This window comes from Phyllostomus hastatus, unplaced genomic scaffold, assembly GCF_019186645.2.
Source record: "Phyllostomus hastatus isolate PE091 unplaced genomic scaffold, TTU_PhHast_1.1 phas_scaffold_93, whole genome shotgun sequence".
Taxonomy (NCBI): Eukaryota; Metazoa; Chordata; class Mammalia; order Chiroptera; family Phyllostomidae; genus Phyllostomus; species Phyllostomus hastatus.
Window position 1 is genome coordinate 39,264,242 of NW_025334042.1, and position 243,793 is coordinate 39,508,034.

The following is a 243,793-nucleotide window of genomic DNA, read 5'->3' on the forward strand; positions in this document are numbered from 1 at the left end:
TTTTTTTATTTAGTGTAGTTTTCCTTGTTGTTGATTTTTTCTTTTTTCTTATAGGCTAGATTACAGAAAACAAAATGAGACACAAAAAAGGGGGGCTTTTTATAATTTAATACAGACCAGAAAAGTATTCCTTATCCTATTTCTCCTGAGGAAGTACAGTTGGAGTGAAGGGTAAACACAGCTGCAGGGAAATCACTCTCAGAAACCAGTTTAAGCTAACCAATTTCAACCGCTCGCGATGGATGAGTGGTCCAAAGGAATTTCTTCATGGTGCACGTGAATGCTGCAGAATGTTGCATTTTGACCTGCTTAAAACAACAAGCAAGACTCCTAAATTAGATGCTAGCTAAATTAAGTACAATGAAGAGCCCACAGCCCAGGTGCCTGAGGCACATGTTCCCTGAAATATTTTCTACCCTAAAAGTAAAATAAATTCCTTGAGTCCCTAAAAATCTAGGTAGTGCTTGATATATTTTAAAATGTTCATGTTTACTTTCTAGTTAGAAAATGACCTCTGCACATTGCATAGGTTCAATATAATGAAACATATATTTTAAGAACCCAGATGCATACGAAAACTGGTGGAACCTGAAAGGAGCCCATAGTTTACGTCAGAGTTGTGTACCAGCACCAGTGTCTTGGCTTTAATAATGCACAGTGCTTAAGTAAGACGTCATTCCTGGAGGAGGCGCAGTGGTGGGCACATGGGAGCTTTCCAAATAATTGTTACAACTTCTTGTGAGTCCAATTATTTCAAAACAAAAGATTTTTAAAGATCACTTCCATTTTTATTATTTTGGTGTTAAAAACATATGGCACTGTTATTTTTACATGGGCAAAACAATGCATCAGTAAAGACTCTGTGTGTGGTCAGCGATTTTCTTACCAGAAGAAGTCGAGAGAAAGGTTCAAAGCCATCACCTGGTTCCTCTTACACCTGCCCCCTTCCAGTTCTTACTTCTTCTCGGTTGTTGTCAGTTTCAGGCAGGCTCTTCCCTTCAGAAGCTATGATCTGAGGGGAGGACGGGGTAAGAGGACAGAGAGCTCCTAGCTGATTTCCCAAGTTAGGGTGAACATTGCTAAGTAGAAAAACAAAACAAAATAAATGTGACTTTAGTAAATGAGCGGATAATGGAAATTTGAAAAAAAGTAAGTGTCCTATTGAAATGTAAAAGGTATAAAGTATATATCTTTACCAATAATCAAAGTTAAGCAAATTTCATCAGACAAACTGGTGAATATAGAATCTTAAGACAGATGTGCTTGGGGAGACAGGAAAGGGTACAACCATCTGGGAAAAAATTTGCTCATAATTTTTCACCCAGTAATTTCACTTTCAGGGATTCTAAGGGTGAATAAAAATGCAGATGATGGCTCTGTATAATGATAATTTTGTAATATTATTTATCATAGTAAAAAGTCTAATGTCTGAAAATAAACAGACAGTTAAATAAATCATGGCATTTCTGAATGGTTGTTTATAACTTTTCTGACTTCTTGTAATATTTAAAGAAATAACTTTAAAAAGGCAAGAGATACGTACAAGTCTATTTTAAGAATAATCCTCCCTGGCTGGCGTAGCTCAGTGGACTGAGCGCGGGCTGGGAACCAAAGTGTCCCAGGTTCGATTCCCAGCCAGGGTACATTCCTGGGTTGCAGGCCATAACCCCCAGCAACCGCACATTGATCTCTCTCTCTCTCTTTCTCTCTCTCTCTCCCCCCCACTCCCTCCCTAAAAATAAATAAATAAAATATTAAAAAAAAAGAATAATCCTCAAATTTTAAACAGTTTGCTTACTAGCTGTGTGATTTGAGGCAGAGTATCAATACCCTGTGCCTCAGTTTTCTTTTCTGTAAAATGAAGATAATTGGAGTGCCTTATAGCCTTGAAATGATGATTAAGTGAGTTAGTACAAGTAAAATAAATCATGTAATTGCATGTATCACATGCTATTGACACATTACATGCCTGGCACATAGTAAAAAGTACTTTGTGTACCGGGCATGTAATACATGTAATTAATGCACACAGTACATGCAATTAATATATAATGTGAATGATGAAATTAATATATAACATACATATATAATAAAAATAAAGGCACATAATAAGTGAACGCTCTTTTATTATACAAAACAAACTCCTAGATGCTTTATAAAAATCTAAGAAAACTTAAGACAATTGAACCTCAGAGTTTTCCAGCTTAAAATCTCAGGGAGAACACTCTCCACCTTACAAGTTTATGTGCTTTAAAGGACGACCTAGTTAACCATGTTTTACATTCAGACGAGTAGGGAAGGGAAAGTGCAGCTGAGCTTCAGGACCACAGTCAAAGTAGTCAGGAAGAGCGATCTCTGAGGATCTAGACCCAGAATGAGAGGTGAGGAACAAGAAGCTGTTTATTTTATCATGAACATTTTTATTCTACTTGATTGTTTCCTGTTGTATTTGGTAAAATGTTATAAAAAGTAATATTTTAAATGTGTGGGGCCAGGACACAGAAAAACTACTTATCTTGTGCAGGGCCTGTAAAGGAAGAAAAGAAATGTTTGTAACTGTTGAACAAAATAGCCTGGCACCAGAAAGAGTCAGAGATTATGGTTCCTGGAAAGGGCAAGGTTGAGGGTTATTGGCGGACTTCACATAGTGCACAGATCTTTGCAGCACCCTGAGGGCATGGCACGTCTCACCTCAGTTCCCAGAAGCAACCCCACGCGACCTCAAGGACACCCTCTTGGAAGGTGTAGGCAAATTCTGATGTCTGATTGGCTTTGCTGGAGCTGGCCTGCCTGCAAATTAACCCTCAGGCAAAAGTTGTGAACTCTAATCTGGTGTATAATAATTCACTCTGTGAATATTTTCTTCTCACTATCACCTTAAGAGAACTGAACCCTTATCAAGACAAAGCTCACTCGAGGTGCCTTGCAAAGACTGATCTCCCTCAGTAGAAGATATCTTTCCACCAGCAAGGAGGTATTTTTCCACCAGTGAGACATGTTTAGTTAAAGAAGTATATCCACTGATATTGCCCAGGCACCCAGGGAAAACTGCCTCCCAGGAAGAGAGAAATAAAATCCATGTACACTCTTTGGGTTGAGCCCAGAAATTAGTTACCAAGAACACTACTTCTAAATGTCTGTCATTCAGCACACAAGTAATCCAATACTACTGCTTAGCACAAACTAGTCTACATCCAACTAGACTCCACCATGGATCAATTCAAAACTACTCTTATAACTCAGAATATCATTACTTCCCTTCAATAAGGACCAGCTCATAGGTACACAGAAAAGGTACTTAATTTCACAACTATCCAGGAATAGCGAGACATTTAAAATCTAATTGTTTTGCTTCTCAAGACATTAAACTTCAATTCCCCACCAATGTCAGTTTCTCTCCTTGGCTTCATTTTTTCCCCTTATGGTTAGTGATGCCCTCCAACATCAGTTCTTCACGTACAAGCAAATATTGCTCTTACAGTTTTAACTTGAGTAACAACTCATCCACTCCTATAGGAACCTCACATATATGAAGATTGGGGAATAAAGAAAAATGGCAAAAAAAAAAATGTTGTAAAGGAGTCTGTGAACCAACGGATGTATTGCCTCTCAAATCCAAACTCAGAAACCTTATTTGCTCATATTGTGCCCAAGTTTAGTAAGTATCATACTAGGAGATACATCAGGAACTTGTTAGGTAATATTGTTAACCTAAAAATACAAAAGACTAAACTGAGAACATTTACTTGAGGTCCAAGGTTATTTTGCCCTGTTTTAACATTCCGAAGGTTTGAGGAGCTAGTAAGACATGCAAGGCAGTTCTTCTGTGGGGGCGGCTTCAAGGCCATTTTTAAAGCGGCTCCATATATTATTTCTTACACTATGTAATTTGGAGATATAAAAATAAACTAAAATATACTACAAAAATTTGCAGTTCTAATAAGATTAGTGAATCTGGTTTTATGAACACAGAGGGGAAAAAAAACACCGAAACATAAGATTAAAAGAAGAGTCCCACAGCAGGCACAGAGAGAGAAGCAAAATCAAAATTATTTCGAGTTCTATCGTTGACTTGCAGAGTAACTTGAGGCTAATTACTCAAGTGGATATTAATTTAGATTAGTTTATGTCAAAGCTTTTATTCTATTCTGAAATTCTATGACTATGGTTTGAAAACAGTAGATAATCTGATAACAGGAAATAATTTAAAGTCATAAAATTAAAAAAAAACAGCAAAGAACAGCAGTCTGGGGATTATTCACTGCAGAAGCAAACTACTCTACCCTGTAGTAGGCTTTATCACATAAATATTTTTTACAATGTCCTACAGGCAGGAAAAGGTCAGACAGAACAATTGTATATTATTACACTTATATTCTTTATGCTATTATTTTAATTAATTTATTTGTTACCTAGGATCCTCAACTAAAATATACAGAGTGTGGCAAAAGTAGGTTTACAGTTTTTCTCACATAAAATATGTGAAAAAATACAATAATTATGCCCTGGCTGTTGTGGGTCAGTGGATTCAGCATCAGCCTTTGAACCAAAGGGTCACCAGTTCCATTCCCAGTCAGGGCACATGGCTGGGTTGTGGGCCAGGTCCCCAGTGGGGGACATGCAAGAGGCAACCACATACTGATGTTTCACTCCCTCCCATCCCCTCTCTCTAAAAATCAATAAATAAAATATTTTAAAAACCAAACAAAAAAGAAAATAATACAATAATTAATAAATAATAAGAATAAACTGTTTTGTGGACCCTGTCTTCTCCCCAATGCAGGCATCTTATCCATAGCTGTCACATTATGTCTCAATAAATATTTTTTGAAAAACATAATTTTCTCTTTTGATGATTTTTGACATTTGCGTTCAGTTTATCACCAAATTTCTGGGAATTATTTAGCTTTATTGCTACAGGAACTGGTTTAGCATGCATTCCTCTGATGTGTTTTCTAACAAACCAAGGAATATCCTAATTCTCAGCAGACGATGACTAGGTATCCTACAAATTTAACTCAGTTCTGACCCAATCCACCTGGAGATAGTGCCAGATCCCACAGGTTAAGGACCCAACCCTACAAGACAGCCTTCACTTCAGACACGCCAGTCACAAGTCCAGGTTGCTACCTGAGCTTCTGACCAACTGGTTATACGAGGTCTGCCCAGAAAGTACAGCCATGTAAACATGAAAAATAGAGACATTTATCGAAGAAGATACAAGATACATTGTGCATAGGACAGTGATGCCTCAGTCACCTTCAGAGTAGGCACCTTGGGACCTCACATGGTTCTCCCAGTCACCATCAGCTGCCCCAACCTATTTTCTTGAATTTTATCTATGGCCTGAAATCTCTTCCCTTTCAAAGGTAATTTTAGTTTCAGGAAAAGCCAAGAAGTTGCAGAATGCCATATCTGGGCTGTAGGGGCCTGAATCACTTGGGTGATTTGATGTTTTGCCAAAAACTCTGCATGGGACATGATGCATGAGCAGGTGTGTTGTCATAATGAAGCTGCCAATCAGCAGTTGCCCGTAGTTGCAGCTTTCTGAATCATTCAGATAGTTTCTGCAGAAGAACGTTCAAGCTTCAAAGAACATTTGATGCAGATTCACTGCTCTGCTGGCTCCGTCATTTTGAATGAGACAGCCACACAGTACACATGCTCACTCAACAGCGTCTACCACCCCCACTGACTAGTACAGTGAAGTCATTATTCATGCATGCCCATTCCAGTCCACTCTCCTTGGCTGCTGGATTACATCACTGTCACACAAACTTCTCGTTATATTAACAATGGCTGGACTTTTCCCAGACAGACCGCATAAATTAGGGGTACCCACAAATTGGATTAGTTTGCTAGGCTGGCTCACAGAACTCGAAGTCAATAAATAGGGCTAAAAGTTCTAGAGCAGGAAGATTTTTTTTTACCTATTAGACAAAGAAACAATGTGTGAAGACTTTAAAAAGGCAGAAGAGTTTATTTAGGCTAGAGGTAGTAAATAGTGAAGAACTAGGAAGATAAAGATTAATTTAACAAAGTTTATTTACACAGATATTTCAGTCCTTTCCCTGGTGATAATGTCCTCCTTCCTCATGTAACTGGGAGGGTACCTTTCACATGGGAGATTTATCTCCTGCCCTCAGGGAAGAAGGGTGAGGTACAGAGAACTCTGAGTGAACTTCCTGCTCCTGCTGTTTTCTCAAACCCCTTCGGCTTAAGATACTCAATGTACCAGATACACAATACACCGAAGTGCCACAATTTGGTGTAGCACATTGTGAAACCCATCAGGTCTGGATCATTGTATACATAAAACTGTCTTTCACACTCAAAAAATAACTTGCCCTGGCATGGTATACAATTCTCACAATCTTTGAGGTAGGAAGTGTGTGCTCTCTTGGCGTTCAGAGTTGCAGGTGGAGACCTCACTTTGATCCACAAATTGGGAACTGATTGGGGGCGGGGGAGGGAAATGAGGGTGGAAGAAAGAGAGATTTCTTCTTACTTATTCCCATCCCCAACTTTCTCCTCCACCCAAAGTTACACAGCAATAAGGATGGCATGAAGAGGAAAAATTGGAGAGCTACTTAGAAATCTACAAAAGATGCAGATTAACTGTTTTTGGAAAGTAGGTAAGAAAGAGGGCTAAGGTGGCTTCTAGATTTCTTGATAGAATGACTCGCTAGTCTTGCTTCAAAGTGGTTTCAAGGTGAGTGTAATAATGCTTTTCTCTTCCACCAAACTCCTCCTCTCCCTGATCACCATGTATTGATTTGTAGTTGGACTACATCTTCAGGGCATTTGAAGTCCGAACTAACTCCATTCTATAATCCTGGAAAGTCTGAGGTGTGTCGGCACCTTTAGACACAAACCTTTCTTAGTGACTCTTCTCTTCTAACTTTTATTATACTTGAACCAAATCTCTATTACCACTTATCAAATTGTGTTGCAATTGGAAGAGTCTGCCTACTTGTCTTTCCCCTTTGAACTGGGAGCATCCCAAGGGGAATAATGTTATATTCATCTCTGCACCTTCAATCCTTGGCACTGAGATGAAATTTAAAGCAGCACTTACAGGATTGATGGTCATTTAGAAAAAGACCTTTCACATGAAGAGAGTTTGTGAGATTGCTATATCTGAAAGTATTTTAATTAAAATACACACACATGAGGCTGAGTCTTCGGGATACCTCCACCTGCTCATTCCTTCATCATTCATTTACGAGCACTGTACTGAGGGACCAGGCACTGAGCTGGGTGACGAAGGCACACAGATGAATGGCAACTTGCAGCTTTGAAATTATCAGGGACTAACAGAGAAACTGCGCCTTACCAGTGGCCCCTTGAGACCATACAGGTTTGCAGCGAATTCGAAGGACAGGCTGTAGGCCTCACTGGTTTTGTCAGGCACCTGGTAGGTAAATCATGCATATTTGGGGAATTAGACCTGTCACTGTTACAGCAAATGAACTCTATAGCCGAGATGATGAAAATGGAAAATTCAGTTTTATTTTTTAAAATATTCAGAAGCACCAGTGCTATTTCAGGGGAACATGTCATCCGCAGCTTAGCTAAAAGTAGTGGTCCTCTGAAGTTGACCTGAAAAGCAAAATTGAAATGTATTTCTATTTGGACTAAACCTGTCTGAACAAAAGCATGAAAGTCTAGAAGAGGCGAAGATAAGTTTTAGAAATAATGCGGCCTCTGTAAACTGTCACGCTGGCAGAGAGCAGAGGCCGCCTTAGCCACCAGAAGGTGACCTGCTCATTCGGGGAGGAGGACAAGTGCATACTTGAGCCCTTGTCCTTGAAGGGGATTGAGCGAGCGGAGGGGAGGGGTGGGCGGTGCTCGGGTTTCCAATCACAATAGAGAAAGCTAAGAGGCTGCTGAGCGCCGGTGGGCCCCGCCTCCTCCCCTTTCCCTGCGGATCCTGCACCGGAGCGGACGCTCGCAGCTGACATTGTCTCCTTGGCGGGACTCTTTCTAAGATCTGGAGAGCCTCCTCTCTCCCGGTAGGTTTCAGCTCAATATCCTGAATCCCGACTCTCAGGCAAACCGGGTGGGACTTGTAGGGGAGTCCTGGTGTGGCAAGACTCGGGGAAGGACCGGGAAAGACTTGTGTCCTCTGGGGCCTTTAGCCCTGAGCATCCGGACTCTGGTCCTCACTCAACCCCTGGGTTTGAGGCGGCAGGTCGTGCCCTCCGCCAGGGAGCGAGGCGGAGCGAGGCCCTGCAACTGAGACCCAGGCTTTGTTCTCCGCGCTGCAGGGCTTGCTTAGGTCCTGTGCTCCATGGAGGAGAGACTTGTCTTTGCAGCTGAAACCGGGCTGTCGTCCTTGATCGGCTCCTGGCGGCCCCATCGCCCTTAGTGCCGGCTGGCGGGAGCCTGGATCCGTGCCTGAGGAGCGAGGGGAGGGAGAGGGAGCCAGGCGACTGCTAAGGATGGCTGATCTTGAACCTGGGAATTGGAATTCACAACCACCGGGAGGGAGAAATACCACTGCTTGTGCCAGGATGAGGGTCAGGCTGATCTGCAGGTTTGACCCTGCTCTCCCGTATTGACTGGCCGGGGCTATAGGCGGGTACATTTCGGTCCTTTTTTTCTTGGTGTTTGGGGTGGTTTGTTTACTTTGCCAGCCTCCGGTGTTGAGAGTAAAGGAGGCCCAGACTTTTCCGCTAGAGACTTGATCAGAGGAGATCTGTGGTTGCCGCCTTCCCTTGTGACCTGTCTTTCTCTGCCTCCGGCGGCGCGGCAGGGAAGAGGTGGCTTGAAGGCGGCCCGCCGGGGAAGCTGCAATTAGGGCCTGGAGAGAGGGAGAGGGGAGGGGTTTCTCTGTACTGGAGAAATCAGATGGCAAAAGAGGGCTTTAAAAAGTTAGAATTGAGAGATATTTCGTAAGGGGGATCTTTGTTCCTGAATTTAAGGCGCCGGTTTATTTCTAATAATTTATATGCAAAGGGGTTAAGGGGGGTGGGAATGTAAAGGACCGCGGATCAGGGGTTGTTTTTACCCTGTTTATCATTCTTACAGCGACCACTCTTCTCTGGGCACAGCCCTGCATACAACACAAAACTCTTTTAATTTCTTACAACTCCTGTTAAGGAAAAGCTAAAGAAAAACACGTTTCTCTAGCAAGATATGAAAGAATCTGTACTAGCTCAAGACTCATACAGTTTCTGAAATTACCCACATTACTTTAAAAGATCTATCAATAACTAATCGGTATTTATGTAGCAACCATTTCTGAATTTGTGTTTTCCACTGCTTGCTGGGTCCTCTATACCTAAAGGACCTTAAAGCAACTAATGAAAATAAACTTAATGGAGAAAAACTGTGCATTTGAGTCTGTTCAACCAGAAGAGATGCGGCATTCTTCGGATTCTGCTCAAAATGCAGGACGTGTATGAATTGCACTGTAAGGTCATCTATTTGTGGAGACAGACAGTTGCATGCTGTTCCATTTCTTTAGCATCCACAAGAAACTGTAAATCTACTGCGTAACAGCTAAATAATCTCTCAATTTAGTCCCTAAGGATTAGGGAAAATGTTTTTGTTTTTTTTTAGGGGGAGGAATAGCTTTAGAACAAAACAATAGTTACACAAGTTTAAGTACTTTATTCCAACTGAGAGACTTACTAACTCTTAACATATACAATTGCTAAACTAGGTTTTGTTACTTAGTTAATGCAGATGAGAAACAAACACCAGGATTAGGAAACAGGGATACGATTTTTAGCAGGTACAGTGGCCTCCAAGGCAATGACCTAACATTAGAAGGAAAAGGCAAACATCAATAATGGATATTATAGTGGGTTACAATGGTAAGTGATACTTCATTCTGAAGAAAGTACTTATTTATAATATGTACCCTCTATGGTTAGGAAGACAGAAGGGCACGATAAATTTTGCCATTTGTTTTAGTTATTCAGAAAGCACACCTGATCATCAGATAGGTTTGGTATTATTGTGTAGAATGTTTTCCAACAATTTTCAGTTTAATTTTTTTTAATGTGTAATTGTTTTGGCTTTTTTAATGGCTGGAAAGGAACTAATTCAAATGTTGATTTTCTTCTACTGTGACCCCCTGAAAGGAAGATGTGTAAATATCTAACCACCTTTCAGTAAGTTTCTAAGGTACACTAAAAGGGATTCAGGGTAATTTGGGGGGCACCTTTTGTATAAATATTACTTATCACCATTATATTGTCACTGTATTTATTTAAGCACACATTGTATATTGAGTACACTGTGACACATTTAAAGAAAGGAGTTAAGTAGAAGAACCAGTCAGTCTCTCTCTTCCAAGAGTGACAATGTACTAGAAATTATATTCATAATTGGCCATTAATTTTTTTAGACCAGGCTTACATATGGGTTAATAGTGAGCCCTAACTTAGTTAACATAGTTAATGTATAAATTCTTTAGAAGGAGAATGGAAACATCAGTTAATTTAAATATAAATGTTTGTTTTAGCCAGGGAATGAATAGCCACAAGACAAAATTGTTACAACTTGTTAAACACTAATGTGGAATCAGAGGCTGAAGAACCCACTTCTAGCAGTTCCATGGAGGTTTTCTCTTGATTAACTTCTCCATTAAATGAGTCACATGGTTCTTTAAAGTATATTCCATGTTCTGGAAGATCACTAGGCTCATTTTAAACCGTATTTTAACTCAGCATTGCAGTTGTAACACTCTCAGGATCATTCCCATGCAGAGTGCATGTATATTTGATTCTTTTTTTGCAGTGCACAATGGCAACGCTTAAGGAAAAACTGATTGCACCTGTTGCAGAAGAAGAGGCAGCGGTCCCCAACAACAAGATCACCGTCGTGGGTGTTGGACAAGTTGGAATGGCATGTGCCATCAGCATTCTGGGAAAGGTACATTTCAAGAGCGCCGTACATGACAGGCCGTTTCAGCATGTGTTCTTTAAGCATTTCAGGATTTTATTGTATTTTTAAAAGATTTTTTTTCCTGAATACTTTGAAGTAAGTTGTAGGCATACTGAACCTTTAAATAAATAAGCATGTGTCTCCTAAGAGAATGACAGTCTCCCTGTCTGACACAATAGAGTTAAGACTCCTGGGAACTTAACCTTGATGTAATACTATTATCTGATGTACAGTGCCAGGTTTAAAGTTCTTCTGCTGTCAGTATCATGCTTTTTGTAGCTGTTTTCACCCCAATCCAAGATCATATATTTTATATACTTGTCATGTCTCTTCATTCTCTTTAATCTAAAACTGTTGCTCGTCCTTCCTTTGTCTCTCCTGTCAGTGACATTGTTGAAGAGTCCATGCCCATTTTGTAGAATGCTGCTCCGTTCACACTGGTCTGATATTTCCTTCCAGGGGCATCCAACCTGCGGCCTGTGGGCCGCACGCAGGCCAGGATGTCTATGATTGCGGCCGGACACAAAATCGTAAATGTACTTAAAAGCTTTTTTTTTTTTTGCTCATCAGTTTTCATTAGTGTTTGTGTATTTAATGTGTGGCCCAAGACAACCCTTCTTCATGTGGCCCAGAGATGCCAAAAGGTTGGAGCCCCCTGTTAGGTTCTGGTTAAATTTGGGGGTGGGGTCATGACTGGGTGATGTAATATCCTTCCTGGTACATCACATCAGGAGTCACATGATGGTCCTTGTCTCATTACTGGTGGTCACTGCAAGATTTCTCCACTGTGAAGATCCCTTCGCCCTCTACAGCTAATAAGTAATGTGCACAGTGGCTTTTTGAGGTCATGAGAATATCCTATTATTTTCCTCCAACTGTCACCCAATAGTTTTATTTTGAAATAATTTTAATACAGAAAATGTGCAAGAATAGTAAGAAATGTAAATCTTTCATATCCACTTTACCCAGATGTACCAGTTCTTACATTTTATTTTCTTCTCCCCCTCTCTCTGTCTCCCTCTCTCTTTCTACATATATATGTGTGTTGTGTATGTGTGTGTATACTTACAATGAATTTTTTGAACCATTTGAGAATTAAAAGCAGACACCATACCCTTTCCTCCTAAGTCCATGGGAGCACATCCATTTAAAATAGAACATACTCACGCATTCTCATATAACCCCTGCAGTCACCAGCATCAGGGGATTTTACATTGATGTTGGACTGCTAGTACCTTCCACTCCTTCAGACCATGTTTTTGCTTCTATACCTGCATGGACTTTTGGCTTGCCTCATGTTCCCTTGTGGTTTAAACCATAGTTAGCTTTGTTTAGTCTCTAAGGACTTTTAAGGAAAGCTTTCTTTCTTATTTACCTCATTGAATTCATTCTTGTTCTTTCTCAAGGCTGTCGTAGGAACTACCTACTCCCCTCAAAAAAAACTGCTGCCTTGTCTTCGGAACACACTGCCTCTTTGTATTTATGTGAAGGCTGCCTGAATAACTCCTTGCTGGGCATATTTCTGCTTACAAAGTTTAAATTCTAAAGGAACAAATTCTGAATGTCCGCTGAGAAAAAGTGTTCAAAGCAACCCACTAAACTGTATAGTGTGCAACAATGCAAGTTTGTTCTTTTGCATTTTTTCTTATCTCATCTTAATTGATTAAATGCCTGTGATTTAGGATAGCTGTTTTCCAAATTACAGGGAATTCAAATAACTGCACTTCGGCGCTTACTGTTCACACCAGTAAAAATGAAAAGCAGTCTAGCTTCTATTTCTTTTATGTAACATTTATTCAGCATGCAGATATTCACTGTTTTAACTGAAATGCTGGATTTTAAACGATAACCTGAGGAAATGGGAGCTGTTCCCCTCCTGTTTGCAGATGGGGTGGCTGAGGTGTGAGGTGTGGGAGCCCGCAGTCCGCAGCCGGTGGTGGCAAAGCTGCAGTCCAAACCCCGGACTCTGAACTCTTAACCACAGGGACTCTGAAATTTCTTTTTGTTCCCTGCTAGTATTGGAGCAGATAAACACATAAAGGAATTAGTGACATGCCAGCTAAAGATTTAGATTTTTCGGAAACCTGTATCTGGGCTATACTGAGTCTATGTGTACCTCAATGATCGTTTTAATTGTAAATTTACAATCCTCCTTAGTAAATAATTTAACTGAGACTGTATCTGCAGTTACATAATACTTTGGCCCAATTCGAGTGCTTAAGGGGAACAGGCCCTGCTGCTAACACTAGGAATCTTCCAGTTTAGATGCTTGCTGCGAGTGAATGACTGCCATATTCAAACACCAGGTTCTTCATAAAAAATGTCTAGATCTTATTTAGTGAGTAAGGATGAAAGTGCTTCACAAATGTTATTAATATAGGGCAAGGATAGACCCCACTGGTTTAATAGAGAAAGGAAATGAACAGTACTTATTCTGTTCGGTCTCTGTATTTTGCCTCATTTCTCCACAAAAGTTCCAGGAGGAACTTTTATTGTCATCTATATATTACAGTTGGGAAAAAAACTTCAGAACGATTAAGTGACTCAGTGAGGATCACATAGATAGTGAGTGCCGGATCTGGCCCTTTGAGCTCATTAGGGGTGTGCTTTACAGAGGACGCACGTTGCTTTAGCCAGAAAATGAGCCATGTGAGGGCGTTGGGGATGGAGAGCTTGAGGAGGCCCAGGGCTCAGCTTAGGCTTGAGGCGGCCACTGACGCTCCCCAGTACGGTGCCCCACCATCACAAAGATCCAGTTGTTTTCTGCCTGAGCTCTTTCCCCCTCCCCCATCCTCATTGCCAAAGTAATAACCATAGGGAGCTTTTATCAAAATAGGAGCTCTCCCACTTACAAACTTTCTAGTAGTGTCCCAGCCCACATAAGCTACACTTAGACAAAAACCTTTCAAGGCCATAAGAATCTTTCCTGACTGCCTCTCAGCAAAGCAGTGGCACGCACATCCCCAAGGGGCGCCATTCAGAGTGCGCTGAGCACCCGCCAGTGCAGTGTGGCGCTGCCTCAGACCTCACCTCTCACCCTCTGCCCACTTCCTTCAAAACACCAGCCTCATTTGGGTTTAACCCTTTTACTTGATTTTCCCTTTTCCTGGAATGTCTCCCTAGACCATCACAGAGGTGACTCCTCCCTGTCATTCAGATCGTGTCTTTGCAGACAGGCCCTCCCTGACTCGCAGCACAAAGTAAACCTCCTTCCCAGTACTTTAACATCACTATCAGAACCATCTTAAATTGTTTGTTTAACTCCTGTTCTTTTCCTGTTACATTTCATGAGAGCAGGGAGCTTGCAAAATTTTTGTATTACTCTACTCCTGATTAGTAGAATAATGCCTGACACATTCTGTAATAAATATATATTAATTAACAGAATATTTCTGCTATTACTAATAAACTGCATTTACATTTGGCTGAATTTTGATCATAGTTTTTCCTTTTTCGTGGCTTCCTCTGCCAAATAGGACTCCTGCCCCACTACCAGCCGCAAATTCTGCATTTAGCTACCAGGGTCCCATGTAGCTTCATTGCAGATTCATCCTGCAGTGAGCCTCCGTGCCCAGCTGTTCTTTGTTTGTTCTTAATTCAGCCAGCTGTAGCTATGTTCTTGAGCAAACACAGCATAAGAAGGCTCTTAGAAGGAGCAGTGTAATTATAGGCATAGGGCAAAGCAGTTTTTACAGTGCAGACTTGGCTTACAAGTGGAATTTAATTAAAATTTGGAAGAGACAGGTTAATCGAACAGACTGAAAGCCCAGATATAGACCCAAACAATATTTAATGGTAGAGGTGGCATTCCAGAAGAGAAGAAAGAACACCTTATTTTTAAAATGGTGCTTATCCAGTTAACTAACCATTTGAGAAAAAGTACACCTTTTCCTCTCATAAAATTTCATGCACCATAAACACTTAAATGTAGAAATGCAACTATCAAACATTAAGGCATTGCTGCCTGTAATTTATTAACTATGAGAACCAAGAGGCAGACGATGGATCTGTCTGATCCACACAGTACTTCAGATAAAAAGACATTTTTGTAGTATGTCAAATAAGGTTTCAACAGTAATGTTCTTGGCTTCTAACTGACCTTGTTCCTTAATAAGTTACTGCTTTTGCAATTAATCTGGGCCTTGCAGTTTTAAATATTTTAAAGTATATTTACAACTGAAGTGATATACACTGATGATAAATTCATAGGCTATACACTAAGTTACTGTGGAAGGAGATCCATTTAAGCTAAACCACAGCGTCACTACTTAGTCACACGTCTCCCACTTGCCTGCCTCACTGGTGCAGATGCAGCTAAATACTCACTGGTGCAGATGCTCACTGGTGCAGATGCAGCTAAATTCAGTGCTGCAATTAGTTTTTTTAAGTGTTGGCTCTCTTCCTTCCTTGCCAGCTGAGAATGCTCTTCTCAGCCGGTTCTGTACACCCACGAAAACAAAAGACAGGATCTGAGATCCTGTGATAGCCTTTTCCACTTAAGGCCCGAATAGTTTTGGCCCGTAGACTTCAACAGCACTCATGTGCTATTACTAAAATAAGAGTAATGTTCTCTGTGCTCAGTACCTTGTCAGAATGCTGTGGCTATTATTAAGTTACATTGTACAGTAGATTGCCAAAGAATGTTATTTAATTATAACGTTGATGAGATGCCGTGGGAACTTAATTCTTGTTTATAACAGTTAACCTATGGTAAAATGGGTTTCATTATATATCATTTTGCTACAATTCCAAGAACCTATCAATGATGTTAAGTGAGGACTTACTGTATTAATTTACAACTTAAAAAAACACAAATGAGGGTTTTGTGTGACCTTGTGAGAGGGTGCAAAAGAACAAAACCATTTTAAAAGTGTTAAAATATGTGTTTTAAGTAAAAACACACACACACACACACAAAAACAGGTGAGAATTAATGCCAGTATTTGATATACATGGAAAGAGAAAATATTTACTCTGTAATCCCCAGCTCATAAAATGGTCATCTCAGAAATTTGCCAGTAAGTTAGTTGCTTAGAACAAAGAACACACTCAGTCACAAGGAGGCCTGAGTCTCAAAAACCCTCACAAGCAAACCCTGCCAGCTCACATCATGAGGGTAGACAGCTACTGGGATTCTGGAAACAGGATGGTACTCATTCCTTGGCTGCTGCAGGAAGGACCTGTTTTGCTGTCAAGCAAAAGTAGGTCAGCTTTCTCATGGGCACTTTCACCTCTCTCTGCTTGCCTCAACAGCTCCCTGACTCTGCCAATACTACCCTGGGCTACTTTACCTTACCATTCAAAGTTTTACCTGAATGCCAATTATCAGTGGGCTCCAGTATTGATATATCATATTAAACTAATTATTTTGCTAACAGCCCTAAGAACAGCAGAGGCAAAAACTAATGATGTTTCAATGAAAAGGATAACTACTTTTTAAAGACTTCACAAATAATGGATTTCTATAGGATAATCAAATGTCAAAACTGAAAGGTTGTTTAGATGCATCTAGACTGACACCTTCCCTGCTCACTTTTACCAGAAGGAAAGATCAAGGACTTGCTGAAGAACATACAATTACTGAAAGGGAGAATCCAGAGTTGTTTTTTTCTCCCACTATTCACTTAGAGATATAGAGAAATATAAACATATAAAATATGTTACACATGCTTTATAGCATATGTGAAATTATGCTAGATCAAGACTAAACAGTATAACTTATTTATTTAGGTTTTTATTTTGCATGGGTGGTAGAGGATGCCATTTGGAATAGAAAATAAAAAACTTTGAAACTGGGCAAGTTCAGACTGATTATGTTTGGAGAATCTACTAGTCCTGGATCCCTCTGTTCATAAAACTCTCTTTCCTTTCCCCACCACAATATTCAAGTTGGTCAAAGCAGCCTGAGGGCTCCATACTTCCACCAGGGCTTCCAATCCCCTTTAAGGTGAACTTAAACTCATGATGGTTTAAGCCAGATCTACCCTCAGAAACTCTTCAAACTGGGGATGACCTCAGGGATGGACACACTGCCCAAAGTTGTTTCTGGGTGTGGGTAGGTCTGTTATGCACCCTTAATCCACTGTTGAACCACACTGATTTCATCAGGAATCCTTACGTCCATATATTCTTAAGGCTGTTTGCATTGTGTAAATCAAATTCTATTTGATTACTGGAAGGTAAAATTCTGAAAATTAAGTGTCTTAAATAAATATCAATAGTTCATTATAAAAGATTTTGTTGTTGTTGCTGTTTAAGTAAAAGAACTCACCTAATTCTATGATAAAAGTCTTGAGGTTTGTAGACACTGGGCTCTTGGCCGTTGAAAGACTCTCTGGGCTATACTGTGAACTGGGGTATCCTAGAGTAGCTGAGGGGACTAACACCTGTTTTTGTGATTCTAGTCTCTGGCTGATGAGCTTGCTCTTGTGGATGTACTGGAAGATAAACTCAAAGGAGAAATGATGGACCTGCAGCATGGGAGCTTGTTTCTTCGGACACCGAAAATTGTGGCAGATAAAGGTAGTATCATTTAATGCCCAATGTGATCTCTCTAATAATAAATTGAACCCTAGCTGGTGTGGCTCAGTGGAGTGAACACAGGCCTGTGAACCAAAGGGTTGCTGGTTTAATTCCTAGTCAGGGCGCATGCCTGGATTACAGGCCAGGACCCCTCTGGGGTGCATGCGAGAGGCAACTACACATTGATATCTCTCTCTCTCTCTTTCTCCCTCCCTTTCCCTCTCTCTAGGAGTAAATAGATAAAATCTTTAAGATAGATAGATATATAGATAGATATCCTCACTTCCTGATACAAAATTAGTCTTTCCATAGTGTTGAGTCTGGTGTTGGCAGTTCTCTTCTGGTTCCGATTCATTCTGGTAGACAAACACAGAGTTACCTCTGTAAACAAACTCCCACCTGACTTCGTACATTCGATGTGTAACATTTTAGCATATTGTTATTATGTTTGTTTATGTGTATCTGAGAATGTGAAGGTTTTAGACAGGGGGAAAAGTTGCACAAAGTAAGTTATTTGAATGCCTTGAAGAAACTACATAAAGTCGTATTTTAGTCATCTGTTCTACACAGCATGGCTATGCCTGCAGATATAGAAATGTGGGTTCCAGAGTAATTTGCTACACCACTACCACTACTAATATCTGTTATTGGTTGAATTGTTAAGGATTCTGTGTACTGTGCAATTTTTTGCATGTCTGACTTTATGTCATCTTCACAACAACCCTATGAGAGTTATATCCTATTACCTCCACTTTGTGGGAGAAGAAACTGATGAAACAGTAGTGACCCTCAAAGGTTACATAGCAGCACAGTTTAATTATGTCATCCATAGTCATTAAGTCCAATGATCACATCAAGTCATAATGTCTGTTTATTTTGGGAAAGGACATATTTTCTTGAGGAAAAGATAAAACATTTCCTAGAAAAACTCACTTCTAAAAATGAATAAACTTGAGGATTAGAAATTAATTGCTAGCCAGGAATAAACACTTGAGTTCCTTCCTTCCTGATCATAGATTGAATCAATACTACAGACCTAAAGTACCTTTAAATTGCTTAGTTTTATTGAAGGGCTGCCTGTTGAACTCACTTTATGCTTTGTGTTGTTATTGACAATCCAATTTTCTCTAAAGTCAATAGCAAGTTGAGTTTGTTAGCCAGAAACGTATTTTTTTTTAAGATTTCATTATTTATTTTTAGAGAGGGAGGGAGGGAGAAAGAGAGGGAGAGAAACATCGATGTGTGGTTGCCTCTTGCACACCCCCAATTTAGGGACCTGGCCTGCAACCCAGGCATGTGCCCTGACTGGGAATTGCACCAGTGACCCTTTGGTTCACAGGCTGACACTCAATCCACTGAGCCACACCAGCCAGGGCAGCCAGAAACATAATTTAGGACCTTCTTTATTTCCTTGGTCCATTCTCTGAGCCAATTTTATGTTTGGAATGTTTTCATACAGGAGAAACAAGCCACAGGAACATTGTACTTAAAAACCTTTTAATACAAAAACCATAATTCTCATATAAATTCTAGAAGCTTATGAATGTTTAGCTAGTTTTAAAGTGTATCATACCTGATATGTTTTGATGAAGTGTTATATTTGAAATACTTTTTCCCCTGTCCTTCCAGATTACTCTGTGACCGCCAATTCGAAGATCGTGGTGGTAACTGCAGGAGTTCGCCAGCAAGAGGGAGAGAGTCGTCTCAACCTGGTGCAGAGGAATGTCAATGTCTTCAAATTCATTATTCCTCAGATTGTCAAATACAGCCCTGACTGCATCATAATTGTGGTTTCCAACCCAGGTATTTTAATCAGTTATAAAGGGATCAGTTTTGTTAAGATCAATGCTTTTGGGTTTTGTTTGGTTTGGTTTTGTTTTTTGAATTTGAGAAAATCTGTTCTGGTGTGCACTAGCAGAAGCAATTTGCATGTCTTCTGTTATTGGCCCCAAAATAGCAGCATTTGCAAGACAAATGGCACTGTCTGAGGCCAAATGTTTAAAAATGCAAAGAGTATTATATGAAGCAATGTCACTGTTCTATCTGGGATTGTTTCAGAGTCTAAATGCTTTTAAAATTTCTGTAAAGATTATTCTGGGATACTTAATGAAACATTTGAGTGTGGCTTCAGTTTGTAAGAAATATTTTAGCATATTTGATCTTCAGTTTTCTTTATCTCTAAAACTCTTTATAATTGAATCAGATTGAATTTGAAACAAAAGGAATAAGAAAACCATTATTCAGTCTTGGTTTAAAGATAGAAATAGACTATATTAATAGACAACCACATGCTAACACCAAATGTTAAAACTTAATACTTCTGGTTAGAAAGAATTACATTTTTTTACCTACATAGTCAAAATCTACTGTCTCTCTCACACTTCATTTGTCTATAATATGCCACCAAGCTTACTGTATTCTGGTGAACATAATAGACTACTGAAAAAATGGTAAAACAGGTTATTTCTGACAGTCCATATTAAAAAAGATTGTGAATAAGAGCCAGGGTATCCTTATACTTTATGAAATATTGAGAGCTGAGAGCCAGCAAAGACGAAATTATTTTAGTATTATTCCTAGTCTCTTGGGTTACGACTTACTAAACAGTTCAGCCATGCATCTAAAAGTTCTCACGGTGGCAGATAGATGTAGAACAGGAATGGCAAACACCTGGCACAGGAGACATTGTTATGTCCTGTGTCTAAGGCAAACATTAATAACTGATTGTACAACTTTCCGGGGATAGCTTCAAAGTCTCAACTCCCCCAAGTCACTCTTGCTGAATCCAAGTTGCCAAGGAAGAGTTTGTAATATCTGTCCACAATGATCTTAAAATAGCTTAGCCAGCATCTATTTATGAGTGTGGAGTTGGGGCTGCAAATCAACCCCTTGCCCTTCTTGCATGCACATATTCCTACGTACACAGCTCAGCCTGTAAGGACTGTGACTGGCAAGTTTTGCCTCTGCAGGCTCCAGGCGGTACCACACCAGAATAAAGTCTCTGTCACAGAGGTCTTTTTATTAAATAGTAGGAAATGTAAATATCTTGCCTTTAACAATTATTTACTGAATAGCATCTCTGCCCCCTGGAAAATTTGTAGTAGCATCTCTTAATAATTCAGTAACCAATGGCTTTTGGTGTATGATGGCCGTGGTTAACAGTCATGGAATGTAAGAATTAGAAGAAACTAGCCCTGGCTGATGTAGCTCAGTGGATTGAGCGCAGGCTGCAAACCAAAGCATCGCAGGTTCGATTCCCAGTCTGGGCACATGCTTGGGTTGCAGGCTATGGCCCCCAGCAACCACACATTGATGTTTCTCTCTCTCTCTTTCTCCCTCCTTTTCTTCTCTAAAAATAAATAAATAAAATCTTAAAAAAAAGAATTAGAAGAAACTGAGGTGATAGTCTAATTCAACCCTTTTGCTTTCTTTCCACACACAGTGAAACTAATTAATCTACTAGGTTCTTATATGTTCTTGTTTCAAGTAATAATGTAAATTAAAAAACACCAAGTTTCATTTTTCTTGTCTCTCTAATCCCTATCATGTCAAACATGAAGGTCAAGGTATTTGCACCTTTCTAGGCACAACTCGTTATGGGAGTCAGGAAACGGAAGAGGAGGAAGCTGGGGCTCCCACCAATTTATTACCTAGCAGTTGAAATCAGTATTGATTTACTTACATATTTTTTTCTAAATTTTTAGTGGATATTCTCACCTATGTTACCTGGAAGCTAAGTGGATTACCCAAGCACCGTGTGATTGGCAGTGGATGCAATCTGGATTCTGCTAGATTTCGCTACCTTATGGCTGAAAAACTTGGCATTCATCCCAGCAGCTGCCATGGGTGGATTTTGGGAGAACACGGCGACTCAAGTGGTAAAAATAATAAAAATAAAACAAAAAATAGATAATTATTTACTGTGTACTACTTATGATATTGTTCTTGCCATTCTGAATTTTTTGTTTTTAAATTTCATTTTATACATTTTTGCATACTTAACATTACAAATAGGTAATTTGTAGGAGGTAACTTTGATATAAACTAAACAAATACCTGTGCTATGATGATGTCAAATATCGCATACTAATCCCCTCATATTTTCTATATTTATTATTTGTATACTACTGTAAGAGAAAGCTTCCTCTTCTCCATTTATTTATTTATTCTTTTATTAATATCAGTGTAGACTCAGGTTTTTATTTTATTTCACAAAAGTTCTGTCACCCTTGTAGTGCACAAACTGTCTCACATTTTTCAAGTAACAGACTTCTCAGGCTGGCTCTTGTGTCTTTTTCATGTCTCACCATTTCTTGAGCCCTTCCTTGCTTTCTGGAACAATACAATGCACCAGGTTCATCTCCTACTTCCCCCTTACCAGCATTAGAATTATCTATGTTGTCTCCAATGAGCCCAGTTTCCTTCTAAGGAGAATGGTGTTTAGAAACCCTGACCTGGGATAGGTGTGTTCATGCTCCTGGTATGTCTTTGCTTCTAGATTCTTCCATTGGACAGAGCTGTGATAGCCATTGTGTTTATGGGAGAGGGATGCATTGGGCAGCAAAAGCTTTTAAATAACTAGTGTCTACTGTTCAATAATGTAAAATAAATCTTGCTTCAAATGAAATCTTACTTCTAATAAACTATCAATGATAACTAACAATCATTTAAGTAGTATGAAACCATATGGTATATTTATCAAATATTTTCTTGAGGAATTTAACCAGAATTGTTAGACATAAATTAATAATTGTAACAGTATCAATATTAAAATTACAGTTCATCTGTTTCTCTTTTTTTTAGATTTTATTTATTTATTTTTACAGAGAGGGGAAGGGCAGGAGAAAGAGAGGAAGAGAAGCAGCAATGTGTGGTTGCCTGTCACACGCCCCATCCTGGGGACCTGGCCAGCAACCCAGGCCTGTGCCCTGACTGTGATCCTTTGGTTTACAGTCCGGTGCTCAATCCACTGAGCCACACCAGCCAGAGCCACTTGTTTCTTTTATAATGATTTGTTTTGAAACAGTTAAACATCATTTATTCTAAATGTTGTAAAGTTGATATTTCTCTTTTCATTGAAATGAATATTTCTGTTCCAAACAATTTTGTGTAAAACCATTTATGAGCAATTGCGGTTGTATTTAATAACTCTAAGCCTATTTATTAAACATAGAATTTTGTGCATTGAATAGGCTCATATAAAACTGTAACAGATCAAATCTTTAATATTAATAACAATGATAATGACCTGTGTTATACTAAATTTATTTCTACACAATATGCAGTTATTTTCTTTGCATTTGTGCTTTTTTATATAATGAGATTGATGTTTTTCTGACATTTTATTCAAGACTTCCTCATATCCAAGGATTTATCTGAATTTATTTCCTATATAAAGTACTTAGTATAACATCTGGTGTATAGTAAAAGCTTAATAAATGCTAGTCTTTACAAATATACAATTACTAAAACCACAGATCTAGAAGTGATAATGTATGTTCTCTAGTTCAAGACTTGCCTTTCAGTGAGGAAAAAAATGGGGGCAAAGCCATCATTGAGGCTTGTTGAAGGTCCTTCAGTTAATTAGTGGCGTAACTAAAACTAGAATCATGTCCCAGACCAATGTTCCATTCATGCATTACTGTCTCATTTTTTCTAAAACATATTTTTTCCTGTTTCCATATTGATCAATATTATGTACATGAAATGAAAGAGAATTAAGCCATGCTCACTGTGGCATGATTATATAGACCTCATAATTGCCAAAAACATGAAAATGTTCTAGTTTTCTTCAACCACTGGCCTGAATTTGCAAAAGTTGTGGACTAAAAGAGGTTTTGTTTGGCCATGGGCAGTTTTGCCCTTCATAGCCATGCTGGACCTCACCCCGTATCCTTACTCATATTTCCCGAGTCTTTGTTGCTTTCCTCCAAAGGTCCATGAGGAACACACACTTATTTCTTAAGGGCCGGTTTAAATGCCTATACTTTGTACCCCTTTCTGACACTCCTTTTCCCCTACATTAAGTAGACCCTTATTCGTGTTTTATTATTCTCCCCCCGTACTCCTGTGGGAGCTAAACCTTGCTTTAGTTTCCTTTCCTTGTCTGTTTCTTGCAGTAGCTTCTGAGCTTGTCCGTGTCACAGAGCGTGTCTTTACTCACCTTTGTATGCCTGGGTCTTCAATACCTGCTGTTGGCCGGGCAGAAGGTGTTAGAATAGGCAAGGAGTTGTTCTGGTGTGTCAAACCTCCAAAAGATGCAGCCTTGGGGCTCGCCTTGTCTGCTGTGCCTCTGGAGCTATTCTTAGAAGGAAATATTTGATCCAGTTAAGACCAGAAAAAAAATCATTGTGGTTATATGAAGTTTCTTTCAAGAAACAGATTGAACTTGAGGCATGAGAAGAGATCATTTGACTACCCAAGATTTTTTTTTACCTCGCCCCAGAAAAAAATAGGGCTTATATTAAAAATATTAACAAGAGGAAAGTTAAAAATTTCTCAAACCAAAACTTTAGGATAGTTCTGAACCAGAATCTCTTGTGATTTTATCAACCTAGAGAAAAACAAAAAGTTCATGTTTTCTGTGGGTATGACACAATCATTCTGTTTTGCACCAAAATGGCTGAAAGTTAAAAGATCAGATGCGTGGCTCTTTGAAGGCAAATGTCAGCCTTTTGGGGCCAATAGGCTGGCATCTATTGTCACTGGAGCAGGTCAAATGGGTAGCCTGCATCAGAGGTGAAATCTGAAGTAAGGGAAGAAAGGGTTTCTGAAAATAGTGGCAGAAATATATAAAATGTCTATTTTTCTTTTTTCTTTTTTTTTTATTTGTAGTGGCTGTGTGGAGTGGAGTGAATGTGGCAGGCGTTTCTCTTCAGGAACTGAACCCAGAAATGGGAACGGACAATGATAGTGAAAATTGGAAGGAAGTGCACAAGATGGTGGTTGAAAGGTAATTGGAAAGGGGCTTGATTTAAGACAATTAATTAATTGCCTCTTCACTTAGATAAAATTATATGCAACTTGGGTGGCTGCCTGCTCATTTAAACTCACTATAGTAAATATGCAGCTGCTGAAACAGACAAGACCACCTTCCATGGTTCAAATGTGCTATACCAGTCTCTGCAGGGGAAGCAAATATTTTTCTAGAGAAATTCTGTTGTAGTGATAACAGGAGCAAAACACGGCATTAACAAGTGAGACAGGCTTTCAAAAGGTGTCCTATAGAAGGACACTACTAGTCTCATAATTACCTAAAATAAATACTGGCTGATTATCAAACGTGTTTAAAATTAAGCTGTGCTATATTTATCCTTCCACACTCAGATAAAAAAGTCCCCCTTTCCTTCTATTTTCTTTTTCTGGAAACTGACTCTTGAGACTTGCCATTCTGTCTTTCTATGACCTTTGTGCTTATCATAAAACAAGGTGTCATTTGGCTCTGGATTCAATTCATGGCACTAACATTAACTATATAGTCTCAGGGAAGCCATTTAGCCTTTAAGTTTCATCTTGCTTTTGTCTTCTGGAAAGTCATATGGTAATAGAATTATTGTACAAGTTGAGTAAAAGCAGACACGCCTATGCACATACTTATTGATGAGCTTTTAATATTAGCTGTTATTTACAGAAAATTATTGTAACAAAACTAACTGATATTTCAAAAGTGGGATCATTTTATTCAGTACAATTTTAATGATTTTTTTTTCAGGAATTTGACCTGTATAATGAGAAAAATAATCTTTAAAACTCAAACAGGTCCTCAGAATTTTATCAACATAAACTCTTTATTTTATTAATGAGAAAACTAGGGCTCACCCAGGTGATAATAACTTGCCCGTGGTCTTCTAGTCACTGATAGAGTTCTTTAAATCCCAATTCCTGAATGCTCAGTTATTCCTGCTTCCTTTCAAGTACCTGTGCCTTTCTGTGTGCATTTTGTGGTTTTCAATTTGTGTTCAGAAAATTTCCAGGCAAAGTATTGTCATCATTTTGCTCTTAAGTTAGTTGCTTATAGTATTTTAGGTGACAGTGTTAAGTGAGATCTCAAAACAAAGGTATATTTTGTCCTTTTAATATGAAGGTGCTTTTATAGTTTCCTGATTTCATTAATATCTTTGGAAATATTCATGTTTATAAGTAAGCAGATGGGTTAGAAAATGTACATTTTTACCACTTTGGCTTCATATTCACTTATGCAACAGTTACCTAAATTTATCAAAACATTTACATAGCACTGATCATGTAGTGTTTAAATTTTACACATTTTACATATATATGAACTCATTTAATGAAGTTATGAAACAGACACTATTATCATCCTCATTTTATAGAAGAGATCACTGAGACAACGAAGGTTAAATAATTTATTGCTTTAAACATTTTATTTATTTATTTTTAGAGAGGGGAAGGAAGGAGGAGAGAGAGAGAGGGAAACTTCAATGTGTAGTTGCCTCTCAAGTGCCCCCTACTGGGGACTTGGCCCACAACCCAGGCATGTGCCCAGACTGGGAATCTAACCAGTAACCTTTTGGTTTGCAGGCCAGTGCTCAATCCACTGAACCACAACAGCCAGGGCATGAAAGGTTAAATAATTTAAACAAGATTACATAGTTCATAAAAAACACAGCAGGAGTCAAACCCAAAAAGTCTGGTTTTAATAACTTGAGTCTGATTTCAGTGATTTCTTTTATGAACCTTTTTTCTTCTTAGTGCCTATGAAATTATCAAACTAAAAGGATACACCAACTGGGCTATCGGACTAAGTGTGGCTGATCTCATTGAATCCATATTCAAAAATTTGTCCAGGATTCATCCAGTGTCAACCATGGTGAAGGTAAGACAAACCATTACAAAGTGTAAAATGGTTTCTAGTTTTGTATTCTATAAATAGATTCATTTAAAGAAGGACAAGTTAAAGTCTCAGTACATAGCTAATTCCGTATCTCAAAGTTTTAGGGAGATTTCTTCTTTTACTGTAGAAGTCCAAGACAATAAGAGCAGAAATTTTAGAGGCTAAAATATCCAATAAATTTTTATAATTTCTCTTGTATGATGTGGCAAATTAAATGTTAACTTTGAATCTTATTTGGTATATCCTTACAATGAATAATCATTTAAATAAATATATAATTAATAGTTTTATTTCAAGTTGGTATATTAAAATATAGATTGCATTTGATATTGCATTTGATACCTAGGCAAACTTGGTTTAATTCAAAAGCTATGAAATAATTAAGTAAAAAATGTTTTTTTAATAAAACTAAAATTGTATTAAGATATTTTATAAGAAAATTCATTTTCCAAAAGTCAGTGTCCAGGGTGGAATATTAAGATGTGTGCAGTAGATTAAAAGAAGCATATAAAAAAGATAAATAGAAAGCATTTGGGAATAAAATGTGTCAGATTTTTAAAAAAGCAAATATGGCAAAATTAGTGTCTTAGAGTGCATTTATAAGAATTTTATTCTCTCTACTTTGGTGTATATACAAGAAATTTGGAAATTAAAAGTTTAAATTAACTTGTTAAGCAACAAGTTAACTTGTTTAAATTAACTTGTTAAGCACAGTTAAGCAACTTGTTTAATATAATTAAATTAAGTAATTATGTAGTGAAACTGACTCTATAAAATAAATTACTTTATACAAACTGGTAAAGTGTTTTGGAAATTGTACTGCTTTTTAGCAACTCTTAGGTGCTGTAAGAATCTTGTCTTTGAGTGGGCCCCAACCACTATTCTGGATTTCATAGGCTGGCTACCACCTGAAATTCTCTTCTTAACTGAAGAATTTTAAGAAACTTAAGATTTCATAAAAAGTAACCCATTAAGAAGCATATTTGAATGCAACTTAATTTGAAGACTTATGTATCAATTTCTGTTAAGGTATCTAATAGAGAGTTGTCAGTAAGTTCAGTAAAGTACTTACTACTTTCTTACAAAATTTCTAGTTTTACCATAGTGTATATTATTAGTCTATTCTTTGTGTAAAACCTAATTCAAAACACAAACAATATGGAAATATGGGCCTGGAAGTGATGAAAACTAAAGATTGAGTTTGTGCTTACAAATTTCCTACCGTTCTTTCTGTTCAAACATGGGAACTATGATTAACCTTATCTCTGATTTTATTTTTTAATCTAAATGCTTTCCTTGTCTGGCAGGGGATGTATGGCATTGAGAACGAAGTCTTCCTGAGCCTTCCGTGTATCCTGAATGCTCGGGGATTAACCAGCGTCATCAATCAGAAACTGAAGGATGATGAGGTTGCTCAACTCAAGAAGAGCGCAGATACCCTGTGGAACATCCAGAAGGACCTCAAAGACCTATGACTGCAGGCTTCTAGACTGTAGAAACTTAAACACTGCAATGTGATCAACCGCAAGCCTTTAGTTCCCGTCCATGTACTCGGATCCCAGTTTGCTTACATCCTCCTGAGTATGTGAATTTGGGCTCACAGCACCAAAGCCCAGGCGTAGTTTAATGCTTGCAATATGAATCCTTGAACAAATAAAATTAACTATCAGTGTGCTTCTGTTTCTGAAATCCTTCCTTTAATGGTTTCTGAAAGATTTCAGTCAGTTTTGCAAATAATTTTCCCTTACATCATAAATTTCCATCAATTCTGTCATCTGCACTTCTTCTATATTCCTCCCACTAAGCAGCACAAAAATTTTGTCACAACACATGCTAGGATTTTGTTGTTGTCTTGACAATATGATTATCATTTTTTAAGGGACTTGATTTTTTTTTCACAGCAAAATTGGAAGTACAGAGACTTCCCATATACCACCAGACCCCACACCTGCATAGTTTCTACCGTTATGAACATGACCCACCAGAGAGGTGTACTTGTTAAAGCTGATGAACCTGCATTGACACACCACTGTCACGCAAAGTCCATAGTTCACTCCTGGTGTCATACATGCTGTGAGTTTAGACAAACATGTAAGGACATGTATACATCATTGTAACAGTGTTTTCATTGCCCTCAAAATCCTGTGGTTACCATCTGAAAGTCAACAACTGAAGAAGGATCTGTAGCCAATGGATGGAATTTACAAGGAAGTCTATGTATTTTTCCAAAAGGAAGACCTTCTGAAACAGCTTTCGAAAATTGGAATTCACTTGGTTAGAGTTAGTTGTACTTGCTAATAAAAAAATGGAGGGTGTATTATCCAGATCCAGGTCACTGAGAGACAGCATAATATGAGGTTTAAGGGAGAATTTGGGGTGTACTTCTTTTAACAAATCTTACAAAAGAAGAACAAACTTTTGTTAACAAAACTACTTAAATTAGGGGTCAGTTTAAGTAGTTTTAAAAACATGAAATTTGTTATTTAAACCTGGAATTCAGTGCTAGTTCAATCATTGATCAGCTGATCTGGGGCAAGTTATCTACTTACCCACTCTTAAGCCTCCATGTTCTCACTGATGAAATAGTGGGAACTATGGTACTTCTTCAACAGGCACACAGTCACAGAGCCACTAAGTAGCAGAGCTGGGATTTCACTCAGGCATGTAGATTCGTAATCTGTGCTCTTAAACACTGTACTTGCTACATTGCAGTAAGTATTAGTTATTGTTACATTTTTGTATCAGGGTTCATAAGATAATATTAAAATCATTCTTGCATTTAATGCATGTTCCTGTAGATTATGAAGAAAGACTGAGCCAGGTGCCTACTAAGTACCTTTCTCCAATCATTTCCAAAATGACTCAATCTTGGTATGAGGATCATTCTTAGATGTAAGGAGAAAGGTTATTTTTATTTATGTCTCTAATTCACTGTTGCAGTTTCTATGGGAATGCTGATTTACAATTAGCTAGTGATTTCCAAGCTAGAATTTCACAGACCAGTTTAAATTTTTTTTAAACTATCAGGGATGGCAAGAGTATTTGCAGGGAGGGAGCTAGGGCAGCCTCCCTATAAATTTGCCAACTTATTTTGCCAAATAAAGACAGCAGAAAAAAACACATTCTCATCATCGTACAGAAGTAGAGACATTTTAATGCCATAATCTCAAATTTATCAGATCCTCTGTACAATGAGCAGAGAGGCAAAACCCTCGGGGTGGTGGAGCCAAGAGCTACAAGAACTCTGGATCCTTGGTTGTCATGGAGCAGCTATACCAGTTAAGGACTGCCTGCATCCAAATTGCTTTAACACTAGGAGGAAATGAACCCCTATCACTTTACCTGTTGCAGCTAGCCAAACCTAATTGTTTGTGACACACTGTCAGGCTTTACTGGGAACAGTAATCATAAGCAAAGTATCTGTTAGCAAATAACTTTTTATCTGATTGAGTAGATACATGTGAAGGATAAATTTCAAGACAAGGTGCTATGAACTTGAGCCCTCACACAATTCAGTGCGCATGCTTTAGTTATTTTCTTATTCTCTGGGGTAACAAAAATGGAACTGCTCACATTTCCTGGGAATAGAGTAGATGCCCAGTGACACCTGACTAGTCAATACATGCATTTAGATATTCCATGGGTCAATATCCAAAATGCAAAAATCACACCATGTTTGGGACTGACATAGATTACTTAGTCATAAAGAAAATTTTATCTCATAAATTTAGCATAGAAAGTGACCTTGGCCCAAGCAAGCTGTTCTATAGAAGAGTAATTGATTTGATTCACTTAGATGCAACCAAGCAAGTTGGTGGATCTATTTTTTTTTTTAGTATTTTTTCAAAATGATAAAAACGAAAACAAACCAAAGGTGGAGAATTTATTGGTGCACCTAACTGCAAAGTCTAGAAGTGGAATTGACATTAAGCAAGAGTACACTCAGGAACATGTCACCAGCATTAGCAAGCTTTTCTCCAACTCTCTGACGTTCTCTCCTCTGTGTATTCATTTGATTCTCAGGACCTGTGCAGTGGTATATTGTCTGCGGCAACTTCAGTCTCGTGTCCTCTAATGTTCAGGTCTACTAGAAAACTACCCAGTGCTTTCCTGGAAACTCCAGAACTATCTCATTGCATCTTATTGGTTCACACTGAGTCAAATGCACATCCCCAAACCTGTTTCCATGGCCTGGGAGGTGCAATGTGCTCTCACTAATGACTTGGTTTTTCTGGAACCAAAGCCCATAAACTTAAAGTGGTAGAGAGGATGGGTAGCAGGAGATTTTTGGTTTGATTGTTTTAACTCAACTGCAGGTATTTTGAGAGAAAACCACTGCATGTTTTACTCTACCTGGCTGAACTTGATTCTGTTATTACTGCAGCTCCAACATGGAAACACTAGTCATTGTTTTAGGAGACTGGGAGACTAAAGGAGCAGGAATCCCTCAGGCAGATTTGCAACAAATCGGTCTGTATGAACAAAATCAAGTTGAGAATTCACAAGAGAAGCCATAATATATTAAAGTAGCCAGTAAACAAATGTCTGGGATAAATATCTTTTCTTGTTGCTATGGGAGAAAGACAGGGGACCTAGTCCATGATTGCAGGGAAATGAAACATATAGAAGTGTAGTAACATGACTTTATATGCTTAGTGTAGTCATAGAGAATTACATGTCTGTCCAAATGTTACTCTTGCAGAGTCACGGCTCTTCTCCATATCTGATCAGAATGTCGGATTCTTTACCTAAAATGTAGTAAATAAGGATATAAATGAGGTGACATGTAGGAAATAACTTTATAAATTGTGAAGCCCTATACACATACATTGTTATCATAATGATGAAAAATCCCGAGTCTCATGACAGTTCTGAAAAGTAAATCTTTATGGACTGAGAGACACTTTATAGAGATAATTTGGAAAATAAGATTTAGATAAATGAAGAGAATTATGAAAAACTCAAGAGCATGACCAGAAAAAAATGTCATGTGCTTCACACCGTAAACCAGGGTAATCTCTGAATGAATCAAAGATTTAAATGCAAAAAGAAAAAAATGTATGTAAGTGATAAAAGAACATATAGTACATTTCTTTATTACCTTGAACTTGGGCTGACTTTCTGAGTCTCCAGACCTTGAGTCATTGAAAAGAAAAAGAGAGCTGTTCAGTTCAATCACACAAAAAGAACTGCCCACCTGAAAAAAACAACCCGAGCAAAGTGAAAAGACAACAACTAACTTGGGGGTGAGGGGGACAGCAATTCATATCACAGGTTAAGGGCGACTCTATGTGGAATTTCTTAGAAAATGATTTTTTAAATGTTATAGGAAAATAATGAAGAAATATGAATAGACAATTCACAAAAAAGAAAGCAAATTATTGTGAAATATGTGGAAAAATTCTCAACTTCATTCATAAGAAGTACAAGTTATAAGTATATCGATATACTGTTTTTCACCTAATAAGAAAAGTCCAAATATTTGATAACACATTCTATTAGCATCACTGTGAAGAAATGAAATTCACATGTTGCTAGAAGGAGCATGAATTTATATAACCCTATGGAGGGCAATTGAGTAGTATCTACCCAAATCATATAAGCATATGCCTTTGATTCATAAGTTTCATTTTAGGGAATTAATCCTTCCTACTAGCATAAGAATGACATCATGTGCATTTTAGTTCAGCCAAGCATCACTGTTTATAATAATAGCAAAAGATAGTAAACTATGGAAATGCCTATCATAAAAGACTGTTAAAATACAGTTATTTATTCATTATATAAAATCTGGAGAAAAATAGTTTTTACATCCTTATAAGACAGGTTTAATTTAGTTTATTTTGAGACAACCAAGATTATATTACTAGGGATCAGAGAAGAACAGATATATATATAGGTAGTAAGACTATTCTGAGATGAATCTAATTTGGGGTGAAAACAGCTTTCTAAGAAATGGAGAAAACCTGAGATGTAGAAAGGTTAAGTAATACAGAGAATTTTTCTCTCAAGGGGGAAAAATCAATCAGAAGGCAACGACAACTCACTTTCCAGGTTATCTCTTGTTTGTTCTACTTACATAGTATTTGGTTACCCACATTACAACACACTCATGGTTGCCAGGCAAGTCCTCTTAGCAATGAGGAGCTAGATGGTCTCGGGGAAATCTCGACTCCCACCTGACACCAGACAGCTGGTGCTTCCAGTTCATGCAGAACACGTAGATGGATATTTCTAGGCAACTGTATAATTCTAAGAACAATGCACAGGATATTTTTAACAGTAGACAAAAATAATACACACACACGTATTAGTCAAGGGCTTCGCAAGGAGACATTATGGGCTTCCTTAAATTTAAACACTTATTATATTTAGTTCCTCTTCCTAATGACAGTGTAGGAGAAATGGGAGGGTGAAGAGTGCTAGGACAATGCTTGATACAAGCAGCCTTTTAATGAATGTTAGCTCAGTTGCATATTAGCAGAACATATTTTTAGGTTAAAAGTCCCATTTTATACATCACGGTGAATATTATTTTATGTAATACACATATAGATACATAGAAAGGCATTTTTACGTATGCTAATTTTGAATACATGGTAAGCTCAATAGTATATTTACATGTCATTTAAAAGTGAGATGGTTTTTAAACACTTTCCTCCACTGCCTCAACCCAAATAATAAGTAGTAGGGTTATTTGAATTTTAATAATCAAATGTATTTGGACACCCAAAAGCCCTTTTGAATACTAAAATTAAGATCTCCTGAAAAATTGATTTTGCCTTTTATTCTGTGAACATGGAGAATTGGAATAAAAAGAACGATAGTCTGCTTCATGGGGACTAATAAAAAGGTGCAAATTTTGAGGCTGATGCATACTTTAAATGAGCTTTACTTCCTTATGGTGTCCAGTTTTAACCATATTCTTAGATATCCTTTTTCTCTATATTTGTTGTTCTTTCTTCATACCCATTTCAGAATTGTGCTACCTTCTCACTATCACATGCGTCATTGTAAGCTGTTTGAAATATTGTCTTTATGGCTTTTGAAAAAGCTTTGGCAACTCTCACTTACATAAACAATAGCATGCAGATCTTACAGGCTAATGACCTAGTTGTCATGGGTTGCTTTATTTTATGATTCAGGCCAAAACATTAGAAACAGAAAAAATTATTACTAGAACATTCAGAATGTTTGTAAAGGACATTTTCTAAAAGATTTTTTTGTTGTTATTTTCCCAGTGTAAGAGGCTGACATAAAATGAAACAAGAAGGCAAAATTAATTTATCAGAATTTCTGAACATCTTAATGTCCTTGCTATTATCTTTACATTGAAAGCAATTTTAACTTTTTTTACTTTAAAGGCTTTAATAAACAATACAATCTTTTCATGAATTATGGGATTTTTCAGGAAAACCTAAGTCAGAGGCATAAATCAATTGTGTTCACATTCCTTTGGTGGAAATGTGGTTGCATGTCTACACCTGGTCTTCAGAAATCTGGGAAATGTGTTCTCAGCCAGCTGGCCAACTTCTCAGGGTGAATGGGAATGCCAAGTTAGTACACAATCTAAAATGTAAACATTCTCCAAGTTTGCTTTTATTCACGAATGAAACTTGATTTTGCAAGCAAAGCTGGTTTCTAAGTATATTTTCTAAAAATACGAAAGAAAAATTTTTACTATAATAATGTTAAAATGCCCTGTGGATAGTAGAAAAAGTAGGATTATCTTCATTATTTATTTGTTATTGATTTACTCATTCATTTGTGGTTTTAACTAGACAGCTATACACAAATTTGGTGGAACACCGACATCATTTTTAAAAAATGCCTGCAATCACACATCTATTAAAAGCAACCTCAAGAATCAAATCCAAGCTCTTAATCACTAAGATAATGATACGCTGAAGCATATAATTGCTTCCCAAGCATACTTATCTTCTTTGCATTGTTAGGAAGACCTCTTACAGCAAATGACAGAACTTTTTTGCCATCTGTAGACGAGCACGTAGACTTAGAAAATAACCTCTTGGCATTTTCTAATATCCCTCACTTCTTCTCAACCTTCCAACCTAATTCAAAACTTGAAGAGTTTTGTAATTACTAACTAGGAAAGTGACTCCACAGTATTCTTTGGGAGCTATTTAAATGTTACAAGAACAACTTGATTTTCAGTCAAAGTTCATGTGAATTGCAAACTACATGAAGTAATACTTCTCTTCCAAGTGTATTGATTGAGAAACAAGCCACTAGTGATCTTGTGAAAGACATGATTAAAAAAATTAAATGTGACTATAATCTAACATTAAATTTTAAGATCTGATTTCCCCACATAATTGTACTTATAATAGGGCAAAGTGATGTCTGTAACTGTTATTATGACTCTTACTTTTGATATGACACCATCAAATCCAAGACTAATGTTTAATAAGAACACGCTCTTATCACTTGTGCACACAAAAGTGGAATTTTATTAGGTTGTTAAAGAAATATATATTCTCCACAACCAACAAAATAAGAGACGATATTTGCAAACACAACTCCAACAAGAGGTTAATATACAAAATATATAAATGACTCATACAACTCAACACCAAACAAGAAATCCAATTGAAAAATGGGCAGAGGACTTCAATGGACACTACTAACAAGAACACATATAAATCGCCAACAGATATATGAAAAGATGCTCAACCTCACTAGCTCTTAGGAAAATGCAAATCAAAACTACCATGGGATACCACCTCATGCCTGTTTGAATGGCTATTATCAATAAGACAAGTAATAACAAGTGCTGGAGAGGTTGTGGAGGAAAAGGAACCCTCATTCACTGCTGGTGGGAATGTGAACTGGTACAGCCACTATGGAAAACAGTATGGACGTTCCCCCTGCCCAAATTAAGAATAGACCTAGAATATGACTCACAAATCATTCTTCTGGATATCTACCCCCAAAATTGAAAACATTTATTTGCAAAGTTATGCACACCTCAAGTTCATTGCAGCATTATTCATGGTGGCCAAGATGTGGAAACAACCAGTGTCTTTTGACAGATGACTGGATAAAGAATATGTGGTACATATGTATAATGGAATACTACTCAGCCATAAGAAAAGATGAAATACTGACATTGACCAACAACACAGATTGATCTGGAGAATACCATGCTAAGAGAAATAAGTCAGGCAGAAAAAGTTAAGAACTATATGATTTCACTCATATGTGATTTAACACATGATCAAACAAGAAAAACAAACAAACAAAACTTATAGACACAGACAACAGAGGGAAGAGGGGTCGGGGTTAGTGAAGGATAAAAGGGATCAAATATATGGTTACAGAAGAATGTTTGACTTTGGATGGTGGGCACACAATGCAAAATACAGATGGTGTATCACAGACTTGTACTCTTGAAACCTAGATAATTTTATTAACCAGTGTCACGCCAATAAATTTAATGAAAAGAAAACACATATTCTCAAGGGGACATTTGATAAACATTGATGTTAAAGGAGTTCATTGAGATTCCATGTATTTCTGGTTTCATCAAGATATGGTAAGACCAATTCCCTGTTTTGCCTCAATACACTGAGTGTTGACATAGAAGGTAGAGAAGACAGTTACCAACAAGGCATTCCACCTGACAGAAACCAATTTAGTACAATAGCTGTAATACCATCAGAGTTTTTTCATTATATAAATGTTACTGCATCGATTATTTTCACAACCTCATCTTGGAAGAAAATTAGTTTAACATTATGACATTATGACTTGTTATATATTGTCATATTATTATCACATATATGACTTATCTTTGCCATATTTGTCTCATATATGTATATGTTATATGTACAATTAGTTTCTGCATAATATATATCTGTTTAGTATATATATCACTGTGTAAAAAGATTTGACAATACTCTACATCTAAACTTGGTGGAGAATGTCAGAAAAGTAAGCCTTTGCAAGGTCACTTCTGACGCCCCCATAAGTGTCCCTGCACGTAAATAGACATCAGAAAAAAGGGAGATAGCTGGCAGCCCACTAATGAACTGAGGTGAGACCAGGGAAGGATGTAGATCAGCATTCTGAGCTGGCCTGCCATCGGTCATCTTCATTCTCCTGGATTGCTGGCCTTGGACTCGGAGCCAAGCAGGGCTTGGCAGGCATGGTACCAGGGACATGCAACTACCTCACAACATGTAAATATTATCACCTCTGTGTCATTGGCCAGGAAATAACTAAGTTGTAATTGAGAGTAGCCTGACACCAAAGTCCTTGTTTTTAACAGTTTCACTGTGCTACTTTCCAGCAACCTTCTGGTAAACGTACACTGTGTCTTCAGGGCTTGGCTTCTGCTCTTGGCAGTGTTTGTTCTCATTTTCAGACACTTTTGCTCCAGATGAACCTTTGCTCTAGTTTTGCAACTGATGTTTTTAAAAACTGGCCATACTGATTTTGTTGCAAATTTAGTGGGAAAATGGAGGAGTGGTGTACATTGATGAAAGAAAGCATCACCAAATTTTATTGAACTCATCAGCGTGACTTACTCTCTTTCCAAGGACATAGCCTCTCTTTGTTTTCCTTCTTCTCAAAATCTCATTCTTTCACCTCTTTATCCACAGAGGCTAAAACACCCTTCCAAATCTCTTTATCTTGTGTGCTCAGTGAGAAGAGCTTAAAATAAATCCAGATAAAAGGGAGCAGCAAAAGAAAAGCTCTATTCCAAAAACAAGTTCTGGGTTTCTGAGACAGGCTCCATTTCTACTGCCACAAATATAATCTCAACAGTCAAGGTCAAAAATCTCTCTCATTATCTTCAATGTGACGGATGGGCATTGTCAATTTAGATTACAAGGTTAATTTAAAGATAATTACCTCCACTTTCTTTAGCCTCTTCCTAATTAGCCACTCCAAATATGCACCATAAAAAAAATTAAAAGCTTAAGCTTCCTGTGTTTTTAGAGAATTGATGTTGGTGTAAATGAGGGAAATAGCCCCAAGGACAGAGTTACCCAGCTCAAGTGAGTGTTGCCATGAAAGTGTGCAAATAGAATGTAGATTTGACAAGACAAAATAGAAGTCCAAAGATATATGTGAAATCTCTGTTTTTGAGCAATAACTGTACATTTGTTCTATAAGTACCAACTAAAATTCACTGCACCATCTTGTGGCCTCTGCAGTAGGAGCTGAACTTTCATCTGGAGTTCTATTTCAGGCCAGTCTACCCTACCAACTGCTCACAACCTCTTCCTGAAATCTCACTAATCCCATGGCTTCGGTTACCAGCCGTGTCTGAGATCTATCACCTGGGCTGGCAGAATGTCTAATTTTCTACTGGGTACCTGATTGGCCTCTCCAACTCACTATGTCTAAAATTAGTCATTTTCTAGTCTCTCAAAATCCGGGTCAAAATGTATGTCAACCCCCAGGCACATTCAGCCAGTGCATCAGTCAGATACCAGCTGAATGAAAAGACCAATGTAGGAAATGTAGCCTTCTAATTTCTCCTCACACTGGGGCATCCTATCTCCTAACTGAGCAGATTCTCTTTGTCTAGCAAATATAAATGAATTTTTATAAGTTATGTATTCGTAGGATGCATATTCAAATACTACACAAACATCATCTTAGTCTTATCCCTCCATAAGCCACTCTTCCTTGTTCAATGAAAGTGATCTTTGGAAAATGCAAATTTTAAGAATAATTCACTGTTTGAAATATGGTACACCATAGAATCAGAGCTCATTCACAAACTTTGAAAAAAAACCCACTCTGGTGTGGTTTTTCCAGTTTTCACTTTGGCCGTTTCCAAAAGGGTTTAACTTTGTGATAAGCCATTGGGCTTATGATTTGTGCACTTCATTATCTGCATCCTCCATTTCAATTTAAATATATATAAAAATAAAAGAATTCAAATTCTATTGTGGTTTTCTCTTGTTCTTCCAATAAATCCAAAATTATTTCATTCTTCTCTTTTTTTTTCCCAGTGTTATTGAGATATAATTGACATTGGGTAAGTCTAAGGTGTACAACATGACTATCTGATACACTTATTTATTGCAAAATTATTACCACAGTAGGGCTAATTAGTGCTTCCATTACTTCACATATTTATTATTTCCTTTTTGTGCTGATAACATTTAAGATCTACTTTCTTAGCAACTTTCAAGAACGTATATGCTAATACAGAATCATTGGCTATATTCACCATGCTGTACATTAGATCCCCAGAACTCATTCATCCTGTAACTGGAAATGTGTACCCTGTGCCCAACATGCCCCCATTTCTTCCAACCTCCAGCCTCTGAAAACCACCCTTTAACTCTCTGTTTCTATGAGTTTGGCTTTTTTAGATTCCACAAGTAAGTGATATTTGTCTTTCTCTGTCTGCCTTATTTCACTTAGCATAATGCCCTCCAGGAGGTTCATCCATGTGTTGCAAATGGGAAAGTTTTCTCATTTCATATGGCTGGATAATATTCTGTTATGTATTTATAAGGTCTGTTCAGAAGGTATCCAGCCATGTACTATGAGAAATAGAGATATTTATTGAAGAAGATGCAACATGCAAGAAACATTGTACATAGGACAATGATATCTTCTCAGTCCCATTCAAAGTAGGTACCTTGGGACCTCATAATGTTCTTCCAATCGCCATGAGCTACCCCGCCATATATTCCTGAATCTCACTGACAGTCTGAAATCTCTTCCCTTTCAAAGGTGATTTTAGTTTTGGGAAAAGCCAGAAGTCACAGGGTGCCAAATCTTGGCTGTAGAAAGGGGGTGTGGTCATCTGGGTGATTTGATGTTTTGCCAAAAACCTCTGCATCAGGTGTGATGCATAAGCAAGCATGACGTCATGATGAAGCTGCCAGTTACCAGTTACCCATAGCTGTGGTCTCCTGAATCATCTGAATAATTTCCATGGAGAAATGTTGAAGCTTTATGCAAAATTTGAGGCAGATTTATTGTTCTACTCTCTCAGTCATTTTGAATGCTACAGCCACACAGTACACATGCTCACTCAGCAGTGTCTATTGCCCCCACCAACTAGTATAGTGAAGTCATCATTGTTCACAACATGTACATTCCAGTCCACTCTCCTTGGCTGCCAGGTTACATAGACATTGTGCAAACGATTCTCATTATGTTAACAATGGCTGGACTTTTCCAGACAGGCCTTTTATATATGTGTGTGTGTGTATATACACATACATCTATGATATTTTCTTTATCCATATGTAGGTTGTTTTCATGTCTTGGCTACAGTAAATAGTACTGCAATGAACATAGAGATAACTTCTTGATTATGTGTTTTCATTTACTTCAGATAAATACAGAAAAGTAAAATTCTTGAATTATATGGTAGTTCTATTTTTAATTTTTTGAGGAACTTCCATGTTGTTTTCCATAGTTGCTGCACCAATTTACTTTCCCACCAACAGTGTACAAGTTTCTTTTTTCTCCACATCCTCACCAACACTGGTTGTTTTGAGCCATTTTGATAATAGCCACTCAGAGCTGTGAACTGATACCTCATTTTGGTTTTGGTTTACATTTCCCCAGTGATTAGTGATGCACTGCACCTTTTCATGTATCTGTTTGCCATCTGTATGTCTTCTTTAGAAACGTGTCCATTCAGATTTTCCGTCCATTCTTTAACTGGATTGTTTGGGTATTTTGTTGTTGTTGTTGTTATTTTGTTTTTGTCTTTTGCTATTGAGTTGCATAAGTTCTTCACATATTATGAATGTTAACCCCTTATCAGATATATGATTTTTATTTTTTCTTTTATTTAGTAGGTTGCTTTTTCATTTGTTAATTGTTTCCTTTGCTGTGCAGAAGTTTTTTAGTTTGATGTAGTCCCACCTGTTTATTTTGTTGTTGTTGTTGTTTTGCCTTTGCTTTTGTGTAAATCAAAAAGTTATTACCAAGACTAATATGAAAGACTTTTTCCCCTTTTTTCCTATGATTTTTATGGTTGCAGGTCTTATGTTTAAGTCTTTCATTCATTTTGAGTTCACTTTTGTGTATGGTGTAGGACAGTGTTCTACTTTCATTCTTTGCATTTGTCTGCCCTGTTTTCCCAACTCCAATTATTGAAGAGACTTCTTTTCTCTGTTGTGTATTCTTGACTTCTTTGTCATAAATTAATTGATATATAGGAGTGGGCTTATTTCTGGGCTCTCTATTCTGTTCCATTGATCTATATGCCTGTTTTTATGCCAATATCATTCTTTTCTTACTACAACAGCTTTGTAATACAGTTTAAAATCAGGAAGTTGAATGCCTACAGCATTGCACTTCTTTTTAAAAAATTATTTTATTGATTATGCTATTACAGTTGTCCCATTTTTTTCTCTCCTTTATTCCCCTCTGCCCTGTACCCCACCTCCCACCATCATTCGCCCCACCTTGTTCATGTCCATGGGTCATACATATAAGGTCTTTGGCTCCTCCATTTCACATACTATTCTTAACCTCCCCTTGTCTATTTTGTACCTACTATTTATTCTTCTTATGCCCTGTACCTTTCCCCCCATTCTCCCTCTTCCTGCTGATAACCCTCTATGTGATCTCTATTTCTGTGAATCTGGTCCTGTTCTAGTTGTTTGCTTAGTTCATTTTTGTTTTTATTTTCGTTCTTTTGGGTTCAATTGTTACTTGTGAGTTTGTTGTCATTTTTCTGTTCATATTTTTTATTTTCATTTTTTTCTTAGTTAAGTTCCTTTAACATTTCATATAATAAGGGCTTGGTGATGATGAACTGCTTTAACTTGACCTTATCTGGGAAGCACTTTATCTGCCTTTCCATTCTAAATGATAGTTTTGCTGGATAGAGTAATCTTGGATGTAGGTCCTTGCCCTTCATAACTTTGAATACTTTTTTCGAACCTCTTCTTACCTGTAAGGTTTCTTTTGAGAAATTAGTAGATAGTCTCATGGGAACTCCTTTGTAGGTAACTGTCTCCTTTTCTCTTGCTGCTTTTAAGATTCACTCCTTATCTTTAATCTTGGCTAATATAATCATGATGTTGCTTGGTGTGTGCTTCCTTGGGCCCAACTTCTTTGGGACTCTCTGAGCTTCCTGGACTTGCTGGAGGTCTATTTCCTTTGTCAGATTAGGGAAGTTCTTGATTATGTTTTCAAATAAGTTTTCCATTTCTTGCTCTTCCTCTTCTCCTTCTGGCACCCCTATGATTCAGATGTCAAGACATTTAAAGTTGTTCTGAAGATTCCTAAGCCTCTCCTCATTTTTTTGAATTCTCGTTTCTTCATTTTGTTCCAATTGAATGTTTATTTTTTCCTTCTGCTCCAAACTGTTGATTTGAGTCCTGGTTTCTTTCCCTTCATTGTTGGTTCCCTGTACATTTCCCTTTATTTCACTTTTCATGGCCTTCACTTTTTCCTCTACTTTGCAACCATTCTCAACCATTTCTGTGAGCATTCTGATTACCAGTGTTTTGAACCATGCATCTGATAGGCTGGCTAGCTCTTCATCACTTAGTTGTATTTTTTCTGGAACTTTGAACTGTCTTTCATTTGGGCCATATTTTTTTTTTTTTGTCTCAGCATGCCTGTTAGGTAGTAAGCCTTAGGTATTCGCCAGGGTGTGGTAACCCATGTGGCTGGGTTGTGGTGCTATACGTTGTAGAGAGGTTTGAGAGGAAACAACACTGCTTGCTCAGCTCTCAGCTGCCTTTCAGTTACTTCCTCTGCTACTCACAAGCAAATTGGGCCCTTCTGGTGCTTATTCCCAGGTGGGTGGGTTTGTGTATGTTCTAAGACCCTGTGGGTTTCTCCAGTGAACTCTCCTGTGAGGCTGGGAGTTTCTCCTGCAGCCTCAATTCTCACAGGTTTTTTCACTCTGAGGTTTTGAGGCTTTATTTCCTCACACTGGGGCCCTGGGTTGCAAGGTCTGTCTTGCTCCCCAGCAGCACCTCTCACTTTATCTACACGCAAATGTGGGACTGCCCTCTCTGTCAGCCACTGCCTCGCCTGGTCCACCAAACACTGCCGTACTGTGAGTCCTCTCCACCCCAGCTACCCATCTCCTCCCCTCCTACAGGTCTGGATGAGTGTTTCTTCTTTAACTCCTTGTTTGTTGGACTTGCATACAGTTTGGTTTTCTGATAGTTGTGGTTATGTTTTGTTTTTAAATTTGTTGTTGCCCTTTGTTTTGGTTGTGCGAGGAGGCAAGGGGTGTCTACCTACACCTCCATCTTGGCCAGAAGTAGCATTGCCCTTTTTTCTCAAGATTGCTTTGGCTATTGGAGTCTTTTGTGGTTGTGATTTCATACAAATTTTAGGATTATTTGTTCTATTTCTGTGAAAATGCCACCGGAAGTTTGATAAAGATTGCATTGAATCTTTAGATTGTTTTTGGTAGTATGGACATTTTAAAAATATCAGTTCTTCAAATCCTGGAGCACAGAATATCTTTCCGTTTATTTGTTTTCTTTAATTTATTTCATCAATGTCTTATAGTTTTCAGTGTACAGGTCTTTTACACCCTCAATTAATTAAGTTTGTTTTTAGGTATTTTATTCTTAGGATGCAATTATAAATGGAATTTTTTCTTAATTTCCATTGTTGATGGTCTTTTTTAGCATATAGAAGTGCCACAAATTTTGGCTTATTGATTTTGTATTCTAAAACTTTACTGAATTTGTTAGTTATAATAGTTTTTGGTGGAGTCTTTAGGGTTTTCTACATACAACAAAATTCATCTTCAAATAGTGACATTTTCACTTCTTCATTTCTCATTTAGATGCCTTTTATTTCTTTTTATTGAGAGGTGATTCATAATATTCTATATTGCATTAATCTATTATTACATGTTCTCACAGCACCTGTATATGATTCACCACCCTCAAAGTCCTTTCATTGCTTGTTAAATACTGGTTTTTCTTGCTAGTATGTAAACTTCATGAAACCAAAGTTTATGATCACAGTACCTACTATAAATATTTAATTCTCCATTTTAATCCTATAATCCTAAATATAGTTTCAACAGCAGTACATGCATAACAAGGTATAGACAGTGGATAGGTAAGAGCATAGAAATGAAATACATAGGGATACCACCTTGGAAAACAAAGGTACTCTTTTTCATTTTAAGAAGAAATGACTAAATGATAAATAACTAACTTTCATTGTTGTTCTTATAAAATTGAGAAGGAATGGGAAATTACCTATGTAATGGATTAAGTTTTGCATTCTAGATTTTGTGACTGGTATGCTGGCTTCATAAACTCTTTACCAGCTTCTCTGTGATCTGCCTGCTTTCCCCTACACCTTCCTCCCCACCAGACTTTCTCTCATCCTTTATGCTCTGGGCTCCAGGCACATTGGTCTTCTTTCTGTCCCTGTAAGTGTTAAAGACATTGCTATGTCTCCTCCCAGATCTTCAAGTTTTGCCTCTTTCTTAGTTTTTGTGTCTTAATTCAAATATCACTTCCTCCAGTTTTCTTTGTCATTTCCAGCTAAAGCACCAATTTCTATCAAATGGCACTTTCTACCATTTTGCAGTTTTTCTTCTTTGGAAACTTAGCATTACCTGAAATAATATAATTCATTTATTTGTTTGCATGATTAATGTCTATATGTTCACATGAAAACAGGAATTTGCCTACTGTTCACTGGCAATATCTTCATCTTCTAGAATAATAGCACATAGTAGGTGCTCATAAATACATTAACTGAATCTGTTTGGACAAGCAGGAGGAGGTAATACAGTCTTGGAAATACTAAAGATTTCCAAGATGGTTGCAAGATGTCAAAACAAAAATGTGGTTTTTCTAAATGTGTCTAGTGACCTCTGCTGGAATACTTACCAAGGAAACCAAATACAAATCATTTTTTCCACATTGTCCTCTCACCCTTTTTTATTGAATGATAGTGTGAGTGTGAGTGTGAAATTAGAGATCAGGAACTTTTGAGATTCCCTTTCCCATGTTGGAGAAATCCCACTTCTGTTTGTCTGGATGACTGACTGTTCTCTCTCTGCTCTTAGCTCACCAATTTATGTTTTCAGTATAAATCCTAGAGGAGTATTCAGGGGTATTTAAAGTATTGGGAAGCAGAGAACTTTCTGATTCTCATCCAGATCTAATTGCATAAATGAATGTCTTTTTTTTTCCACGTATACCTGAAAGTGGGGGATTCATCCACATATCATCGATAGATGAAGATATATCCCATGGACATATTTCATGTGGTTCCATTTACTTCACATTTGTTCACTCAAGAGCAAGTTTGAAAAAGGCATTCACCACTAAATAGCAACTAGTTGGCAAAGTGTCCTCATGTTGGGACAATAGGATCAGATGTCTACTTTGAGGAGTCGGGAGGGGGTGATGTGTAACTGAGGGGGCTGGTACTAAGGCAGAGCCCCAAGTGAGAGGCAGGAATCAAGATTTTCAAAATGATGAGAGTGGGAATGAATGAAGTAATCATGAGGCCATCTGATTGAACTCTCTGTTTTACTTATTCTGTGTATGGTATGAATATATATGTAAATATTCATTGCATAAAATTTGTAAAATACCGGTTAAGAAAAAGAGAACACATAAGTATTAATCATTATCAGTGCCACCTAAAGAAACCATTGTAAGAATTTTGTTTCTATTTCAGTCTTATATGTACATCACTAGTAGGAGTGTATGTATACTTTTTGTACAAAACTGAATCAATTATTTTGCTTTACATGTTACTGATTTTTATTTAACATGTCATGAAATATTTTCATTGATCTAAGGTCATTTCTCTCAAAATGTAATTAATTATTTATTAAGCAGATAATACATGCATGTGGCACGATAGTCAAAAATTTAAAGAAAAATAAGCCTTCCTTTTACTCCTTTCCTCTGCAACAGTAACTACTAGGGAATGCTTTCGATAGACCACTATATTTTTTCTATAAATAAAAGGGAGAGTTACTAAAGTAGTTAATATTGTGTTAGGCATTATATTAAGTACTTTATATAAATGGTCCTATTCCCATCTTCATAAGAAAACCAAAACTTAGTTAAGAAATTGGCTTGAGGTTACATAGCTGATAAGTGGCAGATTGACATGGCCCCCAAAATGATTATTTTAAAACCAAGCACAAGGTATTTGGCACTACAAATGAATAAAGTTTCACAGTATAATTTGGATGTTGTGAATTGGTTATCCTGGGGCTTATTTTCCCTGGAGCAACCAATCTCAGGGTTACTGAGACTACATACCACAAACATGCCTCTCTCCTCATCCTGCCATCCCAGTCTCACTGCTTGTCGGTATGCCCTTCTGTTTGGTTTTATTGGAATTTTTATTTGCAAGACTCACAGAGGTTATGTCAACACAAGCAAATCATGAAGGAGAAAGTCATTGAGATAATTTGGGCTCATATCTTTACTATTTTAGTGCTTGATTTTTTTTTATTAACCATATAACTTTTTTCTTACCAATTGAATGAATAATAAACTATATACCTAAATTTATTTTCATAGGGAAAGATAAGAATCAACTATGTCAGGAATCATGAAAGCCATTTAATTTGCTTGATTCACATTGGTTTATTAATATTAGACAATGAAATATGGTTTTATCTATTTTAAAATAGGGCTTAAGTCAATAAGACCAACTGTAGAAAAAATGGTTAAAGACCTAACAAAAGGTTGCAAATAATACTACTACTAATAAATATTAAAAATAAAATAGTAATAGTATAAACAAGTAACACATTATTTTAAGATAATTCTGCTTATGATTCTAATGTGAAGGATGTTTTTTGTGAATTTCAGTTCTACTGTTATACAGAATGACAATATAAAAATATTGATTGTAAGCTAAATCTATAAAGTACTGTAGTTCAAAATTAAGTATGCTTGTGAATGCTATTATTCCATTTAGGAACAATTTAGAATGTGTCTGTGTGTGTGTAAATAAATTAGCATATACATACTTATTTACATGCAAATATATGAAAAGGCAAATATATGGCATTTACTAGCAGGTGATCCTGGTTATATATTCCAGAACCTAGTATATTTTGCATTTTTTCCCATATTTGAAGATTTTTATATACATTAAATTATTATTTATCCATTCAAAAATATTTGTGGTAAATGTACAAATAGGACTAAAATTAATTACAACTCTTTAAAATGATGATCTGTTACTCACTGATCAGTCAAAACTACATTCTTTTTATGTTATACCCAAACACACATTTACATTTATATTTTTTCATAGGGAATTTAAAAAAGAAATTAAGAAAAAAGAATCTAAAATCTATACTTAACCTTCAAAATTAAATTTGCAGATGTAGAATTTAAAAAATGAGGAATAATTTTCTAATGCCCTAGAAATGAGAATCAAAAGAGAGAATTATATTTAGGAACTGTAAAACGATTGAAAGCACAGAAATATGCCCCAGTCAATTCTACATGAACCTGAAATGGTTCAAAAACTTTATAAGGGGAATCGCTGATCTCAGATCACTGAAAGTGATGAAAGAGCATTGGTGACTCTGTGAGTCTAGGAATTTGGTCAAAGGGACAAGGGCTAAAGGTCTGGGCATGATCAGCCTAGGAGGATGTCGCTATCGGAGAGGGTGCTTGCCTAAACTCCAGACTGAGGACTTGACTTGTGATAGCTAACTCTGCGTTGTTTGGGTAGATTTAAATTCTGACTGGAGATATTGTCCTCAGTAGATCCACCTGAAAGACTGCACAGAGAACGCGACAATTCCTCCTTCAAATGGGAGCTCTCTGAAAAGCACATGAGATTTTGTTCTGCTGGTTTAGTCCTATGAGAAGCTACCCAAGCCTGAGTGAGATCTACCAGCCTTGAACCTCTGCGATTCTAAAGCGCACCAGTCCTACAGTTAATTGGAAGAGTGATTCAAACAGTTTCAGAGGATCGGAAGAACAATGCTCAGAGGCCGATCCCTGTCGGTGACATCCCTCAGTGGGCTTCCCCAGTGGGAAGTTGAAGAACTTCCCGTGGAGGATTTACTGCTCTTTGAAGTTGCTTGGGAAGTGACCAATAAAGGTTTGTACTGGCCCTGAGGGTGGATATTTGACAGATTGCTGAACAATGTAGATTAGGAGAACGAATTAATGAAATGAATTGCCAGTGAGTTAACAGGTATTCAAACTCCTTATATAAGTTTACATTTAGCCGTGTCTATTTCAACAGTCAATAAAAACTTAGACCTGTGTTTATGTGCTGAAGGGAGAGAAAGGTAAAAGTATTCATCTTTGCCAGTGAAAGTGCATTTAAATTAAAATTTGAAATCTGTGTTATGGCAAAATAGAAATAAAAAGTTATTTACTTTTTTGGTTTTATGATTTTTTTCCAGCAGAAAACAAAATTTTGTACTTTATTTTAGGAAGAACCGTACCTGGTCAGGATGAAGTAGAAACTTTAACTGCATATATTGATAGCAATTATGTGAAATATTTCATAATGTTTCTAATAATTCAAGATCAGTTTGGGATTAAAGATTTAATTTAGCAGCTCAGAAAGCATAAGATCGAGCTCCTATTAAGAATAAAATTAATTTTTCAATAATATATACATAGAAATTATAGAATAAGAGAGGAAATCAAATTAAGAAAATTAAAACAATTTCCTAATAAGGTATAATCTCATTTATGCTGGATTAGAGAAGGCAAAATGAAGTATTAAACCTAAATGATTTTAATAAGAAAGGTATGTGTAAAACTATGAAAAAGGAATTTCTTATGGATTGATATTCTCTAGTTTAAAAGTGTGAAGACTATTGAGGGAATATTAGTAAGAAAAAGTCAGTTTTGAAGGTTGAATTCTTCAGGGTCATGGAAAACCAAGCAAAGTGATTGAAGGGTGAAAGGAACTGGTAACTTGTGGAATTCAAAGGCTCTGGAATGAAAACATGCGTCTGATACATGACTCCCTTTTGGCTAAATTGGAGCCAGCACAACCTCAGAATTATATTTGACATCTGTTCAGACATTCACTTTATGCCAATTGTTCAAAGTTCTCATGTAATGCTTTCATAAAATTCATAAAGTCAAAATTAAAAATCAATTCCGCCTATGTAGAAATGCACTGAGTGAGTGTAAGAAAACAAAGTGAGGAGGACGCAAAGAGGACAGAACCGTTATTAAGGAGAAGTGAAGCATTTTATAAATATCTGTTTTTAAATGCTCTTTTTTCCAGTCTCAGTGTTTTTAAATATGCTCCATGTTCCTGGGAACAGTGCCATCTCTGTTACACATAAATCTCAGATTGTGCCTTTAAATAAATGTTTGCTCTGCAGAGTAGGCAGGCACCCAAAAATAGTTTGTTGGTGGTAAAAACTGAAGGGATTTGTTAGCACCAGGGAACAGTTCCGAGATGTCTGCGTGAGTTCCAGCACCCGAGCAGAGAGCCCTTTCTTCTTCCCATTGTTCTCTCCATGTGGCACACCTTAAGGAACAGTCTCCCGGGGCTGGGCACACTCTGGGGCAAACTGTTGTCTGTGGATCTTGTATGCTGATGACACACATGCCGATGTCAGGGCCTGGTACAGTGCCTGGAACATAGAAATTGCTCAGAGGGATTTTTCCTTTTATTTTTTTTTAAGATTTTATTTATTTATTTTTAGACAGGGAAGGGAGGGAGGGAGAGAGAGTGAGAGAGAGAGAGACAGAGAGACAGAGAGAGAGGCAGAGAGAGAAACATCAATGTGTGGTTGCTGGGGGCTGTGGCCTGCAACCCAGGCATGTGCCCTGACTGGGAATCAAACTTGCCATGCTTTGGTTCGCAGTCCGAGCTCAATCCATCGAGCTATGCCAGCTAGGGGGATTTTTCCTTTTAAATGAAGGAATGAGTACATTTATTTTCAACCTCTATAGTGCCTTTGATACTTCTTTTCTCTCATTTCCCACACAAGAGAAAGGGGATTTTGTTGTCTTAAGAGGTGACCCACCCTGTGATTTTTCCAAGTTGATATCATCCCCAACTGATCTTTATTTTAATATCTATCACAGTTTGATTTTTAGAGGTGACTACATGAATGGACAATTACTGTGTTTACCTCTCACAATGTGTTGACACCATAGATTCTTCTTAAATTTTACTTTGAAGTTGTATCTCCCTCTGGTTCATAGCCACGATATGAGGCAGGTTAGAGATCATGAACCCAACTCCTCTGTTTTATCCATGAAATAGACATCTACAGGTACTAATGAGCAAGTACATTATAGGGTTGGGACTGGCAGTTAGGTCCCCACTGAGTCCACTTCTCTTTTTAATTACTATACAAGAGTAAAAATTCAACACCTATTGCCTAAGGAGATTTTCTATAGATGAAAGAACATAGGGCTTATAGTCAAAGATCATAGATTCCTGAGACTTTTTTAAAACTTACTGAAGATCAGTTTCTTCATAAAAGAATGAATGTAATATGCTTCAGCCATCTTATAGTGGTTTGTGGTGGCAAACAGGAAATGTGTTTATATCCAAGAAAACAAAAGATTTCTTTGAGAGGGAAAAAAATTTTAGCGCCAAAATTTTGCCAACAAACAATGAAAATGTATTAAATATGACAAATGAAAGAGTCATAGTTAAATTATTGGATGCTAATTTTCAGGCCTCAAGATAACTTTTTTCCTTGTTCATAGTACCCTTGAGTTTATTGCTTTTATTCATTCTTCCATTTATTATTCAATAGAGACCCATCAAGTGTCTATTAGATGTCAGGCACTGGGAGATGAGGAGCATAGAGTTTAACAATGCAGAATTGATCCCCAGTCTTCCAAAATCTACAGACTTGTGGGAAGACAGGCATTGAACATGCACTTACAGTCAAATGCGGTGAGTGTAAGAAAAAGCAGCAGGTGCTCAAAGACTGCATAGTGTGTGCACGTGTTTGCAGAGAGCCAGGGCTACAACCAGATTGGGGCTTGAAGCAAACCTCAATCCTTACTACAATCCTTTCCCCTGCCTAGACTTGCCCAAATCATTGTAGATGATGGATCAATTATCATATTGAAGATATTTAGGATCATTAAACAGAGTTTAATGGACCTTGTCACAAACAATGAATGTTAATATAAAATTTATTCATAAAAGGAGTATGTGGGATCATTCATTATCAGATTGACTTTGACTTTGAGTGATTCCATAAGTCAGTTTTTAAACACAAAAGCAGAAAGTGGACAAAAAGGTATGGAACAGGGTTGCGACAATCATGAGTGACACAGTAGTTTGGGGTTGAGATGTGGATGTGCAGGGGGCTATCAGTGGCATCTCAAACTACACTATACAAAACCCTCCATCTATGGAAAAACCATGCTTGGTGTACATACAGCTTTAAGAGGAGCCCTTTTCTCCCCACTTCCTTTTTATGTAGATTGCCATGTCTGAACCCCTCCTGTATGGCACATGGGGTCAACACTATGGTGTAATCAAGGTGGGGTGTGCACGTGTTCTGGCTCTAAGCACTCACCTCCTGCTGCCTGAGACTGCGGCTGCTTTGATTTCAACCACAGACCCAGGAAAGCACTGGGGGCCCAAACATTTGTTGACCATCGTCACTAGACACATTTTACTTTCTTTTTTTTACCAGCCCTGCTGCTTCAAAGAATGATGTTCTAATTGTATAATGATTACCCTGCTTCTGGAACTGCATCTTGAGACAGAAGAGTCAGAGGCTTACCCATGCATGGTGAAGTCATATGACTTACAAATTCTGTAACTTTTCAACATTTAAAAATAGTGAAGATATTCCTAATTTATATGCATATGTAAAATGCTTCCCCTTGGCTGCTGTCCACATTCCATACTGCTTTGGAATCCTGGTTTTAGCGACATCAGCAGTGTTTCTGACTTGGGGTTGGAGCTACCTCAATGATGTATTTGCCATGGGGGCTCATTGTCTATTTCTTATGAAAGGCTTGATACTTTGCCCTTATACTAAAGATAGCTCCCATGTTGTTTCAGAAAAAAATATATAGATCAATAAAATCCAAAGTACATGTTTGAAAGTGAAGAGTTAGTCCAAATGCAGTGACCTACACTTTGGTAAAACAACAACTTGTTAAAAATATGTGTTGGTGAACCTCTGGTTTAAAGCTCATACTAGAACATAGGAATGACCTTATATCTATGCTGTCACACTCACCTCCCATTAGCATGCCAAGAGAGGAGTTTCTGGTAAACAGAGTAAGAATCAATGGAAACTAGTTGGCATGTAGATATATGGGAAGGACAGAGAGAGGCTAAATTGGAGCTTGGGCATATGAAATGCAGTAAGAGCTCCCCTCCACAGAAGAGACATCTGGAGGGAGAGACTTATTTACAATCAGCCCTCAACCAATATGGGATGGACTTTTATTTTTAAATTTTACATTTTTATTCCTGATAGACTGAAAGGACATAGCCATAGTATTTATAAATACTGTATGGCTACTTGGGGACTACCTATATCAAGCCTGAAGTCCTCAAATAGGACAAGGAAGTAGCAGGTTAATTAACTATGTTTATCTTTACATATCAATTCCCAAAACTAACCATATTTTTTCAAGTAAAAAAATCCCTTCTCCCTTATGCTCTTTAGCAAATAAAAATGTGTTCTCATTTACTCAAGTGTATTTGAATTTGAAACATGTAATGCAACAAACAAGGATGTTCTAAAATCTCTGGACAAGATCTCCATAGTTGCAAATAAGAGATTTCAAGAATAGAAATATGAATAAGGCATTTGATACATGTGTGCCATCAGAACCTGATGACATATCCTCCCTGATAAGATGAAGATGAAGGAAACAAGTCAGCAGAAGGGGCAAATTATTTGAATAAAACATATATACTCATATATATATACACACACACACATACACACACATACATACACACACAAGCTATATATATATAGCTTATATATATTTAAATTTCTACTAAAATATGACACACCTTAAAGAAAAGTTCTCTTTAGTTGCTTTTGCAAACTATTTCTTTAAATTTGTTTTTCCTCAAGAAATAGTTTTTTTTTGCTTTATAAAATTTTCTGAAACTGGGGCAAATATTTAGGTGCACTTAATGTTGGCATCAGTTCCAGTAGGCTCAAGTTCACTGCTGAATGGACAGGTGAATCCTGTCTGTCCTGCCCCAGTCTAGGCACCTGCAGGAGGTGCAGCTCCTCCTGCTGCATTCGCGCTGCTGTCCTCACCACCTGCTGTCTGAGCTATGATAGAGCCCTCGTTATCAGACTGCTCAGTCAAAAAGTCTTTTCTTAAAGATGAAGTTTTTAAGGATAATAAGTTTATGTGGCTCGTATAAAAATTGTTTGCATATAATATTTACATTTTGGGAGTTACATTAGCTCTTCTGTGTTATAAATTAATGAATCCTGTTAGCATGATATAGTAGTAGTAGCATTTTTTTACTATTCCTCAAAAGGCAATTTACCAAAAAAGTATATTTTGAATGGCTCAGGCTTAAAGAAAAATTCTCAGGTGGCCATTCTACCTTTTGACCATAGATTGTGACTATCAATCAGATTTATTATTTAAAGTCTAAGCTACTGGAATAAGAAATTTAAGAGAGTAACTATCAAACCCTGTACCCTGATAAATTAAAATACCTTATAGAAAACTATAGTAAAAAATAGGAAGTTTTTTTCTCAATTAAAAAAATTTGCTCTTGGAAATGGAGTTGAAGATTGGTGCTGGGATCTGTATTAGCTTTGGGATTTCCCACATAATTTCTTGAGTTGTACCCTTGTTTATAGCTCCGAGCACAAAATATTGCTCAAGAAATTGATTCAGGCTGTTTTCATTTTCTCATGTGAGATGATCGTTTAGAGCCAGCACAAGAAATAGCCTAAGTTTACTGAAAGTCTTCTTCTTGACCCTCTCTCTTCCTCCTGCCTGATTATGTACCTCAATATTAAATGCCCATTACTTTTCATTTGCACACTATTGCTCCTATTCATGGCTTGGTTCTAACCCTTCTTTCTGCCTGAAAAAAATTCTTCCACATGATATCCACCTGCCTTATTTCTTCATCCTTTTTAGCACTTACTCAAAGATTAACTTTTTAATGAGGCTTAGTTTTTAATACTGTTGCTCCTACCTGCTCTTTTGCCTGAGCTAACTACTATTTTACTTCCATTGGACAGATGAGCTAATTGAGCCTTAGGTTAAGTGAGTTAGATTGTTTAATTTCATTTGGTTATAATTTTCTACATTATATCCTCCAGCATAATTTTCTACATGTGGACATGCTAGATCCAAAGGTATATAGATTTTCCAATAGTATATATATATATATATATATTTGGCTTTGTGTTTTAATAGTGGTGGCCACAATACCAGAGGGGAAAATGTGATATGCCATATGGAAATTTGTATTTGCATCATTGTGTTTGACATGAGAGCTGGGCCATGTGTTCCCCTTCAAAATCCATTAGCCCTTTCTTCCTGGCAGAAGTACCTTAACATGGTACCTTAGCAGGGAAGTGGCTCTTTAGCTTGGGAGACTTGCTCATGATTTCAGCAGTGGCTGTTACTTGGATACACTTTAGCCCCTTCTTGGACCGCTGCAAGAGAAGGGGTGAATGGTGACTACGTGGCTGAAGGCACATGGAGTGACAATGGCTGTTTGCCCCAACTTTGACACTTAAATGTGGATAGAGCATTAAACCAAGTATGCTTCATTCCAATGGTCCCTTCAGACTCCTTTGAAATGTTGGTACTGCTCTGCTGCTGTGAACCTGCTACTCTCTGACTGCACCCAGAAGGGGCTTTAAAATATGCATGAATTGAACACTCAACTGTTTGTTAGTGTCCTTTAAAACAGTTCCCTTAGAAAGTTAAATAAACCCTCATGCTTGATAGATCCGAAATACTTACTTAAAAATGGGAACTCACTTCCACACCTTTATCACTTAAAATGAATTATTAACCTGAATGATAACAAAACATTTCTTTTTAACAGTTGGTGGCATCTATACTGTGATTCAGACAAAGGCCAGAGTAACAGCAGATGAATGGGGAGACAATTATTTCCTGATTGGTCCCTATTTTGAGCAAAATATGAAGACTCAGGTGGAACAGTGTGAACCTGCTAATGAGGCTGTTAGAAGAGCAGTGGACACAATGAACAAACATGGCTGCCAGGTAAAGGCACCTGACTGACACTTCATTTGACAAGTCTTAGCAAACTGGGATGGAAAATCAGGCCATTTACATTAACTCACAAGAGAAAACCATTCATCTACTAAGCAAAAAGGAGCAGGTTTGTGAGAAAGATGATGAACTTGATTTAAAATAAGTACATTTTTGAGGCATCTTGCAAAGATCCTAGGAAAATATCTAATAGTATAATAGGTTTGGAGCTCAGTAGAAGGCATAAGGTAAATATATTTCTGGGGAAGTCATTTGTATCTAAATTGTGGTTGATATAACTGGTGTTGATAGCATTATTCAGTGGAAGTTTATGGACTAAGAGCAAAAGTTTTGAGCCAAACCTTGGGATGTCAAGGTTAGAGCATGTACACTAATAGAAATCAGAGATGGCAGAAGTAGAAGCACAGATAGTGATGTAGAAGAAAGGATGTACAAATCCTAATCCTCAAAACCTAGGAAAATGTTACCTTATATAGCATAAGGGCTTTGTGATGTGATTTTGTTAAGGGTCTTGAGATGAGGAAATTTCCTTGGATTATCTGGGTGGGCCAATGTAATCACAAGCATCCTTATAAGAGGAGGCAGTAGAATCAGAATTGAAGGGGAGATGTGACAATGGACACAGAAGTTGGCACAATGAGCTTTGAAGGTGGAAGAAGAGACCGTGAACCAAGGAATGCAAGTGATCTCTAGAAGCTGAAAAAGACCAGAAAATAGATTCTATTTTAGAGACTACAGATGGAATGAAAGTCTGCTAACATGTTAATTTTAACCCATAAAACCGATTTCACACTACAACCCCCAAACTTGTAACATAATTAATTTATGTTGTTTTAAACCACTAGGTTTCTTTTTAAAAAAGATATTTTATTTATTTGTTTTTTAAAGAGAAGAAGAGAAACATCAATGTGTGGTTGTCTTTCGTGCACCCCCTACTGGGGACCTGGCCTGTGACCAGGCGTGTGCCCTGACTGGGAACCCAACCAACAACCCTTTGGTTCACAGGCCCATGCCAAATCCACTGAGCTACACCAGCCAGGGCTTAAGCTACTAGGTTTCTGATGATTTTTGCCATCACAACAGAAATAGTGATGTTAAAACAAGGGAGAAGTGAGTTTCACTTGTGAAAGAGGAACTAAATCAGCCAAAGATTGAACCAGGGTCATTTTGGTTTAGCAACATTAAGGTCATTTGTGGTAACCTTGTTAAATATAGTTTCAAAGGAAGGAGCGGTTAAATCAGATTGCAGTGGGTTAAGGAATGAATGAATGGTGAATAAAGTATATATATTGTGGTTATGAGTTTTTCTTTTTTTTAAGATTTTATTTATTTATTTTTAGAGAGGGGAAGGGAGGGAGAAAGAGAGAAACATCAATGTGTGGTTGCCTCTCACGTGGCCCCCACTGGGGCCATGGCCTGCAACCCAGGCATGTGCCCTGACCTGGAATCGAACCTGCGATGCTTTGGTTTGCAGCCCACGCTCAAACCACTGAGCTACGCCAGCCAGGGCAAGTTTTCTATGAAAAGGAATGATACATTAAATATTTTCAGAGTGACATGGTTTTGAGAATTAGTGTTTTGTTAAATGTGAGACCTGAGAATATTTATATGCCAAAAAGCAGTATCTAGTACACAGGGAGAAGGTGAAAGTTCAAAAGAAATGGACAATTGAAGAAAGTGAGGTCACTGAGAGTGGGAGTGGGAGGATCATTCCTCCCTGCTTTCACTTACACAGGGAGTACAGGATGAATGCAAATAGAGGTGAGTTAATGCAGAATTCAGTATGTTCTCATTTGGTGTTTTTTGATGATCTTACTGAAGCAGGAGTTAAAGGTCATCTTAGGAAAGTTAGAAGGCAAGTGTTAAAATAAAAGAACTTGAAGGAAGAAGTTCTAAAAAAGCATTTAACCAATAGATAAAGGATTCCTGGACCCTTTTGATGTATTATCCTGACTTTTTGGTGTCACAAATATACACTGCTGTGACTTTCCACAGCAGCAATCAGCAGCCTGAGTGAAAGTGCAGAAAGTTTCACAGGTGAAGAGTCAGCATTGTTTAATTTCAGTATTTGGGCAATGGGGCAAATTAATGAAAGTCTTGGAGGTAATTGTGCAATTGACTGAATTAATGGTTGAACTGATGGACAGTCAGTTTGAAGAATGTAATAGGATTAGACTTTGAGCTGCTATGCTAGATTACACAAGATAATGTATTTTAGGAAATATATTTAAGATTTCTGGCAGCCACCATATTGGGAAACACTTTGAGTCACATTTTTTTAATAGTAGGAATAAGAGAAATCATACATATTTATCAACAGAAAAAAAAACCTTTTTCTGGCAGGAAATACTTGAAGTCCTGTTGCATAAAGGAAAATAAGTGACAGTAGAAATTATATGCAGTTACAAGTTGTTAAAGATACAGAACAGTTCATCTTATGACTATCATAAAACATATACTGTGATATTAAATCATAAAACTATGAGCTCAAGATCATAGGATCAATGACATGATCTAGATGCTTTTTTTAAATGACCACATTTAATAAAAAGTAAAAACTTGGAGATTTTAGGTGAGTGGATGCAAGCCCATTCCATATTCAGGCTCCAGTGTCAGATATTGGAGGTATCAGATATTTGTGTATCACTATGGTTTTCTGTGTAACATATGTAGTTTGCTATTGAGTTCTAAATACAGCTTACATCTTCTGAGCACAAATACCTTTCCTCCCTTCCATTACCCAGCATGACCACGTGACTCTGTGTTCTTTGTACGGCAGGTACATTTTGGAAGATGGCTGATTGAAGGGAGTCCTTACGTGGTGCTCTTTGACATAGGGTCTTCGGCTTGGAATTTGGACAGGTGGAAGGGTGACCTCTGGGAAGCATGCAGTGTCGGCATCCCTTATCACGACCGAGAAGCCAATGATATGCTGATATTTGGATCTTTAACTGCCTGGTTCTTAAAAGAGGTACAGTTTGCTGTACAGTCAGACAACAGAGGAGTAGCACAATTGAATTCTGGGCCCAGCATTGCCAGGCAATGATCCCATGATCTTTAGATTAAGTGAATTTTGAGATGATGCCATTACTGATTGTCCTAGTGCATTTCTGAAACAATGTTCAGCGTTCCTCAAACTAAATACCAACCTTTAGAAAGGGTAATATTAATGCTTATTAATATTTATATTATGTCAGGTTTAAAACCAATGATGTGTATAAAAATCCACTTATATTGCCTGCTACATAAATGGTAAACAATATATATGCCAGAAAAAATAGTATACATCATGCACTGTGTATATGAATTCTAGAACCAAGGGAATAGAAAATAGCTTGCAATATTTGGCTTCTTTACATATGAGTACTTGTGTAACTACAGTGACTTTTAGATGTTTTCATCACTAGCTTGGGGCTGGAGCAATCCCAGTAGGTGCCAAGGAATCCGTAGCAGTGAAATATCCCATAGGTGAAATATTTTTAAAAGAATATTAAAAACTGGTCTTTTTTAAACAAGCCAAGCCTACACTCTCCTAAGTCCTCAAAGCATGGCAGTAAGAGCCTTAGCCTTCTTTGTAGCACCTCAAGATGATGATGCCTAACCTAAAATTAGATGGTAAAGATAGAGCACCCCTAGCAAAGTGGGGGTGTGGTCTAAGGACAAGTCCCAGAACAACTGTATGCTGGGAGTGTGCTCCCTTCAGCCAGTCTTTCTTACTGATAAAGTCCTATTCCAGTAGCTATGATGGGGTGCCTTGAAGCAAAGGAGAGGATGCAGAAGCCAGCCTATTGCTTTGTGTGGATGACAGAATAGGAGAAGGGTGAGAGTACCAGTGGATCTGGTCTAATGGCAAGCATGAACTCTTGTCCTAGCATCTGTTAGTGTCAACAACTCTTTCTCTGCAAACTGCCTCCCTGAGGCTCATGCCAGCCTTCCATGGTGCATGTGTGCATGTGTGTGAATGCCTGAGGACACCCCTTCGGTGGAAGGGAATAGAGCAGAGAGAAGCAGGAAAATAAGAACTCCAACTTCCCCTAAAGGAAAGCAGTTCCAGAAACCTATTGTCTTTGGTCTAAAGGGAAAACAAAGACACTGAAAAAACTTCACGGGTCTTCTGGAGCCAGCCCTGTTTCTGCAGCACTGTTGACCTGCGCAACTGCTCATAGCTGTGAAGAACTTTCCAAAGAGCAGACACTTTAAAACACAGAGGATTTGGCCTAAGTCAGTAGTTTTCAAAGGGCATTTCTCAGACCATCAGTAGCAGGCTCACTTGTAAACTTGTAAGAAATGCAAATTCTTGCCTCCCTGCCCAGAACCATTGAATTAAATTACCTGGGAATGGGCCCCAGATGTCAATGCTTAACAAGCCCTCCAGGTGACCTGATGTACACTAAGTGTGAGGACTGCTCACACTTGTGAATATGCCACTGAATCCTATAAAACACACTGGCTAAATCTAAATGTTTCATATTTAGATCCTTTTAAATTGTGCTAAAATTTACAGGCATAGTAACTTTCCTTCTGCTGTGGGCCATGGGCAAGATCGAGCTTCACTAACTTTTCTAAACGCTTCTTTTCCGATGTAGGTGACAGACCATGCAGAAGGTAAACATGTCATTGCCCAATTCCACGAATGGCAGGCTGGAACTGGACTGATTCTTTCTCGAGCCCGGAAACTTCCTATTGCTACAATTTTTACTACTCATGCCACACTGCTTGGGCGGTATCTCTGTGCAGCAAACATTGATTTTTATAACCATCTTGATAAGGTAAATGGTCCTACCACCTTCTCCCTCACCACCGTTTTCCCTGATCATTGAAGCTGAAGGATGAGAAGTATTGATCTTGACATTTCATCTGCCAGCCACATGGCAGAAATGCCCTTTCAACTAATCAGTATTCATGACAAAGGCGCACCTGGGTGACAGGTTGCTCAGAGAGCTTAACTTTGTTCAGAGTGCAGTGGAGTAGAGCAGTGAGAGACTATGTGTGTCTACTTTGGGACAATAGATCCAAGATCCAAAGTGCCATGGTGGGGGGTGGGGGGTGGTGAGAAAGCTCTGTGACACAAGGTGGGGCTCCTGTCTACCCCGGAGCACGGGAGTTACTGTGAGGATCCTGAATCCACACACAGTTCTGAGTGGCAAGTAGAGAACTGTGATCCTAGACATACAGCTTGTGCCATGAGCCTTGCCTCCTTTATCCCAGTGTATGAATGGTCAGGTTTCTCCTGTGACCCTGCCACGTGTAAGTGGAGTTTTTGTTGGGGTCAAATAAGACAGAAGTTGTTCAAAAGAAGGATGTGTGTCCTTGACAACCAAACAATTATGTCTGCTTATTGAGAAGACTGCCCGATTTGATGACCCAAAGTCATTCAGCTTTGACTTCTTCCTTCTATTTTTCACCAATTAAATCAGATTAAAGTATGGCTTTTATATCACATGTCAATAATATCAACAAAGCATGCGCATACCATAAAGTCAGGCATTTTGCAGATTTGGTATCTACCTTGCCAATCAAATCAATTTACCATTTTAGGTTTCTGTTTTACTATTGGGAACATTAGGAAATTGGAAAGTTGATTTCTAAAGACTTCCCAGTTTAAAAAAGGGCTAGGACTCTATGAAACAGGATGTGTGGTTTGCGTGTGTGTAACACACACATTATATTCAGATAACAGCTGTAAAAGTTATCCCACTGCCTCAAAGGCACTTTGACACTGAATGCAGGAACAATTTTTCTGACTCACTAACATTTGCAAGGCAATGAAGGGTCCTGATAAGAGCTGACCTATGAAAAGGTCAGCTATCGTAAAGGAACATTGTAAACATAAGATGTACATTTAAAATACAGTCACCAAGGGATTCAGAAAGTCAGGAGACCAGGGAAATTTCCCAGTGCCATATGATATCGCAGTAGACTAATAAGGGCAAACCAGTGATCTGTGATAAGCTCAAAAATCACGTTTCCTGGAGAAGAGCAGACTTTGATTTTTGTGAAACAAAAAATATTAGAGGCAATATCAAATATTTTACTGCAGAGTACTTAGAGCATTATATAATAATTAATAAAAGCAATGAATAATATGTATCAGCTATTATTTACTTTTCATGAATAAATGCATGGTAGTATTCAGTTATTATATATTACAACTTCATCCTCTTGAAAAAGGTCAGCTTTTATATCAGACAGTCATCAAATAGGATTATATATCTCCCCAGCTTAAAGCCCCTCACTGGTTGAAATACATAAGCATAGTCAGACCCCAGCCCATTGTTCTAAGAAAATATCCTGCCCAGCAGAGTGACTAGTAAATAACAAGTAGTCAAGAACTAGATTTTGAGTTAAATTCATAATCATTTCTTACAGAAAAAATACCTATAATTATTTTCCATAGTGGACCCTCTCCCCAGGCTCACACTGGGTTTAGAATGTGAGTAATACATAAAAACATCAAATTAAACACATGAAAAGTTTTTAAAAGTTCAACCTAAGAAATGAGTCATCATTTAGTCTTTGATACAACACCCAAGATGCGTCTCCATAAGTTCTGGCTCAGGCAAATAAACATGGAGTGGGGGTGGGGAAATGAGAATAAAAATAAAAGTATTTAACTTCTATAAAAGCAGAAAGGTAGAACTATTTTACTCGAATAATAATTGCTAAGTAAAAACATTTTTGTTGTTAACCAATTCACAAAGACCTTGAAATTGGTTTCAGTTTTTAGTTAAGTTTATTAACTAAAATGGGATTTCAACCATTTTTTAGCCACCATCTGAATTTCTGAAATTCTCCAAGATGTTTCCAAATTTTTTCTTATTAGATAACTAATAGTTTTTTTTTAAAGTTTTGTTAGGTTTGGGGCCTCTCTTTTCTTAACAGCAACAGAATTTCCCTGACGGAAATGTGAGGACGGTGCTCTTGGGATTAGAAGTCTGTGCAGGCAGCCATAGACAGCTGTTTGGCAGATTTTAATTCTTTCCTCTGACCAGGTTTTGAATGCATCAGCTTCAACTACAGAGTTACCCTCTGCTGTTGCTGGACTGTTTTTTAGTGGCTAATACACACTTGACTTCATTCTTTGTTCTTTTATACATTACCCAGAATTCAACAACAAAGCTGTGCAGTACAGAAGGGCAGCTCAGCTGTTGGAAGAACCAGGCCCACATGTTTTAGATGCTGCAATTGTCAGACAGAGATTTTAATGTACTATTGTGAATGTGGGGAAAAGTAGACAACATGTGTAAACAGGCAGTGTTGCTGTGAAGCCACAGGTGTCACTAGGCATAACACAGGCCTAAAAGGTAAGGGACCCCATGAAACCAGGAACGACAGAAATATGCACAAGTGACTGTCTTCACCAAGACCTGCGTCTTTGTATACTTGGTTTACTCACTTAGAAAACTTTTCTTCCCACCTCTACATGTCTAAATATTAAATGCTATCCCACATATGAAATCATATTACTCTCAATAGTAGCAATAAATGATAACAATAGCTAAAGAGCACTTTCTATGTGCCAGGCACTTTTGTACATATTTGACAAGCATTACCTCATTTTCTCTTTGCAAAAAGCTCAATGAGATAAGAAAGATTTCACACTTATATCCAGAGTTATTTTTCTTAACATAGGCTGTGTCTTCACCATATCACTATGCAAGTCCATTCAGTCTTTCCATTGTATACAGGACAAAGGCTAAATTCCTAGCCTTATTGTCAGGGAATTCTGGGGTCTGGCCCTATTATATCCTACCAGCATATTGACTTACTATGTCTCTTACATTCTACACCCAAAGCCATCCTCACATCAGACATTTTGGCATTTTCTGCACATGCCATAAGATTTTATATATAACATCTGGTTGACCAAAAAGTCCATCTTTTTTCCACAAAGTAAAAGATGCATTTTTTCATTTTCACTAATAATTTTATTGATTTGGATATTTTGAGTACTTTGGCTATCTCCCACATCTACATTGATTGTTCTCAATTAATGTCTCAATTTGATTGCTAACAACTTCAACCAACCATGGAACATTATCCAACAAGAAATCTCCAGCAGAAACTTTGCAAACCACTTTTGACATGCTTGATTAGTCACAGCACCTTCTCTATACATTGCACAAATCATTTCTGTGTTTTAGTTGCATTTTTACCTTTCTCAAAATAATAAAGCATAATATGCTGAAAATGTTGCTTACTTTCTTTCATCTTCAATATTAAAATGACTACACAAAAATTCACAAATTTTGATAATTTTTTAAATGCATGCTGATGACAGCCATTAGAACACAACCTCACAAAATTGTTTTGAATGAAGTTAAAGACAACTAACAGCTACTAGAGACATCTTACAGAAAAAAAACAAATGAACTTTTTGGCCAACCCAATACTTATTCTTTAGGGTAACTAATTTTCAGCCTAAAATAAACTTTCTTCAAATCAAACTTTCATGTCCAAGTCCAAATACCATTTTAGTTATCTAATTAGCCCAGAGATATAAAGATGAACAACTCATGGTTCTCTTGTAATAGTATGAGATCATTTTCCCTCTCCTGTTCTGATTTTATACCTTATTGGCACTTCTTCATTTCTGCCTAATTTTTACCCATTTTCTCACTAATTTATAAGCTCTTTGAAGGTAAGAGAAACATATGAATTACTCAAATAATGGTTGAATGAGAGAATTGGTTGAATAAATGCAACCAGCCAAATAAAGCTTTGAAGAAAAACTTGTACTGATCTAGGGATACCTCATAGAGACCTCATTCAAACATTATCAGAGAGATAGTTCCAAACATTACAGTCAGCCAAGAAAGAATATTCTAAGAATTTCCTTGTCTAATCTTTAGAAACATCTAATAAATATTTTTTTAGTATTTTTCCCCTGTGCGATGTAGCAGTTTTGGGGACTGACTTGTTGATCCAGTGAGAGTCTAAATGGTAAAAAAGCAGACGAGAGCACAAGTTTGGAGTCAGGCTGATTTGGATCAGTTTTGGGCTCCGCTACGATGCGTGATAGGAATGTGACCTGGAGAAAGTTCTTAACCTTTAAAAGTTTCCATTCCTCCTCCATAAAATGAAGACAAAGTATGTGTTGGTGGTTTATAAGGGTTAAATATGATATCCTGCTTAGAAGAGTGACTGATACATAGTGTTGAAAAGCCTCTCACTTGAAAAGCCTATTGCTGACACAATGCCAGAAACTATCCAGCTCTCTCCCTTAGACGCCGCTGCTTCCATTTGCAGCCATCTGAGACGTTACATGCAGCAACTAAGCCACATGGCAAAAGCCCACACCTGTTGCCAACTATTTAGTTGTGGGGGTTTAGCTTATGGTATGTTTTTGTTTAAGACACCCAGAATAATGAATGATTGCACAATCTAACACACTATCTAATTAAAGTGACTATACTCTTGAAATTATATATTGGTAGGATTTCTATACCCTTGGAAAAGCATTTTGTTTTCTCTGTCAGGTTTCCATTCAGTGAATTAAAGATAATAATAAGTATCTTTATTTTTGCTATCAAGCTTAATTCGGCTTTATTTCATTGTTTATGGGTACAAATATGATAAGGACCTTAGGGAAAGAAATTAGCTCAATATTTACAAAACGTGGGATAAGCAAGTGTGTGACTAAAATGCCACAAAAAATCAAGACTTCTATGTGATTATAACAGAGTGGAAATACATTTACTCAGAGGGTTAAATAGCCGTTGTAAAGCAAAAATGAAGTAAACAGCACCTTTTAATGCACAAGTAGCTATGCACTTAGTAATGGGTTTAGTAACCGTTATAATTTCTTTTTGTGTCCATTAAATTTTACATAGCCTTGTGGGAGGGAACACAATAGGAGAAATATGTGATTTCGTTTTGCTTGTGTGGACAAATCCATGTAAGCAAATGTGTCTGTGCTTGTTTTCGTGTTTTGTTTTGTTCTGGACAGTTTAACATAGACAAAGAGGCCGGGGAGAGGCAGATCTATCACCGGTACTGCATGGAGCGGGCCGCGGTCCACTGCGCCCACGTGTTCGCCACGGTCTCGGAAATAACAGCGATAGAGGCGGAACACATGCTGAAGAGAAAGCCTGGTAACTGTTAGCCCTGAGATTGTCACTGATCTTCAGTTAAATGACAGGAGAGTGTGAGAATGTTGTTTAAAACAAAGAAAAAAAGCATGAAACAGTTGAGGGGGAAAAGGTTTTGCCTCTGAAAATGCAGATAAGAACACCTACTCCACTGGTTGTTACAAGGATTAAATGAGTTACGTCGCGGAGTGGCGCCTGGTGCACAGTAAGCAATAAAACTATAATAATCATTATTACTGCTTTTAATTATACTGTGTCATTTTATACCAAGGTTATTTCAGTCAGGTACTCCTGATTTCCTACCTCAACAATTTATTGTGAAAATGTATGAATTTTGAAGTCTATGATAGTCATGAACTAGGAATGGGAATAAAAATCTAACTTTATAAATTTAAATATACTGTTTTTCTACAATGGTACCTTCTCTCAGAAGAGCATTTTCATAAAGTTCTCACTTTTGCTTTCCCAGATGTAATTACTCCAAATGGCTTGAACGTTAAGAAATTTTCAGCAGTACATGAGTTTCAAAATCTACATGCAATGTACAAGGCTAGGATACAAGATTTTGTTCGAGGTCATTTTTATGGGTATGTTGATTATGGGGGGATGTAAGGGGTGGATGGAGGTGGAAGAGGGTATCAGGGTGATAAATGGACATGAAAAAAATACAATTACTAAAAAAGAATATTCTTTTCTTTAAAGATTTTATTTATTTATTTTTAGAGAGGGAAGGGAGAGAGAAAGAGAGAGAGAGAGAAAGAGAGAAACATCAATGTGCGGTTGCTGGGGGTTATGGCCTGCAACCCAGGCATGTACCCTGGCTGGGAATTGAACCTGCAACACTTTCATTTGCAGCCCGCTCTCAATCCACTGAGCTACACCAGCCAGGGCTAATAAAAAAGAAGATATTTTTTAAAAAAAGAATATTAGCATGTTATTTTAGTGATCTCTATTAAAGAAAAAATGGTATTGTTATAGTACATGTTTATCTTTCCCAGTCCCCTTCACACTGTAACAGAATTCATGCGTAGGTTTTGTTGCTTATGCTTTATTTTATTTTAAACTGTTTTATTTTGTTTTAGTCACCTGGACTTTGATCTTGAAAAGACTTTGTTCCTTTTCATTGCTGGGAGGTATGAGTTTTCAAACAAAGGAGCTGACATCTTCCTAGAGTCCTTATCCAGGCTAAATTTTCTGCTGAGGGTAAGAAAGCTCTAAGATGCTACATAAAGCTTTTGTAGGCTTTCTTTTGTGGGCAGTAAAGGACTTTCAGCCTCCTTAACTAGTTTTCATGAGAATGTATGATTTAAAATGACAACTGTATGAAAATGGCTTTGATCTTTTAATTCACAAATTGGGTTTGCAACATTGTTCACTTGTGTATTTGTCTATGTCCTTAGTTATGTTTTTAGGAGAACCACAAGCTTATCCCATTGTATGTGCTTTATTTTAAGGCAACATTATAATATTCCCAAATGAGTTTGTAACTACTTGAAAAATAAATATAATCAAGAAAATAGAGAACAAAATTTCACCTTTTCAATAACTGATAAGGACTAGCCATGGAATCTGTGACTTGGACATATGGCAACAACAGGCTTCCTGACGCTACACTTTGGTGTTGACTTAGCTGTGACATCACAGGCAGCTCTGGCCATCACCATCCTCCCCTAAGGGAAGCAGACCCTCGGAGGAACATGCACCATGAGTTGACCACTGAGCAGCTGTCCTCTGTAGAAGGGGCAGACACACACAAACTCTGTTCCTCACCCACCTCAACAGCCACACCACCTCCGCTAGACTGAGAGTCAAACTATGAAACCAGATAGACCCACCACATAGAAACAGGAAGAAAGGGAAAGGCGTTCTCCACTCCCAGCAATGTAGAATAATTTTTTTGCTCAGAAAGGCAGGACTTAAAATAGGTCCCCAACTAATTAAGGAAAAAGATTTTTTTAAACCTGTTCCAATAGAAACAACTATAAAAATGGTACCATGTCAAGCTATTGATTAAAGTTATTGGCTTATATTACAATCCTATTGCATACAATGTAGAATAAATAACAGTCAAATGCTCACAGGGAACCAGTGTAAAATTTCAATCTTATTACAGTACTCAGATAGTCTAAACTTTCCTGAGCTCTGTAATACTCCCCAACTAAATTTTTATTTCCTGGACATAGATTTATCCTTGCCTTAGAGCAGACATTTTGGCAAGTGTGCCAAAAGATTTATAGAAACCACATTTATAAGGAAGACGTACATTGATAAAAACCCAAGTCTGCAAAATAAAACTGAAGACCAGAAAGACTATTCCATAATAAGCTGGAATCATCTTATTTTAACATTGTTTCCTTTACAAGATATAAGTTCATTTTTCCTAGAATCTTATATAATTGAACTCATAAGGTGTTTACTCTTTCTCCCCTGGGTACCCTTATGTAGAATATTCATTCTGAGATTCATCAGTGGTGCTTATATGTGTTCATTCTTTTTATATTGTTGAGAAGTATGATATTTTATAGCTATAACACTTTGTTCATTTATTCACCTGTTTGTGGATATTTGGGTTGTTTCCAGTTTTGAGTTGTTGAAAAATTAAACTGTTATTTAGATTTTAATGCAAAAAAAAGTTTTTCTAGGAAATATGCAGGCTTTCCTGGGGGACCTTGCCCCACAGCCAGTCAGCTTGGTATGGATTCTGGAGCCCTTAAAAAAAAAAACTATGTTATTTAAATCTTATTTCATCACATTCCTTAGTATGTACCTATTCAACAAACTTTACAGATGGACTCACAACTCCATCAAATATGTATTATGTTTAGGGACATTATTAATCAATTTATCCATACACTTATTAAATATTCACTTTGTTCTTAGATGTGAAGAAACAGCCAATTAATATTATTCAACACATCAAAGATAGGTATGTCCCTGGAGAAATGAAAAGATGTAACTCTCTTTCCATATGGTACGTTTGTTGTTTAAGAGCACATTGGCTACTCCTGGAGTGAGTTTCCCATTCTACGGCTTCCATAGACTTTTCAATCCATTGTCAGGCCCTAGAAGGCAGAGGCCACAGATCAGGTGGTAGAATGCCCCACACTCAGGAGATAGGCATTTCCAGAAGACATGAGCATTCATTCATCTGTTCATGGTTTAAGTGAGTTTGCACTTTCATTCTCATGGCTGTTTGGTATGTATGTCATTTCCTTCCAAGAGATGCTAGGTCAGTGGCATTTGTGGGAAGAAGAAAAATCCCCAAAGATTTTAGAGTCAAAAAACCCCAGTGAGAATCTCACCCCTTATGACAGTAATCTGTTGTAAGGGCTGAGACTCCTGTGTTGAACTTCCATGGCTCTCTTTTGACCTTGGTAAATCAAAGACAGTGGTATCTATTGTGATGGGTTAGTTCGAGGATTGGGTTAAATTATGCATTTAAAGCATACTGCACAGTATTGGCCACAGCAAAATGGCTGAGCATCTGCTTGCTTCTTCACCTTAGGGCTAAAAAAATAAAATGCAATATCAAGAGAATCAAGATATATGACAGAACACATACTGGAATAAAGAACAAACTGATAACCAGAGGGGAAGGGAATAACGGGGGGAAAGGGGAAGGGTCGTCAAGGAACAAGTATAAGGACACATGGACAAAGCCAAAGGGGGGTAGGATCGAGGGTGGGAGGTAGGGATGGCTGGGGTGGGGGGAGTGGTGAGGGGAAAATGGAGACAACTGCACTTGAACAACAATTAAAAAAAGTTTAAAAAGATAAATAAAAATAAAGAGAGAGGTTGTTTCTATTTAGAAGTCTATTACTCTAAACATTGAAGGTCTCCATAAGAACATCTGAGTGTAAGTTATTTATGCAAAACAATACTTTCAACATAATGTGTAATTAACTGACCCTAAATAAATAACCTATGCAAATCAGAAAAATAAAAAATAAAATAAAAATAAAGACGTGACAGAAAAATGTAAATAATCCTTTGTACAAATCAATGTGTATAAGCTAAGAAAAAAGGAATAAACCAAAACTAAATCATCATTAAGTTTCCAATCTGAAATTTTAAAGATGAATTTTGACCCTTTATTAGCTCATATAACTGTGAATCAAAAGATTGTGCTATCAATGTTAATTGCTTATATTTTAGACAACTGATGCCATAAAATATTTTGTTTGAATTTTCAAATTGTTAATCAATAAACATCTATTGAGAGCCCAATTTAAATTAAATTTTCTGAAAAAAAAACACAGGAACATGGGTACAATTTCTCTGTGAATCATAAAAAAGTATTCTTTTTCCTGAAGATATTTTTAAATACTTTTTTCCAAAGTTTAAGGTCCATCTGTCACACGTTTTATTTTATCTGTGGTCATTGACTCTGTTGTGTTTTCTGATCCCTCATAGATGCATAAAAGTGACGTCACTGTGGTGGTGTTTTTCATCATGCCTGCCAAGACAAATAATTTCAATGTGGAAACCCTGAAAGGCCAGGCAGTGCGAAAACAGCTATGGTAATCTCGCCTCTTGTTCTCCAGCAGTAAATGTAAAGGGTTATTTTTATGTGCATGATTTCTGATGTATATCCCTGAGCTATTTTTTCCTTAAGATTATTATAGCATAAATGCTCTTTGGTTCTCTTCTCATTGGGCTACTATGTTAGGTCATGCAATGCCTATACAAATGTGTTCCTATAAAGACTTTGGGAAGAACTACCATACAAGGATAAAGCCTCCATAGAAATCTTTAAGGATGGCTTGAATTTTTTAGAAAAAAATACTGTGGAAATACAAAAACACATAACAAAGTAAAGAGATTAGTGTGATGGCTTCTTACATGCTCATAGCCCATATTCAACAATTATCAACACATTCCCAATCCTGTTACATCTGTGCCTACATCCACACCCCCTCCTAGCCCTCCACCTGAGAGCCATCTTCCTGAATATTATCAAGAAAAAATATGTTAAGCTCTGTGCTCTGGTCATGGTGTTCTGCTGCCTTAGCTGTGGAGGTCTTAATGCAAGCTAAATTGGCAAATAAGAAAATAATAAAAGAAGCTGTACAAAAGAGACCTGTAGTTTCAAAAATACACCAACAAAACAACAACATTTTCATGACAGATAAAGATTTTAAATTGCAACACTGTTTAAATTATAAATCTTTTTTTTCCCCATACAGGGACATTGCCCATTCTGTGAAGGAAAGGTTTGGAAAGAAACTCTATGATGCCTTATTAAGGTAAGTGCTTCAAACATTTAACAGGCCAGATATTTGGGGTGTCACTATTCAAACTTAACAATTTCAATGCTACAATGTATTTTTGTCCCAAATACAAAGAAACTAATAACCTTTGAGGATATGTTGCCTCATGTCAGTAGGTTTTCTTTTATCCTTCATCTAATATGCATATATGCAGATAGGTTCTAATTCAGTGAGAATCTTGTTCAAAGTTAATATGCCAACCTGAAGCTGAGGAAAAGTTCATGAGCTTTTAAATCAAAATATATAGTGACTTGATACATTAAATATATTGACATATCAAATTAGTATGTATTTATTAATATATTAATTAAAATGAAATATAGTAAATAAATAACAAATGAAATATATACCTTTATAGATACAATAAAATCTAAATAATAAAATAAATTAAAATGTATTATAATATAATAATATTAAAATATATGAATTTTTCTATATGAAAAGAAAGCTATTTTGTTTCCTAAGCATTATATCTTTTTATCAATGGAAGTATCAACTTATAGCTGGACAAGTTATGGCCATTTTAGAACATAATACTCAGAATAGCCAAAACATAATGAGAGTGTCCCCCTGGTGGTCAACATGAATGCTTTAAAAGTTAATTTTGATTTTTTTATGTTATCAAATGTGTTTTTTAAGTCAAACTTATTCACACTACAGGGATTTGCCTGTGAGACTCATCAGGAAACTACATTTAGTTTTATTTTTAAGTGCTTAGAATGGTGTCTGACACATAGAAAGCACTGAATTACTGTCAGTTGTTTTTATTTTTGTTATTAACATTGTTTTCCCTACAGAGGAGAAATTCCTGATATGAACAATATTTTGGATCGAGATGATCTAACAATTATGAAAAGAGCCATCTTTTCCACTCAGGTAGTAAAAAAGTACCTACCACTTCCCGTAATTGTTAAACCAATTTAGATCAATATTTTAATTTATCAGAATGGGCTAATCTGAGAAATTTTGCAGCTCAGGAATTAGAAAGTCATTCTTATGTATTGATCTAAATGACAACTTTGTATTCAGTGTTTTCAGGGTTCTTTTTAAAAACCTCATGGACCTTGTCTTTGTATATAATTTAAAAAATTCATTTACTTTGCAGGGTGGATACCAGGGTCCCAAAGGTGGTTTTCCTGGGGCAAGGCTCACCCATTGCACTCTGGGTGCGCTGACCCCTGTGATTTCCCCAAATGTGGAAAACTCAACTGCATGATTTGTGGTCGTGGGGGACTGAGTTTGCCTTCTCGGCTGGCACACACACACACAAATTCATTTGGAAACATAATATCTGATTGCTGTGTACATTGCAATGACAATAAAAACTTAAATAAAAAAACAAAATTTTGAGTTACAATAAACAAAAGGTGAATGTATCTCAGGCAAGTGTAATTACTGCAAGGTATTGTATCATTATTGCAAAGTGTTGTTTTGGTAAGTGTTGTGTTAGGCATATACCATCATTTTGTCATTAGTGAAGATTCAGGCACCAGAAGACAGCCCCACTGGAAAGATCTGAAAGAGTAGCTCATCTCAGGTCAAGATTTCAGGACACTTTTATTCCAAATGAGTCCCAGAAGCAGGCAAGAGATCTTGGCCTTGCATGTGGGTTTGCCACATTGGAGGGAATTATCCTCCTCGAAAACGTGCAAACCTTAGTCATTATCATTAGTGTCACCTCAAAAGACTGAAGGCAAAATGGTTGGATGACCTGTCGCCGATGACCTATTGTTGAAATTAGTCACACATTAATTCTTTCCACAACTGACATTTTCCTCTGTCACTTCAGCGACAGTCTTTGCCCCCAGTGACCACTCACAACATGATGGATGACTCCACGGACCCCATCCTCAGCACCATCAGGCGGATTGGGCTCTTCAACAACCGCGCAGACAGAGTCAAGGTAGAGCTGGCTGTTTATGCAGGTCCCTTCACAATGATACAGAATAAATTTACTCATAATTTATTAAAGCCTCACTTGTTTTAACATCTATCAGAAATATTTTAAATATTTCTAAAGAAAATTAATTTTGTCTCCTATCATGGGTAATTTGAGCATAATGACTATTTTTTTATCATTCTTAAGAACTGAAGAATATCTGTGGCTTTGAGTCATAATTCTAACATTTGTTTTCACTGTGCAATGTGTCAGTAAACATAAGATTATCTAATTTTTAATAATTTAAAATTTTTATAAGAATAATTTCATTAACACATCCCTGAGATTACACAAATCATCTTTTGTTTCTTTCTAATTAAGTTCAACTTAAAGGTAAAATATGAGAAACTTCCAGTTTTAGAGAATGTGGCTAGTGATGTTTTTATGTAATTTTCTATAGTCTGATTCAAGTTGACCCTTGAGTTTCTACAATGACTAGGCCTTGTGTTAGTTGTATCCATAAGACCTGGTTCCTGCCACTTTTGATGTTTACTGAGGGCCCATTATACCAGGCATTTGCTAGGTGTGGCTGGCAACGGTGAACATGTCAACACATAATTGCTTAATCCTACTCAATTTTATTCACCATTATTCAAGATCAGTGTGTCACAAGCTTTCACCAATCTTTTCAAAGGTCCCCTTTTCCCCTCTTTCTTTTATCATTAGCAGATGACCTAACTGAGAATTCAAGGAGTACAACCTCCTTCAGTGTCCCTCCAGACTGGCCTCAAATCTAGATTTCTGGCCTACTCTTGCTTCTTTTCCTTGAGGACCTCAGGGTTTTTATAGGATCCCATTCCCTCCCACATTTTTTGGAAACTCACCATTTACTCTCTCTTACTGTGCAGGCAATAAAAGACAACTCCTTTCCTTGCTGTCTACATATATTCTTTGAATTTCTCCACATTAGAAAACAAACAACTTTTCCTTTACCCTGCCTCCCTTTGATGGTCTTGAATGTTTCTATCTTTTCCACTCTACAAAATTTCTTGAAAAAATAGCCTATTCTTCAATTCAGTTTTTTATCTTGCTCAGTCCTAAATATAGGCATGGGTGAATGTAGTGGAAGGAGACAAAATAAAAACTTAACTGCAGCAGTACAGGTGAGAGATGATGAAGGCCCCTTACAGAAGCGCATCAGATGCACTGGAGAGATAAAACAGGGGAAGAGGCAGTTGCATGTAAGAAAAAAATCACACTTAGTGACCAATGGACATTAGGAGTGAGAAAGAGAAAGAAGGCAAGAATAATGCCCTCTTGGCTTCAGTATCTAACCAATACTTCCTAAAAACTAAGGAAAGGCTTGAACAGAAGTTGGTTTGAGGGTCATGTCATGAATTGAGTTCAGTTTTTAAAAGATTTTGTATATTTTTTAGAGATGATGAAGGGAGGGAGAAAAAGATATAAAAACTGAATAGAAAAATTGATCAGGTGCATTTTGCACCCCCCAACCAGGGACCTGACCTGAAACTCGGGCCCTGAGCCAGAATCAAACTGGCGCTCTTTCTTGGCTTGCAGGCCAGCATTCAACCCACTGAGCCACACCCGCCCGGGCGTGTTCAGCTTTGATAGAATGAGTTTGAGTTATGTGTGAGATATTGGAGTTGGGATGTTGAATAGTCACTTAGAAAACATAATCATGAAGGGAGCTATCAGAGCACAAACAGTAGTGGAGACTAGGGAATGACCACCCGCCACGCTGGAAGACCAGGTTGAGTGAGTGCAGAGACATGATGACTCAGAGAAACCTAAGCTCTAAGAGGGGGATTAAAAGATAAGTCAGGGAAAGAAAGAAAGAGCAGAGAATTAGAAGAGAAAAATGTAGAAATCAAGCAGAAGAAATTCTCTTGATAGTTAACAGGAGCTCATAATACAGCATTAAATGATACAAGCAATTTATAAAATGTGCACACGCATATATGTGTGTGTATTGCCCTGTGCCATAGAATTGTAGGTGGTTTGTATTTCTTCATTCATATTTCTGCATTTCAAAAGTTTTCAACACCTAACACACTTCCTATAACAAATAGTCAGGCTACAAAATTTTCCCTGGAAATGCAGGAATGCCAAGGATGTACCTCCTTTACGTTTTTCAGTGGGCCTGGGTCCACAAAGACTCATCACAGAGTGTATTAACAGTAACTTGGCCTCCTTCTCATTTTACTTATTTATATGTTTTTGTCTCTTGGAAGGGAAATAGTGTGGACAAGAAAGCTTCTTATTCTCCTGTAGACTTCTGTCTTTCTCAGAACTTTTTATGTCATACCACATCTGTGGATCTTCCAATGATGATTGTCTGTGCCTGGCACTTGTTATGTACAATAAATACGGATGGAAGTGGGATGTGGGACGCCAGGAAAAGGAGAGGTGAGGCTGGATTCCTTTGCTCTTGGGAAGACTGTGACTGGAGGTCCCTTGAAGTTTTGAACACAGTATGCTTTGCTGATCCAGGTTTTCCAAAAAAGATGACAGTAAGGCAATTTTCCAGAAATGGACAAGAACCTCATTTCCTGAACATATTAAACACCTCGTGTCCCTGTGTCATTGCTAATGTTTTTCTCTCTTTCTGACATACCCTTATCTTGGTCATTCTAACAACTCCTCTGGGATCCAAACTAAAAGGCATCTCTTCCTTGCCCTTTTCCTTACTATAACTCATCTACTCCAGACTAAACAATTATTTCCTTATCTGCTTTCCCTAGACACTTCATATTTACTGCCATTGTAGGAATGGTCACATTGAATTATATATATAATTTTAAATGTGTCCCTTTCTCCAGAGACATTGTGAGTTCTTTGAGGCAGTGATCATGTCTCCTATTTTTTTTCTGTTTTCATCCTCTGGGAAGCAGACACCAGGACAGGAGTAGATATGAAAATGCTTATTGGTGGAAATGCCATGGAGGATAAAGAGGGGGAGTCCTGAGCAGTCAGGGAGGTGCGGTCAGCCTGTGGAGAGGGCAGGAAGGAAGGGTGCGGTAAGGAGAGCCACAGACTACAGCCTGGTTCTAAAACAGGCTCAGCTTTTTTTCTCTTATTAGAAAGGAAAGTCGAAGGTAATTTTTAAAAATCCTAGAATTCATAATGATAAACAAATACATGAAAAATATGCACAGATAGCAGCACTGTTTGGTGACTCAAAAAGGGGGGGGAAAGCAGTGGACCAAGACCACTCAACATGGCTTGTCAGTGGAAAAATACACACACACAGGCACACATGTGTGCACAAAAATAAACAAAAAAACAAGAAAAAATAGTTTCAACAGCTAACACAAATTCAGTATTATTTTACAATGCTTTTTTTCTTAATGTGAAAGATGCCTTTTTGTGTGTTGTGGTTTGCTGTTGACTTAATTTTAATATATGAGTGTTACTACATACAACACCTGTATGTAGTAACATACAGGCGTTACTGTATTTTGCTGTATTTAACAGCCTTTTCTTTATGTTTTATGTGTATCTTTCACCAACCAAAAGTTTCAGGTTGGCAAGCAGATGGCTGCCTTATTCTATGAGAAGTTGGATGCAACACCTTTAACAGGGATTCACATGAATTCCCATGAATCTCTACTAAATCCCTATGATGGTGATAGAGATTCCGCAAACAAAGCTTACCCATTAAAAGTATCACCCATTGGGTAGACACGAGTTGGCACTAGTATCCATCTCTGCCTGTCCTATAGGCCAAGATCAGTTGCTGTAGTGGTTCTGGAATGGATGCAGTTGGGGCTGTCAGTCAAGATCCCAAAGTCCAGGATGTCTTAGAGGAAATCTGAGCAGCAAATTCAGGACTGCCACATCTCTAAGGAAGGCAACATACCCGTCCTTGAAGACTGTACTTATGCTGTCTGGCTTTAAATCTCTGCCACTTATTTAATTATAAATTTAGTTAGTCTGCCTGCCATGCCTCAATCTTCTCATCTGTAAAATGATAATAAAAGAGGCCCACATTCACAGAACTGTTGTGGGATTTAAAAAGTAATAGATGCTGCATTTGGTACAGTATGGCACGTGGCCAATGCATGATAAAGGTTAGCTTTTAGTTGTCCTTAGCCCAGTAACAGCACAGGGTGGATACTTAATAACTTTTAGAAGAGTGGTATGAACAGGGTTGGGTGAGAGTAGACGAACAAAGATGTGTTTTCCTGAGAAATTTGATAAAATGTTTTATAAAAAGAGATGACATAGTAGCTAGATCTAGATTAATGAGCAGTCCATCATGCAAATAACCAGAAGGAAGGCTCACCCGGCAGGAGAAGCAGGTGAACAGGCACACATATGCAGGAGCACCTGGCTGCTGTAGAGTGGAGAAGGAAGTTTGTCTCATGCAAATTATTTATGTAGTTAAACTCATAAACATTTTGAAATATTCATTTATTATTATAAAACAAACACATGTAAAAGAAGTAAAAGAATAATCCCTTCCTAACAATATATACCCAGAGCTATGAGTCCTATTTGATTGCCTGTATATTTACAGAACTCTATAGAGCAGTTCTTAGCTTTCAGAGTGAATTGATGAATTTTTTATATAAATGGGACTATTTGATTCAGGCAACATTGCAGATTATTTTGACTTTGAATTTATCTTCTGTCAGCAGTGTGTTAAAATGAGAAAAGCCTAGCCTGCAGATTGCGGTTCTCCACCCTGTGCTGACACTCTGTGGAAGTAACTCACTTCCTGGGATCTTACTTACTTCCCTCCTCAGATAAACATAGTCAAACACGTGTTTGTTCATTTGTTGTCCCTGCTGATCCAGGGCTTGCTAAGGGCCAGGTGCTGTGCTAAGGGCTTTTGTATGCAGGATCTCATCTAATCCTCCCCGTAGCCTTGGGCTGACCTCTAATACCCTGTCTTCCACCCTGGGCTTCTTCAGTTGGCTGTTTTAGGGCCCAGAGCAGCTGTCTTTTTATTTTGGTTGTTTGATTCATTCTGTTTGTCTGGGAATAAAACAAATGAGCCGTGGTGTTTTCATGTTCCAAAATGGGCTTTGGAGAGTACAAATTTTCCTAAGAGTGGAAATGCCCAATAGGCACAGTGCCTTCCAAATCCCCCTTTCTTGATATTTGCCAGAGAGTATAATGGGCTGTTGATGTGATGGTCACCCAGACAGCCACACCTGTGCCTTTTGTCTCTTTTCCTAGAGTGGTACTGTGCACAGAATAGAAATTCAGATCGTGCTTTCTAGAGGAAAATATCTTGTTCATTTTTACTTTGCCAATGTGTCATTCCTGTGATCGAGAAAATCATTTTTATGGCACTGGTTGAGGACATTTATTATTTTATTTCTTCTTAAGTTTAACATATCTCCTATTTATGAATCTGCTGTTATGAAACTAATGCCTATAAAGTCTTAGTTTCCTTAGTTCTAAAATTAGGACAATGACAATGTTTATTTTATTCATCTCACAATGTTGTTAAGATTAAATGGGGCAATATATGTGAAAATTATTTATAATATATAAAGTATTATAAACTAATTACTATTGTTGTTATGTGTGCAAATTAAGTAGTCTCTTTGGAAGAATATATACTTATTTTGTGAATAAAAAATAAAAGGTACAGTGTGCTTGTTAAAACAAAGTTTCTTTTTCTTCTTCTTCCTCTTCCTCTTCCTCTTCCTCTTTCTCTTTCTCTTTTCCTTTCCCCTCCCAAACAATCCAGTCCTAAAGCCAGTAGATGGGGAAACACAAGTAAGTGTCTGCACTGGAAGGAGGAATGAGCTACAACAGTGCAGAGAAAGATGCCTGAGCCCAGACAGTGGGGAAGGTGCACACAGAGGGAGCAGCCCAGCTGTGGAGTCAGCGTGTAGTGAGGCAGTGCCTGTGAACTGCTGGAGTAGCAGTGGAGGGAGATGAGTTCATTGGAGGGCAATTGTCTTAGTCCACTTGGGCTGCTAGCAGAATATGAAGGAATGGGTGGCTTATAAACAAGAGACATTCATTTCTCACAATTCTATAAGCTGGGAAGTCCAAAATCAAGTTGCCAGCATGGTTGAAATCTGGTGAGGACCCTCCTCCTGGGTCATAGGTGGCAACTTCTTGCTGTGTCCTCATATGGGGTAAGGGACTAGGGATCTCTCTCTCTATTATAAGGCACTGATGTATATAATGTGTAATATATATATTACATAGTAATATATATTAAATAATGAAATAAAATTTTAAAGATAAAATAAAATAATATATTCATTATATCTTATATCAAGCATATTATTATACTGTATATTATATTACTTATTATATTATTTATATATTATAACTATATGGTTATATTATACAATATATGTTATATTATATTATATTACCATATATAATAACCCTGGCACTATAAAATCACATTTTATTTATTTTAATAACTACTTAGACATGAGGGGAGGCTGACAGCTAACCTAATAATAGTTCAGTGAGAACTTTAATGAGTGGAAGAAGCAGAGAACTCATTCACACAGGTGACCAGTGAAGAAGCTATTCTAGTGACAACTTCCCAGGCACAGCCATGCAGTCTGGTCTCTGCCTTAGCAGAACATTACAGGCAGTGCAGCCCCAGAACAGGCTGACATAAGTGGACAAAAGCCAACTGTTACATTTTTTTAGCTAGTTTTATACATTGACATTGTTTAAAATTAAATTGCAAATGTAAAAATTCATTATAGTAAAAAGAACAGTAATTGTCAAAACACATCACATCCTAATCATTTATTTACTACATTTTACCATTACCTTTGCCTTTAGGGTCATTTATGATTATTGAACCCACATGGTGAAAATACTCTCTAATAAATGCTACTGCCCTTCCTATCTCCAGATTGGTGATATCTCACTGATAGCTTGAAATTGGCATGCTGGAGTATTTATGGAGTACAAATAGGTGAACACTACACATCATGTATGATTATATATTGATTGTATAGATTTAAAGAAGTGGTAGAGAAATGTTAATAATGCAGATTAAATTTAAATGGGTGTTGTGTCGGTAGTGATTACATTGTAACACAAAAATATGAGAAAATATTTTTCTATTATCAAAAATATCCAACTCCGCAAAGAAGTCACTCATGTCATTGATAAACCTGTGAAAGTCTGACATACATGTCTGTATTTTACTCTTCCTTTTGCTTCTTAACAAAGGAACCAACCAACATTTATGTTAGAACTATATTTAGTCATCAATTGGAACCATAAGTCAGTAATAAGTACAAGATTGTCTCAAAAATCAACAAAAGCATTATGTTATAATTGGCATGGAATTTATAATAATGAGTATTCTATAGTTTAATAGACTTTATTTTTTAGTTTTAGGTCCACAGCAAAATTGAGCACGAAGTACAGAGAGTTCTCATACATCACCTTCCCCCAAACATACATGACCTCCCCCACTCTCGGCAGCCCCCACCACAGTGATCCGTTTGTCATGAGGAACCTATGTTGACTTGCCATTATCACCAAAGATCCATGGTTTACATTAGTGTTCACTGCTGGCGTTGTACCTTCTATGTGTCTTGATAACTATATAATGACATGTAATCACCTATAGTATCATACAGAATAGTTCACCGTCCTAAAAATCTTCTGTGTCCTATTTATTTCTCCCACCTCCAACCCCTAGTAACCACCAATCTTCCTCCTGTCTCCATAGTTTTGCCTTTTCTGCACTCTCATATAGTTGGAAACAAGGTTTATGACCTTTTCAAATTAGTTTCTTTTACTTAGTAATATGCATTTAAGTTTCCTCCTTTTCATGGCTCAATAGCTCATATTCCATCATCTGGATGTATCATAGCTTATTTATCCATTCACCTACTAAGGATACCTTAGTTGCTTCTAAGTTTTAACAATTATACATAAATTTGATAATAAACATTTGTGCGCAGGTTTTGTGTATATATTTTTTAAACTGGGAATTGTCTGTTATAATTATATCCTTTATACCAGTAAAATTTACAATCAACTTAGGTACAAATATATATTTATACTTTTGATTTTTGGTTCTTGAACCTTTACCAGCACACACTGCATAAGGGCCATGGTAAACACTGGCTTTTTCTCTGAGTGAACGGAGAGGCCAATGTAGGATTTTGAGCAGGGGAGTGGCTCGAACTTTTAAAGGCTCACTCTGGTCGTTGTGTTGAGACCTCAGTGAAATAGAAACAGCTAGAAAAAACAAAAAAATGCCATTATTGCCAATAAAGTCTGGGTCGAAGGATGTAGCTTAGCATGAGAGCAAAGACGGCACACAAACTCCCTATCCCCACCCATCTAGGCGTCGGCACCTGAGGGAAAGATAGTCCGCAGAGTAGATGCCTACATAGAATGCTGAGAGGAGAAAAGGCCCCCAGGTTTTTTCTTTTTTATCTCTTCTGTCCACCCACACCTGAATCTAGAACACAAGGATTCTGTAGCATTAAAATAACCAAATTGTAGGAGATTTTTTTGCTTTAATTTCCCCTTTCCTCTTTTTCTAATTAGAATTTTCCTTTTTTAGGTGATTTTGCACCCAGAGTTCCTATCTTCCACCAGCCCCTTGTTACCCATGGATTACGAAGAGTTCGTCCGAGGTTGTCATCTTGGAGTATTTCCGTCATACTATGAGCCGTGGGGTTATACTCCAGGTATGTGACATGTATAGATGGTAGGATGTTTTGAACTATATTTTATACATATGTATGTGGTATTCAAATTTGATATATAATTTACTATTGGGTGGAGAAGCACAAAACTAAAACTTAAGTGACAGAAGGAATGTGGGAAGTCATTTATGTCAGGTAAGGAGGATGACACATAACTTATGGCAGCCTTTCCACCAAAATGTCATTTTACAGGACAAAATTAAATGTGATCTGAAATGATAGAGGAATTATATATAGTTTCTTAAGGTGTTACAAAACATAAAGAGATGAGCCCTGACCAGTGTGGCTCAGTTGGTTGGGCGGCACCCCACAGAGTGAAATGTTGCCGGTTAGATTCCCAGTCAGGGCACATGCCCAGATTGTGGGTTCAGTCCCCCAGTCAAGGGCATACAAGAGGCAACTAATCGATGTTTCTCTCCCTCTATTTCTCCCTCCCTTCCTCTCTCTGTAAGAAAATAACTACTAAATAAAATGTTTTTTTAAAAAATGAGACCAAAAAAGTTGGGGAAATACTCCACAGTGAATGAGTCATTCTGTTTTAGATTAAGCCAAGGAAGTTGGCTACTCCTAACCTAACCTGTAATTACAGAAATAATGAAACCTCTGGTGCTGTAAGTTAGCATATTAGATAACTCTAATTTTTTAAGAATAATCCTTTTTATGTAACACTAACTCTAATTCACTCCAGAACAATACATTAAAGTTTGTTTTTAGAAAGCCCAATGAATATTTATTTCATTAAATTCACCAAATGAAGATATACTGAATTTACATGGATACCTGGCATTTTACTACATGTGTGTTAATGAATATTTTTAAAATAAGAATTTGTTAAGTTTCATAGAATTGTAGCCAAAATTGTTCATATCTATCTATCTGTGAATTTTTCTAGAGAGGAGTTTTGTAGTTTTTATCAGATTCTCAAATGAATCAATAATCCCATTCTACTCTCCTCTCCTCCTCACACCACTCCCATCCTAAATTAGGAAATCACAGCTCTCTAGAGAAAAACCAAAAGGGAATAGTTAATTACAGAACACGAGAAAAGGTCACAGTCTAAACTGTGTTACTTCATAGGCATGGGGAAATCTCTCTCTCTTTTTTTAAACCTAACCCCACTAGCCAAGAATTATTCCACAATCAAGTACAATTTCCTTGTTAAAAATACAGATATCCTTGCAAGTGGTAATGTTTTGTGAGACGTATTTGATATTTCCTGAAAAACAGGTTTTGACTAAAAGCTGAGGGAGGACTGAGACCATGGGGTTCACCGGAGCACGTGAGAAAGTGGAAGGGGTTTGTGCAGGGGAGATTTCTATGGTGGGAGGAGCTAGTCATGGCCAAAACATTTACCTATCCCATTAACTTGCCAAATACTTAGAAACATAAGCTGAGATTGGAGTGAAAAGCAAAACCAATAGTGATAGAGTTAGTATAGAGCAGCAGTTGCCAACAAGAGCTCTGCAGCTGGGCCCCTGGCTGCAAATCCCAGCTTTCCCAGGCCCTTGACTTTGTGAAGCTGGCCAAGCCATTTGACCTATCTGTCTTAAATTTCTTCATCTGTGAGGTGGAAGTAATAGAGGCCTCAGACCACACGGTTGCTGAAAAGATTAAATGAGCTAATACATGTGAAGAACTGAATACTGAGCCTGGCTCAAAGTAAACGGTGTTATCACTAGGATAGATGGGGGGCTTTTTTCTTTTCTGAATGCATAAGAGGACACTGGAGCTGATTTGAAGCCAAACCTTTGTCTGTTTCCCCTGCAGCCGAGTGCACTGTGATGGGTATCCCCAGTGTGACAACCAACCTCTCCGGCTTTGGCTGTTTTATGCAGGAGCACGTGGCTGATCCTACTGCATATGGTGAGGTTTCTCATCACGAACCCATCCCAGGGAGAAGTGACATTTAACCAAACAGAGCCCAAGGTCTTCACAGAGCCTAACTCTAAAGCTATCCTGTTTGAAGATATCTCTTGTGTAATAAAAAGTAGATTTAATTATGTGGTCTATAGAAAGAATAAAAATACTATTAATATTAAATACATTGCCCAAAAGACAAACTAGAAAATGAGTGAAATGAACAAACAAAACTGAAACAGAAAAAAAACTTCAAAAGAAGTGTTAAAATTGGATAAACCTGCCCTTTACCTTTTTTTCCTCTGAACTGGTTTGTTCCTCTACTACCTAGCAGTGAGAGTACAATAACTATTATATTACATAGTTATGTAATATCACAGTGATATTACAATAACTGTGGTCTTAGAAGTGATATTACAATAACTATATTGGTCAGCATAATTATTTAAAAGCTCCATGCCAACTTAGCAAAGTTCACTTAAGTTGTGTGAAATGGCAGGAGAATGTGTATATCACCATTTCTAGGTCCATTTCTTGGTTGCCTAGCAGCGAGCGAAGCTCGAGTGGGCTGGATTCTCTGCCCACACACTGCCAACCCCCTGGTCCTCATTGTCACTGTTCTCTTTCCTCAAGCTAGAGCTGTGGTTCTCAGTCATGGATGCACATTGGGAACACTGGGGAGTCTAAACAGTCCTGACATCCAGGTCACCCCAGAAGTGAGCAGCCCAGGAAGAATCATTGATCCAGAGTATCCCTATACCACCAGATTTTTTTTAAAGCAAGACCCATTTTGTTGGCTGTATGCTGGTGAGAGTTTATATAGTGTTAGGATATCATAGAAGATGCACAGCCTTGGATGGGAAAAGATAGAGTAGGAGCAAGAGGGAGTTGGGGAGTAGACAGCGCACATGATCTACCAAAGAAGCTAAGAAATAGGAGAGGAAATGCTCTAAGGTGAGCTCTACTTTTTACCTGTGCTTTGGCTTTTGTGCCCTTCAGGTATTTACATTGTTGACAGGCGGTTCCGCTCCCCAGATGATTCTTGCAATCAGCTGACTCAGTTTCTCTATGGATTTTGCAAACAGTCACGCCGCCAAAGAATTATCCAGAGGAACCGAACTGAGAGGCTCTCAGATCTTCTGGACTGGAGATACTTAGGCAGAGTAAGTAAATTTGTGATCAACACAGAGGACCACTTAAAGAATCCCACTGGATCCCAGATACATTGATGCTAGTCATAATTTGTCAGGTCAAGTCGTAATTGTTAAAATCTCTGTGATTTTTTTATGTACTTTTAAAAAACATATTATGAATTTGCAGAGTCTTAAACCCAGTCTTTCACATTCAGGCTGAGCCCATAACAGCAAGCCCATCAGGATCTAGCACTGATCTTATTCTTTGTCATTCTATGGTCATCGCTTAACTTGATGCATTACAAGTATGCAGAAATATTTCAGGAAGATGAGGAAAACATTCAGAGGAAAATCCCTACTTTGTTTTGCTCTAAGAGATCATGTGATCTTATCCCTTAGCTACAGTGGATAACAGGAATAATACTGCTTTTCAAATGACAAGTGCAAAGGAAAATGCCTTCTTCCATGCAGTAGGTTTATAAGTACCCAATGTTCATATATCATAGCACTGGCTGCTTTACCTGATAAAAGATGTACTGACTTTGCCTTCACATAATGTATCTGCTTAGACACTGCTCAACTTCCCCAGACAAATGATAGATGCTGCCATTTGCTGCATATCTACACACCCTAATCCTAATGCTCGTTGCAACCCTGGATGAATACCTTTACTGTCTTCTTATTATAGTGAAAGGAGAATGATGAGGGTCTTAGGCAGAGATTTCTTTCATCTCATGGCACACATAAAGTAATTACTAAAATTCTGCAGCACATCAAAAAAATGTATCTTTTTGCCAATCTATCAAAAAAATAAGTATGGCTATTGTGGTATTGGCTGTTGGTATTTTTCTCATTTTACAATTTAAGGGAAAAGAGGTTGGTGCCTGGGACTAAACAGTCAGCTATTGCATGTTCTAAAAATTTTTACGGCAAACTGGTGGAAAATTGCTGCTGTTTGTCTGATTATCCAGTCCTCATCTCTTTTCCCACACCATACAGCTTCTCTGTGGGATGAAACCCCACAGGTGTTTTCAGTGCCCTCAGCACTAATTCAGAATTCACTCAGGACAATGCAGCTTTTCTGTCCAATGTTTTGTAGCATTTCTTTACCTGTTTATTGAAAAATAATAATTATGAACTATCATTTTTTCCTGATTCTCAAAAATAGGATGAATAGAATCTCACTTTTAAAAAAATAAATTTTATAACTAAGAGAAGAATATTTTATGTAATAACTGGGTTGTTGAAGTATACAAATCTTTAACTTGTGAATTCATCTTCTATCATAGTATTATCAGCATGCCAGGCACCTGACATTAAGCAGAGCCTTTCCAGATAAATTCCATATGGAACCCACATCACCACCAACGGTAAATATTTTATGTATTGTGTATTTGTTTTGAAAGCTAAATTTATTACTTATGATAACTATTAACAATGCCTTTTAATTTGAAAGTAGCCAAGTACACTGTTACACGTTTTCACAGTGTCACATCAAAGCAAAGACCAGAGGAACTGGCAAATCAGACCAACTCACAGCCCTTGACGCAGAGTTGGCCTCGTGTGTAAGACAGGCAGACAGTCAGCCAACTCATGTCACCGGAGCAGCACCTCCACACTAAAACTCTCTCGGACTTGGTGCTTGAAACCGCTCCATTAGACATCCATTCTTTTAAAAGCTGTTCAAAAACAAAGTAGCCTGCTTTAACGGGAAGTTGATTTTCTACCCAAGGAAGTGTTTAAATATAGGGTGACAACATGGTGAGAGTTAGACTGAATCCAAGGACCACAGGAGGAGTTGGACACGATGGGCATTCATGTTCCACTCAGCCGTGCCCATCAGGGAGTCCTCTGAAATCCAACTACACTATATTAATGGGATAACATAGACTGCTTGCCATCAGATTCACTTAGAAGGACATAAGACAGGAAACACAGCTAGAAGCAAGGAAGCATCAGACATCTCTTTGAGGTGGGATTGTCCTTACAGCAGTCTACATAGTGGTCGAGGAGCTACTCTTCTTTGTCCCCCTAACCATCGGGTGGTAGCTTAGGTGCAAGAACCCATAACATTGAGTATGAGATCCATCTTAGCTTCTAGGACTCGCAGGAACCAGTATCTTGTGTTAATTCCCACAGACATCTTCCGTGGTCTCTCAGGAATATGCCCAATTACAAGACTCATCAAACTCAGGGATTTTCCCAAAGTACAGATCCTCCAAGTTCAGATGTTAATTTCCCAGTCAGGGGTCACTTTTACCATAAACAATTTTGCCTGATAATACAATTTATATTCCACCTTTATCAAGTGTCCAGGAGAATAGACCTAGAAAGTGAACACAAGGTAAAATTTGCCCATAGAGAAAATGAAAGGGTTTTGTAAATCCCTCAGATTTCACTGCCGTGTTCATGATTTTAACAGAGTTCATTGCTTAGCATTTTTAGAGGTGGATGCTCCAGGTGAAGATAATTAATCTTCGTTAGCCTGCATATTCAGCCACTGAGTATGGAGTGTCTCCTCTGAGCCAAGTCCTAAGTGCAGGACTCGACATTTTTTTTTTCTGTGTTACTTTCAGGTAGAGTGTGTGAACCTTGAAATGACTCTACAAGTATGACATAATATAATGGGTAAAAGTAGTTTAAGTACATTGACAAGCACTGTGACAATTTCATACACATTTCTCCCCAAGAAATGGGGAGCTCATTCAAGCACGAGCATCCCTGGAGGGCAGGAATTGTGTTTCTCATCTGCCCCTTCAGTGCCATTATTGTGCCTGACCTGTGTTTGGTGCTTAGTATTGTTTATAAAATGAGTTATCTCAGTGAATCTTAGGCAGAAGGCAATTGGATTAAATGCTAGTGACCTTTGCTCATTAACTGAAATAAAAATAGCTGGTGGGATTTCAGGGCTAGCTCAGTGGCCCAGTCAGTTTCTAGGATGCTTTGTGATGGTGGGTGTCCATGGCATGTCCAGGCTGGCCACGTCCTGCAGTTTCACTGAGCAAATCGAAAGGATGACGGAAACCGACACTGTTAGCAGAGTAACACCACAGTTGACATGGAAGGTTCTAGAGTGATCATCACCCTGGAACAAATCTCTGCTCTACCACATACATGTTTTATGACCTTGGGCAAGTCATTTGGCCTCTCTAACCCTTGATTTTCTTCTGTAAATGAGAAAAAGCAAATTTATTGCAATGTGGTTACAAAGATTAAGTAAGAAAACATATAGGTAGGACCTGGCACATGTCAATGTTAATAAAATAAAGTTATTTATTTAATGAATCTCTCTTGAGCTTGTTGGTACCAGAATCAAAACAAACCAAAATTAGTAGCCCCTGAAGAAACCACAGGAAATATCCAGCTATGTTTTTTTTTGTAATAAAATGTGCATGCAAAATGTTTACATACTGGAAAATTAAGAAGTTGTTATAATGTTTATGTCTCATTTTGTCTTTGGCAGACAGAGGGATTTAAATATCCCAGGCCTTCCTCAGTACCACCTTCTCCTTCGGGGTCTCAGGTATCCAGTCCTCAGAGCAGTGATGTGGAAGATGAAGGCGAAGATGACAGATATGATGAGGAAGAGGAGGCCGAAAGGGATCGGTTAAATATTAAGTCACCATTTTCTCTGGGTCATGTACCTTATGGGAAGAAAAAGCTACATGGTGAATATAAGAACTGAACTCCTCACTTGTTCAGTTCAGCTCAGAAAATTTCATTTTCTTCTTCTAAGAATCACAATGGGATTTATTCTCTGCTTCAAAGTAGAAATTAAGTCAGTAACAATGTTATAACTGAAAATCCAAGTTATTTTCAATTCCTTTTCCTTTAGTAAATTTAGGCATGAGGAATAGTGTATTAAATGAGGAAGACTGGAAGTGTTTTTAAAATGGTTAATTTAAGCAATAACAATTTTTGTTTACTAGTGTTTTTCAAATTATCATCACCATAATCCTTTGTTTAGTATTTATACAGCTTCTATACCTACCAAACAAGTCTCCCATTTCCCCCCCGAAAAGATCCTGTTCTTAGCCATGAAGTTTCCATGCCTACCTATTTTAAAAAACTCAGTCTTTAATGATTATTTTCACTTTTCACATGAGTCAGAAACAATTCATATCTAGCTTTGCTGATAACCAAAATACATGATAAAACAGCTATCCTAAATCCAGATCTTGATGCATATTCCCGCATATTTACAAGATCACTTCTCTAATTTGTGCTGTGACTTCTCATCATAACATATTTTTATTGTTTAAAAGGAAAACCTATTTGAAAACTTGGTCAGTTAGCCACAGATGATAAATTTTTAAATCCAAATTAATAAATATATCAATATTTAAAGATTTAACTTTCATTGATGTCTTGTTTAAAGTTCTTTGACATTTAAGTAAGATAACACATACAGCACCTGGTACATAAAGCACCTGCTACGTAATAGAGCCTTATAAAGGACAAAATTTTAAAAATGTATTTAAAAAAGCATCAAAAAGAAAATTTAGAATCAACTTTATAATAAGGACAGTCTCTCTAACACATTCATCATATGCTTGGAGACACTGTTGAATGACTGTATTTAAGCATGTTTTGAATGTAATTAAATCTTAACTGGCAAAAACAAAGCAAAACAAATTCACACTCAGTCTTGGATTGTCTTTTTCACAACTGAGAATTATTACTGAGTATTATTTAGATCACAGCAAACACCTTCATTGGCATGTCAGCTGGTCTAGGTCAACAGAGGCTCTAGAAATGTTCTGGTCTTCTCAGCACGGTGCTGTTGATGGCAACAAGGGAAGAGCGACAATGGTGGTGTGTCAGATGGTTCGAGACCAGCTCAGAACTGTAACCAGGTTTCCTGCTGCCCTGCTGTTAGGGGAAATGCAGGAGAATGGTGGGCACAAACATCAGGCCAAAATGGGAGATGGCTGCAAGCTCACCTCATGCAGAGGTTCAGGAAGAAGGGAAATCAATGACCGAAAGCCCAAGCCTTGAACCATGCCCCATGGATGCCAATGAACCCAGTGTCTGCAGGGCCATTTGGAAAGGTCTGTGCCAAAGATCAGAAACGGTATGAGATGGATTTGTGCTACAGTACAAACACTCTTTTGCTGAAGTACCAGAGAGATCTAATGATAAAAAGGAGTTTCGCTATTAGAACAACCAGAAAAAAATGTATCCCTGGGAAAGTGGCACGCTGTATGTTTTCAAATGATACTCTTAATTGGTAATTGGTTGGGTCACTTATTGAAAACATGAGCTATATAATAGAATAACTTCTTAATATAAAACTTTAAAAGTCATCAAGTACTTTTTAAAAAAAGTAGAATAATCCTCTGATTAGAAATGAGTATAAATGCTAGTACACGTGGAAATTGACAGACCTGCAAACACCTGGTTTTGAGTGGCATGTGTAGGAGTCAGAGCTTCTACCCTGCAGTAGGTCCTCTATTCAGACAGCTGCAGCCACGTGATTCCACCCTCTTTTCCCCGTCACTTATTGCCCTTAGCCCAATATTGACAAAGCCCAGTGAGTAGCAGCAATCAGGATTGTTAGATGATTCTGTGTCTAATACACAGTAGATGCATAAGTAAATGGTCTTATTGGGAGAAACAGTGTGACACTAAGTTTTCCAGGGCACAAAGAGGACTAAGAAAAGGAAGTGTTCAAGTGTACCCTGGGGAGAGTCAAAGAGACTTCATAGGATGAGCCTAACTTTTTCTTCACAGAGTGGTTTTAAGGATCAAGCCAAATTAGAAATGACCTCTTCCTGAAGGAACTTATACTCCAGAAAAAGGAGACCAACAGGTTACATTCCCAGGTCCCCTTTCTCCTGGAGCCAAAGTAAAATAATGTAACTCAAGGTTGAAAGGACACAGACTTTTATTTCTCAGAACCAGGTAAAGAAATGTGGCTTTTGATGTACAGACCTCTCTGCCTTCTTATCTGTCTCACGATTACACTGGTGGTGTGGGAGGAGAGGAGGTGTTCCCTCTGGGGAACCCAGGGAAACAAAGCGTAATTGAGAGCCCAGCCTGGGGAATATGTATATACAGTGGCAAAGAGGGGAAGAGCAATGAGAACTGTGTAAAAGTGGCTGCGAGTCCAATCCGGAGGTGGGAATGTTCTAGTACATGGATATGCCTGGGAGGCAGATAATTTCCCAGTTTGAAAATCCAAGCCATACCATGTGAAAAATTTTGGTCACTGATCATTTGTTCATTTCAGCATTGAAAGAGGTAGAACTAAAGAGAATTGCGAAGAGACTCTAAGAGAGAGGTAGGAAGTCACGGCAAACTGGGCACAGGAGCCGCTGTGCGATGGCTGTGTTAATCAGCACATCAGTGCAGCTGAAAAGCACTCAAGGAATTCAAGTACTTATAATACATGAAGCTGATATTATTTTAATGGCTACTGGCCATTTAGACAGCTTTTTAAAACACTGTTTTAGAGGAAAACACTTGAGATTGTTCTAGTTCACTGTTGGAAGAATTACTTTACAAGATAGATTTTAACAGTGTTCTGGGAATAAACATGATGTTTAAATGAATAGTATGTACAAGTCTATGTCAGATGAGTAAATAAATATCAATAAACTGGGTATATGCACTGTCTAGAAAATGCACTTTAAAATCAAATCATAATAAATGACAGATGCCTATTATAATGCCACATAGATTTTTTAATGCTAGCATATTTTGGGGCAGAGATCAATGTCACATTAACTTGAATATAACTTCATTATTCAACTATGAAATAAGATACAGACAAACCATATAAGCAGGGTTTTGATTACTTAACACAGTAAAATTTTAATTCTGAGTTGCAGAGACATTTCACATCAGGATATTGTTTAGCTACTGAATAATGGCTATATACTGATGACAGTAAGAATTAATAATACTTTCTGCTTATGACATTTATCAGTAACAACTTTCAATTAAGACAATGAACATGATGTTTATATTGTAATTACAAATAAATATATTACATGCTTGTTGTACAATAGGTATATGTGTGTGTATATATTTTTCAGATAGTAATGAACCCAAGATGACTTTAAAAAGAAGCAAATTAGTCATATTTCCATGCACTTATATTACCAGAGTGCCTTTATGTAATGTTTTGATGTCACATAAAGCCTAGAGTTCTAGTCAATTAGAGCAAGCAGTCTTTGAGTCTGTTTAGCCATGGAAAATGAGTTACCTCTACAGAACCGGTTTGTTCTTTCCATACAATGTACAGAAGATCAGAGTGTGTCTCGTTTGCTTCTTTGCCAGTAACTTTTAGTTCCCTGTTTCTAACTGAATTCATGGAGATCCCAGAGAGCACAAGGGGGAGATCCAAGCTGTGGAACCCACAACCTGCTCCAGCCTCACCAAAGAGCCCTCTCTCAGCTGTTGCACTGGAATCTTCCAGTCCCAGGGATGCTTCCCTGCCTGCCCCCCATGCCCCCTCCCTTCATAACAGCTTACTTCTCCTGAATGGACTGCTAGGTGAATCACACTACTTTTTTTCATCCTGCGACAACGCTTCCCCCCTCACCATCCTTGGAGGTGGGAAAAAGAGGAGATTCCCTGCTGAGTGACAAGTGGGTGACAGAATGAGAAACCCAACAACTAACCAAACCATTAGATGGAGATGGCTATTTGTTGTAACAAAAAGAACACTACAGAGAGTCTTCAGTCTTATAATTGTAAATGTGAACAAAAATTCACAAGTAAGACAGAAGATGATCTAAACAGGACCTGAATATTTTAAAAAAAGTGATGATATCCTCAGCTAAGAGCTCTACCTAACTTTTGTTTGTAGAAGAATAAAACTACCAAGTTGTGCATATTTCTAAGACTGCAAATGAAGTAAAAAGGGTCCATGGGTTTTATCCACAAGGTTCATGTCTTCAACAAGAGTAGAACTGTAACTGGATGCAATTTGGTGTATTTTCACCAGTTTAGCAGACTGTCATCCAGGAATCTGGTTTGATCAAAGTTCTCTTCTCCAGCTGTAAGAAAAAAAATTACATAAAATCAACCCACTTTCCATGTTTTTAAAAAAGATGAAGAAGACCTCAGGAAATATTTAGTCTCTTAAGGTATGTTAACTCATGCACTCTGGTACTGACTCCCCCCCCCCAAAAAAAATAATGGGTTATGATTGATTTAGTTGTATATGTTTTTCCTCAGCTTGAGACATATCGGGGAACTCACATTACACATCTGACTCTCCATACTGAAGGAAACTGGAGTGTGGTATGTTGGACAGAAACCCGGAAAGGCCACAGGTCTCTCTCTGAGTGTCCCTCAGGTCTAAAAGACCCACCATCAGAACCACTGGCTTGCATCTAGGTTCTTTCTCTACACTTCAAATGCATCTCACTTGGGGAAGATGACACAGGATCACATTTGCACATATTCTTTTATTAGATGAGCTAGAGGACTGGGAGGAACTGAGGCAGAAAGAAGGGATGCTTGTTAGATGGACAGGATTGTAAAACTTTAGAGCATGAGGTATCCCTTCTGGGATAGCTAAGGAGTCAGATGGTAACTCCCAGGAGCCCTGGTGCTCTAAAATTGGGTAGAAGAGCTAAAGCTACAATGGGGGAGGGGGGAGGGGAGAGGGAGTAGCCAGAGGCAGAATGCTTCTTCTAATTTTCTCTAAAATCATTTCCAGATGAAACCACATTCTCTCAGTTTAGTTACAGTATAATTTGAATGCCTGAGTTGCATTTTAACTTGAATTGCCAGTATATTTTGAAATAATGGAGATAATAGACTGTTCTTTAAAAAGAAAAAAGAAAACCTCAACAAGAAAGGCGTCCCTGTATATAGCCTACTGTAATAAAAACCCACTATTTAGAAAAGAGCCATCCAAGTAATACCTTGGGACTTTAGAATAAAAATATTGAAGATGACTAGTGATTAATATATCACATGGGAACCCAAAACTTTTCCATCAATTTAGACAAAATTTTGTTTCCTGCACCCTGGCTGGCGAAGCTCAGTGGATTGAGTGCATGCTGCGAACCAAAGTGTCGCAGGTTTGATTCCCAGTCAGGGCACAGGCCTGGGTTGCAGGCCATGACCCCCAGCAACCGCACATTGATGTTTTTCTCTCTCTCTCTCTCTCTTTCTCCCTCCCTTCCCACTCTAAAAATAAATAAAATCTTAAAAAATTTTTTTTGTTTCCTCATTTCATTATCAGAGACAAGCCACTCTGGAAGCATTTATATGCATATTTTAAATATATATATGCATTTTCCAAGAAAGACTTGAAATGGGGACCTATAATCATACCTTCTTCCCTTACATTTCTAATGCAGATCCTGTCCTCCTTGTTAAAATAAGCTTCTTCCTTTTTTATTCTAGCTCACTTACCTTTCTGGTTCTGCAAATCTTCCCGGCAACCAAACCTAAAAAACTTCACTGTCAGTGAGTGTGCCAAATACTGAATTCAGAGATCACCTTAGATGCAGCATACTCTACAGTTATCTATTTTTCATCTTTTTACTGCAAGAGTCCTGAAAGCCATGACAGCTAGTACCTGCTTTCTCCTTGCTCTGCAGTTTACCCTCTTATCCCAAATTCTCTGGAAATAAGGTTTCACAAGGTATGGGGCAGCAGCAAATTGAATCCCTGGGCAGGTCCGGAGCAGAAGTATGTTGTGGGAACTGGCTCTCTGTTTGATGACCCCTCCCAGGCAACACAATCTTCTTCTCCCCTTGATGGCGGTATTCTTAAAAACCATTCTGCTATATTTGATGCCTCTAATCCCTCCTTTGTTGAAACTTTCCATCCTGGACTTCTAGATATTCTGTTACTCTGCTTCTCCTGCTACATTCCTGCCTCCTTCTCTTAATGTCCCTCCACTGTTACAATGTTCCCCTTTTCCCCTTGATCTCTGGGCATTCTCCAAGGCAAATCCTTTATTATCTGCCCTTCTCCCACTACTGCGAAAACCTCAGAGGGATTTCCATTTTCACAATTTCAACCTTGATTAACTGGTTCTCATTTTCCAGTTGTTCCTAAGCACTGATCATCTGAGTAATTTGGGGAACTTATTATGGATATAGATTCCAGGTCCTCATTCAAGTAGTACAGAATCAAAATCTTTGGGCCTCAAGCCAAGAAATCTGAATTTTCAGGAAGCACTCCGGTTAACTCTGATGCAGCCAGTACATAGTCAGATAGCAGAAAACCACTGACTGATACACCTTCACTCACTGGAATGTCTCTTTCATCTCACACTGAACCTTAATTACACCCACAGAAATTTTCATTCCTATCAACATCACCATTTTAAACTCTCACACACATGCTAAAAAAATTTGCTTATCTCCAGATTCTCTTTTAAACCCTTAGTGAATAGTTATCCCGTATTATCTATTGTTCCTTGTAGGACCCCTCAGAGTGAAGCCTCTCCATCCATCCCTCTTGACTTGGCCTCGTCATTTTACTCCCACGTTACTTCCTTAGTTCCTTACTGACTCCCCTCCCCAGCCTTTCCTCTTCAACACCATCCGCTTGAGAGGGCGCAGAGCATAACTGAGCTACAGGGCCACACGGACCTGAGCTAAAATCCCAGTATCACTTCTTCCTGTGTGTCTTTAGGAAAGTAGATATACCTCCAGCAGGTTCAGTTTGCTGAGCTGTAAAAAATAGCTCTAATCTGGAAAGATGAATGTCTGATAGATAACCACATAATTTCATTTACACGTGGAGTCTAATGAACAAAATAAATGAAAAACAAAATAGAAACAGACTCATAGACACAGAGAACAGACTGATGACTGTCAAAGGGGAGAGTTTGGGGGACAGGTGAAAGAAGTGAAGGGATTAAGGAATACAGATTGGCAGTTACAAAAGTCATGGGGATGTAAAGCAGAGCATAGGAAATAGAGTCAAATCTATTGTAATAACTATGTATGGGGCCAGGTGGGTACTGGCAATATCGGGGGACCACTATGTAAAGTACATGATTGTTGAACTCCTATACTGTACCCCTGAAACTAATATAGAATAATATTGATTATAACTTGTAGTTGAAAAATTAAAAAATTAATAAAAAAGATTAAGGTCTGATCCATAGTAGATGTTCCCATGTTGTAGCTGTTGTTATTGCTCTTATCATCACCCTGGATGCCATAAACAGACTCGTGTTGCTTCACCACGTCCTCTCTCTGCTGAAAATCCAGAAGGCATCTTACTGATTCTCAGAGAATAAGTTACCTTCTGTCCTTCACCCCAGGTCCAGTAGGTACCTGTTCACGACAGTGGGCAAATGACCTACTGTTTCTGTGCCTCTTAATTCCTTACCTGTAAAGTGTGGACAACAACAGTGCTTACGTCCCTGAGTTACAGTGAGGATTAACTGTGTTCATCCACATCTAGTGCTCAGAACAGTGCCCGACCCACGGCATTTTAGTAAGCCCTCTATAATTATTCGCCAGAGGTAGCAGAAATACTCACCATCATAGCTCTATCATGACCACTGCTCTTACAATCTGCTACTCCACTGGCTGTTCACCCCTTCTTTTCCCTGCAAAGGCCACTCTCATTCCTGCTTTCGCTTAATCTGCCTTCCTCCCTGCCCATCACAGAGCCTGGCACCCAGCAGACATAAATGCATATTTGCTGAATTAAGTATTATAATTCCTGCTACTTGTGCAAGTCAGCTCAGGCCATGCTCTAGGTTCAGAACACTTATCCGACTTCTGCATTTGCTTCTTATCCTAATAGGTATTTTTTCACAGCAAAACCATAAGCCTGAAGCCAGAAACGCCCCTTCCCACATGGTCAGTCCGATACTAGGCACCGAACATGTGTGTTTTCTCCACTAGCACAAGTGTCAGAGCCCTGGGCCAGCAGCCTGTGCTGTGCACACCAGACTATTCACTGTGTTTTTCATATATTTTAACATTTGAATTATGTCATGGATATGGCATCATTACACTTTTTAAAAGGGGAAAGTCTAGGTCTGTTTATTATGCTTCAATGACCTCTATTTTTAATAGCAATAAAACGTATATACCTTTTTCACTAGGCTCTTAGCTACCCTGCACATGGACATTATTCCATTTTACCAACTGATACTAAGGCTCAGGGTCACCCAGCTGGTAAAGCAGCAGAGCCAGAATTTGAACCAAGTACTGTTATGGACTTCAAAAGTGCTCGCTAATCCATTATCAGATGCACTAATTTAAATGGCAGTTTTAATACTACATGGACAGAGTGCCTCTATTTGAAGGTTGCACCTAATCCTGGCATAGAAGAAGCTGTCCAGTGTAGTGAAAAGTACACGGACTTAGGATCAGAACTGGCCTATATCTATTAGGGTAAGCAATATGAACCTGTTGTGTTTGTAAGTAAAAAAAAAGGGGGGGGCTGATTTTCAGCAATTTCATTTAGAATTCTCTTTTACAGTGAGCAACTGGATTTGTGATTATTTAAACCTTTTTTGGCCTGACGTTTTCAACGATAAAATAATGAATTTGGACTCTGAACTTTTTCAATTCTAAGAGAAATAAAGGTTACAACAGACTGTGGATTGTGGAATTCATATGAAATTCTCCAGTCTCATCAAGGAAATGTTTCTATGTTCTTAGGACTCACTTTAATGAAAAATATACTGGTCTTGAAACAATCAACATTCTATAAATTTCTGGGGTAGGGGCAACTGTTAATTATTTTTAAAAACCTGAACAAATAAAGGCAACTTCGTTGTACTCAACACAGAATTCCAAAAGTTATCAAAGCTTCTATGTCCCACTGTTAAAAGAGGTCACTATGTTTGTACCTTTTTGTGGCTTCTGCAAGGAAGCCAACAGCAGAGCTGCTGCCTCTGGAAGAGTTAGAAGTAGGGCATTTGGACTTCGCCTTTCTGGAGAAACAAAAATGTATACAGATCCTATTAGTATTTAAATATTCATATTGAGCCCTGGCTGGTGTAGCTCAGTGGATTGAGTGCAAGCCTGTGAAACAAGGGTCACCAATTCTGTGCCCAGTCAGGGCGCATGCCTAGGTTGTGAGCCAGATCCCCAGTAGGGGGCACTCAAGAGGCAACCCCACACTGATGTTTCCCTCCATTTCTCCTTCCCTTCCGCTCTAAAAATAAATAAAATCTTTTATAAATAAGTAAGTAAGTAAATAAATAAATAAATATTCACTTTGGTAAATCACTTCCCATTATGTTATAATACTAGAAAAACCTCCAAGAAATAGATTTTTGATGCCTTAGCAAAGAGTTCCAGAAGACATTTTTATAAATTGAAACATTTCAGATTTCCTTTGGACGTTACTTAAAATTGGTTGTTATGTATTACAGGGTATGGAAGAGAATTTAAGCTACATACAACACAGAATTTCATAAAGGCAAAGAGGATTAAGATAAAGAGCCCACAAAAAATTTCCCCCTTCAGAGCTTAATATCGGCTGTCTGGGCAGAAAGGTTTGGATGTGATTCAGTCTGGAGCCTGGACAACCTTTGCTCTCATTCCTTCCCAAACAGTTTGAGATAATATACATTCGTGGCCACACGTAAGGCAATTATTTGACGGAAGGAGTATCTGCTAAATATATACAAGATTATTTCAAATCTAAGTTGACAGAAGACAAAACATCCTGCTTCAACACAAACCATGATTTTTAATTCGAGAGCAACTGAAGTGGAGAAGCATTGCTTACCCTTGCAAAGTGAATCAGGTTAATCACACTGCAATCTTGAAGAAGGTAAACGAATATTTGCTAAGCATCTACTATGTGCTGAACACAGAGTTTGGTATTTTTGAAAATAGGTATGCTTTTTATTTTTAGCATTTCAATCTTTAAATTTCATAAAAATGAATTGTACTTTTATAATCCAGTGTCACGGAAAGTTTCAGTCCCTGTTACCATCCTGGATGGCCTCCATTTATCAACTCTTTCTGGTTTGGAACATTCTGATAGCTTTTTCTAGTAATATAAGAGGCACACGTTTGAAGTTTCTAGGTGAATCATTATCTTAATAAACAGTGTTCCCGAGGAAACTGTGGGAAGGTCCTGTCATAACGGAGTGGCACGTTTCGGGGGCTGCGGTAGTTCTGCCTCCCCCTCCTTACCCCTCGGAGCTGAACCACTGCCCCGGGACTTGTGCACGCCCCGGAGCCAGAGGGCCATTTTCAGCACCTCCGACCAAATCAAGCTTGTGGGGTCGCAGCCCCAGCCTCGGAGCCTCTGCCACCTTTGGTCGGGGGTCGGGGGCGGGGGGGCGTCGTGATCCCCAGCTCGGGCGCTCTGCCAACTCGGCTTGGCCTGGGCAAGCTCTCGGGGCGGCCCCGCGCGGCGCCCGGCGCGGGGGTGAGACGCGTTCCTGCCGCGGCGGGCAGAGCGCGCCGAGTCCTCCTCCACTGCACCGGCCTGGCTGGCCCCCTCGCTCCCCGGTCACTTACCCTGCGGCGGCCGGTCCGAGAGGTCCTTCCTCCCACTCTGGTGGGAGATGAAGCGGCGCCCCTCTGCAAAGGCGACACACGCGGCTCAGCGCCCGCCAGTCTCCGGAGGATCCGAGATAAACCGCAGCCGCCCCCCGCCTTGCGGCATCCGCGCCAGGAAGCGGGGACACGGCGGCCGGCGCTGCGCTGCGGGGTTTCGGGCGCTCGGGGCGCAACCCACGGCTCAGCCCTAAGGGACCGGAGGATGGCTCCACGCGCCCCTCCCCGCCCCTCGAGGCCCTTCCTGACACCTCGAGTGGACGTGGGAGCAGTGGTCGGGTTAACCAGCCGGTGCGGTGTTCCCCAGGCAACCCCAGGGCCGCCCTTTGTGGCCAGAGCAAGCACCCCCACCCCCCGGAGGACGGCGGATTCCAGAGACTTCCAGAGACTTCCTCTTCCACCCGCGACGCCCCCTCCCTCCAGGTCCTACTCGCCCCCCCCCCGCCTTTTTCTGCCACCGCCCCTTTCCATTGATTAACTAAGACCTGGGTGGCTTTTTCCGCGATTATTGAAGGAAACAAATGATATTACTCCCTCCCGCAGCTCTCCATCTGTGAGATGGACTCGTGTGCCCCCAAGGACCTTCCTTTATTGCTGTGTAAGAGGAGCAGAGTATTCCACACGTACGTGCACCCTTCAGGTAAAGCATAGCTTGAGGAGTCCAGTTCCTTCTCTCCAAGAGTCTCTAGAACCCCGGGAGAAGAGAGAAACAGTTAACAAGACATTGCAACCCAGCCCTCTATTAAAAACAAGAAAGAGAGGGAAGGATAGGAAAGAAACAGAAAATAAAGAAAGGGAGGGAAAGAAAGAAAAGAGGGGGAAGAAGAAAACATTCAGGAGCATCGATTTGTGTGTGTGTGTATGTGTGTGTGTGTGTGTGTGTGTACCTGGGGTGCACTACTGGAATTTCCCATGAAAGAAAACACCAGGAAAAGAGCCAAGGTTGTTGCCGCCAGACTTCTGAGTCCCTGCAAGAAACCATCGATCGAAGACAGTCATTTCTGTGCCTGGAGGACCTGGTGCTTCCTTTCCTGACGCCCGGACACTTCCAACCCGTTACTTTGTGCTATGTTCTCTTTTAACATCCAGTATGGGGTTCCCCATTCCCCAGTCTGCCTTTTAGTTAAATTCAGAAGAGTTCTCTTCTTAAAGAAATCATTTAGAAATTTACATTCATTAATTAACCCAAATGACGAATTGCATAAGTGGCTTTTTTACTAATATCAAATGATTCTAATATTTTAAGGCATATTGTTTAAATATCCTCTAAAATACTTATTAAACATACAATAGGCAAAAGCTGTAAAGCTTTTGTAAAATAGTTAAAAAGTCTTAAGTAAATTCAGCCTTTACTTACCTTCATGGTCTGCTGCTTTCCAGAACCTGCAACAAATATAACTTTACCTGTGAGCTTTCCAAGCTCACTCTGAAAGTGAGGCTTTTAAAATCTTGGTGTCAAGGACCCCTCCTTCACACTTCGGTAGAGTTAGGGAGTCCACAGGGGTTTCTTGTCAGTCTTCAAGAGTGAGAGGATCTGATGACTCCTCCAGGAAGATTCAATTGCAGGAAGTAAAGAAATGACTGATGGGTGGACATCATTTGCTTAGATACTGACCACATCAGGGATGTATTCTGAAAATATCAGCATTATTGCCTTTGCTTTTCCCATTAGTTTCGCAAAGCATCATCATCATCATCATCATTATCAAAGAAAATGATTAATAACTCCTGGCATAATGAAAACTAAATAAAGTAAGAAAACTTGGTGTGGATAACTAGCTATCAAGTTATCACTGATGACTCAGGATGAATCATTTTGGCAGAAATGAAAAGGTTAGGGAATCTCAATGGAATTTGACGCTAGTTATTCACTTAGTTATTCATTCAATTATTCAACAAATATTTATTGACTGTGTACTGTGCATTAGACATTCCTTTTTTTAGTTCAAGTGGCACAGTCATGCATTAAAAAAACAGTCTCCTCTTTGATCAAGCTTATCTTTTAGTTGGGGAGAAATACTCTATACTAGAAATAGGCAAATAAGATAATTAAAGAATATTTTAAATATTTTGTAAAGTAAAAGTAAATAAAATGATGTGATAAGGTAAGTGGTGGGCTACTACAGACAAGGTAAAAATTGAGGGGAGTGGGTCTGGAAGGATAAGGTGGAATAAGACATGGGCTAAAATGGAGTGAGATTTAGTATTCCAGGGAGAAGAAAGTAAAGCAAAATCTTGGGATGGCAAAGAGCCAGGCTTATTTGAGGAATAGGAAGGAAACCAATGGAGTCAGAGTTGTGTGGGTAATAGGGGACCGCACTTTGAAATGAGGTTGGAGAGGAAGAATAGGCCAGTTGTTTGGGAACATGGTTATGAACAAGAGGTGATCACGGCTTGGACATGGGTGGTACTTGCAGGGAGTGGAGAGCTGTAAATGAGTTTGGGATGCAGGTTGGAGATAGAAAATACAGAACTTGTGGATAAATGAGATATGAGAGTTTGACAAAAATAAATTAAGGATGATTTTTAGGTTTTTGGCTTAAACACGGGGTGAATGATGAAACCTTCTATTGAAGTTGGAGAAGCTTCGTAAGGAAGCACTTAGTAAGGAAATTAAGAGTCGTCTTTTGGGCATATTAAAATTAAAGTGTATGTTAGTTAAATATACAAGTAGAAGTGGGAAGTAGGCAATTAGAAATGCAAAGTTCTATAGAGCTCAGCAAACAGGTCACTAGCCTATAGATACTTTTCTAAAGGCAGAAATTATCAGATTGAAGAATTCTAAGAATTTTTAAGGCAGGAAGAGGATTGGGATAGAATGATTACACTTAGGGAGTGAATGGAGTTAAAGAAGAAAGGTAGGGACAGAGCTATAAAAGTAAATACACAGAGAATGAGCAGAGGGAGAGCCAGTAAGGAAGTTGAGGGGAAGCAATCAGAAAGAAGGGAGAAATTCCAGGAGATGGTGGAAGCCAGAATATCCATTGCGTTGAAAGGCCAGACTAGATGAGAACTGAAAAGTGTGCACTGAATTCAGGAAATATAATGGTTTTGGAGGACATAAACTAGATTGGTTTGGCATGAGAGTGAACAGGATATGAGAAAATAAAAACAAGTGTGGACAACCTCCTTTAAGAATTTCACTAAAAGGGAGAAAAGGAAAAAGTGACTATTTTTTAAAGATAAGATACTTGAGTGTGGTGGACATATGTTATTTTGGGGGGCCTCAGTAACATCTAAACTTTATTTATTTATTTATTTATAGAGAGAGAGGAAAGGAGGGAGAAAGAGAGGGAGAAAAACATTAATGTGACAGAGAAACATCCATCAGCTGCCTCTAGTACATGCTCTGACTGGGGAGCAAACCTGCCACCCAGATATGTGACTGGAGCAGGAATGGATCAGGCAACATTTTGCTTTGTGGAACTATGCCTAACCAACTGAGCCACACTGGTCTGGCTATTTTTATTTTATTTTTAAGTTTTTCTTTTAATCCTCACTTGAGAATGTATCTATTGATCCTAGACAGAGAGAGATAGAGATAGATAGTGATGTGAGTGTGCAGGAGAGAGAGAGACAGGCAGACAGACAGACAGACAGACATTGATGTGAGAGAAACATTGATTGGTTGCCTCTCATATATGCTCCTGATCGGGGCCTGAACCTGAAACCCAGGACTGTTCCCTGACTGAGAATAGAACGATGACCTTTTGGTCAATGGATGATGCTGCAACCAATTGAGCCACACTGGCCAGGACTGAGTCCTTTTATTATTAGGGGATTCCTACAATTTCCTAAATTAGGAATTCCTAAAATTCCCTCATTTATGAATGATGAAATTATGATTCTTGGTGGGAGGCAGACACTTTTTTTCTATTGTAGAAGCTGAAAATACCAGATCCTCACTTTCCCAGTTTCCCTATCAGGTAGGGTGTGGGCACAAGAGGGGGGCTTCACCGTTCAAATGCACCCACTCGGATGAACAGTCTGGAAGTAGGATGGAAGCAAGTGGGGGTCTGGAGAAACTCTGGTGTAGCAGTGGCTGTAGTAAGCTTGAGGTTGTGGGGGCAATACTGTCTACAGTGCTAACAGCAGATTCTGAGATAGTGTTACCAACTCCACTGTCCTTAAAATGAAGTCCTCCTGCTCAGATCAGTCCAGTTTGTTGGTTTCTCTTGATGACTACTAAGAAACCAACTGCAGGACATATATGTTGATGGAGATGATCAGTAGGGAAGGAGGAATGGATGACAAAGAAGAGAGCTGCAAAAAGAACACATAGAAGACAAGGGGGGTATGTCAATATTCAAGTGAAACAGTTATATACATAGGCAGATACTGAACAAGGACCTGAGTACCCACCATATACTAAACCATGATGGTTTAGATGGTCCCTTTCTTTTAAAAGAGCAGCTGTTCAGGTATTGATGAATCACCTGGGAAACTTGCTAAAATGCAGGTTCTGGTTCAGTACAGCTGGGGTAGGGACTGAAATTCTGCATTTCTAATGAACTTCCAGGGAATGCTGATGCATGCTACTCTGCTGATCATTGGATATTTTGAGTAGTAAAGCTGTAGAAGCTATGAGAAGTGAAGACAGCTAAATCTTAGATCCGTGTGGCTGGGGGGATGGCTAGCAGTAGAAATATTGGAGTATGGGGAGAGAGCAGATGACTTTGGCTTGTGTTTGAGGTTGGAGGGGCTGACGCTACCTGCAGATCTTGTATAAGAGAGATTGGGATTGGGGAACTTGGTATTTAGACTTCGTTGTCATGAACAGACAAGAAAACTGGAGTTTGGTTAGTAAAATGAGAAAAGAATACTGAAAGTAGTTTGTAGAGAGAAACTTGAGGACTAGTTACTCCTTTTAAAGAATAAGAAAGAGCCAAAGACCTTAATGCAATGTTTTCCACCGTCTTAGGAACAGAGAAAGATTAAAAAAAACTAAAAATGAAAAGGTTAACACTAAAACCAGATAAAGTCTTAATCTTCCTTTATACATTAGATTTTATGATGTAATTTCAAGAGATTGTAGTAACTCCCAAAAAAGAATAATAAAATAAATAAAAGTATGCATGTATTTATGATTTAAAAGACATCCTAAATGCAATCCAACTACTAGGTTACCTAACAAATAAGTAAAATCCCTTTTTCCTCTCTGCATACCAAAGACATATAAAAGGTTTAGAAAGAGGTACAGGAAAACACATTACTGCTTATACTGTGTTTTGAATTTCCACTTTTAAGGAAAAATAAGTAAATGTGGCTTGTTTATAACAGTTTAGCTAATGAATTCACAAGCAGATGTTTGATGTCAAACCTGCCATTTTCAGTATAATATGCACAAGTGAAGAGAATGGCTTTGACATATTATCAATATTGTAGTCTCATCCAAAGTATCACTCCAGAAAGTGTTTGTTCTAAAAGGGCATTGACTTCCAATGTTTTTGTTAAATCACAAAGTTTTAAGATTTTTATAGGTCTAAACCTAGGGGTAGGCCAAGAAAAGTTATTTGATAAAAAAAATGTGATGAATAAAATGACTGAATTTTTTTTCTGCTGACGTTTATTCTGCTGACCAGGCAATGGTCATTGAACAAATTGGATCCTAAGCTTTTTTTTATAAATTTCTATGTTTTAATTTTTTATTTTTTAAATATTATGCTATTACAGTTGTCCCATTCCCCACTTCACTCTGCTCCACCCTGCACACCCCTTCACACCCACATTCCCCTGCTTTAGTTCATGTACATGGGTCGCATGTATAAGTTCTTTGGTTTCTATATTTCCCATGCTATTCTTACCCTCCCCCTGTCTATTTTCTACTTACCATCTATGCTACTTATTCTCTGTACCTTTTCTCCCCTCTCCCCCTCCCACTCCCCTGTTGATAACCCTCCATGTGATCTGCATTCCTGTGTTTCTGTTCCTGTTCTAGTTGTTTGCTCAGTTTGCTTTTGTTTTAGGTGTGGTTGTTAGTGATTGTGAGTTTACTGTCATTTTACAGTTCATATTTTTTATCTTCTTTTTCTTAGATAAATCCCTTTAACATTTCATATAATAAGGGCTTGGCGATGATGAACTCCTTTAACTTGGCCTTATCTAAGAAGTACTTTTTCTGCCCTTCCATTCTAAATGAAAGCTTTGCTGGATAATCTTGGATGTAGGTCCTTGTCTTTCATGACTTGGAATACTTCTTTCCAACCCCTTCTTGCCTGTAAGATCTCTTTTGAGAAATCAGCTGACAGTCTTATGGGAACTCCTTTATAGATAACTCTCTCCTTTTCTTTTGCTGCTTCTAGAATTTTCTCCTCAATTTAAATTTTGGGTAATGTAATTATGATGTGCCTTGGTGTGTTTCTCCTTGGGTCCAACTTCTTTGGGACTCTCTGAGCTTCCTGGACTTCCTGGAAATCTATTTCCTTTGCCAGATTGGGGAAGTTCTCCTTTATTGTTTGTTCAAATAACTTTTCCACTTGTTGCTCTTCCTCTTCTCCTTCTGGTGCCCCTATGATTTGGATGTTGGAACATTTAAAGATGTCCTGGAGGTTCCTAAGCCTCTCCTTATTTTTTTGAATTCTTATTTCTTCATTCTTTTCACTATTTCTTTCATCCTTCTGGTCCACTCTATTATTTTGAGTCCAGTTTCCTTCCCATCACTATTGGTTCCCTGTACATTTTCCTTTATTTCACTTAGGGTAGCCTTCATTTTTTCATCTAATTTGGGACCAAATTCAACCAGTCCTTTGAGGATCCTGATTACCAGTGTTTTGAACTGTGCATCGATAGGTTGGCTATCTCTTCATCGCTTAGTTGTATTTTTTTCTGGAGCTTTGATCTGTTCTTTCATTTGGGCCATTTCTTTTTCTTTTCTTTTTTTTTTTTGTCTCAGCACGCCTGTTATGTAGTAAGGGGCAGAGCCTTAGGTGTTCACCAGGGCGGGGCAACCCACCTCGCTGCACGGTGATACTGTATGTGGGGGAGGGGTCTGAAAGGGAACAGTGCTGCTGGCTCTGCTCTCTGCCAGATTTTAGTCACTTCCCCCACTTCCCACAAGCAAATTGGGCCCTTCTGGCACTGATTCCTGGTGGGTGGGCTTGTGCACGTTCTAGGACCCTGTGGGTCTCTCTAACAAACTCTCCTGTGAGGCTGGGAGTCTCTCTCTGTGCCTCAGCCCCCACAGGTGTTTTCAATCAGTGGTTTGAGCCTTTATTTCCTCTTGTTAGAGACCTGGGTTGTGTGGTCTGTCCCACTCCCCCGTTTCACCTGGTTTATCTGCAAACGCCCAATCCAGCAGCCTCCACCTTTGCTGTGAGTTCTCTCTGCCCAGCTTCCCGTCTCTGCCCCTCCTACTGGTCTGGATGAATGTTTCTTCTTTAACTCCTTGGTTGTTGGACTTGCATGCAGTTAGATGTTCTGTCAGTCCTGGTTGTTTCTTGTCTTTAAATTGTTGTCCTTTTGGTTGCGTGAGAAGGCACAGTGTGTCTACCTACGCCTCCATCTTGGCCGGATCAGATCCTAAGCTTTTTTGAAAGGCATATTCAATGGAGACCATTTTGCCTGCATAGCTGATGTTATCTGAAATTTTCTAGTTGACCAGACGGTGCTCAGGGCCCATTTTAATAGTAATTGTCACTCTTGAAACTGCATTCTTACAAGGTCAGTGATTTTTGTTCACATAGGAAACAGCTCCTATCTTGGGTAAGGTTACCTTGGCAATATGGCTATTATAATACTAAAATATCCAGATTACTTCTTTGATGGGAGAATAGAGGATTTTGGAATATTGTGAATGAAGTCATTGGGTTCAGTCTCCTACTTTGGCTTTATTCTGTGCCAGGGTCAGTTTGTGCCATAGGCACTTGTTTTATAAACAGGTGGAAAAAGTAATTTCTCTGAAAGGGCTACCAGTTCTAGGAGGGGCTTTTAGGGGTGCTGAGAAGGCCTGGTATCCACAAAACTCCCCTTTCATTGGCTAATGTATTTACCACTCTTCCCTTACTTAAGGCCTTGAACCTCAAGAACCTCTTTTTCATAACCAAATAAAGACAAAATAAGTGCAGAGCTCTGCAAGAGGACAAGGAGCAGCTCTTTCAGCCTAGTGGGTCAAGAAAGATGAACAGAGGTGACCTTCTAATTATGTCGTGAGAGGCGGTAAAGGTAAGGTCATGGAAAAGTGTCTCATTCTATTAAGGATTCAGGGGTATGCCACTTCTGTGTACATCCTCTTATATGGATACAGGCAGCAAAATGGCAGAGGTCGGATCCTTTCAGCCCCGAGGACAAAGTTAGAAAGACATACTAGATGTTTAATAACAGATGTAAGACTTCATGTTCATCAGAGAGTAGTCAAGACTTGCAATTTAACTGGATTCAACAAACACTTACTGAGTTCCTGAAGTGGTAGATTTGGTAAGTTTTTTTTTTTTTTTTTGGCCTTAGCAAAATTTATGATCAAGACACTTCAAAACACTGCAAATGTTAAGTGGTTTTAAGTCACAAATACTTAGATAATATATATTACATCCATCTTGAGAAAAAAGTATTTAAGCATTGCTCCATTAATTTTTAAGTTTACTGTCTACTTTTTTGGTTGACCGTAAATCCATTTCTAGTTATGATTACATTTATGCAACTTGGAAATGAAAGATGTGATGACCTATTTGTAAAAAAGAAAATTGCATATAAGGCTGATTTAAAAAGGTGGGTTATTGTGGAATGCTAAATTTAATTTTTAGTTTCCTAATAATGATATATTTGACCACTGTTATGGACTTAATTCTCCAAAATTCTTATGTTGAAGGCCCAACCCCCAATGTGATGGTATCGGAGGTGGAACCTTTGGGAGGTGATTAGGTTTAGCTGAGGGCATAAAAGTAGGGCCACCCATGATGGGATTAGTGTCCTTATAAGAGGAAGAGAGAACAGAGGCTTTCTCTCTACCTTGTGAGGACCCAGTGAGAAGGCAAGTAAGAGAAAGGGTCCTTGGCAGGACCCGAATATGCCAGCACCTTGATTTTGGACTTCCTAGCATTCAGAACTGTCTGTTGTGTAAGCCACACCCATTCCATGGAATTCTGTTGTAGCAGCCAGAGCTAAGACAACCACCAGTTAATAGAAAAGTACCCTTTTATTGAGAGATAAGACAAGTATATTTACAATATTGAATTGTTAGATCATATAGTCTGAGTGGGACGTTTTAAAGCAGCAGTATTCTAGGAATTACAACTTATGAAGGGAAAAGAAAAACATTCCAAATAGGTTTCTGTTACAGAAAACACATTTGAACAATGCCAGAAACACTTAAGGCTAAGTAGAATTTGACCTTTTTTCCTCCTTCTTTACAGCAATAATCAAAGTACTTTTTTTTTTGTCACTGAAACAGAAGGTTAATTTTGGAAAGAAACAGTGTGTTTTAGAAAAACTGAAATAGTGGAGGATTAGTATGTTTCAAAATAGAGCCTCCTCAATGGTTCTGAATACAAAACACACAAAGCTGCCTGCAGTCCCAAACTCATATCTGAGATTAACCAGACTCATTTCAAACCAAAAACTGCTCCAGCCTCTCAACCTTATGAGCAAAACCTTCACATGCTTCTGTCTGAGGATGCTTTCTGAAATAAGACTGTTGAAAAGGAGATCTGGTAGAAATTCATGTCCACAAAGGAGTAAATAATAACACATATTCCTTACATTAACAGATACTGTTCTTGTTTAAAAAGGTAGAATTGTCTAGCCTTTGTAAATAATATGGGTCAGTCAAAAATATGTATAACAAGTTCTATGGGCAACTTATGTAAGTCAATCCCCCAAATATGTATGTATTTGACACTATCCAAATGAGGATATTACTTTTTGAAGAACATTAGACACAATACTAGGTCTCTTATTATCCCATGAACTATTGAGGTAGGAGTCTTATTTTGTCAATACCACCTATTTTTCACAGATTATTTCTTAAACCATATGCCAGTACCAAAAAGACGGTAATCCACAAGACTGAACCATTAGACAGTATACTAAGTCTTTCCTTCTTTAAACAAGCAAGGTTGGGAGTTCTCTGTGCATCAAGAAATTTAAAAGTAACATAGACTGGAATACATTTTGTAGTCCTGTTTGTACGTAAAAACTACAAATTTCAACTATGATTCTGTTTTAAAAAGCTTTGCAACTGTTAAAAAAAATAGTGCAATCATTTAGTGGTAAAACAGTCCTATGGCTGTTGAAATGTGTTCCTATACCTACCACAAAAGTTGCCATGGTGGAAAACTACTGAAGAAACAAACAGTTTTTTACTGCCTGCCAAGCAGCAAGACTAGAAAAGAATGCATCATTTTTTTAGTGTCATATTTTTAAGAAACTATAACCAGGTTAATTAGAGTAAAATAACCTCAGCATGTGAACTCAGATATTTTCTCCCTGTCTCAAGATGAAGAGTGATCATATGAAGCATACATATTCATTTTTATGCTATGAAAAAAACAAAAAAAGGGGCACTCAGCTCACATGAATAGCCCTTAAAAATAGCTGTAAGTTTAACCTTTTAACATGTTACATCTTAAAGTAAACATTACCAATAGTTAGTTATTTTAGCTTGTAAAAAACATAATAAACCACCGCTAATTATTTTTTAAATAGAAGAAAAAAAAACACTACATCATGACATGGAAAATCCATTTGGTTTGTATCAATCATATCTTAAATAAAAGACTACTCAATAAGACAAGCTATGTAACAGACTACTTCATGGTCAAGAATGATTTTGTTAAATGCCTACATGTAATGAAAGATACAGATGCAGTCTTAGACTCGTAAGGGTATTTCCAGAACCTGTTGCTGACCAAAGATGTGCTTAGTCAAGCTGTAATTTAGAAACTAAAAGCTAGTAAAGAATGATCTTTGCATATTCCAACAGAGAATACCTACTTCAGATTTTCAGCTGGCTTTAAAATATTAAGATTCAGAAGAATCACAAAGTTTTATTTTCACCATGTTTACCAAAAAAAAAAGTGATTCATACATCAAAACTGGTTTTTCCTTGGTTTTAATACATTAAGATAACATAATCATGTAACCCAATCATGTAACCCAGTCTAACTCATGCATCACTTTTGGGGACACAGTACCACTGGAAATATTTCTTCAATTGCAGTGGACATTTCTAAAAAGCAAATGCCTATGGGTGGGTGCTCCTGAACCTTCAAAATAAAAAAGAGAGCCAGGCACCACAGCTCTCTAAGGATGGCTGTGTTTTGCACATTGTGGAAAGAGTTTCAATATGCATCGTAACAGATTTCATCTCCTTCAGTTTGCTTGCTGATTCCTTAGGTCAAGAGTTTCAAACGCACTGTAACAGACTTCACCTCCTTCGGTTTTCTTGCTGACTTCTTAGATCACCTGATTAAGAAGCCTGGTTTCATGGCTTCTTTGTTAACTGTTGTTGGTACTTCGTAGACAGACATTTTAAACTTCTGTAAAGAACATTATAAGCTATTTCATGTAATTTAATTTTGTGCTGAATATTCTTCAAAGGATTTTATAAATAATACAATATTTTAAATGAGTCTTCAGTTCACTGTTGTTATACCATATTGTTGCTTTCTCCAACTTTATCTACAAACTGCAAGAAAAACAGATAATTAAAAGAAAGCCTTCAGCATTATAAAATATTACATCAACATTTTAAATGTTGATTTAACCTAGCTTTATAAGATTTGTGTAAATTTAAGGTATGACTGACAATGATTAATCCAGTACTACTCACCACCGTCTTCTGACACACACAAGTGCATAAAAAATTTTTTTTTCTAAAAGTTGTTTTTGCATGACATGTTCTACATATGACTTTAAAGATGCAACATGAGAAATGTAACACAATGAATGAAAAAACTGGATTAAATGAGGTTAACACTGATAGCATAACAAAAAATAATAAAATAAAAAGCTGAAATGTCACAGCCATTCATTCATTAATGAACCCAATAAGATATTTCAACTGACCATGACTGTGGATCTCTTCTGGGCCTATGTAGTCTTTGAACAAACAGATTTAACTCCATTAAGTTCAATAATTAACAACAGCTATTGACTAAAAATACTTTAAACATGTATCTGGACTATAGACAAAGTGACAATGTTATTAAAAACAGATGTAATGATGCAAGCATAAAATCTTTATAATTACTGAATATAGGTTGTCACATATTAATTAAGTGGTTATTTACTTTGGTTACTTCACCCCAAATATAAAGCAATTGGGCTTTCACCAGCATTCCAAATGGGAGATGCAAGCAAATACTGAAACAAAATAATAGTGGAGATACTACAAGTAACCAACATGGTTATAATACCATCAAAATTTAGCCATCTTTCTAGCTCTTTCATTTCATTATCCACATTTTTACTTAAGCATTATTATAATGAAGTAATAATAATAGGAAACATAATGGGTATCCATTTATACAAATGTTGAAGAACACTTAAATTAAGGAAATGAATAATGATTATAATTCTGTAACTAGAAGTTTCAGTAAATTCAAACACCATTCTAAGAATAAACAACATTGACTACTATCTGAGTTTGGAGATTAATGCCAATAAAATGAGGATATACCCCTGTAAGTCTGGGTTCCAACATCTTTTCTTTAAATTTCATATTATGGCAAACAGGTGACTGGCACACTAAAACTAAAGGTTGCTCTGAAAGCACTCATGGACTCATTAGAATTTTCAGGTGACTTGAGGTGGTGAGAAAGCACATTTGCTCTCTAAAGGTAACTTCTAATATGTAGATTGCCTGGGTTGTAAGATTCTGACTCTATAATTGACTTGAGGATAAAACTAAAATCAGGCTTATGGTGGTACCTTCAGTTCTGTGAGAATTTGATAAATGCTATGAACTGTATCTCTAGAAACATCTACCAAAGTCTGTAAACAACTTTAGGCCCACACTGGAGGACAGGTTTGCCAAGACCACTCAAATCACACAGAGAGCTGAGAACAGAATTTCATGATCCAACTTTCAGTATCATATTGCTTCATTTCACTGTCTTATTGCACCTCGTTTGCTGAGACAGTCTAAGAAAGAAAATATTCATAAGAAATAATGACGTCATTTTTACACTATTGCTTCTGAAATTAGAGATCATATAAAAGTTACCTGAAAAGTACGTTGAACTCTCAAAGTGAAAGGTAGCATAGCATATCAATCCGAATTGTATTAAAAAATAGAGAACAATATTAAAAATGAATACAGTGTAAGAAAATTTCAGGTTTTATAGATTTACCAATGGTTATTTTCTTTGGTATTCATGGTAACCATGTTCTATGTGATACAACCATTTATATTGTAATAAAAACATCAATTAATCATGTCTCAATCACTCCAATTTCTAAAAGTAAAGAGCATCAAAGATTATTTTGATGGTTTAAAAATTATATTTCTAAATACAGGATTACTTACTGATCTAATTCCGGGTAAATTCAAGAGGGATCCCAGGACTGGCACTCTTCTAATGAAGCCGATGACCACAGGAAAGAAGCCCCTAGGAGAAGGAAAAAAACAGTTCTCTGTATTTGCACATTCTCTATTACCAACATCAATTGCTAACCAAGTAAAAAGAAATATTTTAAATTTTTGAAAATTTTAGAGACTTCAAACCTCATTTAACATTTCTTACCTTTCCCAGGATTTGATTCCTTCCTCAATTATGTTCTTATAAACTTTTGCACATGTACCTATAATGGCATTACTACTATATCCTACTAAGTAACGTTATCTATTTTTGATATTAGAAACGAGTTCTCTAAGGCAGATTTGGCACTTAATTCATATTTACATCTCCTGTGGGCAGTATGGTATCTGGCAAACAGATAAAGTATTGATATATACATTTCTTGGACAAATTATTAAACCAATCTTAGTCAAAGGTATTTTCTTGCATTGCATAGTATTGTTTATTCACTTGGTAACCTGTATTTGTAAAATGTTAACTTAAAATCTCTCATAGTGTATAAGGTAAAAAATTTTCTAATATGTAGAAGCACTAAAGAAACTGCTATTAAGTGGCTATAACTATGCAGTATCAGGTTCTACATAGGAAAATGCTGGATTTATCTATGTAACTATCACTTTTAGTTGATGAAAACAGCAAAGACAGTGTCTTTTAAAGGCCAATAAAATGAATTTTATTCCATTGGAAATACTTTACAAGATAATTCATACCCTTTCATAGGCAATTATCCACATATTATAAGCATTTTTAGTTGATTAAAATACCAAAAACTGAAATAAAAGATTCAATATAAACAAAAATCCATTTAAGAAAAGTTAGTCTTCTTAACCACGCTGATGAAGCTATCTAGGTTTTTAAAAATAATTATTTGACATACTGTTTTACTGAAAAAGAAAAAATAAAATGACTGCCTTACCTGAACAACAGAAAGAATCCATAAATTTCGAAGATCATGCCTATCAAAGGCCAACCAATAAGGACTACAAATACGCCACCCAGGAAAAATCCTGTGGCTTTCATTTTATGTTTTTGGAAGAAGAATCTGAATGTTCTTTCTAAACCAATTACAAAAGCCAAGCCAGCCACAAATAAAACCTACAGAAGAAAAAAAAAATGCAACATAGAAAAAGTAGGTAAGCACACTGCATAACTTTAAAAAGTAAGGTCAAAGCTAAATATAAAAAAAGGAGCACATCTGGCTTTTAATGTGGGCAACCGGGCAGAGAAAACTACAATGCACACCGAGAAGCAGAACCAAGGAGTGGGCTAAGCATATGGTAATAATGTGCTATTCTCAATCCTCCTCCATCCTGATTAAATGGAGAAAAAGAGAAAGAAGGAATGATTAGACATTACCAACCAGCATCTGCATCAGCAGTGGTTTTCCCAGGGTTAGCTATGAGGAGACAGCTTTATCAAGCAGATGAATAGCATGGCAAAAGAGGGAAGCTGACCATAAATATGCCACCTGAAGGTACTCCCGGTTCTGCAAACTTCACCCTGGGCTATAGGAGCTCGTTTGGATTGGTGAAAACATTGATATGGCCAAGGTGATAGAAAACATACAAAGCCAGGAAAAGGATTCTAGTTTTACTGATTCCAGAATACATGGTGGCAGCAGTGATAAAAATACAGCCATGTGTTGTTCTCAAATATACATATATTTTGTATGTTTTCAAATAGTGGGCAGGAAATGGTGATCTATTAGAAGCTTGTTTTTCTCCAAGTTTTATTCCCAAATCCTTGCCTTTCATTATTAACATTTTTTAGTGAAAGATATTTCACATAAACATTGATTAAGCCAATGGTTAAGCTTCATATTGATACCAATCTCTTTATATTATTTATTAAACACCAATTTTAAACAATTTTGTTATTCTTTTTATTAACCAATTTCCAAGTAAATGTCCAATGGTAATAGCCACTTCAAAATTTATGGGGGCCACTTTATATTTAATGGGGGCCATCAAGTTGTCTAGTTTTATCCCTTATTTAGAGGCAGCCTTGATTTACTCTACTGTCAATCATATGTCAAACACACAACATAGTCATGGAATTAGAAAATCTCATTAAGTGTTTACCTTTTGTTTAAATGGAAAGCTAACAGGTTTCATCCTAATGCAAACAGAGAATGTAATAGAAATCTCTACATTTGAGTAGTAATGAATTATTTCCTCTAAATTTAATTGCAGGCAAGATTTCATTTGTAGCTAAAATTTCCCTATGAAGTTAGTTAAAATATATATTGAAAAACTCACATTTCCAATAGCCAGTAGTGCTTTGTCAAAAAAGAGAATCATTCCAAAGAACAGGAAAAACACTCCAAATCCTGTTAATCCCATTCCAATTTCTGCAATATAAGTTACACAGTTAAGGGTGGAAAACATTAAAGTGACATTAAAATCCCTGTAAACTAAGATAATTTTTCATTTTTTTGTGTCATTGATACAAGGAAATAGGTCTCCCAAACTGTGTTACCATCAGTATTTAGTCAAGTGAAGAGAGCAAAGGGATTTAGACATTGAGCTTAATAAACTGGGGAGCATGAGCCTTCTTACTTAGCCAGGAAGCTACAGCTTCACACTCCAGGGGACCACAGCATTTCTCTGCCAAGGGGATTAACACACCTCCCTTCCCTCCTTTGGTATCAGATGGTTGAAGGGCACAGTGGGTGGTGCTGGACCAAAGAGGCCTGTCAGTCTAACTAGGGGGTACAAACCTATGAAAATCAGGCGAAAACTTGTGAAGTTGATTGGTCATTTTGAAAAAGCACCTGGTCTGTCCCAATCCAGAGTTCCTGGTTATAATTCCAGGGGAACAAAGAAAATCTCTCTCTTTTTCTCATCCTATGACCCACACCTGCACGGTGCACTTGCCTGTTCTCTCCACAGCCATGTGGCCCCGCCAGCCACATGGCCCATGAAGGTGCAGACTCCACACAGAGGCTCCAGGGCGGAGCCTGAATTATCTCAGCGCAGCAATGGACAGCAGCTGAAAACACATGCTAAGCTAGCTGGTTGCTGGACTGGATTGCAGTAGGGAGCAGAAACTCTGGGCGATGGCCTTTATTCTGGCCCCACTGAAGACAAGACTGGACATTGTCCATGGCGAGACAGATGGAGATGGGACACTGGTAAGTCAAGAGGGGAACCCCCTTAATTTTACATCATCAATGAAGTTTACCATGGAACCCCATCCTCCTGGGCAAGTCTCAGGAAATTCTTTTCCTTGTGACACTGCAAGAACTCCACTTGCACCGATAACAATTGCAAGTTAACTTTGTAATGACAGTCACTAAGGTCTATAACAAATTAAATTAATATCAGCAAATTACCTTGGAATTTAAAATATAAACAGAAATTTCTAATTCTTACATGAGAAAGCATGCCTTACAAACATACCCATAACAGAGAAAGATAAATCAGGATTCTAAATTTTAGTTATGTATTTTTTTCCCTTCCAAGAATCCCTCTGGCATCAGACATACACATATGGGTTTACTTTTACTAATTAACTTATCTCCTATCAAATTCTATGACTATTATTTATATGAACAATATCGGCAGTTCCTTCTTTCCCCTCTAAAATTAATTCCCTCTATAACCCATTAGAAAGTGCTACTATAGGTCAGCAGAATATACTTCAATACAGTGGCAACAGGAAATACTTTGAGAATCAGGTAGCAGTTTCTTCAAAAGTTACGTATCACTTTTAACTCCTTGATGGCTTATCATGGATTTATCTTCTATAAATTTATCTAAACTATAAATCTATTAACATTTTTGAGAGGTGACTAGGGTTAGTCCTGAAGTCACCTCTCCAAAGTTTCAAAGAACACTTTTACCTAATATTCATATTATGAGTTTCTGCTCTTTCACTAAAAACAAAGAATTTTTTCGATGAATTCCTAGATGCCAGCAACTGTTCTAAGTACTGAGTATGTACAGAGTGGTGGGAGAAGTGTAAGCTTTGAAGTCTGTATATAAAATTAATACTTTTATTGCCTTTACATTCTCCAGGACTTATCTTTTCTAGTGTGAAGAATGTAACTTTCTAAGGTTACAGGTGTACTTTTCTGTTAATACTACAAAGCACAATCAAACCACCAAGTCACCTCCTTGATCATTTTAGTTTTGTTTTCAGGAAATTGTTATCAATTTGAATTTAACCCAGAAGCACCATCTGCATAAAATAATGAATCAGGGCAGAAAACATCATATTTTTGGAAACATAATTTTAAATACACTGTTAGTGATTTCTGATCTGTTAGTTAACTTTTTTCCCTCAGCTCCAGAAAGCTAAAATCTTGGTCACAGCTACTTAAAAAGTTTTGTTAAGCCATGTAAAATGTTTTGATGAGTTGAAAATTTATATCACATACCTTTTTCTAATTCCTCTACTGCCTTCCATTCCAGCTACCTTTTTCTCCCAAAGGGGGTCTAAAATTCAGGTACTTGTCTATAAATACACTGGTAAGTGTATTCCACAGATACTATTTTCTATGAAAATTTGAGGTTGATACTTTCATGCTTAAATGCCTTAAAAGAATTTACCAAAATAACTGTTTAGGTGGCAGACATAATTTCTCAGAGGAAAATATGGACATAAGGGCAAGGAAAATCCCATTAAATAACTATTGAGTAATTTGGGTTTAACTACTGGCACCCGAGTTAAATGAACATGACTGATTTTTATCTTTTCAAAAATTATACTAATGATTACATAAAAAATTTTGAGATGTTTGTTCAGAAAAGAAAATATATGGAAATATATCTGTATTGCCATATAATTGAGAATTTACCAGAATTGACCATTTCAAGGTACTTTACGTATCTCATGTAACTTAAACCTCCCCAAAGTACTGCAAGGTAGGGGGCATCATTACGTTATTTTAGAGATGCTGCAAACTGACGTTTAGAGGAACTGACTTAATTTGCCTAAAGTCACACTTCCATTCCCATAGAGCATTTGAACTCAGGTGTATTTGAATCCAAAGTCTGTATGCTTAACCATTTTGCCATACTGCTTCCCACAGGACTTCTGGGTTAAATTTGTTTGGTTGAATGAAACTCAAAGTCATTAGAATACACTGAACTTCTAGGGGAAGGGTCTTTAGTTGATTCAAGCTTAATATAATTAGTTTATTAATATAACTAAGTAGATGTTAGAAAAACTATTAGAAATTGATTATAATGAAAAAGGACAATGTCTAAATATGGTTTTACACTTAATGACGTATTTATACAAATGTGTTGTAATTCCTTTAACAAATTGTGAGGTGAAATGTAGCACCAGCCCCACATTTCATATGGGCAACAAAAGACTCAGAGATTTATAACTTACTCTTGACCACAAAATCTGCAAATATGTGAGTGGTGGTGATGGTGGTGAGGCGTGGGGGTGAGGCAGGACAGGTGGTGGTTGTGTGGAGTCAGGCTGGGAATTCAAATCCGATATAAGACTCCATGGTATGAACAACTATAACATGGAAACCAAAACATTCCTACTACTTTATCCAGTGTAGTCAAGCAGATGTTTGTAACATCTTTCCCAAAACTGGCACTAGCATGATGTTGCCAAGTATTCCCTAACGTGATGGGGTCAAAAGTCTCAAACTGGCCTCATGTGCCTTTTTCTCATCTCCAGAATTCCCTTCTTCCCTTTGCCGGTGTATTCAGAAGCCTGTCCTCTCATCACCAGAAACGGACCCAGTAAAATAAATTTATCTTCCTCTTGTGCACCATCAAACCTTTGTCTCTCTTGCCATTGTGTGTAACAAACGATCTGATAAAAGGAATCTAATTAAATGAGTTTGTCTAAATCAAAAAGCTTACTGTAGAAATTTTGTAAGAAAAGACATGCTTAATCCAATGGCACTTACTTTAGCATTTTGGTATCTGATCTTAAATATTTTAAAGCAGCACTGTCTTTCTTTGTATACCTTTTTAAAAAATAGAAGATGTCAGAATAAAGAGCTCAAGTGAGTATCAACTGAATTGAACTCAACTGTGTATTATGGTAGAATTTCAGGCTACGTGATATAACGAAGTAAAGATTTAGAGGCAGCAAGGGAACGGCCCATGCTGTCCCACCCAATAAATCTTGTGTTTTTGTGGGGGGGGGGGGGAGGGGGAGTGCTATTATAGACTTTCTTGAAACAGTCATGAATTGTTTTTTATTGTACTGTGATCAGCACTTGGTCACCCTCTCTCAGAATCAGATTCTCTGAATAATCTTGGCAAGTCACTAGAATGATGGCCAATACCTGGAGTTAAATACACAAACACCATTTGAAGTCCAAAGAGCTTTTGGTTCACTAATCATTTTGTGTTCCAATCCACTGCCCTAATTAAAACATTTGGCAGAAGGGCAGCAAAGAGCACCATACATTTTCCCCATCAACTTAATGAAGAGGGGAGAATGCTTCCCATTCTGCCCATACTCCAATCCAACTCTCTTGTTCTGGTTTTTGGAAGGATGGAAATGAGGAATTTGTCCCTGTAAGTCTTCAACATCAAAGAATGTACATGCATAGGATAAATAATTCATATTTATATCTAGGTAACAATCAGAAACTCGGATACATAGGAGTAATAATAATTTACAGTTAGATAGGAAAACTATGCAGAATTTAATACTTCAAGAAATTAGAGTTAAAAATAAATTCTAGCAATTTATGTATATAATTCTGTTAGTTTCCTTGGGCAATCTAATTTTAATTTAACAGAGTACTGTGTCTCATAAAAAAATAGGCTCTGAGTATCTACAAAATTTCTCAAAAAATGCTTAATTCTCTAAAATATTACCTAGTGTTGGAACTACTTTTGCTGTGCAAGAATTTCATCATGCTTAGATAGATCCCAAAGTTTGTATCATCTTTTATATGCTGGTAGGTAGAGTACAGTAAAAAGAACAAAGGTTTTTAAGACAGCAGAGCTGAGATCAAGTACTGTTTCTGTAACTTTACTTATGACCATACACTGAATTTCTTTTGAGCCTCCTTTATTTATAAAAGAGATATACTCCTCTCTACCTTACAGGGCTCTTAGAAGAATTGAGTGTAATGATTTATGTGAAAGCACATGGTAAACTGAAAGAAGGTGCCATTATACAATTGCTAGTTTTTATTATAACAGTTAAAAAAAAGGACTACACTTAGATTTACTCTGATCAGAACAGATGAGGCCAAATGACCAAAAAGGGCCAGGGCAGGTAGCCCCAAAAAGTGCAGACTCAGTCCAGTCTCAGGAAGGAGGAGCCTGAATGGGGTGGCTGTGTGTGTACACCTCCTTAGAAGCTCTGTGATGTTCAAGTCAGCCACAACTCAAATCCAAACCTTAAAACGCCACTTCAAAATACAGTGCTATTTTCATTTCAATAGACTGTTTAATTCTCAAAATCTTGAAAATCCAAGTTAGGTGGACCAGAATAAGAAGTAAAAGGCGTGGCTGAAAATGCACAATGAGATAAAAATATCTCGACTGTCAAAAGGTAAGTAGCACAGGTTGGGCAGATACGTGAGGATAATTTAAGACTGGAGGAAAGGAATCCAAAAGTGGGAATGTTACACTGAAAGAAAAGTAAACATAGCAACGCCAACTTTAGAGAAAAGATAGGCCTACAGAATTCTGAAGCAGGCAGGCAGAGATGCTAAAATAGTAAAACAGGTCACAAAGCACAATATAAAATACTAACAAAAGAAATCCTTTAACCAACACAAAGTGACCTCTTACTATTGTAGAAGCATTAGCTGGTAAAAAAGTGAAGTCATTTCAAGGGATTTTTGGAAGGTTGCCTCCATTGCTGGCAAAAGGCACATATTTAAGTGTGAGCATATTTTCAAAGAGAGCCTGCAATCGGTGACATTTAAAATACCGCTTCCCAGACAACCAGCCAGTAACTTGTAGGGGACCCCAAGTCAGTCTTGTCCACGAACATCCTCAAGAGTGGGCCGCTATCGCCGCACATCAAACTTTCTCTGGTGGAAGTCCGCAGGAACAAAGCGCCCATCTCACTGGAGGTGAGAAAGCGGCGCGACCGGGCGCGAGACACACCCTCGGCGAGAGCACCGGGTCCCCAGCTCGGGCGTCTCCCCAGACGGCACTGACTCTACTCCCAGGCCAGGTCCTCCACTGCATGGCCAGCCCTCGCCCCCTCAAGGCAGCCCTCCAAGTTCCCAGAGCCCTAGCAGTTTCGCAGGCCTCCGCCCCCAACGCGGAGCTTCATTCATTGACCCGTAAGTGGGGGTGGGGGGCGGCAGAGCGAGACCCAGCCCAAGCTAGGGGTGTGCGAGGCTCAAGGCGGGGACCGGGGGCAGGTTCTTACTCTGAGTGTCCGTTAAGGAGATCATGGCTGCAGTGGGGAGGACGGCGACGACGGCACCTCGAGGAACCCAGGATGCGAAGCAAAATCTGGAGTAATGAAGCCGGGAAACAGCCCAGGGAAAAGCCGCCACGTCTTCCGGAAACACGCAGACACTCTCGCCCCAGCTTCAAGACGGCTTTCTATTGGCTAAACCCGCTCCCTATATCCACCGATTATCCGTAGTCTTGTTCGGTGACTCGATGGTGGCCACACCCCTTGACCAATTAGAGGAGGATGTTACTTGCAATTGGTTGAACGGATCGACCCGGAAGGGTGGATGCTCAGGGCTGGAGAGAAAGGCAAGCTTGGTGGCGGGAACTTTTTATTGGCAAGCGGCACAAAGCGGTGAGTGGCCGTTCTGAGTTCAGGGTGCTTTGGGGTCGGAGACTGGGGAGGCCGGAGTAGAGGTTTTTAACCTCTTGGGGAGAGTTTGTGCTGTTTCTCCGGTTACGCTCTGTAAGGGCTAAACTTTCCTTTTCCTGCCTGAAGGCGAGGCCGGTCCCTAGCGGGTCACTTCCTTTCACTTTGACAGGGGAGAAACCACGCTGTTTATCGTCGCCAGGCTCTATGCAACTCAGGAGGACACGTTCATTTCATTTCCAGCCTTTTCCATGTAGGAAGCTTGGTCGCCAAAGCCTTTTTATTGGCAGCCATCGTTTATTGGGAAACACCAGGGGGGACGCGTGAGCGAGGGTATTAAATTGCCGTTTCCTCTAAACGCCGGTGGCAGGGAGAGGGGAAATGTGTGTCTGATTAAACCTGCGGCACCTCGGTGGCATTTCCGTCAGCGTCGATGATTGGGTGTAAAATATTTCCTGTGGGTGCTGTCAAAAATTCAGAAACAACAGAAGTAAAACCAGTGAATAACGGAAGTAGTGAAAGTTTATTTTTTCAAACACAAAAAAGAGATTGAGCTAACTGGGAGCACTCAAATCAAAACACGTTCTGAGACTCAAAGGTGTGTTAAAAAGCAGCTTATACAGTGAGAAGGTGGTGGCTGCTTATCTTCACAGTGATTTGTTATAACATTAACGTTGTGTTAAATGATAGGGAATTGGTCAGTGATTATTTCATGTTAACCTTGGGAAACTTGCACATTTTGCTTATAATTTGCAGAGGCGTAAATGAGAAACGACTCAGGTTAAGTTAGTTTTACAAAGTAAGCTAAGTTAAGCTTTGCTTGTATGACTGAACTGATGTCTGCTCAGATAGTTTTCAAGGCTAGACTTCTTTCATTTGTGATTTTAAGGGTGCCTAGCTGTGCTTTTTGACTGACAGACTTGCTGTAGCTCATTCATTTCTGAACATATTTTATGTTGATAAATCTTTTAATACTAAATCACATCATTTGGGGGCGGAATTTCTTAGCAGTTTTTGACAGATAATCAAAGAAATTTATTTTTTTAAGTTTTTTATTGTTGTTCAAGTACAGTTATCTCCCTTTCCCCCACAACTACCCCCACCCCACCCTCAATCCTACCCTCCTTTGCTTTGTCCATGTGTCCTTTATACAAATTCCTTGACAACCCTTCCCCTCTTTCCCCTGTAACCCCCCCCCCCCCTCTGGTTACTGTCAGTTTGTTCTTTATTTTAATGTCTCTGGTTCTATTTCTATTTTGCTCACTTGTTTATTTTGTTGATTAGGTTCCCCTTATAGGTGAGCTCACATGGTATTCGTCTTTCACCACCTGGCTTATTTCACTTAGCATAATGTTCTCCAGGTCCATCCATGCTGTTGGGAAGGATAGGAGCTCCTTCTTTCTTTCTGCTGCACAGTATTCCATCATTTAAAATAGTGGAAGGAAATGGTGATAGAATATATGCTTTCATAAGGGTAGAGGTAGCCTCAGCTTTCAATCTCAGCGAACCTAGCCTGCGCTACATGCAAGGCACTTTGCTAGGCTCTGGTGAGTACGAAGGAAGGAGACTCAGCCCCTGTCAGAAAACCTTGCAGTCTAGAGAAGGAGAAGTATATTTCCACAAAGTGGTGAAGAGATGTTTACACAAATAAAGAATTAAAAGTCTTTGCTCTACTTCCCTACTTTAACATATTACATGCCATGGCTATTCCAAACTCTAGCAAGGCAAAGAAGACCCTGCCTACAGGGTCTTCTTTCCAGCCTAGTGTTGGTTTCAGAATTCTATGTTAGGAAGGGCATAAGGTCAGTAGCCTGGTTCAGGGTAGCTTCATGCTCAAGTTATCTTCGGAGAACATTCTAAGTTAGTTTTAGAACTTGTTATAGTCCATATCAGAGTTAGAGGTGGTGTTCTTGGAGATTATGGGCAACCTAAAGTTCCTACCCTTAAGCCTCATCTCCTTTCACTTGTTCATATATGTACTCTTATGTGTTAGTCATTTATAGGTATTTAGAGTTTAATACAAACCATGTGTTTTTCCTACTTCTAAGGCTTTCAGGTTCTCTCCTTCTGACATTTACCCTCCCACCCCTATAGAATATGAAATCATTTTTTAAAATGGAGTCTAAATTGTAATTCTTTAAAGCAAGTATTCAGTATAATGTGAAATGATTAATTTGGGTATTTATGTTGATGGATTTTGCTTAATCTGGGACATTTGAATCTATCCAACTTGCTATTTACAAAATAGGTTCTATCACAATTTTACACTTAGGGAAAGAAGCTGGGGGGAACAAGGTGTGTAATTTTGCTAAAATTACACAGTAATTTAGTACTATCACTATTTAACCTGAAATCTTTCTCTTTTTTGTTACATCACTTTGTGGTGATTTCTTATTGTGTAATTTACATTGTACTTATTACATGTTTATGTGACTTTGGACTCATAAAATAGAGAATTTTCCATGAAAATCAGTGTGGTAAGAACCATTTAGTCCTTACTTAAAAGGTCCTTATTTAAAGTGCTATTTTCTAACATTTTTTGGTGCTTAGTTGTGGCAGAGTATCACTGATTGAGTGTAATCAATAGTAATATTAAAAATGTTATTACGATTTTTCTTTCATTTTTAGAAAGAAATTTGGATCTCCAATTCAGTTTTAGAATGGCATCTCTTTCAGGTTAGTGGAAATGATTACATTTTGTTTTTCATTCTGTTCTATTTCTAACTGTATATTCTTTGAAAAAATATTTGCTTTTCTCTCTACTTCTCCCTCAACTTTGCTGTGAGCCTTACACTGCTCTAAATAAAAGTCTTACTAAAAATAAATAAAATAAAGTATATTTGTTTTAAAAATTCTGATTACAGAAATGCTGTTTTTTTTCAGATTTTTAAAAATTATGCTGAATATGCATGACAAAGTTTACCACTTTCACTATTCTTAAGTGTACAGTTCAATGGCATTAAGTGCCTTCACATTGTTGTGTGTCATCATCAATCTCCACCTTCACACGTTTTCATCTTCACAGGATGAAACTCTGTATGCTATTAAACAGTAACTTCGGATCGCCCCCTTCCTCACAACTCCTAGTAACACTGTTCTCCCTTCTGTCTCTAGGAATTTGACTGTTCTAGGTACTTCACTTAAGTGGATTCATATAATATTTGTCCTTTTGTGTCTAGATTATTTCACTTAGCATAATGTCTTTGAGGTTCATCCATTTGTAACGTATCTTTTTAAGGCTGGATAATATTCCATTGCATGTATATAACACTTTTTGTTTATCCATTTGTCTATTACTGGACATTTGGGTTGTTGCACCTTTTGGCTAATTGTGAATATACAAATACCTGAGTCCCTGCTTTCAATTATTTGGGTATATACCTAGAAATGGAATTACTGGATCACACATTGAATTTTTTGACTAACTGCTGTGTATGTTTTCCATAGTGTCTGCACCATTTTATATTCCCACCAGCAATGCATAAGGGTTCCAAGGAGAATGATATCTTTTTTGAATGAATTCTAGAAACTTAAAAATTGTAAAGTAGGAAATATAAATTACTCTTAATCTTACTGCTCAAATGAATACCATAACATTTCATTTTTTATTAAAATTTAAAAAGTATATTGTACATACTGTTTTGAAACATGATTAAAAACAATGTAAATATAAAATAAAAACATACTGTTAAATAAATTCTGTGTTCTAAATATTCTAATATCTGTGCTGTGTTTTGTTGTTTTGAAGTGACATTAAATAAATAATGTTACTTAATCTTTTTTGTGTTGAACTTTTATACTGCTTCCATTTTTAAAACATAAAAAAATACTGCCTTGAACATCTGAATTGAAAGCTTTGTCTGTTTCTCTGATTATTTCCTTAAGATACATTCCTATGACTGGAGTTATTGGAAATGTTTTTAAAATATAAAAGAAAAACATTCATTGTACCTCTTCCAGGCAGATACAGTTGGTATATTGATGTATCTATCCATTGTTTTTTCCCATAAACTTGACCAAATTGGACTGTGCTTCTTAGGGAGATCTTGCTATATATTAAGAGGTGGAAGGCAGAGGTGAGGAACCCTTGTGGTTATTTTTCAGTCTTTTGTGTAGATTAGTGAATATGGCCTTTGCTACATACTAGCTCTAATAATACAGCGACAAGATTAGGTTTTTTTCAAGTTTGAAAGAAATGGCACCCCTGTCCTGTGCCAACTTTACAATTTATTTAAATATAAACATGAAAAAATAGTGACATAGATTTTGGCTTTGACTCATGACTCAATTCTCACATTCTGAGAGTTTATAATAAATGTTAAGAATTTAAATTGTATTAAATGTTTAATGCAAGTAGTCTTTACTTAGAGATTTAAATGAGGGCTTAAGAGATGTTACTGACTCTCAACTCAGTTTAGTATGATCATTTTTGGATTGCATATGTTATTTTACTTAATAAGACTTCAGTTTTATGAGTGGGATGTGACTTAAAATAACTGAACAATGAAATAGATAAATTTTATTTAATAAGATACTTATTTCAAATAATTGCTTTCATAATATGGTACCCCTTTCAAATCAGTCTACCTCTTCTATGGTTCTACCCACTTGTTTAACTACAATTGAAATGCCTTTTTGAAACTGCCTTCAGATAGCTTGTTACTTTGGATCTGATGACTTTGGATCTAATTGAAATCACTTTCAATGTTAACTTCAGCTTGTGATATTGCTAGAAAGTGTGCTGTTTCTGAAGGTTGGCACCCCTCATGCATCACTGGAACACTGGAGTAAGCTTAGGAACACTGGAGTGCAATCTCCACTCAATTCAGTGTGCTTTTGACATATAGCTGCCATAATAAGCCCTGTTCACTTGTAGCCCCTCTTCATTATGGCTTGTTGAAACCATACGCTTGACTTCTCAATCTCCTTTCATATAGTAACGTCTTGTGTTGCATATGCCAGCATTAGAAGTGATGTAAATTTGAACAAAAAACATTAAATACCCAACTTATTACAACTAGCTGTACTTTTAAATGTTTTTAGGCTACCAGGATTTTGTCTAAGCTACAATGTGACTTTGTACCATAGGTTGACATTAATTAACATCTCTGTCAGGTAGGGTTGCATCAGAGAAGATGAGCACTATGAATGATATAAGAGGTTTACTATAGGTATTAAACCTTATGTGATTATGGGAAGTGGTTAAGCTGTTTAAAGAAATGTGTGTATGTTCCCTGTGTGTCTGGCACTGGGCCTGCAGTTGGCAGAACCAGCAGTCAGGAAAAGAAGATGTTGTAGGGAGTGCAAAAACAAACTGCTACCTGTGAAGATGAACTTCTGTTTCTTACTAGAATCTGTATTAGTCTGTCATCACCTCAAATCTTCTAATTTGGCTGATGCAGAAGACATGTCAAAAAACTGGTTTCCTTCACATGGAGCTGCATGCGACTGGCCGAGGGTTCAAAGAAGCTGAAAAGAGAACCAACAGAAGCTGAGGGAGCTGCTGTTTCCTCACAGGTGTCTAGCAGCAACTGGAGCTGTGGGCCCAGCTGCTGCTACATGCTTGTGAGGTCACCAGCCCAGACCTTAACACTGACCTTCTTCAATATGGTAAATATGGCCACTGCTTCACTTCCACCTTCCAAATCTCTGGCAAACTTCTCCTTGCCCTAATCTAGAACTATGCAGGGAAGGAATTTTGGGAAATGTAGTTCTCGCATAACTAAGTTATCACATTGCAAAGCCACCAGACTTCACCCTTTGCCTACACGGTACCCATAGACTCCTCTTTTGATTTAATTATGTTTAACCTCCAAATAAAGGAAATAGTAAAGTCATGCTTCTGCTTAGCATGTCACAGCTATCCCATATACAACCAAATACACATTACTCCAAAAAGGGCACAAATTCTACTCATTTTTCACTGATGAGTATTCCTTTTCTTGCTGAATCACATCCTCCATGATAATCCTTTAACTTTAGTCCTGAGATAAGAAGTTAGCTACTATTAACCCTTTATTTTAGATGTTAGAAGAATAGCAGAGACAAAAAAAAATTCCACCAACAAAAATGTGAAACCCCAACATGTATATACAAATATCAAAATAAGGAAGAAATTCTTACAGATTTTACAGTTCTTTTTCTTACTATCAATGTCAGGCAATTTCTGAGATGTTATTTTCCTTTCTCTAATACACAATTGCTCTGATAAGTTTCTTTGGAGGAGACTAGTGGAAAGATTTACTACACAAATTTTTTAGATGTGTAGTAGAGTCATTACTCAAAGGGCCCCGACCTCCATTTTATTCAAGGGCCTTGGGGTCTGTACATTGGCTCATGTGTGGGAATTGGTTGAAGGATGGCAACTCTGTTGTGGTGATTCAAATGAGACTTAGGTTTATGAGAAGCAGGGCTTTATGTTCTACCTGTACAATCAACTCATCTCTTTCCATCTCAGCAACACAGTGATCAACTAGCCATTGCCAAAGATCTCTGTGAGTCAGGCTATTCTGATTACTGCTTCTGCTCTGTTGCCCAGTATGGCAATCACATCTACCTTTTCTTTGGTCATGAATTGCCACCATTTAGTTCCAATATCTTAGAATCCATCATTCTCATTGATTCAGGTAGTCTAGTTTAAAGGCAGCACTTCCCACTGTCATTCCTGACTACAGAGAACCGCCACTCCAGAGCTCTTCAAGGGTACTGGGGCTCTCCTCATGAGTGCACTTTTCACAGCCTTGGGTGAAGGGAGTGTCCTCCAGGTCCTGCTGGGGTACAGCAGGAGAGTGGATAATCAGTTTACGTGATAATCCACTCTAGACCTCTGATCTGCTCAAGCCTCTAGATCCCCTCCTGTATAGTGCACTCAGGAAGTTCTTGCCCTTTGACTCCGTTGAAATCTACGCTTGTATCATTCCATCCAGCTTCCTGATACTCACCTTGGGGCCTAGTTTCTGGCAATCAGCTAAGTAAATTATTAGAGCGGCTCCTGAGCACTCTTTTAGCTCACTAAATCCAGAATTTCTTATTGAGTCCATTCCCATAAATTTAGTTTCATTCAATATTATATTCCATCCACCCTGGTTTAGTACCCTTAGGATCTCTTCCCATGTATATTCCCTAGGTTTCTGGCATATATATATGCCAGTGCACCTTGTTTGGTGTGTTTTGTGTCTTCTCATGGATCACACTTTTGTATCTCACCCTCTAGAACTTTCTGGGTCTTGAAGCTCTGAGAGGTGATGGGGGAAGATCCTTAGGAGGAGTTGTGATCCCTTGCAAAACAACTACCAGAGGAAGTACCATTATAGGTATCTTGGGCAGGAGGAGGCTGTTTCAGAAAGGGAAGGAGGGACAAAAGAGACCTAGTAGAATTTAGTGGCTCAAGGTTCTTGCTTCACTGGAACCTGCCCCAATGATCCCATCCTAATTACAGAGTGTCACTTTTTTCTAATCAATGCCTTTATATGAGTCCCTGCAAAGTTGGGGATTCAATTTGCATTGTATTTCAGCCAGATGGCTGAATGAAATTCAATTTGCATTGAATTTCAGCCAGATGACTTTCAGCCAGGATGTAGGCTTAGGGCTGGTATTTAGTAATCTTCATCTTGTAGCTACAAAAGGTAAAATTTCTTTTAGGACAGTCATAGCAACTCTGAGGTCCCTTTTTGCATTTCTGTCCCCAAATTCTTATTTCTAGATACTTAATTACTGGTGCCAATAGATTATAATTTAAATAATTTTGTCTACTGCATGCCCTGGAATACAATTGTCCCTTTATCACTGCAAACAAAGGTCATTAATGTCTTTGATCAGATAAGAGACCCAATTCCACATGGCTTAGAAGCCATTGAGAGCACCCACCCCTAAGTTTCTGTTCATCTGGAACAGTGTTGGGTGTTGGTTAGGTTTCAATCTGATATAAGAAGTTTATCATAGTTATTAGTCCCTATAGCACTGCAGGAGCTGGCTAAGCAGTTCATAGCTGGTCCTGATGTCAGTTGTGCCAGCGTTAGGGATGGGAAGATGGATGTGAAGTGTGGGCGGGTAAGGACCCGCTGAAACCCACAAGGACCACGTGCAACTCGCCTGTTTCTCACTGGGACTCCTGTGGTCTGTCATTGCCTACGAGGCCCTGGCTTCCAGGTTGTTGGTGCCCTGTGGAAGAGCTGGTATGCTTGTCACAGGAAGTTGCACCTAAAATTGGTCAATGAGTCAGAGAAGCTGTGGACCAAGCCCTGCCCCAAGGAGATTCATCAGGGGCTGGAAGAACTGGCTTCTGCCCCGTACCAACAGGAGATGCATGATGAGTGTGCTGCAGCAGCATTTGACCTCATGCCAACCGCCTCAGTGTAAATGTGCCTGCTGTTACCGCCACCTTCCAAATCTCGTGCAGAGCTGACTTGTGGCCGGTCATAACCCACAACTACAGGGAAGGGAATTCTGGCAGTTGGTGCAATACAAAGTCACCAAAACATCCTCTTTTAAGTCATAACCATAAGATTTTATCTCATGAAAAGGCTTTAAAAGTGGACACTGAATAATGCAGGCAGATGCTTTGTGAAGCACCAAGGACATCTTTAAAATTTTTACAGCTTCCATTTATGTGGTGTCAAAAGGAGTCTCACTTTGACTTTGTCTGATTAGATTCATGTATTAAGGCTTCTTTATCAATTTGTTATGATGTTGTAGTGCCAGTTCCAATAGCACATTTGATTCTTTTTTTCCTCATCGTGTCATCATGTTCATAATCATTGAATCCTTATTATGCCACCATATGAGCCAAAACAAGAATTTTGTGAAATAATCGCTATAAGTTAGAGGATTACTTTTCAGTAGCTTCCTTTTGCTTCAAAGTTGGGTTGTTTGACTTGATTTAGGAGATTGTTGGATCATGGCCCTACACCATAGTTAAAATAGATATCATTTACTAAATATGCATAACTGTGTACCAGTTACTGTGTCAAGAATCTTCAATATGTTATCTCACCTAATTCTTTACAATAGTGCTATGAAAACTAGGTATTATCCCCATTTTACAGATAGGGAAATCGAGGCTCAGTTAAGTACCTTGCATGAGGTCACTTAGCAGGTAAGAGAAGGACCCGAGATTTAAGTCATGCCTGTGTGAGTTCAAAATAAATGTTCTTAAGCAGACTGCAAAACTTTTATAAATTTATCTGTGATTTAGATGGTGAAGGATATCCAAAAATCAGTAGGGAAATCTAAAATTGTAATTGACTATCCAGTATTATATCCTTTTTCCTCCCTCCTAGATCTAACTGAGGAGTTGGATTCCGTGAACAACGAGCTACATGCAGTAGACATTCAAATTCAGGAACTTCTGGAAAGGCAACAAGAGCTCACTCAGAAAAAAAACACTCTAACAAACAGAATAAAACATTGTTTGGAGGATTCTGATGCTGGGGGAAGCAATGAATGTGATTCTTCACCTGCCTCTTGGAATAAAGAAGGTTTGCTCTTTTTTTTTTCCCTTTGCTAGCCTTTTTCTTTTTCTTTTTTTAAACTGGAGTCAAATCATTGTGCCTGGGCCAGTACTTTCCAGTGAGCTTAGAGGTGAAACTGGCTATTCCTTGAGTGGCATGGGAAACTTATAGGCAGACCTTTTATTGCCCATGTTCAGTGGTCTTTTTTTTTTTTTTTAAGATTTATTTATTTATTTTTAGAGAGGGAAGGGAGGGAGAAAGAGAGAGAGAGAGAAACATCAATGTGCGGTTGCTGGGGGCCATGGCCTGCAACCCGGGCATGTGCCCTGGCTGGGAATCTAACCTGCGATGCTTTGGTTCGCAGCCCACGCTCAATACACTGAGCTACGCAGCCAGGGCATGGTCTTAATTACATTTTTATCATTCAAATTTTATTTTACTTTTTCAAATATGGGTAATAACAGTAATGTTAACAATGTGAATCTATCCTTGGGAAAATAAGATATTTAACTAAATTTTCTAAAATTTCACTAGACAAAAATAAACAATTAGAAACTCAAACTTTTTGCCGAATTCTAGTTCATTTTCATGCTCTTGTGAACAAACCTTTTTTGATTTAAGATCCTGCCAAGCATCACATGCCAATTCATGATACACATGCTGAGTGTCGTGTGTATCATTAATTGTAATGGAAGACAGAGAAAGACAAATACCATATGATTTCTCTTGTATGTGGAATGTAAAAACAAAACACACAAAACAGAAACAGACTCATAAACGCAGAGAACAAACTGATGGTTGCCAGATGGGAGAGGGGTTGGGGAATGGGTGAAAAAGGTGAAGGGATTAGGAAGTACAAATGGGCAGTTGCAAAATAGTCACAGGGATGTAAAGTACAGGGCTAGGGAATGTAGTCAGTAATGTTGTAATAACTATTTATGGGGCCAGGTGGGTACTAGACTTACGGGGCATCACTTTGTAAGTTATACAAATGTGTCACTATTATGTTGTACACTTGAAACTGATATAATATTGAATGTCAACTGTAATTGAAAAATAAATAAACATTGGTAAACAACCAAACAAATAAACAAAACAAAAGAATACTATAACTCTAGAAGGAATTACAGTGCTTTTGTGGAGCTTGCTTTCTAGGGGTTCACTTCTAAACAAGGTATTTAGACTAAAAGTTCCAGGTAATTGTTAACTTTGTTCATAATATTTGAGTTTTTTTATGATACTTTGAATTCTTGGTTGACATTCAGATGGTTTTTCTAATATCTCATCAAACACTGTGTTCTTTGTAGATTAATTTTCAACTGGCAGATGCTTTGATTTTTTTCTGATACATTAGTTCTTAAGGTATATCATTAAATTTGGTTTTGCTTTAGCTAAGTGAGTTAAACTAATCTCTAAATGTTATTATGAAAATTAAATTGTCAGAGTATTAAAAGTCTTATATATTTTTATCTGATTACTATAAAAGCAGCCATGCACTGCATCTCCTTTATAATCCTAAACAATCTAATACATTTAGCTTATTTTTCTTTTTCTAGATTTTCCATGGTCTGCTAAAGTTAAAGATGTTCTGCAAAATGTCTTCAAACTGGAGAAGTTCAGACTGCTTCAGCTTGAAACTATTAATGTAACAATGTCTGGAAAGGACATATTTCTTGTTATGCCTACAGGAGGTGGGAAGAGCTTATGCTACCAGTTACCAGCGTTGTGTTCAGATGGTATGTGTAAATAAAAATTGATTTTAAATTGAGGAAATGTTATTTCTCTTAAAATATTTTTAAGTCTGTTAAAAAATAAATGTGTCTGCCCTCTTCCAAACGTTATTTTAAGAAATAAAGAGTAGAAACATGAGGTCATGTTTTTAACAATGTAGAATAGCTCTTAATAGCCATCAACAATTTGTTATAAGAGAAGGGGGATATATTACCAGAACTTTATTTAGTTAATGAACTGTTCACTGATTTCTACTGAGAATACATTAACCTGGTGCAGTGATAGACAAATACCCATGTAACATTTTCACTTATACAGATCGCTGTGGTTTTTGGGGGATAATGTTTTGGAATAACTTTTCCCTAATGTAACTGGATAGTATTTGACTTGACTTATATTATTTTACTGAGATTACCAATACTGGTTGTTAAAAATGATAGTTAATTAAAAATGCAAAATGATACTAGCTATATTTTTGTAGGACTGAATAAGGGGAGAGATTTCTGCTTAATCATATATTTGCTTATTTGGCTTAGGGTCATTGATTCATATCTTTCTCCTTTATTAATGAGGGTAAGAAATAGTGTATAGCTAAAGTTGCATTGAAAATTAGTCTGAATTGATAGGTGGTGCCCACAAGTTCTAGTAAAGGTCGAAACTTGTTCTGGTGGTGGTGTAAAATTTAAATTAGATTTTTCTCTCTTTCAGGCTTTACACTTGTGATTTGTCCATTGATCTCTCTTATGGAAGACCAATTAATGGTTTTACAACAATTAGAAATTTCTGCTACCATGTTAAATGCTTCTAGTTCTAAGGTATGCTTCTGTGGCTTTGTTGTTTTTAACTGTTCACTGCAGTAGGAGCCTTAGCTACAATTAAGTTGCTTATAAAATTTAAACTGATTGCTATTTATATTAGGAGCCACAACTACTGCTCATGGGCCATTTCTAGCTCACAGCCTATTTGGTAGGGTTTATGAGTTAAGATTGATTTTTATATTTTTAAATGGCTAAAAATAAAATAATATACTATTTTGTGAAGTGTGAAAATTATGTGAAATTCACATTTCAGTGTGCATGAATAAAGTTTTATTGGAACACAACCATGCTCATTGACTTGCAGAGTTGAGTAGTTGTGATAGAGACCCTATGGTTCACAAAACCTAACATACTTACTATTTGGCACTTCACAGGAAATGCTTGCTGACGTGTTTTGTATTATCCACTATAAAATAGTAAGCAAGAGTTTTTAATTGTGCAGTATAACTAAATTTAAAAAAAGAACTATACTAACAAAATACCCTACCCCTGTGGAATTTCTTCTGTTTGGGAATGGACGCTCTTAATTCACCTGCAGAATAAAGCATTTCCTACCTATTCTTTTTTAAAAAGCATTTTATTGAAATTTTCAAAAGCATATAAAAGTAGAGAATAGTATAAAAACTGCCATGTACCCATTAACAACCTTTAATGTTTATCATCATATGGCCAACCTTTCTTCATCTATCCACCCTCTGTTTTCCCTACCTCCTCCCTCTTGGTTTGTTTATTTGAAACAAATCCCAGACGTCATATTTCAGTTATAACTTCTTCAGTATTTTAAATCAGTTCCTTAAAATCATCAAATAAAAATACTCAGATATCTCTGTGTAATCAACTCTTATTTTTAAATTATTAATATTTTTATTGTTGATGCTATTATAGATGTTCCTTATTTTCCCTTCCTTTGCCCCCCTCCACCCAGCAGCCCCTCCTGTGCCCCCCTGCCCCACTTTCACTGCACTGTTGTCTGTGCCCATGGGCTAATCACATGCATATATGTCCTTTGGCTAATCTTTTCTAGTCCCCCCTCACCTTCTTCCCCTCTGAAATCTGTCAAATCTTAATTTTTTTTTAAATCATGGTCCAGATAAGATTCATGCATTATGTTGTATTTGGTTGATATATCCACAGGTTCCCCTTATTTCTTTTTATTTCCTATGCACATTATTTGTTGAAGGAACCAGGTTCTTCATCCTCTAGTTTCTTACATTCTGGATTTCCTTGATTGCATCCTTGTGATGTTGTTTAACTCGTTCTTTTTAGTTATATCTAAATGCTTGACTGCATTTAGATTTAGATTTTCTTTTTTAATTGCATAAGTATACTTCCCATGGCATTACTCAGCAGTTACATGATACCTGGTTATTTTTTTGTGCTGTTGAGCTTGACCAGTGGGTTCAGGTAATGTCTGCCTGATCTGTAATGATCAATTTCTCTATCAGTTTTTATCTAATGGTTTAGCAGCCACTGATGATTATTTCTTATCTTGGAGCTGCTATTTAATTAGGGGGTTACAAAATGATGCTCTCTGATTCTGTGACTCTAAACTTTTCTATAAAGTACTTTTTCCTTATTAACTTTTTGCAGCTTGAAAATTCTTTTCTTTACCAGTTTTCAAAAAGAGTTGATTTCCAGCATCTCCAAAGGTAGTTAATAAAGTCTCACCCCAATATAGACATACATATATATACACATATATACATATATGTGTGTGTTTTTAACATATTTGATATATTTTAACCCATAGTTATTATTTTTTTATGCTGACATAGTCTCATTTTTGGGCAGTGAGAGTCTATTTCAATTGGTTCCTGAATCTTCTTCCTTCACCCCATAGTTTTTCGCTCCTTGCTTTCTTTTATAATAAGTGCTTCAGGCTCATTTTGTATATTTCCTTCCAGACTTAGAATCAGCCATATCTCCAAAAAACTCTGGCTCCTTTAGTTTTTCCCATATGTTTTTGTTTTATTTAAATTTTTGTGTCACTGTAGCACTCTCTTATTCAACAGAATGAATCTATGGAGACCATTGCCTTCTCATACAATTCTTCCTTTAAACTGAAAAAAGTTTAAAAATATATATATAAAATATAGAAAGTAGTTAGAAAGTTGCAGATAATTACAGATTCATGCAATATCACTACTGCTTGAAAATTTAGGGATAGAAAGGATGAATTGAATTTTCTGGTCGTTGTCATTAGTAGTTCATAGAATGTGAATATATTTTTTATTTTTAAACCTTGCTTCTTCACTTACTCTTCCAGAAAGTTCTAGGTGGTATTTTTTGTTTGTTTGTGTTTGCATCTGCTAATTTCTGAAGAGATAGCTTTATGTTTGCTTCTCTAAGATTTCTGAGACACATAGGACCACTTGAAATGTTTAATGTATTTTGGCTGTTTCTTAACAAAATTAGGAGTATTTCAAGGAGTTAAAAAACTGTTTTGGTGGGTAATGCAAGCAGCTTTGACTTTCTCTTTCTATCACATTCACCATTGTTTCTTTACACTGCTTTTGGTCCTAATTAGGTGAGAAAGAAAAAATGGCATCTAATGTGCAAAATATATATAACCATTACCCAATAACTGTTACTTCCTAAAATTTATTTTTGTTATATATTATATATAAATATGTACTTTGTATTATAAAATCTTAATTCAGTGAATAAGATACTTTATAAAACCTAAAGAGATTATAAGTAGATTGATAGCATCATTAAAGTAGCTAATCAAGAATAAATTGGGTTGAGAGATATGTAGTAACTACAAATAATAATGTTAACATTAATATAACACATCTTTATAACCATAGTTATTGCACGTAGCCTACATTTTGTCATTTATTATGAACAGTTTAGAATTATGTCTTCATAGAATAAATGCTTATTAGAGTATCGTATCATTCATTTGTTGCTCTCTTTTTGTCAAGTGAGATTATTCTTCTACCAACACTTTGGGTATAAGTAAATAATTAAAATTCTATTTACCCAGCTGCCATGAAGTTAGTGCTGGGACATGGTTTCAATTTTAATGAGCTAAGTATCTGCTGTTAAACAGTCCGGGGCTATTGCTTTTGAGTAATGAACACTTTCATTTACCACTTAGTATTGCAGTCTGCTAGTTTAGTTCTACTATCATTATGTCTGTTTTTCGTTTCAACAGGAGCATGTGAAATGGGTTCATGCTGAAATGGTAAATAAAAACTCCAAGCTGAAGCTAATTTATGTGACTCCAGAGAAAATTGCAAAAAGCAAAATGTTTATGTCAAGACTAGAGAAAGCCTATGAGGCAAAGAGACTTACCCGAATAGCTGTGGATGAAGTTCACTGCTGCAGCCACTGGGGTCATGATTTCAGACCTGGTACGCAGGTTGTGTCTGGAAAACCTGATGCTGGGGCTATTTTATTACTCAGCTTTACATGATGGAAAATTCCTGCTTCCATTAAAATTATCCTCTTGGGTAGTTATTATTCCTTTTCTCTTGCTTTAATATAAGGAGAGCGAAGAGGCAGCATCCTTAATGTCTTTACTCCCTCTGAGGCAGTGTTTAGCCTAACTGCCTTTATCCTTTGAAACATACGTCTGTTAGCAAATATACTATTCCGCCTTTAGCCATAAAGATTTACTGACCTCTAGGTGGTTCTTCACATCTGCTGAGGAATTTTCATCTTCTTCAAAGTGGTCTTCTTTGGTTGTCATTCTCAGTGTCCTTAGCATCTACTTCAGGACCCACACCCAGCTAACTCCTCAGTGGTCAGACTCTGTGGGATATTTTAGTAACTCTTTTCTTTACTCCTCCAACCTAATGCTACAGTCATAGCCTGAAGCAGATTACTCAGACTTGTTCTATGGAAAAAACTGTTTAAAAATCCTGCTCTATGATTTCAACCTCTTTTCCTTCGGAACCTGGTTTCACACTCATATAGACCCCTGGGTTCCTGAGATTATTGAATCCCACTTTGTCCTCCACCACCCTGCTCAGAGGTCACCAGTGACCCCACTTCTCACTGGCTCCATCTAGTGGTCTCATCCTACTTCCTCTTCCCACTTACCTTCAGTTGTGTTTTATACTGTCCACCTCTCACTTTGCCACTTTCTTCTCCTTTGGTTACTATGATATAACTCTTCTTATTTTGTACTTTTCCATTCTCTCCTTCATTCTTCTTCATTTACCACCTCCATAAATAATAGTGTTCCCTTTGGTTCTGATGTCTTCACCTTTTCTTACACTTCCCCAGGGATAATAGGCTTCCCCAGGGACTGAGGGCAATTCTCTACTTTTGGAAATATTTGGGGCACAGTGTTTCTTAAAATTTTGATTTAAATACCATAGACAGTATATATACTGTTCTTTCTACCAAGGGCTCTGCTATCTTACTAGACTACTGAGATGTAACATACTGTTTTGATTACTATAGCTTTGTAGTATAGTTTTAAATCCAAAAGTGTGATACTTCTACTTTGTTCTTCTTCCTCAAGATTGCGGGTCTTTTGCAGTTCCAAATAAATTTTAGGATTATTAGTTCTAAGTTTGTGAAAAATGCCATTGGTATTTTGATAAGGGGTTGCAATGACTCTGTAGATTGCTTAGGGTAGTATCAACATTTTAACAATGCTACCCTAAGTAGTAGTGTTAAATTCTTCATGAGTACAGTGTATATTTCTATTTATTTGTGTCTTGTTCAGTTTCTTTCATCAATGTTTTATAGTTTCAGTTGTATAGATTTCTTACTACTTTGGATAAATATTTTCTAAGCATCTTATTATTTTTATGCAATTGTAAATGGGACTGTTTTCTTAATTTCTCTTTCTTATAGTTTGTTGATTAATGTTTAGAAACACAACTGACTTTTTGTATATTGATTTTGTATCCTGCATCTTTACTGAATTTGTTTGTTTTATAGTTTTGTTTTTTTATTGTGGAATCATCAGGATGTTCTGTCTGTAACAACATGTTATCTGTAAATAGTAACACAGTTCTACTTCTGTTCTAGTTTGTATGTCTTTTATTTCTTTATCTTGCCTAATTGCTCTGGCTAGGATTTCCAATACTATGTTGAATAACAGTGGAGAGAGTGGGCATCCTTGTCTTGTTCATGATCTTAGAGAAAAAGCTTTCAGGTCTACCTTGGGGCCATAAAGGTCAAATAGTTAGCTCCCTGCCCAATGGTGTTGACAATAGATCCAAACAGCACATTACCCTGTGATTTAGCCCTATGGAACTGCCTGCTCTTATCTCAGCCTCTCAGGCAATTTCATGCCAGTGTGTCTGTAGTGTATATGCTGTTTCCTCTGCCTGCTGTTTTCCTCTTCCCTTTGTAAGGAGCTTGGGTCTTCAAGACCCAACTCAAATGTTAGCTCTTTGAAACCTTCACAACTTGCTAAGTGGTTACTTTCTCCTCTGTAGTTTCATAGTCCTCTACCTTAGCAATTTCTTTTTCACTTTTCTCCAAATAATTTAAGTACTTAAGGACAACGTATCTAGTGATATTTGGTATGGATGTGTATGATGAGTGTGAGCCCAGAATAGTTTCTCTGAAATATGTTATATAAAAAGCAGTGCCCTAACCAAGCTTTTTCTGGTCTGAACTTAAGACTCTTGGATACTCCGAGTGATGGAAGTGTTTAGGCTGACAGTCTCTTTTCTCTCTTGTCAGTTGTAATAGATTCAAACGCTGTGGTTACTCCCACTGCCTCTTAAGTCTCCTGTTCAGCAGGTGTGGACCAGTGCAGAGCTTACTGTAAATGTTAGGTATTTACTCTCTTCAACTGGGAGTTCCATCTGTGGCCAAGGGCAGTGTTTTCAAAGAACCAGTGAAAAGTGTAATAAAGCCTGCCTATTTGAAAAGGTTGGGCTGCAACTGCAGACTTACTGAAATAGGTAGCTATGGAAATCAAATTACAGCGATCATTATCTCCATCATGTTAAAAGGCTTAATTTACTCTGTTCCTTAAAGGAGAGAAAGAGGGCCACTTTGTATTTTCTTTTTTCCAGATTATAAGGCACTTGGTATCTTGAAGCGGCAGTTCCCAAACACAGCGCTAATTGGGCTGACTGCGACAGCAACAAGTCATGTTTTGAAGGACGCTCAGGAAATATTGTGTGTTGAAAAGTGTTTCACTTTTACAGCTTCTTTTAATCGGCCAAATCTTTATTATGAGGTATGTAACTTCTATATCAACTTGTAGCTTTTGTGAAGGGTTGTAGCAGAGAGGTTACCCTTTCATTGTGTTTATTTACATGAGTAACAGTTAACTCTGTTTAAAAGCTTTAAAACCAGGAGGTAATTATAAGCAGGTTCATTCATAAATGCTTGCTTCTGCTGTCTCTTGTGTTGCATGTTTTTTGTTATTTTCAGAAGAATACACTGCCTTGTTAAATTTATGCACATTCTTTCTTGTGCAAGGATGGAGAAAAAGCGGAGATCGACATAGGGATTCTAATGACATCCCTATTTAAATTAATTATGAAATAATATAAAATTAATATGCCATTAGAGATTTGCTAATACCCCCATTTAGATATTTGATAAGTAACTGAAAATTTAATAACAGTTAAATAACTTAACAATTGCTTTTCTTCCTTTTTAATCCTTTTAAGAACAGACAATATTTTTCTGAGTTTTCATTGAATAGTTATTTATGCCTTGGCTTATGTTTTTATAAAAGTAGCATCAGAAAATAAAGTTTTCATCTTTATAAATTAGTTACTGCCTCAGTGCCTTCTCATCTCTGGTAAATTAAAAAATAAGGATGAAAAGAGGCTGGGAGGTGGTGGGGTGAGTCAGATGAGGGAGTGAAAGAATAATAGAAGAAAACAATGCTTGTGAAAGAATGGCACCTTGAAAAGCTGTAAGTGACTACTTGAATGGTACTCATTAATTTACTTTTTAATAAGTTAGTTTTTCTTAGGTGCGGCAAAAGCCCTCAAACACTGAAGATTTTATTGAAGATATTGTAAAGATCATTAATGGAAGATACAAAGGGCAATCAGGTAATAAAATAACTAACCATCTTTGAAGACTGAGGGAGAACTTTCAAAAAGTAACTAATATTACACTAACATATTACTGATAAATGATTAGCACAAAAAATATTAATGCATGGCAGAAGATACTTGAACGTGTTATGGTAAGATGAATTTGGCAATCTTAGACACTGGGTGTGGCATTTGCTAGTACAGATTATGAGTCATAAAACTGATTTATTTTTGCTTATTTATACTTAATTACTATAAACAATAGATTGAATGGCATAATGTTAATTTTTAATAGCACATATTCAATAAGTATCCACTATGTATGAGAGACAGAAGGTTAAGCACTGATGTTCTAAAGGGATGTAAACGACAGCCCATTATAGTAAAGGGCACACAACAGGAATAAACAGAACACATTGAATGAGTTAAGTATGGGTGGAGTTGAGAATATATATACCTGTGTTTCAAGATTAATGAACAAGCGTTACTGAAGCAAAAGAACTTGTGTAAAAGCAGTATTTCAAAATTGTTCTATAGTTTTTTTGGAGATATGAATGGGTAGCCCAGGTAAAAGGAATTTCAGAGTGAAATAATTTTGGAAAAGACTGCAACTAGCTATTTATCCCTCCTGGAGAGTCACAGGTATATCTGTTCTGACCAGCCCTGCAAATAAAGAGAGAAGCTTGTTTATCTTGGTTCAATGCTCCCCAAACTCATGCACATGAGACTTTTTGCACTGCACACTTGCTAACATCTTGTGGAGCTGTGGGCATCAGTTTGAGAAAGACCACGCAGTGGGAGAGATAAAGCTGGAGAGAAAAGAGGCAGTGGCTTCCAGCAGCTGTGGCTCAAGGCTCACTTCTGCTTTAGATCAACCTGGCAAGCAGATTGTGAATTATACCAAAAAGTCAATTGTGTTCAGGGCCTTGAAATTTTCATAAATTGTTCTTCCCCATGCATTGTATTAATTGCTATCTTCAGTGTTAAAAATTCTCTTCCAGGAGTATTTTATATACACATATGTGTATATAAAACAATTGGACTTATTTTACTACAGGAATCATATATTGCTTTTCTCAGAAGGATTCCGAGCAAGTTACAGCTAGTTTACAGAAACTGGGAGTTCGTGCAGGTGCATACCATGCCAACATGGAACCAGAAGATAAGACCAAGGTTCATAGAAGATGGTCAGCGAATGAAATTCAGGTTAAGTATCTATCTTTAATAGAAGTGTAATTCACCTTTAAGAATATTTTAACTTGACTTAATTAACATGTAAAATGTTGAAACATTTTAGGTAGTGGTAGCAACGGTTGCATTTGGTATGGGAATTGATAAGCCAGATGTGAGATTTGTTATTCATCATTCAATGAGTAAATCTATGGAAAATTACTACCAAGAGAGTGGACGTGCAGGTATGTATAATGCAAATTCAGAAGCCACTTTTAAAAAAGCTTTTTTCAGAAAGCATACTACATATGATATTCAATAATTCTATGTTTCTCATCTTTATTGGCTACTATTAAGACTTAATTTAAACAAGTCTTTTTCACAATTTTATACTTAAATTGCCTATAGAGATATTTCATTGACTTTCTATTAGAATGTTTTGAATTTTTTTAAGGTTTTATTTATTTCTAGAGAGAGGGGAAGGGAAGGAGAGAGAGGGAAAGAAATATCAATGTGTGGTTGCCTTTTGTGTACCCCTTACTGGGGACCTGGCCTGCAACCCAGGCATGTGCCCTGACTGGGAATGGAACTGGTGACCCTTTGGTTATAGGCCAGCACTCAGTCCTCTGAGCCACACCAGCCAGGTCTGAATTGTTTTTTATGTTTGCTAAAAAGATTTGATGTCCATCTTTGCCTCCTGAATTTTTAATTAGTGGTTTCAACTCTGTAACTTAAATAAGTAGACTACTTCTGGACATATTTTTTATTTAATAAAGCTGATTGTTGATAAGTCTTCTAGTCTTTTTTTTTTTAATTTGAGGGCAGTTGTTACAAGTTAACTTTCACATTTCCATCTGAAAATTGTTAGATGAGCTAGCTGATTTTACATATATTACTTTTGCTTGTTTTGAATTTTTAAAAACAATTCTGCAATCTTAAGATCTTTCATACTACAGGTCGAGATGACATGAAAGCAGACTGTATTTTATATTATGGCTTTGGAGACATATTCAGAGTCAGTTCAATGGTGGTGATGGAAAATGTGGGACAACAGAAACTTTATGAGATGGTGTCATACTGTCAGAACATAAGCAAGTAAGCCACATGCCTCTTCTTAACTGTTGTCAATTAAAGACGAACATAGTTTGGAAGTGTATGGTGTTACTCTGGGTACTTAGGAAAGTCTGTAAATACATCAGTAGAACATCAAGTGTAAATATGTAAGAGTAGGTGTCTGGAGGGTGAGAACTAGCACATGAACCTGCAGGATCTGCCTTAATGCAAGAAAAGATATTCTGTCTCAGAGATAATTCTCCAAAACTATTTTACTGAAGGCTTTGATACAAGTAGTTCAAGCCTTTTTTCTCTGGTGCTTGTGTATAGCTACACAAGCTTTAATAATTGTGTACAGGTGTATGAGGGGTGCTTTGGGAGTTGGGCTCAGTAACACACACTAACCATCCTGCCAGCTGATGGGTTGATGAGCAGGGTCAAGTTTCTCCTTAAGAAATAAATTTAAATCTCTTTAGGGTGGATTTAGTTAGACCATATACCATAGCTCCTTGATGACTTTTCTGCCTTAGTCATCTTTGTATTTTTATTGCCAGTTGCATAAAAATGACTAAAAAATTTTGAAACAAGTGGTAACTAGACAGTGACAGAAAATGGTATTTCTTTCCTATAGATGCTACAATAATCTAGTTAAAGAAATGAGAAAATGAAAATTTTCTTAGATACCCAGTGGACCCCCATGAGGCATATTTTGGGGGTTAGACTCAAATGGATACTTAAAATACAAGAAACTGCTACCAGGAAGATTCTTTTTTTAAATAGTTAAATATTGAATCTCAAAATAAATCTCAGACTTCTTAAAAGCTGTGTTTATCAAGTATGTACAGAAAAAATTATGTGGTGGGCAGACAGTGGTCCCCCAAAGATGTCCACATCCAAATCCCTGGAACTGTGAGTACATTACCTTATATGGCAAAAGGGGATTAAGGCTACAAATGAAGTTAAGGTTGCTAATCAGCTGACCTTAAAATAGGGAGATTAGCTTGGATTATTTGGGTGGGTCCAGTGTAGTCACTAGGGTCCTTAAATGTGGAAGGAGGCAGAAGAGGGTAGTGGTCAGGGTGATATGATGTGAAGACTTTCAACCGACTGTGCTTGATTTTAAAGATGGAGGAAAGGGGACCATGAACTGAGGAAGGCGGGCAGTCTCTAGAAACTGGAAAAGGCAAGGAAACAGCTTTGTCCTTTAGAGCCTCCAGAAGAAATACAGTCCTGCTGACACCTTGATTTTAACCCAGTGAGACCCACGCCGGACTTCTAGCCTGTAGAAATGTAATATATTAAATTAGTGTTGTCGTAAACCACTAAGTTCGTGGTAATATGCTAGCAACAGGAAACTAATACATTACGTAAACTTGTATTTTGAAATAGGTATTCTTTTTTTTAATATTTTATTTATTTATTTTTAGAGGGGGAAGGGAGGGAGCAAGAGAGAGAGAAAAACATCAATGTGTGGTTGCTGGGGGTTATGGCCTGCAACCCAGGCATGTACCCTCACTGGGAATCGAACCTGCGACACTTTGGTTCGCAGCCCGTGCTCAATCCACTGAGCTATGCCAGCCAGGGAAATAGGGATTCTTAAAACTTGATCAGATCACTTAACTTGTATCCATGTTGGCAGGTGTCGCCGGGTACTGATAGCTCAACATTTTGATGAAGTATGGAACTCAGAAGCATGTAACAAAATGTGCGACAATTGCTGTAAAGACATTTGTGAGTTCATTGTTTTTTAAACCTGTGTAGGCTAACATATGGGTAGGGCTACGTGAGGGCAGGATTTGACCCCAAAGTAGACTTAAAAGATTAAACAAGGTGTGAATAGAATTTTCCAGATTAAAAAGTAACAACATGGTTTTGAGACAAAGGCAAATAAAAGGAAGAGTCGTGTGTGTATAATTTATGTTGCTATTACTGAGGACATGAAATTCTTAAGAAACAAGGGAAAAAGTTTAAGTTGTCTGAATACAAATGCTATTTATGTAAGAAAAGATTTACCTTGTAATAATCTCTAATAGTTTGTAGTAACCGACTAGAAAAATAAATTTTGTGCAAAATAGAGATTATAGTGAATCCTTTTTGATGCAGATATGGCTAACTACTCATAAGACACTAATTTGCCAGTGATTTAGAATTGTATTTTAACTTGATTTCATCCTGTATATGTGAGTTACAATTGAGGAGCTGGACTAACCAGTTCCTCTCTGAATTCTGATGCCTTGGTGCCTGAAGGTCACTACAATTTTAACTTTGCAGCTAGAGAAAATTACTTGTTGATGAGTTTATTAGACTGTTTTGCTGACCAAATTAACAAGAGTCTGATACATAAAATAGAGTGCTAGAATCAATTAATAACTGGGGATATCTGTCCAGTACATTCTTGTCCTAAATCAAGAGTAGCTGTGAAGCCGTACTAGGTTTCAGAATACTGCTTAGTGAGCACACATCAGGTAAACATGCAGAATAGATGCACTCTCCTCTTGACTCATCTCGGAGCATCTGCCGTCATCATGTCTGGCAGACACTCTTTGGTTCCTAGAGCATATCCAAAGGCCTTCTGATAACCAGGTTAATTTCTGTGCATCACTGTAAATGGCAGTGTCTGAAAAAGCCTACAACTTAGTTTAGTGCTAGAGATTTGGGAAATAGCCTAGTTTTTATTCAGATCACATTAATAAATTAATGTTTAGGGTGGCTCACATTGATGACTTGTTTTTAAACCAGTTTAACCACTTAGGATAGACTATCTTTGCCCTAATTTCTAAATCCCAATTGCCTGTAACCATGCCTCTTTTCTTACAGCATTTGAAAGAAAGAATGTAACAGCCTATTGCAGAGATCTAATCAAAATCCTGCAGCAGGCAGAGGAAATGAATGAAAAGCTTACACCACTGAAACTGATTGATTCTTGGATGGGAAAGGGAGCAGCAAAATTGAGGGTAGCAGCTGTTGCTCCTCCCGCACTTCCTCGTGAAGACCTGGAGAAAATTATTGCGCACTTTCTTCTACAGCAGTATCTTAAGTATATACAAACCTATGTCGTCTTGCCCTTTCATTTTGTCTTTATGATTTTTTAAAATAGTTCACTATATTTTTCTTTTGTATTTGTGGAATAAGTATCTATAATTCCAAAAAGGTTACTTTGAATAAAAGCTGTAATTTGGATATACACCAATAACGATAATAATTATAGAATACTTTATATATATTTTTTACACTTTTTACATATATTACCTCATTTAATCTTAGCAACATTGTGAAATGAGAATAGACATTCTCATTATCTTAATTTTAGAAATAAGCAAACTAAGATTTTACAGGCATTAGTTATAGCTCAGTAGATCCATAAATAGGAGATCAGTTAACACTTAAGAGAAATAAAATGGTAAAATGTCTGGAAACCAGTACCATAAGAATGACGGTTTATTCAATCACAAGAATCAAAAATTGGTTCCACATGTTCCACAAAACATGATGTATCTTTATGACAGTTTCTCATTTTTATAACTACAACAAAACAAATGGTTTTGTGGTTGTTTCATTTGAACTTTAAACACTATACAAAATTTACCTAATATATTCCAATCATAATTGACTGTATGTCAAAAAAAAAGCAGTTTCTATAAATTGAGTGTTTATAGTATAACCTACATTATTTCATATCAATGTATTACTTAAAATTATTGCACTTAGTTTATTTTTATATATTTCAGTATGTTTTCTGTAACTCCACAAAACCTTTCTGATTGGTGGCCTTTATCTTCTGCAGAGAAGACTACAGTTTTACAGCTTACGCTACCATTTCATATTTGAAAATTGGACCTAAAGCTAATCTTCTGAACAATGAGGCACATGTTATTACTATGCAAATAAAGAAGTCCACACAGACCTGTTTCAAGGTAACTGACTTAACTTTCAAGCATTTTAAAAATACATTAAAGTCTGTGGGTGCTTCCCTTTAACTAGTACTTTCCTAAGTCCAGTTGAACATAAGAGGAGGTTAAGTCAGTGTTTTACTTAGAATCTGGGTGTTGAAGACATTAAGTGGAAGGATTTAGACTAGGCTTTGAATAGAGACTGGGAGAGTTTCTAACCTTCTGGAGTGTGAAGCCTGCATCTTAACGCCCAGTTCTGTGATGCGCCCTGCCCTCATGGCTTTGGTTGGGATCAGTGTTGGTTGAGAATCCTGCCTCTGCGGCAGAGGTGGATGAGCAGTTATGAACTAAATACTGTCCAGCTTGCAGAAGCATGCTGCGTACGGTCGTGTCTCAGGACACTTACAATGTTCTTTAGGGTTTCCCTGACGGCATAGGCCCTTCCCTTCAAGTTGGGACTCATATTGGAGTAGAAATTTGAAGATAAAAAACCAGACCACTGGATACTTAAAGAGCTAACTGACACAGAAGGAGTATTGGGATTATTAATCTCATGAGAAAGCAGAATAGGTGAATATTTATCAGTGTTTGCTTTGTTATTGTTTTGTAGGCTGAATCACCTCAGACTTGTCATTCTGAAGGCTCTGATAAAAAGAGGGAAGGAAAAAGTTTGGATCACTTCGGGAAGAAGTCTGCCAACATGTTTCAGCAATCCGAGTCTAAGAATACAGGGGCTAAGAAAAGAAAAATCAATGATGCATGAGATGAGTGTTTCGAAATTTTCCAAGAACAGAACAGTATTATGCATGTATGCACCATTATTTTTGTAGTTAATCAAAAGTTTGACACTTTCATTAATATTTTATACACATGGAGCTATACTTTAAACACTTCTCTCTAAAGTATTTAAAGACATGAGAATTTGAGACCTTTTGAAAATTTAGTAGCATGAATCCTGTACAGTATGAAATGAGGGAAAAATAAATTTTAATGTAAAACTAAATGTAAAATACTTAGGAGAGTAGATTTACATAACTATCTTAAACTCTTTATGCCTTGTACTTTTTTCTTTTGACATAACTGTCTTTTGACAGCAATGTTATTATACTGACATTTTTACATATGCTCATCACAAAAAGTGAGTGATTTCAGGTTATAAGAGATGTAGAATCCAAATATAGAATGGAATAAAGTATCAATACAAGGATTAGCAAGTAAGGTGGCTCTCTACTTAAGTAAAATAAAACTCTAAGCTTGAAATGACAGCCCTATTTTGACATTTCACAGTCAAGGAATGGCTCTGGTTTGCTAGCCAGGCCAAGCCTAGGGTAGGAACAGCCTAGCTAAATTTGTTCCAAAATAAATCATGAGGCATCTCAGGTTAACACACAGAAATGAATAACTTGAAAATTCTTACATAAATAGTCAATTTTGTGTTAGAAAAAAAATGTTACCTGTATTGACTTCATCTTTAGAATTTTATTTTTAAATACTTTCCCACTAAAATCATGGTCACTTCTGTATTTTTAACCTCAGTGTGGTCATCATTAAATCAGTGCAGTCACTTACTTTATTGACTTGACATTTTGTCTTATTTGAATCTTTATGCGATTCTCGAAATGCCCTTTTTTTAGTCGAAATAATCTTCTATATCAATATTGGGATCCAGTAGGTCTTCTCCATATGATGAAAGATTCATCTGGTTTAATATTAAGTTTTCAAATGTTTCTTCTAAATCGGTTTCACCAATTAATACAGCTCCCATCATTCGTCCATTCTGCATGACAACTTTGATGTATTCTTGCCCTTTGGTGCATCTCAGCATTAATTCATGGTCTGAACCCAAGCTCTGTGCGTTGTATTTTCCAAGTAGTACAACCTATTAATATACAGGGATAAAAAAGTTATTTTAGTGAATGCCAAAAAGGAAACATAATAGGCAATTATTCCGTATTATGTTGGAATGGTCAGCAGAAAAATCTACTCACAAAATTTTATAGCTAAAAGTGTCATTGGGGTGGGTTCCAAAGAAAAATTTCAGTAGTATTCATTTATTCTACAGATGGTACATGATTTAAAGATTTAATAAGGAACTGAGTTAGATCTTTCATGTGTAAATTATTTATTCTCCCTGGACCTTGTGTATGTGTTTGTATGTGTGTGTTTCTCCTTATCAGTAAAACAGGAACAAAAATCTTGCCTCCGACTAATGTACAGTAGATTAACATAAATGGGAAACCACTTGTTTATTCATGAGTATGATAGCTACCTATTAGTTCCCCTTACAAAGAAATAATGAATCTCATATAAAAATCAGAAATGCACCAACAGGGAACAGTCCTCCTAAAGTATAAAATAGTTATAGTGTGGGAAGGTAGGTAATGGTTGTCAGATAGTTAGGAATTAAAAAGCATTAATACCAAGTATTGATTTGCATAAAATCAGAAAACATTTCATTTTTTGTAAAATGATTAAAACTATATGAACTTTTATTCAAGTAAGACTAGATGAGAATAATTAGTTATAAGACTAACAAGCAGAAAAAGGCACTAATTTGCTTATCTATCTTACCTTATAGTTAAAAAACTTTGTTACATGAGCAAAAAGTTCGAAGCTGAAATCCATGTCAATAGAGTCTCCTGAAGTAGCTGCCGCCATGCACTTTGCTGCATACCATCCCATCTGTCTAGCCTGGGTCCACAGCCTCATCTGAAATAAAAAAATATTATGCAGGATAATTTTACATTATATTACTCGAAAAATGTTATCACCTGAACCTTGTAACATTCCTTAAAGGGGTCTAGTGTTTGACAGTCCTTGAGATTGGTTAGATGGCTGGTTGGATCAGTTTTCCATAATTCTGTCTAAATCACTGCCTCTAAATTAAAAGATGACGCCAGCTTTTATGTTTTAATAAAATTGCTATTAAAACTTACTAAAATATTTCAGGTTACATCAGGTGAGAATTACATTTTAATTAACCAGTCTCAACTTCAGAGTAAATTTCTCATCAGCATTAACAGAGATGCCAAATTATCACTAAAAATCTTTTTCTCCTAGTCCTCATTTGTAGGTGCTGGATAGTTAAGGCCTACCATGTAATCTAACCTCAAGGGTCAGATAGATATATCACTTGGTGCCCAGCTCCAAGATATCGTATCAGATTTCAGTAACTGATCCTGGGAACTCATTTAAATTCTTCTCTACAACAGTATTAATTTCTGTATTCTGTTACTGTATTGCTACAAAGTCTTGGGATTCCCTGGTATAACAGAACACTGGCCTTGGAAGTCAGTGGATTTCCGTATCAACTCTCCTACATACTTCACTTTTCTGAGCCTCAGTTCCTTCACTTGAAACATAAACATACACCACCTCCTCCATGACTACTGGAAAAATTAAATAGAAGAGCCTATAATAAGCAATTAGTTTCCTTTTACCCCTATGTGTTTGTGTAACTAATGCTATCTTTTTGTGTGCAAAAATACTATACAATCTTGGATTTAAGCTTCAAGCATTTCTGATAAAAGTGAGATACTTATATTTATATTTATACTTGGCTCCTCCCTGTAAACAAGTGCGGTTTAATGAAGTACGAGGCAGTCTGTGGTAGATAGGTAGCAGAGTAAACGAAGCAGGATAAAACTAGAGAATGGCTGAGGGAAGCGGCCTACAATATTATAATACTGCTAGACTATCACTTAAGTGATGTATTTCAGCTTCCAAGTCCCTAGAGTTTGCATCTGGAACTATGTAAAACACATTAGTAGTACTTAATGCTTCTGCAAACTCAGACATGGCATCTATTGAACTGACTCAAAACAGGAAAAACCTGTTTATTTTGGGGTATTTCTTTCCTGTATCAGAGTATGATGTACACTGAAGATATAATTTACCCTAGAGGGTTTAAAATATTTTTAAAATCCCACAAACTCCAATTTCTAACTGAGAGTTTGTGATGGATATGTCACAAAAATGACATAGGATGACTGTAAAGAAAGCTGGAAACAAGCTGTTTGAAGCATTTTAGAAACAGGCTGAAAGCACTGTTTAGTTATTATTATTTCTTTGTACATTAAAAAACACCCACAAAACAATAAGGCTGCCACCTGAAAAGCTAGCTCTTCCACTATTTCATATTCCATACTTAATATGAGTGGATAATATCACTACCTGTAGAGCTGGTCTTTCACCAAGAAAGATGCTGCCTGGTTCTTTTACCTCTAATATCTACCTATGTCTCTACTGAGACAACCTCACCTATAGCCATTGTCTGAGTACCTTCTTCTAGTACTTCTGTTCCACCTGTAGGAGGCAGGCAACACTGTGGGCTGGAGGAAGTTTAGATCCAGCTGGAAGCAGCTGCTAGGCTAAAGACTGAGGAAGGCTGTTCACTATCAGAACTTTTTTCCAACAGTAATTTCCACAGGGACAGAACAGGGTCATCAGGAAAAGAATGCTTTACCTATATAGCTTACAATCTCTGTAACTGTTGTTTCTTAAATCTAAAGCTGTGCTATACAATATGGTAGCCACTAGCCATATGTAGCTATTTAAATTAATTAAAAGTAAATAAAACTCAGTTCCTCAGTCACATTAGCTGCATTTCAAGTGCTCAACAGACACATGAGGCCAATGGCTACCTGACTGGACAATGCAGAAATACAGGACATTTCCATCATCACAGAAGGTTCCATAGAACAATGCTCATAAGCATCTCAGAATGAAAAAGAAAGTAATAGCCGATAACTTTTTAAGTTAGAAGATAACCAATCTAATTCTGTCACTGTAATTGTAACTTACCAAAAGGGAAATAATTATTTTTTTAATGCCATGAAAAACTCTATAATCACTTCCTATTTAAAGTAGAAAGGTTAGAAAACCAGAAAGTTGGATTTGATGGTAGCAACTGCTTTGTTTTCAAACAGAACGTGATGCAAACGTGCCCGTGCGTGCGGCTCACCTGCTGCCAGAACGGGCTGGGTTGCCAGGATGCGGAGCAGATGTCGCCTGCAGCGTAGACGTCAGGGAGGGATGTGCGCATGTGGTCGTCCACTTTCAGGCCCCCATCTTCTCCTAGGGCAAACTAGACAATGTTCCTCATAAGCACACGTGGTTAAGAAAATGAAACATGACTTTTTCATTCTAAAGTAAAAGAACAATTAAAAATTTACATCATGATTTGCTGATCTTTAATGAGAAACTGAAAAATAGTTGCGAAGTTGAGGCAGCTAAGTTGAATTTCCAGGGAATCAAGTTCCTAATAAGACACAACTCATAGAATTCTTAGAATTGAAACATCAAAAATATCCAATAACCATGCAACTAACCTACTTATAAGAACATTTCTTAGTTTTTGTAAGCTTTAAATGCTTAAAAGCAAAAATTACAAGATGGTTTTTCTAAAATACCACTTAAGAACTGATAGGAGGTATCAGTCTCATCAATATTTAGATAAGTTATACATTATGTCCTATTAATAATGACACTTACATTGGGATGTTAACTGCTAAAAACTTAAATATTGATGTGTAAAAACATTGTAAATCAAGGCACGAATATAAACTAAATTGTTTTAAGTCATATTATTACAGTTTTATACTAACACAATGAACAATTATCCATGCTTGAGAATTAGAGATCTTAATAATACTTTCAAAATATGCATAGTGGGACAAAATATTTCACCTTACCTTGTTGCCACAGAGAAAAGGTTCTACATTTGGTGTAACTCCTGTAGCACTGACAATGAAATCACAGCCATATATCTTTTCGTTGGTCAGTTCCACATATACAGGCCATATCTCTAAAAAAAAAAAAGACTTTTAAATCCTCAAATATAACCACCATCAACAGTCCACAGCATAATGACTAGAACAGAAAAATGAAGGCAGGAGATGACTTTAAAACAAGATCCCTTAATAATTTGTCTAAGGCATATTTGCTAAAACAGGATTTAATGTAATTACCATCATCTCCTTGTTTTGGGTATGATTACAAAACTATGGCATTCTAAACATTCCTTCAAATTTAAAAACAAATTCTAACCAAGTAAATGTAAATCTGTAATAGTTTTATAAATTATTGTTTTTGTTGTTCGGTTACAGTTGTCCCACCCCTTTCCCCATTGCTCTCCCCTGCACCATCCCCCCAACTCCCACAGTCAATCCTCCCCCACTGTCCAGGCCCATGAGCCCTCGATTCGTGTGCCTTGGCTTGCCCCTTCCCCTTCCTTCCCCTGTTATCCTCCTCCCCCCTCTCCTCTGGCCACTGTAGGTTTGTTGTTTAAATCTCTGGTTCTATTTTGCTTATTTGTGTTTTGTTGACTAAGTTCTACTTATATGTGAGATCATATGGTATTTGTCTTTCACTGACTGACTTATTTAACTTAAGAACACTTTAAATAAGTGGTTAAATATCTTTTAATTTTATTACTTACCTTTATCAGTTGTAACTGACTGATTATGATGGTCTCTTGGGAAATTCAAGGACTTCTGAGAAAATCTAAATTCTTTCTGAAGGTAGATTTTCTTAACTTCACACATAGTTTCAATGTGAATCTTATGAGAAAACTAAAACAAAGAAATACTGGTCACCATAATACTTCCAGAAAGAATGACATGGGTCACTGATAATGAAGAAAATATTTATAATATACTTACAGAAACATAGGAAAAATAATTCTTACAATATAAATGAAAACACACTGGATGATCAAAAGTAAGCCTGTGAGTTTCTGTATGTAAAAGGAATGAACAAAAATCTATTTGGTACTGAAGAAATCTAGTAGTTAAATTGGCAGGTAACATCAAGGGTGTACTTTTCAGTATAAGTCTCATTGATAATTACATGTACATTTTTTAAAAATTACAACCATTATAGACTATAAAAACCTCTTGAGGGCAGGTCGATGCCAACTTATTGTTATATTCCAGAACCTTAAAATACTACATTATTAACCTCAGGACCAGAAGGTACAGGAAGAAATGATTTTGCATAATTTCCATCACAAAAAGTACACACACCATGAAGCCTACCCTTCTTCAACCTACACATGGCTGAAAAGAAATCATGCACAGTAATAAAGACGCATGTATGCTTCTTATAATCATTAAATATCACAGCCTTTTAACAACTATTTTAAAAATAAAATATCTAGGGTATAGAATGAGTAAAAGTCAGTCATCTGCTTATCCAATTAAAATAGTAAATGTATATTTTATTTAGAATCCACCTATTAACCTTTAAAATACTGTAATGCATCTCAAGTGACCTTTGAGAAAAAGATTAAGATAAAATAGCACAGGTGTATTCAATGTGTCTGTATATAGAAATTTCTGTCCTGGGGAGTTAAAAAGACGGCTGAGAGTCAGATGAACTTAATATTCATCTGTCTTTGGTAGACATGTGTGGGCCATGTCCTTTCTTAGCACTATGGATTCTAAATAAAGTGATCTAGCAATTCTTTGACTACATATTTGTTACTGGTCTTCAACAAATGGTTCCTGAGTTTACAGTTGCACTTAGACATGTTTAATCAGTATATGCAAACATACCTCTTTTGTTCCTTTAAGATTCAAGCCTTCATGCCAATCAGGTCCCAAGGCACTGCCTATATGACCAACATTAGTTTTGGTTTCTGCTTCCTTTTTCCTTCCTGAAGAGAGAAACTCAATTCAAAATTCATATGATATTAAAAGTTGCCAGGCAGAGAATTATGCTGTGTTCTGCAGCTTTTAGCAATATAGTGATTCCTATACATAAGGATATACAGAATGATTAAACAAAGTCATCTGTATTCATCACTTTATCCATTATTTTACTATTTTGTAGTGCACAGCTATAAAATAATCTTTCAATTGGGTATTTAGTATAAATACAGCATTTTGGGGATGAAGGCTAATTGGGGATAATAGGTTAGACTATTAGCCATCAAATTTTGAAAATTTTGTCAATTTTTAGGATGCCCAAAACTTACAAAGTTCTTGAATTTTATAAGCCACAAGTTAAAAAAAAAAGCCTCTTTAAACTAAAAAACTGTAAAGCTTGTATTTGTTTTTAAACACATTAAGTTTTTTATAAAATTACTTTAGGTGGTGTTGTCTAATTGCAGCGTTTGTTTACAAAGATGTAGATGGACTGATTTATTTAATTCACTTTAAATTTTCAGTTTTAATTATACATATTTTTCATAAAATATATATATTTTAGAAAGTCTAAAAAGTCACATAAAGATATACAGATAAATATTACCTACATTTCTAGTTCCCAAATATATTTTGCTCAATTTTCTTACGGTCTTTTTATATGGTTAATTTTTTTTTATCTGTGAACTAAAGAGCTAGATGCTATATTTACCTTCAATTGTATACCTGGTTCTTTTATGTGCAATTTTAGCCTCTGGTTTTTCAGCAATGAGCTTTGAGGTCAAGAATTCAGCTGCTCCTGCATCGAAGAAAGTATTTCCAATTGCTTTATCTTTAATGGCCCAAATTACTTCACAGCCTTCAATTTCATACCTGAAAGGAATATTAAAATTATATAGAGCAATTTCAAAAATCTGAATAGAAATCTTTGTACCGGAAAATAAGAATTCTCTCCTAAGTAAATATTTTAAGGCAGACTTGAAGAATGATTATAAGGAGGAATGTAACACTCTCTCAGGATACAAGTTAAAGCAGAATAAATAATAAAAGCAATTTAACCAGTTTACTGAAAGAACATATAAATGACAAATATGTATACCGGACATCAAGTAAAATTTTCAGTTTCTACAACATAGTTACTATTTAATGTCCCACAGGGTTCCCAAGAGTGAGAAATGCTTTATCTGGTTATGGCATAATCAATAATGGATGGATGGATGGTACAAAGCTACCATACTGAGAACAACTGACTTCTTTGGTAACAGATATTTTATGTACTTAAGCATATTACAGAAGGAATAGGATTAAATGTTGTGAGACTGAACACTTTTTAATGTAAAAAAGCGTTTCACTGTCAATAATAAGAATTGCACTAACTATACTTTCGGTGATAGCTGATGGAGAAAATCTATCATGTACACACAAGGATTTGAAGCCCCTCTTTCAGTAAATCTCTGCCTCCTCCATTTTGGCCCAGTCTGGTTTTGATACCCTAGTGTTTTCTCTGCATTTCTGTGTGCAATGCCATAAACTTCATTATAAGAATGACTGCCATTCCTAGTACTCAGCCAACTGAAGAATTCTTACAGGCTTCCAATGGGATTCATCATCCTCTAAAAAAGGGGCGCAAACACCTAGTCTGAGAGTTGGAATGGATGAAATGGAGCAAAGACAGGGTTGTAGCAGATTCCTTATTTCAACACAGATTTGTCCTCTGTAATTGGACCCAACTTTCTGCCCTGAAAAATATCCAGATTATTCCATGCCAGACATTTACTGGAAGATAAAATCACAAAGAAAGTAAATCAGTGCTCTAGAGAGTGTAGCAAGATATTCTTCAATGATTTTTTACTTGAAATATCATCTTAAGACGGTAATATTTTATATTCAATAATGTGTTCACACTTCCCAAACTTCCTAAAACTAGGATCTGGGAGTACCACAAATCCTGAAACAGGAGTCACAAATCCTTTGGAGTTCATGGATCAGACATGTAACATAACTGAGTGAAACAGGATGGGTTTAAGCAATAAAAAGTGATGGAGATTATAACTAGAATCTGTAAAGGTGTACACACTCAAAATTGTTTTGTAGTATAATACATGCTTATAAAACATGTGGGTCAAATCTAGCCACTCATCAGTTGATGACCCTCTGAGACCTAAAGCACTCCTTAAACTCATGTTTTACAATGACATTTTTGCCACTATCATGTCTATGAAAGCTAAAAAAATTAAGTGGATTTTCATTCTTGAAAATGTATGAAAAACATATTTATCTTTGATTTTCAGGATAACAAGATCTTTTCTAGTCTACCAATAATCACATGGATCACAGAGCAGTTCATAAAGATACATACTTACGCTAATTCAAGCGCGATACCACCATTCCCTATGATCATTATTCTTTTAGCTTTAGTAAGCTGTTTCTGAAATTCCTGTATTAAAAACAAAATGACAGTGTTTTGTACAGTGGGCAATACCAGAAGCAAGAGGCTTCACTGATAATAAATCTCACTTCCCTACTCTGCTAGGATGCACCCTCCAATTAATATCACAAACGCTCTCCCCCTATGTTTCACCCTAAACTGCCTCTACAGCAACACCTCTTCTGATTTTCCTTGTTTTACGTCATTACATTTAGAGTACTACTTCAGAACCTCAGCAAGAGGCACTCTCTTTCGTTTACTATATTCCCAACCATTTGGCCAAATCAGTGTACTAACATAACACTGATCTATATCCTAGATACAGGGTTCTTCCTTTTCTTCTTGTCCCTCAGTCGATACTCCCTGCAGTCACTCAGCACTTAAAATGTGCAGGAATGAGAGGCATACCAGCATGGCGCTTAGGAGCACAAACTCGAGAGTCCCTGGTTTTAGCAGTCACTAACTGAAGGACCGTGAGTACGTTGCTTAACCTCTTGTGCCTCAGATTCAACTACAAATGAAAACAAGAATGACTATTATCTCAGGTTTCTGTAAGCATTAAGTAAGAAGACATAGATAGAGCCATTAGGAATAGCACACACATAATAATGTCTAACATTTATTTGAAAAAGTGTTATTACCAGTATAAGGCAGCTAATTGGTACCATCACCCTCCCTAAAAAGATCACAGTGAATGTGAAGAAAAGCCAGTGGTCACTCCTAGGAGACTTTCAAACGTAGAGAACAGTACCATTGCTTCAGGATGACATCTCAGTAGCTAAATTCTTCCTCTTACTACGTTGTTACCATTTCTATGAAATTGACCTCAAAACTTACTGTAATAATCAATAAATACTGAAATTGACTTCCTAAAAATTCTATAAGAAAAAAACCCTTAAGTTAATTTTAGTATGTACTTCATTGAAGGCAGTAGATAACAGAGCACTGGACATGGAGATGAATGCCACGAGTTTAAACTGCACATCTGATAATCTTAATAATCACCTTCCTATAGATAAATTAATCTATTTTAATTTCCTATTTGTAGAGTGGGAATGATGACTGTCACACCGGATTATTACAAGGATTCAATGAGTTTATGCATGTAGAGGGCCTTGCTGGAACATAGTTATGATGCAATCTTCGATAATACCTAAAGTGTTGACAAGAAAATAATCAAGTTCTAGTTTTCTCTAAATTCCAAATTATTAAGAATAAGCTGAAAGTAAACTATCAATTTTCAAGAATATAAAACATTGTTACATAAGTGTAAAATTACCACCTCCTGGGACAGAACAACAAGGAGCTTGAGGTAAGACAGAGTATTGTGACTTGAAACCAGGAAGAGCTATTTGGCAATAAGGGTAATCAAACACTGAAACACATTATCAAAGGAAGTGTATAAGGTTCCACGGACAGAGTTTCCCCTTGTTGCGACAGTTGTCACTATTCTTGGAGAGAACAATAAAACAAGTGACTTTTTCTGTTTTAGGACTGTAATGATTTTGTACCACAAAGATCTTCTGAATATTATTTTCTTTGCTGAGCAGTAAATTCAGTAAGTTTTAGATGTGATTTGCCTTTTGGGAGAAGATCGTTACATTATTTAGGTTACAAATCACATGCTCCCAATCACAGTAGAGTAAAGTGTGTGCTCAGTGTGTGCTCAGTGGTAAGCTGTGCCTTTCAGCATGGTCATGAAATTTGGGACATGGAATGACAGAAGGAACACAGAATATCAGCATGAATAGAAAACAAGATAAATTAACAAATAAAAACAAACTGAAACTGGCAGTAATAGAACATTATAACTACTTTCTGGCTTGCAGGTCATGAAACAAGAAACCTCCCTTCTGCGCCTGCAGTTTAGGAATTAACATTGTAAGTGGAACACTTTTCATTCAAATGTAGAAAAAGACATCTGAGAAAAAAATCTTTGTGCTTTTTCCCCATGACCCAACCTAAAGTATTACCTGAGCACTATCTGTATCACGAATTCCTAATACATAAGGGTTTCCTTCACATATCAACTTTGGTTTAGCTCCAGCACAAAGACAGAGTTTCTTATATACATGCTGACTGCCATCTTCGGTTAAAATGCACTGTAAAAACAAAACAATGAAGGGGAGAAGGGAAGCATTTATACGTGGGTATAATTTAATTTTAAATTAGACATTTGAAAACACAAATGCAAAAAATATATTAAGGTTGCCTCTTGGTGGCACTCAATACTTTGTTATAGCAAATGCAAAGCTAAGTAAGCATTAGAATACAGTCTTCAATCCAGCAATTTTTAATCATTTTAGGGCCATGAATTATTTTGAGATTCTGATGAAAACGAATCTTTCTCCAATGGAAGAAAAGGCATATTCACACAAAACTTTGCATAAAACTTAGGGATACTCATGATGTTTGGAAAGAAATGTTGAACGATTAAAAGTTAAACATTTTAGAAATCTTAAATTTCTTATCTCAGTGGAAGTTACTGTAAGAAGATCTAGTGATTCTAACTGTGTAGTACCTTAACTTCTGCTACGTGTACAGGGGTATGTACAGGGGAGTAACTAGTGTGTGGTAGAAGAGGATATAATATGTCTTCTTAATCTAAAAAAATTAGAAGTGCTAAAAAAAGTATTGATATTCTTAAGTCCAAACAGCAATCACTTTACCAGCAAACCCCATGCTCTTTGAGGGTATTTTAACCTAAGTGACAAACATGTCAGACTTAAATCCTAGCATGTACTGGCTTTAAAGATATTTATATTTTTAAAAACATCAATGAGTCTAAAACATATTAGGGGCCATTGTTTCTGTTCCTTAATATTGAATGAAAATCTACAGAGAAGTAGTGGCATTTAGGAAGCAGATATACATGAGAGATGCTGGACTTTGTTGGAATGGTCAGGAGTGAACACCTGTGCAATGTGTTTGGAATTACAAAACTTGGGAAATCATAACACAGCACTCGCTACCTATTGAGACATTTGTCACCCATGTGGACGCTTCAGCTGTGTAACAAATACATAAAACCAATAATCAAACATGGTAATGGGTGGCACTCTGATTCATTCGAAAGTCTAAGTTCCCTCCCAGTTCATTAGTACACTTTTAACCCTACCTCAATTTACAAACTAATTGACACGGATGAGATATATATATAAAACATATACTGAATATGTACTACCAGTATAAGTATTAAGAAGTTACTCTGGTGTTTTTGATTCAGATTTTCTCAAAACTCAGTACTTTTTCTAAATTGTTTTCCTGGCAAATTATTTGTTTCAAATGTGTACAGGTGCTTTATTCCTAAGGACAAATTCATAAATTACAGTTGTTAATAGAGAAAATACGAACTCCTTGTCTAAAGGAGATGTCTTCACATCTTGTCTAAAGCTCAATTGAGGATACTGTTACTCATCTGATAACATCCTTCTCTGAGATGGCCTCATTCCTGAGACTGTCTTAGTTTGGGCCTTATTATCATTTGGACTATTGCAACAAACACCTCATTTGGTTGTTGGCCATAGCCACTCACTGCACCCCAGTTCATCCTTGACAATGCTGTCAGATGTACTTTCCTAAAAGAACATTTATTTTATCATCCCTGCCTCCACTTAAAACCTCTCTACTATTTCTCCACTGATTATAAGGGAACTCAACTTCTTAGCATGACATAAAAAGCCCTTTATTTATCGCATTGACAACCTCACTGTTCCACATGCCCCTTTTCCTTTCTTTGGATCTTTGAACATAGAGTCTCCTCTTCCTGGAATGCCCTTCTCCATCTGGAGAACTCTTAATTTGCTTGCATTTTATTTTTGAAAGATATTATTTTTAGAGAATAGGAAGGGAGAAAGAGAGGGAAAGAGACATCAATGTGTGAGAGAGACATTGATCGATTGCCTCTCACATGTGCCGAAACTGAGGACCAGGTCCGCAAGACAGGCATTGTGAGCCCTGGCTGGGAATCAACTAGTGACTTTTTGCTTTGGAGGATGATGCTCAACCAACTGAGCCATACCAGTCAGGGCTCACCTGTATTTTAAAACACAGCTCAAATATTACTCAATCTGTGAAGTCTTCCTAAATATCTATTATCAGAGCTTTGATAGTATTTCAGTGATGGTGCTTTTCACATGTCCATGCAATTATACCTATGCCGTCTATATTCCCTACGACACAGAGATCCTGGGAGCAGACTCCTTCTATTATTGCTTACTACGATGTTATTGTGCCCCAGCACTGAATGTAGTGCCCAGAAAACAGTGGACGCTATAGAAAATGTTCATGATAGTCTGAAATGTAAAACCTAAAATGCCAAAACTAAACAATCAAAATAAACTCACAAAAAAAGTGTACATTATTCTAATAATGGAAATTAGTGTCACTAAAATTTACTTGCTAGAAACTTTTGATGGTGGTACAGGTGGGGTCAAAGGAAGTCAGGCGAAACTCATCGTGATTTAACAAAGGAAAATGTCATTAAGGAAACAACTCTCTCACATGTTCTTCACTCTTCAGTTGCTTTACTTCAGATTCTATAACCTTAATGTTTGGGAAGCGGTTTTCTAGCATGCTACTTGGTTGTTCTTCAACATCAAATTCCTCCAATACTTTAGAAACCTGTGTTAGATCAAGGAGATAAAAATGTGTATTTAAAAGCAGTTTTCTTCCCAGAGTTTTAAATAATAAAACAATCCATTTCTTTTTACACACTACTCATTTCACATTCATAACACAAAATGATCTAGTCTTTGGATTCTTCTATTTTCCAAAATCACTTTCCCTCCTATCCTGCTAAGACTCTACTGTGGATCATTCCATCTTTTGCCCAAACCCTTTATTTCCTTCCTCTGTTATCTTTAACCATTAATTACCCTAAAAACTTCCAACCATAGATCAAACTGCCTTGTTTTCTAGTCCTACACCCAGTTTGCTATAGAAGCCACACAGCTTGCAGATTGGTGTATGTGACCTCAGTTGCTCCTTATACTTTGCGTGGAAACCCTACTACGTGGCCATAACAGTTCTCAACTTCTTAGTCTTGTAACTCCTTTACACTCTTACAAGTGACTGAGCACCCTAATGGGCTTTTGTTTGTTTGACTTATACCTAGCAATGTTTGCTGCATTAGAAATTAAAGCTGAGAAAAAGTTTAAATATTACTCAGTTCACTCAAAAGTAACAATAAATCCAATACATGTTAAACAGATTATAATATACTCAATGAAAAAGAACTACTTTTTCCGAAACAAAACAAATTAGGTGAGAAGAATGGCAGTGTTTTACATTTTTGTAAATTTTTTTAATGTCTCACTTAACAGAACTGATAGCTGCATATCTACTTCTGCATTCAAACTGTTAAAACATGCTGTCTGGCCTCATAAATATACAGCCCTTTCAGATAATAAAACTCAACAGGTAGTAGTTTCTGAAGTTGACATGCAATGTAGAATCTGAAACCATATGAAAGAATTTTTTGTTGTCTGTTATTGTGAAATCCATTGGTCTATCCTGCACCTTGAATGGATCTTGCAACATCATACACTATCATGTGCATAATATTGTTTTGCTATGTTATGGAGATAGTTCAATTATCGACTCCTTTCATAGTAATACAATACAAAATATCACAGTCATTACCATCACCAACAATCTCATCAGAAATGTTTTTAGGTGCTGTAAGGTCACAGTGAAGAACGAGTTTTTCAAATTTCCAATTTTTGCTTGAAAGCTCTAGTTTTGTCCTAATGCCAACAAATATTTCCTTGAAGTGACAGGTGCACTCCATTCATTTTCCAAATATGAATGACCACAATTTCTCAATCGTTCTTTCAAGCTGATGTTCCATCATAACAAGCAGCTAGTTCATCTTGCAACTCAGCAACTGCACAACTGCTTTTCCTTAAGTAACACTGTACTCCTGCATGCAGAGTGCTTTACACATCCATCCCAGTTCATCATACAGAATGGTAACAAGACGTGAACTTAAGAGTCAAGATTCAATAAAATTAACTTTCTACTGGCTTTTTTAAAATGGACTATGTGGCAGTGAAGAATACAATGACCACTAGTACAGCTTAGCCACCATTGTTTGGCTAACATCAGTGCAAATGACAATATAGTGAGAAGAGCAAATAACATCTTAGTAATTTATTAAATCCCTCAGTGATGTTTATAAACTTTCACCATTTTAGTGTTTCCCCAATTTATTCCATCCTTTTATTTACATATGTATGAATGTACATGTATATATACATGTATTAGAATATGAACTCAAAACTTTAAAAAAAATTTTTAAAAATTTATTTTTAGAGAGAGGGGAAGGGAAGGAGGAAGAGAAACATCCTATGTGGTTGGCTCTCATGTGGCCCCCACTAGGGACCTGGCCTGCAACCCAGGCATGTGCCCTGACTGGGAATCGAACAGGCAACCCTTTGGTTTGCAGCCGGTGCTCAATCCACTGAGCTATACCAGCCAAGGCATGAACTCAAAACTTTTTAACAGGTGAATGAGGTACAGGATCAAAAATGTTTGGAGACCACTGTTCTATTCCATTATGACCAAAATGATCTTAGACTCCTATTATGTTATAATGTATAATATAAATTCATGGAACTACAAAGTATTCTCAGATGCTTATTACGTATCTGAAACATTAATTATCTACAACTCTAAGCTTGTCTCAGAAGCACTTCTGACTTGTAAATACACATGCACACATACAGATATTTATAATAAAAGTATACATGCATATATATTTGCATTCATATTTAGGTTTCATAGCATCTTTCCCAAAAGAATCTTATTTTAACATATTTTCTTTAAAAAAAAAAGATTTTATTTATTTATTTATTTTTTTGCAGAGAGGGGAAGGGAAGGAGAAAGAGAGGGAGAGAAACATCAGTATGTGGTCACCCCCTACTGGGAACCTGGCCCACAATCCAGGCATGTGGCCTGACTGGGAATTGAACCGTGACCCTTTGGTTCACAGGTCCCTATCCAATCCACTGAGCCATGCCAGCAAGAGCTAAAATAGTTTCTGAAAAGTAATTCAGAGTGGGAGAAAAAAAAAGACTAGGAACTCATATCATTCTGGGTGCTTTCAGTATTCAATCTGAATGATTCTAAACTTTGAGATATAATTTTAAAATAAGTATCAATAGAACATTTGTCATTTAAAACAATTAAAATAGTACAGCTACACTACCTGCTTTGCAAGCTATTGCAATTTTTAAAAATACTAAGAAAGTTATGCAAAAGTCCTTACCTGCTTGAAATTTGTAACTGCTTTAATAACAGGAGAAGCTGTTACCAGGAGAATCTCTTCTGATGGAAACTGAATCGCCAACTTATTTTAAAAAGTAGGAAAAAAATATGATAAATAACTTTAAGTAATAGTATATATGGCATGGAGGATGAGAGAGGGATAATACAACTTTAATAGAGTTACTGACTTAGGAAACTAAAAACTGACCGTTCCTCATCTACAGGTTTCTATAATCCTGAGTCTTGTTCATATTTATGGGGTAGTGATGAGTAGTGTTCAGCTCTGGTATTGTTTAAAATGAGTAATACATTCACATTAAACACTAACAAAGGTCTGAACAAGAAAAGTGACATAAAGAGATATTCCGTATTTACTTAAACTACTTTATATGCCAATTTAAAGTTATCATGCAGAGGGAAAGGAGAAACAATCCTCCTGATTAACAGGTATACCAACTTATATTTATTGTAAAATATTTTCATTTGCTGAAATTACAGCAAACCTTCATAATAAACACTTAGAATCTTAGCACTTTCCCGAAGAGCTTTGGTATTCCTGTCCTGCCCCTTCCATGCCTGACCAGTATATAGTCTCTGGGAAGACCATGCCACTTCAATATTAGCCTTAACAAAATTTGGTGGTTTAACTTGCTATTGTTTCATTATTTTCCTCTCCCTACAAACCTCTTTCTCACTTTACACTTCTTGAAAACATTTTCCTAACTCATACTCCAGTTCCTCAACCCCACCAATCTCTATTTCTGTGCCTATTTTGCTATTAAAACTGAACATGTTCAGTTCAACTATACATCCTTAAAACTCAGATTCTTTTTTAGCATCACCTTAAAATTTCCACAGTATTTGACATAATCATCCTTCTCCCCATCTTTCTTTCCTTTGTATATTTTGTAAACCCCTTCCTTGCTTTCTGTTTCCTTTGCCAGACCAGGCCCTCAAAACTTTCTTCTACTAAAATCACCTTTAAATTGCCCTTCCAGTCTTGTGTGAATTAGCTGCCTCTGTCCCACAATTTATAACTAATCATCTTTTAAACTTTTTCATTTGACCATATTACCCCATTGCTCAAAATTATCTGATGATGTGTAAGTTCCTGGTAAATTCTTAGCATGATTTACAAGATCCTTTATAATCTGGTCTCTGTGAACCTTCCCCGTGCCATCTCTGGTCACCTCCCCCAAGCACCATGTGCTTTAAGCTTTGCTGCTCCCAGATGATGCCAAGCTTCTCCACTGAGAGGGTGCCTTACGTCCCTTTGGAATGTCTGTCTTTTCTTGCCTAAGCGGTGAACTTTTACTCATTGTTCTACACTAAGATAAAAGTATATAACCAAAGACACTGAAATAGGGGACAGACTGACAGTGACCAGAGGGGAGAGAGGAGGGAATTTCAGGGGAGAATGGGAAGGGTTCACAGGAACAAATTTAAAGGACACATGGACAAAAGCTAGGGGGAGGGTGGTAATGGGAGGAAAGTGGGGAGGGTTGGGTAGGTGGGCTGGAATGGGAGTAAAAGGGAGAAAACTGTACTTGAACAATGATTAAAATAAAATTTAAAAAAAGAAAAAAAAAGTATATTGAAAGAGTATCTCTTCCCTAATTCACTCCCTACCAACTAAACAGGCACCCCTAAGCCAGCAAACGGGCTGCTGAAATGATTTATTTACACGTCTCTTCCACTAGGCTGTGAATCCCAAAAAAGAAGGTACCATGTTGCTATATTTAACTAATCAGCCCTTAACACTGCCTGGATCATAGTTGTTTACTTGGTAAATAAACGGAAAATATGTATTAGAATTAAAAGGGTAAAGGTTTAAAACTCTTGAATTTCTTGCGCCATTTCTTATGACTTCAGCGATTGTTTACTATAATTTAGTCCTTTTTTAATATAAATATATGTATATACGTTCTGATTATCCACTCATAAGGGAAAAAAAAAAACCCACTCCCTAGCTGCATTCCATACTTTGCTGGTTGTTTTACGAAACATTGCTAGAGATGAAATATTGTCTATCTTGGTAGTTCAAAGTACAGGAAACTTGTGTAAGGGTTACGACGCACCAAGGCCTTGGCACCTATATAGAAGCTGAATTCAATCATCTGATTACCAAGGAGGACTAGTTTTCTGACCAAGTACTTAGTAGTTACAAGCCTTCCTGTCTGCTCTGACAGTAGTAGAACCAGGCCAGTTCCCCTCGCCTCCACCCTGCTACGCGTCTCAGGTGGAGACTGCGGGGTCATAAAGACGGCACCAAGGGCCGCCACGCAACCTCTAATGTTGGGGGACTAGACACCTAGCGGGGAAAAGAAAGCGTCTCAACGGGAACAGAGAAGGACAAGGGGAGGGAGCATCCAGCACCACGGCCTCCGGGGTCGAGGAAGGGGCGGAGCCTCACGCACGCCCACCCTACCTGCTCCGCACAAGTGACACCCGCGATGCCGCCGCCGACCACCACGAACTTCCCCGCCGTCGCGGGAGGGCGCGCTGCCTCCATGGTCTCAGATTTCCAAGAGTTCACTGACTACTCTGGGGGAACAACGGAGGTTGCTTCCACTGCCGAAAAGAAGTCGCTGGGGACGGTCGCTTCCGGTCCCTGATCCCGCGAATCCGGCCTACGGGTGCCCAGCAGCTCAGATTTAGTCACTTCGCCTGTTGGCCTTGAGCTGCGTTACTTTGATGGCAGGGCTTGGTGTGATAGTTGCTACACCTGAATGTAGTTTTTCCTCGTAGATTTGATAAAAAGAAGACAAACAGAAATTACAGAAGATGGGTCCCCGAAAAAGGCTTGGCAAATTGTCTAAAGACAGACCAGTGTTCTCACGGGGTAGAACGTTCTTAAAAATAAATGAATTGCTCTGATATTCTTGCTCTAAGTTCCCGTGGAAAATTAGACATCTTAAGATGACGCACTTGGGAAACTCACTTATCCTTTTCCACCAGCAAACTCTGAAGGTTTATATCAACCTGACGTCTCTTGCTGTCAGAACATCTAGCTAGCCACATCTCCTTGCCTTCAGCTGAATGAGGTTCCAGTTCCTGTGTCCCTGACTCTAGGGATACAGGCAAAGCTCTCCCAGATTCTCCCTCACTTATGCTAAAGCGACAGGGACTTACGCTAGGAATGTGAGTGTATTGGAGCTGGTCGCGGGGGGTGGTGGGCGTGGTGGTGGGGGGAGTGATTGTTTCCTACAAGCATTCTACAACTTTCTTCAAAAGAATTGTTATTGTAGTCTTCTGCAATTATTCTATGAATTATTTGCTTTCCCTTGTAAAGCCTCAAGGAATATGATGGGCTAATGCTGGCAAGACTAGTTTTATAATCTGTTAGCACTCACCTACTTTCTCATCTTTTAGCATGGTCTAGTAAAGGCATGGTCTTGGGATAAAGGCATTGGGATACTTCACCTATTATATTGTTCTTAGCTTTTGGAGCTGAGCAAACCAGAAAATCACATTTAACTCCATTGTATACCAGGTATACTATTTTTATTCTATAAATACCAGATTCATGGCATTTAGAAAACTGGAGGCATTTCTTAAAGTATATCCTCCCCCTAATTCAATTTACTAAGTCCTGCCAACTTAGAAGTGTTCCTTAGTTTCCTTATTTTAGTTTTTTATTGTGCTTGCCCTATTTTAAGCCTTCTTCTCCCACTTCGACTATTAAAAGAGTCTCCTCATAGGTTCTTCTTTCTCTGCTCTCTGCTTCTAGTGTACCCCTCTTCTGCCCTAAGAGTTATCTTACTAAAGGGGAAATGTGGTTACTTTCCCTCCTCACCACTCTTCCTTCTGGCACAATTTCAGTTTCCTAAACACATCAAAACTTCTCTTGTCTCTTCCTTTCCAGGCTGTCTTGTCCCACCTATAGATATCTGTGAATCTAGGAACAAGAAGCTCAAAGGCTAACTTCCCCACCACTCTCAGCCAGAGATAATCATGTTTATAGTACTCTGTTGCATTTAGCAGTGTTTATTGTGTTAGAGTTGGGTGAGTCCCTATTGGGCTTCCTCTCTGAGGAAAGGGATTGTATTTTTTTTTTATATCCTTGCCTATGTCCCCAGTCCCAGCACTTAGCACAGTGATTTACGTGGTATGTACTCAATGAATGTTTCTTGAGGCTTCAGAATAAGCTGACCTGACCTTATATAAAGACAGGGCTCTCATTGTATGGTTGTACCTACCAATTTGAGGCATGAATCAGTCTTGTGAAATATTACTGTTCTTTCTTAAATAGTTTGCTGCAGTATTTTTAGATCAGGTTGTTCTGGGTAGATAGAGGTTGTGGTTATCCCACAGTATCAGGATATACCCCAAATTTGGTTTGGCTGTCAAGATTGTTCACACACACCCTGTGAGGTGATGAAAAGATTTCTTGCTTACAAAATGAGGGTTTCTGGTGTTCTGTGGAGAACAGGGCATTCTCTCAAGTTGATCCAAAAGTGGTTTGTGAGAGCAAGGAAAGACCAATTCTGCTTTCATCATGATCAGCGGATCAGGCTGGGGTGAGTGTCCCGGCACATGTAAGCCAGGCTATGCTGTGGTTTGAATTTCTTGCCGGTGCCAAAGGTGGGCATACCCAAACTTTCTCGACTTGACCCTACATGGGACAGAGGGGAAAGGGCATCTCTTGAAAGCTGTAGTAAACATCGAAAATGGAATCAGCCCCTTTATTACAATAGGTTGCCCTCCTCTTGTGGTGTCCAACTCTCTTCAATAGGTTTATAAAGTGCCCACGCTTTTCCAAACCATACAATGGAGCTTCATAGTTCAATTTCAGTTTTGATCCATATCAACAGAAAACACTCATAAGCATACAAAGAAATTCCAAAATCAAATATAAAGTATTTTTATTATTTATTGTCTTCTATTATAGAAAATTGGAAATTCTCTTTAGTCTTTTAAAACACTCTGGGTCATAACTAAAATTTGTAAAAGATGTCCTTGACAGAAATGTTATTATAATACAGTTTATATATACTTTCCTGTATACTGAATATTTTGGAATATTCAGTACTCAGTATAGTAGCTTTCATGCTGTTTTTGAATAAAACATTTATACTTATATTCCATGGCATTTGTTTGTTAATTGCTATACTTTCCACATATAAAATTATTATGACAACACTTGAAGGAATTACTATTTAATTATATTGATTCTTAATTTTTTACCATTTTAGTGTGTAAGGCAACATTTTAATATTCACTACATTGAAAATTAGAGAACTTTAGCCTTGGCTAGTGTCTCAGTGGATTGAGTGCCAGCCTGCGAATCAAAGGGTCACTGGTTCTATTCCCAGTCAGTGCACATGCCTGGGTTGCAGGCCGGGTGCCCAGTTGGGAGAGCGTGAGAGGCAACCACACATTGATGTTTCTCTCCCTCTCTTTCTCCCTGTCTCTATAAATTAATAAATACAATCTTAAAAAAATTAGAGAAATTCAGATTGTTTTCTCATAAATAAATAAAATATGTTCTGTAGTTAATTATTATACTAAGGGAATAGAAAAGAGCAACACTTCATATTTATACTTTTTGTTTATTGAATCACTTATATTTCCTATGAAATGAATAAAGGTATAAATAAGATAAAGCATATATCCTTCCAAATAAGAGAAATGTTAAATTATGATATCAAATGGAAGTGAGTAATTTATTTCAGTTGATATAAAATATTGAAATTAGAAATATGTTGTGCCTCTTAAAGAACTTTATATGTTTTAAAAAGAAAAAAACTATGTTGTTTGAAATAATACTGTAAATACTGCATTATACACTAAAATTTTTGAAGTTCATATGAACCCAAGGGAGATTTACATGGAAGTTTAACTAAATTTCTCCTTTTCGGTCTTGAGAATATTTTTAGATTTACATGACACATCAGAATTTTATCTGTCGAAAGGATCTCAGTTAATTTATTTGTGGTAACAACCATAACACCTAATGAGCATGCTTGCCCAAATCAAGCTAAAAGTGAAAAGAAAGTCTCATTTTATCATTAGCCTCGGGAGATACAAGTTTAACCAATTTATTGTTTGGTTCAGAACAGGTCATTTATTGTATGGATCACATTTTGAAGAAGAGCTATTTAAAAAAAAACCATCTTGCATAATATGTTGGTGTTGGTTATGACTGTGAAATTGCATTCACAGGAGGAAATCTTTCCTCAGGAAGATGAAACATTTGTTTAAAGAGACGTATCAGCTGGCTGTTCTAGGATTCATTTTTTTTTGACATCTCTGAAGTAATCTAAAGTTTTATGAGTTATAAAATATTCACAGCATCTGGTGTTTGTACATAATTGATCACCCATGTATTTTCTCTTTTATTTGGTCCCAGCAGTCTACCCTGGGCACCTACGCTATCTTTGCTGTATTTATCAATGCTTTTTATTGAAAGGAATGTTAATGTCAGGTATCAGATTGCCATGGTTTATGGAATCATAATGTAACTACCTTTCTCACTTTAAAAGTTAATTTAGAAATGTGTGAAAACATTTTACAAACCTAATAATATTGTAAGACATAAATAACTCTTTTAACAATATTCTTACTTTCCTTTTTACAACTCTAGGTCCTTTTTTTCTTGTTTCTATGATGACCAGTTCTCCTTTGCTTGTCCCTAAATGCACTTGCTACTGAAAGCTCTATTCTCTATGTCAGCGTTTTTCAACCATTGCGTCACAAGAACTTTTAAAACATGCAGCACCCAACTATTTATTCAGGGGCACTAACTTCTTTTTCCTTTGATTGTCAAATAAAAAAATCACAACAGCCAACACAAAAATAGCTGACCTGTGTGAATGAATCAAAATTATATTTTTTGTCAGATAGGCAAAAAATACAGTATTTTTTTTTTTGGTGTGCTGCAGAATTTTAGTAATTAGTTTATGTGTGCTATGAAATGAAAGGTTGAAAATCACTGATCTATGAAGTTCTCTTCACTTTCCCTACTGCCTTTATCAGCACATCAGCATCGAATTGCCCATTGAGTATTCATTCTTCTCTCCTTCCTTACTGAAAAAAGTCTCAATTTCATTTGAATTCACAATGTAGTACCTACAAATATCTGCTTTTCTTTCAGACACTTCGGCAGTTGAGGTGGCCATGTGACACATTTCTGGGTAATGAGTAAGTGGAAGAAAGACAGGGGTTTGGGGAAAGCATTAGTTCTCCTGAAACAGATACGCCTTTCTCTTCTCTGTCTGGAGTGTGGATGTGAGGTTTGGGGCAGAGCAGCCATCTTAAAAACGTAAGATCACAGGTGGAAGATAAAGATATATTTGCTAATGATGTAGCAGGGAGAAGATTAAAAAGTCCTTTTCTAAAGGTTCAAATGAGACACTTTTTAGATTTGGCTTCAAAACATAGTTCATCGAACCCAGTTCTATACTATCCATCCAATGATTCGTCTTTCATCTAATAGTGACGGGCTACCAATACAACATGCTTGTCAGCATGGCGAGATGATATTTAGACCAGACCTTAAAGTTAACGGTATCCCCAAAAGTTGTCACATATTCTATTGTGAGAAGAAGCGAAACTCTATGATCCAGACTAGAATCTTGACAATGGAATTATTGTCAAATAACACTCTCTCCAGAGTTGCCAGTTTGAGATGAGGATTTAAAGGAAAGCAAAAAGGAAAGAGTTTAAAGGAAGCTTCTTAGTTTTCTTTGGGGACCAGGGCTTAGCAATGCTTTCAGAACATGTCTTTCTAGGGGTTATCTACAAATTATCTACACCTTCACTGTCTATTTATAAGTTTGACGCTGTTTGAAAACAAAAGTTAGCTTTATTTATTCTACCAGCCATTCAGAAAATAGTTTAGGATAGCTTTGAGCATCTTTGGACATTTTTTTCCATATTACTTTTTAGAGTTGATAAGAAGCTCACTCTTTGAAGGTTAGTACTCTGTCTTTTCAAAAACAAACAAAAACAGAAAAACCCGCACTATAAAGGTCACCAAAGTCAGCTTTCCTGATTCGGATGCTTGCCTAGAGCTTTTATTTGGCAACTTACAGAACCAGTATCTCCAGCATGATATGGACCACACTGGATTTCCATCCACAGAGAAGAGACTGGATGCTTCTTTAGTGAACAATTTAGGGTCTCAAGTGGTCTCACCAGCCATGTGTGAAGGAGCATATGTGCAGGTCTTTGGGTGCAACACTCCATGTGGTAAGATGTACCGAAAGATAAGGAGTCACATTAAACATTGGAAACAGAGCCAAGGGAATGGTGACAGTTCAAAGGGCTCTATGTGTCAGTGCTGTTGAGGAGGGATGATGACCTTGGGCAGATAATTTATTAAAAGAAGAGGCATTGTTTCTGAATCAAAAACGGTAGCTGATAAAAGCAAACAAACAAAAAGAGCGTGTTGTTTATGACCAAGGGCCAATTACCAGTGTTTTAAAACTACTTTCCTTATGGTTGTTAGTAAGTCTATTTGTTGTATAGTAACAGTCAATTTTGTGTATGTTGGGCAGGCCCATCAAAGTCAGGGAAATTATTTTGTGAAGAACTTAACAGAACAGCAAATGTACTAGAGAAAATAATTGGGTGTCATAGGTATTGAGAGCCCTTGTCCAGGGAGTTGCCACAGAGTTTTCTAAATATTCCACTTATGGAAAGCTCCTAGAGAATTTCCACCAGTGTATTCTTCAGTATATTTCCCAAATATATTCTGAATGTGTGCAGATTTCTCCACTGCTAGTGCCAACACCACTGTCCAAACCATCGAAGATCTCGAACCTGGACTCCTGCAGTGGCGTACTGGTTCCCCTCTTGCTTCTTATGCCCAACCTTTTCTTTACACAGCAGCCAAATCAATTTTTTAGAAACACAAACTTAGTCATTTTCCTGCTCACATCTTTTAATGCCTTTCCATTTCTGATAGAACACAATCTTGACTCCTCCCTGTGCATATAGCACAGTATGCGATCTGGCCACCGCTCAGCTTCTCAGCTTCCTTGTGTCCATGTCTCTCCTCACACTGAGTTCACCTTGGTCCAACCACACCAGTCTTACCAGGTTGAATACACCATGCTTGATTTCCTCCACCCTAGGGAAGGTGGCTTCCTCTTGGGGCTTCTTAAGAGAAATTAAAAGTTGGAATTTCTGATTCCACTCTGGTGAGGTGACAAGAGGGATCAGAGCACTTCTTTTCCACTATCTTTGCCACCCCCTTCCCACTTTTGAAGTGGTTCCCGGATTTTGTCCATGGGATGTTAGGACAGGTGGATATTTTTATGCTTATCCTTTTTTAAAACTAAATAGCTGAAAACAGTGAAGGAAGTCAACCTTAGAGGCTGAGGAGCAGTACAAATAATATCTGAGAATTACTAAATATTACCTTGGATAGACAGAACACACTGTAGAAAAAAATTTTAACTGAGTTGGTTGTTAATTATTCACATACTTATACCCTCCTCACAGCTTTCTCACTGCATTTGTTAAATAGGCCTAGTAAAAGATTCCCTCTTGCTAACTTGCTTATTTTCTTTCCTTCCTTCAGCCAGAATAACCAAAATCTATGAGGTAGAGATCTAAACCGTTTTTGTTATTGTATTTCTTGCATCTATAATAGTAACTGGCATAGACTGGGCACTCAGCAAATATTTGATGAATGAAAGAGCAATAATTTCAGCAATTCCTTGAGGTAAATGCTATAATTGTCCTATAGCTTAGATAGAAAAACTGAGGCTAATGAACTTGTCTAAGGTCATAGCTAGTCAGTGCTGAATCTGAGTTCTCAAAAACCACAGCTTTTAAGCATTCCATAGCATTTGTATTATGTTTCCCCTTTAAAATGTCAATCCAGGCTATCATTTTCACTCTACCCCAAATTCCACCTAGATATGACCACCTCAGTACCTGACAAAGCCTCTCATTTTTCACTCATCCAATCCAGCTAGCAAGTTACCGGTAGAATCACTGGTGAACATTGGTTTTCTCATGTGAGCCTGCTGTTCAAAAATGTTGGTGTTTCAGCCAAGTGTTGGTGCCCTGCAACAAAAATGAATGTTCCAGTATGCAGCAACCCTCTGCTTTCAACTCTATTTCTTTTTCTTTAATAACGATTTTATTTATTTTTAGAGAGAGGGGAAGGGAGGGAGAGAAACATCAATATGTGGTTGCCTCTCACACCCCTCCTACTGGGGACCTGGCACGCAATCCAGGTGTGTGTCCTGATTGGGAATCAAACTGGTGACCCTTTGGTTCACAGGCGGACATTCAGTCCACTGAGCTACACCAGCCAGGGCTGAACTCTATTTCTATTTGGTATCTTTTCTTAGGTTATCCAGCTACACAGAAACTTTAATTTAAGCTCAACTTTTCAGCATCTTCGTTTACCAAGTGAATAAATAAATCAGCAAGTCTTTGATTTTTCTTCCTAATCACAAAAGAAAAAAAGACAGAAAATTGAGGCTCAGCAAATTAAACAACATTAACTAACTAACTGAGTTTTTCTGTAACCTTTGGACATGATTGATAGTATAAGCAACACCCACATAAGGGTTAACTTTTAAAAAAATGAAAAAACCTAAACCAGCAAGGAGGAGCCTCTGGCTCTGAGAGACTAATCTTTTCTATAACCTGACTTATGCAATCCTCAGAGCCAAAGAAACTTTAGCAAAGGATTAAAACTTATGTAAACAAAGATCCCTTTATTTGCAGCTCTGATTCAGAGCAAGACACTCAAGCTTACATGTGTGCAGAGATTTATTCATATTTGTGACTCAATATATAATTTTTTTAAAATCTGATGATTTTACAGTACTGAAGCAGCATTGAATGACGGCAGTGAATGAAGATGATGGTGAATACTAAGGTAAAAGAAATTCACTTATTTGGGTTATTATGGGTTGCAATTCAGTCACTTTTGCTTGGAAAAAATTATAAGATAGATTTAAAACTCATTTACTGTAAGACTTTTTCTGATTACCTTGTCCATAATTTCCTGATGGTGACAACAATTTCATTTAATGCAGGATCACGTCAGAGTAATAATACCAGTTTTTCATAAACAAACATATGGGTATATACTTTTTTTTTAGTATGTAGTTACAGGTGGTTTGGAGATTGAAAGTGAGTTTAAATGATTCCAGATAACGCTGTTTTTCTCCTACATTGTCCATGGCCTAAAAGCTCTCTTTGTTTAGCCAGTTCCTCCAACTCTTTTCCTTCAAGTTTCTGATCAGGTGTTATGGTCTCCACATCTCTCTTTCCCTCCCCTGAAATCCTGGCACATCACACACATACTCTATTGGAGTTTTCTTTGAAAATTCAAAAATGAGAACGTTATTTTTTTAAAGGCCAAAAACCACAAATCATCAGAAGAAGTCAATTTGGTACATATCTTTTTATATTTTTTCTGTGCTTGTGTAACATAATATATAAAACATATAATTATGTGTTTTAATATACCTATGTTCCTCCCCCTATTTTTATTTATATAAATGGGATGGTCATTATATACATGATTTGACTTGTTGCTCTATTCATTTAACTGTGTACTATGGACATTCCTCTAGGTCAGCAGATATATCTAAGCTATTCTTGGCCTATATATCCTTAGAAAGAAATATGTTCATGTTTATAAAATGGATTACGAAAAGTGAAATCACAAACAAGAAATGTGTACTGCTATTCACAATCTCACCTCACCATTTCTCTGTTCCATTGGATGTTATAAATCTTTAAAAATTTTGTTAATGTATTATGTGATAAAACAAAGGTATTATATTGCTTTGAATTGCATATTTTTGGCTATTAGTGGGAATTAGCATCTTTTATAAAAGTCTTTTTATAAATTTTTTTGTCCATTTGCATTCCCTCTTTTATTAACCCCAGTTCATACCTACTTTTTTAAAAAATCAATTTGCAGGAGTTCTTTATTTACATTAGAAACATAAACCCCTACCTCTTATGTATATATTTCAAATACTTTCTCCATGTCTTTTTTAAACCTTATTGCTTATTTTTTGCTTTTGTGTAATTTGTGTTACGAAATCAACTTTGCAATTTTTCCCATTATAGTTTCTTGGGGTTTTTTTTATCTTCAAGTTTTTTTCTGACCCTAACATTTTCTTTTTTTTCAAATATTAATACTTTCTACATTAAATTCTTTATTCCATTGCTCTTTTTATTTTCAAATATGATTTTAGGCAGGGCTATCATTCTATTTTCCTTCCAGATTGAGATCTTATTAATATCATTTTGTTAAATGAGCTATATTTTTTTCTGATGAACAATTATTGACACATTTAATATGTGTTACATTTTCATTTACACAGGGTCTAGTTATGGGCTCAGTTTTGTGCCAGTGACTTGCTTGTCTATTTGTTTTCTCATGACTTGCTGTTTTAAGTAGATTAGTGTTAACAGAAGCTTCAACGTCTCTTATGGCACTATGGCAGGTACCTACAGTTCTTGTCAGTCTCAGCCTAGTGAGCATGGTTTTAAATGTGCTCAGAGTGAATTATATTTGTCCTCTGCAGTTTGGAGGACACAGGGGAACTGATGTATGGCTCCTGTTTAAGAAGTCTAAATAGTAAGAGGCTGTGGATGGATCCATATGCCAGGAAGCAGAGGGAAGTGGGGGCTCTATTTTAAAAGTAGTGACACCCTGGTCGGTGGTAAGTCACCAGAGCTAGTTTGGGGTTGTCTTAGTTGTGGATTAATTGGAGTACATGGAGCAGTGTTGAGATCTCAGTAGAAAGAGGCTAAAAGTGTATGCTGCGTATCTAAATTTGGAGGGGAAATTTTGTGTGAGTAGTCACACGAGGTGCACGGTGTGTTTACCTTGCCAAGGACACTGCAGGGGACAGTGAAGGATAGGACCGCCAAAGACCTGCACAAGTGGCAATGAGAGTCAGTTTTAAACATCCGTCATTGCAGAAGGAGCCAAGGATGTCATTTTCTGACTCCATAACTCCTCCCTCACGAGTTTCAACTCTGGAGGAGACAGAAGTAGCCTGTTCAGCTCTGGAAAAAGACATGGGTGTGTGGGAATGGCGAGAGGGTGGAAGAAAGGAGGAAAGAAAATAGAGAAAAAACCTGGACTCTCCCAAAAGTAGGAAAGAAGTTTTATTTTAAATGAAGTTCCAAGTGAATTAGATATATTAATCCAGAACTGAACTTTTCTGTGGGACTAAACATGATCAGGTTTTTTTGTTTTGTTTTGTTTTATTTTTCCCTTTTGAAAGTCAACAGAAGGTAGTGGGACCTGTTTGACATTCCATTTAGTGTCAGGGAAAAAAAAATGGCTCCAAAAAAGGAAGGGGGAGAATAAGACAATTTTCTGATGTCATCACCTGCCTCTTACTTGTTTATGGCACTTGCACTTGCAATCAATTACTAATGCAAATATTGCTTCTGAGCACAAGGTTGGATTATTTCAACTTCAATGTCTTTTTCAATAACCCATCCCTTTTAGTGAATATTGGCCTTCTCCTCAGAAAGACACCAAGTTCCATAGGAAGGGAATTGATAAGGACAGTCAAAGCATGCGAATCAAATTTGGGCTACTCTATCAAAGAAGGATGGGGACAATTTCAGAAGTTTTTATAGCATTTTAAATCTTCAAAATAGACATTGATTTCTTATAAGACAGGAAATACATAAAATTACATGTATCCCATATTTGTGATTACAATAATACATATGGGATTAATCACAATAATTATTAATCTCAATAATTATTATTAATACCAATAATAATAATAATAATATGGGATTAATATTACAATAATCCCATATTTGAAATGAGGACAAAGTAGGAAATGTCTTAGGAATTTAGAGGCAGAACAAGGACAATAGGAAGTTTAAGCTTGGTAACTTTTGAGATACTTTGTGTAGCAATAGAGGCAACAGGAGCTACCAATTACTGAAATTTTTGCATGTGTTGGTTCTCTGACAAGTACTTTACATTATCTCATTTTTTATTGTATGCTGCGGGGCTGTCTAATCTTTTTAGCACCCATAAGGAGGAGATACAGATACCTCCTACTCATCTCAGTTCCAGGAAGTCTAATGAGATCTACCTAGATGGCCCCTGGGCAGTTGCCAGGGCATCAGATGCAGTCATGTTTGGGGATTTAAAAGTGAGAATTCATTGAGATGGGGTGATAGCAGTTTAAGAATTCCAAAATGCCCTCCAAATATATGATGTAAATGTTGGTAATACTGGACATGAATAGGAGAATATAGACTGAGTTCTACCTTGGTGCTGGTTTGCCAACATTTTTGTTTTATAAATTAGAATTTTTTTGACAGTAACAACCTGTGATTTCATCCATATGAGAACATAGTATGGCCATCAAATGAAATGGTCTAAATTTTATTTACATTTTAAAATGGAAAAACAGCATATGAAATAAGACTAAGAAAATGTCACAGGAGGCACCTCATTTTAAAGAAGTCCTGGTTTCTTTTTCTCTCCACTTTCTTTCTATTATTTCTGTGTGGGCATGATTTTCTTCTTCATTTCCTAGTGAAGCATGTCACTTGTGGTTTATGTGATCCTATCCCTTATGCTGTAGATCTTGGTCTTAAAATCTATGCTACATTGGGCTAATTGGTAGGACTACCTAATATCTAAATTGCATACAATTTAGTTGTTAACATTGGTATTTAGGTAATTATTAATAAAGGAAAGCAAAACAAAGGGAATTAGACTTTGAGCTTAATAAACGGTAGCATGAATCTCTTTGCTTCACCAGGAAGCTACAGGTTCACACCTCAGGAAACTACAGCAGTGGTCACCTAAGGGGATTACCACGCCTCAGGGGAACAAAGAGGTCTCTCTTTTGCTGGTGATTCACACTCATCCAGTGCGTTCATGCATTCTGTCTTGCCCAGCAGCACTCGAGAGTGGGTCTAGCAGCTCCCACAGCCCACAGCAGTGGTGTGACCACAAGAGGGATCACAAACTCTGAGCAGTGGCCTTTATTTTGGCCCTATTGAAAACAAGATTGGACATTTTCCATGGCGAGGTGGCCAAAGATGGAACACTGGGAAGTCAGGAGGGGGACCCCCTTAATTTTACATCATCAGTAAAATTTACCATGGAACCCCGCCCCCTGTGTGGGTCTCAGGAAATTCTTTTCCTCATAACACCATAAGGACTCCACTTGCACTGCTAACAAAACTACAATGCCATAATTATACACTTGAGAAGTGGACATATTTTTAATTTTGCTATACCATTTTTTGTCATATTTATGTGGAACAAAAGAGAGCAGAGAGTAGACTGTATTTCAAGTTTATGTTTTCCAGTTGGGACACTGATCATTTGCTAACTCTTAAGCCAAGAAAGGATCTTAGCCTGTTAATAAGTCTCACCTGTATCTGGAAATTATGGTCACATTTGTGGGTATTTCCATGGGCCAAATTAGGTTTTAAATATATATTTCTAGAAAGGGCTAGAAAGAAGAGTGTATAGGTGGTTATAATACCTAAGCTTTTCTGAGGCAAAGTTTCAGATAAAACTATACAGTAAAATGTTACTATAATAACAATAACTATTTTTGACATGTAAATAATATATTTTGATGCCTCCCTATATTATAGATGGATAACCATTTGCCTCAGATGACTGGTCACAGAGACCAAGCTCAATGTTTTAGTGATAAAGCTGTGCGTTATTCATTTTAGGTGATTCAGCTCCTACACTCAAATGTACGCAAAGGGCAACAACATGTGTGAGATTCAAAAGATGCCAAAGAGCCTCAGCACATTATGTCTTAAAATAACAACATGTAAACCTCCATTCCATTGTTGTGTGATGATGTCTGCAGTGAGAAAGTGAGGAGGGTTGGCCAAAAAGATCATTTAATTTTTTTTGTAAAATAAAAGACGCACTTTTCATTTTCACCAATAACTTTATTGATTTGGATATTTTGAGTACCTTGGCTCTTGTGTGGTATAACTTTGATTGGTCTCAATTAATGTCTTGATTTGATCGCTGTCAACTTCAACTGGTCTACCCGACAGTGGAGCATTGTCCAACGAGAATTCTCCAGCACGAAACTTAACAAACCACTTCTGACACATTTGATCAATCACAGCACCTTCTCTATACACCACACAAATCTTTTTTGTTTCAGTTGCACTTTACCTTTCTTGAAATAATAAAGCATACTATGCCAAAAATGTTGCATGTTTTCTTCCATCTCCAATATTAAAAAGCCTGCATGAAAATTCACCAATTTTGATTTTTTTAATGCACACTGATATGACAACTGTTATAGTACAATCTAACAAAATTGTTTCAAATGAAGTTAAAGACAACTAAGTGCTATTAGAGCCATTTTATGGAAAGGATCAAATGAACTTTCTGGCCAGCCCAATACATTCAAATACACTCTACAAGACAAATTCTACAATTGCAGTATTTTACCAGTTGTAGGTATTAGAACCTCCTAAACATCTTGTCCTATGGATTTACTTTTTACTTTTTTTTTTATTCAGAAGTCTGAGAATCAAGGTGAGGCCAAAGTGGATTTTTTTAAACACCTTACGCTTTGGTCAATGTACTTTAGTTAATAATAACCACAGCTAAAAATTTTGAAGTGTTATATTGACAGGTATTATAACATGCATTTCTCTATCCTCATATCACTGCAAAACAGATACTACCTTTAGATAAAGGGGAGAATTGAAGCTAAAATACGTTAAGAAATCAATGCAAATTTTTGAAAAAAAGCCAAAATCCTAGCAAAGGTCTTCCTGTTTCCCAAATCTCTGTTCTTCCCGCTATACCAGTGGTCCTATTATAATAGCTCTGGGTGTCCTATTGATTTTTGGATCTTCAAAATTACAACAGGAAATCTTTTAAATGCTTAATTTATGAAAGTGACTACACTTAGACAATACCTCCTGGCATACTAATTATAAACCCAACTTCAAATAAAGTTCCAAAAACTGAGTTTGAGTTTCCTGGAACTCAAAGGGTTTGGTTCAGTTTCATGGCCTCCTTTATTTCCCAGTGGTATTTCTGCAGAAGGGTTCCAGAGAAAAGGGTTCCTAAGGACCCTACCAGGGTCCTTCTGAGGAAGCCTGATGAAGCGTCAGAGAAACAAATGGCCTCTACTGTTTTGCCCTCTGCCCTGCTTTACCCCACCAGTGTTCTCTACCACATCAGCCAAGCTTAACATTTAGGATATTTATAACCAGAGTGGAACTGGTGCTTTAAACCCAGATCATGACTAGCCGTGGGCAGGAAAATGGTTGCATATGTACGCAGGCTCCAAAGCCCAACTGGAGAAATTTTAAGGTAACCAGGACTCCATTGTGCCTTTTCCCCTTTACTCCTTCTCCTTTTTCTTTTCCTTACAGCTCCCCCTTCTCCTTCCTTTACCATTTTTCCTTGTTTCTAGGTGCTTATCCCACTCTTCTAGGGTTTTGTTCTCAGTTAGCTATGAACTAATTTCAACTAGGTTATTAAAGATAATGATACAGAGTTCCTCTTCAAGAGGGATTTTTGTTTTTTAATAAGGAACTCTTGAACTAAAATCTCCTTAAAATGTAAAAGAATGAATTTCAAATTATAGAAAGTGAAGGGGGTTACTTCTGGACAAGGGTTTTGCTCTTTTGCTCATGATTTGTTGTTATCTGTTGTTTGTTCAGATAATTTATATTTCTGAAAGTAGAGTAATGTATTCAATAAAGGGAAGTGAATCATCATACCACACCAGAATACAGTTTTATCGTAGTGATAACTATGTGTGGGATCATAGCTTCCTTGCCTTCATGTAAGCTTATACTAATTATTTCAGCATTTATATTACATAGACACCATATTTACGTGTTTATAGGATAATCAGGACATCATACCTATGAAGACAGAGAGATTTTTAGACTTTAAGTCTACAGTTTTTTTGATAAAATTAATTTTCCCTTTATAAGGCCATCAATAGTTTTAACAAACATTAAATTTTCAAAGTATTGAGTTTATTAATGTGTAGTTTGCTGTATTTGTGGTAAGACTTGTAGTTATTTAAATTCTATTCTTTGAGAATTTTAGAATTTGTTCTCACTCTTTTAATCTACTTACAACCCAGGTAAACTCTACCAGATATTCTGTTGCTATATTGTCTATTATTTCCTTTTTAGGATTTATGTGCCACTTCTTACCAGTTGTAACCTTTGTTCTAAGTAACAAAAGGAAGGTTCCAACAAGGAAGTGGTGGATTTTTCTGAACCTATATCTCACGTGGTTCTGTCAAAATCTTGTAATTCTAGAAGCAACTATGCAAGACAAATGTCTTTGCATCACTGGTTATTGGAACAGGAAAGACATATGGTGATACGAATCCTAGTTAGGATTTGGGTAGATTATTTTCATTATTCTAGTTCCCTTTTTGGTTTTTTGAGCTTTTTTTCCCATCAGAATCTTGTAATTCTATAAGTGATTGTGCAAGACAGGTTTTTACATCATTGGTTATTGGAGCAGTGAAGATATATGGTGATATGAATCCTAGTTAGGATTTGGGTAGATTATTTTCATTATTCTAGTTCCTTTTTCGTTTCTTTGAACTTTTTTCCATATTGTTTTGAGCCCACTTGTGTTTCCTACCTTTATCTTTCTCCTTCCTTCCTTCCTTCCTTCCTTCCTTCCTTCCTTCCTTTCTTTCTTTCTTCCTTTCGTTTATTTGCTATTAATAACAAAAGTACCCACTGTTATACTAGATCATTCTTTTGTTTGTGCACAATTACTGTGGATATAATGGCTACCACTGATTGAATACCAAAGATGTGTCAGGTACTTGGCAAATATTACTCCTATTCTTCAATAAATTAATGCATTTAATAAACCTTACAATTATCTGTTTACAAGGGGGACAATTAAATCATAACTTTATATTAACATTTACTCATTTTTATTTGTTTGTTACTCATAAAATACATTTATTTACACAGTATTTATTGAGTACCTGTCATGTGGAAATAATGGGTTTAAATATTGTGGGATTACAGAGATGACTCATATACCATCATCCTCAGGTACTTCTCAGACTAGGTAAGGAAATAACAGCTGTAAATACATAACCAAAATACTAGGATCCATCAACTACTTCAAGGTATTCTCAAAACCCCAACCACTAGAATAATATCAAATACCAAAGTGAACTCAATACACATTTATTGAGTGATTGATTAAATTGTGAATAAATTGAAATCAGAAGAGTCTATATAAATTCCAAGCTGAGATGACAGGATCGTAAGAGATTCCTTGGATAATGTGGCATTTGAGAACTCCCAGAGGGTGAGAGAAGGATAATCCAAGGTAAGCAAATTGTATGGGCCAAGGTATGGAGGTGTGTGAGTGTGAAGTGTGAAATATGTAGAAAGTTGATGCACCAAAGGAAGCAGTAGCAGTGTGGATGCAAATGTGATCTGAAGTCCCACGGCAAGGACCTTAAGGGACTGGCTACTGGATGTGGGCCTCTTCACTCTGCAGAGTTTTTATTTTACTGTAAAGAAAATTTTCTTAGATGTTACAGAATGAACAAATAGAAGTCTTAATAGGAATCCAATGTGAACATCACAGCTGGATTTTGGGGGTGGCAGAATAAAGAGAAGCTACCAGCAATCTTTCAGTATTAGAAATATTTAATAAGTGTGTTAGATTTTTCAAATTTTCTCTCAGTTGAAACCTTAAAAAAACAAAATGAAACAAAGCAAAACTCTCTCATACTGGGTAAAGACTGTTATTCTCAACATCAAACAAGTTCTTTATATATTGAAAAAATATTTTTATCCTATTATTCTTTTACCTGACTTGTTTGTTCAGTGCCAAGAAAAACTGAGCTGAAGGGGTCTTACGTAAAATGAACCACAGGACACAGTGGGAGTAGAATAAAAATATTTGTGTTTGGGGATAATGTAGAGAAATTGTCTGGACTTTGGAACCTGATAAACCTGGGCTCTATTCTTGGGAAAGCACTTATTAACTGTGATCTTGGACAAGTCAGCTCATTCTCTTTTAAAGAGGTTGGCTCTTTATTTTGAAATATGTGGCTGTTTGAGAAAGCAAAAAAAAATCCCTGTCATTCTTATCTATTTTTACAAAATTAATTTTTTTTATATTTAGCTCATGTTTTACTCCTTAGTTTCTATCAGTAAATGGTATACATGCCTCATAGGATTTTGTGAAAATTAATATATATATGTGTATGTGTGTATGTGTGTATATGTATATATGGATGCATACATAAAATGTGTGTAGGTGGTACTCAGAAAATAGTGACTTTTTTCTGCTAATTCTACCCTCATTTTTTGTTTTCCTCAGATTGTTTGTGATTTAGTTTTATCTAGCTGTGTAAAAAAGATGAGAGACTTTACAAGTCCATTAGGTGGTGAAGTGGTGCCCAGTGGCCAAGAGTACAGCTCTGGTACACACCACCCCACAAAGCTAGAATGCAAATTCTATGAGGATGGGGGATTTTGTCTGTCTAATTCATTGAGTCACCCCAACCATTTTGAACAGTGTCTGTTCTATAGTAAGTGCTCAGCAAACCTATGCAAAGATGAGGGGTGGTAGACGCCATTGAGTGAGCATGTGCACTGAGTGGCTGTTTCATTCAAAATGACTGAGCAAGTAGAACAACAAATCTGCATCAAATCGTGTGATAAGCTTGAACATTCCTCCATGGAAATTATCTGGATGATTCAGAAGGCTGCAGGTATAGGCAACTGGTGATTGGCAGCTTCATTACCACAATATGCCCACTCATGCATTACATCTTCTTCAGATTTTTTTGGTGAAACATCAAATCACCCAGGTAACTCAGCCCTCCTACAACCCAGATTTGGCACCCTGTGACTTCTGGCTTTTCCCCAAACTAAAATAACCTCTGAAAGGGTAGAGATTTCAGACTGTCAATGAGATTCAGGAAAATATGATGGAGCAACCATTGGCCATTGGGAGAACTGTGTGAGGTCCCAAGGTGCCTACTTTGAAGGGGACTGAGGCATCATTGTCCTATGTACATTATTTCTTGTATCTTGTATCTTCTTCAGTAAATGTCTCTATTTTTCATAGTACATGGTTGGATACCTCCCAGACAAACCTCATATGTATTGAGAAATGGTCACCACAATATATCTAGTTGAAATCCATTACCACACATGGTTATAAATGTTTTTTTCTTGTGATGAGAACTTTTAAGGTCTACTCTAATAACAATTTCAGTATACAATACAGTATTGTTAACTACAGTCATTATACTGTACCTTACATACCCAGGACTTAGTACTTTTAAAACTGGAAATAATAATATTTCCTTCATATTGTTTATGAGGATTAACTCAGATAATACATATAAATGATCTTAAAATAGCATCTCACATATAGTGCACATGCCATAAACATAGCTTTAAATTGAAAGCAGCAGGCACTTAACAATGAATAAATATCAATTAAATCACACCAAAAACTAGCTGAGGTGGATGAACAGATAGGGACATTCAGATGTAAAATAAAGTATCTGCCATCAAAACACATTAAATTCTCCCTCAAGTACTTTCCTTACCTCTGTAATGGGCAGGTACCCCCCCCTTTACAAAGTGTGGCCCATTGCCATTCTGCTGTGGCCTGGTGGCCCTTGTGGGAATTGCTTTGTGGGGAGAAAGAGGAGGCATCTCCTACAAATGTAAAGAGAAGGGGGCAACATTTATTGCTGGGCAGATTTGTAGCCAAAATCCTAGCTATTTTCTTCACCGACATGATTTCTTTTTATCTTCACAGCCAATCTGTGAATGATTTATTATTCTTTTCATGTCACATGTGGGGACACAGAAGTTCAGAGTACCTTGATCACAGTCACCGAAGCCCACTTCAAGGCTGCACAGCCTTCCTACCACGAAGCACTAACGGGGGAGGAGGTGTGCTCATCAGCTCTCCCCAGCCCTTGCGAATGATTGCAAATCTCCCATCTTCAGCTGCACGGTGTCCAGTGTAGCAAAATAGTGATTTACTCTTTTGAGAAAGAAAAGGGTTTTACACCACCTCTGCAAAGAGAAATGTACATTTCTAATTTTTTTCCAAGGCATCCAAAAACTTCAGATCAATGATACATCAAAATTCAAATCTCTGGTCCATACTATAGTTTATTTTTTTCACCTCATAAGCATTTCTTCACTGTCATCTTGAAGAAATAGCAAATTTGAAATAAGCAGATTTGACACTTCCTACATAACAAACAAGAGCTGAAAAAGTTGACTGCACGTTTTAAAGAATCTGTCAGCATAGATGTAATGAGTATTTTGCACCACTAGTAAGATGTCCAAGGAGCCTTGGAAGCACCCTGGAATTTTATACTGGACCTTGGAACCAGTGGTTTATTAGCAGCAGGAAAAATGACATTGTTGGGTATAAGTAGAAACTACTTTAAATAATTATCAGGTAAGCAGCAGTAAGATTTTGTAAATATTGAAAATCACATACTGATATTTCCCCCAAACTGTACCATATAGTCTTTCATAGAATCATAATAGATTCTTTGTATTATTTAACTAAAGAATAATGCCTGGTCCTACTCAGCACAAAAGGCTTGTGATCTGCCTGGAACCTGTAAAGCATATATTTGTGTTCAAACATCACCTGATCTTTTTACAGAATCCTAACCGTAGGTGCTTAGATACTGGAGTGAAGCAGCCAGTGTGCAGAAAAATCTTGGAGTTCCCAGAGCAAAAAATCAGCTTCTATATAAATAACAGCTACCCTATAATTTAATTTTTAGGAAATTATTGAGAATTATCTTAACTCCAGACAATGTAGTCTGACAGTTTATATCCTTAAAGATATTCATTATAAGCCAAATGATATGGCTATTTTACTAATTCACATTACAGAAAAAAGCATTTGGTTGTTAGGATGTAAAATATTAGCCTCTATTTGACTTCTAAATTGACAAATTTACTTAGCACAAATACTTAAACCGTTTTGCTCCTGATTGACAGCAACTCTTAATATTAATTATCAAGAAATGTTTGAACATCATGAATGGATTCACATCTTTGTGTCTGTTTCTTCTGTTGGGAAGGCCAAATGACTATGACTCAATATTTTCTTTGATACCTAATACTGCACTCTCAATAAATGTTTCAAAGCAGACACATTTCAGCCAGCATAAATATTTTCCAAATAATACAGATTAAAGAGCAGCATTAAGAAGAATGACCAATGCATATTACTCTGTTTTCATAAAAGTGGTCATAAATTAAATAATTTTCAAAGTTTATGAATAGGTATAGATTTAAATATTCTTTATGAAATTTGGTTATGAAATTCAATGTATAGTCTAAATCAATAATAAGGGGAAAGGAGAGTATGTAGTATATTGCACATTTTTCAAATGAAAAAGCATTTCACTTGCAATAAATTGAGAAATACGGCTATTTGCTCCTGTCCCATTCCACCAGAAAACCCTATTTTAAAAATGGAATTTATTAAATCTCTGTAATTTGTTTAATAAAATTTTTAAATTTTATTTCTATAATTATTTTGTGAAATGTAAATATTTAATTGTGTAATACCATGTTTAGTTTATTGGGAGGTGGAATTCATTTCCAGAAGGGTTTAGTAACTCAAATCAAGGCAAGAAAAATGTAATTAGTATGTTCTAGTATAATGAAAATGTACATGGCAAAACATCCCTAAGATAAACCATCAGATGCTTGCTTCTTCCATAATGTGGATAATATGTGTAGATGGCACACTTGCTTAATCCATTGTCAACCAAAGATGCTGGTAGTAAGTGTCATTTTCAGAAGATAAGAACTGTTAAGCTCTAAGTCAGCACAACATCAAAGTTCAAAGAAGAGAACTGCTCCAGTAGCCTAACTTTCTCTAGGTTATAAATAAGCTTAAGCTGTTTGATCATGAATTAAGAAATTTGTGGAATAAAAGATGATTAAATCCTAATCTCTGCCCTTTAAAACCTAACAATGTTAAGAAATGCCTCAGTTACACAACTAACACAGAGATAGTATAACCATATAGTATTTTTACTACAAATAAAACAGTAGTAATATAATACTCTGATTTCACATGAATCTAAAAGATATACTCAAAGAGTGGTGAGAGATTAGTGCATAGAAAACTCATAATCAGTAGGACGATGATGAAAGATTCTTGACTTTGTCATTAAAAATTTTTGGAAGGCTGCACTCTAGACAGTTGTTCAATTTGGAGGGAACGAAGGGAAGAGACAGACAGTGTAAAAGAAAGAAAAAACAATTGTGATTACATCAGCTAAATAGAAACAACCAAAACAACCAAAAAGGTTGGCCAAACATTGGTATATGAAGAGAAATGATGCACATTAAAGCTGGAAAAGAGGACTAGGGTTAATTTATACAGGGAATTGAGTGTCAAGCTAAAGAATTTAAAGTATTTCTGTAAGTTAAAACATGCCCTTCAAAAATTCTGCCTAAAAGACTGATGTAGTAAGAAATGTGTGTCTGGAAATGTGTATAGAATGGCAGAAAATTCTGTAGTTTTGGAGGACTATTGACAGGCTGTTGTAGGGGTCCTGGCTTGCAGTAAAAAGGGCTGAAGTTGCATTATTAGGAATGGGAGGAGAGAGGAGAGACATTAATAACAAAAAGGTTTTAAGTAGTAATACGTTCTGGTAACTGATTTGAGTATGTGAGCAAGGAGTCTGAGTGATTGAGGATAATTCCAAGATTTCAAGATTAAATTACAGATGGAAGAATGGTTGTGTTGTTATTACATGGATTGCAGTCATCAGGAGAAGTAGGAACGTTCTCTGTGAAGTCACCAAGGGATCCAGTCTGATGGAGGTCTCCTTCAGGACCTTCTGCAGCAGATGAACAGGAAAAATTACAAATATTTTCACACAGGCTTTTTACCTACTGTGTCAGCCTGGAAGTGGCACACATTTCTACTACTATGTAGCCACAATTAGCCACATGCCCCACCAGAAAACAAGAGGACTGAGAACTAGAATTTTTGTATGCTCAGCTAAGAGAAAATATTGGTGAGCACTACTAATGCCTATATAGTTGCAATGAGTGTAAGCTGAATCTTTCCACAGTTTTAGGCAGTGTGTATGTGAAAGGGAAAATAATGGGTAGATAAGAATAATTTATATGACAAGGTCACCCTGTACTCAGCCAAAGGCTCTTTGGACTCAAAAGAGCCAAAATATACTTATAACCAAAAGATATTCTTTAAGCATAATATTACCAGGTAATGATATTTAGGATTCAGAAGGTAAGCAGTGTTTTGCATACTACTCTCTTAAAATGCTCAAGGGAATTTCCAGAAGTCTTAGATGTGGTCTTTGTTCTGATTACATGTTGCAACATGGAAACTAGAGAAGTCATTTGTATTTCTAACTGTGCAATAGAATATAATTTGTAACATGTATATAAGTACTGGTGCTTATGATTTCATGCACCATAGGCACAACAGGAAAGACTGGGATAAATTTAGTCATCAAATGTTACTGTTGATATCTCCAGTTACATCAGTGAAGTTACACTCATTAATCTCACAAGTAATTACAAGGAACCATGGAAAGAACTGGACAAACTCCATAGCAGTAAGACATTACCAACTTTTATATGTTTAGATTTCTACTGGCATACAAATGCAACTAAGAAAATAATACTGAACTTGTTTAGATGTTTAACTTTGATAAAAATTTAATAAATAAACTTGAGAATAACACCTACTATTAATATCTGTTTCATCTATGTAATAACCTCTTTCCTGCTTAGAAGTCCCTCAGTTAGAATGTTATACAGACACCCTAACTGCATTTTACTCTTTAGCAATGGAGGCTGTTAAGTTACTATACATAATTTTTCTGGTGTTATTTTGGGTCATTGTGTGCTACTCTATACAACATCCTTGAATGTCATATGCCTTCATTAAAAGTTTGTTAACTCTTGAAAGATAGATCGGAGAGTTAATGCAGATGTGATACACAATAAAGTTTTATTTAAACAATTGTCAAAAATTTTTAAACAAGAGTTTTAGAGACTATAATTTAATTGCACCTTACTCAGTATAAAATATTGGGCTAAATAACAGTAGGGCTGATAGTTGAACATCACAACAAGATATTAATGAATTTATTTATTTCCATATATATGATTCATGACACAAAATCCTTATAAATATTATCTCCTGTATCTATACACACACATAACACCAACTCCATAATTTGTCAACCTAAGGCACAGTTCATAAAGGGAAATTTTACATTATAAATCAGGTCAATGAGTCAGATTCTCACTAACATTGAGATGCTGTTTTCCATTTTAAAAAAATACAAGTCAAGTGCCTTTAGAAATGGCATTATACAACATGTTAGCAGTTTATGTGAGTTCATGTTATTTCCAAAGATGCCTAACTCACAGTCAGAGTAAAGTAGATACCTGTAAAAATCTGACTGAAAGCAAAACATTCCATTTCATGTCCAATAATGAAGCTTCTTTCCAAAAAAAGGCACATTACACACATAATCTCCTCAGTAAATATACAATTAGCTTAGCAAAGAAAATGTTGCCAAGCAATGTATAGTTTCCAGAAATCTGTGGCCATTTAACTGTAGATATGACTAACAGGAACACAAATTGCTTTTGCAATATCCTGCATAAGAATATGACTGTGGTTAATAAAATTATATAAGTGTCAGGTGTACAATTCCATAATACATCATCTATATATTGTATTGAGTGTTCACCACCCCAAGTCAAGTCTCCTTCCATCATTCCAATGAATTCAATAAAATTTTTAAAATTTAAAAAAAGCCTTAAAAAAGAATATGACTGAACACTACTTAAACAGAATAAAGGGCACATAAAATTTTGAAATGCTCGCTGATGATGACAATTACTAATAAAACTGCTGCAAATATTCTTGTGTAAGTCTGTGTTGACATAGGTTTTTCTTTTCTTTTGCTTAAATATATGGGAGAGAGCTAGGATGCCCATGAATTTCTGTCAGTGAGATGCTACAAAGCTAATTGGAGGATATATGCATGGGCATGGTTTGCCAATGGTGCATTTCACTGTACGTTTATTGGGTAGGACCGAGACCTCTGACTTGAGAGACTCCCAATTAGTGTTCCCCACCCAGGGGGCTTCCAGTCCCCGCCCCCCCCCAAAAAAAGTCTTCAAGACCTTTCTCAAGGAATGAGTGTTCCTGGTTGACAGTAAATAAAGTTGAGAAGTTTAGAATTTAACTAATTTTTCCTGTTTTTAATTTATTTTATTTATATTCTTTCCTTTGTGGTAATTGATTTTCATAGACCCAGAATCTCTCCTGTTTCATTTATCCAGAGATTAAATTGCTGTGGGAGTAAGGGGCACTGGTTACCTAGATGCACTCACTTGTCAGCAATGTCCCTAAAGGGGTGTCCACGCAGATCTGAAGCTGCTTGGTGCAGCACCCTGCTCTCCATTAAGTCTGACAACATCGGATGCTGGGATTAAGCAAACCTCTGGGAAAGAGCCAAGTTGTCCCCAGGAGATTTTTGAATATGAGTTATATAGGAAGAGAGAGCAATCATATAATAGATCCATTAGTGCAATCCCATATTCTCTCCCACCAAAGCCACCAAGCTTTGACTCTGTGGTGGTGGTGGTGTTTTCTTTTTTATCCCTGGGCAACATCACGAAAGTATAGAAAGGCACTGTGAGTGTTCCATGTATTAGAAGCCTTAGGACTAACCCTTTTTCCCCTATATTACTGTCCATCTTGGTTCAGAAGGTCATTAGTTCTTTGAAATTTTGTTTATTTTTGTTTTGTTTTTTATTTAGGGACACTTTATAAATAATTTTACTTTCTATTGTTTATATTTGAGTTTTATTGCAATGTAATCTAATGCTAAGTGACTTGCATTCTAAATAGCTATGTGATAAAATTCAGTGGCTCCAAATAGTCATTTCTTTTGGGTATGAATGCTCTGGTTGTATTTAATTGTAAAGGTGGGTTTTAAGTGATAATATTTGTAGAAAAATTCAATTAAGATTTGATTGTTTAAATAGATCTTATAATAATTTAAGAGCGATATCCTGTGATTATGTTGTAGCCCTGACCAGAGACATAACATACAAAAGGTTGAAATTGTGTGGGAGAATTGAACTTTTTTGGTTTTACTATTTTTTGCTGGTCTAATAAGCTTGAGGTTGATTGAGAGAGAAAATAACCAATTTTAATACATACATATGTATGGAAATCCTGCATACATGAGACAGCAAGACACCCACATGCAGGAGAGGTTCAGAGATCAAGGTACATAAGACATCCTGAGCCAGGAATGAGGTAGGGGCCTGGGGACTTCAAAGGTTCATTGCAGGATGATAAGAAGAGCAAATGCTTGATAAATAGAAGTCACTCTGCCCCGTAGAGAAGTCAACAGAGGTTATCTTTGATGATAGTGTCTTATTATGGGCAAGGCTCCTCATATGAGCTTTTCTAAGTAGTCAAGAGAGGGGCAGAAGTTCCCCTTGAGCACACAGCTGAGGCTGCCTTGAGTTCAAAACAATCTGCATACTGCAGAAAAGCACATCTTGGGGTGGCTTGTTCTGAGCCCCTACAAAATCTAGGTATTTTACATCTACTGTAAAAATTTAATAACTTAGGCCAGAAGTTTCTTTAAAGATTAAAGGCTTCCTTTTAAGTGTAAATTGATTGGCTGAAAAAATGGCCAAACTCACTGAAGTTTTTGCCTATATCTATTTATATTTCCTCCACCCCATGTTCCCATGAAATAGTCAACTAACCAGTGAAGCAACTAAACACAGAGTACAACAAGGAAGAGTATTTTTATTTTAATGGGGTCAAGCCTGAAATCACAGGTGAGCTGTTAGTAAGACCTGGCTCCCCCATGGACTTCTAGGGGGATGGGTTAAGAGGGGCAAGATTGTTTGTCATGGTGACTAAGGGAGTGAGGATCGTGGTCGAGGTCACAGTCTCTATTGTTTGGCTGGGCTAGGGTGATTACACTGCATCTGGTCCTGACGTCAGCCATGGTGTCACTCTGTCTGGTTTTGCAAGGGTGTTGTCAGTGGGGTTGGTTTCACCTTTCTGGGTCTAGAGCTCAAACACAACTGAGGCCTAGATGCTATCTCTGGCTGAAACTCTCTGTTTCTGTGGTCAGCATAATTGTTCCTAAGAATATGGTGCTGCCTACAACCTCATTAACCTGAAGGCTTAGTGATTAAAGGGGTGGCTGTTCAAGGAAGAGGAGGTGAGTGCGTCAGTGTGCTCCTAGGCCAGATAAGGCCAGTCTGAACCAAAAGGAAAGAAGGAAAAAAAGATGAGATTAAATAAAGGAAGGTTCTGCATGGTTACAATAACCTTTATTTTTTTCTTTGTTGTTGCTCTAAATTTTAACTTCTTAATATAGATATTTTTCCTCTAGTTTTATGTTTAGAAAGGCCTTTTCTTCATTGCAACTGATAGTCACAAAAAATTTCTTCTAGAATGTACTGAAAATTTATTTTTTATTTTTTAAATTTATTTATTTTTAGAGAAAGGTGAAGGGAGGGAGAGAGAGAGGGAGAGAAACATCAATGTGTGGTTGCCTCTCACATGCCTCTCACTAAGGACTCGCCATGCAACCCAAGCATGTGCCCTGACTGGGAATCAAACTGGTGACCTTTTGATATGCAGACTGGCACTCAATCCACTGAGCCACACCAGCCCTGGCTAATTTTTTGTCTTATAATAATCAAATATGTCAAAGATATTTGTGGCTTGATACAAGATTCAAAGAGCTTTGAGAGTGAGGGTAGGGGATCGTATGTGTAAATTACTACTGGCAGTCTAAAGGCATGTTATAGTAAAGTGAGACCAGCCATTCATTTAGTCATATTTGATTTGGGTGAAATCTACTGAATCCACATTACTATGTACTGCCTAGAGGCATGTATGCATTACACATTCAAAACATAGTTTAATTCAAAACCAGTGATTGCAGGTGTAAAAATAAAGTAAAACCATAGTACTGGGCCACAGGGAAACAAATAATGTTGAGACATATGCACATGAAACAATAAATGTGCCTGATCAGCTATAGTACATGCTAGTGGTGAAGTACAGACAATTATTGCAAAGGAGTTAGAAAAGCTAATGAAATGGTCTCAGGCTACTGCTTGGCCCCAATACCTGAATCACTGCTCTGTACCCTGTAGGTACCAAATAAATCGTACTTGGGGAAGTAGATCAATTTTGGCTAATTTATATGCCATTGACAATAGAGTTTTAAGCAAATTTTCTTTAACATTTTTTTTCCACTTTGAACATTTTTTTCCCACTTTCTTTCCCATTGAAGTGACCCAAAGAATAAAAACTCCTCTGTATCTTAAAACATATTTCATCTTTTGAAATGGTACAGTATTTACAGATGAGCTATGAATAATGCATTTTTCCTGTAGTTTGAAATAAGCCTGAACTTGGGACCAGTCATATTACTAAGGGCTTCATACAAGGAGTGATGCAAATGCTCTACCTTACATAGGGATGTACACTGCCAATGCACATAACATGCAAATAGAGCTACTATTAATGACCCAATGGCATGTGTATGGCTTACTAGCTCATCTAGTTTCAAAATGGAATGCATTGGAAAATGTGGTATTTTTTTCATCGTGGAGTACAGCCTTGGTCATACATAGTTTTGCAAATTCAGGATATATACATTGTCTAGTGATGCAGGAGTCTGGGTCACAAAACAGGCCAAATTCCAGTCAAGGGGAAAATTTTCTTGGAATCTGTAACTAGGTATTTATTACTGCTAGGAAGATGGCTACGCCTGCAGCTTTTGTTGAAGTAGAGATAAAAGATAGGCCTTGTTCTACCAATGTTTTCTTTTGTGGATCATAGCTTACAAAGTCACATAGTTGGAAGTTATGGTTTGATATCTATTATATATATATATATATATATATATATATATATATATATATATATATATTTTAAAAATAAGAATATATTCAATGAATGTATTTATCCTTATAATACTACCCTTAAAATTCCATTGTGTAGGCAACAATTTATTCTAACCCAGTTGGAAGGAAAGAGTTAATAGGCAACCTACAGAGTCTTAATTAATTCTCTTTATATATTCTCCATTCATTTTAAACAAAAAATATGGCAGTAAATTACATCTATTAGATATTCTGTTAATCAAGAACCTTTTTGCCATTGTACGATGAACTTGGAGACAGGCACATTTCCACAAACTCATGATTACGATCTGGTGAATAATAAAAGTTAAATGTTATCTAGTTATGTAAACCAGTGATTGATGAATCATACCTAGTGATGTTTTGTAAAGAACTTGAGAAAAATGAAGTCTTTGAGCTACAGCCAACATACATCACATTTTTTCAAGTTGTGTTAATCAAAGCCCTCTGTGTAACAGAACTAGTTTGCAGACACCTTAGATAATTAGACACATTCAAAAGCATTTCAGTTCATGTTTTAACACATGTCTATCCTGAATGATAATATCAGTAAGGGAGCTGCTTTAAAAATGGTTCAGCTAATGAGATAATACTTTGACTCCTTGGGATACTGATGTCAATTCTATGTAGTCCCAAGTAAAAGGCAAAATTGACAAATAGTCTACTAATTTAAGATGCAGACAACTGTTTCAATATTTCAAATGTATTTTCTAAAATTTCCATTCAGCTTTTTTTAGAGTTAAGCAATAGTTTTATGCTTCTCTTATTCACATCATTTTGAGGTGCAGATCCAACTTTTATCAGCTCCACCTTCTTCAGACACCATAGCATTAACTGGATTGCGTGGAGATGTTCTTTGTGGTTCTGCTAACTCTAACAGACAAAGCCTCTAATGCAGGTCACAGGGCCCACTCTTTTCTTCTGCAGGGTTGAGCACAAATAATGCCCCGTTTTTTAATCACAAAATCATAAGCATATAATTCTGTAATGTAACAATGTCACGCTCAAGCACACCATGTAACATTTTAGGTGAAATGTTCAAATTGAAACTATAAATTATTACACCCATATTATTATCCTACCAACCACACTCAAGCAGGCCTTACTTCTGCTGGACCCCACATTTGGCATGAACCAATCACCCCTTTGGGTTAACAGAGACAAAACTGAGGTGACTACTTCTAGGTGTTCACATTAGAGTTCACATCAAAATGCACATTTGCCTACCTGTAAACAGTTGGAAAATAAGGTGTGTGTGTCTGTGTGTATTAGGTTTAGGAGTACAGAGCAGAGCTGGAGAGAGACTGGAAGAGCACAGGGGAGACAATTGCTGTTGTGGGGGACAGGCAGATGATGGCTTGCTCCTGCAAGTGTCTGATATGTGACCGTAAATTAATCTCTTAATGATTTTTTTTCAGTTATCCCATCTGTGACATAATGGAATCATCCGACCCATCCCTGTCTTTTCACACACAGAGAAAACATCAGGTTAGAAGCAGGAGGGGACAAAGTGAGGAAGGACCCAAAGGAGAAGCGATCATTGGGCATTTAGTCTCACTCATTACCAACTGCCCCTCTTACAATCTCAACCATTACTCCTACATGCCCGTGGTGGAAATGCAGGGCTTTTTAAAGGAGCCCAGCTGATTTCATGCTAGACCTTTGCTCTTCTGCTCTCCTGTTTGGAATGCCTTCTCCCCTCACTTTATCTGTCTGAACTCTTCCTTTCAAGTTCAACTTCATCGCTGCTTAATTCACGAAACCTTCTCTGATTCCCTAAGTCAAAAGTGATCTTTTCCTTCCTTAATAATTGTAACTTATTTTTTGAGTACCTTTTATCCCGTCATGATGCTGAAATTACTGCACATATTAACCAATTTGTTTTCTGCTGACAAACACGCCTTTCCCAGGGATAATGTGGTAGTCCTTTCACATATAGTATCTTAATTTCTTCTTACCCCCAAATGTCTTCAGATTTCTATTAACTTTACTCTGTCTAATATAATCCACATCCTTCCTCTCACAAAGAATATCCACATGAGCGTATAAAGACTTGTACAAATGTATGTAGCAAAACTCTCTAATAAGCAGGAAAGTGTTAAATAGCAAAACCATCCATTGCTGTCTCTGGGGTGTGTGTTTAACAGTGGTAGGAAGAATTATAACAAACTCCATGTTTTTGCCCAATGGAGGAAGAATGTTTGTCCTGGATTGAATCTAGAGGCTGAACTTCTAGCAAAAAGCAAATAAGAAAGTACAAAAATATTGCAAAACAAAACAAAGACAATACATACAAAAACAAAAAACAAAACAATGACAACAAAAAAGTACAATAAAGACTTTTCTATTGCTTCAGCTTAGTAGAGAATACAGAAGCAATGAACTAGAAGGCAGAGTGCTGAGAACAGATAAACTTGAGCAAGTCACAAGGCAGTTGCCAATAGAGACACCCATTTCATCATCCTTAGTTAATCATGAGAATAGTGGCAAGTTATGTAATATGAAACTGAAAGAAAAACAAATGAACAAACAAACAAAAAAACAAATAAAACCTCATAAACACAGACGACAGTATGGTGGTTCCATAATCAAACACAAGTCCAGTGGTCTGTCTCAACAAAAGCCAAACTCATGAGTCAGGTGCTGGTGACAAGGAGAGTGGTTTATTCAAGTGCCAGCCACCTGAGAAGATGGAGGACTCTTGTCTCAAAGCCCATCTTAGCATCTCAGTGCAGGAAGAGGTTTTCATAAGGAGGGAGAGGGGAAGCAGACCAAAGAAACCAAGGGGAAGAGATTGAAAAGTTCTCTGTGTGCAGACTGGCACAGCCCATTCAGATACAAACCTCAAAACTGCTCCAGCGACGGTCTGGTGTGTGCTATCTGGGTTTCACCGTTTCAGGTCAGCACGTCTCTCAGAGCTGGGATGACTAAAGGTTGGAGTTGGTATCTTTTGGAGTTAGTTCTTACGATTCTTACACAAACATGCTGTTTGTCTACAAGCTACATATTAGTCAGCATTTACAAGAACAGTGTCAAAAGAACGTTGGGGTGGATTACATTTGCCACTGTTATGGTTACAGGAAGGAACAGGGTGCTGGGAGAGTAGTAAAGGGTGAAGGGAGTCAAATATATGGTAATGGAAGGTGACTGGACTTTGGGGAATGGGCACATAATGCAATATTCAGATCACGAATCATAAAAATGTCCACTTAAAACCTGTATAATCTTATGAACCAGGTATCACCCCAATATATTTCATAAAAATTTTAGTTTTACTTTAAGTTAGCAAACTAAAAAGGGCATGACTTTGAGACACATCCAAAAATAACATGACATCATATTAAGAGTCAAATACATTGGAGAAAAATGAAAATTCTTGGTATAAGAACCCATGATAAGAAATTATCTGAAGTTGATGAGAGAGGAAAAAATGTTTTCTACGGGGAAAAAATAATGATTATTTCAGTACTGATCAGTGTTGGTCATAGTAGGAGATGGTGTTGGATTGAAATTGAAGGTGTCAGTATCAGCCTGTGTTTAATGTCGACACACTTACCTATACCTATATAATTCATTTATATTTGTAAATACATATATTTCCTGTATTTCCTGGGTGTTTGTATATCTCTGTCTTTATCTTAGTTTCTAAATATTATTTACCACTAAAGGAACCAAGATTTTCTTGAAGAAGAAGAGCTATGCCACAGAAAGTGAAATATGAGCCTACGATATATTCAGGATCCAGAAATTAAGGAACTGCCCAAACAATGATGGGGATGGAGCAAAGGAATCAGGAACCAGTTTTAAGGGGCTTCTACTAGAACCTATTAGAATATAGAAACCAGCTTATAGGGGCTTCTATTGAAAAAATTGGGCATGAATATAAATAATGAAGGCAATAGGTTAAAACCCATTGAATAGAATGAAAACTCTTGAGTCCACACTGGAATAAATGACTAATAAATATTGAAAGAGAAATGGAAGCTCTTGTAGTAGTAATACCAACCAATAACATGAATAATGGAATCAGAAAATCATCAATGAATTTATAATTAATGAGAATTAAATCAGATGAGAAACAGAGTATTTATATAGTCTCAAAGTATCTCCACAGGAATTACTTATTAATTACAAAGGGCAAAATAATAACTATACTGAAAAAAACTGGCAGATGTACTTTAACCATTGACTGAAGCTAACATTTTTGTGTTGGGGGGTCCTGGGGACGATTATAGGAGTTGGGGTGCAGAGTGATAACTCCACAGACAGGTTGGCTGGTGAACGTGATGCCCCGTGTGCCTGGCTGGCGTGAGAGTCTCAGAGTCCCGGTTGTCTGGCTCGGGACATTCACGCGGAGTTGGCAGAATTACTGGACTCAGCTATGGGTTGCCCAGCGCTCCTTCCTGCCTCTTTCTGGGCAGGCAGAGGATGGCAGGGTGCAGAAAGCAGGTGGCTGCTGGCATTTTACACCAGGGTCGTTCCCACCCCACCCCACCCCGGGAATAGGGAAGTTGCGCAGAGGGGTTAATAGGCTTCCTTCCTGTCATCAGTTGACTTCTGATGACCAGGGTCAGGGTGTTTGCTTTCCCGCCTTGAATTTCTGCCCTGTGCTTTCCAGACTCCCAGTTTTTTCTTAATGAAAAAGGAGGAGTGGACAGACTGAAATATTGGAAAGAACCTGACATCCTATGTCGCAAGATATCATGGACTGAGGAGGAGGACATAATATCACTTCAGTGGTATTCCTGGCGAAAGTGTGTGGCCAAAACCTACCAATTATGAAGAGGCTTCAGACAAACTCATGCTGAGAGATATTTTACAAAACAACTCATTTTTATAGTCTTAAAGAATTTAAGGTCCAGAAATATAAACAAATGAGCAACAAAAAAAAAAAGGAAAGAAAAGAGAAAATGAAAAATCTAAGTGACTGTTCCTGATCAAAATAAACTAAACAGATACAATTAAATACAATGCATGGTGGTGGATTGGATCCTGGGCCATTTAAATAAAAAAGTTATAAGACATTATTAGGACAATTGTTACAATTTCAATACAGACTATGGATTAGATAATAATATTGAACTAATGTTATATTCTCAGACTTTGATGATTATATTCTGCTTATACAGTATAATATATTGTTTTTAGAAAATACACACAGAGATAATTAGTCATATTTAAAGGATCACAGTATCTCCATTTTACTCTGGTCAGACCCTGTATCTGTAAGGTCCACAATGAGGAAGCAACCAACTGGATGTTTGAAAACTTTGAAAAAATGTTACATTGATGCTGACATGTACTATGCAGTTAGGCCTACAATGGTTGGGTCAACACTTTTTTTCCTTGTCATTATTCCATAAACAATACAGTGTAACAACTATTTATATAACATTTATATATATTAGGTTGTATAAGTAATCTAGAGATGATTTAAATTCTATGGGACAATGTGCTTAGGTTTTATGAAAATACTATGCCATTTTATATAAAGACTTTAGAAAACTAAAACTTTGGTATTCTCAGTGGAGGTTCCTGGACCCAAATTGTCATGGATAGCAGGGACCACTGAATATCCAAAGAGAATGAGAGAAGCAGAGAGAGAGAGAATGAGAGAGAGAGAGAGAGAGAGAGAGAGAGAGAGAGAACATGCACATGAGCAAATAGTGCAAAATACAACCAATTTGTGAAACTAAGTAAAGAGTACATACAAATTCTGTATTTGAAAAAATTAAAAACCAGTTGATATGATGACAGAATCTCACATCTTATTTGGTATCAGGTAAAGATTACAGTGTCCACATATGTAATGCTGAAAGCTGGCCAGTTATGAAGCTAACCTGCATTTTTTGGACTATAAGACACATCTAGGTTTTAGAGGAAAATAGGAAAAAAAATTGAAGCAAAAAATGTGGTAAAATATTTAATAACATAAGTAACATAATATTTCACCAATGTTAATGTAAACAGAACTCAACAGCAGCATTAACAACCATTATTCTTCCCAAATTTGGGAGGGTGGAGGGAGTGTGTCTTATAGTTCAAAAAATACGGCAGTTAAATCTCCTGAATCTTCTCCTACTGAGAATAAAAAGAGCATTAAGGATTGAAAGTGTACTATAATATAAATAGCTACCCTTCACTGAGTGTTGCTTGTGTGTTAGCATCACATTACATATTTATCATATATGATCTTATTTAACTTTACTCCAGCTGATTATAGTTGTGTTAGTCATTTGTTTTTCTGGTCTGGCATGCATTCTTATCCTCTGATCGTGTCTGTGTCCCGGGGGCCTGTTGCAGAGAAGTAAATTCTCCAGGCTCCCTTGCATCTGGTTTCCTGGTAGGTTGACAATGGGAGGTGTTGGTGTGAAAACAGGTTGTAGAGAGAGGAGACCCTGCGTATTTCCCCTCTCCGCTTTTAAGCAGCGCCTCCCTTTTCCTTTCTGACACACCGTTAGGAGTGGGAGTGACTTTCCACCAGTGTAAATCTCTGGGCTGTCCATCACCTGCGCAGTTTGGTTTTTTAAATTCTTTGGATACTTTTGTAATTAGGTTCCTAGAATGCTAAATTCCTCTTTGAACTACTTGTCACAGGTTCTATTTTTCCTGTCTATTTTCTTATCTGATATAAAGATAAAGACTATGTTTATTGTCTGGATAGGTAAGTGCTTGTATAAATATCACAGGACTAGTTTAAAAACAAGCTTTCAAACTAGTTGTGCCTAGTTAGATATTCCAAATGAATATCTAAACAGTTTTCATCACTTAACTCTTTCTGTTACTTGGCTAAAATTGTCTGTATTTTGACACTAACTAGCATTATCATCATTTAACCGTATGTCTCTCCCAATAGTTTGTGTTATTCATCTTTGGTTTTTAAAATTTTTTATTGCATTTTTACATTACCTTTTAGCCTCCTTATACTCCCTTCCCCCCTGCAATTGCCACACTGCTGTCCATGTCCATGAGGCCTTTCTCCTTTTTGCTCAATCCCTCCACTCCCTAACATCCCCCCTACTAGCTGTCATTCTGCTCTCCATCTATGAATCTGTCCCCATTTTCCTTCTTAGTTCCAACTACTGTGCTTGGAATGGAGTAGAGCCTTAATACTTGTGGAATGAAAATAATGATCACTGCCATTTACAGAGTGACTGTTTTATTCCAGCAACCATGCAGTATATGAGGTCTGCCCAGAAGGTATCCAGCTGTGTACTATGAAAAATAGAGACACATTTACTGAAGAAGATACAAGATACATTGCACATAGGAAATTGGTGCCTTTCAGTCCCCTTCAAAATAGGCACCTTGGGACCTCACACAATTCTCCCAATTGCCATCAGCTGTCCTGCCAACTTTCCTGAATCTCATCGATGGTCTGAAATCTCTTTTCAAAGGTGATTTTAGTTTTGGGTAAAGCCAGAAGTCTCAGGGCCCCAAATATGGGCTCTAGAGGGGCTGAGTCACCTGGGTAATTTGTTGTTTTGCCAAAAAACTGCATAAGACATAATGCATGAATGGGCACATTGTTGTGAGGAAGCTGCCACTCACCAATTCCCCACAGCTGTTGCCTTCTGAATCATGAGAATATTTTCTAGGAGGAATGTTCAGGCTTAATGCAAAATATGATGCAGATTGATTGCTCCACTGCCTCAGTCATTTTGATTGTGACAGCCACGCAGTACACATGCTCACTCAATGGTGTCTAGTATAGTGAAGTTGTCATTGCTCACGCACACACATTCCAGTCCACTCTCCTTGGCTGCCAGGTTATATCAGTATCGTGCAAAACATTCTTGTTATATTAACAATGGCTAGACTTTTTCTGGACAGACCTCATAACTCAATCTTTATACTGATCTTGCAAGATAAGCATAAAGATTCTAGTACTATTGATTTTAATTAAAAAAAAGGCTCAATGAGTTCAAACAACTCAAAACTAAAGTATAGCTAAACCCAAGCTGACTAGTCTTTAAGGTCTGACATTTTTGTTGTATCTAGCTGCCTTCCTATGTCCATTAATTAATGTGGACAATTACATAAATAAGTGGGTTGGGAAAAAAATCTAAACATTTTGGATTTTCAGTTATTTTGGGAACTTTATAAACAGATAAACTCTTCTCGATGAGAAAAAGGAACAGTTCAGTATTTGCTTGCTGTAATTAAATAAAGGAACATGTTTAGCTCCCCAAAACTATGTGTGTGCAGACATAAGGAAGAGAAAAAATTGAGATAAAATTTGAAGAACTGAAAGTTTTAGTTGCCAGTGTGAAAAAGGTGTCTACTCCCATAATTATCTGATCATTCTCTAGTAATACTTGGCATGGGCTATAACATGGATGATATCCATATCCAAGTCTAAAGACTTGGGAGGTTGAGTTTCAGTTTGCTTTTCCATGTCTTGGTCTATTGCTGTAGAAAACCGCTTGGTATGGTGTGGAAATGTAGCTCAGCACCCATGTGGAAAACCAGTGGGGAGCGAGTGGCACACAGGACCATGCCCACAGAGAAGTTTTCCCATGGGAAATTGGGCCTGCATCGTACCTAGACTGCTGTGAGACTTGCGTTTGCTAAAACACCCTCACCCTGAATTGAAGCATCAAGTGCTTACTGTAACTTCCTAAAGTCTGAGCTAAACCTCCCATGTATGGAGTGTGACCAGATCAACCACTCCCCCCCCATCTGCAACATCCTTCTCTTTGAAGTAGTTAGCAACATTCTTTCCTTTGTTATCTATAAAAGGTAATCCCCTGCAGTGAACCTGTGCATAGTAAATGAGGACTACCTTCCATGTAGTGTACCCAGAAAAGCAATAAAAGCTTGTCCAGGCAGGGACTGGGGCTCTCTTGCCCTCTCGCCCTCTCTCTCTCAGAGTGCCCATGCCGTCCCTTTTTCTCCACAGGACTTCTGTAGTCTGTGTGTGTTTGTTCTCTAGCAGCCACAATATACACGGATCCTGTAGGCCAGGATCCGCCACATATTACCAGAGTCAGAAAGTGTGTTATCTAAAGTAACAGAGTGGGTATAGTTATTGCTGGATTGCCAACAACAGCTTTTGCTTGTGCTTCTGTGTGTTTCAGCCTTTGGTTTGCATGGAGAAACTACATGCATGGTTCTATGGCTCAGTTAAGATTCTCCTTTAGTTTTCCTTATAGTGATATATTCCTGGTGCCTCCTATGAACATAGGAAGTAAAATAATACCTGTATTTATAAGGCTTATTTGGAGAATCCAATATCTTATTCTTTGATTTCTGGTGAAAATGAATTAAGAGAATTAAAATAATTTGGCAGGCATTATACAAAGAGTCACTGTTGATTCTACATCTGCTCCCTTGGCACATGCTTGCTCGGTTTGGCATTGGTTGAATTATTTCAGCTGGATACTCCCAAGAGGATGTCTTTTTCTTGCAGAGACAGGAGCCATTTGAAGTTTCTGGAAATAAAGAGTTTTCTTAAGGTAGTTGCTGTTATGACTCTCTCTCTCTTTTTTTTCCCCAGGGAAAGGATGTTCTTCTGAGTCTTCATGTATGTACTACTAGTTTTGCCATGATAACGTAAGGACTTTATTTTATTAATTCAATACTATAGTATGAAATTAAATGTATGCATTTCCCAGGTGATTTATAGCAATAAAAACCCACATCTATATACTTAACACTGGTGAAAGAGTACAAACAAGGTGATGAATTTGTTTGTAAAAAAATCTATTTTCTTGTGATTGAGATATGTTAAGGTTGTCAACCGAGGGCTGTCAAAAACCTAAGTGTTGCTGTTCAGTAGAGTTCTGGCCACACAAGATGAAAAAGTTCTAGAGATCTGTTATTAAAAAATGAGCATATAGTTAACAATTCTGTAATGTGTTTTGACTATGATATGAAAAAAATAAAACAAAACCCCAAAGTTGTGACCAGTAGACAGAAAGGAAACGCAACCATATTTTTGTGAGAAAGTGTACTGAAGAATTACTCACACTCCTTTGAATGCTGAGGAGTTAGAGAAATAAAATGCTTCTCCTCTTAATAAAGCTTCAGCAAGTAGTTTTCATTAGCAGTGATGATTGATGAGGACTTTCTGTGACGCTGTGGTCCCAGGAGCAGAAGTCACCATGTAAACAACCCTTGGCTAACAAAAGAGGATTGTTCACGTGGCTGGCTCTTGCACTTCTCAAGGAGATGGAGAAACAATGTGTGTTTTCCCTGATTTGGGGGCCAAAATGTTCAAAGCAATTGTGACATTAGCTATTGGATTTCATGAATTTTATTAAGTAAACATAATATTTTCTTCATTAATTGATTCATTTTTCTCCACTAAAATTTTTAAATGTGTCTGAAAAGCTAAAATGTTTTCACTATATAAATTGGCAGTTTAAAGAGTGTTAAATGTTAATTAAACCACATTTAATTCTTTCTAAGTGCTTTGTTTCAAATGCTAGCTGTTATCCCAATCAAAACGTTTCTTTATAAGACATCTCTCAAAAGTATAAACATTTTGTTCTGCCCCAGGATATTTTTTCATTGCTTTTAAAAAGGGATGGGGGAGAGAGAGAGAGAAACATGGATCAGTTGCCTCTTGTACCTGCGAGCAGGGATAGGACCCACAGCCTGGATATGCACTCTGGTGACACTCCAACCAACTGAACAACAATAGTCAGGGTTCAAAGTAAACATATTTTGAAGCAAATCTATGAGGTATGCTGATACAATGTGCTCAAGATGGTTCCATAGTGCCTTGATGCTTAAAGGGACTACAGAGTCCCCCTATGTGGTAATCTTGTGTCACCAACTCCACCTCTTCTGCCCCCCAGTCAGATAGGAAAAAAAATTAGGCATTTAGAAGAGTCATGTTTAGCTATTAAAAAGAGTGAAGAGAACTTTGACATGGAAGAGAAAGAAGTTCTCTCCCTCTCTTATTGTTTGATTGGGTGAGTATATTGGGCTCAGATATTGGCAAGGAAAGATAGAAGGAAAAATGAAAGGAGAGTGAGATCCAGTTCCAAAATCATGAGAAGGAAGATGTGAGGGCGGTCGAGATGTTTACATATAATAAGAGGATAAATAATATAGATGAGGACAAAAGAAAAGTAGTTTCTGTTCATTTGAAAAATTATCCTATTTTATTGTTTCCCCCCTGAAACTAGTATCTTGTACTTGAACCGTAGTTAAGGTGATTTGCATTTTATGTGGAGATTTTAACATGAGTTCATCTGTATGACCATTTAGAATTGCCAAGAATGTTTTTAATAATGAATGGATTTCTTTTTTTTTACCTCTTATATACCAAACCATTTGTATTTGGTCATACACTGTTTAGTTCTACTCCAGTGTATTTTATTTAAAAGTTTTACCTTTCCCAATAAAAATAGAGGTTCCTTGGGATCTGGGTTTAAGTACTTTCCACAGAGCCTTACACTTCTCAAATTAGTTTATATTGTCAATAGGTCCTCTTGTTTATCTCTGCAGCCCTGTGCTTGGCACAATGACTGGCACACAGTAGAATTTCCGTATATAGTTGTATCCATGAGAGAATGGGTGAAGTGGCTATTGCCTGAAGGTGTGTAGGGGAGTGGGATTCAGCAAATCTACAGAGAGAGAGCAGTAAGGTTTTTAAAAAGTAGTGCATTCAGTTTCACTTGTTAAATGGATATTGTTCAGAGAATTTTAGTAAATTAACTCAGGAGATACTGCTAAAATCTTATTCTCTCAACCTGAAATAGATTTACTAGAATAATATTGTCATAGTGAAACACATTGGCTTTGGCACAAAATTCGTCCTATTTTCAAGACACAAAAACAGACAAAACTTTAAAAAGGTGTTAGCAAAATTTAACAGAGTAGAAGTGATCTTTTTGTTTTACATATAAAAATGTGTGACTATGTAATTGATAGATACACGTATATCCATATTTATTACATATGTAGACATATAAGTCTGCACTCATCTGCTTAGTCTTTTTCTAAACCTCATATCTTAACTTGCAACTGCAGGATCCTTTTCCAGATCATAGACTTATGTGTTATTTTTACGTAGGCTATTTCCATAATTAAAATTCCATGTCTCCCCAGGTTTCCATGAATCAGCAGTGCCCCAGAAAGTCTTTCCCTTCTTGGAACTCCAGGGAAGTATTGGAATGCAAAGAACTTGAAGAGGGAGCCTCGCCCAACAGATATTTTTGAACTTCAGCCTCGCTGAAGCAGATTTTTTGCACAAATCAAAGTTTGAATGTTCTTAAAAGAAGCATTTTCATGTAAGTCCAAAAAAGTACACTTTGGTTCTGTTTGTTTTGGCTAACGAAATGAAGTTTTGTTTTAACTACATGGCCGTTATCTTGTAAAAGGACCATAACAAATGATCTTTAATCTCATTGATGAGTAACTTGTTATTCAATGTAACTTTTTCAGTGGAAAATTAACAACTAAATCGCCTTTAACATCATTATTTTCTAGACCTGAGTCAAAAGCTTCTGAGGGATTTTTGTAATATAATGGATTCTGATCACGTTATTCAAATTCAGTATTTTCTTCAAAAGAATGATGACTTTTGATTTTGTCAGTAATTTAATATATTTTTGTCTTCTTAAAACAATAGAACTAAGAAATATCAAGATTTAAATCATAAATACTTTGGAACACTCAGAAGAGCAACATGGGAGAAACTGTGAAAATTGAAACCCATAGAATAAGAGGTTTTTCCAAGTTTAAGGTATGGCATTTTTTGGTGTGGATGTATGTATACCTACTGTATTTCTTATAACTCAGGCCTTATAAAACTGTTGGTATGTTCATGAAGTGATCTAATGTTAATGTCCTACTATCTGAAATGGTGATAATTTCTTGCTTTAATTAAGTCTGTTTTGTGACTGAGAATATCTAAATAGGGTTATTGATTAAGGCAATTTAATCAGAGATGGTTTTGAGGGACTTCCATGGAAGATGAGGTCTTAAAAATTTTCAGACACACATTATATTAGAGCAGGACTTATTTTCCTGGACCAAAAGGCTAATTAAATGCCCATCCTTCAGGGGCTTCTGGTCCAGAGGTGTGTGGGGATCTCTCCCAGAAACTGATTCCTTAGACAGAAATGCTTTGTTGATCTATATGCAGTGATTACTCCACACGATCCAGTAAAACAAATATTTACTTCAAGCTCTGGCAACACACCAGCCATTCTCTAAAAGAAAGATGCCCCCTTTGCCAGCTGTTTCTGATATCTTAACTATTTGAAGGCAAAATGCAAAAAGAATTTGCTTCACACAAAGTTTGATTTTTTTTTAAACTAAGGGATCTAGATATTTGTCTTGATTCTTCTATAGATAGTGCCTGCAAATGGTTTTTAAACTAAGACACTGACACCAATTTCCTCTCTATCAATAGTTTATTTTCTCTTTATACCTGTGTGGGGAAAATCTACACATGTGTATGAAACTGGGGAATTATGGTACAGATCTGGAAAAAGACTTTTTTCAGAAACTCCACTTTTGTTATGTTTTTAAAATTTCCCCTTAAGTCATCCCTCAATTCTCATGTCCCTCTCCTAAAACTGAGTGGTTAAAAGATAAGGATTGAGTCCCAGGCTCCCTGGGTTCCTACCTGAGTTCAACTGCTTACTTGATTCAAACTTAGACAAGTTGCTTGACCTGTTTGTGCTTTAGTTTTCTCATCTGAGCGGAGTAATAAAATACTCTTATCCCATAGGATTTTTCTTTTTACTTGAAATAATGAGTGTAATAATTGTAAAAATTCAATAAATATTAGCTATATATTGTTAATAGCATATGTTGATTAAAGTCATGTCAGGTGTTATTGATAAACAGTTTGTCTTTAATTTCTGATTACTTGGAGTTTGGCAAGATTAGACATTGTTCTGAATGTTATGGCAAAATATTGCAGCATCAGTTTATCAGGTAAAATTGAGAGGCAGTTGCTTAATAATTAGATGTGTGTGTGTGTAACAATAATGTATTTTTCAAACTGTAAATAACAAATTACAAAATTTAAAATGTGCTCTGCTTACATTGGCTTGATTATGTTAAATCTGAAGAAATCAATATTGTAAATTTATTTATTTTATATATTTATCAAATTTATCAAAATTACATTGGTTAATGAAATAGGTTTCAAGTGTACAACTTCATAGTATATCATCTCTATTGTATTGTGTTTTTGCCAGCCACAGTCTATTCTCCTTTCATTATCATTCATACCCCTCACCACCCCCTTTACCCTTTACCTGCCCCTACTCCCCTTTCCCTCTGGTAACCACCATATTGTTGTCTGTGCCTATGATTTTTTTCTTAATCCCTTTACCTTTTTCACCCAACCCTCCAACCCCAATACCTTCTGACAGCTGTCATTCTGCTCTCTGTATCTATGAATCTTTTTCTATTTTGTTTGTTTTGTTCATTAGATTCTATATATAAATGAAATTATGTGGTATTTGTCTTACTCTGACCTTTTTTTTCCTCTGAACTTTAAAATATGTTCATTAAGCAAAATTCTTTAGAAGGAGCCCTAACCTGTGTGGCTCAGATGGTTGTGCATTGTCCAGGAAAGCAAAAGGTTGTTGGTTCCATTCCTGGTCAGGGCACATATCAGGGTTGCAGGTTCAGTCCCTGGATGGGGTGCATACAAGAGGCAAATGATCAAAGTTTTTCTCTTACATAAATGTTTCTATCCCTCTCTTTCTCCTTCCCTTCCCTTCTCTATGAAAATAAATAAATAAATAAATAAATAAATAAATAAATAAAATCTTAAACATTCTTTAGAAAATATCAAAGACTGTTCTCTATATTTGTTTCAAATTCTGGAGCATTGTTAAAAAAACTAGTAGGACTAGCTCAATAAATATGGAGGTTATTTTGCACAAGACACAAGTCAGGATAAACACTAGTTGCCTTCACTCTGTAAGTAAAATCCAATAGTTTAGGTCTTCTATCTAAATGTTTTAGGAAAAAGTCATTGGGAACATGATTCATTTAGTTTCTTTCTTAAAACATTAAATAAATAAATTGCCCTACCAAACATGATCTGTACTTTATTTGATAAACTTTGCTTTTAAATACAAAACCTGAATTATAAAACAATGTGAAAATTGTTTACTCTCAATAATGTGTTCTGCAAAAATCTATAGTGTGAAGAGAGACAGAGTTTCTACAAATGGTTTCACTACAAAAGGATAAAGACTTAGAGATACGGCCATATTATCTTGTTAGCCATATAACAGTTTGACTCATATTGAGCTTGAAATGTAAATTTCTCAGGTCTTTTTCACATAATGTTGTATTCATATTTCCCCAGACATAATACAGCTAACTCTTCACTTAGGTGTATTTAATACTATTCCATTTCATATTACTTCAGCTTACTTTCAGTTCTGACCAGTTTTTCAAGATGTTTTTGAATAGTTATTTTGCCATTAATTCATTATCTTGTATTGGGTGCCTACTATTTCTGAGGCACTTACTAAACACCAAGGATATAAAGGTAAATAATAGATACAAAGGTAAATTATGTATGGTTTTTATCTTTGAACTGCTAACAATATAGTGAGGGAGGATGTTGTAGGTATCCAAACACATAAAGGCGGGGATAGAAATAGACACAGAGGAGGTTGGGAAGATCAGTGATCAAGGCTAGCTGGGGAGCAGAGAGACCAGGAAGGCTCCACAATACAAGTGATGATAGAGCTGAATTTTAAAAATTGGGTATGTATTTATCAGGATCACAAGGAAAAGGAAAACATTACAAGATGGAGGCTATCCTGTAAAAGGTGCTGGGATATAAAATGGCATGGTGAATTTTAGGAACTCTAAGTACAACATGATATCTAGGGACAAGCAACAGGATCTGATACTGAGATATACAAAGTCTGTCCAGAAGGTATCCAGCTGTGTAATATGAAAAATAGAGGCATTTATTGAAGCAGATACAAAATACAAGAAACATTGTACAAAGGACAATGATGCCTTGGTCCCCTTCAAAATAGGCACCTTGGGACCCCTCAGAGTTCTCCACATTGCCATCAGCTGCCCCATCATATTTTCCTGAATAACATTGATCATCTGAAATATCTTTCCTTTCAAAGGTGATTTTAGTTTTAGGAAAAGCCCGAAGTCACAGATCACCAAATATGGGCCGAAAGGGGGCTGAGTCACATGGATGATTTGATGTTTCACAAAAAAACTCTGCATAAGACATGATGCATGAGTAGGTACATTGTCGTGATGAAGCTGTCAATCACCAGTTGCCTATAGCTGTGGCCTTCTGAATCATCCAAATAGTTTTTATGGAGGAATGTTCAAGCTTAATGCAAAATATGATGCAGATTGGTTGCTCTACTTGCTCTGTCATTTTGAATGTGACAGCCACACAGTACACATGCTCACTCAATAGCATATATAGCTCTCACTCACTGGTACAGCGAAGTTGTCATTGTTCACACATGCACATTCCAGTCCACTCTCCTTGGCTACCAGGTTACATCAAATGTTACGAAAACTGTTATTATATTAACAATGGCTGGACTTTTTCTGGACAAACCTCATAGATAAGGCATTGTTTACCCTCTAAAAAAGTTGGATTTTTATTTATGGGATGTCACTTGAAAGTTTTAAGTAGTAAAATCACATTCTAACAATGAATGTGAATCTTATTAATCTATTTATCATATATTTACTAAGCTCAAAATTACTTGTGGTGACAGGTGCAACTGAGATAAGAGTTGGACAAGACTATTGGAGACTAAAATATGATTGTAATTGTCTCAGTTAAACTGTGCATACATTTGAGAGATTTCATCATACAGGTAACAATAAAAGCTGTGGGAATAAGTGAGATTTCCCAGAGGAGGATATATAGCAAAAAAGAATAGAGGGCACAAAGACAAAAGCCTGAAGGGTTTGGCCACAAAAAGATATGACTGGATAGTCTAGAAGGTAGGAGAAGATATAGATATGCATGGGAGGAATTTGAAGAATAAAAGAAAGATTAATGAGGCCAAATGACTCAGAGATATCAAGTTAACTGACAAGAAGAATTTGGAAATCAGGAAGTTGTCTATTACCTATTATGGAGTAGCTTCAGGAGAGACAAGACTATAGGAGAATAAAGCATGAATAAAAGGTTAAGTAGTCTAGGCAATGAGTTTAGACTTTTCCCAAACATCTTGATGGTAGCTGTGGTAGCTACCATCACAGGTAAGGAACTGTAAATATATATGTAGATATATCTTGAACATATTAATAAGCTAGGGAGGACAGAGGCAGTAAACAGTGTGGTGCTGAAAATAGAGGAGGAAGGCAATATCTGATGAATCAGGATCTCAGAAATGGGAAGAATGGATTCAAGAGCATGGGCGGGGGATTTTATTGTACAACAGAAGGAGAGACTATTCTTCTAAGATAGCAGGGAAATTAGAAGGGCAAGGATAGAGGTAAGTTAGAAGGTGAAGTTTGGTCATAAAAAGCACATGGATGGGTTGGAGCTTGAGAAACAGAAGGCTGTGAATAATCTTGAAGAGAATGCACAAGCTGCAATATAAATTGTGGGGTTGGTTCAAGATTGGGAGTGTGGGAGATGGAGGGCTAAGATTTTAGGGATTGTGTGTGCTGGTGTGTATTGACTAGTCTTCCAGGATGGAAGTGCCACCAGGAAGTATCTTTAAATAGGGCCAAAAAAAGAGCTCTGGCATAAGACTGGAGACCACCATTCATGTTGACCTAAATCTCTGTATCCCTAATGTGTTGATGTTGAAGCAGTAATTAATCTACATAATTTTACTACTGTCCAGTAATCAATGCTCCTTTTTAAAATCTTTTCCTGAAATCTAAGTCTTTTTCTTTCCAATTTAGTAAAACAATCAAAATTTTAACTTCTCATATTTTTAGTAAAACCATGCTAGGTCCTGGTGATCACAACGGTTCTATTTGTTAAAATGTCCTTTATTTTTGTTACAGGTTGTGCCAACCTGACTGCTCTCTGGAACTGTGATTCAATATATGAAAATTTATTACATTCATATTTGTTTATCATAGCAAGTACCTGTTCTGTTTAGAAACATTTTTATAATAGTTTGTAATTAAAATATTGCTTTAAATAAATTAACTGGCAGTGAACAATAATCTAGTGTATAATTTGCATATTGCTTTGAATAAGAAAGACCTTGAGCAAATTTGCAACAGAAATTATGTTTTTCTATAATGTTATGTTATTTTTTTATTAACATATATGTGTTCTTTTGTAGTACAGATAGTATTGTAGTGCTGAAGTTCTTTTTCAATCATTAGCTATATCTTATTTTAAACAACTAATTGTTTTTATGTATGTACAAGTTGATTCTATAAAATAATGAGAATACAACTGTATACTAAATTCATTATCACTAATGAATTAGCCTCACTCTGGATTTTCAAAGACAGAACATGGTCTGAAAGACCAGAAAAGCAAACCACATTAAAAGTTTCTCGCAAATTCAAGGGTTACTTAAGTTGGAGACAATCAGTCTTGTGGTGGAAGATATTCTTTCAACAGCTGGCAAACATTCAATTTAAAAATAAAGGCAGTCAACTGTACTTGAACAACAATAAAATAAAATAAATGAAAAAAATAATGTGTTCATGTTTTCTTATATTCTTTTCTCCTTAGATATTTCTACTGGCAATAACATGTGCATTTATATCCAAAACGTTATCTGGATCTTATATGAACTCTATGCTTACACAAATAGAGAGACAATTCAACATCCCGACATCACTAGTTGGATTTATTAATGGGAGCTTTGAGATTGGTAATGAATTATTCCTGTATTTCTTTTGCATTTTATCTATAGAGCTAGTCTGAATTTTATTGTCCTTATTTGTTGCTTTAGGCCATTGAATCTTACTGAATAGTATATTTTCTGAAACAGATTGAAAATCCTAGCTAATTTTGGAATATGCTTAGAAATAATTCATTTAAACATTGCTTCTGAATAACCCCTAAATATTGTCACCTATCCCACCACTGGGCATTTTACTCCAGTAGTTTTTGGTTATCTAGCATAAGTAGCTGAGTATTTATAATATTTACATTTAATGTATCATCTGATAACTCTTTCAGGCCCTGTCTTCATACTTAGGAGGTATAATCATAACAGGAAACAAAGGAATTTGTTTTCCAAAGGGAAAGGGCGAATATTTTCCTTCTCCTGTTGTTTCTGGGAGCTTGACAATTCTTTCTAAGTGCAGGGGGAGGAAAAAACTGCTTTCACATCTCTCTGAATTAAGGGAAGAAGAAAATCTATTCTTAGGTTCAGATTTTTGTGGAGGATGGGAAGATGTGAGGACAGAGAGGAAGAATGAGGGAGAGAGAGAGATTTCTCCTGTGATCATGAATGGTACCCACTAAATATGAATGGTACTCCTTTATAGTTTTGTTATGTCTTCTACTTCCTTCAAGGTAAAAATTGCCTTTAATATATTTAATCAATATCTGAAAGAAAAATCATGATTGAGGAGAGACATAACTGAAATAAATGGTATTTGATCTTGTCTCCTAGTGTTCAGCTCCCTGTATCACCTGTATGCCAGTTCCTGGTGATGGCATCAGAAATAACTCTTTGTATAATCTTTTTGTTTTCTAAAGATTTTATTTATTTATTTTTAGAGAGGGAGAGAGAGAGAGAGAGAGAGAGAGAGAGAGAGAGAGAGAGAGAGAGAGAGAGAGAGAGAGAGAAAGAAACATCAATGTGCGGTTGCTGGGTGTCATGGCCTGCAACCCAGGCATGTACCCTGACTAGGAATTGAACCTGCAACACTTTGGTTCGCAGCCCACGCACGCTCAATCCACTGAGCTACGCCAGCCAGGGCTTCTTTATATAATCTTGTGCAGACTCAGCTCATAGTCTCATGGAGGACACAAGTGCAAAAGAATAATTTTAATTGAATGCAGTCAGTTTGGTGACATAAGTATATGCAAGTTACAGGAACATGGAGCAAGGACACAACCTTTCTTAAGGAATTTAGGCTCTTGAAGGACAAGTAAGTGTTTTCAGGTGAAGAAACAGGGTTAGGTATGTGTGAATGGAATTTCAATAGAAGAAACACTAAGGTGAGGTAGCATAGTAGCTTGTGTGGGGAGCAACATTTAGCCCAATATTAATGACTGGCAAAGCTTATGGTAGAAATTACTAGGATACTAGCTGGGAGAAGCAGACTACGGTTAGCCTTGTGTGCTTGCTGCGGAACTTCCTTTTCCTTTAGGTAATGCAGAGCCACTAAGAGATTGGCAGAGGTTATTAAGATTTCTGTGCCAAGGACTCTTTGGCAATCTGATGCAATATGATCTCAGAATATTATTTTGAATAGCATAAAATAAAAACTATCAGAATAAAAGAAAACCAATTATATTGAAATACAATGATCAAAATATTAAAACAACTTGTCATATAGTAATATTTGTGCTTATTAACAGCTTAAATACAATTTCAACACTGATTTTGAAATAGTGTTGCTAGTGTTTTGAGGTATCCACAAGAACTATGGTATCATATGAAATAATTATAACTTCTATTGGTGTCAATCTGTGACAAAATCATAGGTACCATTAATACTACTATAGTTTACCTACTTTCATTGTCAAAGGTGATGCTAATGTTTAGTTAAAAGTCAGTGAAAATAAATATGAAATGCTTTTCTCACTCAAGTTCATGGAACCCATTATTTCTATCCATGGACTCCTTGGGGATTTATTGACTACAGGTTAAGATGCCTGTTTAAAGCAAACGTCAGATTTGCTTTTTATGCTTGTGGCTGTGTAGGAGAGAGATTTGAAGATGGCCAACCAGACTAGGGCAGAGAGGAATGGAGGAGGCCATGCCAAAGCCCAAGGGAGAATTATGTGGGCCTGAGTCAGGATCATATTCATAGAAATGAAGAGGGGACCACAGAAGTATTTAGGAGCTGAATTCCAGACAACTTAGTGACAGATTGGCTGTGCTGGATGAGAAAAGAGGGCGTCCTTCAGTTTACAACTTAGGCAGTGGAGTGGACAGCCGTGCTGAGACACCGCACCGGGAAGGAAAAAAGGGGAAGGAGAACATTATGGCGGTGGCTTGGGGACAATGATGAGTTCTGTTTGTGCTAGTACCAGTGAGACCTTTGGGTAGCAATGTCCACATCATAGTTAGATGAGTCTGAAGCATTGGAAAACTGTCTGGCTTGCAACTATTGATTAGTGGGTAAATAAGTGGTTGCTAAAACTAGAGAAGAGATGAGGCTATTCAGGGAGGGGATAAAGGTGATAAGTACAACAGATAAAGAATGGATTCCTGAGGTGCACAATGTTTGAGGAACAGGGAGAAGAAAGGAAACCATGAAAGTGTTAAGAAAAGAAATAGACAATTAACAGGAGAAACAGAAGAAAATAGTATTATAGATGCCAAGGGGGTAGAAATTTCACCCCCAAAATTGTCAACTGTATCAAAAGCATTAGAAACATCCAGTTAGATAAGAATAGAAAAAGTGTCCCTTTGGTTTTACAGTAAGGGGATAACTGGTAATCTTTGCCAGAACACTTCCAGCTAAAGAGTGGACTGAGAAGCTGGAAAGGAGAGAGACAGTAGTGACTTTAGGAGATAATGGCAGGAAAAGAAGTGGAATCTGTGAATACAGATGAGTATCAGGGTGGAGGGAAACTAAGGGACATCTGTAACTACAATGCTGTATAGAGAAAGAGACTTACAATATATGAGAAAGGCTTTACTTATTGGAGTAAGTTTCTGGAGAGAACGAAAGTGCCCAGGTGGTTTGTTTGATCTTGGGTATCCAGAGAGACATCCCAGTCTCTGAAATGAAGAAACATGGTAAGGACATAAGGTGGGAGACTCAGACATCTTCATGTTGGATTGCCCCAGATTTCTTGACAAAGGAGAAAATATTAGGTATAGAAAGTGAGTGGTGAGAGGTAGCTTGAGGAGAATGATGAAGATCTGAAATAGTTGCTGAGGGGATAAGGAAAGGTAATTTACGGATGCCAATAAAATATAAATTGCCTCTCCTTTTGAGAACAGGTATGGATTTTAAACAGAGGCCTTCTGGAGACAACACCCCTAACACAGATGGCTTTGATAATGGAGATATTATTTATTTATTCAATTGAAGTAAAATTGACACTCAATTTTATATTAGTTTCAGGTGTACAACAATGATTTGACACTAGTAGATGCTGAGAAATGATCATTAATAAACCTAGTTATCAGATGATGAAGATTTTAGGAACCTGGAGCAGTCAGCTATGGCTATGGAGGTGGTGCATTGTATTAAAAATAATGTAGGGCTGATGTCTCTTCTGTTTACAAGGCAGACTAGAAAGAAATAGATATGGAAAGAAAAGTTTTCAAAATATACAACATCACTTAGACAAATTATTAACTCCTTTAGAAAAGTTTAAAAAAATTTTATAATCCATAAGCTCATTGCAGACATTCTTTATACACAGTAAGATCAGGGTAAATATGTATTGATTATTGAATGAAAAATGTACAGTTTGAGAATGTACCCATATGTTTGACTCTTTCAGGTCTTTACTCCATCCTTTTCAAGGGCTGGTCCATAATAACAGGGCCTGCCCCATTAATTTCTTTACCCCAAATCTTTATTCTAAGACATGGGTATAAATTTTTAACTGAGGTATTCTAACACCAGTGGGGAAAGTGGGGAATCCACTATTTTTTACTTCTAAGGAAAAAACTAGAAATAAACATAGTTCTCTGGCTTGGTTATGTTGACCAATATAAAGTTTTTTTTGAATCGTAAGTTAGAACACACATATCTATCTAAATCTGACTTTTGCTTCTTTTTTCAAACATAGGAAAACATTATAATAGTCCACAGAGCAGGCATGGAGGGAGAGGCCAGAAATGACGTTTGGTCTGACACCTCTTTTGCATTCCATTTCTTAGGCTACATAGTCACAAATAGCACCTTTAAAATTTCCCAGAACTGTTCTTCAATACCTTCCACACTGGCTTCCCTTTCTCTGTCCCTTTTAATGGTCAGTATTGCACAGAGATCTGTTCATGTATCTTTCAACATCAGGAAATGCAAACGATTGAATGAAGCTGTTCATTAAGCCATTGTACATACTTACTAAAATATATATTTTTGTCTCATTTTTCCCCTAGGAAATCTTTTTTTGATTGTATTTGTGAGTTATTTTGGAACCAAATTGCATAGGCCCATAATGATTGGTGTTGGATGTGTGGTTATGGGCCTAGGGTGTTTCTTACAGTCTCTACCTCATTTCCTCATGGACCGGTAAGCGTTCAGTCTTATGACCTTTGGGGTTCAGTTTTCAACTGCAGGACATGAATTGTGAAATTCCTTTTCTGGAAACAATGCTTCCCCGCAGCACAGAACAGTGTAATGGAAATCAGAAGACGCAGATTCTTTTCCACCCGTCTGTTTCACGCTCTGGGCTGCCTTGCTCCCGCTACATAGTCACATACATTTTGTTAGTCTATGACATAGAGATCTGGGGCACCTCTTTGATGAAACTGTGTCTGATGTAAAGATTTTTAGGACCTTGCAAAGTTTGAAATTACCACTTTCTTGGGGCTATTTAGACCCTTTTAATCACAATGAGGTTCTGTTTAATTGTAGGTCAGCAAGAGACAGACCAGTCTGAAGTTTGATTTGATTTCAATTTTTACTAAAGTAACAGGTGTACAAAGTTGTAAAAATAAAATTATGTTGAAAGCCTCATATTGAAAAGAGCCATCCCCTGCCCCTTGCCCTTGCCCACGTCACTGCTTTCCCGAGGCAGTGGCTCACAGCGTTTCATCCCTTCTTCTGCTCACCTCCATGTTTCTAACGAAATGTTCTTTGTCTTAATTGTTGATACTTTAGTGTTATGTCATATGTACTGACTTCCTACTATAAAACCTAATTTACTCTTTCCAAGTATATGGCTGTGTCAATATTTTATCATTCATTACATGTCACTTTTTATTTTCCCTGGATATAATAATTGCCTTATTTTTTATTTGATTCACTTTCTTTTTATCTCTTACCAAACTTTCCACTGGTAGGGCAACATCTTCTCAATATGTTCATGCATATCAGATGGTTTCAATTCTGTCTAACAGAAGATACCTCTTCTGTACCACCAACTCTCTGTGTACAATCCAAATGGGAACTCTCTAGGCCTGCTACATGGCGGCTTCCTTAAAATGTTCCCTCACCATTATCCTTGGGAATTTGCTTTGCCTCTTTCCTCTATTCAGCTACTTATTTCCTAGGTATCATATCTTCTGCTTTTTTTTTTAACTTTCACTTCTTCTTGTGGAAAATATTGTCTAATAGATGTTTGAAAAAGTACTTAAAGGAAGTAAAAAATTTAATGCCTCAAACAGCTGACAGTATTCTTACTCTACCCCCACACTTGGTTGATAGTTTGGCTGGTATAGAACTTTCGGTTAGAAATATTTTCCCTAGGAACTTTGAAGCTGGCTTCCGCACCTCTGCACCTGTGTCCTCTGGTAACCACCACACTTCTGTCTGTCTGTTCGATTTTATATTCCACATATGAGTGAAATCATATGGTTCTTAGCTTTTTCTGACTGATGTATTTCTCTTCGTGTAATTTGCTCATGGTCCATCCATGTTGTCACAAATGGTAGCATTTCATCTTTTTTTTATGGCTGAGTGGTACTCCATGGTATACATGCAGCACATCTTCTTTATGCCACTCTCTATCAAGGGACTTTTTGTTTTTTTCCATGTCTTGGCCACCATGACTAATGCTGCCATGAACCTAGGGGTGTGTACATATTTGCGAATACATGTTTTTAAAATTTTCAGGCAGATACCCAGAAGAGGCATTGCTCTGTCATATGGTAACTCTGTTCTTAAGTTTTTGAGGAACCTCCATACCATTGTCCATAGTGGTTGTGCCAGTTTACATTCCCACCAGCAGGGAATGAGGGTTCCTTTCTCTCCACAACCTTTTTTTAAAATATTTTTATTTATTTATTTTTAGAGAGGGAAGGGAAGGAGAAAGAGAGAGAGAGAGAGAGAAACATCAATGTGCAGTTGCTGGGGGCTGTGGCCTGCAACCCAGGGATGTACCCTGACTGGGAATCAAACCTGCAACACTTTGGTTCGTAGCCTGCACTCAATCCACTGAGCTACGCCAGCCAGGGCCCTCTCTCCACAACCTTTGTAACACTTGTTATTACTTGTCTTGTTGAGAGTCACCATTCTAACAGGCGTGGGGTTTTCCTAACATAATCATGTTGCCCCTGTGTTCTTCCAGGTATGAATATGAATCTACGGTTTTGGGCAATTTGTCCTCAAACAGTTTCTTGTGTGCTGAAAATGGAACCCAGATTTTCAGACCAACCGAAGATCCATCAGGTTGTTGACTTCATTTTATTGTTTTCTGTTCATTGAATTTGTAACTAAACACGTGCAGCTGAGGGGTTTGAATGAGTTACTGGGTTTGATTAAGTGACTACGATAAATGAACAAAAGACGTTTTCTTATTTTTCAGAGTATTTTTGGAATCAGATCCCAGAAAGGAATAAGAGTGGCTAATAATAGAGAATGTTATTCCTATATATTTGAATATACTTATTAAGACTTCTTTGTCTATTCTTTAAAATAGTTATTTAAAAATAAGTCAAAGACATCCACCAAGGGTCACCATAGAGTTAATTCCATAGAGGAAAACATCTTAGAAGAATGAATTTATATTGCTAACTTATTCTATACAAGGATAGATAAAAGATATAGAAACAAAGTCCTAAAGATCTACTATATCACTGATCTTCTAGAGCAGAACAGAGAGAGCAGGACATACACCATAGTTCTGTACTCTTTTCTTTCTACGGAACTAGGAATTGTGTTTATTTCCTTTCTTTATCAGAGATACTGCTCTACAGTAGTGGTGCTGCCTCTAGTGTTCTGTAACCCCAGGCGCAAACATGCAGGCAAGCAGGTGGGCCTCTGGCCCTTCCTATGCTAAGGGACCTATATAATCTGGTGATACTTGGTCTGGAGGTGACTCTGTTGATTTAATTCTGAACAGAACTTCTCTTCCTGTGTTGAGGACATTTTTGTCTTTTTGCTGGATTCATATCAGTGCAAGTTACAGTGGTCCCCAAGGCTGGGAATTTCACTGCCAGCGTGGAATCAGAGGGACCCAAAAGAGTTTCAAGGAGTATAAGAAAGCAGTCTCAGAAACTATAAGCCCAAGGAATCCCTTGGGGAAACAAAGAAAAACGGTGACATCAGCAGCAGCCTATGCCCTCTTCTTGAGCAGGTTTCTGCCAAAGGCTGACTTAGGTCCTGTTTCTGTTTTTTGTTGTTGTTGTTGTTTTAAGTTTAAAAAAAAAATCTGCATTGTAGCAGATAAATTAAAAGCTTCCCAGTCTGCTGAATTTCAGGAAAGTGTGTTAACTCTTTGATCACCTAGTAGTTTCAGTTTTGCTCTCAAGTAGGCCTAGAGTTTGCCATCATCTCTAGACACAAATCACTGTATTTACTCCAGAAAAAAATATGAATATCCAGAAATGGAGTATTCTAGACTGGAAGTGACTGAGAGATAGACCTCCCCCCAAATTTTCAGACCCAGCTGTGCTCAAGACCCTCAAATCCGTGTGTAGCACCTGGCCAGGCTATAGTAGATGAGAATAAATTGTAATTCACTTTCCTGAAAACGTGACTCTACAGAGTATCTTCCTTGGCAGCTATTTTTGCTTAGAATAGAAATGGCTAAGTCTTCAGAGATTTGCCTGTCTTTCTCCCTTTTAGTTCTCTTTGGCTTCATTTTTTGTTATTCTATTAGGTAGCTGCCACTCCAATATTTCAGGTGAATTTCTTTATCAAAACTTATTTGGTGGTTCCAGTACAGAGTAGACTCTACAGAGAAAATGTGGTTAATACTCAGTTAAGTATTTTTAGTGTCTGTAAAGTAATTTCAGCTGTAGAGAATTCAAACTTTAGTGAGACTCTTTTAAATCTTATGTATAGTATCAATTCAAAGGAGGGATATTTGTGTATTTTTATTCCTTTACACTTAGTATAGAAATGGGGTAGCACACATAGCAGCTAACTAGGTCACGAAGTTGTTGGCAAACTGGTTTTCTGTAGGGAAAAATAGCTCTAATTTTTAGTGTTTTCCAATTTTTCTGTTGTAAATAATCCCATTAAACTACCAAATGTATTGTCACTAAGCACTGGTAGTTCAATGAATAGTATACCCATCTCTTCCGACCAAGTAGGAAATGGCTCCAGCACACTAATTGCGCTTCACCATACCTAAGTACTCTCAGAAAATGCAAGAGGCATGACATTGTGAGTCACTCCTGGCATAGTAATATAAATCATTTACGAGGTGAAACGCTTACCAAAAACTTAGAGTTACAGTTATACTTACAGATTAATAGTTTACTATCAAAATACTAATGTAATGTCTTTTTTTTTCTTTCAATGCAGAGTGTGTGAGGGAAGTTAAATCATTAATGTGGGTGTATGTACTAGTAGGAAATGTGGTACGTGGAATTGGTGAAACTCCCATCATGCCTTTGGGTATTTCCTACATCGAAGATTTTGCCAAATCTGAAAACTCTCCTTTATATATTGGTGAGTTTGAAAATCTGCCTTAACCTCCTCTCAGGGCAGTTAAGTTCCTCGAGGAAGGATATTAGTTATTTATTTGGACTTGTATTGCTTTACAGAATGACGAACAGAGTACTTTGGCACAGTTGGTTATCAATAAAAGTTTCTTAAATGGAACAATTACATGCTAACTCCAAATAAGCCACTTTGCTAAATCTGCTTTTTGCTCTTGAAAATATCACTAATCCAGTGTGCCCCAGGAGCTCTCTTTGACTCCTCCATTGCTTTGGCGCCACTCTACACCCAATCTGTTAAGAGATTACCAATGTTTTCTTGAAAATATCCCTTATATTCATAACTTTTCTTATTATATTATGTTTATTTTTTGTTTGAGTCTTCATTACTTCACTTGTATATTGTCATAAGTTTTTATTGGTCATTTTATTTCTAGTATTTTCTTTTATTATTTTCTTTTTTAACCTTTTTAAAAATATATTTTATTGATTATGCTATTACAGTTGTCCCATTACCCCTCTTCATTCCCCTCCACCCTGCACACCCTCTCCCACCCACATTATCCCGCTTTAGTTCATGTCCATGTGTCATAAGTTCTTTAGCTTCTACATTTCCCATACTATTCTTGCTTCCCCCCTGTCTATTTTCTACCTACCATCTATGCTACTTATTCTCTGTACCTTTTCCCCCTCTCTCCTCCTCCCACTCCCCTGTTGCTAACCCTCCATGTGATCTACATTTCTGTGGTTCTGTTCCTGTTCTAGTTGTTTGCTTAGGTTGTTTTTGTTTTTGTTTTAGGTGTGGTTGTTGATAATTGTGAGTTTGCTGTCATTTTACTGTACATGTTTTTTATCTTCTTTTTCTTAGATAAGTCCCTTTAACATTTCATATAATAAGGGCTTGGTGATGATGAACTCCTTTAACTTGACCTTATTTAAGAAGCACTTTATCTGCCCTTCCATTCTAAATGAAAGCTTTGCTGGATAGAGCAATCTGGGATGTAGGTCCTTGCCTTTCATGACTTGGAATACTTCTTTCCAGCCCCTTCTTGCCTGCAAGGTCTCTTGAGAAATCAGCTGACAGTCTGATGGGAACTCCTTTGTAGGTTACTGTCTCCCTATCTCTTGCTGCTTCTAGGATTCTCTCCTTCATTTTTACCTTGGATAATGTAATTATGATGTGCCTTGGTGTGTGCCTCCTTGAGTTCAACTTCTTTGGTACTCTCTGAGCTTCCTGGATTTCCTGGAAGTCTATTTCCTTTGCCAGATTGGGGAAGTTCTCCTTTATTATTTGTTCAAATAACTTTTACACTTGTTGCTCTTCTTCTCCTTCTGGTACCCCTATGATTTGGATGTTGGAACATTTAAAGATGTCCTGGAGGTTCCTAAGCCTCTCCTCATCTTTTTTAATTCTTATTTCTTCATTCTTTTCTGATTGGTTGTTTCTTTCATCCTTCTTGTCCACTCCATTGATTTGAGTCCCAGTTTTCTTCCCATCACTGTTGGTTCCCTGTGCATTTTCCTTCATTTCACTTAGCGTAGCCTTCATTTTTTCATCTAATTTGTGACCAAATTCAACCAATTCTGTGAGCATCCTGATCACCAGTGCTTTGAACTGTGCATCTGATAAGTTGGCTATCTCTTGGTTGCTCAGTTGTATTTTCTGTGGAGCTTTGATCTGTTCTTTTGTTTGGGCCAATTTTTTTGTCTTGTCGTGCCTGTTTCATATTAGGGGCAGAGCCTTAGGTGTTCACCAGGGCGGGGCAACCCAGTCGCTGGGTTGTGACTCTGTATGTGGCGGGGGGGGGGGCGGTCTGAGAGGGGACAATGGTGCTTGCTCCACTGTGTCAGATTTCAGTCCCTTCTGCTGCTTCCCCCAAGAAAACTGGGCCTTTCTGGTGCTAATTCCCACGTGGGTGGGCTTATGCACATTCCAGGACCCTGTGGGTCTTTCCAACAACCTCTCCTGTGAGTCTGGGAGTCCCTCCCTGCACCTCAACCCCCACAGGTGTTTTCAATCAGTGCCCCAAGGCTCTATTTCCCAGTGCTGGTATCCTGGGTTGCACACAGTGCCTTGCTTCACAATCGCTGCTTCGCTGGGTCTGCGGGTTGTCACCCTGTGCCCAGGGTCTGCCAGCCACCACCTGCGCTCCCAGAATCCGCTCACTATGGTCTTGCCTGCCTGGGATGCCTTATGCACCCAGTCCTACTGCTCTTAGTGCCGCGACCCCTCTCTGCCTGCCCGCGGGACTCTGCCCCTCCTACTGGTCTGGATGAACATGTCTATTTTAACTCCTTGGTTGTCTGACTTCCATACAGGTTAATTTTCTGTTAGTTCTGGTTGTTATTCTATTTCTAAATTATTGTTGTCCCTATGTTCATTGTGCAAGGAGGCATGGTGTGTCTACCTACACCTCCATCTTGGCTGGAAGTCTATTATTTTCTTATAAACATTCTCAAAGTAGTTTGTTCTCAAACATTTCTCAAACACTGCTTTAATCATATTTTCTCTCCCATGTTCATGAAACATACTGGTTCTTTACTAAATCTGATACCTCCACTTACTATGCAAGCTCTGTACTCAATTTATCTAGTTTCCTATATAGTTTCACTTCATCACCATCTCTCTATACTGGTCAGGTTTTATCATTATTTACCTGTCTTCATACTTTTGATTGTTTTCTTAAAATTTTCTTTTATAAAATCCATCACTGTCATCTCCCACAAGAGTCAACTTAAAACACATCATCTTATGTTGTCTTCTAATCTTCTCAATATTTTTAATTTATTATGTATAACTTGGATATATTCTTTAGTTAATTCATCTGTTGCTTATAAAATCATAACTTTGAGTACAGCAACATTTTGTTATTAACGTGGACAGAGCTTTTAAAAACCAGAAAAGACAAAGAGGGTGAGAGAAGATTAAACAGAATTATACTTAATCAAAATAGATTAAAATGTTTAAGAATCATTACCCCAAATAACTTTTGGCAGCTTTTGAAAACTCACTAAGTTCATAATAATCTTTTTCAGTGTTTTTCTTACAAGATGAATGTATAAGGCAAACATATCTAAAGCAACAGTAATTCAGTTTTTAGATTCTTTGTGGAATTAGAACTCTTTATGTGGATATATAACTATACTCTAACTTTTTATTTTCCTTTGTCTTTAGGGTTTGTAGAAACAGGAGCTATCATTGGTCCTTTGTTTGGACTTCTGTTAGCATCATTCTGCGCAAATATTTATGTTGACATAGGATCTGTAAACACAGGTAATTCATTAAAACGAATTTGTACAGTGCCCGAGCACACCAGGCAACTTCCAGTGTGCTATCGCAGTTCATTGTTTCTTTACTGACCTTCAGTTAGATAGGTTAACTACAGTTTGCGGGAGTGAAAACTAAAGTGGAGTCATTTAAATAATTTTAAACGTTCTAGTGAGCAGGAGAACTAGATACTGAACTTCTGACTCAAAAGTCAGTGCTGTTTCTACTGAGCCATGACCATCTTTCTTGTTTTCAAAAGATTTAGGCATACAGATTTGAATTTCTTTCAATTGAGCAATCATTTCTGGATAAATAAATAGGCTTCATAGTTATTTAGTAAGTACCTGTTTATAAATTCCTTACACAATATAACAGATCTTCAAACAAATTTATTGCTGGATAATATCGTAACACTATGCATCGTCAGACAATTTTTATGAATGTCTGAATTTTATGTAAACTCCATACTTGGACAGAAACTGAGAATAATAATTTAAAATATTTTTCTGCAGTGCATATAGAAAATGATGACTAAAGCTAATGGAATATGTATATTTTTTACAGATGACCTGACCATAACTCCCACTGATACCCGCTGGGTTGGCGCGTGGTGGTTTGGCCTTTTGATTTGCGCAGGAGTGAACGTGCTCACTGCTGTTCCCTTTTTCTTTCTGCCCAAAACGCCTGCCAAGGAAGGAGCAAAGGATGATGCTAACATCAGTAAAAATGACAGAGAAGATAAACAGAAAGAAGAGGCCAAGAAGGAAAATGATGGAATCACCAAAGGCAAATATAAAATTTTTAAATACTACATAATTTACTTTTGATTTTATATAAATGTGTCTGTGTTTTAGTCCAGCACTGTATCATGCTAGGCTGTATTAGGGCAATTCATCACTAACGGTCAGTAGTACCTGACTAGTCTGATTCTTCCATGCTACTACTTGGAAATGAACAATATATTTGGAAACTGAATTATCTCAGATGAGGATTCATATACAATTTTATAACAATCTGGGCACTCAAGCAATTTATTTATTTATTTATTTACTCAGTCCCATTTACATTAAAGGTCTAATTATTTTTTAAAAAGAAATTCAAACTAGAACAAAAGGAGAAAAAAATACACTAATCCAAATAAGAGTATAGTTCTGAGACCAAAAATGTTAGTTTAGCTGTGAGATTCCTGGAAGTTAAGCCAAAAAAAGAAAATGTGACAGGTCATGTAATTCTATATATTTGAGAGAAAGAAGAACAACTGTTTTTGAAGAGAAAATCTTTCCCAAGTAACAAACTGCAAAAAACAAGTAATTGTTATGTGATGTATACTATAGGTGATATCGAACCAGTTGTTTCCTAGCAAATGCAGAAGCATATTTCATTTAACAATACCTTTTTCTTTGGTATAGGTCGTCAATAGAAGCTCAAAGGGTGATTTACAGAAGGTATTTCTGTGGGGAACTAAGTTAAGAGAGTCTAAGTATGTGCTATTTAAGAACACTGATTTTAAAACTTGGTTACATACTGTAATCACCTGAGAAATTTTTAAAATTCCTGATGCCTGGAATGTTTATCATTCCCAAGACCCAATTTAATTAGTATGAGCATTTAATTAATATGGCCTGGGCCTTGGAATTCTTAAGGAGTGTTCATTTAGAAGGTAGGGAAGGGCTAAGTTTCCTTATCCATAAAATTTAGTTAATAATAGTAGTTATAGCATTGTTGTGTGAGGGTAAAAAAGTATTTAGGCACATATTACTATTATCACTGTTAGTAGTATCAGTATTACTATTGTTGATGCTGTTACTTCTACATCACCCATAAATTATAATACCAATTTGCACAGACTTTTTATTAACAATTACAAATTCACTTAAACCACAATTGAACATAATTTAATATTTTCTGGATCATTAGGAGCCAATTCAGAATCTTGCAAATTCTTAGTCATCACGATTATATCGCAACTCTTCTCAAAGGAATGATACAGACTGAGAGAGGATATTAACATAGAATATGTCTGTGGCCTGTCAGGTCATTTTTCAAAACTAGGAAAGAGCTTAGCTTAGTAAGCATATATCATGTGCTTAGCTCACAGCATATATCAACAGAAAAGAGTTTAAAATGCTGAGACTCTTCTGTGAGAACAGGGATGTCAACAAAATGGGTGACTTAAAACTCTTCAAAGACCTCTGAACACAAGTCTCATCCCTGCTATGTATTTTATTCCTAAATATGAATTCTACCACCAGAATTAATTTCTTCCCACAAATGCTTTATTGATACTTTGTTCCAGAATGCACTTTTAAGCAGTTTATTAAGCAAACCAGGTTAATGCAGAATAAGCAGGGTAATTAAGACAGAAAACATGAAGAGAAGGAAAGTAAAAAAGAAACTGTAAGTGAGACTTGGACACCAAATGGCAACAGTGTGACTACTTCCCAGAGCACTTCCTGGAGATGGGCTACAAATCTGGCTTCGAGTTTTGTCAGTGCACATAAGCAGGGACAAGTTTTGATTAAATTATTTATGCAGCCCTTAGCATGTGTCTAATGAATCAGGATCTTAGGGAATGGGTCCTGGAATTTGGTATTTTAAAAGATACCCAAGTAACTGGTTTTAAGCACATTTTGTTGTGAACCATTGACAGAACCACCAAAACTGATGTTTTGAAGAAACAAAGAAACACCTGGTACTTGAGAAAATTTATATCCCATGAATTCCCAAATGTTTATTTATCAATATTTTAAATGTTCAGGACTGATAATATCAATATCAGAGTGTGAACTTTTTTATCAAATTGATTTTCTTCCAGACTTTAGAGAGATTAGAATAAGCATCTTCCATACCAGATAATCTCTAGGGAAGAGAGGATATTAATAGAAGGTGAAAGAGGAAGATAAAAGGAAATAATATGAATACTGCAATATTTTGGTCACTTTATAGTTTTTCCTTAAGACACAATAGTAAATTAGTGAAAACAAAACTATTGTGTTGTGGTACCTACATAGTCAACTGTGTCACTGATTGTAAGAAGGTCCCCCAAACAATGACATAACTTCAGCTTTTAAGGGGTAAAACAATTTAACAATATGTGCATTATAAAACAGGAAAACAATTTGGAGGGGAAGTTGATGTTTCAGAGAAAGTCAATCATAAAATGCAAAGTCGAATTAGTTTGACACCGTTGCTTTCTTTCATTTCAGATTTTTTACCATTCATGAAAATTCTTTTTTGCAACCCAATTTACATGCTTTTTATATTAGTAAGTGTGATACAGTTTAATGCATTTGTTAATATGATGTTCTTTATGCCTAAATATCTGGAACAGCAATATGGAAAATCAACTTCTGATGCAGTCTTTCTAATTGGTATGTTTGTTCTTCTCTGCATTCGTAGTTCATTCTCCTCCTCTCCTCCCCCTCCCCCACCCATGAAATGGTAATCAGAGTGAGGATGCATCTAGGGAACTCCTAAATTATAATCTGTTAGGATATTTCTGTCTCTGGTACATTTCTTCCTTCTGTTCTCCAATGAAATTGGCAAAGGGTAGGTAGGAAGAGAAAGCCTGGCTTTCTTCTCTGTTCTCTCTCTCTCCAGTCAGAACGCGAATTCAAAATATTTGTGGAAATCTTGAATAATGCACAAATTAGATACAATTTTCAGATAAGCAATCCATTAATGAAAAAAAGGAAGGCAAGGGTTAATTCATTAGGAGTGTTTTACTTTCAAGATTTTACTCTTGGCTCCTAGTCATGAATTCCAAGCCCCCCGTGCTCCCCCTGGTGGTTCAAGGTGTTTCTGTAGCCCCCAAACCACCCCTTCCCACCCCTGCACTGCCTCCCACACAAACAGGTTTCTTCAGGGATCTTTTTACAGTTTTGAAAGTGAATTTCCTAGATTATCTCCATCCACATGGCCTACAGTGTTTGTGAATAGTTCAGGTACCTGGTGCCCACCTTAGCCATACCAAATCCGAGATTCCAGTGCAGGAGTCTAGGATGGATTTTTAACAACCTCTCCCAAGGATATGATCCAGTCAGCAGAGGCTGACAAGGAAGAATACAGCCTCAGGCTGTATCTTCCTTTTTCTTCTTTTTCCCTTTTTGCAGGCAGGTGTAGGTAGTAGCAGCAGTAGCCGCAAGACATGAAATGTAGATAGATACACTTGACAGTCACAGGCTCAGCAGTAATCTTTTAAAGTACCTGAAAGTGAGTCAAATTCTTAACAACCAAAGTGGGAATAAACAACAGAAAAATTATGTAAATCATATCTATATATATCCCAAAATGGAAACATAAATTACTGTTGTGCTTTGACTTGTCACTCCCACCTGAATCCTAAGAAGAGATATATAGATCATGATTTCTGCCTACAAGACATTTCCAGCCTACTGCAATTAATTAACTGAGTGATAATAACAGCCTTGAGAATATGCTTTGACACTGAGGGACATTTAAAAATATCTCTGTATATAATACATAATTAAGTAGGGATAAAATTCAGCCAGCCATCTTTACTGTGAATTGGACCTAGATGGTTTCATTTGCAAGACATGTTAAATGAAAGTAAAATCGTATTTGTTCCTTTGCTAAATCACATTGTAAATAACATTTTTCTTGCATTTATAGGTATTTATAACTTACCTCCAATATGCTTTGGATACATATTTGGTGGTTTAATTATGAAAAAGTTCAAGATCACTGTCAAACAAGCTGCCCACGTAGCCTTTTGGTTGTCTTTAGTAGACTACCTTCTCTACTTCTTGTGTTTTCTCATGACCTGTGATCATTTTGCAGTTGCTGGCTTAACCACCTCTTATAAAGGGTATGTTTTTTATTAAAGAATGTTACACACTTTGAATAGTTAATAACATATTTTCTCCAGTGATTACCCATGACCAAATCACTTACTAGTTGGAGTTAATGGCAGTCAGTAATCCATGGTCTTTCATCTTTCCTTCATCTGCCAATTGTACCTGTACATTGGGCTCTAGGTTATTAAAGAAGTTGGGAACATATCATAGGGTTGGTGAGTTTATGGTTGTGTGTGTGTCTTTGTGGTATCCTAGTAGATATTAAAGTGGATATCAAAAGAAACTACCTATAGTTTTAGGTTGCAGTAGGATATGTTATCCATATATTTTATACTCCCACAAATGGGTAAAATTAAGAGTTGACTCTACAGTCTCAATGGCCTTTACATGTTTCCACAAAAGGCTTAAATTTAGTATAACTCAATCCTGATGCAAGATACATTAATTCATATACAAATTCTTTTGTATTTTCTTTGTCTCCCTATCGAATAGTTTTAGATATGTACTTTGAGGGTTACCTGGGTCTATAGGAAAGTTGGGTGTGCTAGAGGCTGTGCTCCCCGGTTGAGCAGGCTCACTGTCCCCATTCTCTCCTTGAGTGAAGCTGTAGGACCTGCTGCATGGTTAGGTGGGGTCAGTGCCTGGGTGCCCTGACTGAACAAGGCCGCAGCTTGTGTTCAGCCACCGGGTGGGGCACAGGCTGGGTTCTGCTGCTGGACGGTGCTGCAGGGTTGGCCCCACAGTCCGGCAGTACTGTGGGTGAGGCTCTGAGGCTGCCCTGCGTTATTTGGTTAGGTGGAGCCAGAGGCTATGCTTAACAGTAAAGCAGGGGTCGTAGCTTGGTTCCCTGCTTTAGTGGGGCTGTAGGAGGGGCTTGATGACTGTCCATGTTCCCTGGGTGGGCTTCCTGCGTGGGTGGCCATCAAAATGGCAACATTGGTTGTTTCTGATTTCAGTTCCTGATTCATTTTCATACTGGAAGAATGTATTGGTTTACACATGTAGTTATGTTTCTGGAGCTAAATGTATTATGTATATGTTGAACTTACAGATTTTGATCTTAAAGTGAGCCTTTGAACTTGCCTTTATAAGATGTGATCTCTCTTGTTAATTTCCACCATATGGATCAACCACAGGGATTAGGTCAAGTTTATTTTTGAGTTCCCATAATACCTGGAAAACACTTTCCACATGGTAGGCACTCAGTTAATGCTTGTTGATTGGCTGTTTGTTTATCTGAACTAGATCATGGCTTTTCTGCCATATCTGTAGTCCCCAGGTCACACATTGATGGTTGGAACATTTTTCTTTCTACTTTAGGGAAGAGAGAAATTTAACTGCGGATTGAAATGAAAAAAAAAAAAAAAAAGAAAATTCCCTAACAGCCTTTCGATATTCATGGCATTATTTTAAATCATTTCAGAATGCAACCAGATTCCCATGAGGGAAATGCCATCCTTGCTGACTGCAACGTGGATTGCAACTGTCTGACGAAAACGTGGGACCCCGTGTGCGGGAGCAATGGGCTGTCCTATATGTCAGCCTGTCTGGCTGGCTGTGAGACGTTCGTTGGAACAGGACTAAAAATGGTAACACGACCTATTGTCATTTTGTATTTTTTAACAGAAATTTTGTTTTATGACCTGCATTGGCATTTTCCAGCTGTGAACTGGGCCCTCACTCAATACAATTACAATTAAAGCTTTTCTTTAAAGCCAAATTAATTTTTTGTGGAAAAAATAAACTTTTTTCATAGGCTCACTCAATTTACCTTTTATTTCCTAAAGCTTATTTTAAATCTTTGTAGTGTCTGAGCACTGATATTTAATTTCATAGCAGTTGACATTATTACTCAGGTAATTTTTTAAAAAATAATCTGGACTGAAATATTTTTATCATTGATATAAAGCTGGCAGTTTTGATCCCAATTACTCAGCTAATTGTTTGACTGTTTTTTTTTCTCTGTGCCTATGTACATACTTTCTGTGTTTTTCACATTCTGAAAGCTTTATACGATAGAATTAGGTGCGTTTTCTTGCCTCAAGATGGTGGTTGGTGATCAAAGTAAAATATAAACTTTGATTCTTATTCAAACCTGGAAACATAAGAATTCAAAAAGGGTTAACTTTAGTCTGTTTTTCAATGAACTATATTATTTGAAACAAAACTTTATTTATCCTAAGTATCTAAATATCTCAAGTGAACATTCTGAAAGAAATTTTGTTTGTATTGTGGCAAGACAGTATATATTTTTAAAAGCATGATTTCAGGATAGCTTGAGGTAATTTACTCAAGCTATCAAATTTACTCCATAAACAGGGTCCAGCAGAAGTAAGGCCTGCCTGAGGGTGGTGGGTAGGGTCATAATATGGGTGTGTTAATTCATAGTTTGAATTTGAACATTTCATTTAAAATGTCATATGGTGTGCTTGAGTGTGATATTGTTATGTTACAAAAGTACATGCTTATGATTTTGTGATAAAAGATTTGATAATAAAGCGGGGTGTTATTTGCGCCAGACCCTGTATTTAAAGACTGATACAGTTTTTCCGAGACGACCTTTCTATTTTTTGTTTTTTGTTATGATCCTGAGAGACACCAAAAAGGAGATGAGAATAAAGGACATAAACAGTCTCCATCTTGATCCAACTGGTGATGTGGAAAATATTTGACATTTGTGTTTAAAATTTTCTTCCCTAAATAGGATCATATATTATTTTTGTCAGGTGTTCCAAAACTGTAGCTGCATTCAGACCTCAGGAAACGCATCTGCAGTCCTTGGGCTGTGTGGCAAAGGGCCCGACTGTTCCATGATGCTCCAGTACTTCCTAATCTTGTCGTCCATCAGCAGTTTCATTTATTCTTTATCTGCCATTCCTGGATACATGGTTCTTTTGAGGTACACGAATTATTGCTTTTTTAAAAAAATTTAGATTCCTTTCTGGTCTTTTATTAAGGCAACTTGTTAAGAAAGCCAGTTGGAGCCACAGTATCTAAGAATTCAGTGCTCTACTCTAACATTCATTAAGAGTTTGCATTAAGCATTATTAAGTGTTATGAAATTTTAAAGGCAGCACTATAAATGTTCACCTGTTGGCTTCTCCTTTTGTTGCTTTTCTTCCTTACTTCTTACAGTTGATTTAGTGAGATTCTCATTGTTTAACACAAAAGGAGACACATTTATATTTTGAGGTAAACCATATCAGACAGTCATTTTGTAGGCAGAGTGGTTGCCTAGCAACCACTCCTAGCCAATGGGCCGACCTGTAAAGACAGCAGAGTAAAGCTGTTTGAAGCCTCTGTTTCACTAATTACTATCTACAGGGCACTGGGCAGGACACTGGACCTTTCTAAGCTCCACATTTTTTAAAAATAGAAAGTGGGCATAATAATAAATGCTCAACTCCCTTACCTGCTTTTTGCGAGACACGAATAATGAAAGGCTTACTAAAACTAGGAAATTACAGATGTAGGATTCAAACTTTGGTATATTGTACCTGTGTGCTCCCAGTCACGGTATTCTTCATGCTTAATAAACAATTCTAAACACGCCTAACAAACAAAGTTTGCATTTACTTCTCCTTTCTTCATCTTTTATTAGAACTCAGAAGCAGAGGTAAGTTAGTCCTAGTTCTCAGTTCCATAGTACCTCATTGTCATAGATTGGAGTAAGGTTTCTCTTTTGTTTCATTTTCCTTTATTTTTATCATTTTCATTCCATTTTCCACTTCTTCTAGTCATAAGTATCCATAAACTAAAATTAGTTTATTAGTTATTAGTGTGTTACATAGCTTCCACATATATGGAAACTTTTCATAGGTATATTTTTATTATTATTATTTTATTTTTAGGTTCAGAGAACACAATCTGAAAGATGTGGAGTTTTGAGGAGAAATATTGAGGCTTTCTTTGGCACTTAATGCATGGCTAATTTTTTAGTGTTTTATGTGTATCTTCTGCATTTTGGGTATACAGTTTCCATATTTCTTGGATTGAAGTAAATCTTGGCATTATCTGAATTTGGTAAATCCATAATTGTTTTTTTTGTCTGCTTAACCCATCAGCAATTCAGAGATGTGTGTCAAAATATCTAAACATTTCTGATGTGTTTCTCCTTATAATTATGTCATTTTAAAATTTATACATTTGGAGGTGATATTGTAGGTGAAGGTGTGCCTTTGACCACTATGCTTCTGTTACTACCAGCACACAATTTCCTGTACCTTTTCATCACTTCTTTTAAGAAATTTTACTTTGTTTCTTATTAAAATTGCAGTGCTAGGTTTCTTTTTCTTTCCTGTTATATAATTTTCCTTTCCTTTAGTTTTAATCTTCAATTCTTTCATTTCACTTCATAAACAGTTTGCTAGATCTGATTTTGGAATCTGAGACTGGTGAATTTAACCTACTTATGTTTACTATGCTTATTGTGATAGGGCTCTTTTTGTCATTTTATTTTATGTGTTTTATTTATTTGACTTTCTCTTTGCTTCTTTTTTATTGTTTTCCATGGTATATATTGGATTTTCTTCTTCTGTTTTGAAAGTTATGTCTTTCAAATGGTTAACCTGATTATTGAGCTTCTTAGCTATGTTTTTGTTTCTCTCATCAGTTTCAAAGCTTCTCAGTATTAATATCTACTCCCTAATAAGACAAGTACTTAATTACGCTTTTAGCTGTTTTCACATTTCTATTTCTCAATCTCTTGCCAATATTATAATATGGAGTTTAAGATCTGGATTTTATTCATTTACTCATTTATTCTTTAGGTGTATCAAGCCTGAGCAGAAGTCTCTCGGTGTGGGATTACATACATTTTCCACGAGAGTATTTGGTAAAAGTAGTTATTTTTTTTCCAACATTGTATCAGACCATTACTAAACTCGAAGTAAATGCAATCTCTACATCCCTCCTGCTTTAAACAGTGCTCTATAATTTATATTAGAATGGAGTACAAGAAGAAATAGAGAACTTCCCACTTTTACTTAAAAAAGTCCCATCTGACCTTAATTTTACTTTTCATCTATTGGATTTGAAAATCCAACAAATAGAAAATGCTATGTTAAAGTAAAATGTATATATGATTGGTCCAAACATTACATAAAAATGTAATCATTAATTTAATATTTTCTCCATCAATATGTTTTATGTTGCATTTGTCCATAAGATTACCGATCCTTTATAATCTAGAAACTTTAAGGATAAAAGTAATTTCTAATTTCTAAAAATAAAATTTAAAGTATTAAATTTAGGTTTCATTAAACGTGTTGGTTTTACAAATAGAGAAAATTGAAACACTTCCAAACAAAACAATGTATCTTAATTTTTACCTTGTTCATGGATTTTTCTTTCTCTTTTTCTTTTTAGCTGGAATCCCTGCACCTATATATTTTGGAGCTTTAATGGACTCCACATGTTTACACTGGCCAACTTTTAAATGTGGTGAGTCAGGAGCATGCAGGATATATGATTCTACCACCTTCAGGTAAAGATAATTTTTTCAGACTTGTTTTCTTAGCATAGGCTGCATAAAATGGTACCAATGTGTTTAATACTTTCTTTGTCAAGTGACTAGTCAACTTTTTTTGCTTTGTTTCCAGAATAGATATGGATATAATATCTCCATTTTTATTTATGTACTACAATTTTATTTCCTCAATATCTTCAAAGTACTTGATAGGTAAAGCATGGATGATTTCCTCAACCTAGACTTTCAAAATGTGGTTTGTTAACTGGGTTGCAGTCAATGCATGATTGAAGGTACATGAACTTCCTATCCAAATTACACTACTCTCCACAGTGACCTTGTTCATCTCATGGCACACATACACTAATTACTAAAATTCTGCAACGAAAAATATAATCCATGACAAAAATAGGTATAATTTTGATTCATTCACACTGGACAGCTACTGCTGTGTTGGCGGTTGTCATTTTTTTATTTGACAATCTGTGGGAAAAGAGGTCAGTGCCCCTGACCAAATACTCAGGTGTTGCATGCTTTAAAAACTCTCACGGCACACACCTGCTGTGGCACACTGGTAGAAAATCGCTGCTCTAAAGTATCCCCATTTCATGCTCCATCATTTTAGTATCTTACTAGCTTGAATCCTCACATCTTAGCACCATCCACCTCTGATCTCCAAAGTGATACTTCTCCCTCATTAAATTTCACTGACACAATATTCTTCATGTCTCTTAAAGGTTTATTTTTTTGTTAATATAAATATGATTTTGAACAAGACACGTGATAATATTAACCTATTTTTGAACAAAATTCTTCCATTGTTAATCTTTCTACTCGAAGTTCTTTTTCATTTTTTCCCCCTTGTTCCTTTTCCTCTCCTTCTGATATTGATTTGATACCACCCAAAACAAAAAGTTCTTTTTCATTTGATACCTAAATCTGGTTTAATTTTGTGTTAAGCTTCAATGAGGCAGTAAGAAAAATCTTTAATTTACTAGAAAACAGTTTAGTTTTGTTTCAAACATTCTAAGATCTAATCTTGATCAGTAAAGGGCTGTCAAGGACTTTGCTGTCAAGAACAGTGAAGAGAGCAGATAGCTTGAGATTCATGTTTTCATCAGTTCACCTTTTCCCATGGTGCCACAGGGGTAATGAGAAGGCAGGGGTAATGAGAAGGCGGGTCCAGCCACATACTGTGCAGGCAATGGATTTGCATCATAGTGGAGAAACCCCAAGGATTACTAGTGTAGGTTGTCTTCATCCTGCTACTTAGAATCCTGTAGATAGTAGCCTTAATTAAATGCTATTTCAGACAAGATGATTATATAGTTGGTACTATCCTCTATCAGTCAGATTAATTAGGATGGCTGATAAAGTGTACTTGTGAGAAAATTCACCATAAACTAATATAGTATAGAAACAAGAGGTAGATAGTGTTGGTAGGGAATTCTCCACGGCCCCCTTGCATTTCTGCCTAGCTTGTTAGCAGGGACTTTTGTTCTGGACTCCTTTTACAAGGATGATTGAACAGCACGTGTCCTTAGAAGATATAGGTAGTGTTTCCTTCTGGAGCAGAGTGTCCAGGATCATGAAGATAAAATCTCCTTCTGGGGCTAATGTCGGTAGGCTTACTTGCAACCCAGTCCAAAGTTTGAGATTTCCTAAACTCAGGATTTCTTAGCTGTGACCTAAATCCACTGTGTGTACAACATTCACTGACATTTCCTTCTGTGTCACCCCTTTGGGACTTGGGATTAAGGATAAACAACCTGGACATTAAATATGTTAGTAAAAAAGTCATTTGTCTCTGACCATGAAGTCCTGTACCTCCTGCCAGCATCAGTGCAACTGTGGCAAACTCACCATTTAGCTTGAAATCCAGGTAAAATCTAAAACTCTTTTGTAGTTTTTGAGAACAGGAACACTGATTAATTTTAAATTTTGCCAAAATTAAGAATGATCACTTACACTTATTCCCATTAATAGAAAGGGGAAAATATTAAGAAAAATTCAATGTAATGAGAAAAAGGAAAATCACAACACACAAAATGAGTTTTAAAAACTAAGCCTAAATATGCCAGGTTTCACAATAAATATAACCAATTGAACTTGCTTTTTAAATGATTGCTTTTTAAGTGACTTTCACATTAGAGTTTTCAAAATTTCAGCTATATGTTGTTTATGAGAGACAGACTAAAAACTATAATGCAAAGAAAGGTTGAAGACAAAGGTCAGAAAAGACATTCCAGGCATATATTAAATCAAGCTTCTATAGTTATATTAATGACTAGGAGACAAAACAGAATTTAAAGTGAAAAGGATTAACAGAGTTAAAGAGGATATTACTTAATAATAAAATAAATACTTTACCAAGAATATATAATAGTTATGAGCCCATATAAATCTATATCATCATAACTTCAAATATATAAAACAAAAATTTACAAAATTACAATAAAAATGTAAAATCAGAGTAGAAAATTTCAACACACTTCTCCAAAAAGTGAATATGAAATATAAACAAAAAATTAGTGAGGATACAGAATATTTGGCCCACCAAATTACATAACAGTTATATCATAGATACATAGCAGTTTTTAACCCAATGATTAGAATATATATTCTTTTCATATCTATAATAAACATTTATAACAATTGATCAGGTACTATGACACAAAGAAAATTAAAAAAAAAATCCCAGTATTGATACTTTACAACCTGTTTTCTGTCCCTGGTGCAATGGAATTGTTACAGAACAGAGCCAAGGGTGGGGGTATGATATACTATTACTGAAAGGACTCCCCACTAGGTTCGCTATGCCCACTGCCAGAGGAAAGACATCTCTCAATGCCAGAGATTTGTGAAAAAGAAAGGACATGTTTATTTAAAGCTATACAGACTTAAAGTAGTGACCCAATGTCTTCATTAAAATATTAAAGTCCTTTAGGACACCCACAGACATACACAGTCCTTCCTTCTCCCTCTGCCCTAATCTGGGGTATCTTATCTCAGGAAAAGAAGCAGAAGTCTGTGATTCAGGCTCCTGGCATCATCGGCTATGTCGCCGCCAGTATCTCCATTTAATCCAAAGCTATGTGGCACCTTCTCATGGCCCACCAGCAAGAGTCCTTTCACTCTTTTTCTTCCAGGCAAAGTCTCTCCTGCTTCCTAAACAACATGGCAAAAGGGAGCACTCAAAAGCCATGTACGTGGTTCCCACTCTCGCCAAAGCTGCAAGGGTCCCCATTCTGCCAAGGCCATGGGGTTCTCTCTCGAATGGCTGCTGCATCTGGGTTTAAATGCCTGCATCAGTCTTCCTCTACAGTCCCATTTCTGACTCCTCCTACAATCAGTTACAACTGCCAGCATTCCTGTATCCTTCCAGCTTTACTGGGCTGCCATAGTGAGTCTGGGCAGGCGTGGCACCATGGCGTGGAGCCAGTCATCTCCAAGCTTTCACACAGGTGCCATAACTAGGGGGAGTTGCCTCCCAGTTACATCTTGGGTGAAAGTCACTTCCATCCCCCTGACTCAAAGCATGGCCACAGATATTTAACATATCTATGAAACCAGTTAAAGGTTATAGATATGTTAAATGACCATGTCAGAGGTTAGCTGCAAGGCTGTTGCTGTACAAAATAGCTCTGCATGGTCCTGTTCCATGTGTCCCTTCCCCCAGCTCAAACCTGTGGAGGGGAGGTGTGATGACATCCTATATATTTTTCTAATATTTCCTGGACAACTTGAGTTCTGGACCCTGTTCCAAATCCCTATTTGGGGCCCCCCTCTTGGCTGTACCCTGTTACAGGATGAGACATCTATGATAAAAATATTGCCAAACACCGCATGTTTGGAATTACTCATGGATGAAAGAACAAATTATAATAAACTAATTAACTGGAACTCTAAGTCAATGAAAACAGGAAATAAGAAAACTTATGGGATGAAGTTAAATCAGTACTCAAAGGCATATTTAGAACTTTAAATATGTACATATTTAAAAGACTGAATATAGCCCTGGCTGGCATAGCTCAGTGGATTGAACGTGGGCTGCGAACCAAAGTGTCGCAGGTTCGATTCCGAGTCAGGGTACATGCCTGGGTTGCAGGCCATGACCCCCAGCAACTGCACATTGATGTTTCTCTTTCCCTCTCTTTCTCCCTCTCTTCCCTCTCTAAAATAAATAAATAAATAAAATCTTTTTTTAAAACAGACTGAATATTAATGAACTTAAATTTTAAAAGAAAACAACAACAACAACAACAAAACAATCTGATAGGTGACTCAGTAAGCTACATATTTTTATAATTCCAAAGAAGACATGTCCATGTTCAAAGACAAAATAAACATCATCCTGGACTTCCTGTTTTGCTGAGCCAGAAATTGAAAAGAAACATAAAGGGAATAAGCACAACTGAGTTCAAAGGCTGAATGGGAACGCTCTAAGCCTAGAAACAGGCAGTGGCTTCTGGGACATCAGCTTCCAGAGGAAAAATAAAGTACTTGTTAAGAAACTAGATCCAGAGTCAATGCTTTGATCCAAATAGTGGGGTAGAACACAGAACACCCTGGGACTGGGTTAAATAGTGTTCCTCAAAATTTCATGTCCAGCTGTAAATTCAGAATATTTTATTTGGATATAGGGTCTTTGCTAATGGAATTAATTAAATTAAAACAAGGTCATAGTGGATTATAATGGGTCCAAAATCCAATCACTGGTGTCCTTTTAAGAAAGGGAAAGGAGACAGTGACACAGACACATAGGGAGAATGTCATATGATGACCGGGGAAGAGATTGTAGGGATGCACCTACAAACCAAAGCATGCTAAGGATTGCTGGCAGCTAATCTTAGTGAGGAAGAGTAGAGGAGGGACTCTCTCCTGGGGCCTTCCGAGGAAGCCTGGCACTGCCAACACCTGGGTTTCAGACTTCTAGCCTTTAGCACTGTGAGAGATTAATTTTTTTGTTTGCTATGCCATCAAGTTTGTGGTGCTTTGTTACAACAGCTCAAAGAAAGTAATATAAACTTCATTGTAAAAAAGTTTAAAAATAAAACAACCTTTTGCAGATCATCACTGTGTTAGTTGGGAGGGAGTATTACACAGACACATCAAAGAACTAGAGCAAGTGATGTGTGCCCTCTGTGAGTGCTCCCAGTGTCACTGTGAAAAATCACCCTCGTAAGAACTAGGTTGGCTTAAAAACCTGGGGAATTGGAAAAAACAAAGGCAAATTTATCAGGTTTGAAGGAGTGAATGCAACAAAATGGAGCAAGAAAAGCAAAGCAAAACAACCACCACCAACAAAACACTCCAAAGGAGCTTGTGCACTAAAAAGTAACAACACATGAATAAATCCAATATTCGAAAAATAAGCACATAAATCACCAATTGAAACATGACTTGATTCCAGGTTAAATTTAAGAGTTTTAAAGTGACAGGATGAAGGGGTGAAATGACGACAGTTTTAAAATATTTTAAACCAGCACAATAGGTTTAAAATGGTAAATGGATGGTATTCATTATCCATTAAAAGTGAATAAGAAATGATGAAAAAACTAGAAAAAATGAGAATATCAAAAAGAACATTTAGAAATATTAAAGATTAAGTGTATAGCACTCATATAGTAAAGGGAATTTTATATATGTAATAAATGTAAACTCTGTGTGATTAAAATGAGATCTGATGAATTGGAAGAGAGTACAGAATTTATCTAAAATGTAAATTAATGATCAGAACCAACTAAGTGAAAATTAACTACAAATAAATAATATTAAAGAACAATTAACTAACTATATATTTCAGAAGATTTCTAAAAAACAGAATGAGGAAATAACAATAAATCAAAGAACTAATGACTTTGAATTTCCTGGAATTTAAAAAAGACATAAAATTTCAGATCAAAAGTGCATTTCAAATGCCTAGTAGGATAAATATAAATAGACATATCACAATAAAATTATAAACCATCGAGGTAAGAAAGAAAAAGAATGACATAAAATTTACCCAGAGAAATAAACATGTAACTCACAAGAAATAAAAATTGGACCAATAGCTAATAGGTTATGAGCAACAATAGTTCATAATATCTTTATGATCTTTATTGCTTTTGGTTTGGGTTGACATTAAACACAAACTACAGAGCAAGAAATGGGAAAATGTGGCTGCTTACAAAATTCAAAATTTTCCTTACAACAGGAGGTACTATAGACAGTAAAGGATGGTAGGACATAACTGGGGAGCATAGGAACTCTCCTGCACTACTGATGGTAAATAAAAACTATGAAGAGAACTATTGGGCAATATTTACAAAGTTTCATCCTCCATATCTGAGACCCTTAGCTATATTTTAGAGAAACTCTTGCTCACACACACAAGGAAACATGTAAATGGAAGTTTATTGAAGTAATGTAGACATTAGAAAAATTTAAGCAAAAAAAGTGTCCAATAGGAAGCTAGATTAATAAATGTGGTGTGCTCATACAATGGAATATGGTGTAACAGTTAAAAAATAAAGCGAAACTGCATGTACAAACATAGTTTAAAAATGGTGAGCTAATACAGGAATTTTCAGAATAAAACACAGTATTTTGCCAAATTTTTTAAATGTAAAAACATATAAAATACTTGTGTATATCATGAATATGTAACTGTCCATTGTAAAACTATACAAATAAACTAGGAATAAAATCCACAAAATTTAACATAATGTTATATCTGGGATGGGTTAGAAGGCAATAAGATCACAGGGGCACATGGAGACTTATGTATTAGTATTTTCTTCTGAAGTGGTCTGAAATAAAAGTAGCAAAATTTAGTCATTTAAAAAACCTGAGTGGTGAGTAAGGATGTTTATTTTTTATGTATTCTTGAAATGTTTCATAATAAAAGAAAATTTGAGAAGTAGAAAGATGAAAATAGAAAGCAGAAATTAATAGATGAAACCAAAAAATAAAAATTGTGTTTTTGAAAAGTTTAATATAATAATGACAATTACATGAAAAGACAAAGAGAGGTGACATGAACACTATTAAGAATAGAAAAGAGACTATAAGTACAGTTACTTATATATTTGAGATAATTTGGAAGCATATTAAATGAGAATTTTCTAAACAAATAATATATTACCAAAATTTTACTATGATATGTAAAAACCATGAACATTTTTATAGTTATTTCAACTGAGTCAATCAAAATTCCCATCACTAAAAGCACCAGGTCCCGAGGCCTTTAAGGCTAGTCTTCCAAACCTTCAGTGACCTGATGATAATCAACAGTGATTCCTTGGGAGCATTCATATTAAGTACTGGAATAAAAGTGCAATCACTGTTAATATTAAATTTAAGTTGGAGAGTCTAGTCAATATAAATAAAACAAAAATAGCAGCAAATGATTAGAAAAGAAGGAAAAAAACTGGATTTTCTGGATGAAAAATTCCAAAGAAAACCATTTTAACAAATAATAAGCAAGTTTCACAAAGTTGCCTATGTGTAATCAACATGCAAAACAGTTAACTGCTGTTGTTCTTATGGCAATAAAATACTAATATAATTAAAGATATGCAAAACGGGTTTGTATTCATCACACTGTCTATGTAAGATTTAATATGTTCTAACATTTTTTTGATAGATACCTCTACCTTGGATTGCCAATAACACTGAGAGGATTAAGCTTTTTTCCAGCCTTTTTGATCCTAATTATTTTGAGGAAGTATCATCTACCTGGTGACGATGCCTCTTCAGGAACTGTGCCTGTAGAGGCAACGATTGCAGGGAAGGAAAATGAGTGCCAAGAAATGGACCAAATTTCCAAAGTTTTGAATAATGATGAATTCAAAACTAAACTGTAATGCCTTATTATATCATGTTTCCAGAGTTGGAGTGCACACTATAACTTAGTTGTTTTTAAAATCAGTAGAGGTACTGCAGCTAACTTTTCCTTGTCTCTAAGGACCTCAAAAAAGATTTTGTACTGAAGATGAAAACATGTTCTCTGATGGTATTTCTGACACTCTAATGGCACTTGTGGTTTTCCTCAGAAGGACATTTACAACAACCCTCAAAACAGGCTATTAAAGCCAGCTTTATTTGCATGTTGTAACAGCAATTTCTCTTTCATCTTATGTATATTTCTGGCATTTCCTTTTCCAAACGATTCTAAAGATTTCCTGTTATGAAAATGTATTTAATTCTATTAAATTTCTGCTTTGATATTAGGGTTATTTAGAGATTGCAATTCTCATCCTGTTTATGTGATTATTTAAGTATTTCATTTATATTATTACTTTCAAGTAAAAGAAGCCTATGTCTTCTTGTTTTATTTAGAAATTGTTCTTGAACTCTTCCTATTCCTTCCATATGTGACTCTGAAAATAGATTACTCATCAATGTGCCATCATATGCTTTCAGTTCATTCCCTGCTTTATTATTTATGTCATATATTTGTTCATTTTGGTCAGAGTACTGCCAAACTGAATCAGGTTATTAAAAATTATGCAGCAAAGATTGTTGGAATTTTTTTTCAGCAATTCAAAGCAGGAGACTCGCTTAAAAACAAGTGTCCGAGCCACAGAAGGAAAGGGTGATATTAGAAAAACACTGGTCCTTAAAGGCTGCTTGTAGTGAAGACATTGTGAAAGAAACACTTCCCCGGTTCAGGAGGTCTCTGTGGATCACTGTCCATTCCACTCATGGTGCCTGAAGTTAACACGAGAGCATGAGTTCTCCATAAACTATTTTAGAGAATGAAGCTTTTTAAAAGTAGCTTCTGTTGTGAAACTGAAGTTAATAAGATTCAAGGTACACATTTTAAACTAAATCGACTTTATAAAAAATGAATAAACAAAAAACTGAATCTACTCTCAGTATTATTTTATAACTTATGGATACAATGCAAGAGCCTTTTGGAGAATGCAGTGTTTTGGGTTTAAGAGAGTAGAATGAACAGCCATATTTACCTACTTCTTTATCTTCCTCCTTTTTCTTTATCCCATTGACATTATAGTCAATATGTAAAAATCATATGAATCCCTAGTAGTGAGGAGAATACAGAAAGGAAGAATGGGAGAAGTGAGTGTCAATATATTATGGTTACTTATGTGGAATATAAAGGGAATGGGATGGAACAGACTGGGAGAAGCTGTAATTCAGAATGTACCTACAAGGAACCTGGAATGTAGGT

General features: G+C 37.0%; 7 protein-coding genes and 1 non-coding gene across 8 annotated transcripts; 5 read left to right on the plus strand and 3 right to left on the minus strand.

Annotated features, from left to right (window-relative positions):
• Nucleotides 1–7,857: 7,857 nt before the first annotated feature.
• On the plus strand, nt 7,858–27,949 carry LDHB (lactate dehydrogenase B). The gene is made up of 8 exons (XM_045829823.1): nt 7,858–8,015; nt 10,753–10,887; nt 17,304–17,421; nt 19,051–19,224; nt 21,126–21,299; nt 24,256–24,373; nt 26,134–26,257; nt 27,583–27,949. The coding sequence occupies exons 2-8, from the start codon at nt 10,759–10,761 to the stop codon at nt 27,748–27,750; spliced, it is 1,005 nt and encodes a 334-aa protein (XP_045685779.1). The 5' UTR covers nt 7,858–8,015; nt 10,753–10,758; the 3' UTR covers nt 27,751–27,949.
• An 18,888-nt stretch (nt 27,950–46,837) lies between these two features.
• On the plus strand, nt 46,838–90,358 carry GYS2 (glycogen synthase 2). Its single transcript, XM_045829489.1, has 16 exons — nt 46,838–47,320; nt 54,236–54,417; nt 57,206–57,397; nt 59,013–59,195; nt 64,376–64,520; nt 64,987–65,104; nt 65,600–65,720; nt 68,931–69,037; nt 69,704–69,763; nt 70,585–70,663; nt 71,577–71,690; nt 80,212–80,338; nt 82,124–82,219; nt 83,213–83,376; nt 84,636–84,716; nt 86,810–90,358. The coding sequence occupies exons 1-16, from the start codon at nt 47,200–47,202 to the stop codon at nt 87,029–87,031; spliced, it is 2,112 nt and encodes a 703-aa protein (XP_045685445.1). The 5' UTR covers nt 46,838–47,199; the 3' UTR covers nt 87,032–90,358.
• LOC123813157 lies at nt 70,878–71,036 on the plus strand. Its single transcript, XR_006784667.1, has one exon. It is a non-coding gene; the product is annotated as a U1 spliceosomal RNA (small nuclear RNA).
• Nucleotides 90,359–90,491: 133 nt separating the features above from the next.
• SPX (spexin hormone) lies at nt 90,492–99,277 on the minus strand. Its single transcript, XM_045829490.1, has 6 exons — nt 99,169–99,277; nt 98,699–98,779; nt 98,439–98,496; nt 97,773–97,835; nt 96,143–96,226; nt 90,492–91,352 (listed from the first exon to the last, which is right to left on the minus strand). Exons 1-6 carry the CDS (start codon nt 99,172–99,174, stop codon nt 91,294–91,296), a joined length of 351 nt encoding a protein of 116 aa, XP_045685446.1. The 5' UTR covers nt 99,175–99,277; the 3' UTR covers nt 90,492–91,293.
• A 7,645-nt stretch (nt 99,278–106,922) lies between these two features.
• Nucleotides 106,923–119,815, minus strand: GOLT1B (golgi transport 1B). The gene is made up of 5 exons (XM_045830001.1): nt 119,651–119,815; nt 113,584–113,675; nt 112,242–112,420; nt 111,274–111,355; nt 106,923–109,431 (listed from the first exon to the last, which is right to left on the minus strand). Exons 1-5 carry the CDS (start codon nt 119,673–119,675, stop codon nt 109,393–109,395), a joined length of 417 nt encoding a protein of 138 aa, XP_045685957.1. The 5' UTR covers nt 119,676–119,815; the 3' UTR covers nt 106,923–109,392.
• A 133-nt stretch (nt 119,816–119,948) lies between these two features.
• On the plus strand, nt 119,949–146,706 carry RECQL (RecQ like helicase). The gene is given in 16 exon segments (XM_045829240.1): nt 119,949–120,034; nt 122,678–122,725; nt 129,328–129,525; nt 131,055–131,234; nt 131,938–132,044; nt 135,208–135,406; nt 138,041–138,207; nt 138,958–139,039; nt 140,082–140,230; nt 140,322–140,439; nt 141,151–141,289; nt 142,887–142,978; nt 144,065–144,284; nt 145,032–145,161; nt 145,748–145,812; nt 145,814–146,706. Coding segments are annotated over 15 exon segments (2,016 nt in total). The 5' UTR covers nt 119,949–120,034; nt 122,678–122,709; the 3' UTR covers nt 145,968–146,706.
• On the minus strand, nt 146,597–165,094 carry PYROXD1 (pyridine nucleotide-disulphide oxidoreductase domain 1). The gene is made up of 12 exons (XM_045829241.1): nt 164,909–165,094; nt 162,482–162,562; nt 159,715–159,834; nt 157,185–157,313; nt 155,147–155,220; nt 153,496–153,656; nt 152,694–152,794; nt 151,577–151,709; nt 150,831–150,943; nt 150,101–150,223; nt 147,709–147,846; nt 146,597–147,016 (listed from the first exon to the last, which is right to left on the minus strand). Exons 1-12 carry the CDS (start codon nt 164,990–164,992, stop codon nt 146,768–146,770), a joined length of 1,506 nt encoding a protein of 501 aa, XP_045685197.1. The 5' UTR covers nt 164,993–165,094; the 3' UTR covers nt 146,597–146,767.
• Nucleotides 165,095–173,082: 7,988 nt separating this feature from the next.
• On the plus strand, nt 173,083–243,115 carry SLCO1A2 (solute carrier organic anion transporter family member 1A2). Its single transcript, XM_045828953.1, has 17 exons — nt 173,083–173,326; nt 202,952–203,007; nt 205,516–205,697; nt 206,039–206,152; nt 212,093–212,234; nt 216,609–216,741; nt 218,741–218,841; nt 220,924–221,070; nt 224,236–224,334; nt 224,893–225,114; nt 227,535–227,699; nt 228,961–229,156; nt 230,569–230,734; nt 231,872–232,044; nt 233,915–233,979; nt 234,513–234,630; nt 242,243–243,115. The coding sequence occupies exons 4-17, from the start codon at nt 206,096–206,098 to the stop codon at nt 242,460–242,462; spliced, it is 2,004 nt and encodes a 667-aa protein (XP_045684909.1). The 5' UTR covers nt 173,083–173,326; nt 202,952–203,007; nt 205,516–205,697; nt 206,039–206,095; the 3' UTR covers nt 242,463–243,115.
• The last annotated feature ends 678 nt before the right edge of the window (nt 243,116–243,793 follow it).

Excerpts from the sequence above, each read along its gene's own strand:
- SLCO1A2 (XM_045828953.1), top strand. The coding sequence starts at position 206,096 with ATGGGAGAAACTGTGAAAATTGAAACCCATAGAATAAGAGGTTTTTCC. Across the intron at positions 206,153-212,092 it reads GAGGTTTTTCCAAGTTTAAG|ATATTTCTACTGGCAATAAC; the intron begins GTATGGCATTTT and ends TTTTCTCCTTAG. Across the intron at positions 229,157-230,568 it reads TTAACCACCTCTTATAAAGG|AATGCAACCAGATTCCCATG; the intron begins GTATGTTTTTTA and ends AAATCATTTCAG.
- PYROXD1 (XM_045829241.1), bottom strand. The coding sequence starts at position 164,992 with ATGGAGGCAGCGCGCCCTCCCGCGACGGCGGGGAAGTTCGTGGTGGTC. Across the intron at positions 153,657-155,146 it reads GGTATCGCGCTTGAATTAGC|GTATGAAATTGAAGGCTGTG; the intron begins GTAAGTATGTAT and ends TATTCCTTTCAG. Across the intron at positions 147,017-147,708 it reads CAAAGTTTTTTAACTATAAG|GTTGTACTACTTGGAAAATA; the intron begins GTAAGATAGATA and ends GTATATTAATAG.
- LDHB (XM_045829823.1), top strand. The coding sequence starts at position 10,759 with ATGGCAACGCTTAAGGAAAAACTGATTGCACCTGTTGCAGAAGAAGAG. Across the intron at positions 10,888-17,303 it reads CCATCAGCATTCTGGGAAAG|TCTCTGGCTGATGAGCTTGC; the intron begins GTACATTTCAAG and ends TTGTGATTCTAG. Across the intron at positions 19,225-21,125 it reads AATTGTGGTTTCCAACCCAG|TGGATATTCTCACCTATGTT; the intron begins GTATTTTAATCA and ends CTAAATTTTTAG.
- SPX (XM_045829490.1), bottom strand. Across the intron at positions 97,836-98,438 it reads GCTTTACCTGAAGGGTGCAC|AGGGGCGCCGCTTCATCTCC; the intron begins GTACGTGTGGAA and ends TCGCCTTTGCAG. Across the intron at positions 91,353-96,142 it reads CTTGCAGAAGCCACAAAAAG|CTGGAGAAGAGAACTTTGAT; the intron begins GTACAAACATAG and ends TTTTTCTTACAG.
- GOLT1B (XM_045830001.1), bottom strand. The coding sequence starts at position 119,675 with ATGATCTCCTTAACGGACACTCAGA. Across the intron at positions 112,421-113,583 it reads CACTACTGGCTATTGGAAAT|GTTTTATTTGTGGCTGGCTT; the intron begins GTGAGTTTTTCA and ends TTTCTTCTGTAG. Across the intron at positions 109,432-111,273 it reads ATTTACCCGGAATTAGATCA|TTTGTAGATAAAGTTGGAGA; the intron begins GTAAGTAATCCT and ends TTTTTCTTGCAG.
- GYS2 (XM_045829489.1), top strand. The coding sequence starts at position 47,200 with ATGCTCAGAGGCCGATCCCTGTCGGTGACATCCCTCAGTGGGCTTCCC. Across the intron at positions 57,398-59,012 it reads CTGCCTGGTTCTTAAAAGAG|GTGACAGACCATGCAGAAGG; the intron begins GTACAGTTTGCT and ends TTTCCGATGTAG. Across the intron at positions 65,105-65,599 it reads GTTCGAGGTCATTTTTATGG|TCACCTGGACTTTGATCTTG; the intron begins GTATGTTGATTA and ends ATTTTGTTTTAG.